Raw genomic sequence first — 229,101 nt, 5'->3', positions numbered from 1 at the left:
CAGTGATAAGCAAGTGCAGATAGTGAGATGACTAAAGTAGCGTCAATATTTAGAACAGCAAAAAACAAAAAGTTGGGAAATTTGAAACTCTTCTATTCAAATATATTGGTCGCTCACTAGAATCTCTTTATTTACTCTCACATCTCATTTCTCATATCTGTTTCAATTTTGTTCTTCCGAATACATAATTTTGAGTAATGCGATCAGTCCTGATGAATTTACACAATTCGCCTCCCACACTTAAATTATGATTTTTACCTTGTTTTTCCTTATTTCATTAATACATTTAATTAAAAAAGATTCAATTGAGAAATGTTCATATTTATACCTGCTACCCAAAGGGTAACTGCAGTAAATGTATGTGAAGAGTTATCTACGATCCCATAAAGTATATATATCCTTGATGAGCGTCAACGATTTAAAAACGTCCGTCTGTCTGTCTGTCTGTCTTTGCTGCTTTGACTGACAATCTGGTATGTTTAGTACTCTATGGCTAAGACCAAAAGAGTACGGTATTATTTTAAAAGAAAAACACCAAATTAATATACCATTAAAAATAATAAAATATACCAAAGCTATATTAATTAAATTTAGTACTATATCATTATATTATTTAGTACTATATCAGTATATTAATTCGGTATATTTAGAGAATAATAAGGCATTGTGTTACTCTTATTCAAAAGGGAAAAGAGTATGTCTCTCTCTCAAAAAAATTCCAGACAATCATCCGACATTGAAATCTCTTCTGCCGAGTCAAGGCCGAGACTCTAGATTATCATTACTTGACCTCTCTCGTTCAGATCTATTGAGCGGAATCCACATCCGCTTCAGACATTCAATGACTTTAACGAAATATTCAGTTCCAAATTTAATTTGTTTGCGGGCAGTCAAAACATTTAAAATGAGCAGAATAAATTTTAACGGAGTTTTGTTACTGATGGTCCTTCAAATATTCTTGGTGGCTACAACAACTGGAGATGAAGTGAGATCAAAGACATAATACTAAGAAGAATAAAGAGTGATTAAAGTGTATACGTTTTCTTCCTATCAGACATGTGAATCAGACCGAAAAATGGAAGAACAGTGCCGCCTTCATAACTACAAAACTGTTAAACCTTTGCTAGATTATTTCAGGCAGGTTAGAAATGAGATAGAACAAAGTGAAAATAAGGAAAAGCAGATAAGTGAATTAAATTCTGATCTTATGGAAAAATATCATGAAATTGTAAGAATTCATGAAACATTCGTGAAGGAGGCATTTCTATTAAATGAGTATAGAAACAAAGTAATCAAAGGGGAAAACGATTTGCAATTGTGTCAAAATAAAGTTGATAAATCTGAATCTGAAATTAATTCACAACAAAATATTATTCTTAAGTTAAAAGAACAACTAACAGATAAATCCACCAACTTAGAAAATAGTCAAGTTCAATTAAAATCTGTTAATTCTAGTTTAATTGAAAAAGATGAAAGATTTAGTGAGATTATTAAAAATAAGACAGAACATCAGAAAACACTAGAGTTGGAATTAGAGAAGTGTAAATCTATATTAATAAAGCATGAAAAAGATATTCAGTTATTTTCAGAAGTCAACAAATTAAATAGGACATCAGAGAACATTAGAGAAGAACAGAAAAAGATTCAATTGAAATTAACAGAAAGTGAAACTAAGCTAATAGATAAAGAAAATGAAACTAAGCTAAGCCAATCTGAATTTGATAAATTAACTCCCACAACATGCATTCCTTTCGGAGAAGATCCAGGAGTTCATCAACTCAATGTCTCTGGCATAGGTTTATTCAATGTTTTGTGCGATAGTCAGTTAGCTGGACCTGGATGGATTGTAATACAACAACGAGTTGGGGGAGATGAGAATTTCGATAGGGATTGGGCAATGTATCGCAAAGGTTTTGGTTCTCCTGAAAGTGATTTCTTTCTTGGATTAGAGAAATTACATCGTATCACGAGCTTGCAGCGTTTCGAACTTTACATACATTTGGTTGATGAGAATGGAAGTACCTTAGACGCTCGTTATGACGACTTCAAAATATCTGATGAAGATAATGGATATGCACTGAGTTTGGGTAAATTCAATGGAACTGCTGGGGATGGCATGAGATACTCTGAAAACATGAAATTCACAACATTCGATCAGGACAACGACAAACATGATGGTAATTGCGCAGCCTGGTTTAAAAGTGCCTGGTGGTACGAGTATTGTATTAGTAGGTAAATATTGCAAATTTTTATTTTCGAAGGAATACACATAATTAAAGATTTTTGTTGTTTATATTGGTGGGACACTCATAAGTACATTTTCCTTAATGAAGTTAAGATGCTAATTCGCCCCAAAGAAGCGGTGAAGAAGTGATAAACTGAAAAGCTGAAATTCCCATATTTGACTCAATTATGTAATCATTTATATATGTATAATTGGTGCATAAGAAATTGCGTTCTGAAAAAATAAAACGATCGACTATTTAATGCACTGACATGTCAAAACGCAATTGTAAACACAATTGCATTTCACACTTCGATCTTTGATTTCATCATTCGTTTTATATAAATATAAAGAAGCTATGTCCCACCACATATTCGTTTCTTTCTTACATTAGTTAATGGAAAGGTTATAATAATTCCACAAAGCAGTGTATTATAGTGGGTGCTATAAGTATATTTATTTTCCTCTTATTTGACAGATGAATTCGACCAACAAATGGAAGAACAGTGCCGGATTTATAACTATACAAGTAAGAAAGCTACAGTTGAGTGTGCTCGACTGTGAGATACCCGCTACCCATTTTGAAATCAAAATATTTCGGAACAGATCATCTCGACTGTTGATGCTGATTAAGAATATATATACTTTATGGGGCCGGAGCTGCCTTCTTTTACCTGTCACATAAATTTCCTGCCGGCACAAACATAATACCCTTCTAGCCTATGGGTAGCAGGTATAAAAACAGTTGTGAAATGTTCAAAGTTTTCAAATACAAATAAAAGAGATTGCAAGTAATAAGTTGGATCTTTACAGCTGCTGCTAATGATTATTAAAATAAATTTAAAGAGACCTTTGAAGAAAATTCCTCTTTTCAAGTCTAACAAGTTTATGAGAATAGTAAATTATAGAAAGTGTGGAAACAGGAAAAAAAAAAAATAAAAACTTCAAAATAAGCAAGTTTTACACTTCAAAATCAAAGCAACTACTATACTATACTAGATAGGAATACAAATATATGTACTTAAAAAAATGGCAAAATCTTCTTGCACAGGCGCTCTCAAGCCTGCCATCGTCTATCAGAAGTTAATGGTGGAAAACTTGACCGTTGTGCGTCTACGGCGAGCATTATCTAACCTACGAACTAACGTAAGCATTAATATGTATGTATATACTATAGGAAAATATAGTTCAAAATCTTCTTTGCTTAGAACTGGCGATGAACGCAAATTTGAGTGGAGCAGATTTAAGCTGCAGATGTGGAGCACGCCCATAAACATTTTCTCCAACTAAATATTCGAGTGCATGTGCGCAATAACGAAGACAAAGTCGAGAATCTGGGATCGAAGGAAACTGCGAACCTTGGAGTTGGCAGCGAGGTAGTTGAGGGAGCTGCCGGGGATGGTTTACCCACGACACCAACTGCGGAGCAACAGAAGGCTGCGGAGCGGGAGGAGTTAGTGAAGCGTTTGTCCAACAAGCGCAAACTGAATGCCAATGAAATTATCGAGCTGAGCATGGCCATTGATCATCGCATCACCATATTCGAGAAGCTCTTCTGCACAATACTATACACAAAAAAAACTTTATAGAAAATATAATTAAGAATTAAAAGAGATTCCGCGCCGACACACGCTTCAGTGGAGTTTCCTTCTAAGAAATTACCTAGAAGAGGAATCTAGATGTTAAGTTCCTCATCTCTACCCTCCCGATCATGGTAACTGTCGATTTTATTTTTATAAGTTACCCATAATTTAGTTCATATTTAATTTTTTTATCTATTCGACATCCTTCGTTTACTCGACTAACCATATTAAGAAAAATTAGCAATATAAGTGAATTCATGATACTCCAATGTAACAACATACTCGCATGATATGATTAAGAATTTTACAAAATGACTTCAAGTCTGAGGCGTACTCGGGACAAATTCATTTAACCCATTGGCACATTTATATAATCATTTGTATCATAAAATATACCATTTGTAACTTGTACTTTTTAAAGTAACTTACTCAGATGTCGTTTTCTTACGGTCGTGGTACCATGACGAAGATAAGTGCCGAATAAATTACGATGATAATGTGCTATATGAAAAAATATACAGATGATTAATATAAATGTACCAAAAATCAGAATTATTTCAATTTGTTGTATCCACGAGTATGCCTCAACAATTTTCTATTACAATTATTGCTTTTATGTTTACTAATTTAGTACAAAATAACAAGAAGATACAGACGATGAAATTCGTGTCGCTTCTCAGCAAATCATAGCAAGCAATTATGGATTGATTGATACTATATAAAAAGAATTTATTGTTGTTGCATTGTGGATTGTTGTACTGTTGTTGTACAACGAGTTACTCATCCAGTGTATGCCTGGTCTTCAGGCACATACGATCCATCAATAATCAATTTTATGCCAGGTCGTGATCTTTGTGTGTATGTATGTGGTGGACCGTCAGAATCAGAGTCTGTGGTGCTCCGATGAGCAGCCAACCTCGTGACTTTCAACCAAATTCGTGCACGCAATGGATTATTGATACTAGGGTTCACTAGGGTCACACAGCGCTCTATAGTTGTCATAGAGGTTGAATGGACCACTAGACAGAGACAATCATCCGTCGGTGCCGAGCTCGATTAGCCGAACTTGTATAATGAAGAGATATTGGTTATCACTGCACTCACAATTATTTCCACTTCATACCTGTATTAGTTTTCGAATTTATCACTGCACTATTCATTTATATACGTCAATCCTCGCATATATTCTCCCTATTGTGGGGGTGATCTGGTTTTCTCTGCCAGATTATAATATTGCAGAATCCGTGTAGTTATACAAATTCGGTTGCCGAGAGACAATAAATACGTCTACTTTGTCTAATTGATTTTCTCTACTTCTAAGCTTTCGACTGTACGCCACTGCCCAGCATGGTAAGCCGAGCTTTTGCAAAAGCTTTGCGAAGACAGTGATAAGCAAGTGCAGATAGTGAGATGACTAAAGTAGGGTGCGTCAATATTTAGAACAGCAAAAAACAAAAAGTTGAGAAATTTGAAACTCTTCTATTCAAATATATTGGTCGCTCACTAGAATCTCTTTATTTACTCTCACATCTCATTTCCCATATCTGTTTCAATTTGTTCTTCCGAATACATAATTTTGAGTAATGCGATCAGTCCCGATGAATTTACACAATTCGCCTCCCACACTTAAATTATGATTTTTACCTTGTTTTTCCTTATTTCCTTAATACATTTAAATAAAAAAGATTCAGTTGAGAAATGTTCATATTTATACCTGCTACCCTATGGGTAACTGCAGTAAATGTATGTGAAGAGTTATCTACGATCCCATAAAGTATATATATCCTTGATGAGCGTCAACCATTTAAAAATGTCCGTCTGTCTGTCTGTCTGTCTTAACTGCTTTGACTGACAATCTGGAATGTTTAGTACTCTATGGCTAAGACCAAAAGAGTACGGTATTATTTTAAAAGAAAAACACCAAATTAATATACCATTAAAAATACTAAAATATACCAAATCTATTTTAATTAAATTTAGTACTATATCAATATACCAAATATAGTTTTTGGTAGTTTTGTATATTAATTCGGTATATTTAGAGAATAATAAGGCATTGTGTTACTCTTATTCAAAAAGGGAAAAGAGTATCTCTCTCTCTCAAAAAAAATTCCAGACAATCATCCGACATTGAAATCTCTTCTGCCGACTGAGAATCTAGGCCGAGAGTCTAGGCTATCATTACTTGACCTCTCTCGTTCAGATCTATTGAGCGGAATCCGCATCCGCTTCAGACATTCAATGAGTTTAACGAAATAGTCAGTTTCAAATTCATTTTGTTTGCGGTCGATACATTTAAAATGGGCAGAATAAATTTTAACGGAGTTTTGTTACTGATGGTCCTTCAAATATTCTTGGTGGCTACAACAACTGGAGATGAAGTGAGATTAAAGACATAATACTAAGAACAATAAAGAGTGATTAAAGTGTATACGTTTTCTTCCTATCAGACATGTGAATCAGACCGAAAAATGGAAGAACAGTGCCGCCTTCATAACTACAAAACTGTTAAACCTTTGCTAGATTATTTCAGGCAGGTTAGAAATGAGATAGAACAAAGTGAAACTAAGGAAAAGCAGATAAGTGAATTAAATTCTGATCTTATGGAAAAATATCATGAAATTGTAAGAATTCATGAAACATTCGTGAAGGAGGCAGCTCTATTAAATGAGTATAAAACCAAAGTAATCAAAGGGGAAAACGATTTGCAATTGTGTCAAAATAAAGTTGATAAATCTGAATCTGAAATTAATTCACAACAAAATATTATTCTTAAGTTAAAAGAACAACTAACAGATAAATCCACCAACTTAGAAAATAGTCAAGTTCAATTAAAATCTGTTAATTCTAGTTTAATTGAAAAAGATGAAAGATTTAGTGAGATTATTAAAAATAAGACAGAACATCAGAAAACACTAGAGTTGGAATTAGAGAAGTGTAAATCTATATTAATAAAGCATGAAAAAGATATTCAGTTATGTCGTTCAGAAATCAACAAATTAAATACGACATCAGAGAACATTAGAGAAGAACAGAAAAAGATTCATTTGAAATTAAAAGAAAGTGAAACTAAGCTAATAGATAAAGTAAAGCAAAATCAGTTATGTCAATCTGAACTTGATAAATTAAGTCCCACAACATGTCTCCCTTTCGGAGATTATTCAGGAGTTCATCAACTCAATGTCTCTGGCATAGGTTTATTCAATGTTTTGTGCGATAGTCAGTTAGCTGGACCTGGATGGATTGTAATACAACAACGAGTTGGGGGAGATGAGAATTTCGATAGGGATTGGGCAACGTATCGCAGAGGTTTCGGTTCTTTTGAGGGTGATTTCTTTCTTGGATTAGAGAAATTACATCGTATGACGAGCTTGCAGCGTTTCGAACTTTACATACATTTGGTTGCTCGGAATGGAAGAGCCTACAACGTTCGTTATGACGACTTCAAAATATCTGATGAAGATAATGGATATGCACTGAGTTTGGGTAAATTCAATGGAACTATTAGGGATGGCATGAGATACAATGAAAACATGAAATTCTCAACATTCGATCACGACAACGACAAACATGATGGTAATTGCGCAGCCTTGTTTGAAAGTGCCTGGTGGTACGAGTATTGTATTACTAGGTAAATATTGCAAATTTTTATTTTCGAAGGAATACACATAATTAAAGATTTTTGTTGTTTCTTATGCAATAGTTTAAATGAACGTTATGAAGTTCTATATTGGTGGGACACTCATAAGTACATTTTACTTAAAGAAGTTAAGATGCTAATTCGCCCCAAAGAAGCGATGAAGAAGTGATAAACTGAAAAGCTGAAATTCCCATATTTGACTTAATTTTGTAATCATTTATATATAATTGGTGCATTAAGAAATAGCGTTCTGAAAAATAAAACAATCGACTATTTAATGCAGTGATTTATTTTTTGTATGGAAATGGATCAGTTTTTATTGCATTCAATTTATGTTTTGATGTAGCAAATTTTAAGTCTCTAAATGCTTTTAGTAGAGGTGCAAATACTTTAAACTCAGTGAACTTATGATTATCCTGTAGACATCCTTTCAGTCGAACCTTGAATATTAATGTAATTTAAGAATTGATCTAAGTTATCACCCAGCTAACATAACAAATCTTATTGGAAATATAAACACTTTAAATTTCTCACTTCAGCATATTTCCAATTAGTCCGATTCCAATTGCGCAGTCATTTTTGATGTAAACAATTATGCCTTAGCATAAACACAATTAACGTAAAGCCCAGATCATAGCGCGCAAACCTAAATGTAAACTCAACAGCGAATGCTGACATGTCAAAACGCAATTTTAAACACAATTGCATTTCACACTTCGATCTTTGATTTCATCATCCGTTTTATATAAATATAAAAGAAGCTTTGTCCCATCTTAACTGACTTGCAGCATATGTCCACTTTTGTACTTTAGTTTTATTTGATATCCGAATAAAGCGGAAGCTTGCAGCTCCCAAAAAAACAAATATATTTTCTTCTATTCAGTACAACTGAATTGATTAATTTCTACACATATTCGTTTCTTTCTTACATTAGTTAATGGAAAGGTAATAATAATTACACAAAGCAGTGTATTATAGTGGGTGCTATAAGTGTATTTATATTCTTCTTATTAGACAGATGAATTCGACCAACAAATGGAAGAACAGTGCCAGATTTATAACTGTACCAGTAAGAAAGCTACAGTCGAGTGTGCTCGACTGTGAGATACCCGCTACCCATTTTGAAACCAGAATATTGCGGAACAGACGGATATAGCTAGATCGCCTCGGCTGTTGATGCTGATCAAGAATATATATACTTTATGGGGCCGGAGCTGCCTTCTTCTACCTGTCACATAAATTTCCTGCCGGCACAAACATAATACCCTTCTAGCCTATGGGTAGCAGGTATTAAAACAGTTGTGAAATGTTTATAGTTTTCAAATACAAATAATATTAAAGAGATTGCAAGTAATAAATTGGTTCTTTACAGCTGCTGCTAATGATTATTAAAATAAATTTAAAGAGACCTTTGCAGAAAATTCCTTTTTTTCAAGTCCAACAAATTTATGAGAATAGTAAATTATAGAAAGTATAAAAACAGAGAAATAAAAACAAATAAATTTTACACTTCAAAATCAAAGCAACTACTGTAGAATTTATATACTAAATAGGAATACAAATATAAGTACTTAAACCAAACAAAAAATGGCAAAATCTTCTTGCACAGGCGCTCTCAAGCCTGCCATCGTCTATCAGAAGTTAATGGTGGAAAACTTGACCGTTGTGCGTCCGCCTATATTAAAGATCTATTACTGGGAGAGTTTCGATATAACAGGGTGAGTGAAGTGACGGAAATTAAAATATTTTACATCATTCCATCCTCTATCTTAGTCTCAACAAGAAACTGCGGTCTAATAAGAAGGAGCACGAACATGTTCTCACTATTCCGATACGTCAAATACAAAGTCAGCCGCTGAAGATGATCTTCTGGCTGCGGAACATGTCAGCGAAGCCCCTCAACATTAAACTGAGGCGTATTCAGAATTGTCAGTGCCAACCACAACAGACTCGAGTGGGGTTTAATCAGTTCCAAAAACTCTTCCATTGTCCACATCGTCGGCTCATTAATGTGAGCCAAGAAATTCTAAATATGCAACCAGATGAAGTGCTGCCTCTGAGCGTAACTGCTCAGTTCTATCTCTACGGCGAGCATTATCTAACCTACGAACTAACGTTAGTATTAATATCTATACATTATAGGAAAATATAGTGCAAATCTTCTTTGTTTATCACTGGCGATGAACGCAAATTCGAGTGGAGCTTTAAGCTACAGATTTCGGAATTTGATTTGGAGAAATGTTTGCTCACCAACGAGCTTCTGCCCATAAACATCAAACAATTTCAGCACATTACACAACCGATTTGGGTCCAGAATATAACCATGGCACATCTATCATTCGCCTTCTCATCACGTGAACGCAACTGCAAGTTGCACAACTCGAATTTAACAGTGCCTCGCCAAAGTGTTTGGCCTCTGCTCATTGAGTATCGTCCTCTGGACTATGACAATGAAATCGAAGGAAACTGCGAACCTTGCGGCGGAGTCGGCACCGATGTAGTTGAGGGAGCTGGCGGGGATGGTTTACCCACGACACCAACTGCGGAGCAACAGAAAGCTGCGGAGCGGGAGGAGTTAGTGAAGCGTTTGTCCAACAAGCGCAAACTGAATGCCAATGAAATTATCGAGCTGAGCATGGCCATTGATCATCGCATCACCATATTCGAGAAGCTCTTCTGCACAATACTATACACAAAAAAAAAAAACTTTATAGAAAATATAATTAAGAATTAAAAGAGATTCCGCGCCGACACACGCTTCAGTGGAGTTTCCTTCTAAGAAATTACCTAGAAGAGGAATCTTGATGTTAAGTTCCTCATCTCTACCCTCCCGACCATGGTAACTGTCGATTTTGTTTTTTATATGTTACCCATAATTTAGTTCATATTTAATTTTTTTTATCTATTCGACATCCTTCGTTTACTCGACTAACCATATTAAGAAAAATTAGCAATATAAGTGAATTCATGATACTCCAATGTAACAACATACTCGTATAGCATGATATGATTAAGAATATTTACAAAATGACTTCAAGTCTGAGGCGTACTCGGTACAAATTCATTTAACCCATTGGCACATTAATATAATCATTTGTATCATAAAATATACCATTTGTAACTTGTTCTTTTTAAAGTAACTTACTCAGATGTCGTTTTCTTACGGTCGTGGTACCATGACGAAGATAAGTGCCGAATAAATTACGATGATAATGTGCTATATGAAAAAATATACAGATGATTAATATAAATGTACCAAAAATCAGAATTATTTCAATTTGTTGTATCCACGAGTATGCCTCAACAATTTTCTATTACAATTATTGCTTTTATGTTTACTAATTTAGTACAAAATAACAAGAAGATACAGACGATGAAATTCGTGTCGCTTCTCAGCAAATCATAGCAAGCAATTATGGATTGATTGATACTATATAAAAAGAATTTATTGTTGTTGCATTGTGGATTGTTGTACTGTTGTTGTACAACGAGTTACTCATCCAGTGTATGCCTGGTCTTCAGGCACATACGATCCATCAATAATCAATTTTATGCCAGGTCGTGATCTTTGTGTGTATGTATGTGGTGGACCGTCAGAATCAGAGTCTGTGGTGCTCCGATGAGCAGCCAACCACGCTGTGACCTCCAACCAAATTCGTGCACGCAATGGATTATTGATACTAGGGTTCACTAGGGTCACACAGCGCTCTATAGTTGTCATAGAGGTTGAATGGACCACTAGACAGAGACAATCATCCGTCGGTGCCGAGCTCGATTAGCCGAACTTGTATAATGAAGAGATATTGGTTATCACTGCACTCACAATTATTTCCACTTCATACCTGTATTAGTTTTCGAATTTATCACTGCACTATTCATTTATATACGTCAATCCTCGCATATATTCTCCCTATTGTGGGGGTGATCTGGTTTTCTCTGCCAGATTATAATATTGCAGAATCCGTGTAGTTATACAAATTCGGTTGCCGAGAGACAATAAATACGTCTACTTTGTCTAATTGATTTTCTCTACTTCTAAGCTTTCGACTGTACGCCACTGCCCAGCATGGTAAGCCGAGCTTTTGCAAAAGCTTTGCGAAGACAGTGATAAGCAAGTGCAGATAGTGAGATGACTAAAGTAGGGTGCGTCAATATTTAGAACATCAAAAACAAAAAGTTGGGAAATTTGAAACTCATTTTTCTGTTTCAATTTTGTTCTTCCGAATACATAATTTTGAGTAATGCGATCATTCCTGATGAATTTACACAATTCGCCTCCCACACTTAAATTATGATTTTTACCTTGTTTTTCCTTATTTCATTAATACATTTAATTAAAAAAGATTCAGTTAAGAAATGTTCATATTTATACCTGCTACCAATAGGGTAACTTGCAGTAAATGTATGTGAAGAGTTATCTACGATCCCATAAAGTATATATATCCTTGATGAGCGTCAACCATTTAAAAATATCCGTCTGTCTGTCTGTCTGTCTTTGCTGCTTTGACTGACAATCTGAATGTTTAGTACTCTATGGCTAAGACCAAAAGAGTACGGTATTATTTTAAAAGAAAAACACCGAATTAATATACCATTAAAAATACTAAAATATACCAAAGCTATATTAATTAAATTTAGTACTATATCATTATATTATTTAGTACTATATCAGTATATTAATTCGGTATATTTAGAGAATAATAAGGCATTGTGTTACTCTTATTCAAAAGGGAAAAGAGTATCTCTCTCTCTCAAAAAATTCCAGACAATCATCCGACATTGAAATCTCTTCTGCCGAGACTCTAGATTATCATTACTTGACCTCTCTCGTTCAGATCTATTGAGCGGAATCCGCATCCGCTTCAGACATTCAATGAGTTTAACGAAATAGTCAGTTTCAAATTCATTTTGTTTGCGGTCGATACATTTAAAATGGGCAGAATAAATTTTAACGGAGTTTTGTTACTGATGGTCCTTCAAATATTCTTGGTGGCTACAACAACTGGAGATGAAGTGAGATTAAACACATAATACTAAGAACAATAAAGAGTGATTAAAGTGTATACGTTTTCTTCCTATCAGACATGTGAATCAGACCGAAAAATGGAAGAACAGTGCCGCCTTCATAACTACAAAACTGTTAAACCTTTGCTAGATTATTTCAGGCAGGTTAGAAATGAGATAGAACAAAGTGAAACTAAGGAAAAGCAGATAAGTGAATTAAATTCTGATCTTATGGAAAAATATCATGAAATTGTAAGAATTCATGAAACATTCGTGAAGGAGGCAGCTCTATTAAATGAGTATAAAACCAAAGTAATCAAAGGGGAAAACGATTTGCAATTGTGTCAAAATAAAGTTGATAAATCTGAATCTGAAATTAATTCACAACAAAATATTATTCTTAAGTTAAAAGAACAACTAACAGATAAATCCACCAACTTAGAAAATAGTCAAGTTCAATTAAAATCTGTTAATTCTAGTTTAATTGAAAAAGATGAAAATATAAAGAGATTTAGTGAGATTATTAAAAATAAGACAGAACATCAGAAAACACTAGAGTTGGAATTAGAGAAGTGTAAATCTATATTAATAAAGCATGAAAAAGATATTCAGTTATGTCGTTCAGAAATCAACAAATTAAATAGGACATCAGAGAACATTAGAGAAGAACAGAAAAAGATTCAATTGAAATTAAAAGAAAGCGAAACTAAGCTAATAGAAAAAGTAAAGGAAAATCAGTTATGTCAATCTGAACTTGATAAATTAAGTCCCACAACATGTCTCCCTTTCGGAGATTATTCAGGAGTTCATCAACTCAATGTCTCTGGCATAGGTTTATTCAATGTTTTGTGCGATAGTCAGTTAGCTGGACCTGGATGGATTGTAATACAACAACGAGTTGGGGGAGATGAGAATTTCGATAGGGATTGGGCAACGTATCGCAGAGGTTTCGGTTCTTTTGAGGGTGATTTCTTTCTTGGATTAGAGAAATTACATCGTATGACGAGCTTGCAGCGTTTCGAACTTTACATACATTTGGTTGCTCGGAATGGAAGAGCCTACAACGTTCGTTATGACGACTTCAAAATATCTGATGAAGATAATGGATATGCACTGAGTTTGGGTAAATTCAATGGAACTATTAGGGATGGCATGAGATACAATGAAAACATGAAATTCTCAACATTCGATCACGACAACGACAAAGATGATGCTAATTGCGCAGCCTTGTTTGAAAGTGCCTGGTGGTACGAGTATTGTATTACTAGGTAAATATTGCAAATTTTTATTTTCGAAGGAATACACATAATTAAAGATTTTTGTTGTTTCTTATGCAATAGTTTAAATGAACGTTATGAAGTTCTATATTGGTGGGACACTCATAAGTACATTTTACTTAAAGAAGTTAAGATGCTAATTCGCCCCAAAGAAGCGATGAAGAAGTGATAAACTGAAAAGCTGAAATTCCCATATTTGACTTAATTTTGTAATCATTTATATATAATTGGTGCATTAAGAAATAGCGTTCTGAAAAATAAAACAATCGACTATTTAATGCAGTGATTTATTTTTGTATGGAAATGGATCAGTTTTATTGCATTCAATTTATGTTTTGATGTAGCAAATTTTAAGTCTCTAAATGCTTTTAGTAGAGGTGCAAATACTTTAAACTCAGTGAACTTATGATTATCCTGTAGACATCCTTTCAGTCGAACCTTGAATATTAATGTAATTTAAGAATTGATCTAAGTTATCACCCAGCTAACATAACAAATCTTATTGGAAATATAAACACTTTCAATTTCTCACTTCAGCTTATTTCCAATTAGTCCGATTCCAATTGCGCAGTCATTTTGATGTAAACAATTATGCCTTAGCATAAACACAATTAACGTAAAGCCCAGATCATAGCGCGCAAACCTAAATGTAAACTCAACAGCGAATGCTGACATGTCAAAACGCAATTTTAAACACAATTGCATTTCACACTTCGATCTTTGATTTCATCATCCGTTTTATATAAATATAAAGAAGCTTTGTCCCACCTTAGCTGACTTGCAGCCTAAGTCCACTTTTGTACTTTAGTTTTATTTGATATCCGAATAAAGCGGAAGCTTGCAGCTCCCAAAAACAAATATATTTTCTTCTATTCAGTACAACTGAATTGATTAATTTCTACACATATTCGTTTCTTTCTTACATTAGTTAATGGAAAGGTAATAATAATTACACAGTGGGTGCTATAAGTATATTTATTTTATGGAAGAACAGTGCCGGATTTATAACTATACAAGTAAGAAAGCTACAGTTGAGTGTGCTCGACTGTGAGATACCCGCTACCCATTTGGAAACCAAAATATTGCGGAACAGACGGACATGGCTAGATCGTCTGGACTGTTGATGCTGATTAAGAATATATAATATTTACTTTATGAGGCCGGAGATGTCTTCTCTACCTGTCACATAGATTTCCTGCCGGCACAAACTTATAATACTCTTCTAGCCGGTATAGCTTCTAGCGGGTATAAAACAGTTGTGAAATGTTTATAGTTTTCAAATACAAATAATATTAAAGAGATTGCAAGTAATAAATTGGATCTTTACAGCTGCTGCTAATGATTATTAAAATAAATTTAAAGAGACCTTTGAAGAAAATTCCTCTTTTCAAGTCTAACAAGTTTATGAGAATAGTAAATTATAGAAAGTGTGGAAACAGGAAAAAAAGAAAAAAAAAATAAACAAGTTTTACACTTCAAAATCAAAGCAACTACTATAGAAATTATATACTAGATAGGAATACAAATATATGTACTTAAAAAACCAAACAAAAAATGGCAAAATCTTCTTGCACAGGAGCTCTCAAGCCTGCCATCGTCTATCAAAAGCTAATGGTGGAAAACTTGACCGTTGTGCGTCCGCCTATATTAAAGATCTATTACTGGGAGAGTTTCGATATAACAGGGTGAGTGAAGTGACGGAAATTAAAATATTTTACATCATTCCATCCTCTATCTTAGTCTCAACAAGAAACTGCGGTCTAATAAGAAGGAGCACGAACATGTTCTCACTATTCCGATACGTCAAATTCAAAGTCAGCCGCTGAAGATGATTTTCTGGGTGCGGAACATGTCAGCGAAGCCCCTCAACATTAAACTGAGGCGCATTCAGAATTGCCAGTGCCAACCACAACAGACTCGAGTGGGTTTTAATCAGTTCCAAAAACTCTTCCATTGTCCACATCGTCGGCTCATTAATGTGAGCCAAGAAATTCTAAATATGCAACCAGATGAAGTGCTGCCTCTGAGCGTAACTGCTCAGTTCTATCTCTACGGCGAGCATTATCTAACCTACGAACTGACGTAAGTATTACTAACTATATATTATAGGAAAATATAGTGCAATAACTTCTTTGTTTAGCACTGGCGATGAACGCAAATTCGAGTGGAGCTTTAAGCTGCAGATTTCGGAGTTTGATCTGGAGAAATGTTTGCTCACCAACGAGCTTCTGCCCATAAACATCAAACAATTTCAGCACATTACACAACCGATTTGGGTCCAGAATATAACCATGGCACATCTATCATTCGCCTTCTCATCGCGTGAACGCAACTGTAAGTTGCACAACTCGAATTTAACAGTGCCTCGCCAAAGTGTTTGGCCTCTGCTCATTGAATATCGTCCTCTGGATTATGACAATGAGGTTAGTAGAAGCTTTAAACTGTTTCGCTTGCATTAATCTTCTGAATCATTAGATCGAGTTAACGCTGGCCTACGAAAATGCCAGGGCACGATATAAGATCAAGGCACGTGGTGTGATCACCGATGAGAATGAGGTAACTGACATGCCACTCAAGGATCGAGAATCTTCCGATTATCTCTTCATCATTTATCCGAATCGTTTGAACTTTGAGATCTGTGCCAAGGAAACTCGCACCCAGCTGGTTAATGTGCACAATTCGGGACAGAAGTGCATGGAATTCCGTTGGCAAAAGTAAGCAAAGTATTTAATCAAATCTCAATGCTTATTTATTCCCTCTTTTAGCTATATCATTAGCGACTTTTTTGCTGTCACCTTTGAGCCGCAAATCTTCCGCCTCAAGAGACATCATTCGAAGCTCTGCGAGATTCGCGTAGCGGTCTTTGAGCGTCTCGTCTTCTTCCGTCGCATTCCCATTGTGTTGGAGGTGCATCGCATTCTCGATCTTGCCACACAAATTGCCAAAGCGGAGCTCTCGGAAATCGAGTCTATCGACGATCCCAAGTGGAAGGAGGACAGCTATGTGGAGCACGTTTTTCTCCAACTAAACATTCGAGTGCATGTGCGCAACAACGAAGACAAAACCGAGGATCTGGGCGATGAAATCGAAGGAAACTGCGAACCTTGCGGTGGAGTTGGCACCGATGTAGCTGAGGGAGCTGGCGGGGATGGTTTACCAACGACACCAACTGCGGAGCAACAGAAAGCTGCGGAGCGGGAGGAGTTAGTGAAGCGTTTGTCCAACAAGCGCAAACTGAATGCCAATGAAATTATCGAGCTGAGCATGGCCATCGATCATCGCATCACCATATTCGAGAAGCTCTTCTGGAAGTATCTCTCGAAAACGAACTTTATGCGCGTCACACCTGAACGCACTCGCAATAAATTCAACAAGACCTACGAGCAGTTGATTGTCGCTTCGGATAGTTCCTTAAATCCACTAGCGACAAGCAATCAATCGTTTGTGGATCACAAGTAAGAAAGTAAGAACTATTTAAATTCAATCAAATTATATTAATATTTTCTCCAGCGTTATTTTGTCCATACTTAATCGTCTAATGGTGGAGGCCATTAACGATCTGGCCAAGAACTGGATATTTATACCCTCTGATTATTACGACCGTACGAATTAAACTCTTCAAATGTTCTTAAATGTTCTTCATGCATTAAATAAGCTCAAATCGCAAATTGCATACTCTGCGGCTGCACATTTGAACTGTCCACACACATTCGCACACACGTAAGGACACACGACCGCAGCGCCATCTTGTGGAAATTTATGTTATACTTAGCCCACGCCCAGGCGACATTTGTGCTGCTGCTTGGTCAGTGCAGAATTTATGTCTGCGCCCGAAAGTATGCAATGCTTAATGCACTTTTCGCAAAGCCAGCAAATCCAAGCGGCACAAATCGGAGACATAAAGTCTCCGACTTTCACCTTGCCTGGCAATTAGATAATGCAATTTATGCGTTAAAGCGCAACTTGCACAAATTGCATTTCTTAATCTAAGTTAAATTTGAGATATACACACCTGCAAAAGTGCAATGCAAGCACCGAAATTTAACGCCATTAAATGTAAGTAATAACAACAGCAGCAATTTACGTTAAGCAGTTTTTTTGAGACGCGAGCGGTGACAACAACCCCGACTATGACGACTTATCAAGCGCTCTTTTGGCAAGCTAGTTAACGATTGACCAGCTTTAGCAACTTTCCATAGAGAGATTGTAGATTTTACTTTGCCGACAATTGAAACAAATGCGTTAACACTTTTAAAGGTATATTAAGTATTGAAATAATTGCACATTTAAGAAAATGCAGTTTGTAAATGTACGCGAAAAACAACAACGAAACACATCAACACTCTCCGAAGCGCTCAGTGTCCTGAGCTCCGATTGGATTAGAGTTTTGGAGATTTTCACTAGAGCGGCTTTTACAGCGCAACTTGTGATGCTGTACATTATTTGTTGGTTTTTTTTTTTTATGGGGATTTCACAGTATTACATTAAAGTAATAAGTGTTATTTTTAATACACATCACAATTTTGTTTACGCGTATGCAGCAACTTCGAAAACACGTCACAGCTGCGCACAGACTTTGTTGCATTCTCTGCTTTCTTTGTTAATCAACTGAATCTAAAATTCATCGTAATCGGAAATCGAACTGGTTAACTAACCGAATTATCGTTTAGCTTGGTCGTTCTTGTGATCGCTTTGGTTCCAAGCAACTCACTTATCGTTCATCTAGTTGAATTATCGATTGTAAAGGTTTAATTCCTTAAAAAAAAAAACAAATATACTTACTCAACAGTCACTAAATTGTAAAATAATTCGACGATTTCAAAAAGACGGATTATTAAACACATCATTTCATAGCTTTATTGAATAAATTGTTGTTACCTTCATTTGAGTGTTCGTGTGTGTGTTTTTTGCTGTTGTAAATTCTCAGAGTAATCCATAATGAAGTTTAATTGATTCTTAATAAATCTTGCACAGAGTATACCATAAATATGCTTTATAAACTTGCTTCTTATTTTGTTTTTGGGTTTTCCTTTATTTTTTGGTTTTGGTTTTCGTTTAAGTTAATTGAATGAAAATTCGAAGAAAATTGTTTAAGGTGTGTCAATGTGTGTGTGTGTTGATGTGAGTGTTCATGTGTGTGTGTGTTGATGTAGTGACAATGTGTGTGTATGTGTTGATGTGAGTGTTCATGTGTGTGTGTGTGTGGTTTTTATGAGAGAATTCGACTGTAATTCAATAGATAAATATGCAATTTTAATTAAATTGGAATAATTGTTTGCTCATTTCTGACATGATTAAGTTAAATATTTGCTACTACAATACGTTACGGCCCACCAATATTTTGACTATGTTTATAACGACGAGAAAAAAAACATTTCATAGTTTTCTTTTGTTTTTTGTCATCTTTTGGTTTTCTTTTATATGTTGTATCTGCTGTGCCTTCCTCAAATACGATCGATATACATATATATAAGCTAAACCATAGACGATAATAGAAATAAGTTGATTTCTTTTCATTCCATATAAGTATGTTGAATTAAATACGTTACACATTGTAAATTATGCAGTTTATGTTGAGCTCGAGCTTGAAAGAACTAATGTCACTCATTTCCCCGATTCATATTTCTTCCTCCACTTTTCATCTTTTCAAGAAAGTGTTTATGCAATTTGTAATGCATTCAACTAGAGTGCTTAAAATTAGTACCTTTGACTAAGTTGTTTTTTCGACTAAGATTGGTTTATACATAATTCATTTAATATATATTCTTTAGTTTTTTCGATTTTCGATTTTGTTTTTTGTATTTTTTTGTTGCTTTTTTTTTTGTTCTTTTCGATACTTTGTTTAATAACATTGAATGCAAACATATAGAAAGAGCATTTTTTCGACCTTAACTTTACTGCTGACATGCACTACAAAATTGGATAGATATAATATATATTATTTTAGAGATTTATAATTTTTTGTTGTTTTTGTTAAACACATGCCGAAAGTTGTGTGAAATATTTAGGGTATATTCAATTGGATACTTATGTAAATCATTTAGAAAACGAAAAATACAATTAAGAGACGAAAAAATTGGGAATATTAGAGTTACGATTATTGGAATACAAAAATGATTGCTTGAATATTCCAATTAACAACTTGTGTCAGTTCAGTTAAGCTATGTTTGCCTACAAGCATTCTCAATAAGTTTTTCTTCTTCTTCTTCCTCGTCTTCGTCTTTGTCTTTGGCTATTCAACATTCATTGTAAGTAAGAAAGTTAGTGGTGAGTTTAAAGGGGACGCGGTGTCTGTTTTTTTGTTTTTGTTTGTATGTATTTTGTATGTACGAGTATGAGAGACATTTAAAGAGAGAGAGAGCACTGCATGAACGAGTTCCGGAACTAGTTCGGATCCCGGAACTCGCCTGCAGGCATTGCACAACCTTTTTGGTTTAAAACGCGAATGTGCCTCGAAACGACGAACAAAAAACGTGACGACTTCTCGCTAGATCGCCAGATCTTTCTTTATCTTTATCTTTATATCTTTTACTTGATACTCTTCTTTATACGTAATAAGTGTATGCACTATCCTCATATATATTTGTTGTTTTTGGTGTAAAAGTATAAAAGTGTACCATATTTAAACGTCTGTAAACGACAGTTTCGCGTTTTATATTCCATTTTGTTCTTTACTTTTTAGTTAAAACTTGTGGTAACTTTTCGTATCCTTGTTATAGATATCATAATCATCATCTCCATTCTTTATCATCATGCTCTTTTCTCATATTTGTGTTTTTTGGTTTTTTATTTTCAGTTTAAAGATATGCGTTTTGTTTTCTGTTCATCGTCTACGTTTTCCTCGTTTTTTGTTTTGTTTGTCTTCATATTTTCTTTTTCTTTAAATGTTAACATTATTGCGTTTTTCCATGTAAAAATTATAAAGTTGCTTTTTTTAGTTTTCTTTTTTTGCTTTTAGTCTTTTTCCATTAGTTTAACTTTTGTTTTCTTCAGATCCTATGCGCTGTTTTATTACGTATTCTTGATTTTTTGTTTTGTATTTATTTTTATATATGTATATTTTTTTTTTTTTGTATATTATTGTGCGGTGTTTTGTTCGTTACCAATACCTTTAAGTATATAATATGTATATATAATATAATATAATATATTGTATATATAGTACTCATGTATATGTTTAAATTTTTAAAATACTTTCTTGGTTTTTTTTTTGTTGTTCATTCTTCGGTTTTTTTTTGTATTTGTATTTTATTTATATAAAACATTTTTCCGTTAAAAAATGTATATATAATCGATTGCTTTTTGTTGTTATTCTTGTTGTTGTTGCTGTCATGCAATGATTTCAGAATTTGCATCACGCATTCTGCATTCCGGATTTCCGTTTCGCTACTCAAATCGCACTTGCACAAAAAAATTGTGCTGCATGCTTCATTTGTAAAAAACGTTTCCCTTGGTGTTTTATTCTTGTAGTTTTTTTTGTTTCTTCGAGATTAATGGAAGGTTTGTTCTTGTTGTTGTCTTATAAATCGCATAAAAGCAACGAATTTTATTTTATTTGGTTTTGTTTTTGGTTTTGGTTTTTAGTTTTGTCTAAATTTCAGTCAAGCATTTGCGCATGAAAATGGCTGTCGACGATTTTGTCGCGATTACGATTCGTAAACTCAGCTCACGATGTTTTTTTTTTTTTTGTTTAACGCGGAAGTGAAGTGAAAACAAACTGTTCTACAAATGTTAAATGTTAGAAGCTAGGGCCTATGCACTACACACAATACACATATCGTAATATAATCATAATCGTAAATATACATATAATAATTGTTGTTGTTGTTGTTGTTTTCTTGCTTCTGCTGTTGTTGTTGATTACTTTTAAATAGTTGCAATAAATTTACTTGACGTATACATGAAAGTGTTTTTTTGCTTTGTGGTTCGTTTATGCCATGAGTTAAATATGTATTTTTAATATTTTCTTTTCTGTTATGTATAAACATTTAAAATTTTCAATACACAACATCAATATATTGTTAATCATATATAATATATTTTTTTTGGGTTTTTTTGTTTTTTGTTGTTGTTTATAAATAATTATAGATTTTTATATAGATATATATTCATGTATATATATTTTAGTTTTTAGCATAGTCGAACGTGTTTTTTTTATTTTAACATTGCGAATTGCTTCGGGATGACATTTAATACGCAGGAAACTGAAAAAATTAAACAATATTTAGATGAGTATGAATAATGCTAATTAAAAAGTACAGTGGGTTTAAGTTTATAATTATAACAAGACTTCATTTTCTTTTTCATTTATGATTGAGCTAGTTTTTGCAAGGAAATCTCTCAAGCACCATGTTTTTCATCAGTTTTTCTTCAACTTTTCCACTTTTCCAGCCTATTGCTGTGTTTTTTGTTGTTTGCCTGGCTCATTTTAGTTTAAATGCATTTCGCTAGATTTTTCCAACATTTTTTTACTTTGCGTAAAATTTTCACTCGTATCAAGAATTTTTCGTGTTTGTATTTTATATTTTTGGTTTCTTCTTTATTTATTTTATAGGTAATTTGGCAATTTTCATTTTGCATTAATTGTTCGTTCCTTTATTATTGCTGTTTGGGTTTGTTTCTTGGTTTAAACAAATTCGTTTTGCTGAAACGCGTTTTGTCATTTAATATTACTTTCTTTCTTTTTATTTGTTTACTTCTTGTCTAGGGAGGGAATTTGTTTTAAATGTTTTCCTTGAATTTCGTAGACTTTTGGAATGGCAATGTTTATTTTTATTTTTAAAATTGGTGTTTAGTTGTTTTTATTATTATTTATTTAATATTATAATTAGTTTGCTTGGCTTGTTATTAAAATGATATTTACTTGTTGTTCTCTCTGATATTATTTTGCTGTTCGTTTAGCTTTAAATTTTTCTTAAAAATCGATTCGTTGTATTCGAAAAATTCTTAGTATTCATTTGTGTTATTTCGTTTTTCGATTAAAACTTTGTTTGTTGTATTTTCTTGTTGCCATTTCCATTTCATTTTGCTGCATTTCAGGATACATGAAAAGTTTTTTAAACAGATTGAAACACAAATTAAAATTGATCAGATGATTAAATACAAAACTGTGTGTGTGTGAATGTTTGTGTGTATTGAGTTTTAAGTATATATTTTAATGCTTACACGATCTTTATTTTTAAGCAAAAGTTACACATTTAATCGTAACTTAAACATATCGCGAATATCTGTCGTCGATTTGCATTCATTTCATCAATTACATTTCATTTCTAACGCATTTCAGTTCTGTTTTGTTTTCTCTTCATTTTATAGTTTTCTTCGTATCAAATAGGCTTAAGTATCATTGTTGTCATATTTCATCGGTTGGGGTCTTTGGCCTTTTCCAAATCTATTTAACTATTTGCTAGAGTACTTTGCTTTGTTCAAACAAAAACTTAACCATACATTTTCCCTCACTTTTTCTATGTTTTTTTTTTCAGTATTTTCATTTGTTTTTTTTTTTTGGTTTTGGTAACTGCTGTGCTCTTTATTAGAGGCGACTAGAGTTTGCTGAGATACAGTTATTAAAAAAAAATAAAAAGTAGTCAAGGATATAAAAAGTGTGTGTGTAGTTGAAAGCAAATGAAACAAATTCAAAGAAAACTAAAACTAAATTCAAAAACTTCAATAAAGAACAAAACTATGAAAATCAATTACAAACTAAATCATATATGTTTATAAATATAAATAAGATGAAGGATACAATTCCTTCCTTACAAGAACCAATTGGACCAGGAGGGCATAAAAGAGGACTGATAATTGTTGTTGCTTTTGTTGCCAGCGGCTGTTGTTGTTGTCGACGTCGACGTGTTGTTGTTGCTGCTGTGGCCATGCCGTTGAGCATTCGAGCCGCTCGCTGTGGTGTCGCCGCTGCTGCTGTTGGCTGCTGCACTGTTGGCCACGTTTGTGAGAAACTGGGCAAATTCCTGTTGCAGCTGCAGCTGCTGTTGCAGCAGCTCGAAGTGATTTTGTGGCTTGTTGTAGATGAATTTTGTGGATGTCTTCAATATGCCGCCTCCTGAACTCGATGATGAGTCGACATTGCTGTTGCCATTGCTGTGGTTGCTGCTGCTGTTGCTGTTGCCATTGCTGCTGGTTGTCGCCTTGTTGCTGCTGTTGAATGTTGTGTTTGCTGTTTTGCCTGCTCGGCCATTTGTTGCAGTTGCTTTTGCTGATGACAACAGCGACACGGATTGCTTGTTGTTGTTGCTATTGCTGGTTGCTGCAACCTGCTGTTGCTGGGACTGTTGTTGTTGCTTCTGTTTGCTGATGCTGCCGTTGTTGTTGTTGATGATGTGATTGTTGCTGTTGTGCTGCCTGTTGCTATGTTGATTTACATATTTGCCAAACTGAAAGGCAACGCCATTGCCATTGCTATTGCTCTTGCTCTTGCTGTTACTGTTGCTGTTAGTGTTGTTGCTATTGCTATTGCTGCCGTTATGATTCTGATACGAATTCTGATTGCTGTGATTGTTGTTGTTGTTGTTGTGATTAAGCACCAAACTATTGGCAGCCAGCGCCGCTGCCGCCGCATTGGCATTGACAACAGCAGCCAACTTGGTTAATAATTACGTTTGCTTATTCTTGTTGGTCTTGAAGCTAACTTGAAGTACCCGATTGCCCAGCGTGTAGCCATTCAGCGACTGGATGGCGAGCACAGCCTCCTCGTAGTTGGTCATGGTCACAAAGCCAAAGCCCTTGCACTTGTTGCTCTGCAAGTCCCTTATGACCTGCAATACAAAATTGATTAATACGATGGGAAAAGAAAGCTGTCTTCGGCTAGCCGAAGATTCAAATTTATGGGAGAGTTGCTTCCATCTAAGTTTCTTTAACGAAAGTTAAGTCTTCAATATACATTCATCTTATAGAATGAGAATATATTAATTAGTCTGACATGAAAATAAAGTTCGCGTTCATATGCAACGATTTTCTTAATCCTGATATATGAGATAAATGACGCGTTGTGAAATGTCTTTTTCCTTTTTTTTTATTCAGATTATCGATCAAGTCTGACCGCGTTAAGTATTCGGAAGTACAGAGTCGTATTAGAGATGAGAGAGTAATAAAGAAAGCACAACATCACTAAAGAGTTATTAGAATAAACGAGACGGCGTAAAGTGAATATGTTTGTTTGGCACTTGTCCTACTACTAAGTGAACTCTCAGCCCAACCGGTAAGAGCTAGGAGGCTGTAATTTGAACAGAAGAAAGTCTGCACAATTTGATCGTGCAATAAGTCCGGGTTTTTGAATTGTTACTTCTATTTATCCAAATTCCTATCCTACACCCCTATGTAGTGAGACTAAAACCATTTATTTTCAAAATTAAGTTGCTTCAAGAGAAGCAAATTAGTAATGACCATTGAGCCATCTACTTGAAAGAGATCAATAACGTAAGGGTTTCTAACCAATTAGACTTTTAAAATATTTAATTTGAAGAACTAAATGCTGTTAAATTACAACTTCTTTAAAATAATCGAGAAGTGCAACGCGACAAAGTTGCAGCTGGTCAAGTTAATATCGATATACTTTGCTATTTATAAAGACTTCAGTTGCAGTTTCACATTTGCGATCTCACCTTAACAGACTGCACGGCGCCAAATGGTCCAAACAGCTGCCAGAGCACATTCTCCTCGGTTTCGGGTGCCAAATTGTAGACGAAAATGCACCAACCAGAGCTGGTTATGGTGTTGCCTTGAATCATGCCATTGGTAATTAGATCACTGGTAAGCGGTGAATAGCGTGAGATCACAGAGCTGTTTTGGGTAGATGAATGAAACTAGAATTAGTATTTATATAAAGTGCATGGTATATGGTATATAGTATCTAATATTTAAAATATAGTAATATTTTAATATGGTGCATAGTATGTAGTATCTAGTATATAAAATATAGTATATTGTCTTTTAGTATATAGAATATACTAAATATCAACAGTGAATATATTATTCTTTGGTTTTCTATTAGCACATGCTAAAAACTATATAGTATATAGAATATACTATAAATATTAAAAGTGAAAATAATATTATCCTTTGGTTTTCTATAAGCACTCGCTATTTACTAGATAGTATATAGTATTATAGTGTTGATATTAAGTATATAGTATAGTATAGTATATAATATATATAATACTATCTTCACTGTTGACTTCACTAAATATCAACAGTGAAAATAGTATTATCCTTAGGTATTCTGTTGATGCTAAGTACATTCTATATTCTATAGTATATTGTATATAGTATATATAATATTATCTTCACTCTTCATATTTAGTATATTCCTTCGATTTTCTATTAGCACTCGCTTTACAGCATATACCATATACATAGTATATAGCATATAACAAATATCAACAGTGAAGATAGTATTATCCTTTGGTTTTCTATAAGCACTCGCTATATATAGTATTATAGTGTTGATATTAAGTATATTATTTAGTATATAGTATATATAATACTATCTTCACTGTTGACTTCACTAAATATCAACAGTGAAAATAATATTATCCTTAGGTTTTCTATAAGCACTCGCTTCTTCGCACTCTTCTTCTCCACTGACCTGTAACGACCCGCGTTGGGATGAATTGCGGCGGCGGCTGCTGCTGCAGCGGCTCCGGCTGCCGCGTTGGCTGGAAAGGCGCGTCCGCCGCGTGGATTTTGGGGGGCAATGTAGGCGGCGAGGGGTTGCATGCTGGTCTTGTTGCTGCTGGGATTGTTGGCAAACTTAACGGTTATCGGTTCGGTGGAATTCTTCGGTGTGGTGCCGTTTAGCTCCTTGATAGCGCGATCAGCCTCAAATCGCTGATCGAAGCGTATGAAGCCAACGCCCTTGGAGAGACCTTAATAGAATTAAAGAATGATAAAGTTAATAACTATTCTGCATGATCATCGGTCAAGCACAATAAAATGGACATGACAATTGAAAGTTTATAGATTGAAGTAAATATGTTCTGTGATACATACTATTAATGGACTCGGCGCGTGCTTCTGTCAGTTTTAAATGGTTCACAACATAATAAGAGAAATAAATTAGAAAATGATTCATTTAACAAAAGGAATAAAATAAATAACTAAATATCTAACATTAAAAAACCTAACATAAAGCATAAAAACAATAATCACTTAAAATGAATAATACATACAAATAAAGCAGGAGAATTTTTGTATAAGCAAATTGTAACTATATTCATAGTGACAGCAATTAAATAACTTACTAATAATAATAAGCAACTATGACAATCAATATACAAATGCAGATAATGAGTATTGAGACGGATCGATGGCAAAAATATCTAACGTAAAATGTTAAATAAAACCTACCGGCCGCATGTTCATCTTATTGTATTGAGTATTATATTTGACATTTGAGAATTTTGGATTTGATAGATTACATGAAAAAATAAATTTGTAAAAGAAATGTTGTATTAATAAAGAAATCGAAACTAAAAATATATATCTGAAAAGGGGTTTTAGAGAGTGGACTTAAAACTAATCTTTTATAATGCCGTTGTTTTCTGATTATAATCAAAAAGAGATTAACAATCTAATGGGATTTCTTGCTATCGGGACTCAAATCATATATTGAAATAGTGAAGAAAAAAAACTTAATTGAAAGACAAGTAAATTTAATAAACATATTCTTTCTTTTTATGCCCCTAAGGTATACACAGAAAGGTATATGAGCCTTCAGGAAATGTATATAACAGGCAGAAGAAAGCATCTCCGACCCCATAACGAATATATATTCTTGATCAGCTGCAATGATTTAGTCATGTCCGTCTGTCCGTATGAACACCGAGATCTCAGAGACTATAAGAGATAGAGATATATTGTTTGCCACGCCTACTTCCGCCCCCTCAAATCGACGAAAATCGAATAACAAGCGTAATTTGAAGCTACAGTATCGTTTTTATACATATATGATTTCTGAAAATTTAGTTGCGATTAGATACAAATTTTAGAAATTATTAAAGAATTAATTTTAGTTGAGCAAAAACGACAACTAATTACGGGTCTCAGCTGCTGTATGTAGATCTATATATATTTTGAATGTAGATCTATATCAATATACCAAATATAGTATTTGGTATATTTTTAGTATTTTTGTGGTTAATAAATTTTGTATATTTTAAAATTAATTTCGCACTGTTTTACATTTATTCACAATGGGTAACGGTATTTCACAGCCAAACACAGTCTAAAGTAACTTTCTTACTGGTTTTCGAATTTAACTTTTTTTGAGTATTGAAGTCTACATTAAATGTCTGTATCTATTTAACAATTTAAAACTTTCGGAAACAAAAGACTCCTTTAATAAAAAACATTAATATTCATCGAAACAGTCTTATCTTTGTGACAACATTGTTCTACAGCCTAATTTTCTTAAATATGCAGTAGTAAATCATTAAAGAGTAGTTAGCAAAATGCTCCAAATCGATTAAAATGTTAGGAAACACATCAGTCTAATAAGGAAAAGTAGAAATTCTAATATATCAGAGCCCTAAACATGCCTGGAACACATTTCCTTTTCCAAGGCATTCAACTCACCAGTGATATTATCACAAAGTATGCGCGAAGTGATGATCTTGCCGTATGGACTGAACAATGATTCCAAATCGGACTGTGTCATATTCTTTGGAAGACCCGATACATAGAGATTGGCGCCCTTGATGCTCTCTGAGCTGGGACGCGCAATGGAGACCTGCAGCGATTAAGCAGACAGATTAAATAACTGTTTATCGATAACAAAAGTTGAGTTGCCACCTTTATGGTTTTGTTTTGCAAACGAAGACCATTTAAAGCATTAATTGCCTTCTCAGCATCCTCTTGCTTTACATAGTTGACGAAGCCGTAGCCCAGACTTTGGCCTAAATGAAATAGAAACGAGTTTATTGATTTATCGATAAACGATAGTACGATAGTAAGACTCACCTGTAACCTTGTCGCGTATCAACTTGCAGCTCTCCACCTCGCCAAAGCTAACGAACAGCGAACGAATCTCGTCCTGCGACATTGTCTGTGGCAAATAGTTCACAATCAAATTCGTCTTGGGATCCGGTTCGTTGTTGTTGTTATTATTATTATTGTTGTTGTTATTATTATTATTGTTGTTATTGTTATTATTATTATTTGTATTATTGTTGTTGTTGTTGTTTGTGGCTGCCGCATTGTTGTTGCTACTATTGCTGTTGTTATTGTTGTTGGTGCTGCTGCTGTTGTTGTTATTGTTGTTGGCTGCGGTTGCATTTTGATTGGCAGCGCCAACAGTTGCCGCAGCTGCCGACGAAGTCGACGTCGAACCAGAGCCACCATTTTGTTGCGCCTGACTATTTGGCACATTGCCACCAGTTGTGGCAGCATTGCCACCTGCTCCAGCTGCAGTTCCAGCAGCGTTGCCACCGCTGCCACTTCCACTTCCCGTGCCAGCTCCAGTTGGCTGCTGTTGCTGCTGCTGTTGCACCGCTGTCTGACCCTCAACCATCGCTCTGCTGCAAGGAAATGGATGAAATCAAGTGAAAACCAAAGCAAACTATTAGTTTAATCTGCTACAAAAAAATGCAATACAAATGATAAAAGCTAAACTTTTAGTGAATTGTCACCGAACAAAAAAAACTGAAACTAACTGAAATTTCTTAATTACATTCCTTAACTGAATTTCTTTGTCTAAACTTTTTCTTCAATTCAATTAATTGTGAATTCTCTCAAGTGAACGGATTCAATTTGAGAAAAAACCAATCTAAAGTCTACGATTTTAACGTGTTTGCACAAACGAATAAAAAATGCAAAAGAAAGTGAATTGGATTTGCTTTTCTTAAATGCTCAAATGTTCTGATTTAATTTCTCCACTTAACATTAATTGCAATGTTGTGCTTTAAATATTTAGACCTATCTATTTAAATATATAAACTCCCTTCTATAAAGCACAAAATACAAACGTACAAATCAAAATTTAAGTTTTGGAATAATTATATGGAAAGTATTCTCCCAAGTGAAACCTATTATCCACAAAAAATTACAAAGAAATTTAACGTTCAGATGCGAAAAATTTAAGCAAAATGTATATAAAATATTCTGTCTACATTTTAAAGTTAAACTAAAATAACTATATTTTTAGTCTTGACTCATATCATGGCGCATCTCATTGCAATAAGGAATTGTATTCGTATTTTCAATACAATAATAATAATATTAATATATCTTCATCTTCTACATTATATTTTCTAATGTACAATGATTATGTTACATAAATGTATGCTAAATCACTATGTAATAGTGACATCAATCTTCCCTATGCTTTCTTCCCCTTCTTCCTTCCTTCCCTTCTATGCGAGTTGCGAGTAATTACTGAACTTATACTGAAATAAATGTATTATCTACAAAAATAAAATTTAATTAATTAATCTTCGAAAAATGTAAAGCTTAAGATTAGTGGAAAAACTTTACTGCTTTGTTATTTGAAAAGATAAATAGACTGGAAGTATACACTATTTGTTGGATAGCTTATAGAGTTATCTTTGAAATAATACTGCTGTTTTCGCGTTTCAGTAATCTGCAAATGTGGAAGAAAAATGCATCGATTAGTCGATTCTCAAATGGATAATTGCAATTGATTTTCATTCTTTTTTTGAACTCACCTTTCGATGCACGCACGATGTACAAGAGATGGGCAAACAGAAATGAGAAAATTCAACGAAAATTGATTGGATTCGAGTTGAATTAATGACTACAGAGAAAGAGAGAGAGATAGACTATAGTCTAGTTATAGGCGCTGGGCAAAGTGCGCTTAAGTACAGACTGTATCCACTACGTATACGTAATATGCTGGTATGGTATTCTTTGTCCGAAAGTTTCAACTGCAACAAAGAAGCAAATACAATAAAAATCAATTATTTTAATTCAATTTAAATGATATGAAGGTGGCTGCTGTTGTCGCAGGTAACAGAACAGGCAGAAGGCAGCAGTTTAGCAATCGACAATTGGCCAACTGGAAAAACATGGCCAACAATTTTAATGAAACCGTAGAAATGTGTGTAGTGGTGAGGTGAGTGTTCGGTTCTGTTTTTGGCCCATTTCCATTTGCATTTGCATTTCAGTTTTTTATTTTGCGGGTTGTTTGCGTTCGGCAAATAGATTCGAAAACGCGACAGCAAAATCGATGTAATTAAAATGACGTTCACACTAATTGCGAGCGCAAAGAGTTTGAAGGTATTGTGGAAAGAAAGAAATAGCGAATAGCATTGCAAATAGTTTCGCAATCCAAATTGATTGAAGCATAAAAATTCCCTTTTGACCTAGAATTTATTCGGCATTATTGAAATTTTTGTTGTGAATCAATGTTATAGCGTGCCAGATTTTAATTTATATTATATATCTTTTTAATATTGTAAGTCTACAAAATTGTTTATATACTTTTTAGATACATATATAAGAAAATTAGGAAAATATTCAAGTTTTTATTAATACATAATTAAGTTATGCTTCTTTAGGTTGTTCAACTCATAAAGAATTAAGAACAGACGAACCAAATATATATATATGATACTACGAAATATTATACTACTAAAAGACATATTACAGATAATAACATAATCTAGTACTAATATCTGAATAAGTCTGACAAGCTCACTTCCTAAGCACATGGAAATAGAAATGAGGTTTGAAAACAAAAGATTGATAAATATTTACAAATTTTCAGCGCCATGATAAGAGGAAAGAAAAACCGCATGCATCAGAGGTCTCATTATATATGCTATAGATCTGGCTAAATATATATGACTGCATAGGTATTTATAGGCAACTATAGACAAATAGAATTATGTTTAGCCTTAACCTAGCAGCAACAACAGCAGAATAGCGCGATTCCATACGATATTTAATCAAGATCATCATATTTTACCTTATTTTATATTTTCTATTTGCTTTGTGGCCAAATGTTTTCTATTAATTTCGACGAGAATTTTTTGCATCGCATCGCAAATCGTGCGAAAAACTAATATTTTAAAAATAAACAAACTAGCGGAAAGAGAGGATCGGAGAGGGAGAGAGAGTGAGAGGCATTTCGGAGAGCCGGCAAAAGTCGCCAGAGTTATATTTTCGAAATATTTTTAAAATAACAACGAACTGCGCAGAGAAGACATCGCGATGTCTGCAGCTGCTGTTGCTGCTGCGACTGCGACGCATTTTTTTGAGGTTAAGTGGCGCGACATACGAAAACCAAAACGAAAACACATCAAACAAATATTGAAATCGTTGGAAATTATATAAATTACAAGATACAATTCAAAATGTTTTCAAAAACGTTGTTACCTTTATAATTTGATGCAATGAAAATAAAACTGAATAATGTAAATAAAACTTGTTGCTTTGTTGTTGTTTTCAATTATTTTGGGATTACTATTACGAAACACTTTTGGTTTTTTGGGATTGCTGCGTACGAGTTGTTTGATTTTGTTTTGTTATTCTTTTTGGATATTTCTAATATTCGTCGAAACCAAACAAAACGAACCGAAGAATTTGTAGCAAAAAAGAAACAACTTATGCAAAAACTAAAATCGAATCGAACCGAACCGAACTGAAACCGAGAACTGAACCGAACCGATGACTAACAATAAGAATATAATCGTGATAATAATAATAATAATAATCAATAATAACAACAATAATAATAAGGAAATAAAATCAAACGGAAAGTAGAAAAAGAACACGTTCCTGCAACTCAACAGAACAGAAATAAACTGATTCAGCGAGCGGCATGGAAATTATTTTTATGCCGTCGTCGTCAACGCTGACGCTGTCAGCCGCAGGCGCTGCTGCTGCTGCTGTTGTCGAAGACAAACGAACATCACCCATAGCCTGCTGCATAGCCCCATGGGGGGAGCAAAGAGTGAGCGAGCGAGAGAGCGAATAAAATAGTGAAAAGTATTTCTAGCGAGAGAGCGCACTTTGCTGCTCTTTAGTTTTGTGCGACGCTCTCGCGCTCTCTCGTTGCTCAACGCAAGTAAATGAAGAGCGCTTTGCCCATGCGAAGCGGGTGGTTGTAGAGATCAGAGTAAACACACACACACATGCAAATCTATGTGTGTGTGGGGAAGAAAGCACACTGCAATAATTGGATTACATGACAAAGTAAGAGCAAGACACATGTAGTACACACACATACTTAGTGTGCAAAAACCCAAAAGAACTCGATGGATGTCGAAGACAGCTGTTAAAATATTTCAGCGTCAGCTTGGCAACAAAAACAGCTGTCAAAGCCGGATATTTAATAGAATAAGCTATAGTTTAATTTAAAAAGATACCTTGCATTTTAATTCATTATTTAATTTTAGATTTTATTTAAAACAAAAGTAAAATTCATGAGAATAAAATTGAAGATCATCAAATATAAATCCGAACTTGTAAATAATAAAATAATAATATAGATTACTCAGTTAAATTGCAATAATTATAGAAGATCATATCATAATTTTATAATTTACTTATGATATTTTATTTCATATACTAATATATTACTTTAATTTCAGTCTAACAAAATAAATCGCTTTTTCAAATGCTCAGTAACATGCCAATTTTCACTAAGTAATTTTATCAACATTCAAACACCTTTACAAGGAATTCAAGGCATCGCAAACTATGCAATTACATTAGAAATTCCTTTGCAACATTGGCAGTATAATCAAAAATAATTCACACCCTCACATGTGAGGGAGTTGTAAACACTCCCGTCCAACCTTGTCTAATGCAACGCCTACTGAAATTTGAAACACAAACCGGCAATTTTCATTCATAAATTGTGTTTAATTTACTTCCGCTTAATTGATAGACGAAGGATTTCACGAAAGCTTTTTGCAAATGCCATACAAAAAGTGCAAGAACAAAACAAAAAAGTGACACACCTTATGAGGCGTAAGGCAGAAATGCAAAGGCAAAGAAGTCTGTTGAAATAAAAAGGAGGAAGTAATATTGCTTTTGGGTGCGGCAGGAATCAAGAACCCGAGAGAGAGAGAGAGAGAGAGAGAGCAAAACTGCAGAAGAGCGTCGTGCAAAGAGTAACTGCAGTAGCAGCAGGCGACTGTCAGCTGAGCGCCCCTATGGATATGCAATATGCAGAGTGATGTAAAGAGAGAGAAAAGCTCAGCTCTGCTCAGCTGCAAACTGCGACGTCGACTGCGTTTTTTAGGTTAAATGACGGCTGCAGCCGGCGCAGCTGCAAGGCGCAATGTATGTGTATGCACGCGTGTGTGTATGTGTGTGTAGGCGGCAAAGTGTAGAGAAATGCTCTGCGGCGCTGGGCCGCCCATTGAGCTCAGGTTTTACTATCGTGAGTGTGCAATGCAGGCAGCAGGCATCAGGCTTGCATGCATATGTGTGTATGTGTGGAGTGTACATATGTAAAAGCGAAAAATCGACCATGGGTGTGGGCATTTTGAATGCACACAACTACAACTACAGCTACAAACACAATAACAATTGCCATTATATATTTTCTATTTCTTACTTTTGTATATATTTCTCGTTTAAAGTTTAAACTGCTGTTAAGTGCAAGACAGAGCGTGTTTTGATAAAAATATTCTTCACTTCGATTTTATTAGCTCTTCACAATTTTTTGTTTGCTTCGTTTGGTTTTTTTGTTTGGAGAAAACTTGAAATTGATTTCGTTTTGCAAAATGAGCATTAAAATACCACGCACAAAATGTTAGATTTAAACCGACTTACACGCAATACGATGCACACATATACACATAGTATATATGCATATAGTGTATATATGTGTGTGTTAGTTATGTGAGTATGCTAGATGTGTGTATTATACCGATATACAACAATTTATAAACGACGACGATACGACGATAATCAAAAAACACAACTTGCTGCCGGAGAGTGCAAGAACTAAATGATTAAAGTGTTCAATTGCCGCCAGGATAAATGCAGCCAGGACGACGATGACAGAGCGTTGACGCCGACAGAGATGGCGGCGACTGCGACAGCGACGCCAAAAGCGCAGCTTACTGCAACGGCTCTCTCTCTCTCTCTGTCTCTCTTCCCACATATTGGGTCGTACAGTTGAGTGCCGAAGCACACTGGGAGAAGCGAGGCGAAAACTGCGATGTTCTTATACCATAGGGTTGAAGGGTATTATAACTTTGTGCCATGCTAAGTATATATATTCTTGATCAGTATATATAAGTATATATATTCGTCAACAGCCTTGACGTTCATATAGACAGACGGACATAACAATATATAAATCTGTATCTTAGAGAATATACGAGATACGAGTCATAACGACAGCACTGGCCTTGTTAGCACGCAGACCGTTTTTTCAATCTTTTGCCACGCCTCCGTCCCCAAAATCTATTAAAATCGAATAATACACACAATAATAACTATAGTTTTATGATTCCTTAAAATTTGGTTGATCAGACGAAAATTATAGAAGTTACTGCTACGGCGACTAACATCAGGGCTTTTGGTATATTTTTCTTGTAGTACGATACCAATACACCAAATATAGACCTTGGTATATTTTTAGTATTTATCGGTATATTAATTTGGTATAATTTAAATTTGTTTTGATTTCATTACGGGTAGCAAGTAACTTACAGTCGACCACATCGACTATAGCTTTTTTGTTTTCGCATTGCAATGCAAAGTTAAGTAAGTACAACTTCCTTATAATGAATTAATAGATATGTATGTAAACTGTTTTTTATTAATTCACGACTTTCGTAATTTATAAAATTGATAAAATTTATAAAAATTATTTGAACATATTAATGATAATGGGGAAGAAATAGTTGCCGTTTCCATTTATCGTATAGGCATGCTTACAAAGTATTTTCTTAGATCGCAACATTTAGTATCAAATTTGTATTTGTGCATGTGCACGTCACTGTGCATGCGAGAAGCAAAGTTTCGATTGCAGAAATGGAGTAGAAGCGGAAGATGAAGCAAAGCGACACAACAATAACAAAAGCATGCAGCGCGGCCATTGCGCAGGTACAGCCAATACAGCCAGCCACCAACACCAGCAGCAACAGCAACAGCAAGCAATTCAACTCAATAACGGCGCTGCAAGTTCTCTCTCAGATGGTTGCGCTCTCTCACTCTCCAGCACTTAGCCGAATACCCTACATTTGAATACAAAACATAAACAAGGAAATGCAGCGAACACGAAACCAATTGCGGTAGGTTCTCTGTTTGACAGCGCAAGCAAAAGAGAGTGTGTGTGTGTGTAGCTGAGAGAGTAAAGCGTGGTGAGAGAGAATATGCCGGCCGCAACGTTGGGCCAACAGCCAAAAAGGCACCCAAACAAATAGTTAAGCCACCGTACACACACAGACACAAAGGATTTGCGAACGTACACACACATACAGCTGCATTATGGCAGCTGATGCGAGGCGTGAGCGAGAGCAAGAGGCGAGGTGAACCGCCGAACGCCGAATAGCAAAAGCCGAACGCCCAGGCGACCGAGCAAATGCAGCCAAGAAGCTCAACTTGACATCATTTGTGTCAAAAGACCATTGAACTCTATGCGGAGGAAGTTGCCCCATACATATAAACACACACCCACACACATACAGTAACGCGTGTAGTCTACTTAGCTCTTTTCACCCCTTCACCACAGGCAATATGCATTGTTTTGTTGCTGTTGTTATTATGTTCTCATGCAGCGCAAGCAGCAAGTGTTTACATAAAACTACATACAATGTAAATACACTTCAATATTGTGTATGTGGAAGAGTTTGCCAAACTGTGGCCATATTTACTATGCAATAATTGGCACGTTGATTAATATTGCTCAAATATTGTTACATACATACCTTACTATTTCCATTCAATTTCTGAACAAGTCAAAACTCTCATGCGCGGGCGATTTATATTGTTGTTTCCATTATCGTGAACGCCATCACCAATCGTGCTCCACGACGACAACTTATTAACGTTAGAGCAGTTATAACGTTGCGAAATATCGCTGTCCGAAGAGACGACGCCAAGCTGTACAGCAGCCACGCTAAACCTTTTGCGTTTGTTTCGCTCGTGCCATGTTTTGTTCTTCGTTACGTTTTTCACTACGTATTTCTCATCGTAGGACTCCTCTGTTTTTTCGATGTTCTCCTTCTCCGCGATGCGTTTGAGTATGCTCTGCTTCTTACGTTGTTGCCTGCGACGTTGTGTTTTAGTTCTATTCTCTGATTGAGCTTTGCGATCTCCCGCTGCAGCAGCTCTTTCACTCCCACTCATACAGTTCATATTGAAACCATGTGCAAAGTGCGAACACACGTGTTTTCTGTTGACAAATGAAATTATAATATGCAATTGATACCAAATAAAATCGACTTTTAATACTTGCGACTTTCCACACAAATGAAAGTTATAATCAAGAGAAAAAAAATGGTAGAAATAAATAGACTGCCTAAATTCTTGCGCTCCTTTTGACAAATGGTTGTTGGAGTGTTGGAAAACGCCTTTCTACGCTTTGCAGCACCTCGAGGTGATATCGATATCGTAATAATTAGCCAAAAGCTGTCAATACAGCGAAGCTAAGAGTTATCGATGTCAAAGCTAAGCACAACAAAGTTGCTATTTATAAAATATTAATAATAATTATTAGAACATTACCAATTCAATATTAGTAATAAAACAACAGATGCTTTAATTAAATTTAACGATGTCTTTTAAAGGTAGTTTAATAAAACTTTTTCCAAACTATTGTTAACCTTACTTACACGATGACCCATCACTAAATATCAAATTGCATTAGCAACTCTACATATCGCCAAGAAATAAAGAAATAAATTTAAAAAAAGACGAGTGGAAGGTCACAAATTCAATAACCGAATTAAATCAAATTAGAAATCATCCCGAATTTTCAAAGAACGAATGTTTCTCGGATCCTTTCGATTGGCTTCAAAATAAGAACATCACGATCATCCATCAAATGATCGAATTTAGAATGTAGAGCAATTATTTTACACTTACCCTTTGACAAAGTTGAATTTTTTAGAATACAAAAGAGCTTCTCATGGACTACCCGATATATGGTTAAAGTGCAAATGTCCTATTTCGAAAATAAGCTATATCATGAAGATAATTCAACTGCAGATCTTCCCATATAAAAATAAAACGTTGAATACGTTGAAATTTTACAATTTTGGTTTTGTTGTTTTTATTTTTGATTTATCAACTACTGTTACGGTAATTGCATATTAAATTGTTGTTGTTTGTTTTGTTGCTTAAACTTTAATAAGTGTACTTGGTTTTGCAGCTGCGTTTTGTTTTGTTTTGTTTTGTTTTTTATTTATTTTGTTTGTCATTAATTATATTTGTACAAAATATATATATATTTGTGTTTTGTTTTTGCTTTTATTTGTATTAATAATATATGTTTTTGTTGTTACTTTTACTATGTTTATGAACCTTTTCGTTTTGTTGTCAATTGTTGATGTTGCTGTTGTTGCTCTTCTTCTTCTTCGTCTTCTTCTCAATATCTTCTTGCTGTTTTATTTATATTAGAATATCCAGCTTAAAACTTAATTCATTTGTTGTTTTTTGTTTTCTTTTCGTCTGCTCGTTTGTTTTTATGCTTATATTTTGCACTACAATAACGCTTAACAAAATATAATATTATTAACTATGCTTCTTCTTCTTCTTTTTCAGCGTCTGCGTCTTTTGCTTCAACTTGATTTTCTTTGTTCATTTTCGTTTCCGTTTTGTGGTTGTTGTTTTGCTTGATTTTTAATTGTTAATAATAATATATTTATTGCAAGATTTGATGCTTCTTGTTTTTGTTCTTGTTTGTTGTTGTTGTTGTTGAAAAAATTTAACTATAATTTAAGTTTGTCTTCTTTATTTTTATTTGTATATATATAAAAATATATATATTGTATTGGTGTATATAATTATGTCGATATACTACGGTATGTTTAGGTGTATGTTTGTGTGTGTGTGATTGTGATTGTGTGTGTGTGATTGTGTGTGTGTGTGTAGAATTGCCTTTTGTATTTACAGCGTATCGAAATTTTAACAATAATTTTACACTTACGTTCGCATGAATAATAATTAATTAATTACAAATGCATTTCATATTGAAATGTTTCTTCTTCTTCTCCGAGAAAAGAGTATTGAACATTCGGCTTGCCAAAACTTGCTTCGCTGTTTGCCTGTTTTCGTGTAACTTAAAATTTGTCTACAATTAAACGTTAGTTGTATTCATTTTGTTTATCATTTTGTGTCATTTTTGAAAGTTAATGCTTTGTTTCCCCAGAACCACATATTGTATTTTTTGCTTTTTATTTTACTGCTTTTGCTTGTCTTTTTTGTAGTTTGATTTTGCGTTTTTGTAGTTTGATTTTGCGCCAAAAAGAGTGCTGCCCATTTGCGGCACAACAGTGCTGCCCATTCGTGGACTTAAATTTACTTTTATTGCGTTTCTTATTTTGCTGTTGTTCGTTTTCTGCTCTTTCTTCTTAAGGACTATAACTTGATTTTCGCTTTGCTTTTTTTGTTTTTGGCATATTAAAAATATACGTATATATGCATATGTATATGTGTATATATGTATGTATATGTATGTCGACTATATGTACAATGTATAAAGTTTATCGTGGATTGGCAGTGTGGGAGAGGGAGGAAGAGGAGGAGGAGGAGGAGGAGGAGGAGGAGGAGGAGGAGGGAGCAAAGTCTATTGATTGATCATTGATTAAGTTGCTGTTTTTACTTTGAAGATATATGTATGTGTATGTATGTATATATATTTTTGAACTCGTTTAAAAACTACTAATGCACTATTAGTTCTTGTTGCGCGTTGTGTTTGTTGTTGTTTTCTTTTTCTTGTTGTTGTTGTTGTTGTTGTCGAGGCACCGGCATAGAAATGAAACGACCAATAAAAAATGAAACAAAAAAACGTACAAAGTTTGCAAATATATGCGATATATTTTAAATATATATTATATATGTGTGTGTTGTATATGTGTGTGTGTGTGTGTGTTTTATATACCATCTGTATATATATTTTCATTAATGAAATTTTGTTCTAAAAACGTGATTGCTTTTTCTCTCCGCTTCGTTTTATGTTTAAAATCAATAATATATATAAATGTATATTTAATAATATAAACATAATTAAATGTAATTTAATAAAACTATGTAAAATAGTGTTTTGCTCTTTGTTGTTGTTTTTTGTTAACTCAATAAATTTTCATTTAAATTAGATTCAATAATAATTAATAAAAAAAACCATAACTTATAGATCAACTTCACGCTTCATTTTGTTTATACTCTCTAGTTTTTAGTTTGTGATTAGCTTATGTACAAAATGTACTATTATCTTTATGTTTATTATTATTTTCTTTTCGGTTTCTTTGTTTGTTGTTGAGGCGCATTAACAATTTTGGCCAGCGAGAATATTCTAAATGTGCGAAACGAAACGATTTTTAAAGGGTAGGAAACAAGAGAGAGAGGGAGAGAGAGAGGGAGGGGGGAGAGATTTAACTAACTTAAATGTTAAAAAGCCATAATTCTTTTGTGTATTTTATCAATCAAAAACAAAAACAAAATTCAACTAAAATTTTGAAAGCGGTACGCCAGGGAGGGAAGGGCATAATCTAGGAAACACATACATATATATATATATATAGAGTTTAAAAAATGTGTGTGTGTGTTCTGTATATAATAATATCAATTAAAACTAGGCATAAATATAAAGCTTAAAATGCCTAACCAAATGTGACAATTGAGCATAAGGAAATAAGTAAATGTGCATTACATAATAATAATGTTTAGTTTAGTTCTAAATGTTGAAATGGTTGAATTCATATTCAAAGAAGAACATAACTAGCAATTAATGATGAAATAGTTAACAAAAAACATATTGTTGTTGCAGTTCTCTGTTCTGTTCTGTTTTTGTTTTTGTTTTGTTTTCGTGGAAGCTTTCCTAAACTAAACAACTAAATAATTCTGGTAAATAATTCTAATAATAGTTGCTAATTTGGCCTGACTTTCATTTAGACACGTTTGGTGCTGGTGATGCTCTTGATAATCTTTTTCCCGTTCTTCTTCATCTTCATCTTCATCTTCTCTTTCATCTGTTTGTCGTTGTAGTTATCGCAACTGCGATTGCTGATAGGAGATATCATCGCGTAGGGTCTTGAGACCCGCCTGCACATAACGAAACACTTCATGCATCGTACTGTGCAGGGTCAAAGGTCCATTCTCATGATCCAATTGGCGAATAAAGTCTGCAAATTAAATTTCAATTCATAAATCATTCTTCACTTTATCAGTTCAGTTTATTATCGATCTTTACCTATATGATTGCCGGTGCGCACCAATCTGTCGGCTTGATCCCACAACTCGTGAGAGCTGTTTACATAGGTGAGATACTCATTCTGCTTGCATAGCTGATTGTGTATGTCTTGAGGCACTATTCTGCCAGGCGGCGTATTCGAACCGGAGCCCTGAAATTTATATAAAATATATACATTAGTATTGTCAACCGATTTTACATTAACTTGTATACTTTCAAATTAAAATACTTTCTATTTCTAGTTTCTTTCTGACAATCTAATCAAACAAAGCCTCATAAACTAAGATAAAGAGAGTAACCATATTTTAAAACGTTATTAGAAAAAACTATTTTCGCTACAGCACAAAAAAAAGGAAAAAGGAAAGTTGTTGAAATTATGCTAAAAATGTAATTGAAAAGAAAAAAATATTTTGAAAAAATTGTTCAAATTATTCTAAAAATGTAATTGGAAAGCAAATTATTTTCTAAATCTTAAAGTTTTATTCTTTTCTGAAAAAAGTAAACCTTAAGTTGTTATAAATATTTAAAATATAAAACGTATTTTTTGTATAACATCGTTTAATTGATGTAAGCTTCAAAGTTTAAACTTATCTAAAATATAATTTCAAAGTATAAACTTTTTTAAAATATATTTTCAATTCTTTCTGAAGTTTTTTTTCTGATCAAACAAAAAATTGCAAAGATTAATTTAAACTAAGCATAAATTATTATATAAATTCAAAAATAGTTTTTTTTAGAACATCAACTAAACTGGAAATTCAACCTTAAAAATTCTCTAAAAGTTATAAGTTATTCATTCTGAAGTTTTTTTCTGATCAAGCTAAACAAACCTTTATGTATATCTGAAGTGCTTTCTGATCAAACTTAATTAAACATTCCAAGATTATTAAAGAGTAAACATAAATTATTATATTTCAAATAAAAAGTTTAATATTATTAAAACATCAATTAAACTTGAATTTCAAACTTTAAAATTTCTCTAAAATGTAACTTCAAATAGAACTTTCCAAAAATTAAAAACTAAGCATAAATTTGTCCTACAAAGAGTAATTTTGAAGCAAAACCTATTTTGAAATAAAACTAAATTAACAGTTTAAGTTATTTTTAATAAAATAAGTATATAGAAACTTGTTCTGTCCAAAGTTTCTATAAAAGTTATATTTGCTCTACATCTAAAATAACATATAATATTAAGTTAATTTGAAAAGTTAACTATATAAAATCCTGCTCTATATAAAGTTTCTATACAACTTATATTTCTTCTACATCTAAAATAACATTTAAAGTAAATTTGAGCTAAGTATATAAGTTGTAGATCTAGAGTAAAAATATAACATTTGAAGTTATTTTGAAAAAGTAAGTATATAAGAAGTAAGTTACAGTAAGTTATATTTGGTCTATATCTAAAATAATATTTTAAACTATTTAGAAAAAAATCTAAGTATATCTATCTATCTATAAAAGTTATATTTGCTCTACATCTAGCTCTCTACATCTCTCCCACCTGTGAGCCCACCGAGTTCGACGGTGATATGGAGGATGGCGTATTGCCATTTAGCATGTCCCCCCTGCCAGATCGAAAGAATTCCGAGCAGCTGGCGATGATGGCGCGACAATTGGCTCGTCGCAGTTTGTAAAGCTTAAGGGAAATCAACGATTGGCAACGCAAGCTGTAAACAAAGGAGTACATATATAAGTTAATAAATTGTTTAAATAATTATAGAAAGCACTTTCACTCACCTGAGTATGGCCACAATGTTGTGGGATTCGTGCTTGCCATTCGTTGTTAGCTGATAGGGTCGATTCTTTGAGGAAATGTATCTGTAAGTGAAGATCAAATATAAATGTTAGGAATACTAATTATTGCCATATTTATGAATATAATAATACTAACTTTAACTTCTTTTATACATTTTTCTAAAAAATTAATTTTTTTTTCAAATTTTACTATTATATTTTAATATATAGTATTTTCTGAAATCACTATATTAAAATTGTATTATTTTATTTTGATTTATTTCTGAAATTTTGCATTTTGTTGATTTTTATATTATAATTCCACTTATTGAGTAATTAAATAATATATTTGCTTCAGTTTTGATTTTTTTTTAAAGATTTTTCTGTACTTTAAATTACTTCATAATTTAATTAAATTTTTCGAAAATTTTTAAATATTTGGATTTCTTTTTAATGTAAATTTAATTGTTAATCCTTTAAATATAAATTGATGTTATTTTTTTCTTTTAAGTTATATTAGTATTTTCAATAAATTCATGATTTAATTAAATTTTTTCGAAATCTTAATTTAATATATTAAATATCATATAATATTAAATTTTTATATATTATTATTAAATATTTTTAATTCTTTTTTATTGTAAATTGAATTGTTAATCTATTTGTGTTATTATGCAAAATTTTAAAAAAATAAAAAATGTTTTTTAAATTTAATCATAAATCGGAAAATTCTTTCATTATTTTATATTTTTTAATTGAATAATTGTTATTGTAAATTTACTTATTACTCTATTCAAATTTCTGATTGATTGATTTATTGGTTAAATGTAGTTGCAACTTACTTTATTAGCGATAGGGTATCCTTGTACATGGTCCAGGTGGCATCACTGTTCGTTCGCTCCATGGCATCGGCGGTTAACAGAAAGTACACAATAGCCTCCAGATAGAGCGTCATCTGTGTAAAACAGTCGGAGCGTTCCGAGTCGGCGGCTCGCTTCTTCTTGATTGCCTCCTGAAGCAGTAGATCGGTTCTCCTATAAAGAGAATAAATATATGAATATGAAATAAGCATTGCAGTGTTTTAAAATGTTAGCAGTGCTGTTAAGATAAGCTGTAGCCTGCAGCCTACAGCAGACAACAGCGCATGAGTCAAAGGCAACAGACAACAGCTTTAACAGCTGCTGCTGGCATTGCTACTGTTAACTCAACAGCTGGATCGTTTGCAGCTAACAGACAAGTTGCCTGTTGAGCTGTACCAGATAATTGCAGCGCCACTGTTAAGTTAGCAGTCAAGTTGGCTGTTAACAGCTGGATCGTCTGCAGCAGCTGTTAAGTCTGTCAGATTAACAGCTGTGTTGTCTGTTAAGCCGCTAGCTCTTTTGCTGTTAATAGCAGCGCCACTGTTAAGTTGGATCGCTTGCTGCAGCTGTTAAGACTGTTAAGCTAATTGCCATGTCTGTTAAGCTGCTGGTACTGATGTTGTTAAGTGTAGCTGCTGTTAACATTAACAGTTGAGTCTGTTGCACTTACATGAGGTCATTGCTGGTGTGCTCCTCCTCGTTGTCGAAGTGCGAGCGATAGATGAGACGCGGCGCTGGCGATGCTGCAGCTGGCGGCGGCGTCGTTTGCACCGCTTCGCTGCAGGTTGTTGGCAGTTGTGATGTCGTCTGCACCGCAGCAACAGCTGCTGTGGTTGCTGCCGCCGCAGTCGTTGACTGTTGCTGCTGCTGTGACGCTGGCTGCTGCTGCGTATGCTGTTGGCGGGACAGCTGTGACAACTTCTGATTGGGACTCCCATTGGCCGTGGTTGTCGTCGTCATCGTCGCCATCGTCGCTGCCGCCGTTGAGTTCTCCTGCTGCAACAGATCGAGTTTGTCGTGGGATAATCGCTCGTGGTTGTTGGCAGGCAGCAACACTGGCACCGGCAGCAGTTCCTTGCTATGCTGATCTGCCTTCTCCTTTTTTCGCTTCTTCTCCTTGTACGGACTCGAACTGGAGCTAGAGCTGCGCTTGCGACGTCGCCCCGACGGCGGCAACTCTTGCTTTAGCATAAATTCCTGTTTCACACTGTTGTTGTTGTTGTTGGCGCTCGGCTTGTACTTGGCCTCGGCATAGCCGGCGTCCAGCTCCGGCTCCGGTTCCGGTTTAACCCCCTGCTCATACTTCACCCCGCCCAGCAACTTGCCGCCCCCCGATCCCGAACCAGGAGCGGAGGCGTAACCGTTGGGCGTGTTGTAGGCAGCATTGAGTTGCTTCGGAGTTCGTCCGCCATCCGCTGAGCGGCTGCTCAGATGTCCGTTCTGCTGTCGATCCTTCAGTCGATGGCCATCGGGCAACAGTTGCTGCTGCTGCTGCTGTTGCTGCTCGGTGGTTGTCGCGGGGTACAGACGGTAGCTGTTCTTATACCATTCGGGAGGAACTCGCGCCAGCTTCGTCAGCGAGATTTTGCACATCAGCGAGGTGAGGTGAGGGGTTGTGGTGCGCGCGGGGGAGGCGAGATTGGCGCCCAATACCTGTATGGGCGTGGCTCTCGCCTTGCTCTGCTCCTTGGCCGCCTGTTGCTGCTGCTGTTGTTGCTGCTGCTGCTGCTGCTGTTGTAGCTGCTGCTGTTGCTGCTGTTGTTGTTGCTCCTCGGACTGATCGATGATGACAACTTGTCCCTGCTTTTTGGCACCGCCCTCTTTGGGATTGAAGATGCGCGTCAGCGTGCAGATCTTCTTCTTATCACTCTTCCGCTTCCCGCTGCCCCGATGCGCAGTGTCGTCCTCATCGCTGCTGCTGCTGCTGCCGCTGCTGCTGTTGCTGCTGCTGCCGCTGCTCGCCGAGCTGCTGCAATCGCTGCTGCTCAACCTTTGACTGTTGCTATTTTGTTGCTGCTGCTGTTGCAGTTGTTGCTGCTGTTGTTGTTGCTGCTGCTGCTGCTGTTGCAGGGCAAATGATTGCTGTTGCTGCTGTTGCAACTGTTGCTGCTGTAACAGCAGCATTTGCTGTTGCTGTTGTTGCTGCTGCTGCTGCAACTGTTGCTGCTGTTGCTTTTGCTTCTGCTGCAACTCTTCAGTCTCGCTGCTGCTGCTGTTGCTGCTGCTCGCCGCGCTGTATCGTTGCTTTGTCTTGTTGTTGTTGTTGTTGTTGCTGCTGCTGCTGCTGCCAAGCATGTTGATCTTCACAATGCGCTTCTTGGCTGGATTGTGCGCCTTGGCTGCACCTCCACCGCCACCACCAACAGTGGCTGCTGTGTCGCTGTCGCTGCTGCTGCTGTTGCTCGACTTTGTGCTGCTGCAGCTGCTGCTGCTGCTCTCCTCATCGCTGCTGCTGCCAGCCAACGGAGCGACGACGGCAACAGGCGGCGGCTGTGGCGCTGACTTCTTGGTGGGCGTGTTGCCATTGCTGCTGCTGTTGCTGCTGTGCTCACGCTTGCGACTGGCTGTGGTTGCTGTTGGTGTTACGGCTGCCGTTGCATTCGATTGCTTGGCCAGCGGCTTCTTGGCTGCCGTCAACGTTGGTCCCTTCGCCTGCGTGCTGCTGCTGGCCGAAGCGCTGCTCAGATTGCCACTCTGCTGCTGCTGCTGTTGTTGCTGCAACTGTTGCTGCTGCTGTTTGCGGGGTCTGCCGCGTCCCTTCTTCACAGCTGGCACAGCAGCAGCAGCAATGGGTAGCGTGGCTGCTGCAGCTGCGGCAGCAACTGTTGCCAACTCCAGCGCATGCTTCTTGTTGTTGCTCGCCGGTTCGTCGTCATCACTTGAATCCGAGTGCAACAACGCTGCGGATTGTGCCACGGAACCTTTCTTCTTCCGCTGACGCTTCTGTCGCTGCTTCGGCGACGCTGGCAGCGGCGTCAACGTGACGCTGTTTGGCTGCGACTTGTGTTGCGTCGCTTGCGGCACTCGCGACACTGTTGTGATGTCTGCAGGCACGCCTGGGATCTGCAACTTGCCTCCGGGTCCGGGAAGGGGAACAACTTCGCTGTTGCCTCCGCCGCCTCCGCCAGCGCTGTCTGAGCTGCTGCTGCCGCTGACGCTGCCTGATCCCGAGTCTGAGAGTCGCGACTCGCGTTTGATTTGACCCGACGTCAGTTGCTGCAACTGTTGCTGCTCCTGCTGCTCGAGGGCCTCCTTCTTCACGGTGACACTGAGACCGGAATAACGCGACTGTTGCTGCTCATCGTTGGTGTCGTCATCGTCGTCGTCGCCGTGATGTCGCGACTCCTCGTGCAGCAGTTTCTCGTTCTTCACAATCGCCGTGGTCACCTCAATCGATTCGGGTATGATTTGCGCCCCGCCCGGAAGGATTCCCGGCACTTTCATGCTCACCCCAGGCGACGCATTCTCCGCCGAGTTCGTTTGATTCGTTGGCTTCGGAAAGAACCGACTCAGCGTCCATCGATTGCTGTCCGTTGGCGATGGCGTCTTGTTCGACGAACTCGAGCTGCTCATCGTCCCCATTCCCGAGCTGCTCGAACAGCCTCCTCCACCGCCACCGCCACCGCCATTGCCACTGCCTCCGCTGCTGCTGCCCGTTGAGTTGACAGCTCCACTTGAGGTCAACAGTCCGCTGATTGTGTTCGGTCCACTCGCAATGATCGTCTGACTGTATTTCTTCTTGCTGCCATTCGCGTTGTTGGCTACCAGAAATTGTCGCTGCTGCTGTGGTTGCTGCTGCTGCGACGATTGCTGCTGCATATACAGTTGCTGTTGCTGCTGCTGCTGTTGTTGCAGCAACTCTTGCTCCTCCTGTTGCTGCTGCTGCTGATGTTGCTGCTGTTGTTGCTGCTGCTGCTGCTGCAGTTCGCCTTTGCTGCTCGCCTCGCTGCCAGATTCACTCGAATCCGACTCCGAACTGTTGCTGCTATTTCCAGCCGAACGACTGCAAGCAAAAGTATTTAAATTTAATTTGCATTCATTAAAAGTCTGACTTCTGCACTTACCCATCCTTCTTGCGGCCTTCGTCGTCCGACTCCGAGAGCTCCAGATCGTTCTCGAGACTGTAAGGAGAAAAGCACATTGGTAAATTATTTGACTCCATATTTTTTTAAAATTTATTTATTTTGAAAGTTTTACTATCTAACTAGGCATTCGAATGCAGAATGAAAGACATAGAAAATCTGACATGTGAAGTAAAATTCAATGGCACACTTTTCTGATCCTTTCAAATGTCAATTTGTCATTCGATAGTATTGAGTAGTTGTAATATATATCGAGATATCGAGACAGAAGTTTTACTAGTTCAACTACGAAATCGATATACTTGTGTAAGTGATTTTTAAATACTATTAATGGAACCTAATTCAATTAAAGTTTTTCTTTAGATCAGAAACGTCAGCTTCGAAAATCCTTTAAATTTATTTTTACTTTACGCTTCTGGCTTTTGACCTCATACCTTTCCTAACAGTCAAATGTGCTAGTCCTGATGTTCCCTATTTCATTTATAGATTTCAATTTCCAATTATTATAATAAACATAGTTTATTATATTTGTATTTTCTAATAATTAAATTGTACTAAAATTTAATACGATTGTTACTTTTTATTATTCTTTTTTTTTTTTTTTTTTTATTTTTTATTAATTGTGGGTATTTAATTTTTATATTGAATGATTTTAGATTATTTTTAATATATATATATATATATTTTTTATATATATATATTTTTTTAATAAACTGTTTTTATAATGGTTATGAGTAATCAATTTAAAAAATGCTTTTGAACTTTACTAATTGGATAATAATTATTCACTTTTTTTAATAGTTCGTAAAATTCTATTTTTTTAAAAGTAAGTGAATATTTGTTTTATCAACAGATCTTCAAAATTATTTGTTGTTTCTTTTAATGATTTCTTGTTACTTTTCTAAGATTTCATTTTATTATTATTATTATTATTATTTTTTTTTTAAGGAATTCTTTATTTAAAAGTGAAGAAACAGTACAACAGTGTCTATATTAGTGTATCTAACATATTTCTGTATTATTTCAATAAGTAACTTTGTTCTCAAGTTTACTTTCTTTATGAAAATGTTTTTCTTTCTATCATCACCTTTCCGAAAATAATTTGATGTATTTATCTGTTCAACTTACCAGGAGTCCTGCTTCTCCAGCGTGTAGCCTTTTTCCGTTTTGAGCGGTTTTATCGCTGGCGCCATTTGCGATGCCTTTGGCGGAGTGGGCGACAGTTGCTGGATGGGAATGGGAATGGGGGGCGACCAGCGAGGAGGGCGGCACCGTTGTGGCACCTGCCAGGGGCGCCACGAGGGGCAGTTGACTGGCCTGAGGGGGGCGTCGTCAGCAGCGGGGCAATCGGGGATGTGATTTGCGCTATTGGCGTCAGCAGCGGCGTCATCAGCGATGAGGCACTCGACGCCGCCGGCGGGGAGTTGAGTGGTCCAATGGGATCCACTGCATCAAATGCATACTTAAACTTATTGGGCCCATTCAGGTTATAGTTCTCGCGCATCGGCGCATGCGGCGTCGCCGCTATCGAAGTCAGCGGCGTCACCCGATAACTGTTCGTCATCTCGCTGATCATCTTATTCACGTCCTTCTGCGGACCGACGGAGAGAAAGAGACAGATTGAGAAAAGATTAAGACATAATATGAAATGTACAAGATATAGATATATTAGTGGGAATTTATAAGGTTATCAGGTCAACATCAATCAATATTCAAGATATATAAGGGTAATTTATAAGATTATCTTAGTCAACATCGATCAATATTCAGCAAAACTTTGTTAAACTTACTGCTTTAGTGTTTTTTTAAATTCAAAATAAAGTTACAATACTAATTAATGTGAAATAACTGCCATCCATTTTGAATGAAAGCAAAATATAGCGATATTAATCTTTAAATAAACCAAATTAATATACCACAAACATAATAAAAATGCCAAAGGCTATATTTGGTATCTTGATATACTAATACATTCCAAATATACCAAAGAGTATAATATATACCAGATTGTCAGCCAAAACAAATGAAAACCTTTTTGTACTAGGCGTTTTTTTTCATACACCAGCATTTTTCAATAAATTCTAAAACTTATCAATTCGCATACAATATATAAAATACAATGTAAATAGTAATACACATTTTTTTAAACGACACTTTAAACTACTTATAGTGGTATAATAAAAAAACATTTTAATGCTTAAATTAGAAATTATTTTGATTTTATATATTATTTAAAATACATATTTAATAATAAAATTAAAATAATTTCTAATTTAAGTATTACATTAAAATGTTTCTATGAATAAAAGTATTTTTTTTTTCAATTATAATGTATATATTACTTAACTTTAACTTTCCTACTAAATTTACATACAATACTGTTAAATAAATAAATACGTAAAAATTCTTTAAAATACCATCAATAATATAAAATTTGTAGTTTCTAATTATCAATTTAGTTACTCTTGTAAAGAATCTTGAATTTAAGTGCAAATGAAGTTTTATAATGTATTTTTCATGTCTTCTTTAATTATTATTGTCAGTTGTTGGAACTGAACTTGACACGCAAATTTAAGTCTGATCTACCAGCACGACTTTTAAATACTTCTAGTTCTTATGCATATAACAACTGCATACAAAATATTTATTTCAGTCTAAATATTATTCCATTAAAAATATAATAATTTTATAAGCATATTAATATTAATATTAGTAATTAGAAGTTGGTGATTTATATTAGATTAGATTTTTATTTAGATTAGATAAATCGTTTTCCTAGTTAAAATATTAAAAAGGTTGAATTTTGCTTCTCTTAACGTCTGTAACTACTCCCTATACCCTGCAAATATAATTCTGATTTCAGCTTTTATTATTCTCTGTTCTAGTTGCACTTTCATTCAGTTTATCAAAGTGCTTTAACAATGTCGACGAAGCTCAGCAGCCGCTGGAAATGGCTCAGCTTAATATACAATTTTATTGCATTGTATTTCAATAATTGTTGCATTCATGGATTTCGCTATCTGGTGAAGGGAATGCTGATGTTGTTGGAAAGGTGAAGTATTCTAATTAGTTTAAGCTTTACTTATGACTGCTCATAATAATAGAGATGATGAAGTTCCGAAGCAAATATTTGGGTCGTTAAGAAAGTTATTGCTACTAAGAAAAGTTGAAAATATTTGAACTAATTGATATTTTACATTAAATATTTTTAAACACCATTTAGAGATTAAAATTAATTATTATAATCCTCTATTAATTTTATTTTTCCTACAATCATAAATAAATTTCGATTTTTTTATCAGCTTAAATTTAGTTTCTTAAAATTTTCTATTTTATGTTTAGAAAATAATTAAAAATTTTGTTAGAATAAAATCAATTTTTGTGTTATTTACAATAAAAAAAACATATTGTAAGTATTTAAGACAAATTAAGTTATAAATGAAATATATTTGTTGTAAATGAAATTATTAACAAACTACATGTTTTTAGAAATTTGTAGATAAAAATTTGCAGATAAAAATTGTAGAAGTTCTTTAAAAAATACTTTTGTATGGCTAAAAATGCCTACTGCAATATGGTTTTAGTTGCTCTGATGATCTGTTATATTTTGTACTCTTTGGTGTATTTTGAACGTAGTCCAATAACGATATACCAAATATATAGGTTTCGGTATATTTTCAGATTTTTGTGGCTTATACTTTTGAGTATCTCAATATATTTCTGCGTGGTCTCCTGTTTGTCCTCGGTTAATCGATTCCAAACCAAGAGCACACACATTGGCATCGAACGCAACTCTTATAAATGGAATGTCTCCTTGCCCAGCATAACAATGTGAGTATAATTGAAAAGTGTTTAATAATAAATATACTAATAATGATAAATTCTATTAAATTTCCTGTAGCTGTCCAATGCAACGACTTAATGACTCTCGCTTTGCCGCCTATTGCTTGTAAGTTTATTTTTTAGTAAATTTAGGGAGTTTATTAAATGTTCTTATTATATTTAAACTATTTATTTATTTACTGATAAGCTTATAGATTATGGCAGTCACTAACATTGGGTTTTCCCATTTATACCCACAATTAAATTGGTTGCGACAGATAAAAATGGTAAAGGTTATTGGAGAAATACTTTTGTATGGCTGATAACCTAGTATGCTTTGGCTGACAATCTAGTATATTTTGAATGTAGTAGTATATTTCTGCACATTTCAGTATTTTTGTATACTCCTGGTATATTTTTAGAATATATTTTTATTGAAAATGGGCAGCAGGTTTCCTGCTTACTTAATTATTATTATACTATTAGTAACTATATGCTTTGGCTGACGTTCTGGTATATTTTGTTTTGTATATTTTGAATATAGCTCAATATCGATATACCAAATACAGTCATCTGTACATTTCAGCATTTTCTTGATATTTTTTAGAATATAGTTTTATTGAAAATAGGCAGCACGTTTCATACTTTTTTAAATAATAATTATTAAGTAATAATTATTAAGTTTAACTATATTACTTCTTATTGTAGAGAACACAATGTGTTTGGCAAAGATCGCACCGAGTTGCGGGACTTTCTTGAACAATTGGCCAACTCGACGTATACGAACTTTGAGAATATTCCCGAATACGAGAGCATCGATCATACTTTGAAGAATCTGAATATTGAGCCGGAAAACTATATGGAATTGATCTACAATCTGTCCTGGGATGCCACACACAGCGAGGAGTCGGGACGAGTTCGTTGTACCGACGGCAGCTACGAGATTCGAGTGACGCAGGTGTTGACTGAGTTCGGTTTGTGCTACGTTTGCAACACGTTTCTGGGACTGGAATATAGCGCAAGCTATATGTTATTCGGCGAGTATCCGCAACTGAATGGCGTGCTAAACGAGAGCACAATGTTGCCCATTAAACACGGAGCTTTCTTCGAAAAGGACACGGGCTTTACACTCATCGGATTCACGAATAAAGCGATTGATGTGGGCAGTCTTTTACTCCAACATTCCATTTCATTTCTATAAACTATAATTCATTTTCAGACCTATCTACACTCTCCGCATGATGTCATGCGATTGGACAGCAATTTTGGCTACACAGAAGAAGGCTCTGCTTATGAGCTGGAGATTGAACATATCACAACTGAGCCCAATTTGGAAAAGTATTTTAAAGATATAGAAAGATAAAAAAAGAGATAAATAAGATTAACTAGAATATGATTAGGACATTATAATTAATAGTTTTTATCTTGTCATTCATTTTTTTTTTATTTTATCTATCTTTTGTTTAAAAACTCTTTAATTTTAACTTCAATTTAATATGTTTACATCTATTATTTTAAATCTCTTTAATCTTAACTTCAGAACCACTTCAGTGTCGCAGCGCAAATGTCGCTTCTTTCACGAATCGAATCTGGAACATTATCCTTTCTATACAAAAAACTCCTGTTCCCAAGAGTGTCGTCTTAACCTAGCTTACAAGGTTTGCAAGTGCATTCCTCACTTCTATCCCAATAGCAGAGGTACTTCTATATTAAACTAGCTTTGAATATTGATTTATAGTAATCTTCATTTTAGTTAAAAATCCTAAACCCGTTTGCTCTTACAAGATATTAAAATCTTGCTTCCCCAAGCATGCTGGTAAGTTCCTCAACTGATCATTAATGAAGAAATTCTTTTCATTTTAAATAATATTCCATTTTAAAGGACTGTTCCTGAAATTCTACGAAGCAAACGGACATCATGGCAAAATAGACGAATGCATTTGTGAACAGAATTGTCGCGACTCTGTGATTAGACTCACCAAAGCTAGCGTAATTATAATATTAATTTATAATATATATTTAATTTCAATTAAATTTCAAATTCATCTTTTTCAGGTCATGCGTGGCTCTCAGATGCTGCTTCGAAGCCTGGGAAGTTCGGCGCTTGTGAAATTCTGGCCTAAAAATCAGTTTAAGCGACAAGTTATATTTTCTTTTACCGATTTCTTGGGTAAGTTGAACTGTTCTTTAACTATAAAGTGCATTTCTAATTCAAATTCTAACACATTTCAGTTTCCTTGGGTGGCACAGCTGGTTTATATCTTGGCTTCAGTGTTCTAGGACTTATTGAGCTCTTCTATTTCTTCTCAATGCGTTTGTTTTGGCATATTTTTGGTTATCAAATCTAATGCATTTTTTTAACAACACTTATGAATAACATGTTTGAAGTTGAAAAATCAACTTATAAATTGCACAATAATAAAATTTCTTAATTGCAAATAAATCTATTTCTAGTTTAAAAATGTTATTGAATAAACAGGAAAGAATTTCAAATTATATATATGTAATAATTATAAGTAATTAAGATAGGTTAGGTTAGGTTAAGGTTGAGGTTGAGGTTAAGTTAGGTTAGGTTAAGTTAGGTTAGGTTGAGGTTGAGGTTGAGGTTGAGGTTGTGTTAGGTTAGGTTAGGTTGAGGTTGAGGTTGAGGTTGAGGTTGAGGTTGAGGTTAGGTTGAGGTTGAGGTTGAGGTTAGGTTGGGTTAGGTTAGGTTAGGTTAGGTTAGGTTAGGTTAGGTTAGGTTAGGTTAGGTTAGGTTAGGTTAGGTTAGGTTAGGTTAGGTTAGGTTAGGGTTAGGTTAGGTTAGGTTAGGTTAGGTTAGGTTAGGTTAGGTTAGGTTAGGTTAGGTTAGGTTAGGTTAGGTCAGGTTAGGTTAGGTTAGGTTAGGTTAGGTTATAAGCTAAGTATAACACATGGGCTGAAAAGTCCCGGCCTGACAAAGAAAACTTGCTTTTTTTGGATCAAAATTGGCGTTACTCATCAACTTAATCTTTATCAAGAGCATCGCAATCATTCCAGAGCCGCTATAACATTTCAATATAAATTTTTAGAACGATTTATTTTTGCCTCAAAATAGGCTTCAATTTCAGTGATAATCTCTTCAATCGTGCGAAATTTTTATCGGCGAGCATTTTTCCAGGACTGCTGACCTCCAGAAGTCGCTGGGAGCCTAATCTGGCAAATTATTGGATGTGGGAGCAATTCGAAGTTAAATTCAAGTAGTTTTGTCACTGTCATTGAATCATGAACACATTCTTGTTGTTGGTCAAAAGTGAGCAAACGCGGCAGCCATTTTGAAGAGATTTTCTTATAGTCAAATGCTCATGCAATATTATGCCAACATGTTTTTGATATCTTTACGATGTTAGCTAACTGACTCAAATTTAATTTTCGATCATTCAAAACGATTTTGTGGATTTTTTTGATATTTTCTGGTGTGACCTCCCCATTTGGACGTCCACTGCCTTCTGCATCATCGGTGTCTCTACGACCACTTTTAAAGTCAGCAAACCAACGTTTAATTGTTGTTTCTGATAGAGAGGAGTCCCCATAACACTTTTCAAGCCAAAGCTTTGCTTGAACGGTATTTTTCCCATCAAGAAGCATTGTAAGATTAGAAGACGAAATTGCATTTGATCCATTGTTGTGAAAATAGAAAAGTAGTGTCACTTTTGGCTCAATAACTTACAAACTAATGAATAGAATATCATGAAATTTTAGCAGCTGTCTTCTGAAGGATTGTATTAACTGAAAAAAAGGTGACTGCAATAAAACTAGCACAATCTATGTGACTTTTCAGCCCACGTGTTATATGATAAAAGAAGACAGTAAAATGTCATATATAAAATAGAAATAAAAAGAATAAATAATACATTTAAAAATGATAATAATAATGTAATTGCTAAATATTGATTGATGGAATTCCGAGTATAATATCTTAACAGATTTAAGTTAGTAAAAGGGACACTTACCTCTGGGGGCGGTGGCTGCAGACCGGAGTTGCTGCCTGGTCGCTTGCTGCTGGCCGCTGGCGGGACGAAGCGACCGCCGTTGGAGAGCGCGGGAGCGGGCGGCCCGAGGTAGGACTTCTCGCGTCCATTCGGCATCTGGGTGGAGATGGGCGGTCCGAGGGGCGAGGATGCAGACGTCGCTGCCGCTGTGGCATTGTTTGTGGCGCTGGACGAGTTGTTGTTGTTGTTGTTGCTGGAAGAGGACGACGACGATGTGGAGGAGGATGAAGATCTGGGCGGACCTCGAGGTGGCGCCATGCCGCTACTCGAGGGGATGTCGTTCTTCATGGGCTGGCCGGGATAACCACCGCGTCCATTGTAGGGAGGTTTATTGTCCGCTTGCTTCAGATAGGTGGGCGGCCGTTGCTGCTGTTGATAGTGTTGCTGTTGTTGCTGCTGCTGCTGCTGTTGCTGTGACGTGGGCAGCTGGCCAGGCACCGAGGCGGATGATAATAACGATGATGATGATGATGATGAGGACGACAAGGCGGAGGAGGCATTAGCGGATAACGATGCGGTGGCCAAGCCAGCCTTGTTCGGCGGCGCCTGGAGACGCGCACTCGACGCTGTCGGCGCCTGGCGATAGATCCCCACCGTGGAGGCATTCATGTAATCCCGCGCTTCGATGAACTCACCGAGGGCCGCGGTTATTTCCGCATCCGCCTCGCCGGGCGTCACTCGACGCGGCTCCGCGAATAGACTAGTCTCCCGATCGTCGCTCTGTATGCCCTGTTGTCGTTCATATTTTTCCCGTTCCCGCCTTTTCCGCCGTTCGGGATCCTCCATGCTGTTTTGGGGGTGAAATGAATACGGAGTATATTTAAACACAGTTCTCCTTTAGGTTCAGCTTGTGAGTGAACATTAAGAACATATTATGTGATTTACAAATAACAAACAAACATGACAGGCAACAACATGAACAACAACAAGAACAACAACAAACATGGCGTGACATTTGACGTGATGGTTTTTCGTTTTTACGTTTTGACGCTATGCAACACTTGACAGCAGTTTGACATGCGCTGCGCTGCTGCTGGTGCTATGTAAACAGTTTGGCATGCGTTGAGCTGCAGTCAAAATTTTTGCAAACATGGAACAGGGTAAGTATTTTTTTGAATGTAATAAATAATGAATTAATGAATTGCTTAATTGAAAAATTTTAGAATAATCAAAATTGGTGCAACGTTTTTATTTTATATTTTTGAAGAAGTCTTTTGAAATTCTCTTTTATCAAGGTTAATTAATAATTTAATATACAAATTTAGATAAATTAATTTTAAATTTTATTCAAAAAATATATACATTTTAAAAAATTTATTTTTTAATTTGGATGAGCATTTTCAAGATTGATTTTAAACGCTGCAGTAGCTGCAAAACTTTAACAGCTTTCGGCACTGTAAACTTTACAGTGTAAAGAAAGGCATCGCAAGAGTTTGACAGGACGCAAGCATAGTTTGATGAGCATGTGTAAACAAAAAGTCGAATTGTGGATTTCGCGCGTGTGTGAGTATGTGTGTGCGTATATGGAGGAGCGTGTCTGTTGTAATGTAAATGGGGCAGCTGTTTAACATTAAATATTTGCCCAGGCACTTTGGCTTTTTGCATGTCTCATTAAAATCAACAAATTTTCAACGCACAAACACATACACGCATACATTACACTCGCACACAGATAATAGAGAATAACATCAAACAGAGAGAGGAAGAACAGATGAATGGAGTGGGAGTTGTTAAGAAAGGAAAGAAATTTCACAAAACGCAGCACAACGCACAATGCAATGGCTCTAAAACTTACTTATAATTATTGTACAAATTGTTATTGTACTGGAGTAGTTGTTGTTGCTGTTGCAGCTGCTGTTGCTGCTGATGATGTTGTTGTTGCTGCTGGTGTTGTTGTTGCTGTTGGGCCATAACGCGCGCTTTATACAAAATATATATATAGTTTTTGTTTTATTTAATTAGTTTCTCTCATTGGCACCACGCACAACAGACACTCAAACGAGCAAAGTTAAAAAAAACAATGAAAAAAAAGTGTAACTCAAAAAATATGTTAAACAAAATCCCACTCACACACACACACACAGTGACACCGAAATGAAAGCAAAACCTTGTGAGTGTGTCTGTGAAAGTGTTTGTAAACGTTTGTCTGTTTTGTGCTCCTCTTCGCTCTCTCAGTCTCTCGCTCTTTGCTCTCTTTGCAATGACGGCTACTCAAAGCGCTTAGGCTTGTGTAATTGTTGTAATTGTGCAGCGGCGTCGCTTTGTTGTTGTTTTCTTGGATCTCTAACCGAATTGCGTTTGCCGTTGTTCTTGTTTTTGCTTCTTGGTTGCCGGTTGCCACTACATGTTCGCTAACAATTACGTTGTTCTGTCGCAGCGCTGCCACTGCGCTGTTTTCGTTCCGTCTTCTAAAACAGTTGGACAAGCACTTGGTTCGTTTGCAGATTTTCGTTTGCTATTTGCAAATTATCAAATTGAGCTGCGTTTACTTTCATATGTTTGCTGGAGAGTTGCGCATTGATTATTTGCTGTGCTGTAGGTGCATGTGTGTGTGTATGAATGTGTGTGCTGTGTTTGTATTAGTATTACGTTAAACTTAAAGTTGCAGTACCTGTGAACGAGAAGAAAAAAAAAATAAATTAGTTGCATTGTAAGGAGTAATACAAAACTAATTATAAATAAAAATCAAATTTAAGTTCTCTTAATACAGCATTGCTGCTGCAATGTTTAAAATTTTCAAAAATTCTCCTCTACTAGCATTCAAACTAACCAAACATTATGTACCTGCAAAAATCACGTACGCAGTTACTAGAGAAAAATATCAGCCACGCTCAGTTATGCAACTCTTGCACAAAAGACAAACAGAGACAGCGCCAGCTCCTCCACCTTTCCTCATTACGGACGAAGGAAGGAAGAGACAGAGACGGAGACAGATGCAGAGACAGCGACTTGCACACACATGTGGAGGGATTATGAGCTTTGCTTTGGCGTCGCTCTAACGCTGCCCACGTAGCGCGCTTTTATGTGAATGACTATCCACTACAACAGCAACAGCAACAACAACGACAATAACAACAACAACAAGAAGAAGAGTGAGAGCTGTAAGCACTGTTACTGTCACATAGCAGGGCACTAACAACAAAATGGCGACTGCTTGGCTTCAAGTGCAATGCTCAGATTCACTTAACTTTGCTGTTGCCCAAAGCTGCCACAGAGAGAATGGGTTAAGCTCTGCTTTAATGAGGCGCAAGACGCAAAGCTTTAGCTTCAGCTTCAGCCAACGGCAATGACTTAAAGCAATGACTCTTCAACTTTGTCGCTGCATTCTAAAACTTTACGTAAGTCGCGGTGGGATATTTGCACTTGTGTTGGTTCACAAAGGAACGAACTAAAATGAACTTGGCAAGTTCACCTTTATCGTTATTCTTGTTTTGTTTAGTTATTAACTTTTGGTCTGTAGTTCATTCTTGTTCACATGTTCCATTTTTTAAGAGTAGTTCTTTTGAAGTTGATTTAAAAACAATTAATTCGACTTTAAAATTGGATTATGTAAATTACAGTTTCGTAAATAAGAAATAAATTTGTCTACTATATCCAGTAGTATTAATATGATATTATATATTTTATCATTAATTATATTAAGAACTTTCGTATATATTTTATTGCAAGTCTTATATATCCTTAAAGAATACAATATTGTAAATATTCTAACCAACCGCAAGATCCTTTTCTAGGAATTTTACTTTATTATGAAACTTTGCCTACTCAGTACGCTTCAAAGTGAAATTAAAATAATTTCAAATAAATTGCAAGTTGTGTGCTACAAAATCAACAGTTAAAAAGTCAGAGAACACAAACACACAAAAGCTGCCCCGAAGTAAAGACAAATGATTGTAGCTTTAGATTAAATGGCCGCACATTAAAGCTTCACATAGCTCAAATAGACACGCAGAGAGTGAAAGAGATGGATAGAACGAGAGAAAGAGAGAGAGAAAAAGAGACAGCTAGCGACAAATATATAAATTAGGCAATAGACCCAAAAAAGAGCCAGACGAGTAGAAATAAAAATACAAAAGTTTTTGTCAAGCTCTTCTCTCGACTCTGTTGCTGACTTGTGTCTTCATTCATTCGACTGCTGCATAAACTATTTGTAAGCACTGTGAATGAATGGCATCGTCCAAGTAAGCAACTGGCAGAGAAATAAAATAATTAAATGTTTCTCTGACTTTCTGTCTGTCTCACTCTCTCTCTGTGTTTTTGGAGATGGCCAACAAAATTTATAAGACAAATAAATTTTAACAACCGAGCAGCATAAAAACAACCCAACAGCAACAGCAACAGCAGATTTGTGGTTCACTCTACTCTTTTACAACCCTTCTCCTTCTCTGGTCTTCCTGTCTCTGTCTCGGTCTGGCTGAAAAAAGGGTCAACATTGTGCGTCCGCTGTCGTGTGCTTTGTGGGGTTTTGTGACCAGAAAATTAATTTCACTGACACGTTTTTCATGCCAAAAATAAAAACGCACAATTTCTTGTCATAAATAAAATTGTGTTGCATACGCCAAGGCATCATTTCGAAATGAACTAAAAAAAACTGTACCGAACAGCTCTATAGATCCCCCCTTGGGTAAATAATTTCAATTGCTTAAGAAAAATTCACTTTAATCTATACAAATTACTTGCATTAGCATTAAGACTGAATATGAAGTAAGTTCTTAAGAAACTCCAATGTGTAGGACAGTATTTTGTTGAATCAGTCAAGTTTAGTATTTTTATGTGTGGTATATTTTTTTGGGAACACTTTACTTGAATAATATTTACTTATCTTCCACAAGTGATGGAATTAATTGAGAAAGTTCTTCATTAACTCTATGGTCTTTAACTGTATTTTGTTGAATTAGTCAAGTCTAGTATTTTTGTTATTAAGTATATTTTTTTAAGGATACTTTACTTGAAAAATACTTATATTTCACAAATGAAGTCAAATTTCAAATGCAAAATAAGAGTAATGTAAAAATATTCCCATTTTTACATAAAATATTAAGAAAAACAAAATACAATACATTATAAAATATATTTAAGGCAAAATATATATTTACAGATTTTCATAATATGAACAAAGAGTTTTAAATTGCCAAGAAATAATTTGTAATTAATTTCATAGTAATAAACTAATTTGCGGCTTTTCAAAATTGATTATAGTCACAAGAAAGTGAGCATTTAATGCCGGCAAATAACAATGCATTAAATGTAAACATAATGTAATCATTGGGAGATATCAGAGAAGACGCTTCTGCCAACACAGACTATGAAAATTAATCACATTTCATAAATAAGGATTGCTGTTGCAACATCAGCATATCACAGATAGTCAATGTAGTATCTCGTTTGCTCAGCTGTTGCTGCTTTCCTGCTTCCTCTCCTTACTCTCTCCCCTACTCTCTCCATTCTTTTTCCATTCCTCTTTCCCTTCCTCTTTCCCTTCCCTTTCAGCTGTGTTCTACGTAAATTATATTGAGAAACTTCAGTATAAACTTGTGAGCTTAAGCATTTTCAATTTTCTCTGCATTTTTGCCTCCCTCTCTTTCACACATGTCTATTTATTTACTTTGATTCGTTTTTGCTTCGACGTTTTTTTTCGTCTTTTTGTTTTCTTCTTGTACCAGGCAGTCAACAAGAGGCACAAATATGATGACGAGGTGGCGCAGTTGTTTACCGTTAGCCTCGCTTCGTCTCGTTTCGTTTCGTTCTTTTGCCTACTTATGGGAGCCGCCTCTGATATCACATCGTGTGTTGAGGGGGGAGCAGGGGAAGGCAAGGGAGGGGAAGGGAAGGGAAGCGATGGCAAACCACAGCGGCGGCTTCTTCCTGAGACTCGGGCATATGTTATGAATTTTATGCAAATATGTTGCGGCTGAAACGCCTCTCGTTACCATTTCCCTCCCTTCCCCCACTCTCTCACCCCGTTCTCTGTCATGCTTCGCAACTGTGTTCGCCTGACATGCATACAAAAAACAAAAAAAAAAAGGAAAGAAGAGAAAAATCGAAGCAAATTCGATACGTTGTCTGATTTCTTTGGCAGTGTTTGCAATTTTTTAAACGCTTAAATAAGCTTTGAAAGGCGCTTTAAACTGTAAGTCGCGCAATTTATCAAGATATTCTCACTGACAATGTTTGCCAAAGGTAAATTGCCAACTAAATACATAGTTACATAGTATTTTTATTGATTTGAGTATTGAGTAGTCAATTTTATATTGATTTCAGTTCAGTTCATACACAATATTAATAAAATATAGATAAGAAAGTCTTTCCGATTTGTTTTTCAATTTCAATAAACTTTCTTATGTTTAAAATGTAAGAAAAGTCATTCAAAAACTCAATTCAAATACAAAACTGAAAAGTATTAATAAAATGTAAGTTTCAAAGTCTTTCCGAAAATAAAATCGATCACTATTATTTAATTTCAATTAAGTCTGTTTTTTAGTTTTTACATTTTTTCAAAGTATTCTCATAGAAATAGGCACGAAAGTCTATCGAAATGGGTTTTTATTTTAGTTTATTTTGCAAGGTATTCGCATATAATATTATCCAAAAGTAGGCCGCAACTAATTACTAATATTATTGCTTTTCCTTTCTTTATTATGGAAAAGTAAATTAATTTCTAAAACTTAACATATTCTTGCTGAATTTAATTTCTTTATCAGACCGAATTTTATTTGATTACACCAGAGAAGCAACTTTTATAGGAATGTTTAATTTTTTTTTTATTAAAAATAAAGTGTATAAAAATAACTTTAAAATTAAAGCATTAAATTAGTAAACTGGCATTTTATGCGACCTTCACATTTTCAAGCAAAATTATTTCTTTGTCGTCAAGCTAATCAAAATGTGTTTTGATAATTGATGAGATTTTTTCATTTTATTTTATAGTTACCACTATTATTTCTTTACTGTGCGAAACGCAAATTGCAGCATGAAAAGCTGGTAAGTTATGCTAGAGAGAGAGAGAGAGAGAAAAGAAAGAGAGAAGGAGAGCGAAATGTTTTGTTGGGCTCATCATGAATCATTTAACAACTTGTTCAAACATTAAATAACACATGAGAATCCTTTTAACCAGGCAAAGCTGAAGCAGAAGCCTTGGCAACTTGTCGGCATACAAAATTCAATTCAATTCAATGTAATTCAAGGGAGCGAGCGAACAAACACACACAGAGAAGGGAAGAGAAAAGGAGAGAAGCGAAGAGAAGAGACTAGGACACACACAGAACACAGAGCGTAGGTCGCAGAATACGGAGCCAAGAACACATGCGACTAATTTCATATTCATATGCATATTTAGACTAACTACCGAGCACAAGGCAAAGCACAAGCAGAGCAAGCGACGAGACTGAGAGAGAGAAGAGAAAAATCGAAAGAATTAGGCAAGCGAAGGAGAGAGCGTGTGAAGCAAACCAAAAGGCAACCAGGCAAACCTCAAGCAGTGAAGAAGAAGAGAAGGAGGAAGCGGAGGAGAGGGAGGAAAACGAAGAAGACTTCATGCACATTGGCACGCCTAATTTATAACACAAAAGTCTACTTAACTCCCCAATGGGAAATACAAGCAGCAGGCAAAGCTCAGTCCTCAGTTCTCAGCCACGCTAAGCCGCCAAGTGTTGAACACACACACTAAAGGTGCGATAGAGATAGCAGGTGCAAAGGAGAGAGGGCAGTCTAGATAACTGTATAGATAGATAGTGCGAATAAGGTAGAGATGGGCACACGACAAATTAACCTGTATACAAGTCTATTTTGCATGGCAAAGCACAAATATCATGGATGCTAATTTTGGGTTGAACTTGACAGCGATTATGGCAAAAATAATAATCACAATATTGCTACCAAAATTCATTAGAATAACATAATTGAAATCTGCTTTCTAAATTAATAATTATCATAAATCGAGAGTGGCAAAAATAATAAATACTTTATGAAAACAGCATAAAATACAATGTGTACACAACTTTATATTTATAACTTTCTCATACTCTTTATAATTTTAAATTAACACGATACAAATTTAAATATCTCATATTGATATCATATTTAGAATTTTCCCCAAAATTTATAATTGGTTGTACTTTCTATTTTAAGCTTTAAATAAATTATCATAAATATAAATCTCATAATATTTTTGATTTTTTTTAAATTTAAAATAATTTATGATGACAAAATATATAAATACAATTTAAATTGAAAGAGCTGCCCTAATATACATATATAATTTTATGATTTGTTGTACTTTCTATTTTTGAATTTAAGCAGATGGTCATAAATTAGGACAGAGCCCGCAATCCATTTTGAATAAATGCAAAACAGTGTGATAGTATTATTAAAATATACCACAAAAATACTAAAATATTAAAGGTTATTTTCAATATATTCATATATTAATACATACAAAATATACCATGGCGTGCAAAATATACCAGATTGTCAGCCACAGCAACTAAGATTCCTTAGCAGTGGGAATTTTTCTATTGTATTTAGTTTTGAATAATGAATATATATAAATATATGATAATAAATAATAATAATAATTTAAAAATTTTTCTCTCTTCCCATTTTGACATTAAATAAATCGTAACAAAGTGATAATGACAAAAGTAATTGTTGTAATAAAATGTAGTAACAATTTTATATTTTATAATAAAAATATTTTGAATTTCAACCGTCTCTATTTGATGTTAAATAAATTGCTAATAAATTGCTAATGTTATTCATATATGTATATACATTTTTTTTTTGGTTTTTTAATAGAACTTAGATGCTAGTTAACATAAGCAATAAATTGAAAGTCAAGTTCAGGGCTCAACTCGTCGACATCTAATAAAGTTCACCGTGGAAGTTGCATGATAAACAGCAACTTGAGCAACTCGCATGTTGTGCGCAAGTTTTGTCAAAGTATAAAAATCATAAGCACAATAATCAGAGTACACATAAATCAAGAGCAAAGAGTACAGAACGTTCCTTTTGTCGTGTCGTGTCACGACACGCGAAATGCGCATCGCTAAAAGCGACGCTTGTTGGGCAGTGCATAAACAAAAGGCGAAGCATGTGAGCAGGAATTGCCCAAGCTGTCTGTCTGCCCTTCGTCCTTCTCTCTGTCTGTCTGTCTGTCTGTCGCAGTGTGTGTGTGTGTGTGTGTGTGTGTGCGTTCTATGTGTCTCTGTCTGTGTACATGGCCAGGATTTATTATCAAATGGGCGCCATAGACTAACGACCATAGCCACAGAGTTCCAAACCCACAGCGTTTGTTTCTCCCGCCTGCTCCCTTTTCCTGCTGCCTTCCTCGATGCTTTCCTTTGCCTGCACAGCGAGTCAACAAATTTTATGGCACTCATTAAACTTTCTTTCAGCAAAGTGCGGCGCATAGACAACGACAACGACAACGACAACAACTGAGAGACTGACTACGACTCGAATTTCTATTTCTATTTTCTATTCGTATTACAATTGTGCGGGGATCTGGAGACTCTCTCTCTCTCTCCCTCTCTCTTGCTTTAGTGTTTTGTCTGGTTAATTCATTTCTTTAAATGTGCCTCCATTTCTCATTACCTTGCTCATTCACTCTCATTGTGAATTAAATTTAATTAATTTGCTCAGCATTAGCATTGATGCGAGACTATAAAATCAATCTGACATCGCAGTGGCCAGAAGCGCATTCATCGCATCAACTTGAGAGTAGTTAAACTGTTGATTGTTATGCTTACAGCATTTACACCTTGGCTTTTAGTTTTAGATGTGCTAAATTTGAAAATAAAGAAGCCACATTTAGATTTGCTTTGATTTGATTTCCAAAAAGAAAGCTGCTTGGAGATGTGTGTAAGTTGTGGCATATAAACAAAATTTGTTTAGAAATTCTAAAGTTTGATTGTCTTTTTTTTAAGCATTTTAACTGTATTTGATTACTTCTAGAAAAAAGTTTGATTGTCTTTTTTTTAAGAATTTTAACTGTATTTGATTACTTCTAAAAGTTGAATTTAAAGACGCCTGCATTGAACTGAACAACTCAAACCTTTTAAAATCAAACTACAATACAAATAGTTGTTTAAACAAACGAAAAACAACAAGTCTGCAAATCTCTTGCAATATTTTTTCCGGTAAAAATGTAAATGAAAAAAGTGTTGCCTACTTTTGTGGGCGTTAGAATCTTGTGGAAATTAAACAACCAATAATTGAAGCAGGTTAGAAAAAGAACACTAGACAACTACGTACATTTTAAAAGAGAGAAAATCGATAGTGAATTTTCACATGAATTAAATAAATCAAAACATATGAACAATCAAAATCAAGCCAATAAAATACATCAATTAATTCCCAAAATGTTTGTATGAAAAATGAAATATTATATTGCATAGTTTCCTGTTTTCACATTCAAATTGACTGGCTTTAAAGCATTGGGCTTGCACTCTACCAATCGCAGAGCTATCGCGACTTTCGAATGCAAATTGCACTCTATTTCTTTAATAACTTAAACAATTTTTATTAATTAAAAACATAAATTTTAACTGGCTTTTTGCCAATTTGTTAACCGACTTTAAAGCCGCAAGTTAAAGCCATAAAATGCAATCAATTTCCAGTGCAGCGGCTGAAAGTATATCCTAGATGAGCAGCTCTCTTTCTATCTCTGCTTCTCTTTCTATGTCAAGCCTGCTTTATCTGACACTTATCTATTATCTAGAGCCGCACACGCTGCTTATCTAGGGCTGCAGCAGTTACTGCTCCCTGGTTGCTCACAGTCTCTCTCTCTCTTTCCCTTTTTCTGCCTTGTCCGGCTGCGTTTTAACATCCTTTCATTCGACGAGCATCCTTCTCGCCTTCCACCTGGTTGGCTGACTCCTCCTGCTTAGGCTACATATTGATGCTGACGCATATTTCCTGCTTCATTACCAGCAACACCGTTGCCATAAAGTATGCAACACGAGCACGAACATGCAACGCGACAAATGCTCAACTTGCAGCAGCCCAACAACAACAAAAATGGGGAGAATAAAAAAAAAAGAAAACTGCAATGCGTTTTTTGCCCGCTACTCTCTATTTATCTCCCCTTCCCTTCTCTAATTCATTCTCTTCCTCTCTCTCTCTCTTTCTCTCCATTTCTCTGTCAGTTCATTCCACCTGGCGTTGGCTTTTAACGACCCGTCGCCATCGTCATCGTCATCGCCATCGCACCCACATTGTCATCCCCTCGTCCTTCTCTTTTCCTTCTTCTTCTTTCTCTCCTGTTTAACGTCGCTGTCGCTGTCAATGCTTTGGCTTTGGCTTCGGCAAGGCAAGCAAGGACCTCCTGCAGCAAGGCTCAAGCTCAAGCTGACTTGGTCACTTTTTGTTTGTTATTCTTCCCTTGACTTTCCTTATGCTCAGCTTTTCTCTTCTCTACTCGTCTCATTCTCATTTCTTTTCGCCCCCATTCGCTTGATTTTCTCATTGCTGCGTTGTTATACCCTGTAGACAGCTTGAGAAATTGAATAGCGTTGACAATCAACAGTCACTAGTCAACAATCAACAACAAAAGAATGGAAGCCTCACAAAATGTTCTGTTACTAAGTAAACTTTTACTTCAATCAACTTTGATTGATTGACAAGTAAAACACTTTGGGAAATTGTTTCTATTAATAATAATCAGAAATCAGAGAATTTAAATATTTAAGCAATCAATATTAATTGAATCAATCAACCATTTATTTCATGCTAAACTTGATTGATTGATTGTTGGCTTGATTGATGGCCTAGTACAAACTTTTTTGTGAATTGATTTAACTTTTAATAATAAAAAGATCTTATTTAAAAATGTAATAATTCAATCAATATTTAAAAATTAAACGTGTTGATTGATTGCTTGATTGATGTCAATGTTAAATGATTGCAGGAATTTAATTGAAAACCTATCGAATCAACCAACAATTGAAAGTAAAGCCAAGTTATGTTAATACTAAAATTTTCAGATTGCTGAATGAATAAGTTGTTTATAAGTGATTGAGTCAGTCACAGATTGACGTGTTATATTTCTTTCTATCTACAACTTTTGCTTTTGGTTGCTTAACAATTTAAAACTATTGAATATATGTAATGATTGACTCAGTCATAGATTGAAGTGCTATCTCTATTTTTATTCATTTCATTTTCTTTCGAGTGATTGAACGATTTAACCACTGATATAAAATAAAAGTTTTCTAAAGTCTACTCACTCAAATAAAAGTAACAATTGATTGAATGATTGATTGATTGAATGATTGATTGACAGTTTAGTCCATTCCCCTTTTTTTGTATTTTTAAATTAAAGTATAGAAACTTTTTGTAGTCGTGACAACTTGCGACTCCCTTTTGCACACACTTTCCCACTTTTTCACTTTCTTTGCTCCTTTTTTTTTGCTATCCCATCGTGAATTGCGCCATCTCTAGGGTAGCTCCTCCTCTCATTGTTGCTGTTGCTGTTGTTATTGTTGCCCAGCGGCTTGATTTGATTAAAATGATAATAGTTTTTGGGATTTAACTTAAATTGATGTGGGTTAGTTCGACCAACATCGTTCCCCTCTCCTCCCTTCCCTTCGCCACCAAAGAAAATCCCTTAGTTCACAGCCCCGAAAAATAACCCCACCTGAGACCTCGTCTCCCTTTGCTCCCCCACCCTACGCCTTTTCCCTTTGCGTTACTTTTGCTCATTTCCTTGCAGCAAATTGGGAAATTTTAAAGAGCACACAGCGAAAAAAGAAAAGAACAACGAATAAAAGCAAAACCAAGTGGAAGAGGAAGCGCAAAGAATAACTGCAACATAAAAATTCCATTAATAAAATTGCATAAAAATTTGCTGCATTTCTTCTTCTTTCATTTCCCCCCTTTCACTTTATGTATTTTGTGTTATTTTTTTTTTTTTTTTTTTTGGACATCTTCTTGTGGCCTCTTTTTAGCAAAATTATTGTGGCCACTGTTTGTCCTTCGAGAACTGGCCTAAAACATGGCTAAAAGGTTAGTGGGCTTAAATGGCCTAGCCAACAACTCGTCGCTTGCTTCTCCTCCTCCTCCTCCTCTTCGCTTTTGCCATCCAAAACTTTAAGGGCCACGTGTCGGTGGTGGCCAAAAGCAACCGCTAAAGCGCGCCGCCCACAAACTGAAACCACATAGTACATGGAGGGAAGAGGGAGGGGGAAGGGCGGAAGGGAACTAAGTTCGCCTCCGGGCTGCGGTTAACCGTCGTCATTTTGCGCCGAGCCTGAAGCCTGAAGGCGGCAAGCAACCGGACGAAGCACTTCTGTTCTTCTCCTGTTGCTGCCTGATGAAGTGCAAATTCATTAAATAATAATTTTTAAGACCAAAACCGAACCGAGTTCACTTTGAAGTCATTTTCATTCAACGCAAACTTTAAAATAAATAAACAGTTTATTATGGCGCCATTTTAATTTCGTTTTTTGTCAGTTTGTTAATTCTTTTACTAGTAAATTGAAAAAAGAAAATATTACATTAAATTTACATTTGTGAATCAATTTGGCATCCAAATTTATTCAATGGAAATTGTTCTATGACAATAAGTCAATAACATGTTAAATAACTATTTAGCGCTAGTTAAAAAGGTAAAAATAGCTAAACTAAACATTGCAAAAATGAAAATAAATAAATGTAAATTTTGTATTGCGTCAATTAATATTATGTCTCATTATTAAGTCATTTATAAATGTTCCCAATTTAAGAAAGAGAAGTTAAAAATAAAATAAATTCTTTTTTATTTCATTTTTATTATTATTTATTTATGGCAAACGCTGTGAATAAGCTCTAAAAATAGCAGGAAATAAAATTCATTTAGATATGGAAAAAGTGGAATTTAATATCTCCAAATATTATATAAATATTTTAAAGGTAAACAGTGCGTATACGTATTTTCAATAATTATTCTAAAATATTGAAATTTCTTGAATTCAATCGCCAACTATTTAATGCAAATATTTACAATTGTAAATAAATTGTAAGCATTGACTTTATACAAATACAGCTTAACGCATACTGTGCGTATATGTATTGTTGTGAGTACTGCGCATTACGTATACGCATGCAAAAACGAAAATGCCGCATGTTAACTCATAAAATAACAGTTTAAACTTAAATTGCATTTGTTTATGCGCTCGCAACAACAATAACAACAGCTGGCCCATCATAAGCTTAAAACTACACTTTTTCACTGTGTGTTACAGTTTGACAGCCACTGGGCGCCTGCGGTTTGCTTTTGCAAACTTCAAACTGTAAATTGGCAACTAATTGCTGACCACTGAAAAGAGAAAAAAAATTGTCAACTGCAATGCTTGCCAAACTTTTGCTATGCTCTTTGCTGCTTAACATTGAACGAGTTATCACTGTTGATGTTGTTGTTGTTGCTCTAGTTGTGTGTGTTGACTTGGCTACATTTGAAATAAATGTGTCCAAAAAAAGTTTAGTTTCGAGTTTTATACTTTTATCTACTCACTGGCACACTGTACTCTTGCTCTCTCGCTCTAACTCGGCGAAACACAAACAACACACATTGTCTGCGTCTTTATACATTCTTTTTTTTCGCCTTGTTGCGTTTCCTCTTCCACTTCAAATATGTATGTGTGTGTGCTTGTGTAATCTATATTATAACATGCTTTTCAAACCCCACCCCCGCACCTAATGTACGTCCTTTCTCTTCTTCTTTGCTTCTTACTCTTCGCTCAGACAAAAAAGTTCACTTTGATAGTTGGTAAATTTTTTGGCGCTTTGCGTTTGCTGCTCGCGCTCTATCTCTGTCTCGCTCTCGCTCTGCTGACGTCGCCTCGCTGTTTTTGACAACTTATTCGTGCGTCGACGTCGGCATCGACGTCAGCGCTGCTGGCGTTCGCCTCGCATGTGAAGTTGTTTGTCTGACTGCGCTTCCTCTCTTTTCCTCTCTCTTCGTTGCTCCCCTTTCCACGCAGTTAACTGTTTTTGTATTTCTCTATCTCAATTGTGCTGCGTTTGGCAACATGTGAATTCCTCTGTCTGTCCGCCTGTGTGTGTCTGCATATGTTTGTATGTGTGCAAGTATTTGCTGTCTATTGCGCTCTCGCTTGCTCTGATGCCGGCCGGCTTTTGTGTTTGCCTCACATTAAATTCGTTTCTTTTTTTCTCGCACTTAAATTGTTCTAAGGGTCTATTGATTGATCTGAGTGCTTTAGCGGGGAACGTGCGGAGAGAGGGGAGAACTGTGTTTTATGGCTCTCTGCTTGAATGTAATTTTGAACTTTGCTAAGTTGAGAATGCGAATGCCAATGAATCGAATAAAACTAGCAAATTACAAGTTTAATAAAAGCGAATCGCGAACTAAGACCATTTGGTGGTCAACTAATTAACAGTGTGACCAAACGCCAATAAATTGAATAATATTGAAACGAAAGGAGATGGAAGAAAAAAATAACATTTATGAAAAAAATAGTATTTTAAATTTGAATATATTTTCAAACATTGAATATTCGAAAAGCAAAATAATAATATAGTAAAAAAAAGAGTATTATTTACACATCTATTTAAAATGTAAGAAAAGGACATTTAAAAATTCCAAGACATTTAAAAGTATTTTAAATTTAAATATATTTTGAAACATTGAATATTCGAAAAGCAAAATAATAATATAATAAAAAAGGAAAATACTATTTTATTAAAATGTAAAGTATTCCAAATTAAAGTTCATTTAAAACATTGAATATTCTAAAATCAAATTAATACTATAATAAAATAGTGTATTCTTTATACATTTTATTAAATCGTAATTAGTTAATAATTAATAATAATAAATAAAAGGAAATTCTTAGGACGCTCAAAAAAATATTTTTAGAAAATGGTTTTATATATATTTTGTATTCAAAATGCATAGAATAAAATAAAATAAAGAAGTACAATATGAAAATTAAATTCATAAACGAAAATGCATAAGTAGATATATTAGTAAGAAACTCTTCGATTAAAACGAATAAAACGAACTGACAAACAAAGGAACTGTAATCGATCATATAATTCTGAGAAAGTGGGTTCAATCTAAAATAGCATAACACTAATTTGCCAACTAAATAGATGACTTTTATTTGTTTCCCCTGTTTTTAGAGGCAAGAAACAACCCTTGTCTAAGGGATGCACATGAAAGGCAGGCAAATCAATTACGTTAATGAAAACTGTTTAGTTATGCACAACAGCTACTTGACTATGCACTTGACACTGCCAGACAGAGAGAGGGCGATGCCAGAAAGAGAGAGAGAGAGCGAGATGGAGACACATGAAATTTTGGCAAAGTTAAATTCTTTGACATTGGGTCCCCAGTTGGCATGCATATCTTAGAGGAACGGAGAAAGGACGAAGAAACGATGGAGCAAAGGACTTGGGTCCTTTTTTGTGTGTGTTTCCGTTTTGCGCCTGCTGGATTATTGAGTGTTTCATAAATAATGAAGTCGTGACATGTGTAAATGTTGAATATTTTATGATATTTATTAAACAACTTGCAAGCCAAATTCCTTTCAAGAAGGACGCACAACAAAAGAGAGAGGGAGGAGCGAGTCCTTGGAATGTTTTGTTGCCTTTTGACCACAAATCGCGCCACTGTCAGAATAGAAGATGTGCTAATTTGTCTTTGCCGCTTGTTGCGGCATAATTAAAGCGAAAAGCCTTGAGGGGCATGAGAAATGTGGCAGGCAAACGTAGCTAATAAATTATTGCCACATTTACTTGCAACTCACTTCAACTAACTATAAAATATTTCGCTTTTTCATCGCGCTGCGCAAAACTTTCAACAACTTGGCAACTGACAGCTGCAACAACAACAACAACACCAACAACAACAACAACGGAGAGTCGACAGCTTCGATGACGGCAATCGAAAGCGTTTAATCAATTAAGTTCAATTTAATTGTGAAAATCACAAAAACGTGTCGAGCAAACAACTCTCAATATATTCAACACAATTATCGAGAATCGCTGAAGAACACACAAAACAAAACACAAAATTGCAACCAGAGAATTGAAATCATTTGCATTGCAATAATTATTCAACTGTAAATGCTCACGGCTTTACCCAATATCAAATTACACTCGATAATAAGATTTGCTTCATTAACCCAATTATTTTTCCGATGGCAAAAGAGATTTTGCTTCTAAAGCTTAAAAGAATTCGTCGAGGAAAATGTATCTTAATCGGATTGTTTAAAATAAAGAAATAAAGAAATAACCTAATATATAACAAGTAAGAAAGCTATTGTCCCATTGTACTTCGGAGATTGACCCCACTGTCAACACGCCACTGAAAGAACGTTGTTGCTATACATTTTTTATATTTTTATTTTATTTATTATTTCGAATTTAAAAAAAGTTCCAGACCTTCATCCGACATTGAAATCTCTTCATCCGACATTGAAATGTATTCTGCCGATAGAGAATCTAGGGCCCAGACACTAGGTTATCAACACTTGACCTCTCTCGTTCAGATCTATTGAGCGGAATCCACATCCGCTTCAGATTGACTTCAACGAAATAACGAAATTCAGTTCGAAATTCATTTTGTTTGCAGGCAGTCGATACATTTAAAATGGGCAGAATAAAATTTAACAGAGTTTTGTTTCTGATGGTCCTTCAAATATTCTTGGTGGCTACAACAACTGGAGATGAAGTGAGATCAAAGACATAATACTAAGAAGAATAATGAGTGATTAAAGTGTATACCTTTTCTTCCTATCAGACGTGCGAATCAGACCGAAAAATGGAAGAACAGTGCCGGCTTCATAACTACAAGACTGTTAAACCATTGCTAGATTACTTCAGGCAGGTTAGAAATGAGATAGAACAAAGTGAAACTAAGGAAAAGCAGATAAGTGAATTAAATTCTGATCTTATGGAAAAATATCATGAAATTGTAAGAATTCATGAAACATTCGTGAAGGAGGCAGCTCTATTAAATGAGTATAAAAACAAAGTAATCAAAGGGGAAAACGATTTGCAATTGTGTCAAATTAAAGTTGATAAATCTGAATCTGAGATTAATTCATTAAAAGAACAACTAACAGATAAATCCACCAACTTAGAAAATTGTCAAGTTCAATTAAAATCTGTTAATTCTAGTTTAATTGAAAAAGATGAAAATATAAAGAGATTTAGTGAGATTATTAAAAATAAGACAGAACATCAGAAAACACTTGAGTTGGAATTAGAGAAAAGTAAATCTATATTAGTAAAGCATGAAAAAGATATTCAGTTATGTCGTTCAGAAATCAACAAATTAAATACGACATCAGAGAACATTAGAGAAGAACAGAAAAAGATTCAATTGAAATTAAAAGAAAGTGAAACTAAGCTAATAGATAAAGTAAAGCAAAATCAGTTATGTCAATCTGAACTTGATAAATTAAGTCCCACAACATGCATCCCTTTCGGAGAAGATCCAGGAGTTCATCAACTCAATGTCTCTGGCATAGGTTTATTCAATGTTTTGTGCGATAGTCAGTTAGCTGGACCTGGATGGATTGTAATACAACAACGAGTTGGTGGAGATGAGAGTTTCGATAGGGATTGGGCAACGTATCGCAAAGGTTTCGGTTCTTTTGAAAGTGATTTCTTTCTTGGATTAGAGAAAATTCATCGTATCACGAGCTTGCAGCGTTTCGAACTTTACATACATTTGGTTGCTCAGAATGGAAGAACCTACAACTTTCGTTATGACGACTTCAAAATATCTGATGAAGATAATGGATATGCACTGAGTTTGGGTAAATTCAATGGAACTATTAGGGATGGCATGAGATACTCTGAAAACATGAAATTCTCAACATTCGATCACGACAACGACAAAGATAATTATGCTAATTGCGCAGCCTGGTTTGAAAGTGGCTGGTGGTACAAATATAGTTCTCCTTGGTAAATATTGCAAATTAGTATTTTCGAAGGAATACACATAATTATAGATTTTTGTTGTTTCTTATGCAGTCATTTAAATGCACTAAATCCATGTTGGTGGCACAATGGGAAAATTGTACTTAAAGAAGTTAAGATGCTAATTCGCCCCATGAAGGGATGAAGAAGTGATAAACTAAAAAGCTGAAATTCTCATATTTGACTCAATTATATAATCATTTATATATAATTGGTGCATTAAGAAATTGCGTTCCTAAAAATAAAACGATTGACGATTTATTTTTTATTGTATGTTTTGATGTAGCAAATTTGAAGTCTCTAGACGCTTTCAAAAGAGGTGCAAATACTTAAAAGTCAGTAAACTTATGATGATCCTGTAGACATCCTTTCAATCGAACCTTGAATAATAATGTGATTTAAGAAATGAACTTCTCATATTCGTTTCTTATCTAAACATAAATGATGCAGTTTTGCTACTAATAATACATACAAAATTTTGATTTTGCAACATTAGTTGATGGAAAGGTAATAAGTGCCGGATTTATAACTATACAAGTAAGAAAGCAACAGTCGAGTGTGCTCGACTGTGAGATACCCGCTACCCATTTTGAATAAAAGCTAAATATTGCGGTAATATTCTCAAAATATACCAAAAATACTACAAAATACTACAAAATACTAAAAATATATCAAATAGTATAGCTTGCATATCGATATACTAGTACCGCATTCAAAATATACCACAGCCGGTACAATATACCAGATTGTCGGCCAAAGCAACTAAGACCCTTCTAAAGTAGGCGCTTTTGCCCATACAAATGTATTTCTTTAATAACTTCGACAATGTTTATCTGATCGCAATAAAATTTTCAGAAATCACAACTACTATAGTTTTTATAGTAAATACTAATATACGCATAGAAAAGTTATTAGTAGAGTAAATTAACCCAATTTTTTGTATATATTCTTTGAATATTTATTATACAAAAATTTAAGAAATAAAAAATAAAAAAAACCGCATGTATAAGGTCGGAGATGCCTCGTTCTACCTGTTACTCCGAATAAAATATAAAATTTATTTTAATACCATTCAATTAAAGAACATTCATCAATCAATCTACTAATTATGAAATGTATATTCAAGTTCGTTTCCACCTCAATCACATATTTATTTAGTTATACAAATCGGAAATTAATCTAGATTGAACATCATATTTTGTTAGCCTCTGAATTCATCAATCAACTACTCAATCAAGTAACTACTCAACAAGAAAGCAATCAGTTATTTTTGCTCTGTTTGACAACTTAGAATCGGCTCATTTTGCTAGTCTCTCAATCAATCAATCAGTTGTTCAACTAAACATTCAATAAGGTAAATCGATCAATTTTGTAATCCAACTTTTAATCAATCAGTACATCAATCAAACATTATACAATAATCAATCAATTGCAATCATTATAATTGTAAGGTGCTTCAATCAATACATCAATCAACTGCTTAGATCCCACTTTAATATCTTATTGTAATAAAGCAAAAGGTTCCTTAATCAGCTTTTTTTATTATTATCATTCAGAGCATCAATCAATCATTTAGTTATTCATCAATCATACTATTAACTCCATCAATCAACTGTATCTTTCCCAAAGCTCTAACAACTATTTGCAATAAATATATCGTTTTACTAATTTCTATTTAGGCAATCAGAAAATATTGTTTGAACACGTTGCAATTATTTCGCTGATTTAAATGAAATCGTTTCGACTAGCTGAGTGAAATGATGAGATGAGAAGAGAGAGAATTGCATTGTCAGAGCTTATTGTCGGACAAAACTCCTGTGCGAAAATAAATCGACGCTCCATTTAACGCGATTCATTAGCACGTTTCGAATTCATAGAGAAATTGCCCCTCGGTTGAAATATATATGCTCGACTCTGCCACATTCATTACAAGGGAGAAACACAGAGAGAGCGAGAGAGAGAAAGAGAGAGGGAGAGAGAAGAAGCGAGTGCAATAACCGAAGCTCTTCTCAGTGAACACAATTGCAAATAAAACATTTGCAACAACTACGCAGACAAGGGGAATAAATACAAAGTGAACGAGAGAGTGAGAGAGAGAGAGAGAGAGAGCGAGAAGCGGTGTGCTTACCTCTTCCCTTCCCCTTTCCAACATTATTTCATTACCTCATTTTGAAATTTTTGCCATTTGCAATTTGAGTTTTTGCCATTGCATTCGCTTGTTTGCTTCACGCTTAATTATCTTTGTCCGTTGTCCGCACAAAACTCGCTTCTCTTCTCATTTCATTTCATTTATTTTCCATTTTTTTTGTAAATAAAGCTAACCTTAATGCCTGACTAAACTGGGCACAAAACTACGATGCATTTATTACGCCCTTCTCCCTTCTCCGTGCAACAATCTGGCAACCACACACAGAGTACTCTCTCACTCTCCCCATCCCCATCTCTTTCTAACGCACACTTTGAGTGACTCTCATTCATGCTGTCTGCTTTGTCAGCTCCCCTATTTGGCCCCATCTTCGTGTTTCATTGTTCGCGTCCTGCGTGTGGCGCCAAAATGTCCGCATAACATTGTTATACCCACTGTGCAGCAGCACATCATAACGGGTTATACTCTCATTGCAGTAAAGTGAGAAAAAAGCTCTTTCGTCTTTCACACTCATTTCGTGCTTTGCTTCAATGCTTCACATTGATTTATCTATCAGCAACAGCTTAATTCACAAGCGAAGCGAAAGCTTAAGAGAGCGCTTAACTTTGTATTACAATTTTTACTGCTTGTTGGCTTCTCTTTGATTTGTTGGAGATCACAAATGAAAAGGATTGACTAGATTTGTATTTATCGATTAATTAGTTAATCGTAGAGTTGGATTAAATTATATAATAACCTGTATCAAAATAGTTAATTAATTAAAAGCTGCTTTGCTTCAATGCTTCACATTGATTTATCTAACAGCAACAGTTTAAAAAGCAAGCGAAGCGAAAGCTTAAGAGAGCGCTTAACTTCCTAATACAACTGTGGCTGCTTGTTGGATACTCTTAGATTTGATAGAGATCATAAATGAAAACAAATGAATTCTGATTAATTTACCGATAAATTAGTTAATCGTTAAGCCGTGCAAATAAAATAGACAACTTTATCAAAATAGTCAACTAGTTAATATAAATATTTGAATATACATATTTATTATAACCACAGTTCAATTAATATTAAAACTAATACAACAGACAGCTTTATCAATAAGGCGATATTTATATTTCTTGAGTTAGTTTTAGTTAAGGCTTTCCTTATTTTACAATTTTTGTTTTAAATGTTTTAAACAAATACTTCAATTGGCAACGAGAACAGCAGTGAAAGAATCTGCTTTACATTTTAAATATATGCATGTCTGTTAACGTAACATTTGTCTGTTAACATAACAGCAGCGTTTGAGCAACGTAATGTATGAACTGAATTGCTGTTAATTAATATAGCATAAGAAAACAGTTTAGCAAGAACTGTATAATAATATTAAGCAATAGTTAAACTTACACATTTACAATTATAAAACAAATGAATTGTATTTAAATAGGTTTGACAGTCAGCATTAATACCAAAGCTATGTATGAATATGAATTACTCTACTGTTAATTAACATAGCATAATTTGACAGTTTAGCTAGAGTCTTGGTTCATCAGTCAGCTCTACTAAGAAAGCGATACAAATATTTATTGACTACAACAAAAACATTTCAAATGTCTTTGCAGGGTATTTAAAGTGCTATCAGAAGCATGAAGCTTGTCGCATTCCGACATGTTTTAATGTAACCTTGTTAACGGTGTTCGTCTGTGCTGACTGCTCTGCTATCACATTCGCTCTCACACCTTCGCTTCCTACAACCCACTTCTCTTCTCTGCCACAATCGCTTTACGTATTTGCTGGTCTGTTCATTGCCATTGCCATTGTTGTTGTTGTTTAGTGCCTTTTTTTTGTCTGACCAACAGGTCGGCGGTCTTTTAATTACATCAGCAACAGCAACAGCAGCAGAAACAGTAGCAAAAGCAGCAGTCAATAAAAGAAAAGGGAGAAATTTCAAATTTGATTACTCATACGCCATGTATGCGGCTCTTTTTGTGTTTGATTTTGTTCTTTGTGTATTCTTTTTTTCTATCTATATGCAACACGTGCGCGTGCTTACCACAGATACTGTATCTAAATGTAAATGTATCTTTGGATCTTTCAACTTTCGTCTGTTTTTGTATCGCGTATCTGCGAATCTGTCGCTTTGTCTTATCGCTTCAGCTACTTCAGCTGCACTCTTCTCATGTCTCTCGCTATCTCGCTCGCTAATGCGACTAAAATACAATACGAACGTTAAGTATACGCCCTCGCGTACAACACATGGCGGAGAAATAGGCAAAAAAAAAGACACGAAAAAAAATATTGCAAGTTTTTTCACCATTTGCTTTGCTCGCTTTGTTCGCGCAACTGAAACATATTTTTCTGAAGCTTGCTTGAATTTATTTATTTTATTCGCTTTTTGTTGTTTGTATTTATTTATGTTGCTATTTTTTATAAGCTGAAATGCCTGCAATTAAATCTCATTTCATTGAAGCAAATTTGTTGTATTTAATTTCTACTTTATTTCCTTTTGTATTTCCTCTTTTAGCTGCTGCAACTTGTTTTGACTCTTTTTTGCCCTTCTTTTATAGTGTTTACTATTTCTATTTTGCTGTCTGCATTTCATGAGCAAATTATGCTAAACAATTCGCTGCTTTTACTGTATTCATTCAGCTATTTGTTTATTTATTTACTTCTCTGTGGCAGCACAATAAGCAAATTAAATACAATTCACACAATTTGAAATTGTATTTTGATGTCTCTACTATTAACAGTAGATAAACTTAACAGCCAGCTGTTAAGCTTGAATCTCTGTTAATTAACATTCTCTGTACTTAAAATTGATCATTAGATGAAGTCTTTTGAATTTTAAGATTGTTGATAAACCATTTTAAAAACTTTTTAATAAATAGTAATTTGATAGATTTATTTGGGCATTTTTTCAATATTATTTTTATTTTAAATTTTTGTTTATATATTTTTTAATTAAATTAAATTAATTTTTTTTAAATATATTTTTATATTTAACTTTTTTTATATTGTGTTAATTTTTTTATATATTAAATTAATTTTTTTGTTTATTTTTATTTTTTTATTTAAAAAAAAGTTTTTATGTATTATTTTATTTTTTATATAATTTAATATTTAGTGTATTTTTTATTATTTTTATACCCGCTACCCATAGGGTAGAAGGGTATTATAACTTTGTGCCGGCAGGAAATGTATGTAACAGGTAGAAGGAGGCATCTCCGACCCTATAAAGTATATATATTCTTGATCAGCGTCAACAGCCGAGACGATCTAGCCATGTCCGTCTGTCCGTCTGTGTGTTTGTCCGTCTGTCCGTATGAAACACTGGATCTCAGAGACTATAAGAGATAGAGCTATAATTTTTTCAACAGCATTTGTTATGTTTGCACGCAGATCAAGTTTGTTTCACATTTTTACTTCCGCTCCCGCAAATCAAAAAATCGAATAACAAGCGTAATTTTAAAGCTAGAGTTTTGTATATACAATATTTACTATAGTAGTTATGATTCCTGAAAATTTGGTTGCGATCAGATAAAATTTGTCGAAGTTATTAAAGAAATACTTTTGTATGGGCAAAAACGCCTACTTTCAAGGCGTCTTAGTTACTTTGGCTGACAATCTGGTATATTGTGCCGTCTATGGTATATTTTGAATGCGGTACTATGTCGATATACCAAATATACCATTTGGTATATTTTTAGTATTTTTGCAGTATATTCGGTATATTTTGAGAAAATGGGTAGTATCTCACAGTCGAGTACACTCGACTGTATACTTGTTTTTAATATTTTTTAAATTTTCGTTCTATGTATTTTTTTTTTCTCATTTGCTTTAATTTCTTGCGTTTAATATTTTTAATATATTTACTATGCACATTCAATATTGACGAATTTATTTATTTATTCATTGTGTTTTATTATATTTTAAATATGTTTTTTTGTAATTTAATATATTATTATTTTTAAAAATGTTTCATTCTTCAAATATATTTTATTTAAATATTTCTACCATTTATTATTTGTTCATTTGGATCTCTTTTAAACTGCAGCTTGAGTTTTTTGCCTTTAGTAATTGCTTACGCATGAGAACGACGAAGTAGAACAGAAGTGAGGGAAGGGAGGAGGGAGAAGAGCGGAGTGCAAGGGAATTTCTTCCGTTTTGCATTTAACTTTTTTTTTTTGCTCTCGCTCTTGAAGCGCGTTGTGGGTCATAAAAAATTGATGGCCATAAATAAAAAGCGGGCAGCTTTTAATGTGAACTCAGTCAGGGGGAAGGAGAAGAGAAGAGAAGAGCAGAGGGAACTGGCAAGATGGCAGAACGTAAACAAAAATGTAAGTTGCACAGTGGTAACAAAACTATTCTGATAAAAATTACTTAAAGAAATTTTGCGAAATGCTAAACAAAAGTTGGAAAAAAAGAAAAGATAATTTAGAAGAAAAATAAGAATAATGAAAAGTTGTAAATGCATTTATCAAGAAGTTTCGTGCCACTGTGCAACAGGACGATGCCACAGCTTAAGTGAAGTGGCAGTTGATTAACACCTTTGGGCTCTTTGCCAGCTCTGTTGTGGACCTTTAAACGGTTTCCTCTGCCTTGGTCAGCAAATGCATCAAGTTGGCAACTGAAGCAGAAGTTGAGCGGAAAGAAGTGTGAAAGAGGAAACGTAGTTCTCTCTTATTCCAGAAGACAAGAAGTAGAAAAGTTGTTGTTGTGATGGTCAGCTTAAGTTAATTGCCTAAACCCAAGCGAAGGCGTTAAATTAACTCAGCTTAAACACTAGAAAGTCAACAGATTTAGTGGCGACAGATTTACTATAGACAAGAACTAAATTCCAGTTTCAGTGACACTTTTTATACCCGCTACCCTTCTATATCGATATACCAAATATACCATTTGGTATTTTTGTAGTATGTTTGGTATATTTTGAGAATAATACCACAATATTTAGCTTTTATTCAAAATGGGTAGCGGGTATCTCACAGTCGAGCACACTCGGCACTGTTCTTCCATTTGTTGGTCGAATTCATCTGTCTAATAAGAGCAAAATAAATACACTCTTAGCACCCACTATAATATACTGCTTTGTGTAATTATTATTACCTTTTCATCAACTGATATAACAAAACTGCATTATTTATGTTTAAAGATCATTTCTTAAATTACATTAATATTCAAGGTTCGACTATAGGACAATGATAAGTTTACTGAACCTAAAATTTGCTACATCAAAACAATAAATTCAATGAAAACATATATATTTTCATTGAAAAAATAAATCAGAACGCTATTTCTTAATGCAACAATTATATATAAATGATTATTTAATTGAGTCAAATATGGGAATTTCAGCTTTTCAGTTTATCACTTCTTCATCGCTTGTTTGGGGCGAATTAGCATCTTAACTTCATTAAGTAAAATGTACTCATTGACCCACCAACATGGATTTGATTCATTTAAATTACTGCATAAGAAACAACAAAAATCTATAATTATGTGTATTCCTTCGAAAATAAAAATTTGCAATATTTACCAATCAGAACAAAAATGGTACCACCAGCCACTTCCATACATGATTGCGCAATTACCATCATAATTTTCGTCGTTGTCGCGGTCGAATGTTGTGAATTTCATGTTTTCACTGTATCTCATGCCTTCCTCACTAATAGTTCCATTGGATTTACCCAAATTCAGTGCATATCCATTGTCTTCATCAGATATTTTGATGTCGTCATAACGAACGTTGTAGGTTCTTCCATCCAGATCAACCAAATGTATGTAAAGTTCGAAACGCTGCAAGCTCGTGATACGATGTAATTTCTCTAATCCAAGAAAGAAATCACTTTCAAAAGAACCGAAACCTTTGCGATACGTTGCCCAATCCCTATTGAAATCCTCATTTCCCTCATTTACAATCCATCCAGGTCCAGCTAACTGACTATCGCACACATTGAATAAACCTATGCCACAGTAATTGAGTTGATGAACTCCTGGATCTTCTCCGAAAGGGAGGCATGTTGTGGGATTTAATTTATCAAGTTCAGATTGACTTAGCTTAGTTTCACTTTCTGTTAATTTCAATTGAATCTTTTTCTGTTCTTCTCTAATGTTCTCTGATGTCCTATTTAATTTGTTGATTTCTGAACGACATAACTGAATATCTTTTTCATGCTTTACTAATATAGATTTACTTTTCTCTAATTCCAACTCAAGTGTTTTCTGATGTTCTGTGTTATTTTTAATATTCTCACTAAATCTCTTTATATTTTCATCTTTTTCAATTAATCTAGAATTAACAAATTTTAATTGAACTTGACAAGTTTCTAAGTTGATGGATTTGTCTGTTAGTTGGTCTTTTAAATTTTGTTGTGAATTAATTTCAGATTCAGATTTATCAACTTTATTTTGACACAATTGCAAATCGTTTTCCCCTTTGATTACTTTGTTTTTATACTCATTTAATAGAGCTGCCTCCTTCACGAATGTTTCATGAATTCTTACAATTTCATGATATTTTTCCATAAGATCAGAATTTAATTCACTTATCTGCTTTTCCTTAGTTTCACTTTGTTCTAACTTATTTCTGAGCTGTCTAATAATATCGAGCAACGGTTTCACAGTTTTTTGGTCTGATTCATACGTCTGTTAGAAAGAAAACGTATAACTCTAATCACTCTTTATTCTTCTTAGTATTATGTCTTTGATCTCACTTCATCTCCAGTTGTTGTAGCCACCAAGAATATTTGAAGGACCATCAGTAAGAAAACTCCGTTAAATTTTATTTTGCCCATTTTAAATGTTTCGACTGCCCGCAAGCAAATTGAATTTGGAACTGAATATTTCGTTAAAGTCAGTGCAGCCGATGTGGACTCCACTCAATAGATCTGAACGAGAGAGGTAAAAAAATGATAACCTAGAGTCTGGGCCCTAGACTCTCTATCGGAAGAAGAGATTTCAATGTCGAATGATTTTCTGTATTTTTATTTTTAAATTCGAAAAATAAGAAAAGATAAGCGCGGAGCATAAAATCATGGCTTATCATTAGGAATAGTAATAGGCTCTGTTTGTTTGCTGCAAGCAGCTTCTTCTTGAAGATTATTCGACAACAAAATTGTTAACAATTTCTTTCAGTCGCGTGTTGACAGTGGGATCAATCTCCGAAGTACTCGAAATTATTCTCGAATACTTTCAAAGCGACAATGTGACTAAGTTTTTGTTAATATATATGCTGACAACTATTTGGTTACCAAAATTAAAAAAAACTTGATTAAGTTAATAAGAGTATAGTTATAACTTATAACTTATTATAACTTTGTGCCGGCAGGAAATGTATGTAACAGGTAGAAGGAGGCATCTCCGACCTATATATTCTTGATCAGCGTCAAAAGCCGAGATGATCTAGCCAGGTCCCTCTGTCCGTCTATCTGTTTGTCTGTCCGTCTGTCCGTATGAAATACTGGATCTCAGAGAATATAAGACAGAACGCTATAATTTTTTTTCGACAGCATTTGTTATGTTTCATCAAGATCAAGTTTGTTTGAAATTTTTGCCACGCCCACTTCCGCCCCCGCAAATCAACAAAAATCGAATAGCAAGCGTAAAAGCTAGAGTCGCGAATTTTGATATTTACAATAATAACTATAGTAATTGTAATTCCTGAAAATTTAGATGCAATCAGATAAAAATTGTTGTAGCTCAAATAATGTGCTACTAATTGCAGGCCAATAATTAAATATTGACATAATTATCACACTGATATTTGGACTATAATTCATTGGAAATGCAACCAAAAACCAAATTGTTGGTAGAAATTAAATTCGCAGACTCCAAACGAAATCAATTAACTAATTATTTAAGCAGCTTACGAAAACAGCCGCAATAGCAAAACAGCAAAAACAATAACAATGACAATAAACAATGAAAGGCCAATGAAAGTTGAGCGAGTGAATGAGAGTGAGAGAGAGAGACATAGAGAAGTGGGAGTGAGAACTGCTGGGCGTGGCACATGGCTGAGCAAATAATAATAAATTACAATAACATCAAAAGCGAAAATATGATGACGCTTGGAGTCGAGAGACGTCGACTCTGCTAGGCTAGCGAAAAGTCAGCAGCTTGGGAAAGGAACAGTTCAGGGGTGAGCGAAAAATAAAGGCAAGCGGATGGGATTCATGAGCACATAAGCATAAGTGAGACACGCCTCATTAATTTGAATAGATGAGCAGGACGTTACACTTGCCTCCCCCTCTAGTCTCCACCATCTCCTTCTCCCTCCCAACAAAAGCCAACACAAAATTTGAAAATCATTTCGGCAAATGTCTACACAACTTCGTTTTGCCCTCGCTCTCTCTCTCTCTCTCTCTCTCTTTCTCGTTGAATGTTAACCACAACTGCGTCTCGCCAAGTGGCTGACTGGCATATTGAGTGAACTGCCAGCCAGCAAAGAGAGAGAGAGCGAGGAGTGGGAGGCGGGAGGGGGCGTGTCAGGGCCAGAGGATTGCCTGTCATGGGCAATGGCATTCGTTGTACGTGCGTGTTAGACGCAACTTCCCGTTACAACAATAACTGTGGCAGCCAGCAGGCAGCAGTCGAAGGAAGTCAGCAGGCAGCAGCAACAACAACAACAACAACAACAACAACAACAGCTACAACAACAACTGGTAACTGGCAACTGGCAACACACAATGGGAATTTCAAATTTGGCAATGTACAATGTACAACAGCAACAAGAAGGCGAGTCAACGTCAACAATTGAGGCAAAAGCAATTTACAGTGTTGCAAAAATGACAAAGTCAGTTCATACTCGCATTAGGCAACACTGCATCATGATTGAAGTGTTTTCACACTTGCTTTAACTACAATTTGAAAGCGTAATTTGCATTTAGATTTATTCACAAGTAACGCTATAAAGAGCCACAGCAAATAGCTGTATCGAAATGATTAATAATGAGCTTGGATGACCAACAGGGCACGATGATTGATTGACTGATTTGCTGTTAGCAAATTGATGGAAATGACTGTTTAGCTGATTGACTTGCCACATTTTGCACAGATTGAATAATTGTTGAATCTATTTAGCAGCTTGTTGAGTATGCTAATAAGTGACAATAGTAAAAATATTTGGTGATTGAAGAGTTGATTGATGATTGACGAAGTCGGCATTAATATATCAGAAAATACTGCTCATCATTTTAGAAATTGAAACGATCTTTGGAATTTTTAACTTATTGAATAACTTGTTGAATGATTCTAATTAAAATAGTATATGATTGAAGCTGATTGATGATAATGTAACTGGTAAAATGAGCGCATCAGATTTGAATTTGAAAATATTGCTAATCATTTTAAGAATATTTTGTGATTGCTTGTTCAAAAGGCTTTTGCGACTGGATTTAAAATAGTTATTGATTGAAGACGATTGAAAAGATGATTGATCATTATATTATGTTGGAATTCAAACATATTATCAATTAATTTAACGTAAGTTTTATTTAAACCTTGTTCATAATGCTAATTCAGTGATAGAATAAAAAATAGGAGTTGATTGAAGATGATTGATGGCTGATTGATTAAATCAGATGTGCTAAGTCTGATTTCAATTTAAAAATTTAAAGTTCCTTGTGATGCATTTTTTTTAAATAAATAATTGATTAAATGACCGGATTAGTTAATAATAAAAAATGATTGAATAGCTGATTGACTGAAAAGCATCAGTCAGCATCAGTAAATTTTAAAATACTGTTCACCATTTTGAATTCGTAACTGGTTGAGTAAGCTAACAAGCAAAACGTAATAAAAATAGTAAATGCTTGAAGCAGATTGAATGGTTGATTGACTATAAGGTATGTATCTGTCGGCACATCAGTATATTTGCAAATACTGCTAATCGTTTGTTCAATTTCAATAAGAGATTATTTGATTTTATAACGAGTTGAGTAAGCTAAAAAGAAACTCGATTCAACAATAGTAAATGATTGAAGCAGATTGAATAGATGATTGAAACTAGTGCCAATAATTTGAAGCAATTTCGCCGCGTTTAGGTCAAAATCATGCACTGTGTAGTTCAAGTTGGCCAGCGAATGACAAGACAATCAAGTGACCCAAAAGGGTAGCAACAACATTATTAAAACAACAGCAGCAACATTGCTGGCAAGCAACAGCAATAACAATGCTACAACAACTACAACAATGCTGATAGAGACAACAAAACAACATTCCCAGAGCAGCGACTGTGGCCAAATTTGTGAGTTGGATTCCGAAATGGAGAGCAAAGCACATTGAAATGCATTGACCAGGCATTGTTGCTGCTGCTGTAGTGGTTGCTGTTGTTACGATTGTTGTTGCTGTTGTTGCTGCTCACATACTTAAACAGTTTTGCGCCTGGTTAACTCGTCTTGTCTTGGCGCCTTGTGAATGTGTCAAGTCAAGTTTTCGAGGGTCGCGTGGAGATATTTTGGGGGTTGTACTTTGGAGTTGAGGGGTTGGAAATGGAGCTTGGACTTGTTTTAAGTGTTGCTGTTGCTGCTGGTGTTGTAGTGGTTGCTGTTGTAGTCGTTGTTGTAGTTGTTGTGGCTGTCTGACGCCTGTTGTTGGTGTTCGCGCTTGCCCCGGAAATGTCGTTAAATGAAATTGTTTTTGTCAAAATTAATGTGCAACCAGCAACCAACAGCCAACAACAAAGCAGCGACGGCATCATCAGCGGGTCAACTGTGTGTGTGTGTGTGTGTGTGGGTGTGTTTGCCGCCTTTGTCTATATATCTATATCTACAACTGTGTGTGTGACATTAGCCATATGAATGTACATATGTCTGAGACGAAGCTGTGTTCATATATTTGCGTCCAAGTACGTGACAGATTTTGATGAAATTTTATCGCTAAATGTGTTACAGAGCAGATTGTGAGTGTGTGTAGTGAGTGGAGTGTGTGTCTGTGTGTGTGTGTATGTGTGTATTGGCAGCTCTGTATCTGTGCTCTTGGCTTGTTATAATTGCCAGCTCAGTGGAGGTTAACTCCGACAGCAGTTCAGGAAAGCACAAAGGTCTCTCTACAACTCGATTGAGCTGTTGCCCTCAATATTTTTGGGCGGGTGTCAGTTGTGTTCAGGGGCAAAGAGAGAGAGAGAGGAGAGTGGCAAAACATTTGGCATGCCAAGCAACAGTCGAGTGGAAAATACCAGGAAAATTCTGCTGCCAGAAATGGCAACTGAAATATGTTTAGAATATTTATTTGGCAATCAAAAAGGAACTTCATGAACTAGACACGTGCAAACACAAAAACATATTCACTATTTAGTTGTTGTTGAGGAGAAGAAGATGTTGAAGTTGTAGATATAGTTTAGTAGTAGTAGAAATTGTTGTAAATGTTGTATTACGAGTTGTAGTTAAGTCTATTTTGTAGCAGTTTTAGTTATGAAAATATTATTTACTTGCAGTCTCATTTGTATTATGAAACTAGTAATTCCAACAGCAAATTATAGCGTTAAATACTAGACTGTTGTATTTGAAAATTGTGCGGCATTAAATAAAGGTAATAGATAAAATTGTGATAGTAAAACAGTCCATCACTTTAGTTATGGTAATGTTATTAACTTCAAGTTTTTGTTTACTTTTAAAAGGCAAAGAGTTTTGTATTATTTTAATTTGCTTTAAAATCGATTGAGGAGTCAGTATTGTGAATTGAATTTTCGTTAAATAGAAATTTAAATAATAAAGAAAATAATTGAATTAAAATAATGTATGGTATTTTAGACTCGATTCGAAGCAGACGACAAAGACAAATGTAATTTAACCAAATTAAAATGAATGTAATACGACCTACCTTTAAAGACTAAGTACTGAATAATTTAAATAAATTAAGAAAGCAACTTTGAGATACCCATTGAGAATAAAAGTAAAACTATGCAGTATCAATTTTAAAATATACTAAATTAATATACCTAAATTATATAATAATATACTAAATTATATATATAAAAACTCAAATTATACCAAAGGCCATATTTAATATAGTGATATAGTATTATATTCAAAGTATACGGTAATGTGCAAAATATACCAGAATATACTAGAATAAATATACACACTTTGTTTTACTTAATGTTACGGCTGTTGAAATTAATGAAATAGATGTCTATACATTTGAAATAATATATTCAAAATTTCAAATTTATTGAAGCTAAATTTGAAGAGCTTACTAATTCGTTAATTTGAAGTATTTTAATTTATTTCAGTGCACTTTTTCTTAATAGTAGCACTCAGAAAAGTTTTAGAAACACTGCTAAAACTCTTACAAGAAATAAACAACACAATTTGCACAAATTTAAAACTTGTATTCTTGTATTTAATATTTGCGGAAGCTGTGTAGTAATTTGCTGATTTAATAACTGCTTAAGCCAATGCAAGTAAATTAGCCATAACTTTCTTCTTTTCTGATCTCAAGCCAAACAACTTCGACGTCCATGCGGAGCACATTTAATGGCTAATATACTGAAGAGACTTTTGCGAAGTGGCGGAAAAGAACTCTTACCACAGAACACCCACTGGAAAAGTGCTTATTTATGGGATTTAAAGCCACTGACAAAGCCGTCGAAAGGTGGCACAAAATGCAGTAAGCTAGAGGTACAGTGAAGTCTGCTCGTAAATAAAGAACTTGCCAAGAAAATACTTCTAACATTATATAAAACAAAACAGGAAATAAATTGCTTAAGAATATGTTATTCACTTTAAGTGAAAATATTTATTTAAAAAATACTATAATTAAAATAAAATACAAAAAAATATCATAAAATACTGAACATAAAATAAAATACCACAAATAAACATATTAAAAATAAAATACTGAAAATAAAATAAAATACCATAAATAAAAATACTGAAAATACATAAAATACTATAAATAAGAAGCATTGCAGTTTAAATATAATAAAACAAAATAATGTAAAGTACAAACAATTTTCTTTTCTTTTCTTACAAATTGTGTTCAATCAATTTTTAAGAAAAAAATTGTTTTTAATTTATTTACATTAATTGTATATAGTTTTATATTAAGACTGCATTGTTTTCTATTTAAAGTAATTTGTATATTTTAGTATTCTTTGTTTTTGGTATTTTTTTAATTTTATGTTTTGTATAATTTTATTTTTAGTATTTTTATATTATATTTTAAGTATTTTTATTTATGATATTTAAATTTGATTTTAGTATTTTTATTTATGGTATTTTTCTTTATTTATGGTATTTTTAAAATATATATTTGCACTTTTATTTACAAACTTTCTTATCAAATGATAAAACTCTTTTTCCACAATCTCCTGGCGAGTTTTAAAACGCATTAGAGAAGAACAGAGCCGAAAACAAAACATTATTTTTTGCGAAAGGCCAAAACAACAAATGTAAGAAGCCAAAGGTAGAGAAGAGAACGAAGCAAGCAAAAGACAACAGAAGTCGAAGAAGTGGACAAATGTCGTAAAAAGAAGACAGAAGTTGAGCAGGAGAAGTTGTCTCTCTCTCTCTCTCTCTCTTTTTCATTCTCTTTCGACTTTTTGCTCTATTTGTTGTTCCAGGCGCTTCTTCCACCTGCCTTCTGGTGTTAGAATTATGACACAAAGCCGCATAAATCTTGTTGACGATAAAAAATTGCTAGCGCCAAAGCAAAAGACACCCCCCCAAAAAAAAAGAGAAAGAGAGAGAACATAAATGAAAGGTGAAACGGGAAGCAAAAACACAAGTTTTGCGAACAGACAAGTTTTAGGCCTAGATTTTTCCGACATTTTCACCTCGCCCGCCATCTGTTGATGTCAAGTCAATTTTCTCGTTTAGTTTTCACTACACAAAAAACGCAGCTGGAGCTCAGCTTTATCAATTCGCTTCGATTGATTTACCGCCTACTTCACATTGTGTCCAGCAATAACTGTGGCTCTCTCACTTTTGATTGATGTGCCAGCTTCTAATTGAAAATTGAGGCGAAACAAAAAGTGTTCTGAACTGGAAACTTGCAGCTGAATTAAATAGAACTTGTTCAGATAAATTGAATCGATGTTTTATAGCTTTCGATACAGTCAACATCAATTTGAATTACTTTAATTGTGAACTATTTTTCAGAACTACATTCTGAAATATTTATTTTATTTTTTAGACAAACAATTTATGTCAATTTTTCATGTTTCTAGTGTACTTTAAAACTATTCTTGTTAGTCACAAATTTAAGACAATTTAAAACAAATTTTAGCCTGAGCCTTTCGTTCAATTTCTTTCGCTCCAAGGAATCAAAATTTATATGCTTCAACAAAGACAATTTATGAAAGCTGTTATAACATGTCTAATAACCTACAAATTGTTTTCAATAATCACAATTATTTTACATAAATATATTTTCAAACATTTCCTAAAATTGCTTTTCATTGTAGTTTTATTTTAAATTAGTGGTTTAACAGTATTTTTGTTTCACAAATTCAACACAATTTAAAATCGAAATTAAACAGCTATTTTTTATTCAATTATTTGCTCTACAAAGTGTCAAAATTTGTATGCTTTAACAAAAGCAATTTATTCTTTCAATAATTGTTGTTTAATGTTGTTGTTTAATACCAAACATTTACAGAAATATATGTAGAAATATTTATTAAATTTCTCAGCAATTCCTAAACAACATTTTATAATAGTAGCTTAAAAGTATAGTTATCAGACACCAATTCAACACAATTCAACACAATTCAACACAATTTTGACCATTTTAAATGTGTTAATTTCTATATATTTATTCAAATCTTCAACAATTTAGTTTTCAATGTCAAATTCAAATTATGATTAAAATCATACATTTAAACAAATTCTAAAATCTTTAAAAACTTTTAAACTGCAACAAAAAAAAACCCATTCATAAAAGCTATTGAGAACGTTTCCAGTACTTTTCACAGAGCTTGTCGCTAATCTTTGCCAGCATATTCAGCGATGATAACAGAAGTAAACCAAATAAAAGTAACCCACGAGTTCGCAAACTGTTCGATAGCCGTCGGCTAATTAAATCGTCTGCCAACAGATGAAAAAGTTACCCAAAAAAAAGTGGAGAATAAAAATAAGAAGGAAGCTGGGCTCAAAGCCAAGCCAAGTTGACAGAAACATATGGCAACAAATCCGAGTTTTTGGCAGGACTCTCTGAACACTCTGAAGCACACTTTGTGGCCGATCATTGGACAACGAACATCGAAGTGAGTGTGAGTGTGAGTGTATGGGTATGAGTATGAATTTGAGTTTGAGTGCTTGTGTGCATTCACTTGGAAGCTGCTTTGGCAAACCACACACACACTTATAAAGAGGGCAGCCAAGAGAGAGAAGGAAGAGAAGAGAACAAGCTGCAGGCATTTGACCGAGTCCAAGCTGCTGGCATGCGACCAACAACAGCAACAACAACAACAACAATGCCACACACTTCATGCCACACAACATGCGTCTCAGCATTCGCAACGTAAACAACAAAAGGAGGCACAGGAAACAGAAGCAGAAACAGAAACAGAAGTAGTAGACTCCTCTTCACACACACACATTTTGCCCCCGAAGGCAACTGCTAAGGGTAACCCATGAAATTAGTATGACAAGTTGACCAATGCTCTTCACTCTTTTCTCTTCTCTGTTCACTTTTCAACGTAGCAACAACAACTGCCAGTAGCAAACAGAACACCAGCCAAGCAAGCAATAGCAAGCAACAACAATTATGCACGTGTGTGCTTGCAGGCACATGCGGCGTATGCGTAATGCGCCAGGCTGCACACATCACGCATACGCCACGTTGCACACTAAACACAAAGACAGAGCGTAACTAGCTGCAGTTCAATTGTATTTACTATAATCAATAATTCGTTTTATTAAAGAGTATAAATCTTGCAATAGAATGAAGGTAGAAAATAACTTGCATTAAAAATAACATTTTAACAGTGAATAACAATATTCAAATTGACTAGTAAACTTGTAGCTATAGCAATATATAAATATATACCATCACATTATTTTGATAAATTTCTTAAAATATAAGTTTAATAGAAATGTGATTTAAGTCAATTGAAATATTGTTATTTTGTGTATCTTTAAATTGATTTCATAAATTAAGCAAATAAGAATGTTGGACTCGAATGTGACATACCCGATATCCATTTTCAATATAACATTATTCTACAAATATGTATACCAAATTAATATATCGAAATTATCTTGAAAGCTATATCGTTATAATATCACATACAATAATACTTTACATTGTAACTTTCGCTCTTATAGTCCCTGAGATCTAGGTGTTGATCTGGACGGACGGACAGACTGCCAACGGACATAGCTATATCGCTTATTTATCTAAAGAGTATTTTGTATCATTAACAATTTTATTCATTCCATTTAACTTTTATTTTGTATTCTTTCTTTAGAGTTGTTTTAAAGTTGAATATATAAATTCTCTTATTTGAGCTTTCTTTTACAACTAATTTAAAATTTGAAGTGTTCGATTGAATTCTTTTTTTTTTGTCGTAAGAAATATAATAAGAATACATATTACAAAATATATTTCCATTTACTTTTCCATTTATGCAATTCGTTTGCAATTCAAGTTTTAATCCAAAATCTGTAATTTTATCATTTGTTTTATTATTTTATTTAGTTATGTATTTTCGAATTTCAATTTAATAATTTTCATTATTTTTTGTTCTTCTGAACCTTTCCCACATTCATTCTTCACTCGTTTTTGTTCATATGTATTTCATTGTTCTGTTACCATTTTCATTTTTATTTACTCTTTACTTCCCTCCAAAGCTGTCTGTGTGTTTCTCTCACTTTTCATATATGCCGCTTTTTTCCTATACATTTTCTATTTCCTCTACCCAAGGGGCATTTACACAAAAAAAAAAACTCCTTTTCATTGCCCGATTTTCATATTGTAATCGAGAATTGTTTGCATTACACACAAACAGCCAGAGGCGAAGTTGGAGCACTGCAAAAGGTGGAGAGAAAAGTGTAGATGAAAGAGGGAGGAGAGGGAATAACAACTCATGGCTGGTGCAATTGAAGTGCTGTTAAATACACTGTGGGGAATTGTTTGACTTTGCCTCAAATGCTGTCAACGGTTTCGTCAGCAACTTATCGATGACATTTGCAGTTGATTAAACATTTAATCCCAGCCACCATTTTCAACACACAACGTTGCGAAGGCTTCACTTGACTTTGTCAGCATAAATTCGTTTACTGCACTTCCACCAAGCAGGCTTAAATTCCAAAAAAAATTCAATTGCAGCTTAATTTAAAAGAATTTTTAATTTATACCTTAAAAGGTTAAAGTTAATTGCATATGAATATAGTTTAATAAAATTTATTTGCATTGAAGTCAAGCTTAAATATTAATTGATTTAATTAACCAATAAGTCTTTTTGAAAGCACATGGTTATTTATTTAAAAGGAAACATAAAAGTTTACATTCTATTATGTATCCACTCTTTAAAGGAGCTATGACATCATTCTGCTTCTTAATTGTAACTCATTTGAAAAATATGCTTATCTCTTGAGATCCAAAGCTTAAAATGCCAAAAATCGAACTTCTAAACATTGAAAATACTTTACACAAAGCAATAGATCAATAAAGAACTGTTTTTTTTTTCCAGGAAACTGATCTTCGCACAGCTGTAAAGCTGCTGATTGAAATAAACTGTGGTTGTTTCGCCATTTGTTCGTTTTACGATCATTTTATATAGTAAACAAAAAATTAGAGCATAAATGAAAGAATATCTTTTAAACTAAACATTAAACTAAAATCGTGCGTTTAAATAAATTGAATACTTCTTTTAGTTTGGCCAGTATACTGATTCAAAGTTTTCGGTTTGTGGTGGTTGAAATAAGCTGTGATCTACTGTATGTTGAGCTTTAGAGCTTTTCAAATGAAACACTTCGATAGACAATTCAAATATATTGTTCAAAAGAATAATATATTTGCATTTTAAAACACCTTTTATAATATTTAAATGTTGAAAGCTTCTATTTATATATATGTATATCAAATATATCAAATTTTATCAGCAATATTCTAACAAAAGCTCTGAATTTTACAAGTAGTTAAAAGCTCCTACTTATTCAAATGAACAATAGATTAAAATGAAGACTATCATAATCCATAATTTATTTCTTTGAAATATATAAAAATTCTATTTAACTTTCACTCTTCACAAGCTTTGTAGATTCAAAGCTTCTTAAAGCTTACTTTTTATATAAGCTTTTAATCCGAAATAAGTCTACGCTAATCATAAAGCAAAATATTTATGAATCTTTCTCCTCTCTATGAGCTATTTTCTGGCCATATTCATTTACATTCTATCCTCGTAGTCAGCCTAAAAGCTTTTTTACATTCTGTCATACAATTAATACCAAAAAATGTAAAGCTGCTAGTTTGGTCATGTAAAAAGCTTTTTTGCTTGTTGTCTGCTGTTTGTTGTCCGTTTTGTTGTTGGACTGACATGAAATCTGAACGTGGCCATTACGAGTTGCAGTTGCAGTTGCACCGAAATTACAGGTACTTTAATTGCCACGCCCAACGACTGGGCAGCCCCATTAGCAATGCAAACAACAGGTCATAATTGCAACATGGCCCCTCGATGCCCTTTCCTCCCCCCTACCCTCTCCTACTCTTCTCTGCGACTCTCCTCTGGAGAACTCTAAAATCAGTTGAGTGGACTTTGCCTGCTGTGTGCGGTGTAAATGACAAACTTGTGTTGCAGCTTTTGTTGCTCTTGTTGTAGTGTTCGCTAAATGAGTTGGGTCATATTTACACACACACACACACACACACACACTTCTACATATATTGCATATACACACACATTGTTGCAGGCGCAAATATAATATCTATGCATACGTCTTTGTAGTTGTGTTTGCCTGTTTTCTGTTTTCTCTTCCTGCTCCTTTTTTCCCTGTCTCACTCTCTCTCTCTCTCTTTCTAGCTATCTTTTTTGTTTTGTACATTTTCCACGCCCCTTGTTGGTTGCACTTTTTATGCGGATTTCCTAACGGAATGCAAAAGCAACGCCAAACATTTTTTACACTATGCAAAATCGGGGTGGAATTTGTTTCTACCCCATCATGGCACACTTTTTACTTTATCTGAAATCGTTTATTCCACATTTTCCTCGAATCAGTTGCAGTCGCTGTTAATTCTCAGAAAAAAGACTTGTTTCTTTAATTGCCTTAGCAATGAGCTCATTGTTTGACTGTAGGGCACATGCTAATATTCTAAGGAAAAATGTTGTACTTTTGTATAGCTTCCAAAAAGTACTTGATCATAAAAGACTATTACATGAAACACTATTTGGTAATATTATACAATGTGTGGATATACAGTTAGAAAACAAATTGCGTGGACATTCATATTTTATTGACATCTTTTACACTAATCAATTTCTCTATTATACGTTATGATTATAGATTGTTAATAAGGCTTCAAACTACATTCATGTAACTCTCTTATCTTATCGAACACTTTTCGCTAAATTTACGCAAGTTACATTAACCAAATCTAGGTTAGATCGTAGGTTCAGTTATTAATACTATAAGCTCCTCAAATTCTTGTTCTTCTTGTAATATATGCAGAAATATTATATTGAACTATACTATTTTATATTATATTGAACTTTGTAAAAATCCTTATACTATTTTCTATTATATTGAACTTTGTAAAAATCCTTAAATAAGATATAATCAAAGTGCGATTTTTCTTTTCTTCTTCCATTATGAAATGATATGGTTATGTCAGGATGTTTATTTTGCTTGGCTTTGTTCTACATTAATATGTGATTAACAACTTTTTAGAACATTTTCAACCGGTAATGCAATATTCCTTTGGGTTTTCATTATAAATAGGAATATTACCTCTTTATGACTGTTTTCTATTCACCAATTATGCTAATTTAAAACCTCAAAACTTTGTAAAATTGTCATTTTACTAATTTCCTTTGATCTACATTGAATGTGAACATTTTATAGATCGCAGAACTCAGCCATGAATTTAGCAACCGCTATTGATTTATTACACTGTTCAATTCAGTGTCAACACACAAGGGTATTTAATCATCGGCCTGGCGTGTGATAAGTGCGCTTTATTGTTATTACAACATTTTATTATCACAGCGAGAAAACACGAAATAAATCCCAAGCAGAAACAGCAGCTACTCTCTTTGTTTGTGCTTCTTCTTGCTTGTCGTCTTATCTGCTGCTCTTCGATTCGTCTTGATACGTTTCGATTGTGTAGAGTTCAAGCAAGAGTGTGTGGAGAGAGTGAGAATGAGAATGGCAGAGAGAGAGAGAGAGAAGCAACGCAATAGTGGACTATTTTATTTTACTTTATTTTATTTGGCCTGTATTCTTTTTGTATGTGTTTTATTTATATGTATTTTTTCTCATTTTATTCGTTCTCTGCTGCTGCGATATTTGCGCTTTTTATGGGTCTGCCGACTGCCTTTGTTACTTTTTTTTATGATTGAGCTGCCGAGATTTATTATTGTTTTCAGCTCTAGAAGTGTGTGTGGAGAGTGGTGGGAGAGAGAGAAGAGAAGAAGGAGGAAGAGAGTGCACGTGTTTGTTTGTGTTTTTGCATGTATGTTAACTCTGTGTGTGTATGTGATTTTGGCTTGCAGCTGCAGAGAGCTTTCTGAAAATCCGCCTGTGGATTGGATTTGGTCCGTCGACGTCGTCGTCGCCGTTGTCATCGTGTTCAGCGTCTCTCGTGCTTTGACAAAAGCTACTCGACTTCGCCGTCGTCGTCATCGCCACCCACATAAACATACACATACATACACACACATGCACACTACATAGAAGCGTACACTTACATTGTACTATTCACTCTCTATCTCGCTCTAGCTTTCACATTTGCTGACTGCGCCTCTGCTTGTGTTTGACTTGGCGCAGTTTAATGCACTCTGCCCAGTTGGTTTCGTTTTCCGCCCTTCCTCCCTCTTCTTCAGCATCGTATCTGCCTTTTGTTGGCATATGTCAGTTTTGCCATATTTTGTCATATCTTTGCTTTTTTGTTTTTAATCGCTTTTTTTTCTATACTCTCCACGCCAAGCGCCAGACGAGAATTACATTTTAGTGGTGACTTGTGTGACGCACAGTGGAAAGCTTCTTCTATTACATATTTATACATTTGTATACATTTAAAAAATGTATAAATTTAATTAATAAGACCTTAACCTAATGCAGTATATTTTAGTAAAAAAAAGAAATACAGCTCTATTGTTTTATTTTTTGTGTAAGCTTTCTCAGAACGAAAGCTAACTGAAATAAGATGATATTTAATATTGGAATCGTCTTTATTCGATATGTAAAAAGTTGTTCATATTATTTCTAACGTATATTATAAACTTTTGTGCAGTATATTTCAGAAAAAATACTGAAATCTTTGTTCCTAAATATGTGTAAAATAAATACATTTATTTTAAAAATTCTATTTCCATTAACTTCTATCAATAAATCTAAAAATGTTTGTGAATCTCGTCTGAAATCAAGTTTTTTGCTGTCGAGCTCACTCATTTCCCATCGAGACTAAGAGACCAGCACCCATATTTTGTTGCAAACAGAAATAAAAAACTAACTAGAAAACTCTTGAATACAGAAAAAAGGCTTTTTTCAAACTGCGATTCTCGTAGTTTGGCCTTTGACTAGTGGCAAATAGCAGAGAGAGGACTTTAATTGAAAACGCTTTGTTTTTCTTTGATTTCCCTTTACTTTTGAATACTTTCTTTGAGCATTTGCTTTGAGAGATTGCCGGCTTTCATTGTAAATGAGCATTCAGTCGAGTTTAGAATTAACTAGACGACGACGAATGTGATTCGAGAGAATTTGTGATGACAGTAATTGGAAAAAGATTCACAGAACTGTGGATTTGATACAGTAAAAACAAAGTTTAGGGATAGGCCAAAAAATGTAGCAAAAGAGTAGACAAGACTGAAAAATGTTAGCTAATTATAAAAAAATTATTCAAGAACTGAAAATAGTTTTACTAAATTAAAAAAAGCGATTGAGATTCATCATATAATAAATTGTATGTATTAATACAATCTAATAAATGTAATAAATTATTATAATCAAATATCTCGAATTCGTGTTATAGATTATTACAATAATTTATAACGCAAATTGTTACAATCAAATCATATATTTTATAAAAACTCTACGATTATTATTATAATTTGTAAAGCAGAAGCTTTGATAAAATATTATACAGTTCCATAGGAAATATTACAATACAATATTTCATGACTCATCAAAAGATTAACCTTCCATAATCCAATAATAGACTTAACTATTTGAGGTCAACTATCTATCAAAAAAGCGACAATATCGATTTCTGAATTTTATTGGACAATTAGCCAAGTGTTTTTTTTTATCAATCTTCCGTTTGAAAGGCGGCACTTAACTTACCCCAAAAATAAAAGTAATTCCCCCCACGGCACAATCGATAGACGTGATTTCCATTAGACACAATAACAAAGGAAGGAGATGCAATCAGAATTGTGACACTCACCTGTGGAGAAAGAAAAGAGAAATACAAATATTAGTTGACAGGCGGCGACACAATAAAAATTCTATATACAAAAAAATTAATTAAATCAAACGGCATGATAATAGAGACATGCTATTGCTGAGTGAGGGGAAAAGGGAGAGAGAGAGAGTGCTGCTTGTCCACCAGAAATTTACATTTAAAATGTAAGCCAATAAGTAGAACGAGAACGAGAGCACACAAACACAAATATTCAGACACACGCATAGGCAGACAAGTAAGAGCGAGGTGAGAGCGCGAGTCAATACGAAAATGAAAAAAAACAAACGAGTGCGAGTGCGACAGCAAGAAGAGCACAAACAAAACGCAGACAACAACAATGGCAAGTCAAAGTAAATGCCAAGTGTGGAGCAATGGAGCAAAGCAGAAGAAGAAGATGAAGCAGTAGCAACAACAGCAGCAGACGGAAGAGCGTCAATGTTAATGTGTGTGAGTGTGAGTGAGAGAGCGTCAGTGTGCGGGGGGTGAGCTACAAAATATTGCCTGTTATGCACAGAGCGTCCGTTGTTGTTGTTGTGGTCGCTTCTCTTGTTGCTGCTATATTGCCACCTATTGATTGTCAAATGAATGCGACGCGCTGCTGTCAAGAGTTTTTGCACTGAGGCGATGATTACGTATACGACGTAGACGCCGATTAAGAATGATCGCTGACAGCAACAAATGCCAATTGAGTGAGCCCAGATGTCTAAGTGTTTGTTAGAGAGCGAGAAAGAGAGAGTTGACTTTTCTAGCGATTAAAAAGTGAGACGCATTTGTTGATAAACAAGCGCAAATATTTGCAAAGTGCTTGCCAAGAGATTAATTAATGATTAATTATTTATATGCTCACCCGAAAAGCGTGCAAATACTCGGTGATAAAATGTGCATGCAACAGACAGAAGGAGACTTTGTCGACCCCATAAAATATATCTACATATATCATTAGCCATCTGTCTGCCTGTCTGTCCGCTCGCGTGTTTGTCAATTACTACGAATCTAAATGAGCTAGAGCTGCCATATTTGCTGTGAATACTCTTATGGGGTGTACATAGCTAACTTTAATTTAATTTTTAAACATCTCTAAATTTAGATGTTAAAATTAAAAATATGATTTCTATGCTTATTTCAATGCATATGTTTTTTTGTGTTTGAAATGATTAAATTAAATTTTTAGTAAATTTTATATTGTCTAGTATATTTAAAATTGTCTAGAATATTGTATAGTATATTTCTTCTATATATTATATATAATTTTAATGTGTAATCAATTAGTTATTTTATCTTACTTGCCTTTAATTTAATAGCAATTGTCTAGTTTAACTTTTAGCAGACTTTTTTTATTTGATCACCTCTATCTCTTTTCTTGATCTACCTTTTTTATAGACCTGCACATTGCGTGTCAAATGGTCAGGACACGTGCGACACAATTGAATTTATTGCGCCGGACAATGTAATTATTATAGTTATTTTTGGGCTAGACACACAGTTGAATGACCCTCAAGCAATATTTGTGTTAACACGGCTAATTATAATTAATAAGAGCAAATAATTCAGATGGTGTTTGTGTTTAATTTAAGTCCTTAAACTAAAAGTGTGTATCTAACATATTCGTTTCGCTATTCAACGCGCGGATTGCTGCACTTAATGCACATGTTCGTTCTCGCTAAGCCAACCAATTAGCGTAGTTTTGTTTAAGCCATTAAAATGCCCACAGGCCGCCCCCTAAAAATATTGGCAAGGCAAGCGAGCGGAGAGTGGAAGTGTGGGGAGCGCTTCTAAAAACTGTCATGCGTGTGGCAATTAATGCGACAAGCGTTGGCATTTCGTGCAACACGTTGAATGGCAGAAGGACTTCCTTCCCCTTCACCTCCCCCTCCTCAGTGTGTTGGGTCAGTCACTCACTCACTTGCCATACTCACACAGGACATGTGTATACAAATGCCACATGCCACATGCCAGTGCAACTGCCGTTGGCGCTATTGCTGACACTACGCACTGAGAAAAATAATTCGATCTGAAATCGAAGAAAAGGAATTTTTCTTGGTAAAGAGCAATAAATAAAAACCGTACTAGATTCTACAGTACATTTCCATAAACTTGGTATATTACAAAAAAAAATACTATTCTTATAACTAAAAATAATTCCAAATCATTTAAAATAAAATAGATACGGACGGACGGACAGACACACAGACACACAGACAGACAGACACACAGACGGACAGACGGACAGACGGACATCATTTTGCATTTATTATACTTTATAGGGTCGGAGATGCCTCCTTCTACCTGTTACATACATTTTTGCATATTTTCAGAAATTTAAAATAAATTTTAAAAATTAAATATGCAATATTTATTTTTTGATTATTATTTTTTCATTATCATAAAAGTATAAATTCCTTGACTTGGTTATTGTGAAATTGTTTTAAAGCTGACTTTGCTATGATTAGATTCAAAAATTGTACGGTTGTGCTTTGATTTATTCATTCGATTTTTTTTTGTATTTGTAAATTTTTCTTTTTTAGTTTTTGTATTACGAATTAATGAAATTTTATTGTGTTTATTGAATTATGTTATGTTTATTGTTTGTATACAGTTTAGTTTATTTTTTCATTAGGAATTCAAGAAATTGTGTATTTATAGTGATTTTTTTTATTAAATTTTGTTTTTGTTTTTTTTTGTATTTGAAATTCAAGAAATTTTGTGTTTATAGTCATATTTTTTTTTATAAAATCTTGTTTTTTTATTTGAAGTTAAAGAAATTTTATTGTTATTATAGCGTACTTGGCTTTTTTAGTTTTTCAAAACAATTTACTCTGAAATTTATCAAAAAATTTCTCTCAGTGTACTACACTTGCTGCTCCTGTGCTGTCCCCGTAAAAGGACGCACGCAAAAATGCGTGGCCATGTCCGGCGCTTGAGGCCAGAAGCCATGCACACACTCACACGCACACACACATGGACATTTTAAATAGGTATGTGTGTGGCTGGACAGTCATTAAAACGCCCACAGCTGCTGCCACGCCTACATTAACCACAGGACCTCAACACGCAGCCACGCCACTTTTACGCCAGTTTCTCTTCTTTATTTTTAACCTGCTCTTTTTTTTTTTTTTTTTGGTTTACTTCAACATGGCACAGCTTGCCCATTAGCATGGGAGAAAGGGAGAGGGAAGAGCCATTCCACGAATGGACATCACACAACGTACAATGTACAACAGCATATAGCGAAAATCGCGCAGTGAGTGCTGTGAGTGTCCTGAAATTCCATGTTTAAGTAATTACCGCCCATTTTTGATGAAAGCTTACGGGTTAATTACTTCATTATGGCAACTCAATGGGGATTTTCACAGAGTCGAGATTGCAAAATATCGAATCGAGGTTGTTGTCACTCATATTTCATTACAATTGATTCACAATCTACTAATGAATATGTTTTTTCTTTTTCTTCTATTATCGATAAATATCATTATCGATAAAATAGACAAATAAAACTTAATATTAAAAATTCGTTTGCATCCCTCTTTTTACTTTTTTTTTTACTTGAATTATTTATTTTACTTATTTTATATTATTTATCATTATTATTTTTTAGTTAGAAGCACCTTAACATGTTCATCTATACACCCGCAAAAAAGCAACAACAAACATAAAGAACAAGCACATTTCACAGAGTCAGAGAGAAGACTTGAATTCAAATTCAAAACCAAAAGCAAATGCAAAGCAAAAGCAAACATTGTTGTTGCCCAGCCAAAAAGTGACAGCTGAAGAGCAGTTGCCTCGCCACACAGGAAGAAGTCAACAAATCAAATAGAGAAACAAGTAAAGCAAGCAGCGCACTCATTATTAGGCTGCCTAAGCAACGAGCAACAGAATGCGAGAGCAACATGTGTAGTCTACGTACGTGTGTGAGTGTGATGAGTGCGCTCTCTCTCTCTCGCTGCTGTTGCTCTCTTCATGCCCACCTGCTGCAATTAGCAGAGCGCGCGCGCGCAGCTCACACTTGAATTCAAGGACAAGAGAGCACACGCAGTTCATTTGCATATATCAAATTGAGCGAGAGAGAGGAAGAGAGAGCGAATGACAAACCGGCAGCGCAGCAAAGACAAATAAATAAGAGGGTAACGCAGCGCATCAAGTAATTAATTAGAGCCGGATAAGAGGATGTGGGCGATGTGGGGTGTGTGTGTTTTATTATTCTTTCACATTGTGCTTCGTCTCTTTTTTTTTTAATAGATTTCCTTTTTGGCTTGTTTGTTTGCCTTTTTATTCGATTTTTTGCTAGGTTATTAATTTGCAATGTATTTTTATTTGTTTTTCCTTTTTTGTTGTTGTATTCTATTTGCTGAAGCGCTTGGCTGCATTTTAATTAGCATCGAATTCGTTTGCTTTATTTTGATGTTGTTGCTGTTTGCTTGCGGTTGTTAATGCACTTAATATAAATTAATTTATTAGCGCGACGGACATACATGTACATATGTGAGTAATGCACGCCCATCATCAAAATGGGGCGAGCAACGGGGGCCTTATAGGGTTAACAGCCCCTCAGCTGTGCACGCCACATTGGCATGTGGCATGTGGAAGACACGTGAGAGAGAGGGGCGGGGGGAACGGCCTCGCGAATTGCACTTGAAATCAATGCATAATTTAAGCAAAAACAATGCCACTATTGTTTACAAGTGCAGCACTAATTATTATTATTATTTTATATATTAAACTACTTGCAAGTAATTGACCTATTTTTTTGCAATTGTTTTGATTGATGCTTGATTGTTAATAAACGCTCCGTTTATAACGAACACATTATTCAAATTAAATGAATTTCAAAACATCATCCCACCTACAATTCAATGAACCGAAAGCTGTGGGCGTATACTTAATTTATGCCTCATACGACCCGTAATCCATTTTGAATGGCCCAGAATATATGCAAAAACACAAAATATGAATGCAATCAAAATGTTTATAATTTCGCAAATTCTTTCGACAATAAATAACATCAAATTCTGAACTGAACTGACATTACATTTGAAAAATAAGAAGCCTTTGGTTTACCTGTTGTTTTTTATTTTTATAAATTTTTGGTATACATATATTGGTTCACAAGATTTAGATTAGTATAAATATTATTATTGGATTTCATGCATTTTAGTATTTAAATGTTCTTGTTGCCTTATTTTAATATTTTAATGTAAAATTTGTGTATATTATCTTATGATTTTAGTATTTATTGGTTGCTAGTATTTTATTTGGTGTTTATTTTGTAATATTCATGAATTCCCATGTATTGTTTAGTATTTATTCAGTATTGCGTAGCATTTATTTTTCAGTATTTATTTCATATTATTTAGTATTTATATTATAATATTCGTTATTTCATATTTATTGTTTAGTATTTATTTTTCAGTATTTATTTCATATTTTTTAGTATTTTTATTGTAATATTCATTATTTCTTATTTATTGTTTGATATTTAATGTTTAGTATTAATTTTACATTATTTAGTATTTATTTTATGATGTTTAGTATTTACTTCACATTATTATTGTTTAGTTTTTATTTTTCAGTATTTATTTTATATTATTTAATATTAATTTTGTATAAATAATGTTTAGTATTATTTAGTATTTATTTTATATTATTTAGTATTTATTATGTATTAATCATTATTTTTCATTTCAAATATTTTTATTTCCTATATTTTTGTGTATTTTTCATAATGATTTTAATTATTCCCTTTCATTTAGTTAGTATAATTTAGTTTATTAATATATGTTTATTTCACCTCAGTTTAGGCGCCATCTGATCTCTTGCTTCACTGACTCTTTCCATTAATTCGTCTAATTTCAATTAACCAAGAATCTTGCGTCGCTCTCTAATGAGTGTTTCCCCCCCCCCCCTCCGTTTTCCCCACTGCTTCCCTGGGGAATATAGTTAACTAGCTGAAATTGTTATTACGAACTACACGAGAAATTTAAGTACGAGTATTAATGTAGTTATACGTAATAACAATTTGCTTTAATGATTACTTCTAATGACATCGCGTGCAGACTACAGAAATCCCCTCCCTCCTCCCTCCCCTCCCTCTTCTCACTCCCTTTTCAATTTTTCTTGTTAATAACCTTTTGTTAGTGTTGTTTTTGTATTTCGCTTTTCCGTTTTCAATAGTTTTTCCCTTCTTCAACACAAATAATTGCATTTACTCAGCACATTTTTTAGTTGTTGTTTTGTTTTGTCTTATTTTGTTGTTGGCTTTTTGTATTTTGTTTATTGCTTATTTGCTTTGTGCACGTTTGTTTGTTGTTGTTATTTTTCTCTCTTATGTTTTTTTTGTTATTGTTAATGGCCTTAAAATTTTTGCGTCGAGTTTTTTATTATTTACTTTTTTCTTATTAACGCCTCGACGCGTGTTCGACTTTGACCAATTGTTATTGTTAAAAGTTGTTGTTGTCATTAGTTGTTGGCCATAATTCATTTATCATTTTCAGCTTGGTGCAAACAAATTTCTTATTATCTACGAAAATTTATTGCAATTCAATATTTTACGCGTCACGCATAAAAAAAGGAAATTTTGCGATCAGGAAGCTAATTTGGAATACACTTTACTTATTAATAAGACAAAAAAAAATATATTAAATTGTTTTATTACTGAGAAAATAACAAAATATATTTTAGAGATTATATTGTAAGACATATAATATAATACAAGAAAAATATTATTCATTGTATTAGGGAAATAACGGTACTTTAACAGATAGAGCATCAAAAAGTCACCGCAAAAAATTACACAAATGGGAATTATAAAAAATTGCGTTTTTCTGCAGCTATAAAAAGGCTCATAAAACAAATGATATTTGTTTATTGATAGCATAAAAAAACTAGCTCAAATTACATGCAGTTATCGCTGATACTTTGCACTCGATATGCACACCAAAATAATCGATAAATTGTCGATTGCAATTCAAGAAAAATTGAGCTTATAAATATTAAAGATATTCATTGATTTTTGAACAATTTAATAGCAAGTGAAATTTTGAAGTAGGTACATATAATCATAAAAATACTATTTATGATACCTTTGGTTGATAATCTGGTATATTTCTAATTCTATGGTACATTATAAATGTAATAGCATATCAATTTACCAAATATAATGACAATCTGGTATATTCGGAACCTTTTAAATTTAATAGTATATCTATATGCCGATTATATACTGAATATTCTATACTAAATACTAAATTTTTAGTATTTTTCAGTAGTATATTCCACAATAACGATTTGCAAATAATGGAAAATACTAATTATTGATATGTGTAGTATTTTCCACGAAATGTGTCAAATTGATATACTGGAAAATATTAAAATATGTATTTTAGTATTTTAAAGTATATTAAATTTGGTGCATTAAAAAAATAATACTGTACTGCTTTGCGTTTATTGAAAATAGTTTCTTGTTTTCTTTAAATATATTTTCTTTTACATTCCGTCTACTTTGGCATCTTCTTTTTTAACAACTTTGTTTGTAATGTTCTAAAAGCAAAAAGTCCATTATGTTTTTAATAATTTTCGCTAATAGCTCAATTGTTAAGACTTGCTAAATAGCTGTTCATTAGTTTTAAGCACTTCACATCATTTTTTGCCCCTTTTAAACTTTTTGCTGATTATTTCTAACAAATTATTAACTCTTACACAAAATATAAAATTAGTGGGCGTGAAAAAATTGTAAAAGCTGCAGCTGATATTATTTTTGTTATTTGTTTCTAAAGACATTTGTAGATTGCTCAATAAAAAATTATAATATAATATAATGATAGGCTATGAAATATTTATGAATTTGCATTCTGAACTAAATTACTACCAATTATTATTTTTATTGTCAATCAGTTAGCACATTAGGAATGTTAATAACATTGTTAAATATTATACAAATTGTATTATTTTTCAATTAGGTACAGATTATTTTTGTGTGTCAATCAAGACATTAGTCACTAATAAATCAGCAGAATTATCTAGGATATATATTATTATTTATTTTAAACCACAATTGTTTACATATTTTCGGTTTGTGTTTAATCAATCTTATAAATTACAATATTGCTCTCCTTCAAATATTATTTTAAACCATAATTTACCGCTTAAAAAATTTCTAATTTCTCCTAACTAGCTCTCATCTCTTTAATCTTAACATGCATTAAATCATTATTCCATCAACTTTATTGAAAGAATGTGAAACTAAGGGGAAAAAAAACGTGGAGAAATAGATTGAAAGTTCTAAACTTTGTTGACTTTGCTGCATGTGCCACACCCCCCTCCCTCGTCCCCGCCCCCTGGGGTTGTCCGCCAATCTTCATGCTCACTTGCCTGCTCCTAAATAAAATAGTAATTTTGACAGCAGCAAAAGGAAAAAACCGATAGAGGAAGAGAAAGAGAAAAGTGGAAAAAAATGAAGAGAAAAATAAAATTAATTTGCAATGCAAATTACTTTTAATAAATTTTTGAAAATTTTCTTCGTTTTTTCTGCTAGACTCTCAACAAGGGCAGCTGTTGCTCACTTTGCTGGCAACGAGGGAAGGGGAGGGGAGGGGAGCAAAAGGGGGTTGCAATTGCGGGGGAGGCAGAAGACAGGAGACAGACAGACGGGCAACAAATGAAGCGGCGCTACTTTATAAAGTGGCAAATGACTGAAAGAGAGGAAGAGAGAGAGAGACAGAGGGGGGAAAAGTCACTTGACTCGGCTGCTGGACAGTGAGAGAGAGAGAGAGAGAGAGAGAGAGAGAGAGAGAAAGACAGCCGATGACAGGGCGTATAATTTATGCAGAAGGGCGCAAAACAACTCGAGGGAGGAAATTGAGGGGGGAAGCTGGCTGATTTCGACAACGGCAACAGCTACGTTTAATGAATCATGGAGACAGACGAAACAGCAACACAAGCAAGTAAGCAAGCTAGAATTGGGTGTGCTCGACTGTGAGATACCCGCTACCCATTTTGAATAAAAGCGGTATTATTCTCAAAATATACGAAAAATACTAGATACACCAAATAGTATATTTGTATATAGTATATAGTACCGCATTAAAAATATACCATAGGCACAATATACCAGATTGTCTGTCAGACAGACAGACGGACACGGCTAGATCGTCTCGGCTGTTGACTCTGATCAAGAATATATATATTTTATGGGATCGGAGATGCCTCCTTCTACCTGTTACATACATTTATAATAAGTTATAAGTTATAATTATTAACTTATTAACTTAATCAAGATGTTTTTAAATTTGCTAACCAAATAGTTGTCAGCATATATATTAATAAAAACTTAGTCACATTGTCGCTTTGAAAGTATTCGAGAATAATTTCGAGCACTTCGGAGATTGATCACACTGTCAACACGCGACTGAAAGAAATTGTTAACAATTTTGTTGTCGAATAATCTTCAAGAAGAAGCTGCTTGCAGCAAACAAACAGAGCCTATTACTATTCCTAATGATAAGCCATGATTTTATGCTCCGCGCTTATCTTTTCTTATTTTTCGAATTCAAAAATAAAAATACAGACAATCATCCGACATTGAAATCTCTTACGCCGATAGAGAATCTAGGGCCGAGACTTTAGGTTATCATTACTTGACCTCTCTCGTTCAGATCTATTGAGCGGAATCCACATCCGCTTCAGATTGACTTCAACGAAATAACGAAATTCAGTTCGAAATTCATTTTGTTTGCGGGCAGTCGAAACATTTAAAATGGGCGGAATAAAATTTAACGGAGTTTTCTTCCTGATGGTCCTTCAAATATTCTTGGTGGCTACAATAACTGGAGATGAAGTGAGATCAAAGACATAATACTAAGAAGAATAAAGAGTGATTAAAGTGTATACGTTTTCTTCCTATCAGACGTGCGAATCAGACCGAAAAATGGAAGAACAGTGCCGGCTTCATAACTACAAGACTGTTAAACCTTTGCTAGATTATTTCAGGCAGGTTAGAAATGAGATAGAACAAAGTGAAAATAAGGAAAAGCAGATAAGTGAATTAAATTCTGATCTTATGGAAAAATATCATGAAATTGTAAGAATTCATGAAACATTCATGAAGGAGGCAGCTCTATTAAATGAGTATAAAAACAAAGTAATCAAAGGGAAAAACGATTTGCAATTGTGTCAAAATAAAGTTGATAAATCTGAATCTGAAATTAATTCATTAAAAGAACAACTAACAGATAAATCCATCAAATTAGAAACTTGTCAAGTTCAATTAAAATCTGTTAATTCTAGTTTAATTGAAAAAGATGAAAATATAAAGATATTTAGTGAGAATATTAAAAATAATACAGAACATCAGAAAACACTTGAGTTGAAATTAGAAAAGAGTAAATCTATATTAGTAAAGCATGAAAAAGATATTCAGTTATGTCGTTCAGAAAACAACAAATTAAATAGGACATCAGAGAACATTAGAGAAGAACACATAAACATTCAATTGAAATTAACAGAAAGTGAAACTAAGCTGATAGATAAAGTAAAGGAAAATCAGTTATGTCAATCTGCACTTCATAAATTAAGTCCCACAACATGCATCCCTTTCGGAGAAAATCCAGGAGTTCATCAACTCAATGTCTCTGGCATAGGTTTATTCAATGTTTTGTGCGATAGTCAGTTAGCTGGACCTGGATGGATTGTAATACAACAACGAGTTGGGGGAAATGAGAGTTTCGATAGGGATTGGGCAACGTATCGCAAAGGTTTCGGTTCTTTTGAAAGTGATTTCTTTCTTGGATTAGAAAAAATACATCGTATCACGAGCTTGCAGTGTTTTGAACTTTACATACATTTGGTTGATCTGGGTGGAAGTGCCATCTACAACGCTCGTTATGACGACTTCAAAATATCCGATGAAGATAATGGATATGCACTGAGTTTGGGTAATTTCACTGGAACTACTTTTGGAGATGGCATGATATACACAGAAAATATAAAATTCACAACATTCGATCACGACAACGACAAAGATGATGATGATAATTGCGCAGTCTTGAATGAAAGTGGCTGGTGGTACAATGAATGTTTTCCTTCTAGGTAAATATTGCAAATTTTTATTTTCGAAGGAATACACATAATTATAGATTTTTGGTTGTTTCTTATGCAGTCATTTAAATGGGCCATATGGGTCAGATCAACGTTGGTGGGACAATGATAAGATCTTTTTCCTTAATGAAGTTAAGATGCTAATTCGCCCCAAAGAAGCGATGAAGAAGTGATAAACTGAAAAGCTGAAATTCCCATATTTGACTCAATTATGTAATCATTTATATATTAGGTTGTTTGGTAATGACATACCGGTTTTTACATTAAAATTTCGGGCTTCTTTTGTGAAGTCAAATATAATCGTATTTGGCAATGCTATATATCGTTTCAAAGGTATTGGCATCACCTTTAAAATGACATATAGTTTGTTTACATGAGCTTCCACGTTAAAAAAATTACAATCGATTGAAATAGAGTTCACAAACGCAGAAATTCGGGCAAATTTTAAATTTTATTTCGCACAAGGAAAAACTTCTGCGGAATCTCGCAGACAGATTATTGCTGTCTTAGGAGATAACAAACTTTCGATTCAAATCGCCGAACAGTGGTTTAGGCGATTCCGAAGTGGCAATTTTGATGCCGAAACACCCACGCCTTCCGGACGACCAGTGACCGTTGATACGGATAAAATCATAGAAATAGTGGATCGAGATCGTCATGTGACTATTAGAACCCTCGCAGAGGAGCTGCAACTAAGCACGGAAACCGTCCATAGGCATTTAAAGTCGAAAAATTTAACAAAAAAGCTCGGTGTATGGGTGCCTCATGAGTTATCCCAAAAAAAATCTTTTCGACCGTGTATCAATCTGTGAATCTTTGTTGCACCGTAATAAACTCGACTCATTTCTGGATCGGTTAGTCACTGGTGATGAAAAATGGATCACATATGACAACATAAAGCGTAAAAGATCCTGGTCGAAGCACGGTGAGTCGTCTCAAACGGTGGCAAAGCCAGCAACAGGTGTTGCTGAGTGTATGGTGGGATATCAGAGGAATTATCCATTATGAAGTGTTGCCCTATGGCCAAACCATCAATTCTGACCTCTACTGTGAACAACTGGAGCGATTGAAGATTGCACTTGAATAGAAGCGGCCAGCCATGGTGAATCGTAAGGGCGTTGTGTTCCATCATGACAACGCCAGGCCCCATACATCTTTGGTGACGCATCACAAGCTACGGGAGCTTGGTTGGGAAGTGTTAATGCATCCACTTTATAGACCGGACATTGCTCCAAGCGATTACCATCTGTTTTTTGGCCATGCAAAATTTTTTCGATGGACAAAAATTGAGTTCAAGGGAGGATTGTGAAAATCGAATCGCCGAGTTTTGTGCCAGTAGGGACAAGGACTTCTTTAGAAGAGGCATATACAAGTTATCATCAAAATGGCAGAAAATCATCGAAGAGAACGGTACATAAAGCACTTAAATCGGACAATGCTAACTATTTTAAAATTGTCGTCAAAAATCAATAAAAAACCGGTATGTCATTACCAAACAACCTAATATAATTGGTGCATTATGAAATTGCATTCTGAAAAATAACAATGAAATAGATCAGTTTTTTATTGCATTTAATTTATGTTTTGATGTAGCAAATTTTAAGTCTCTAGACGCTTTTAATAGAGATGCAATTACATAAAATTCAGTAAACATAAGATTATGCTTTCAGTCGAACCTTGAATATTAATGTGATTTAAGACATGATCTACACATATTCGTTTCTTATTTAAACATAAATTATGCAGTTTTGTTACTAATAATACCTTAAAAATTTCGTTTTTGCAATATCCGTTGATAAAGGTAATAACAATTACACAGAGCAGTGTATTATTGTGGGTGCTATAAGTGCATTTATTTTCCTCTTATTAGACAGATGAATTCGACCAACAAATGGAAGAACAGTGCCGGATTTATAACTATACAAAATATAAAGCTACAGTCGAGTGTGCTCGACTGTGAGATACCTGCTACCCATTTTGAATAAAAGCTAAATATTGCGGAACAGACAGACATGGCTAGATCGTCTCGGCTGTTGACGCTGAAGAATATATATACTTTATAGGGTCAGAGATGCCTCCTTCTACCTGTTACATAGATTTTCTGCCGGCACAAAACTATAATACCCTTCTACCCTATGGGTAGCAGGTAAAAAAGAAGAAAAAAACGATGCAGGCAAAAACAACTTGGTCATCAGACAAACTCAGAACTCACACTGTAATTTGTATATAATTATACCAAATGTAGAGTTTTGTGTTTTAGTATTTGAGTCTTAGTTGCTTTGGTTGATAATCTGGTATATACTGAACTCTAAGGTACGTTTTAATATATATCAATTTACCAAATATATAACAATCTGGTCTATTATATATATTCGGAGGTACATTTAAAATGTAATAATATACCAATATACCATATATAGACATCGGTGTATTTTAGTATATGAATTTGGTATAATTAAGAAATAATACCGTGTACAATGATAGAATTTGCATTGAAATTAAACTGATATTTCAAATCAATATAAATAAAAATAAATACATTATGCCGCAATTAATTGCTGCTTCTGATTCAATTAAAAATTGTTAAACTTCAGTATTTGCAAACACGATGGTAAAGTTTCGCCATCTGACTTCATTATTCAGTGCTAGGCACAACAACTTGAGTTGCGATACCAAAAACTCATAGCCAAGATATAACAAGATAGTCACGACAAGACACGGAAAAGAACTTGGAGACAGACAGAGCGACAGACGGATGGATGGATGGACGGACAATGCGATTGACATTCAATCAAAATCAAATAATATTCTGCTTTTGGGGCGACAACATGCGGTGCAGGTGTCTGGCAAGAAATGTGAGAAGCCAACAAGATGACAGACTAGCAGATGCTCTGTAATTTAGTAAATTGACAGAGAAAAGGATATCGCAGAATTGCAAGTAAAATATAATAGAGTAGGTTTATGTTTAAAATATGGTATAAGTTTAGAAAGTTTATTGAATGTGCAAATACTTTTTAAGGTTTAACAATTTTATATTGATTCAGAAAGGAATTAAAAGCAACAACAATCTTTAAATGAAGGTGGGAATGTAAATTGGTTTATTTTTTCTCTTCTGTTATTTACAATCTGTCTTTTTAAACAATAAGTAAATTGTATAATTAATTTTAATTAATAGAAATATGCTTTCCAATGAAACCTGCTATTATCTATAACATTATTCTTATTAGATTGCAAATTTTCTGATGCAATTTAATCGATGATTGCATCTAAAAGTTATTAACATGTGAAAATCAAGAATATTAGATTCAAAAAATGTCTAAAACATTGAGATTAAATAATTATTCAGTGATTTTCTTTATTGAAAAAAATGTTTTTTACTTTCAACTTTTATTTTGTAAATCAGATAAAAATTATAAGGTTGTTGTTTTTTTGTAATTTGTTATATCATCGGAATTTTAAAATTGAATTTTTCAATTGTTAGCATAAAAACAAAAATGTAACGTAACAATTGTTTAAATTTGACTAATTAGTCCGTACTACCCATTTACTTTCTAAATTACAGGGTATATTAGCCAAATACACGTGCCGTGTTTATTTGCGTGCCATCATGAAAAACAATAAAAGTTTTTCACTCGCACACAACACGCTTGCTTCATCTTCATTTTCTGCTGATTTTTTTTCAGTTATTTTTTGTTGTTTTTGCAGCGCTTGCTGGATTTTTACCCCAAACCACTTTTCCACACTGCCCGCAGGACATATTCCATGTGTGTGTATGTGTGTTGTTGTTGTTATCCTTGTTGTCATCGCATACAGCATAAATTGACGTGTTTGCAAAAGTTTTGCGATATTTATATTTGAATATGTATTTGTAATTTAGGTTTTATTGATAGCCTCCGTCTGTCTGTCTGTCTGTTTGCTCTTCCTCTCTCTCTCCCCCTCGCTTCGCCCCTCTCGGCTATTGTCAATTTGTTGATTTTTTGCGTGGCACGTGTTTCCACATTTTTTATTCTTATTTTTACGGCTTATTTCACACACACGACAACATTGCAAATGGAATGGAATCGAACCCCAATTCAAAATTGTTTTGTTATTTATTAAAAGATTGGCAAGCAAGCACCACGACGTCATGGACAAACATTGAAACACATATTTGACTTGTTGGTTTTTCTTTTTTGTGGATTTTTGTTGTATAGTTGAAGCGCAAACAAAGCAAGCTTTGATTGATTGAATCTATACGTGTAATTGTAAATCTCTTTTATTTTCATTACATTCCATTGTTATATCCCACTTTATTGTACTTTGAACAAGTGCAGCGGAATTTATGAAAATACTTGATATTCTCTTTTAAGAGCTTAACGAAGCGAAGAGATTCGATTTAGCTAAATGTCCCTTTTATTTGCACTCTAGTTGATCACAAATTTCCCTTTAATTGCCAAGGAATTTTTGTCTACGCTTGCAGCAACTTCGTTTACGAGAAAAGAGATTAGCACTAAACAAAAGAGAATTGTTCCAAAGCCTAATTAGCTTATCGATAGCATTGTTGCTCTCTTAACTTCCATTTCATTTTAATTGCTCTGGTTTAAATATTTTCAACTCAACTATTGCCATCTCAGTTACAAGCTCATTGTTCGGTCTCTGCTCCGGTCAAAATCAAAACTTTTTCCTTCCGCATGCATTTCACTTTTTCTCTCATTGCAGTTTTCATTTCAATTTTCTTGTTTTGCACTTTTTTTTATTGCATTTTAATGCACACAAACACACAGACAGCCGTGCTTTGTGGTTGTTGTTTTTGTGGTGGTTTTGCATTTCCGTTGCGCTTATCATGCAATAGCAGCGCCTGCCCACAAAACTGGAAGCGGGCGCCACACATACACAAGAGCACAAATAAACAAGCAAGCAGGCAAAAAAAAAAAAAAAAGAGCGCAACTATGACAAACGTGTGACACAAAAAGCGCCAAATAACGCGGCCGTGGTCGCGGCTTCACAGCTGACACAGCAACAACAGCAGAAGCAGCAGCAGCAGTAAAGAGCGAGCGCAAAAAGCTTAAACAAAAGAAAGAGCGCACAACGTGAGTTAGCGGGGGCGGGAGAGTGCTTAAGTTTTGACGCGCCGACAGAGCGACAGAGTGAATGAGTGTGTGTGTGTGTTTTGTTATGCGACAAACTTGCTGTTACTGTTAGTGTTATTGTTATTGCCACTACCGTTGATTATGTTGTAGTCTCGGGTATTTTATTCTCTTCGTTTTGGGCCTCATTTTTGGCAGAGTAGGCTCCTTAGTGTGGGGAGGGGGAGGGCAGGAGGTTAGCTTGTCTGATGTGTAGCGGTCGTTCATCTAACAACCTAAATAAGTTTCGCTGCCTCCAGTTTTATTTCTGCTTTTTTCCATACCTCCATTTTCTCTCCCTTTGCGATGCATGGTAATGGAGTGTTAGAAGCAGACACATATACATGCTTATGTACATACATATGTATTAGTGACTGACTGAGTCACTGTGAAAAGGCCTAACCCACCAAAAAAGACATAAAAGTCCAATGGCGTTGACAGCAGGCGATTTCTAAGAGCATTGCAGACGAACTCATTTGCTTATATGTATGTATGTATGTGTGATGCTGAGTAACAGCGAGCGAGCAACTATGTATATGCAGATGATTCTGATTACAAGCGTCATGCCCACATAATGTAAATAGCCATTTCGAATTCCATGTAAACTGATTAAATATGATCCAAAAATAGAATTTACAATCAGTAGTTAGTTAATTAATGTCACTAATAAATATTAAAGGTTGTGACTAAGTTAATAAACCAGCATACAAACCAATCAGAAGCATATTTAAGAGCATATTGCAAGTGCGTCATCCCAATGCAAGCCAATTGTTCAAGAGCGATAGGATTTACACTCACTCCAACTCCCACTCCTTTAAATAGATCTACCTATTTAAAACGCATGAGAGCGAAATAGACGTAAGCAACAGCAGCTCAACTCCCATCCCGCTTTATCTTTTGCTGACCATCTTAAAGTGACGCACTTTCATGCAGCTGCTATTGCCCATGTGCAAGCGAGAAAGAAAGCATTGCTTTGCAATGCCGTTGCAAGAGTGCAATGGCTACGTCATCGACGTCAATATATCAAGCGCAGACAATATTGCAAGCGCATTTGCACACCCACTCTCTGTCTCCCTCTCTCTCTCTGACTCTCTTCTTGGCAGACGCAGTGTAATGCGAAGCCGCAGCTACTCGTCGCAGTCGACGTCATCGAATGCCGTAAATTATTGGCGAAAACAAGTAAATAAATATAAATAAAAATACAAACAAGCGGCAGCAGGCGTGGAAGGAAAAACACATTTTTCTTCTTTTGCTTTTCATTTATTTCTTTTGGGTATATTTGTTTCGCATTTCTTCATTCATTTGTCACCTGCTTTGCGCACGGAAATAATTAACAACAATTTTCGTACGGTTCGTTGACATATTTTTCCTGACACACACACATGCAATGCACACTCCCATACATTTATTTTATTTGCTTGTTAATTGCTTGCAATTTATGGCAGGTAAAAAATAAAGAGAAATGTCTGCTGAGTCATTGCGTTAAGCATATGCAAGGTCAATGGTCAAACTTGACGCGATTTGTGCGACGTTCGGATACCCTAAAGAACCATATTTGAACACAGTCCGATTATGCAATTCATAATTACTACGTGATCAAGTAAAGCAACACACAAAAACACACACTCATACATACAGCTAAAGTGCATCGAGCAATAACACAATACTAAAGCAATACACGCTGCGGGGCTGTGTTGGGTTCAAAGTCATATTTCAACTATAATCTTATCAGCTTTTCGATGTTCAATTTATAACCCAAAGCAAAGCGCGCACGCTAGACGAACAGCGAGGAGGAGGAGTGTGAAGAATCAGAGAGAGTGAGAGAGCGCGCGTGAAGAGAGCGAGCGCCAAAAACATGCAAAACAATTTATATAACTAGACAAACACAAACAGAGCGAGCGCTAAAGAGAGCGGATGACTGTGTGTATGTGTGTGTGTTTGTGTAACTTTGTCTGTGTCTGTTTATTAATCCTTTTTAAGCAGCATGTGTCCACCACTTTCGACTCGACTCTGATTTCTTTATTTTGCACTCTTTACAATATAGAAATACACTGACACACACACACACACACACAGCTGGGAAGAGAATATTTTTCCGCAAAATTTGTTTTATTGCCTGCCCCGTTTATATGCATATGGTCTGGCCAAATGGGTGGGGGAAGGGAGTTCGAAAGGGGAATAACAAAATGAACGTCGCCATGTGTGTGCAAACAGACTGCGCTGCACTCCCTTTGCTTTGCTACTATGTACTCCCATTCTCTCCTCTTCTAACTACAGTTGTTGCTCCCTCGTCGCATTTGAAAATAAATTTGCATGCAGCTGCGACGATGACGATGACGACGACGACGACGCCAACAATTGTTGCGGCAATGTCCTGTGCTAGCTTTAGCCCCCTCTCTCTCTCTCTTTACTACACAACACTGCTTCAACAGTAGTAAAAGAAGAAGCAGCAAAATGTGAAGAAAGAAGAGAAAAAAAAAGCAACAGCTTCACTGTGGTTGCCTCTGGGCTAAATATCCACCCAACAACCCCACTTCAGCATCCCTTCCCTTTCCCCATCTTTCGCTTACTACTGATGCTACAGCTGCCCTCTCTCTTTTCATATCTCTCTTTCTCCCCCTTTTGGTATCCTATCCGTTTGCCAGTTGCTTCAAAATTTACGAGCAAAAGCATTTTCAAGAGTTTTATGCGCGTTGAGTGGCAGCAACAGCAGCCAAACCCTCCACTGTTAAAGGGGTGTAAAGAGCGGGGCGAAAAGGGGGCAGAGTAGGATCCTGTGCACTGGGCTGCAGGACTACAAATTTAAGTTGGCCAAAAACTGCAAAGACACACACACAAACACACACACACAGACACATGAGAGCGTATAGGAGATATGTATGCCCGATAGTTATTTGCCTGGTTTCTGGTTTTAGGCCCGTTTCATGAGTTCTAGTTTTTTTTTTATTTATTTTTTTTGCTGACCCCCTTTTCCCCCCTTGACTTCTACCCGCTATCCTTCAGTCCTATTGCCATCCTTCCACCCATCCCCGATCAAATTGTTCTACGAACGCGCTGTTTCATTTCATTTCGCATTGGTTTTTCTCTTTGCTCGTTTTCGATGCCCTACAAAATGACAGTAAAACGGGTATTTTATTACTAATCTCCAAAATAATTTGAAATTATTGACTGTCAATATATACTATAAATACTGTATCATAAAATAGTATATATAGTGATAGTATATTTAAAAAACTTTTGATATTTTTGAAAGTATATTTTTAAAAAGTTTTAATATTATATTTTTGAAAGTATATTTTAAAAATCACAATTACAAATGTTTGTAATAACAATAATAATTAAAGAAAAATTTTACAACTTTGATTAACTTTATCAAAAAGTAAAAATTGAGCGTCAAATGATGGAAAAAACAGAAAATTTTAAATATGTATTTTGAAAATTGCTTAGATGAAGGAAAAAACATAGAAAATGTTGAACCTATTTTCTAAAAATTGCTTATCAGATGAAGTAAATAGCATTGAAAACTTTTGAACTTTTGAACTCTGAATATTGCTTTTTAGATGAAGGACAACTTTATATCTAAATTCTGAATAATACTTTTTAAAAGAAGGAAAAAAGCTAAAAAAAAAAAATTTAGAATTTAATTTCTCAAATTATCAACAGTGATTAGGGCGTTTACAAATTTGAGTTGAAATATATACAAATTATATTATTTAGCATTTTCCAGGGTATCTCATAGGCGAGCATTTGCTCTCACTTTTATTAATTCGAAGTGTAGGCAATTCAAACTTTCTAAATTCATAAAAATAACTTTTTGTTTTCATCGTTTTTCTAGCTTAGGCATTACATGGTATCTTCCATTCGTGCATACCCCACTGTGCAAGTGCGTTACTTGTTCTTCTTTTTTCTGTGTTTTTTTGTGAAGTGCATTTTAGCAGTCAGTCGTCACTCGCCCAGTCAGGATGTAGAAAATTTTCCGGTTTTACTGTGCGCTCGTGATGCCAGGAAATCGTTGCTCTAGCTTCCAGAATAGCCAGGGAATCAAAGAGAGCGAAATGAAGAAGGGAGAAGTGGGGGGTAAAGAGTATTCACGTCTTTTGCGATGCAACATGAAATGAAAAGCCTCATCTACTTTGCTCAGTAGCGGTGGCAGCAATTGGGTTGATGGGCGCGTAATTTTTGGTTGCAAAATGGGAGCATTTATTGAACTTTTCGCCAAAAGATATTTTCGTATTTTCGTATTTTACGAATTGGGTTAAAACCCACAAACGAAAATGTATATAGGGATATGGCATCAAAATGTAGGCCGCTTATTTTAACATAGTTGAAGATGAGTTTTTCACTTCAACTTTCCACTTTACTGTAATGAGTTTCTCTTTAGAACATGAACAAGAATATTTGAGAAAGAGATACCCTGTATTTTAAGGTGAACTAAACTCAAGTTAAATCATTACGCATTAGAATGATTAGGCTTCATAAAGAAATCAAATTCATGCTATTAAACTTCTTATAAAATAATCAAGTTTAAAGACTTTTAAGTAAGTTCTGAATATTTCAGCTTAATTAATTAATCATTAATTAAATATTCTTAATCTGAACTTCCTAATTTCCGTTCAACTTTATAAGCTGCTGTTCAAATTATAGCGGAGGTCAAATTGCAGCTCTTTTTATAAAAATATTTCAGCAAATTTGAGATGTAAATTAAAGCTTAAAATTGTGTTAATTGGTATGCTTATTAAATTGCTAAATCAATATTTATATAAAGCCTGAATTCATTTTGAACTTTGGTACGTTTTATAAGATTTAGCCATTGAACTGAAGCTTCAAAAATAATGATTTTTGAAAATATTTATAATTTTAAATAAAGGCAAATTTAACATAACATTCGACAACTGTTCTAAAAAATTTGCCTTATGATAGGCTCAAAATTTTGGTTAAACACTTTAAGTAAAATACTTGAAGCATATTTCATATTTACTTCATCATTCAATAAGACAAAGAAATATAAATATAATTCGACAACTGCTTTTAAATATTTGCTTAAGATAAAGTCAAGACTTTTAAGAATGCAGTCTTTAAGCAAGACGCTCTTTGCCTTATTAAATCAACCGCCAAAATTTGCTCAATTTTTTTATAGACTACGCGAAAAGTTGATGTATAAAATATAATACAAGACCAAAATATTTACTCATTTCATTAAGGAGCCCAGCCGGAGATAGAAAGAGGGAGAGGGAGAGACGTTGAAAGCAGAATGCAAAGTAACGAAATAAAAACAGAGCAAGAAGGCAAAAAGAAAACTTATATTTTCATAGCTTGGCAGCATTTTTCTTCATTTTGTGTAAATTGCATGCATATTTTTACTACTGCTGCAAGGTTGAAAGGAGAGACGAGAAGGGGGAGGGGGAGGAAGGTGTGTGAGTGCGAAACCAAAGTGAAAAAAATCTATTTTTTGCACACTTTGCGTGTAGCTAAAAAACATATAAAAAAAAAAAAGATGAGAAAAACAAGAAATATCTTTGCATAATTTCATAATGAGCACTGAACTAACACAAGCTGCCACAAAAGGGGGGCGGTCAGAGCGAGGCAGTGAGGGGGGAGAAGGGAGGCGTGGCCACAGCATATGCTTCGCTTGGCATTTGAAAATGCGTTCGTCGCTTTTTCACTTTGCGTTTGAAGCAAATTGCTCATACGCCACGTTGCACGCGCCACACGGATGCGACGACGACGATGATGTCGAAAGGAGGAAGAGGAGGAGAAGGAGGTTGAGTGCTAAGGACCGTTTGCATGGTAGGGAGGCGTGGCACATAGGCTGCGCCTCATAATTATGATTATATGAGCTGTGATTACGCGTTGAAAGGGGGGAAAAGCGGGGGGGATTTTCCCTGTAATTTGGCCTGCGGCATTGACTAACTGACTTTGATGGCTAAGTGACTGTGTGTGTGTGAGTGTTGTAAGCCAGCTTCGTCTGCCCTTTTTTTTCGGGGTGGGGGTAAACGGTTAATTGTTTTGCTTGTTTGCCTCTCTTTTGGCTTTTACCGCATTTCTCAATGAAATTGATTTACCGCAAATTCGCGTTGATATTCGATAGGAATTTATCCGAATCATTTGTTCAATTATCGGTTCGCATATCAAGTATACGTTTCAATTTGCATTTTGAATAAAGCTGCATCAATTGAAATGCAAAACTTCAAAGTCATCAAATTTGATGCAAACAATATTTTTATGAAATAAAGTATTTCGAATTTCGGCATAAAATATGAGAATCACTTCACTAAAATGAATTGAGCTGAATTTTATACTATATTTTAATTTTGCTTTTGAATAATTTGAAATATGAATTGAGTTAAATTTTATTGAATGTCATACAGAGCGTGTTGATATTTTAATATGAAACAGACATAGAAACCATGATTTGAATATCATAAATGATTCTTGAAGCTGCATAAATTGAAACGTTATTTTAATAACTGATGTGTTGAAAAGTATAAATTTAAATACTAGACTTTGTAATACAAATTTATTCGAATATGAGTAATTTTCTGAAGGAATTTATCGCTTACGATATTATACAATGATAAAACATAAAGTGAAACAAGTTTAAAAGTAAACAAGATTTATTTTTTTGCTATAGACTAGCGCTATATTTACAGCCAAGATTGATTTAAGGAACTTTTCTTCATTCATAAATTTGTTCATTTTTTGGTCTCATTGTAAAAATGTAGTTATCCTAAAACAGAAATATAATTCCAAAACCAATTAAAATGCTAATCAAGAGCTATAAAAGTTATTTTTACTCAAAATACAAAATGTTTCGGAATATATTTAATTTGTTTAAGATAGTGCAACATTTTCGCCATATTTGTAATTCCAGCATATAATTTCTGTACTTGTTATTTTAGTCTCATGGATCACTTAAATGTTAAACTAAAGAGGCATAAAATATAATAAAATGTTTTATTCTTTTGCTCTTTTTGCAGTTTAAAGAAACATATGGAATATTCAGTAAAAATTTCATAATCAATAATAATAATAATAATATATAATAATGCAAATAATTGCTGAATTCCTCTTTTATTAAATATATATATGTGAAACTTTATAGGTTTGACAAATAACTCAAATCCAGTAGACTAAAACATTATATATAAAATTCTTTGTTTTACAAATCAGAATCAATTCAGTAGACTTTTAAAAGAAATTTCAATTATTTTGAGTTATTTCGAAGGTTTTTTTTAATGTTTTTTTTAATATAAAAAATATTTTTAACAAAAAACAACAGGGATTTTCTTCAAAATAATGAATCCATATTGATAGTAATATTGTTTGATGTGCATCTGGCAACCCTACTTGTATTAATCTGGCAACATCGTCAATAAGTATCGATAGTTCGATACCTTTAGAAGGCTACTGAATGCAACTACTTTATATACTTTATAAAATTCTGAATTAAACAAAATCACATCGTATATTTTTGTCGAATAAATGCAATAGATATAATCAACATAAGCTTCATTATTTGACTCATATAATTATCGAAATTTTGAATACCTTTAAGCATAGAAGTGCAGCAATTATGAAGAATAATTTTTGCATTAGTAGTTTGAGCGAGAGAGACAAATGAGAAGTAAAAATCAGAGCTTACAAGTTTTCTAATTACTGGTCACAGTTCACGTTTTCTTTGCCTTTTTCTTGCTCTTGCGACTTGGCAAACTCAAAAATTCATCAAGCCAACAATAACAACAACAACAGCAAAGAGTGAAAATCAAGCGTGAGCAGAAGGAAAGAGAGAGAAGACAGGTGAAAAGAGGGGGGAAGAAGAAGAAGAAGCATGGCGACTGTCGACTTAATATTTGCCCCCAAACGAAATGACTTTTGCACAACTGTAGACAACGAAGCAGGTGAAGAAGAGAAGAGCGGAGAGTGAAGAGCGAAGAGAGAATGCTGAAAACATAAAGGGATTACCAACTGCGCAAACCTGATAAACAAATCGACGAGCACTTTGACAAACTTTTTTGTGCACTTGCTTCTTGCCCCTTGCTGAGTTTGAAGCTTGAAGTTTGAGTTTGAGTTTTGTAATTGCAAGTTCGCTTCATGTTATTGAAGTTGTTTGTCTTCTGTTGCTGTTGCTGCCTCTTCTTCTTCTTCTTTCACTTCTGTGTCATTTTCTTTTTTCTTACCAATTGTGTTTTAGTAGCAGACAACATACAAGATTTCTTCCAGAAAAGAATTTATCCTTTCAGTTTGCCGTATATGCGGAACTGATTTTCAACAAGAAACGTCAAGTATAAATTCTGCCAAAGGGAAATTTAAATTTCCCTCGGCTGCGCTGGCACGCAATTCCCAGAAATAAGACGTTAATTCAATAAATTGGCCTAAAGCAGAAACTGACTGAGGAGGTGGCAAAGTAGTTAACGCTGTAACTTTAAGCAAAATCGGGCGGATTTCACCTGCACTCACTTCATATCCTAGATATTATATCCTAGACAATCAAGAGTAATTTGCAACCTTTCCAAAGCCTCACTTTTTGTTGCAGCAGCCACCATTACGTCATCCATATAAACGACAACAAACGTATTTGCACGGTCTCCAAGTGCTTGCATGACTGTGCGTTGAAATACTGAAGGTGCGTTTCTGAGACCAAAAGGCATTGCCATGTCTAAACATGTAAAATATTTCGCTCCATAAAGTCTGGCTATCTGGTCCGATATGAGGGGCAAGGGATATCTATCTGTAACTGTATTAAAATTTAATTCATGGTAATCAACACACAAACGATGAGTGCCGTCTTTTTTGTTAATCAACATTATGGGACTTGCGTATGGTGAGCAACTTGGCTGTATAATTTTACATTGTAATAATTCATTAATCTTCTCTAGTACCAATTCTCTTTCATTTGGGCTGAGCCGATATGGTCTTCTTTGAACAATTTTTCTTGGGTGTATTAATTTAATTTTCATTTGTTCCGAATTAACTCTAGTCGAAGAAATTCCATTAATAAAAGATTTTGAATATTTTTCCAACAAATCTTTTAATTTATCTTTATCTTCCCCAACAAGACAGCGACACTACGCTGTCGCCCTGTTAAAACGACACTTTTTAAAGCGACACCATACACACACAATTAGTGACTGATGCAATATTCCTATATGTATATACACTCATACCAACATACACACACTCTTAGTGTGCGCCGACAAATACAAATACAAATATATTTTTTAATTTACATCAGATTAGAATAGTAGTTTAAAAAAAAATGCGTACACCAGACTCATGACACGAAACACAATTGGGTTCATCATCAGCATGAAATTCACGTCTGGCGTGTGTTTTTTATACCCGCCACCCATAGGGTAGAAGGGTATTAAAACTTTGTGCCGGCAGGAAATGTATGAAACAAGTAGAAGGAGGCATCTCCGACCCTATAAAGTTTATATATATTCTTGATCAGCGTCAACAGCCGAGACGATATAGCCATGTCCGTCTGTCCGTATGAACACCTAGATCTCAGAGACTATAAGAGATAGAGTTATAATTTTTTTTCGACATCATTTGTTATGTTTGCACGCAGATCAAGTTTGTTTCAAATTTTTGCCACGCCCACTTCCGCCCCCGCAAATCAAAAAAATTGAATAACAAGCGTAATTTTAAAGCTAGAGTTGCGAACTTTGGTATATACAATAATTACTATATTCCTGAAAATTTGGTTGCGATCAGATACAAATTGTGGAAGTTATTAAAGAAATACTTTTGTATGGGCAAAAACGCCTAATTACTAGAGCTCATAGTTGCTGTGGGCGGCAATCTGGTACATTGTGCCGTCTATGGTATATTTTGAATGGTGTGCTGTATCGATATACCAAACATACCATTTGGTACATTTTTAGTATTTTTTTTAGTATTTCGGTATATTTTGAAAATAATACCGCAATATTTTGCCCTTATTAAAAATGAGTAGCGGGTATCTCACAGTCGAGCACACTCGACTGTAACTTTCTTACTTGTTTTTATTTGTATTTAGTATGGAAAACAAAGTTGGGAGCACTAGATATAAAGTAAACAAAGATTGTATAAATTCAACTTAAAGATATACGAGAAATGAATATGCAAAACTTAGCGACTAATAATGAAACTTCAACTAGCACAGCCCATGCCAATGATGTCAACTGCTCATGGCACAAGCTCACTCACATCATAAGTTTTCTGCGAGAATTCACATTGCAGCACTTCCTGAGATCCCCCATGATGACCACGTCGGATGCGCGTAGTCAAGCCGGCCACGATGAGCACAAAAAGAAAGCCAGACGAGAAGCCGAGTATTATGAAAAAGTTGAACCCATATTTGTCATCAACAGCCTCATTGATTCTCAATTTGTCGCCCAAGATGCTGCGATGACACGTTAGCGTGGTGACGCCTTCCTTGGGTTCATCCTTCGAATAGCCAATGTTGCAGGTGCAGTTGCCAGTCGCCTCGTCGCAGGTCTGATGTGCTCCACAGCCGGTGTGGCGGCAATGCTTCACCTGCAACTCGTTGCTCTCAACAAACTCGGCACGACATTGGCCCGCATAGAGAACAAGCCCCTTTTCGCAGACGATTGGTTTGCTGGGCTCCTCAATGCCCTGCTCCCTGATCGTAGTCATCTCTTGCTGCTCCACTGATTGCTCTTCGGTTATGGGCCTAAAGTGTGTTTGAATGCAGGCGTGCAGAATCGTACTCCACGTATACGTCTCGTTGCAGACACAGATATCAGCTGCCTCGTCGCATTTTCCATTCTCACAGCCATTGTTCAGGCGACAACTGGGCAAACAAGGAACACTCACAGCATCGCCAACGGGCTGAGCAGCGTTATAGCCTTCCTTGCAGGCACAGGTGTTGGGTCCGACGCATTCGCTGACATCGGAACAGAACGAATCGCAGACTGGCTCACAGTAGTGGCTGTTGTCACGTTGACTAGTGGCAGATACGTAGCCTGCGTTGCACTGGCAACGCTGTGGCGCCACACAACTGGCGAAGGTGGGGCAGCCATGCTCACAGATCGGTTCACAGAGTCCAGTGGCCACTTGCAGATAGCCTGGGCAGCATTCCAAGATGACTTTGTAGCTGATCTGCTCCTCGTGTGTGGCATAGGTTTTGATGATTTCTTGAACCTTCTTCCAGAACATCCATTTCGAAGGCTGCTTATTAACGGGCACCATGCTGCTAACGGACATATTCCGTTTACAGAAATGCTTTCTAAGTGCCACACTGCTGCCCACGAGGCAGAGCCACAACCACAAGCTGAGCTTCATTTCTCTTTTGTATTTGTATTTCGATACGACTTGGATGGAGAACCGGTCAAGGTGAGGTTCACTCGACTACTGAACTGACAGGCAAGCGATGCTTGCCTCGAAGACAATAAGCAAAAAATAATTAGCATGTAGCAAGTAGCAAGTATGTGAATCCAAATTGAAATGTGAAAACGCTCAAAAATATATGCAGTAAATAAAATGTTTATAGGACCACAAATTCAATTGATTTAAACAAAGGCAATGAGTCCCAATTAAATGAGTCCCAATTAAATGAGTCCCATTGTCAGCACAGTTCCCGGATTTAAAACCGGTTGGGAACTGATTGGAGCCTTCAAACATTATGTTGCCACTGATCTGAAAATTTGACAAATCTTCAGAATAGCCTAGATTGGCTGTGGGATAGCGGCAGCGGCAGCGGCGCTGGCGTACTTTGCGGTTAGTAGCGACGTTGGCGTAGGCGAATGCATTGTTGCTGACGGCGACGATTTTGTGTGAGGTGAGTAATTGATGTTGTTTATTTAGGACTGGTCGAACAATTATCGCAGCACTTTAACGGTCAGTGCAGATCAAAAATAAAAAGCTTATTTTCTTTCGTGGTGTGGTGTAACAATATTTGAACACTTAAAAAATCTGTTCGGCAGTAACAATTGGAACACATATACATACATACAAACAACTCACAGACAAGCTCACAGATCATTTCACAACGAAACGAAACGACACATTGTGGCAGCTCGGTACGAATTCTTTAAAAAAAGGAATGCAACATTCACAGCACATAGAGAATGGGTAGCTCGTTGTCAGTTTGGTTGTGGAAATTATCTGAATGACATCATCATCTCAGCGCCGACCTGCGAAGAACATTTAAAGAGAATAGACCAAGTTCTAGCAATCCTTCAGGAAAATAGAATTAGATGCAAAATGGCGAAATGCTTCTTTTTCAAAGATGAAATTGAATGTTTGGGACGGAGAATTAGCGCACATGGAATTCTTCACCCCGCATCCAACGGATTGGCAGAGCGTTTTGTACAGACTTTCAAATTTTCTGTAAAAAAAAATGTATCTGATGGTTTGACAGTTCGAGAAGCAGTGACCAAATACCTCGCTTCCTACAGGTTTACATCAAATGCCCAAGGAAAAACTGCTGCGGAATTAATACACGGTCGACCAGTTCGAACATTATTGAGCCAAATATTTGAGAAGCCTGTGCAACACAAAAACGAAGACATCAAGTAAAGAATTAATCAGCCGGTCTTCACTCGAAATTTTTCAAGGGGAGAAAAGTGGATTAAAGGAATAATTGATCGTACAGTCGGGAAAATGATGTACATAGTTCGCACCAAAAGTGGCTATGTTAAACGCCATTATAATCAGCTCAAATCAAGATCCTCAAATGATAACGACGATGACAAATCAACCGACTTCTGGTTTGTACCTGACATCCCTACTAAAAGTTCAGAGTCTCATAGAGCCCATAGAGCTGCCTCCTTCATGAATGTTTCATGAATTCTTACAATTTCATGATATTTTTCCATAAGATCAGAATTTAATTCACTTATCTGCTTTTCCTTAGTTTCACTTTGTTCTATCTCATTTCTAACCTGCCTGAAATAATCCAGCAAAGGTTTAACAGTCTTGTAGTTATGAAGAGAATCTAGGGCCGAGACTCTAGGTTATCATTACTTGACCTCTCTCGTTCAGATCTATTGAGCGAAATCCACATCCGCTTCAGATTTTCAACGTCTTTAACGAAATATTCAGTTTCAAATTCAATTTGCTTGCGGGCAGTCGAAACATTTAAAATGGGCAGAAATATCAAATAGAAAACGTATACACTTTAATCACTCTTTATTCTTCTTAATATTATGTCTTTGATCTCACTTCATCTCCAGTTGTTGTAGCCACCAAGAATATTTGATATTTCTGCCCTAGATTCTCTATCGGCGTAAGAGATTTCAATGTCGGATGATTGTCTGTTTTTTTTTTTCAGCTTGTTTGCCTGCTGTGCTAATTCCTTGTGAGTCTCTTCCAAGTCTAGCTAATTTGTATCTGTATCTGCAACTGCAACTGTATCTGTATCTGTAACTCGGTGTATCTGTATCTGCATCTCTATCAGTGTCTTTATCGAGATTCGTATCCGTATCTGTATCAAAAAGAGACCCTCAAAAGTAGCTTCGACTAACGCTGGCGACATTTGAACTACTAAAGCTGTGTGTCAACCTGTTTTCAAACTGACACCGAACGCAACTGAACTGAAGCGAAGCGAACAACTCTCCCAAGCAGGTGGAGAGAAGAGAAAGAGCGATGGAGATGGAGAACAGGCAACCCCAGAAAAACATCTCTCGACTTCTCTGCCACTCCGTCGCCTCTCTGCGGCTCTTCTGCTTTTATGTGGCCCACCTGCATCTAAAAATAAAAGGTGGTCCCAGTCAACACACGGCACACAGTGGCTAAAAGCGCTTGCAAATTATTATTTAGCATACAAATTACATTTATGCAATTAATTGGCAATGGAGTGTAGAAAACAAATTTAATAAATGCATTGGAAATGTTTTCTTTATCGATATTTCAGATTTAGTTCTTTCTGGTGAGTGAAACACACAGAAAGAGCCGACTTCTAAGCTATAAAGTATATAAAAATTGAAGAAGTTATTTAAGAAATACTTTTGTATGGTAACAAACGTTTTCTGCAATTGGCTTTTTTAGCTAGTATATCTAGTATATTTTATACAGTATGGTATATTTATAATGTAATACTATACAATTACACCAAATATAGCATTTGGTATATTTTTAGTATTTTTGCTATATACTTATTTGGTATATTTGAAAATTAACGACACACTATTTTGCTTTCATTCACAATGGGTAGCGGCTATCTCACAGTCGAGCACACTCGATATACCAAATAAAGCTTTCGTTATATTTTATTATTTTTGTGCTATATTAATGGAATATCGTTTTAATAAAAATGTGAAGTCGAGTGTACTCGATAGCTTTCTGTATATTTTTTTTATCAGTTTTAATTTTCGAATATTCCCATTAATTAGTGTTTTAAGAAATACCATTATTTTATACCACATTTTATTTTTCCTGATACATTCTGCAGTATATTGCCTGTTATACAATTTTCATTTTAAATTTTATTTGAGGTTTAATTTTTATATATTTTCTGCGATTTACATATTTAAAATAAAGTTTGTTTTTGAAATGTTTTCATATTTATTACATTCATGTTTTTTTTTTGTATATTATATATCATCACCACTGTGCAGCAAGTTTGTCCGTTTGTTGTTGTTGTTGTTTGTCATCGTCTGTGCTCACCTTCAATTCGAGTCAATTACTTTGGAAAATGCAAGACCCTGCACCTACTCGTTACTCCCCGTTACCCGTTGCATATCTCTCTTCCCTTGACTCTCTTTCTAAATAAAAGTTTACTTCGTCTTTATACGTTATTCGTTTCATGTTTTGTTGTAATTGACATTTCAATTGATTTAAGTTGACATTAAATGCAGCTGTGAAACTCGGCCCAAAGTTTCCCCGCGATTCCAGAATTCCACATAACGGGAACTAAGACTTATCGTTTCGGATTTTTTTTTCCCTTCAACTTCTTCACTTCTCCCACCTAAAAAAATGAATGTGTGAAAAATTGAATGTTGGTGTTTCCTCATCGGTAACCAAACTTCAAAGCAAGCGAAATGGCAACTCAACATGCAATCTTCCGACTTATTCTTTCCTCCGTGAAACGGATGAGAGTGCTCGACAGTTAAATACCATGTGAAGGTAATGATTTCCATTTAAATAAATATTAAATTATATTCACACTGTTTTAAGTTTCATTAGCAAACTTAAATTGAATCTTTAACACATTCATTTCATGGAATACATTTTATTAAAAATATTAAAATATTTTTACATTTTCTGAAGTTTTAATAGCAAACTTAAATTGAAGCTTTTATCCTTTCATTGCAGAAAATATTTTGTTAAATATTACAATATTTTTACATTTATTTCAAGTTTAAAATTGAATCTTTTTCATTCATTTCGTTGCAAAAAATACATTTTTTTCTAAATAATATAAATATATATTACATTTTTCTTTTAGTTTTAAGAGAAAACTAAACTTTAATATCTTATCTCTTCACTCCAGGAAATAAAATTTATAACATTGAGAAATGTATTTAAAATATTTTTGCATATTTTTTTGTAGTTTTAATAGCAAACTAAAATTGAATCTTTTATCCCTTAATTGCAGGAAATAAACTTTAGTTAGATTAGAAGACAATCCTTTAAAAATGCATCATCATAAATTAAAGATGCATCGAGAAATAGTTATAGAAATAATAGTTGACTATGTCACTTGATGATTTCAAATCTCCCAAAATTTATTTCCCCCTTGACTCTTGAAAAATGTCAAATCCAAACCCAGCAGTTAAAGTTTATAATTTTCTCCCCCGCTGAAAATGTTTTTTCGCTGATTGAAAGTTGCATTAAATGCAATTGAAATTTGCATTGTTGCAAATACAAAACAAGTTGAAATATTACAACTTTTGTTGTTGCTGGGACAGCATTAAAAATGTGTCAATTTATTTGATTGCCACAGATTAAAATGTACACAAAATGCGCATTTAAAAACCATTTCGATGCTGTTCGACATTCAACTGAAATTGTGTAAATAAATTACATTCGTCAAATGTCATAACAATTAAATGCAATTGCCCGTAAGCGAATTGTACAATATTTGTTTTATCGCATGATTAAATACTCTAGATAATCGTAATAATGATTATCATTATTATTAATTTGCTCTTTTCGGTATATCTTATTGCATTTATATAAATGCCATCAAATTCATTTGTAATCCAATTTGGATCTAATTGACTTCGGCTTTGCCAACAAATTGCTCTGATATCAATCTTTGAAAACTGATACCATGAGAGACAGCGAAAGAAAAGAGAAAGTAGAATTAAATGTAATCACTTGTCTGCACTCAACGATGACGTCACTTCAAATCATGCGAACAAAACAACAAAGTTCTAAGCATTCAATTAGTCTGACGATGATTATTAGTTTCACGAACATGGAGAGAAGATAAATAGAGAGAAGGTATTGATTAAAGGACGATTTCTAGGATTAATATCGAATCAAAGATTTCTAATGATTTATATGTTTTTATAGTATGGAACCTAAACAAAATAAGTCATGTTATTCGTTCTTTATTTAAAAAATTATAAAGTCATTTTGATTAATTGAAAATTGAGTTGAATTAAAGCTGTAATCCATATTTTCAACCATACAAAATCATTCATTGATATAATAGTCGATAAATCTGCTTAACCTTTCTTTCTTTAACACAAATGTGAATGTTGTTAAGCTTCATTACTGTTAGATAACGTTATAAGTCTTCCGAATTTCTTGAATCAGGTATTCATATCGAATCGACGATTTCTAATGCTTTATAGATTTTTATAGCATGAAACTCAATCATAATAAGTTATAGAATTCTTTGTTTGTTTTTTTGTCTTTGAAATATTGAGTAGTCATTTTGATTAATTTAAAATTGAGTAGTATAAAATCGAGAATCTTTTTTTTTATCATTCATTAATATAAAGGGCGATAAATTCGCTCGATCTTTCCTTCTTTAATATGTAAAAGTTGTTGTGCCTCATTAGTGTTGGATAACGTTATGAAAGAAAATGAGTTGATTTGCTTTTTTCAAACTCTTCCGAATTTCTTGAAGCTACTTTTTTTTTTTCATTTGCTAAAGTTATTTTTATCTTTCCTTTCACTAAGACTAATTTGAAACACAGTTAGGAAATTATATAAATAACTTAATTGCTTCAAATGAATGTCTCTACATCCATTTACTATTCTCGAATTTTTCTCAAACATTTTACAGCATTGTCATTGAATCATCTCTGCTAAATGCTGTGCTTCAATCGAGTTGAACTGTTACCGGCATTAAAGCTTTCACGACTGACTAAATAAAATGAAAAGATAACCATAGTATTTTGGCCCCAAAACGGACTCATCATTAATCATGCCCCGGCTAAACGGGCTTCTAAACGAGGCGCAAAATGTGGCACAATGGAACGAACTGCATAGATAGAGAGAAAGAGAGAGAGAGGGGGTGGGAAAGAGTGGGAGGTAACCTATATCCAATTTGGCCAGAGAATTGTCAGTGTTCGCTGTGCAAAGAGTGAGGTCAATAATATTGCTCATCCCTCTGTCAAGTGGCCAAAAACCAAACATCATTAAGTTGGCCAACAACTAAGAGGCAGGAAGAGGAAGAGGGAGTGGGAGGGGGAGATTGCATGGGTGTGTTACCGTTAGGGCTTTCTCGGTATGACAATGACACAAATGTTTATGACATGTAAAAAAAAACGTTTGGCTAATTGTGCCAACAAGAGAGCGCAAGAAAGAGACAGAAAGAGATTGGATCAATATTTGGCACAGCATTTTAAGTGTTAAGACGAATTCGACAACAGCGTCACCAGTGTTGTTAAGCTGCATAGATGCGGTGTTGGTAAACGATGCTAAGCTCTAGATATTTATTTGCATTTATTTGTCGTTTTGGAACTCTCAAAGAGCAATGAGAAGAAGCGAACTAAGCAGTGAATGTAACAAATATGGAATACACTTGCAAATTTCAGAAAATGGAAGATTAACAATAAAAACTACAACAAAACACTAACAGCATTCGAAATCAGCTGATTTTTACTTATTTACTACCTCTCTAAATAAAGTTGCATAAGCAAAAGTGCTAAAACTGACGAAATAAAGAGAACTGCAATAAACGGAAAGACGGACGCAAAGTTTATGCTAACGATTGGCTGCTGTAAGCTGCGTTACAATATTATGATACCCTTTAGCAAGTGTATTGCAAAATAGAAAATAACTGTAAACAGTAAAAGCAGCTGAAAAGAAAGCAACAACAAAAACAGCAGAAGCAGCAGCAGCAACAAAAACAATAAGCAACACTTAAGCCAAATAGAGCGAACGCGCACACAACAAATACAAGAAAAACAAACACAACAACAACGACGGCAGTCAAGGCAGCAACAAAATGGAAAGCAAAACACAACAAGCAATGTGAAGTTGTGTCTGTGTACGAACACTCACACACACACACACACACATACACGTACTAGTGGGGGAACCAAATAAGCGAGCAAAAGCAGCAGTAGACGAAATGTTGCTGCCGGCGAAACAGCAACAATTTTCAGCAACAGCCTCGACTCTGCCAGCAATAACGTTTTTCCTTTTTTTTTTTAAGAGAGCGTGTGCAAGAGTAGCAAGCAAGAGAGAGAGAGAGAGGAGTGCAGACGGGCGGACGTTGTGGGCGTGCTAAGCAACATAAGGTCGCCGCGATGGGTTGCCAAATGTTTTTTTTGCCTTTGCTCCCCACACCAAAGTTTTGCCCCCTTCCACCACTGGTTCCATTACATGCAAAAGCCAGCCAGACTGTATAAGAGCGAGTGAACGCAAGAGGGAAAGGAAGAGCAAGGGGAGAGACAAACTCTTCGCTTTGGGAGTTTTCTGCTCTGCAATTTGATGAGTTTTTAATTGGTTGTTGTTGGTTTTTCGTTTTTCATATTTTTTGTCGTACTTATGCAGTAGTTAAAGCTCAGCTTAGCAGATGTTCCAGCAGCAACAAGGTTGGGGCGTGTTCATATACATATACATATACATAGATACACATTTATTGCATAGATATGCATCAAGGCAAAGTTTGATAAAACTAAAAAGATTCTGTTAGCATAAGTAATGTAATGTATATTAACATTTCTATGTTATGTTAACAGGCATACATATGTATGTATTTGCTATTATTTGTATTACTGTTAGATAGTCCGGCGCCTGGCATTGTTATCTCGTTTCTTTTGAATACCCGCTAAGCAAAGATTAAACGGGTAGATCAGTTAATAAACACTATTATGCTTACAATAATATTTAGATAACAAAATAACACAATTGCCGCTACTTTGTTCACATTAAACATCTTATATGCCTTCTCTTTAAAAATGCACACTGTGTATGTTAAAAGTCGGGCCCACTCTTAGTTGTTCTTTTCTGTTATTTACGGCAAACTGTCATCAGTGTCAACAGCAGCGGCAACGGCAGCGCCAACTGAGCAACAGACATTGGACGCTGTCATTTGCTCATTTGTCAAATACAACAACAAACAGCGGCAGCAGCAAAAAAGAAGCAAAGCAAAGAGCAATGGCCAGCCACAGCGCACACTTGCAAGCCGCGTGAACGAGACAGCACACTCAAGTTTGTGTGTGCGTGTGTGTGTGTAAAGAGCGGCGCAACTGAGCAATCGGGCAGCCATCAAACAGTTTTTGGGGCCAGCCGAAATCAGCAAAATAAGAACAACAACAAAAGTAGTCAGCAGCAAAAAGTGAATCAGAAACTGAACCGAAGAGCGTGTGCCATGCTGACGCTGACGTCGACGCAACGCGACGCGCGTCTGCTGAAAAAAGCAATGAACGTTTCGTCAGACGTCAGCGTCGCGACGCTGCAAATGTGTGTTACTTTTTGTGTATGTATGTATGTATGTTTGTGCTCCAGCTGTCCACATTTGCCATCTTGTTTCTTCGCATTGTTTAAGTTCATTATAAATGCGTTGCCATATGCACGCATTATCAATGTGTAAGTGCGCGGCTGCAAAACTGTAAACTTCGTTATGCTGACCAGCGGCTTCAAACTGTAACTTTATTTTTCCTTTGCTCTTGTTTGTTGTTTTTTTTTTTTGTTTGTTGTTGCGCAAATTAAAGTGGCATGCAAAAGTTTTTTTTTCGCTCAAGAAAAAAGTAGCTGGGGCAAAACAAGTTGATGATTCTTCTAAGTGGTTAAAAAGAGAAGAAGTTGAAAAGTCACGGTGCGAGATGCGAGGGGAGTTCGGCAAGTTACGAGAGCAGCTGTTGACGGCAAAACTTGTGAAAGTTTCTCCAAGATGAAGATGACGAAGAAGAAGAGGCAAAACTCTAACTGTAATAGAATGTGAATAAGTCGAAGAATGCAGCTCTGCTGCTTCTTCTTCTTCATCATCTTCTTCTTGGCAGCACAATTTTAATTGGAAGGAGGAAGAAAAACGTAATGTTATATCTCATCGTTTTCACACTTTTGCTTGTAAACAAGTCTGTGCATGTAAATTAACGGCACATGCCGAAGACTGAAAAGAAGCAGAACAATAATGAGAACAGCAGAAATATTCTGGCTCAAAAATAAATAATAAAAAAAGAGAATAGTATGTATAAAGAAAATCCTTGACCTTATTACGATTATTATGTTGGGGCCGCAGTCGGCGACGCTCAAAAGTAAAAAGCATAAAAGATAATGAACTCGATAAGTTTCATTTTTGCGGTGTGTCTATTTAACAACAGCGCAGTCAGCAGCGCAGTCGCGAGCCAAGCTCAGACAGCAACAATAAAAACAACAACCACAAAAAAAGAGCGAGCGTCGTTTGTAATGGAGAAATTGCTTGCTTTGCCTCTCTCTCGCTCTTCGTTGCGCTCTCTTTAGGCACCGTTTTTTTTTTTCGTTGTTTTTTTCGGTTAGCAAGAAGCCAATAACCTTGAGGCAGGTTTTTCACATGAGACGACAACACAACACAGCAAAAGGCAAATAAAACATAACAAAAACAAACGAAAGAAAGAGCAAAAGCAACAGCAACAACAACAACAACAACAATGTAATACACATAATAAATGTACAATAAAATAAAAGCTGCCATCTCCCTCAGCGAAAATTGAAAATGTAGTTTAGTATGGCGAACTGGACGAGCGTGCAAAATCCTCTTGATTATAATTAAAGCTACAGTTCAGTTCTCTTGTTTTTGTTTGACATGATTTCATTGTGAATTCCAGCGAAACAATATTTATAAATAATACGCAGAAAAATTGGTCATTTCGTCGCCTTCTCAAGTTCCGTTTTTTTTTTTTTTTATGGGCGCATTTTAATTCCATATGTTCAAATAATATAATATTTTATATTCTTTGGCATTCCAATCTGCCTACAAATGAATCAAAATTCAAGACAATTTAATCGAGGAAAATATTAATAAACGATGATACAAAATTAAAATGAAATGATCATCGTTTAATGAAGAAAAAATACAAATATGTATCTATGATTTAATAGAGTGTTGACAGATATCGATAGATATACAAATTGGATTCTTTAAATTTTTCTTCTGATGACAGATTGACAGCGATAAATATTCAGCTCTTAAACTGAACTATTTTATTGACTGTCTGTTCGATCAAATAAATGATATATGTATACATTTAAAAATTGCAACAAAATTCGGTAAAGGTAAGTTTCCTCTTCAAAAAAAAAATAATAATAATCACCTGAATTTACCCGACTGTTGGGTATTATTCTTAAAATATACCGCACTAATATACAAAAAGACATAAATACTATTACTCCTGCATGTTAAATACATTTTCAGTAGCCAGAAAGTTATAATAATATACAAATATAAATAACAAAATTATACTACAAAAATATATAAAATTCAAAAAGAAAACTTACCAACTGATTTAAAGACTGCTTGATTATGTGACTTATCGATTGACAGCTGCATTAATCACTTAAAAACCCCATCGATTAACTGACAATCGATAAATATAAGCGTCACCTTAATAAAGATTTAAATACTGTTTGTTAAGCACTTGCAATTGTTTAATTGTATAGCTAAAAATGCTAATCGATAATCATGCAAATCGCTTGCAGTCAATTTATGTTCTCCGAGGCGCCAAGTATGCGATTTAAATAAACATTCCAGAAACAATTGAAATGTAGATTAGCTTAAATGTTATGTGTAATCGAAATTCCAGACATTTAACTAACGCACACAACAACTCATTCTCGATTGTGCATTCCATTTAACAAGAAGCGATTAATCGATTACTCGACAGGTTAATTAACATCAAATACATTGAATACAAATTCTTCAGTGTCTCTCTCTCTCTCTGTCTCTGTCGCTGTCTCGCTAAACTTGGCAGCAAAAATTCCCAACGCACTCCAAAAACAATTTCTGGGTCATTGGCAAAAATTCTTTAGGCTAACAAGAGAGACAGAGAGCGAATGAGAGAGGCAGCTCTATTGTTGTCAGACATCGTTAATCATTGCCCGTTAAACAATAATAAGAGGCAACAGCATTGACGTCGCAAAACCTGAGCAAGAGGGAGACGAGACGAAACGGGAGACAGACTCAAGTGAAATCCAATGACTGTCAAACTGTTGCGTGAGACGCACATTAAACACACAAAGCGATAGGCAATGAGAGACATAGAGATAGAGAGAGAGAGAGAGCAGCGAAACATGTTGAGAGCGACGGACTGCTTGCAAAAGGTCAAAGTTGATGACACAACACAAAAAAACGACATCAAAAAAGGAGTTGCTGTGTAAAGTGGAATACCAAATACTCTTTCCTTGAAGTAAAATTATTGTTTTGAGAGCTTTAAAGTTGCTTTGCTTACTGCAAGTTGCAATTTTGAGCTTTAAATAAATTGAATATGAAAGAGACTATGAATGAAAAATAAATACCATTTAAAAAGGTGTATTAATATATTTTAGATAGTTTAATGACAGAATCAACACATTAATATTGATTTAACTTTATATAAAGTCAATATTCTGAGAATGTAAATAATAAAAATGTATTTATTAATATTATTCCTTAAAATGTCTTCACTGAGCACATGGAGAATATCATTTAATTGAAATAAACGCTCTTTAGGTGAATTAATCCTTTACTTAGCTTCGATTTTACTTGAAGAGAAGATAGAGAACATAATTAAAAATTTGGTTGTTCATTATAAAAAGTCAATTTCCTTGCATTGTCTGTGGAAACATGAAGAATTAGTTCAAGTAAACACTGTTTAAATCCCTCTTAAAGTCACTTTGAAAGCAGTCAACATTATTTAAAGAGTTGACTTACATATTTAATATCATTAAAAGCAAATTTCCTGGGATTCTTCTCGCTTAAAGTGAAGCTTCCGAAGTACTGAACTGTAACTTCATATATTTCACAGAACTAATATTCCTTCTTTATAGAGTATTCAACCTTCAAGTGAAACATGCAGAAAATTTAGTTACCGAAATGTTGAGCACAGTTTAAACCTCATTTTGCTTATCGATTAAGCGTATTAATTAAATCTCAATGTGTTTTTTCAAGCAGAGGTCTCTTGTAAGCTGTTGACCATCGTTTTAGAAGAAGCAGCTCTTGACTCGCTTGACCCTTTTTTTTTTTTATTTTGTTTGTTAATAAGCATCGTCGACAGTTTTCCGTTTTTCCGGCAGCCATAAACGTCATTGCCTCATAAAGCTGGCCACCAGCTTCAGCTTTTCTTTGTTTGTTTGCTACGCTCACTCTATTTTCCTCTCTCTCTCTCTCTCTCTCTGTGCAAAAGTGAAATCTATAATAAAATTTTCTTTAGAGTTTTCATTTTAGATGCCTTGCTTTATCGCACTTTTCACACGCTTTAAGGCACTTAAAATTGTAATTTTCTTTTGCCTGATTTTTGTGACTTGGCCCATAAATTTCCACTCAAGTTGCTTTATCAATGCGAGACACGCATAACTTTCGCATGGCTGACGAATGATACCCTATAAAAAAAATATCACACACACACACTTAAACACACAACTTCTATCTGCAATCTTTACTTACATTCTGCAAAAGTCGTTAATTTGTTTGCGTTCATGACTCACCTGCAAAGAGATAAACAGAGAAAAAGAGAGAATTAATTTACATTGTTGCTATAAATACAAGTTGCGACTTTATCAAGACGTAGACAGAGGGGGAGCAATACAGGGGAGGGGGGAGGGAATGCTTCCAACTGTGTCTCGGATATGGCTAAACTTTGCGTTTATGCAAATCTTTGCCATATAGCGAATGTTTTTTCGATTTTGTTTTTCTTCTTCTGTTTGCATTTTGAATGTTTTTTACTGTTGTTGTTGTTGCTGTTGTTGTTGTTTAGTGAAAGGAAGTTTCGACTGATTTGTTATGTAAAAGAAGGGAGAAAAAATAGTTGCATATTTTTTATTAAGTTGTTGTTGCTTTTGCTTTGCCTTTGCTGCTGATGACGCAAACAGCAAAATCCCATAAATTATTTGCAATAGGTTAAGAGACCAAAAGGTTAAACAAATGTGATTTATTAGCAATTGATAATCAAAGAATAAGCTCAAGATTGCCTCCATAATTTTCATTCATATCAACATAATAATCTAGTGTTGCCAACATGACGTATACATTATATTAATGTATGTCAGGCAGCCAAATTAACGTATACTTAATATTAAATAAATGAAACAAAATAACGGGAACTCCAATAAAAAAAATAATAGAAAAAAATTAACAGTAGAGAAATAAAATAAATAAAAAAAAAAATAAATTAAAATATTCAAAATAAAAATATCAAATAGAAAAAAAAAACAAAAAAAATTAAATATAAATTTAAAAATATATATAAATAAATAAAAAAAAATATCAATAAATAAATAAAAAAATATCAATAAATAAAATTAAAATAAAATAAAATAAAATATAAACAAATAAAAAAATAAAAAAAGAAAGAAAATAAAACAAAAATTTTAATTTAAAAAAAATAAACAAATATTAAAAAAGTCACAAAAACTTACAAACTGACAAAAAAATAAAAATAAAAAAATATAACACAAATAATTAAAAAAAATATATAACAAAAATAATAATAAAGAAAAATAATAAAAGTAATAATAAAAAAATAACAAAAATAAAACTAACAAAGTTAATAAAAAATAAATAAAACAAACAAATATGAAAACCTTAAATAAAATAAAAGAATGCAAAATAATATTAACATGTTAACAAAACTAAAATAATAGAGAACCAAAAAAATATTAAATAATTCGTTGTGAGAAGTTAAACCCTAAATGTTTTAACAATAAAAATTTTGACATATCTGTTTTTAATTTGTTGAACTACTGTTATCATATCAAAAAAGAGTATTTCAAAGTTAATTACAGGATATTATAAAGTCTCATACTTATTATAAAAATGCATTCACATTACTAATTGGCAGTTGAGAATCTAAATAGCATAGCATAGCATGTCAGGCAGGAAACAACGCATAGAGCCAGCCCCCAATAAAGATAACACTTAATTAATTAGTCTAATTATTTAGACCAACCAGCAACATCAGCAAACAACAAAAACACAACAACAACAACAAGCAGAAGCACGTGTGCGCTGCTGACTCATTTGGCATTAAAAGAAAGGAAAGTCAAACAAAACTAGTGCCAAAAATTTGGCTAAATTTCAGATAGAGAGAGTGAGAGAGCGAGAGAGAGGGAAAAGGGCAGACTGAAAGGGATGAATGAGAAAAGAAAACAAAATGAATGAAATAAGTCAAGAGTGCTTGCGTGGAGCGTGTTAAACAATAAAATACTCGTTAGCAGACGTTTGAATATGCGAAAATTCGATAAAACCAATAATTTGAAAAGAAGTTTCAATAATAAAATTAATCAGAAAGAAAAATATTTATATTTTACCGAATTATAATGTGAATGTTATATCAACTACATATTTGAAATAAAAAATTATTTAAAAAAAAATTGACCATATTTTATTAGCCAAATCTAAGAAACGTTTTACATTGAACACTTTTCTAGATTACTTGAGGAATGACAGAAAATGACTCCCAGCAATATTAATTCTCATTCCGAGTTATTTCATCACTTTTTTGCCCACTTCGGGCTGCCAGCATAAAGAGCAGCCATGGGAATTGAATTGGGAGCAGCAGCAACAGCGATAAAAATGAGCAAAAATTATTCAGAACGCTTTGTGGTTAACCGAAATTAAATGGAATTCTAGTGAACTGAACGCGGTTTTTTTACTTACTCTCTCTCTCTTTCTCTCTGCATGTACTCTACTACTACATTTTATTAGCTATTTTTTTCAATCTAAACATTTAATTTATTTCTGTCATACGCGCACCGCAAACATGACAAAAACAAAAACAGTAAAAAACTGATAAGCGATTATACAATACGTGAGGGCTCGAGAGACTCGAACTCGGTCTGCGACTGCAATCTTTGACGACTTATCAGCAAGTGCAAACACACAACAGAAGCTACATACTTATAAAACTCTACAGCTACATATCTACTATATCAGTTTAAGAAAACTCAGGCAGAGAGTTTTACGAAGTACGAAATATTGCCTTGGACTTTGTCATTACACGACTCCGACTGCGACCCAAATTTGTGTTAAATTTTCAACTTCTACTTTATTTTTAGCACGTCTCGGCGATAATTAACTGAGGTGAGAAGAGTGCAGCAGAGAATTCTAGGAGAAACACTTTGAAATTTGGCAACACTACGCGGTGAAATTTGGCATCGCTGCACAGTGAAAACAAGCAACGTTGCATTTCAATGAATTAGTTGTATTATTTGCAAAGAAACTACGCAAATCAGAGAGATTTACCAAGTACGAAATATTGCCCTGGACTTTGTCATTATACTATATTTTTTTAGGCACGTCTCGGCGATATTTAACTGAGGTAAGAAGAGTGCAAGAATTCTCGGAGAAAAACTTTGAAATTTGACAACACTGCTGTGAAATTGGGCAACGCTGCACAATGAAAACAGGCAACGTTGCATTTTGAAGCATTAGTTGTATTATTTGCAAAGAAACTACGCACAACTTCTTTGGAGGCCTTCGAATCGCACCCATTTCTCATTGAGCTCTGCTCTATTTTAAATTTTATCGATCAAACTGCGTTCGCATTGAACATTCACATACACAATCACAAATCACATTCGCATTCATATTCCCAATTACAGCCGAAATGGAAAGCAACAATCTCATCACAAGTTACGCTCTTTGTTTTCGAGTTTTTTTTCCCCCATTCGCGACGCTCTCTTGAAAGTGGCTCAAAATGTTGCTATAGAAAGTCTGCATATTTTTTATGTTACACACACTTATTTGTATACATAAATAAGCATTATGTAAATAAAAAAAAACTAGTTAAGTATAAATTAGATAAATTTAAATTACATAAAAGTAAATCGCATACATTTCGGAATTTCAACTGTAAAAGGCATTTAAATTCCCCCAAACTTTACATCTTTAATTTTTGATAAAAACAACACACACAAAAACACAGACATACATACATACAACATTCTTTAACCCACTTTCAGTGTTTACACTGTATAAATGCATATTTATGTTTATAATTTACTTTAGTTTAATTGAATTTAATTTGGAATTTCTGCTCAGCCAGCAGCTCAGCCAGCAGCTCTGCATTTCTCATGAAAATATTTATTTCGCTTTCACACCTCTCTGCCTTCTTCTTCTTCCTCTGCTTCTTCTACTTCGTCTGTCTGTCTCTGTTTCTTCTTCATGGTGGACTTGTTTTGAGTTCATATTTTTGTTTTTGTTACTCTCACTTTAAATATTTTCGTCTTCTTCATTTTATTGCCAACGAACGCAAAACATGCAAGCAAAAGTAATTTTTGGAATGTCAATGGATGTTTTTTTCTTATACCCTATTTTACAGTTCATATGCATAAAGGGGATAAAGGTTTTGAGATTGTAATTAAAATGTGCAGAAAATTAAACATATTCAAATATATAGATGAAATATAGTATATCTGTTTACAAGATTAAAACAAAAAGCTTTTTTAAAAATAAATAAAAATAGCAGCAGTTTATCAGTTTATTTTCTATCACTTGTGACGTCACAACTATTAAGTAGCCTGACACAATTTGCTTAAGAGCCTCTTAAAATAAAGCTTTAATTATTTAGTTTTGAAGTCCCGCAATTTATTGATATTTTTTGTTATAAATACAACTTTGTTTGAAATTTTGAATCCTAAGTCAAATTTTCAGCTAACATAAAATCTAAACTGCCAAACGAGTTAACATAACATATGTTTACATTCGCTGTTAAGCATAGATCTCTTTATTCCCATGTTAACTCTATTAACAGAGCCATAACTCTGCTATGCTAATTGCAGTTAATGTTACTTCCATAATGTTAATTAGCAGATCTCGCTTATGCTTATTAACAGCGTCATAGACTTATGTTAAGTTGGCAATTAATAAACTAATTAAACAAACACAATTGCTGACCTATTTTTTGGGTATGTGGGCGACATGTGGCATTCGTTGGCATCAATTTCACAAATCAAAACCCAATTTGAAAAATCAAATCAACAACAACTGTTGAGAGAGCTTAAAAAAACAAAGCGAATAAATAAATAAAACAGCGAAACGAAGAATGAAAGAAAGAACGAAAATGTAGGCCAAAGACAAACAAAAGCGGCTACCAAATTGCATTAGCCAAAATCACAGCTAAAAAACTTTTGAAGCGTGAAAAAGAAGAAGACACAAATAACAAAAAGAAGGCAACGCGAAGAAAGAGAGGAGGAAAAAGAAAGCAAAAAGTGCTGAAAGCCAGAAAAACAAGAAACATGTGTGCAGCAAAAGCAGCAGCAGAAACAACAACAACAAACAAGTCAAACATAAACGGCAAGCAACAACACAACAACCTTGACAACAATTAACACACACATACACAATGACCGCACTCACTCTCGCACACATATACAAATACGAAGAAGAGCGCTTGCTCGCGTTTTAAGTCGCGCGCGTGCAAAAACGCAACCGAAAGTCGCGCCTCCGAGGTAATCAATCAATGTAAGCGCTTTTAAACGCACCCTGCGATTGAGAGAGCGAGATGCAAACAGTGACTGAGTGAGCAAGTGAGAGTATGTGTGTTTGTTTGTGTGTGTAATTGGTATTGATAAATTAAGCAAAAATGTGTCGAGAATCCAAAAGCAGCTTGTTTAATGAAGCGCAACAGAATGCGAACAAAACTCACACAAAAAGGGGCACAACAAATCTACATAATGATATTAAATCAAATTACAAGCATAATAATAATAAAATGTTTGCCATTTTGCTATTTGTCTGGAAAATTACCGACTACAAAATGTACAAATTCTCTTTCAATGCCAACAGCTGTTGCTACATATCATAAATCAATCAGTCAATCACACAGCACAAAAACAACTCAAAATTTTGTTATTGCAATTTTAATGGATTTGTAATGAAGAAAGTTGCAAGGCTAAACAATTATTGCAACCTTCCAAAGTATACAAACAACAAAACATATTGTCAACAAATTTCAGGCTTCTTCCTTTATAGTTTCTATAAGTTAAGAATTTGGTATATTATAACCTTTATGGTATATTACGAATGTAGTACTTAATCGGCTTACCAAATGTGTGTATATTTCAGTATTTTTGCAGTAAAATACCAAATATTATATTTTGCTACATAAATCAATCAGTCAATCACACAGCACAACAACAACTCAAATTTTGTTATTGCAATTTTTATGGATTTGTAATGAAGAAAGTTATATAGTAAAATGTATTGAAATTTTCTTAGCGTAAAAATTAACTAGCCATATTGTCACCAATATGTTGTTTCATATTTCTAGTTCTTATAGTTTTCATAGTTGGTGATATCATTGGAAAAGTTCAAAATTTGAGAATTAACTCGAATGTTTATGTTCTTCTCATTTTGTATAATGCCAAAAATATACCAAAAATCCTAATACCGAAATATTGATCAATAACAAAATAAATATAAAATCGAATATTATTTGCCTGTATATAAGCTATTATAATATTTTTAAAATATTTTTATGTTTTCTTTATATCTTTTAATGTTGCTTTATTATATATTTTTATTTTTACTTTATATATTTTTGATTTCAATATATATTTTTATGTTTCCTTTATAATATTTCTTAGATATTATAATTTTTATTTATATCTTTTAATCTTTTATTATATGTTTTTATTTTTGATTTCTTTTATATAATTTAATTTTTGCTTCATATATTTTTGATTTATTTATATATTTTTACGTTTAAATTTAATTTTTTTTATGCCTTTTATATTTTATTTATATATTTTAAACATTTTTCATAATATACATTTTTATTAATGCTAAATCTAAAATATTTATTTTTCAAAAGATTCGCCAATAACTTTAATAGCTTCTGCTTGATTTCCAAGTGAGTTTTTCCTCCTTTGCCGCTCACTCAGACTTGCTTTCAAGCCCTTCCCCTGCCACCGACCCCGCCTCCATTCATCTCCCTCTGTGTAGTTTTTGTTGCTAGTTCCCTTTTGACTCGCTCGTTTGGCGCTACTTTGGCGGCAAATGCTTGTGTACAAAACACATGTATGCGATGCGTGTGTTGTGTGCTCTCTCTCTCTTTCTCCCTCTCTTCCGCACTCAGCGGGTTTTGTCCTCCTTCAGCAGTTTTCTTTCTTTTGTGCTTTTTCATACACTCACACACCCACACATACATTGCACGCTCTTAAGTTGAGCGCCTAAAACGCTTCAACTACACAGACGACAGACGACACATCCCTTTTACTTTGAAATGCAACATTGAACTGTCAACTGCTGTGGCACACAACTCGCAACCCGCAACTACACCTCTTCACTTCTCCTCCCCTCCCTCTTCGCTCCACCAACTCTGCCTTTTATATCCTCATTGCATTTGGCATGCAATTTCCAAATGCAACATCAGAACTAGGCAAAGGCCTACAGACTGCCTCAATTGTGGAAAGGAGAGGGGGCGAGGGCGAGGACGAAAGAATCCTGCTGCTCCTACTCGACTCTCTTTTCCTCGACTTTCCTTCTTTCTTTCTCTTCTGGCCACAGAAATGTATCTTTGCATCTTTACATCTATTGCAACTTGCCAAGCCTTGCATATTGTTTGCTGGCGTCTCTTTTTATACCCGCTACCCATTTGGGAGAAAAAGGGAATGATGATTACAGGAATAAAATAAAGTGTCAAGGAATTCTCAATGCTCCTCTTTACGTATCTAATGCAATTCACAAAAATCTGAATATTCCAACCATTAAAGAAGATATCAAGAAATTTAGTAAGAAATACATCGATAGACTACATAATCATGAAAATAATTGAAAAAGACTGAAGACTGTAAAAATACCACATACTCGATTTCCCCAATAGATAAATCTAGCAAACTGTAAAGATGTTATATATAATATAATAGCAGGCCTCATTGGATAACTGCTATTTCTGTGAATTTAATATTAATTATACGATTTACCTAAGCTTAAAAGAAGCAAGTGAAAAAAAAGGAAAAATGAATAAATAAAAAAGGAACTAAGCAAACACCATATTGAGAAGAATATGATATAACATGAGATCCATAGCCTTAAAAGTATATACATACATTTTAAATAAAGTATTGTTTAAGCCAATAAAGTAGAATCTTTCAAAAACTGGATCTTAGTTACAAAATTGATTTGATTTGCATACAAAATTTCTAGACAAGAATTCATTTTTTTTTTTTTTTGATTGTAACTAAACTTTCTTCCATCCACACAAATCGCCAACAAGTTCATTAGTTAAGTAATTTTGGACAATCTTAATAAATTCTGAGAATTTGATAAGGAATGGATTATAAACTTGCTCAGGAAACAATTATCTGGGCTTTAAATAAGATCATAATAGAATCTTTCATATAATCCAAATAATTTGATTTAAAATAAATCACAATCCAAAAGCTTTTTGAAATTGTCATGATTCAAGTTGTCAATGAAACAAATCTGATTAGTAATCTTTTATTCCATTAAATATAATACCAGGTATCTCATAGTCAACCACATAAAATAATCATTTATATTATCTAAATAATTTGGATATTAATAAATCACAATTCAAAACCGTTCTAGAAATTTCATTATAAACTAATTTCCACCCTCCGTTTCAGTTTACTCTAGTTTTCTATTCCATAAAAATGTCTACCAGGTATCTCGTAGTCAAGCACATTCAAGTGTAACTCTTTCATTGCTTCATGCAGCTGTTGGGAAGCAAAAGAGGTTTTGTCTCTTGGCGCTTAGTTTGGGGCAAGTTTAATGGCGGCTATAACCCAGAAATTGCATGAATACTCAAGTGCTGCCCCTCCACTCCACTCCACTCTCCTCTCCTGATTTCCCCCCTATTGTTGCTGATGCCGATGCTGCTGCTGGTTCTGGGTTTCTGGCTTTGGTTCGCTGTACCAAAAGTCCAGTGTTGCTTTTCCCCCGACTTGGCCTCGTACATAAATCATCATTGCTTTTCAGCTGGCGTCCTTCTCCAGCGCTGAAGTTGTCCTCGCCAGCATACACACACATATATATATAAATTTATATGTATATAGTATATCCTTGTGTAGACTTGAGCCTGCGTCCTTCATGCTTCGTCCTGGCTTTGGCTTTCATTGCAATGCCTTTTGTTTTTTTTCGCTTCAAGTGGCAGTTTCTTTTCGGCATGTTGCGGACTTCCCTTCCTCCCTCAAGCCCTTCTTGCTTTTCTTGGCTGGTTGGTTACTCCGCCTCCCTCCCTCCCACTCTTGAGGACTCGTCCTTTGAAGTTTTGTTTATGTGCTGGTCGCTTGGCTGCTGATATTTTATAGCCTCATTGGCGGCAGTTTCGCCTCGGTTTGAGCGCTTTAATTGAGCGTGTACTTGAAGCCAGCCCTCGTCCCACGGAATTTTCACTGCGGCTTTTCCAGGACCCAAGCAGATAAGACACAGACTCCCCCCAACTCGCCCATCATAAGGATAATGTCGCTACTTTGCACCTCCAAAGAGGCGTATTAATTATTAACAATGCAGCATTGAAAACATTCCTCTTAGTATAATCTCATTTTGCCAAATCGCATAACTATAAGTGATACAGTTTAGGAACTTAATTGAACAAGATTTCTCTTTTTTGTTTCAAATACTTCATCAAGATAATCAAAAAGAATAAGTAATAAGTAAGCAAATGCTTTATGCAAATTTATACGAATTACTTGTATTCATTTTTTAATTTCGCTAGACAATACATTCATTTCAAATATTCCACTTATTAAAGCAGAAAACCTGTTATAATTGATTAAAGAAATTGATTAAATGCAATTAAGCAATCATTATCATACTTTAAACAAAACAATCTCAGATTACAATTATTTAAGACTATATTCAAAAAATAAATATTATCTTGACACTGAATTTGCGTAATATTCGAATTTAATATCGATTAAATAGAAGTAAATGCAAATCAAAACGATATTTTACTTATTTTATTGACTTGTTCAATTCAAGTTACCGACTCATTAAAGATCTGCGTTAATAATGCCACAGATTAATCATTTCACATCACATTCACAGCAATTACTAATCATAAATCATAAAATACACCATTCGATAGTAATCGATAGTACAGTTTTCTATGAAAAGCCTCCCCCTCACATTAATCCACTCATTTTCCCTTTATCAATGGCACACGTGTCGTATACTTGATACGTGTCCAGTCATTGTAAGAGTTGCGCTTTGTAATATTCTTTTCCCCAACCCAAAGTTTATTAACTGTGTCATTATGAACAGCTTTATCATCATCCTGTCATAATCGATAAACATAATCAGTAGCCGAAACTTGAAATCAAATTTTCTTTGCAAATAATACAACCCCCAAAAAGAAAAAACGAGGAAAAGAAAAGTAAAGTGGATGATTCAAAAAGTTAACCAAGTTAATAATAAGCTGTGTAAGGCCATCAACAGCTTTGAGACGATGCACGTTTCATCTGCCTGATAGTTGCCAACTTTTGACGCTGATTAATTTGTGTAGAGCAGGACAAGAGATGCCACGAAACAGAGATAGCAAGAGAACTACAGGTAGAGGTGAATGGAAGAGAACAACGCATTGATAAGCTTTCACAGTTTTCGAGTTTTTGACCTGATAAGCAAAGAAAAAAAACTTGCCTTTTATGTTATCTTACATCATTGTGGAAATATTTTTTTTTTTTTTTTTTTTTCTTGTTCACTCGACATTTTTGCACGTTTTTCGCGCGTTTTGTAGGCTTGACTGTTGTTTCTCTTCTTCTTATACGTGCTTTACTCTCCACATTATTGTTTGCTTTGCTTTTTGGCTTAGCTTATCGCACATTTCATTTACATTGACGCTTCACATTGTTCTTTATCAATAGCCAAGAAGTTTCATTGTCTCGCTCTCTCTATCTATCTCTCTCCGAAAATTTGATTGAATTTGCTACTGTTGTCGCTTTCGTTTGTGTTGATTACAAGTAATCGATAAGTTGTGAGCACAAGTGGACAAAATACCGATATTGATTGCTGTTAATTACTTATTATTGTGTGGAACAGAATGTTCACACAGTTATCGAATTGTAAATAAATTAATTAGATTCTTAAAGTCTTCGAAAACTATTTGCTGAACATCTCAAATAATATATCGATAGCTGTATATGTAAGCCAATTATCACTTATCGCATCTCCATCAAAGCAACTTCCTCATTAATTCAATTGACAGCGTGCGTCTGTTCTTTCCATCTCTCTTTCTCCGAGCTTCTCTGCATGATAACCAATTTGCCATAGAATCTATCATTTTATCAGCAACAAGATTCAGCTTCACCTGTTATACTCACACACACGCACACACACACACACGAAAAATATTAGCCGCAACCAAAAACTTTAGCACATTTTCATTTCTTTTCAACGCGCGCTGCACAAAAAAACTAGCGTAGCCAAAAGAGAGGAAAAGGGAAGCGGAAGTAACAAAGTTGGAGCCACTCACAGCAGGAGAGTGACAAAGAGAGAAGGAGAGAGAGAGAGAAAGGGGAGCAAAGGCGGGAGAGGCACGTAATTTAATAAAATGCCAAAGTCCTCAGCTGCACATTGCAAGCCAGACAGACAGCGACAGACAAAATAAAACGAAACAACACACACACACACACTCACACAAGTTTGAACAGTGAGCAGTGAAGAGTGAAAAGGGAACAGTGGAACAGGGAACAGAACGTGAGAGCAGCGACTCATTGAATCACCTGCCGCCCACGCGTGAGCTGCCCGCACATAGACACACTCACACGTGCTCTCAATTTAAGCGTGTGTGTTTGTGTGCGTTGAGGATTTGTTGGAATGGAATTGCAATACAAGACAAACAGAAAAAATAAAGAAGTGAATGAAATGAATGTCCGTGTATCGGCATCGACATCGGCATCGACTGGGGCATCGGCATCGACTGCCTCTTTCTCTGCTTCTCACATTACAGTTGCCAATTCAAACTGTGAATTATGAGCAGAGGTTTTATGCTTCTCGTTTTTGTTGTTCTTGCTTGGCAAAGGCTGAAAGGAACAAGTTATGTCTGTGCTTTATGTTCCTTTATAAGCTGTCTTACTGCTTATTCCAAAGGATTTTACACACTTGCTAAAGACTTCGAGAATATTTCAGTACTTCTCCGTAATAATATCAATTATACCAATGTCATGCAACAAAAATTTATTTATTTCCAAAATTCAAAATGTTATGCTAAGCAAAACCAAATAATTTAAATCAATGGAAATTACATCAATAGAAATAAGTTGTAATTCTAATAGTGAAGCGTATTTTATTTTATTCTAATCTCTCATTGTGTTAATAAAAAGGAATCAAATATGTATTTAGTTATTGAATGGAAAAATACTTTAGCGTCTTACATTTAAGCCATGTCACATCTCTATAAGCAAACGCAGTGAGATCAGCAGTATTTTGCATTCCCCCAATTTCTCTCACTCTATTTCTCTGTTTCTCTTACACTGTCGCAGCAGCTACATGCTGATTAACACTTCATTTTGCATGCAAAAACTTCCAATCACCGACAGCAACAACAAGAACAACAAGAGCAACAATTACAGCAGCAGCAAAAGCAACAACAACGATGACGACGGCGACAGTGTGAAAAACGTGTCGATGCATGTGCGCCATGAATGTCAACGCACAGAAGAAGAAGCAGAAGCAGCCAAAACAAAACTGAACTCAAGCAAACAATGAGAGAGAAGGAGAGAGAGGCGACCAACCACCCACAGAGCAAAAGCCATTTGCCATTGCACTCTCACTTAGTGTTTGTGCTTTATTTTGTGTAGAAATAAATGTACATACATTACATTATACACAAATAGCTATTTGTATTTGTTGTTTTTTCACAATTTCACAAAACGTCTATTGGTTTTTATATAGTTTTAAACGTTTTCACATGTTTTTGCATCATGCGCATTAGTTTTAATGGCAATAGCCAACATAAAAATCCCATAAACGTCATACTATTATACTACTACACCCCTCCCTACCATCCTATTCGCACTCCACACAGATGCAATTGATGCCAATACCCTTTGGAGTATAACTGAGGCGACGTCTTCGTCTTGCTCTTTGTCGGCGCACCAACAGCAGCTTTTGCTGCTATCGCTCTTCTCTCCTACTTCCACTTCCTCTTTCTTTTTAGTTTTTGATGCAATTTGTTTTGGTATTAAAATCGCATTGCAAGCGTGCCAAATGCATTATAAATTTATTACAAAAGTAGTTATCGATAAGATTCGTTTTAATCTGTAATGCAATCGATAGCACAAAACGACTACCTGGTGACTGCAATGAGATTATTATGTATATCGATAAATACGACAAAAGCCATTTATTTTACACAAATTAATATCGATAAGCTTACTATACATAAACATACACAAATTATATTCAGAATCTCATTTAAATGTTTTCAAAGAACTTATTGCATTTTCATAAAATTCGCTGAATTATTTTTCGTAGAAATAAGATATTGTAAATGGTATTTAAAATGCACTCGCTGTAGAAAAGTAAGAAACAAAACCAAAATTTCATTGAAAATTACTGAAATATAATATCAATAAATTTATTTTGAAATATGTCTTTTAATTTCATGCATCACCAATCGATAATTAATCAGCCAATACCATTTTGTCTACATCACTAATTGTGTGTTTGCATTCTTTCTGGGCGTATTATCTTACGCGCATTCTGCTTATTTAATTGCATAGCAACCGTTATAAATGTAATCCGTCTCCCTCTAGAATTGTAGCGCCCAACCACACACACACACACACACACACACACACATGTCCTTGCTTCACATCTCTCGTTGGCACTGTTTTATTCACATTTCATTTGAATGCAAATTTCTACGTTTTTTTTGTGTTTTGTATTCAATGGCAAAAGAAAATTCCACAAAATCCAGCAACAGAGCAACGGGAGCAGCGACGTTAACGGCGACAGCGACGCCCACTTAAAGCAAATGGATACGCAAAGGCAAGACACACACACACACACATACGTAAGTAAATTTAGCATCCGCACACATGTTGTTGTCGTTGTGTTGGTGTTGTTGTTGCCGCCGGTTGTTTTATAAATAAACGGCAACAAGCTGCTCGCAGCTCACGCGGCGTCAAAAATAGACAACGAAGGCAACCAAAGAGCGCGTAATCAACACAGAGAGCAAGAGAGAGTGAGAGAGTTAAAGTAAAGTAAGAAGAGAGCGAACAACTCTGGCTTTCTCTCAGAGCATTGAATTCAGAGTCGCTATTTTTACACATTTATTTAATTTATCGACAAGTATTTGACAAGTTTCAATTGTTGTGCTATTTTGGGAAACCCAAACAATTACAGATACTAACTTGGCTTTAATTTGGCATCACCTGCTTTTTGCTTTGTATTGGCCAAGGGGCGTGGTTACTTTAATAATTATTATTGTAGTTATTTCGGTTGTTGTGTAGACAACAATATAATTGTGCAGCCACAATTTATGGCCTTATAATTGCCGACGTCTTTTTTTGCAATTTGCTATTTTTAACCCACTTTGCTTGCGGTTTTTTGTTGCTCAGTTGCTCAGTTTCACAGCTTCAGCTTCTTCTTCTTCTTGTTTTTCGTCACCATCTTCTGGTTTTCTGCTGTTGTTGTTTCATTTTTGCAAAACAGTTGTTTTGTTTGTGGCATTTTGTCATGCCTTGCATTCGCATATCTTAATACACTTCACAAAAGTCTTCTGAATATTATAAAAAACAAATTTCCACAAATCTTAATCTGTAAAAATTGGATTTAATTTTTAAGAAAATTGAAATCAATTCTAAAATATTCTCAAACCATTTTTGTTGTTTATTTTTAGTAATTCTGATTTTAAAGCGTATGCCATATTCGACTTTGTAGCTTTGTTATTGCTCTTGCTTTGTTGCCTTGTGTTTCGACTCGTTTCGCCTTGTCGCCTGATTTATTTAGTTTGGCAATCAAAAGCGTTAAGCAAATTTTTTTGATGAGATTCAGTCGCATGCCGTTAATTGGGCATAATGGGATATATCTTTTCCTTGACGATTGACAGATCAGAAGTGTGTGTGGGGAATTTGAAAATTCAAGAAATGAGTCATCAAAAATCACGTATACGTTATTGCTGATAGTTGAAAGCAAAACGTATAATTTGTTGAAGATAATTTAGTCGAAATACAATTAAAATATGAAATAAGAATTTATGAAAGAATCACCAATTACATTTTAAATAATCCATGGAGCAAATTTTAATTTAAAATACTGTATTTACCAGATTATTATAATATATTATATTATATTTTCAAAGATGAATTTAGTTGAAGTACAAATTAAGTAAATCTCTAAAAAATTGTTTCAATGAATCACACTTTTGATTTGAATATTATGTTAAACCCTTGGTGTAAATATTCCTATAAGATATAGTCATCAGATTAACTAGAAAAACATTACTAGACAACCTGAAATTTAAGTTGATCATGACCCAATCGTTTTTATAGCTACAAAAGTCGCGTCTACGGCAAGTTTCTTAAGTATAGCTTTATAACTGAGCGAATACTTGGCATAGCAACAGCTGGAAAGAATGAAAAGCGGATTTGATTCAGCTCAGCTGCATGTTTATTTAATGCGTTACACATAACTAGATTGCAAAACTATAACATAATAAAGAGTTTCCGACTTTTATCGGTCAGTGCAATTTTCTATAGATTTTCCATTCCTATCGCGTTGCGCTTCAACGATTCTTGTTATATTTGACCAAATAACAAGCTTGACAGTGAAATTCATGAAATGCCATTTTCAAATGAAATTAACTCGACTTTGATTAGTTATCCAGCTGCCATCAGATGTATTTATTATTTGCAAAATAAAATAAATAAAACTCAAACAAATTAGCTGCAAACATTTTGCACGCAAAGTAAACATTTTAACAGCAATTACATTAGATGTGTGTGCAGTACATACATTCATTACATTTGTAATGTATACATTCATAAATGCATGTTTAGAAGAGCACATCGAGTCAATTGGGGGTTTTACACCGCTATTCTTCCCCTCCTCCCCCCTTCGCAACTCAATCAATAGACATTACAATAACAAAAGCGACAAAAACGTAACAGAAATTTTCAACTAAAAGCCACTCAACTAATAAAATAAACAAAAACAAGGCAAATGCGTGGCACACTCGACGTACGAGCGGAATTGAGAAGGGGAGGAGGGGGGAATTGCTCTTGCTTGCACATTGCGGCATTTTGTTGTTGTTGGTGCTGCGCCTATAGAGAGAACTTACAATGTAATCCACAGGCAAATACACATGCACATAACTGCCTCTCTCTCACACACACACACGCACAGCAGGAAGCGTCGACGCTGGACGACAGTTTATCGATCGTCGACACACACACACATACGCAATAAATGAGAGCAAAGCAGAGCGAGGTGCTCCACACTCTCGCACTCTCACACATACTGACACACACACGCTCGTAAATATTTCATGTGCAAGCATTGCATAAATATTTCATTTATGTTATTTTTGTTGTTCTTTCTTATTGCTGCGCTGCTTCAGGTGCTGCTGCTGTTGCTCAGTAAAATGTCGTATTAACACCTAATTGTGGCAAACGAGTGAGAGCGAAACAAAACAGAGATAAAAGCAGACGACAAGAGAGCAGAGAGCAAAGAGCAACGAAGACAGCCCCAAACATTCAAATGTTGAGCCTCTTCTTATATTGGCTTTGTTTTTGTGAATGAGAGATGTCGTAGAAAAACTACGGCAAAAAAAGGCAATAATAAAAACGACAAAATCGCCACAACGTAGATAAATAAACATTGTCAATTATTTATTTAAAATTAAGAAGAATGAAAATGATTATGACAAATTTTTTAAATTTAGGAATCTCTGGAAATTCCTTAAAGTGAGACAGAGAGAGAATTTCTTTATTTGTAGTATTTTTTAGTATTTCAGTATTTAGTTAGAACATAGGAATCTTGACACCTCTTTATGAATGATATTTTACATTCAAATTATAAAATTTAGATATAATATCATCTTTTAAAATAGAGCTTTCAATGCAATCTTAATTAGTGAAATTATGATTCAAATAATTGAAGTTATGAATACCGAATGGAAATATCTGCAACTGGAATAATGCACTCAAATATAATTACAATCTACAAGAAGTACTATGTAATTTTCGTATCAATCATAAATGAATGAAATGAATGTTGTTGCTCATGAATGCTACACACACAATTAAGTGAAATAAAACCCAACCACAACAACAACAACAGTAGCAACAACAATTATCAACCTGACTGCATGTTATGCTCGGTATTCCCAATGCAATCAGAAGGAGGACAAAGCACAGGACACAGGACACACACAGAAGCGACCGAGGACTTCCACTTCTGAGGGTTGTCCTACATTTCAGTTATGAAAAATGTATATTCGACATTTAATGGAAATAGGAAAAAAAAAAGAAAAAGAAAAAAGGGTTAAAAAGGCATTGACAAAAGTTCTTCAGTTAACCATTGCGTGACGTGCAAAAGTGTGTGTGTGGTTTGTTAAAGAGAGATGGCAGCAAGTGCGGAAGAGATGGGAAGAGAGAGAAGCTAACGAGGGTTGAGAAATCCATAAAAGTAATAAAAGTGGTTCATATATTTTACGAGTACTTGTATTATGCTCATGTTCTATAAGCAATTTCAATATCAATTTATTGCCACCACATTTCCACTCGTAGTTATCGATTAGAGCGATTATTCACGAATCGATAAACAAGCGAAAAGCTCGATAGTAAAGTTATTGATAGTAATCGATAGTCTCGATTGCATTAATGATGTATCGTTTAGCAAGAAATAAACAATAATAGTGAGCAACTTTTATTGTCAGTCTATTTGCTGATGTTGTTATCGATAGTTTGTGAACGCGATAATCAATTGATAAGTTCAATAGTGTGAATATCAATCGATAGTGTATTTAAGCAAAAACTACACATAATTGCGAAGCCTATAGCCTATTATTTATTGTTAATTATTATTTGACATAAAGCAATATTTGAGAACACAGACTCGATAAATTGAAATACACTGAAAGTTAGCGGAAGTTTCTCACGCAAAGATGAGCAGAGCAGAAGAGGCAGGCATTGGAGGACCACACACAACAATCGAACATTCATTAAAAAGTCCTTCAGTAAAGCTTCAGGTTACAATAATTTCAACCACGACAAATTTATCCCTACACCGGAAATGCTTGAGTGGACCGAATGAAGCGACAGACGACAGTAGAAAAAGAAGAGGAAATATATAACTGAGAAACTGGGTTTGGGGTGGGGAGAGCGAGAGAGAGAGAGAGAGAATCTCCCTCAAGGCAAGTCGCTGGACGGCGTCCAGCGCATTAAGCACAAAAACAAACAAACAAGAGCGACCCCCAAAGGCTGTCGTCAGTATCCTTTTCCCCCTAACACACTCACACACATACACATCTTGCTGTCAATATTAATAACAGCAGCAAGCAGGAAAGAGACGACAGACCGAGAGGGAATGAAAGAGAGAGCACAGAGAAAAAAAAACGTCAACTGCAAATAAATGGCAAATAAGTTTTTGTTTTTATTTGCAGTTCACGAAGCCACGAAGGACACTAACTTGGCCCAATCCCTCCACCTCCTCATCTTTATACTCCTCCTCCTCCTTCTGCCCCATTCCCCTCCTTTTAGCTATCAGGACATCAGCACCCCAAAACAGTTTAGTTGGCAACGCCGCTTTCGCTGTCAGCGTGCAAAAGTGCAACTTATTTACTGCTTCCGCGTCCTCTCTCTCTCTCCCTTTCTCTCCCCCTCTTTCGCTCTTCGATTCGAGGGGGGGTTAGATGAAAGCCCCAAGAACTCGGGGTAAACTCAAGAACTTACGAACCCAGATCCAAGCAACAGCAACAGCAAAACAATGGCACACAGTTCTAGTTAAGGTTTTATTCATATTGATAGCCTTGAGGAACCCCTTCGTTGACACACACCCCCTCCCCATCTCCCTCCCCCAGCACCACTGGCCCAACCTTGCCCTGTAGGTAAGTCCTAGTTTAGCGATTTTCCTTTCAAGTTTCTTTTAACTTTTGCTCTTGTATTGTTCCTTGTTCTATTGATTAGTTCGTGCAATACTTTTGCTCACATTCTCTTACAAAATTCTTTTTTCTTTTTCGTTATTAAAACTCCCGCATTTCTATTTTTCCTCAGCTTAGCTTTTTATTCCTTCGTTGTCAGTTGGCATTTTACCTTATGTTGATGCGTTCTCACTTTAAGCATTTCATTTTTGAGCTGGCAAATGCGAAATTACCTAGTTGCCAAATTCCTCACTTAAAATTAAAAATTTCAAAGACTCCTTAAGGGAAAAGGAAATGGAACAAGTCATAGAAATATAATATAAAACGAGAAACAAGTTTCTATATGATATCACATAATAATTTTGTGAGATATTCTTTAAAGACTTGTTTCAAAATACTTCCGTGGAATATCGTTTAAGGACTTGAATCCTTTGAGAACTGTTTAGAATTGAATTTTTCTTGAAATAAATCCAAATCCCAGCAAGCTAATCAAAATTATATATTTATATGTATTTACAATATACTTAATAAGTAACCCTGTTTATTAGTTTTCTCCCCTGACATAAGTATTTGCTGTCGAGGTTCCTTAGTATTTATTTTATTACACATGATATTTTATGAAATATTAGAGACTTATGTTGTTTGTGTCATATCATTGAAGATTTTTCTTATTGAAAAGTCTTTCGAATTGCCTTTTTTCTTAAAATAAAAAGAAAAATTCCTGCAGGATTGTCTGTATATATGTGTTGATAGTTCATTTGCATAACAATGTTTATTAGTTTTTATATTACTTTATCTAACATTGGATTTTGTCTTTGAGGTTTATTTGAGTATTTATTTAATAACACATCATATTACTCCTTTTTAATTATATAATGAATTATATTTAACTACTATTTCTACTTCTCCTTTCTTTTATTGTATTATTATTTGCCAATATCTCAAGTAATTTAATTTCTCAAAACAATCCAATCGGGTTTCTTAATTGCAGAGCATCAACACCAAATGCCAAACCAAAGGCAGCTAAAGACCTGGCAGCCATTTGAGTCTCAGTCTCAGTCTCATTCTCAGTCGGAGTCCTTGTCTCTGTATCAGTTGCAGTTGCAGTTGTTGTGGGCTTAAAGTGGCAAACACTTGTGCGTCGCGCCTTCTAAGTGGCACACACACATAAAGCAGAGGTGGGGGGAGAGGAGAAGAGAAGAGGGAAAGCATCGCCAAGGCGACGACAGCAAAGTCGTCCAGTGTCCTTCAGCGGCTGATGGGCGTGGCCGGCAACAGTAGCGCATGCAACAGTTAATCACTTATGTATGTGAGTGTGCAAAAGTAGATGTGTGTGAGTGTGTGTGGCAAGGTGCAACAGGGAACTACTCTTGGTGGCAAGTTCTCAGTCACAGCGACACCTTGAGAGAGTGAGAGAGAAGAGCTTGGCTTGGCCATTAAAAAACAGGTCGACATCAAGGTGTGCCCGCAACTTAAATGCATTACTCGCCACAGTTGACACACTTTTCAAATACTCTTCAAGTAATGCACAAGTGACAAATGGAATGCACAAAGATACTAACTGAATAATGTTCAGATAAGTATTCGCAATAAAAGATATAGCATTGATAGTATAGCAAACATATTTAAACTCACTCTATAAGTCACATTCATTTAGCTCTTAGAAATCTGCTGAGCAATAATATTACTTATGAAATTTTACTAAAACATATTATCTCACTCATTACTCATTTCATAATGAAGTTTTCTATAGAAGTTTTGTATATAAGAGTTTGTATATTAAAGCTGGTAAACTTATTCATATGTAGGAGGCAACAAAGCAAAGAACAATTTTGCAGTTTGAAACAAATATTGAAAGAAACAAAAAAGCTAATCTTTATATTAAAAAGATCATTCTGCCTTAAGATGACTATACTATATCATATTATGCCACTATCCTCCAGTAATTTATTGCGATATATATTCTTTGAAGCAAACATACTATATAAAGAGATGATATTTCTTTACGCAAATGTTAAGGTTTGAAGAGATATTTGAAAGATCAATATATTTGATTTGAGCAAATGTTTAAATTTGTGGAGATATTTGAAAGATGAAAATAGTGTATCTATTTTAATTATTCAATATTGTATATTACAAACTTTGTATATTAATTAAAAGCAAGAAAGCCATAGTCGAGTGTGCTCGTTAAGAGTAAGACACTCGGTATTATTCTTAAAATATACCTAGTTAATATACCGAAAAATACTCAAATATACCAAAGGCATTTTTCCGGAATATCAACATACTATCTATTACATTCCGCATGTGTTCATACCTAATTAATAAACGGGAAAAAATACTCAATTATACTGAAACCTTTTTTATGGCATCAATATACTGTTAGATTACAAATATACCATATAGTGACAAATATAGCAGATTGTGGGCCAAAGCAGCAATTGAGATTCGATTGCAGTAGCAATTAAAAATGATTTATATTTTGTAAAGATCTTTCTTATAGGAACTATATAACATAGTCATTCTATCCAACTGTTAACGATGTTTATCTTCTTATAATGAATAACAAATTAACGGAGAAATAAATGGTTAGTTTTTAAGAGATAGTATATGTTAATACTATGTGATATAGTCAGCCTAATCTTCTGTTTTTGATATCTACCTTCTAAAGACAGGCCTCTAACCAGCTACATCAAAGTAGCTTCAAAGCTGACAGACCAATGTGCATGGCAGCAAGCAGACAGATAGATAGAGAGACAGATATATAGTTGGAATGGGGTTAACAAAGCAGTCAAGCATACATATGGTTCATGAATCACTGTCGACATCAAGCTCTAGCATATTCAAATGGATGGCAACTGCAACACGATTAGCCAAACGAATGATTCATTAACAAATTCAAACAACGAGTATTACAAATAGTCGAGTGTGTGTTGTATTCATTGGCTTTATTCGTGGCATATTCACAGTGCTAATTCGCAGCATTCACTCTATTCATAATAGATGAGACACGAGTGTCCGTCTCTCTGTGTTTGTGTGTGTGTGAGTGAGTGTGTGTTTTCGAATTGGAAGAAGTCCATTCCACTTTACATAACACATCAAACTGAATTCATGATTCATGTGCAATTTCTAGTTCAAATAACCAAACCCACGACGAAAATCCCTTTTTGGGGCCAAACGCCACGCCCAGACCAATAACCAATAGACATCGAGACATCAAGACTGCTCGACTCCTTTCGGTTTCCCTCCCTAGACTTCTTGCCCCCTTCTTTGTGTGGCACACACTTAAACTATTGACCTACACACCTAATTGATATGCCGCACGTAGAGTCAACAATCAAAAGGCAAACCAAACCGGACAGCAGACGAAAGGAGAGAGAGAGAGAGATAGGGGGGGAAAGAAATCTCTAGAGGATTGCCAGTTTTTATGTCGAAATTATACATTTTATTATGTCATTTTAATGCGACACACACACAAACTTGGAGAGCGAGAATGTAAACTAAACAGACAGTTTCCCATTCCCATTCGCATTCCCTCTTTCCCTCTCTCCAGCATAGATCATAAATCAGCAACAGTTTTGAAAGGATGTAAAGCAGGCTGAAGGCAGGAGTGAAATCAGAGGAAAGCGTGCAAAACTTTTCCTGCGCGCAAGTTTTATGACTCTGTCAGAAATGCTAAGGATACTTCAGACTGCCACCCAGAAGAGAATGTTTCTCCTTTGCTCAGTCGGGCATATATAATTTTCATACCTTATAAAATCGCGCAACACAGAACAGACACAACACAACACACTGTGATTCGTTTAGATTCTTTTTTGTTGTGCCAAAAAAGAATAAAAGACAGAAAAGGAAAAGGATTTTTTTTTGGGCAGCCATGACAGATGTTTCTGCGCCCACTTGAGGGATGCAAATGAAAGAGATGGCACTACAGAATGCGCTCTCCAACAAAGACAGAGAGAGTGAGCGAAAGAAAAGAGAGAGCCAGACTGCCTGCCAAATTGTTTTATGCGTCCGTCCATCGATAAAGTAAATCACTTCCCTTAACATTTATACGTGCTTTTGACACCCGGTAGCCAAGGAAAATAAAGGTATTCCAGACTGTATATAAAGTATATAATTTCCGGAATTAAGAACTAAGTAGATCTCAGAAACATTAAAGAGTATTAAGAAAATAACTTTAAAATTAATTCAGATAAGTATTTTGCAACTTTTCAACATTTTATCGGGTATCTTACAGTCAACCACTTTTAATTACACATTTCTTATTGTGTATTTTTTTGTTTGGTGCTGTTCTTCGGTATTTTTCCTCTTGTGAGGGGTTCACATTCGCATTCAACTTGTTTGCCTTTTGTATACGTTCCGTTAAGCTTCCCCTTGGCTTAATGATGAGCGACCCAATGATAGCGACAATTATTGGACATGTGTCGCAGCACGGGGGAAGTTTCACTGACGCATGGGAAAATGGGAAATGGGAAAACAGGAAAAGCTGTGTGGCAATGGCAACTGCTGAAAGAGCTAATTAAACATTTACTGATTGCAGATGAGCTTTATTAACCTTTAATCTATGAATATTTCGAATTATTATTCTGGCAAGTATTTAAGGTAAAAATCTTGCCAATTTTCAATTAGATGGAGCTTTAATTTACTGATGAGCTTTAATAACCTTTAATCTATCAATAATGGTAGGAACAAAATTCTTATGTGCTTTCAATTAGATGGAAGTTCAATTTATTGATAGCGGATATTCTTATTTCAAAAGAGAAAATACTGGAGATTCATTTAAGTGTTATTAAAACTGAAAGTTGTGTGAAAAGTTTGGTATAAGTTACCACAAAATACTTAAAAAGCATATCTAAACTTTAAGAAGCTTTATCAAAAGCTCAAAACACATTTAAAATTGTACAAAATTTGAGAAGATCGCTCCAAATTACTTTTTAACTTTGTCATAACTGTGTTGTTTAAGTATTACTTCTAAATAATACAGATTATCCACTTAACATAAGTAACAAATAAAATTTAAAAGCGCATGCACACTTTTAGAAGCTTTAACAAAGCTTAAATCCCAATCGTATGAAGATTTGTGAAGATTTCATCAAATCACTTGTTAACTTTGTCATAACTGTGTTGTTTAGGTATTACTTTAAAATAATACAGATTATCCTAAGTAATACAGATTAGCCTACGTCACAAATAAACTTTAAAAGCGTATGCAAACTTTTAGAAGCTTTTTAGCATACATAGCTCAAAGCACATTTCAAATTGAACAAATTTTGAGACGATTGCTTCAAATTACTTTTTAACTTTGTCATAACTGTGTTGTTAAGGTACTACTTTAACATAATACAGATTATAAACGTAATAAATCCATGATTTCGGTTAATTGTGAAATTATTTCCCTGAACTTTAAAAGCTTTTAAGCAATTAGTTGGCTTTCTTTGTACATAATTAATGAGAACAGGTAATTAAGTCGGCACTTTGATTGGAGGAAAAGACACTTCTACATTCTTGGCTTAACGAGGGAATCAATTTAAACGAAAAATAAGCTAATCATCGAGTTGTGTGAACATCATCATAATGAATGAAAGGTCATTGGAAATGAAATTTAGATGGCGAATCGCTATAGCAATATACCATTTATCATTAGGGGCCCTTTCGGTTCCCTAGAGGGGCCTCTGCATATAATGAAAATGAAAAGGCAGCTTGCAGCACTTGCACTCACTTAACTATTCATAACTGACACAAGCACACGCACACTAACTCATAGTCACACACATTCACACACTGACAAATTTAAATAATTCAACGAAAGAAATTCGCTTTTTAGCCATGACAACAGAGGGTCGAAAGCGACTAGGTGAGAGAGGTGGAAATAAAAGAGAGAGAGAGGATGAGTAAAGCCACAAAAACCAGAAACTTGCAGTCGTCTATGTGTCTGTGTCTGGTTGAGTGTGTGTGTGTGTGTGTGTTCAGCCAGGACACGGCAAGGGCACAAAAACGGAGTAAACGAGAAAGGGAGCGACAGAGAGGGAAAAGCGACAGCATTGAGTGGCGGAATGTCGGATGGAGATTTGCGGCCAACTCGCGCGTTAGACACACATTAAAATTGCAATTTTAGAAAAATTAAAATTTTATCTGCGCATTTTCAATTTGCACACAAAGAAAATATATCGCTAATGCTTTTACAGCTTTAAATAAGCATATTGCAACGAGTTGTTGTTGGTTTAAAGCATCTTTTAAGAGAAGTTTATATAAATATCAAAATAAGACTAAATGTAAATATGATTTGTGTTACTAAAAGTGATAAAAAATACACTTGTTTAGCTTAGAAAAATGTATTGAAATTGTTTGTGTCTTAAAGAATTATTCTTTATTAATGGTTAATTTAAATTTTCTTATATATTTAGTATAATTTTATTGATGAATGATATTATTATTTGAATTGATATTCCATATGTAGTTAGAAGTAAAATTAATTACTTTGCTTAGCTTGGATATTTTTCAAAATTTTTGTTTTTTAATAATACAAATGTGTTAATATACCTTAGCTTTACAAATATGTACTTTCTTTAAATGACTTTATTTAAACTTGTTGAAATTTAAGATCTAAAATGTTGTCATAAATATTCTGTAACCATTTTAATTTCCTTTGTAAATAAATAAAATACTTTATTTTAAAGAATATTTTCCTTTGAGGACTTTAGCAAAACTTCTTTAAGTTTGAGATCTAAAATGTTGTAATAAATATTCTGTAACAAATTTGATTTCGTTTTTACAGCATAGGCAAATATATTACAATTGTGATTGATCAAATAAAAAAAAAAAAAGATAAAAAAAACATGATATTTCTGCTTAATAAAAATGTGCTCAAAGTGTGCAATAATTCAAATCGAGCTCGTAACTGAGAAATTCTCTCACTCGGTATCTGAATTTTCCAAATAACTAATTCAGTTTTATGGGGCGCGAGCGAGCAGAAAATGCCGTTCGTCTCTTTGCAGCAGCTTGTTGATTATGAAAGAAAAACAAACAAACAAACAGACGAACGAACAAACAAGCAAAAGTTTTTACAAATGAAAATATCTAATGAAACTGGTTGAGCTCGTCAAATTAGGTATGCAGGTTTATACGGTTGTTAACTGCGCCGACAACCCACAGCACAGAGGGTAATAAGCATGAGAGTATTAGGGAAGTTGGGGGGGTGAGAGAAGATTTCAGTCAGAGACAGAGAGTCAAATTGAGAAGTTGCGAGTTTGAGTTTTTCGGCCCTCAAGAAATGGACGTTGTTGGAGCGCAGCAAAGAAATCTGTTATGGTTAAACTTTTAGCGCACAGTAAAACTTTTCGACAAATTGCAGCGAAGACTGCACACAATGCTTAAAGTGAAGTAGAGTGGAGAGTGGAGAGTTGGGAGTGGGGAGTAGAGAGAGTGAGGGGAATGAAACAGTGCGTGGCGACGACGACGACAACGCCGGCTAAAATCTACTATAAACTCGTACGTAAAGTAGAAAGAAAGAAGAGAAAAAAAACTTTTAGATTTTTCTACTTTGGTCAAGGTGGCCACACTAAATTGTAGCGGCAAGAGGAGAGAGAGAGAGCGGGAGCGAGTTAAAAAACCGCAAACTTGACAGCACATATTCCTCCCTCCGTCCCTCTCTCACTTTGGTTCCATCTGTTATCTTCATACTCTAGTTGCTTTTGCTGCTTTTGCTCTGTTTATTGTATGGCGCTAAAAGCAACTGGGGAGCATTTGGTAGTGCTGTCTCACTCACTCCATTTCAGGCGGCATTGCAAAGTCGTAATGTGGGCGTGCAATTTTCAATTATACATTTTAGTGGTCGCCGCAGCTCATTGATAGCCCAACAAGAAGAAGGAGAGGAAGAAGAAGACAGTGATGAAGAAGCAGAGCAAGAAAAGAAGCGACAGCGAAATAGAGAAGCACAGGCGAAAATAATATAAAGAATATAAAAAGGGTTGAAATGAGAAAAGTTTTATACTCGGAACCCACCAAAAGCAGCAAATGGAAAGAAAACTTGTGTCTGCGAATTTCCGCATCATTTTCCCATGTTCATGTGTGTGTGTGTGTGTATGTGTGAGTATGTGTGAGTAATGTGGCATTAGGGAAAAGCAGCTTGTCTTGTTTATATTGAATATCTTTTGCGTATTACAAAACTGCTCGGGGAATATGCTGAGCTTATTTTCATTTGGAAACGATGACAAACCTATTAAAACCCTATTTCAAATAAACGATCTTTTTATATAGTCCAGAACTATAATTAACTAAACACTTAATAGACTAATTTATAAACTGATTTTCATTCAAGACAACATGAATCTCAAACATTGGAATATTTGGGGAAACGATGAGAAAACTGTTCAAGATTTACATTGAGGAAAATAATACCGCCAATTTTGAAAATAACAACCGCAAATGTGAACAGACAAATATTATTTTCCAAAGTAAGAAATTCAAATTCACACCTAAAATAGACAACCAATATCTTCTTTCACAAAATTTACTAATTATCCCAGTATAGATTATAAATAGAAACTATACGAGCATCTTAAGTATTAACATAACATCATAACATAAAGTATTTTGACACTACGAAAAGAAAGAATCCCAGGGGATGTTTTAAAAGCTCTTCGCCTCAGCTGCAATCTTATTCATTAAAATTCATTTGTTGATTGTTAAAAATAAATGTCTTATCTTTCCAAACAAGATAAGTGTTTAGAGCTATAAAAAACTTGATTAAAATTTCAGTTGTTTTTACCATTCCCATACCGAAAGTTTACTAAACAGATCTCGAAAAGAAGTTAACATTTAAAATGTATTAAAACAGATCATATACGAAAAGCAAAACAGTAGTAATATTGTATTTAATACTTCACTGTATGATTAAATAACACTTTGTTATCATTCTATAACAATTCAAATTTTGAAAAAAAGCGAGAAAATCAATTTACACAACGATGATATTACGATTTCATGCCTTTTAAATTGTGTTTTTTTTTTAAGGAAATTCCCCGTCAATCATTTAAGAAAAACCCCTTGATTTTAAAGGTTTTCCCCCTTATCGATAAATCGTTAGAGGATATTGGTATGGAAGGTAGTATTATATATATAATATATAGTATATAGTATGGTATATTATAGTATATAGTAATTGTGAATGTAAACTTACCGTGGTTTCGTTAGTTTTTTCATATGAATATCCATGTCCCGTTGCTGCTGACGTTGTGGTTGTTGTCGTTTGCTGTTGCTGCTGTTGACGCGATTGTTGTTGTTGTTGTTGTTGCTGGTATTTCCCCTACATTAGAACCTTGGTTGGCTGGTGACGAAAGGTGGTGGTGGTGGTGGTGGGGGGAAGGTTAATCCAACGTTAATAATTGTGCAACAACAACAACTCCTGAGATATTGAGAGCGATTGGCGATTGGCGACGCCGTTGCTCTCTGTAGCTTTAAACACTTGTTGTTGTTGCTGTTGTTGTTGAAATAGTTGTTGTTGATTTTGTGCTGCTCTTGTTGAGAAGAGGTTAAAGTTGGCGATGGCTTTTGAGCACCGCATGAGTTGTGGTTGCTGTTGTTGTTGTTGTTGTTGTTGTTTGTTTTTGGTGTTACTTTTCCTCTTGTTTTTATTATTGGCAGGTTGCTGGCGTTGGTGTTGATGTTGTTGTTGTTGTTGTTGCTGTGTTGGTTTAGTTAACATTTAACAATTATAAGTTTAATAATTTTTGTATGAGTAATATTGCTCGATTTACAGTGTTGATTGAGGTTGATTTTGTTGTTATTTTACATTGTTGTTGGTGTGTTTTTCATGTTATTATTGTTGTTGTTGTTGTTGTTCTTATGGGGAAATTGATATTTGTTGTTGTTCTTGTTGTTGTCGTTGTTACTTAAGCACTTTGGGCGCATAGAAAAATTGTTGTTGTTTAATTTTAGAATATGCACTTGCTAATATTTTTTATATCTAATTTAATATATATTCTTATTTTGTTTAAAGTAAATTTGCTAAAGTAATTGCGGTGAATTTTGTTTTATGTTTTTTTCTTTATAGTTGTTAGCAAGCTGATAATAATTATAATTATTTAGTTGTTGTTCGTTGTTATATGAAATATATGCGTGTATATATAGTTGGTGTATATACGATTTGGAATTAATATTAATTAATGTATTAGTTAAAGATTTGATTGCATCGTTTAACGCACTTTTCGCATTATCGAAATTTTTGCATTTTGTCCAAGTGCTACAATATTTGCATGTAAGTAATGATGTAATGATGTATGCATGTATATATAACGATATATTGTATATATATATATATAATAGTATAATAACTATTGGAAGGCGTACTTTTTATAGGCTTTATAAGTTTGCTGCTCATAAAATGTTATGCGTTTTGTTAGGTTGTTTTTGTTTTTGTTAAAGCTAATGGCTACGATGTTTTCAATAATTATATATATATGTATATTATTCTATTATTTTATTTATACATTTTTTTTGTTTTGTGTTTTGCTCGGCTTTCTTGTTGTATTATTTATTGCTTGTTTTGTTGAGGCGCTTTTAATTATGATTTATTATTAAGTTTTCGTTTTGTTTTGTGTTTTTCTGGGCTGTAAAGTGAAATTGCATTATTAAAAAAGATGATCACGATGATAATGCACCCAATAATATCAACAACATAAATGTATTTGTCTGTGTATGTGCTTATTTTCTTTTGTGTGTGACCAGATACTCGAAAAGTTTGAGATACACGAAAAATATTTAACAACAACAAGTACAACAATCATTACAAAGAATACGATATTTTATAGTGTCATCCTTCTCTATCCATAACGCTCTCTAACGAAAAGTTTACATAAGTAATAACAACAACATCAACATTAGCAACAACAACAACAACACACACACACACAAGGATATTTAAGGGCTCTCTCACTGTCAGTTTGACCTCTCTCTCGGCTCAAATTCTCTCTCATGCACTCTCCCTCTCTCACTCTTTGCTTAACAGCTGTTGATCGCTATTGCATTGAGCAGCGTTGCCAACCACATTTGTAAGCAAGGCACGAGTTGTGTTGCCAACGCTCTCGTAGCTTGTATCAGCAGCTGCGACTTTGGATGCGTTGTTGATGGAAAAACAGCAGGTGTTAAATAAAAATCAAAAAATGTACTTCACAGCAAGAACAACAACAACAGCAAGATGAGCACAAGTCAAACGACACAACGTGTAATGATTTCATATGTACATAAATACTCATACAGTCACATGGCCTCAGCATACGCTAAATTCTTATGTATTTATGCTTGTCTGTGGTTGTGTGTGTGTGAGAGAGCATACAAAATTGCCTGCGCTGTTATTGTTGTTGTTTTTGTAGCATTTCATTCATTATGTTATGCACAGTTGTTGTTGTTGCTGCTGCTGATGTTATAGGCAAACTCAACCCAAAGGGCAACGCACGCATACCCGTTTTTTGTGCTTGACGCCGCTGCCTAACAGCAGCAACAACAACAGCAATAAGAGTGTCTTGGCGGCAGTTCCGTTACGTGCGAGCGAGAGCGTACGAGAGAGTACGTTTGAAAAATTTTACAAAAAAAAAAGACAACTTTGAAGTCAATGCGCATTTCACTTTTTCTATAACGTTATTTTTTTGTCTTTGCGAAAGCGAAATTTAGTGTGTTTTATACTGTTGTAGCTGCTGCTGTGGCTGTTGTTTTTGCTATTTGCTTTAATTAATTATTTGCATAACATTTGCAAAAGGCGCTGTTAGAGTCTGAGCGAGTAAGCGAGAGAGCGAGCGAGAGCGATAATAATAAAAATAATTCGCACTGTGCATGTATTTGTATTTCAAGTATATGGATGCGTGTACGTGTGTGTGTATGCGTGTTTAGTTGGCCCGTTGGTCAACAGGGGGCGGCAGGCGGCAGCGACGGTAACGCGGCGTTGCTCTACTTGCGACTGCGACGACGGCGACTGCGACGGCAACAGAGTAATTGTGACGCGTTTTGTTTTTATTGCTTTGTCATAAATAATTAATAAATACAACTTACGTATTACACATACATATACATTATATATATGCATAACAATATATATTTGAATTTTGCTTTTGCTTTTACATTTGAATTTGCTTTTCACATTTGATTTGATTTTCTTTTTTTGCTCTTTGCTTGCACTTTATTGCACTTCTTTTAACACACACTTTGATTTATTCAATAATTTCTATTTCATATTTATTTATTATTATTATTTAGCATGGCGTTTTAGATTCGACGGGCGCGTGTACAGATGGATGAGAAAAAAATTTCACGATTTGTCGCTATTCGCTTTTTCCATACACATCTTATGCGGCGCGACGTCGTTCTGTTACTGTTGGAACAACAAAAAACAAAACTGTTAACACTGGCGCCAAACTGCTAACCGGGTATGTTAAATGTGCTTAGCGGAGAGCAATGTTCGACTCAAATTGTGCATGTTAAGGCACTGTTAATTAACAGGTGGCGCTCACGCTCTGCAAAGTTCGCCTTGGGAAAGTGCGAGAGACAAAACTTGAGAGAGAGCGCCAGCAAAATATCTTACGATGAGTTAAAGGCGCACACACAAACATTGCTGATGCACTGCGTTTTGCGAAGATCATTAAAAAAAAGTATTTAGTTCAATTGTTCAAAAATTGTATCGAAAATGTATTGTTGTACGACAACAACAACATATGTTTGCTACGTTTTTGCCGCGCATTCCGTTTTGTGCGCTCTTTCGCTCGCGGCGACAATAAAAATTGTGAATGAATGTTTGAGAGCAAAAAACAGAGTAAAGAGAGCAAGCGAGAGAGAGCGCGCCTGACGTTTTCGCCTGTTGTTTGTTGTTACTTTTGCCTGGTGTGCGTGTGTGTCTGCATGCGTGTGTTTGTTGTTGCTAGTTAATGTTAGTGTTGCCAATGCATTGGAATTTGAAACCGTGCGAATAACGACAACAACATCAAAATGCTATTGGTTTTGTTTGTTTGACTTTATGAAATGTGTTATTGTATTAAATGCTCGTTTAGATAAATACTAATAATTGTTATGGGGGATCACCAACATATTAAAGATCCGTCAATTAGCACCATTACAGATTTGTTTGAAGAATTACGAATTACATAGAGAAAATACTTTGCGAGGCTCAAAGATTTAAGATGCTCATCTAGCGACCTTTGATAGACTTTGAATGAGACGCAAATTTACAACATTACGTCAGCTTTTATCGATAACAACGCTCTCAATGCTGGATGTTCGATAAGAATTTAAAAACTAACTTTATGCAGTATTTGAAAGGTGCATACAATTAAATTTTCTATTTGATAATTTTTCTGCCGATTAAAATTGTGCGAAATTTGTGCTAAAAATAAACAATTTTATAGTCGAGCATTTTTCTTTAGTTTTTATTGGCATGTCAGTTTCAAACAATTAAAAGTCTTATCAGAAATGTGTTAAGGTGTATGTGTACGTGTGTGTTGCCCAGGCGTGTTTATGTGTGAGTTGCACAGATAATAGAATAAATACATAGCAATAACAGCAAAAGCAAAAACAATTCAAGAGCAGTAGCAAAAGCAAAAATTAGTTGATTTACGTGTTTCAAACAAGAGTTTTTAGTTTTTGCACATCAAAAGTAAATTGTACAAAAACAAATCAGACTCACACACGCAGACACTTACTGAGAGCGGGAGTGTGGAGAGAGCAAGAGCGGGAGAGCGACTCAAGAGAGAGAGTGGCGGCTTGTCTGACATTTGACGTTTTGTTTGTGTGCTTTGCGCATTCACAATAAGCGCGCGAATCGCGCATAGCAAATTAAAATTTAAAAAAAAAGACAACTACAAAAATTACACTAAAAAAATGAGGCGCAATGAAATTAAGAGCGAGGCGACAACGAGACAGGGAGAGCGAGCGTGCAAAAATGTTTTGTAGCAGGAGAGAGAAGGGGCAAACTTTTGACTTACAACTCTTGTGTGTGGCATTTGTTTATAACAAAAATATATAAACTGATGTTAAGTTACTCACCTTTTTGAATTAAAATGCAAACGCATCAAAAATATTGTTGTTGTTGTCGTTGTGCGAAATAAAGAAATGTTTAAACATTATTTAACACAAATACTACTAATCAACACACACACGCACGCACACATGCAAACGTTGTGACGAGACGACGACAGCGACACACACACACACTCGCACACGCATACATTGAATGCGACATGCTGCTATTTTTTTTGGTGTGTGTGTGTTTCTCTTTCACCAGTGTTGTAGTGTTGTATAGCAGCAAATTAATTGTTGTTGTTGTGTTTAGGGCGGCTATTGCCTTGCGACTTTGTTGTTGTTGTTTTTTTTTTATGTATTACATTTTAATCAACAACAAAAGAAAAACGTACGCAAAATGCAGTCAAAGTCACTAACACAATTACACATGCTTACACATACGAACACACACGTAAACGCACACACACAAGCACGAGTGGGGCACGCATACACCAACAGCAACTAGTAAATTCTGCGACACTTACGAAAAAATATTTCTTTTTTTTGTATTTGTATTTGTATGTAGGCTATATTAAACAAATTTTTGTATTGCTAATTGCACTGCACTTGATTTACACATATCCGGCCAATTGAGGCACTTGGCTGGCACTCATTGTTTGCTTTTAATTGTAATGCGTTTTGTTTTAAATCGAATTAATATTTTAATTTTTTTGTTGCGTGTTTTGCTGTTGTGTGCAACGAGTTTTTTTTGGTACTGTGTGACCGCAGTATGGCAAAAATTCAACAGCTGTTTGCAATTACCCAAAAATCTGGTCACGCCAATTTAATAAATGTCACAAGAAATGGTCACACCACAATGCTCATCCGATAACCGATTTAGATAACACTATTGTAAACAACACTGACAGCTGCAATCCGTACAGAGCCATTTTGAGTAACGGTGCTGCTCTTAGCAAATGCATTAACAGGTAGCCTCCAATATGTAAATATTAAACAGCAACAGATGTTTTATGCTGGCCAGACTGTGCAAATCTTGCATAGAGCTGGTGAAATATATATATTTTAAATTTAAATAATGAAAATAAAAAATTAAAAGCAAAATTGGATAAGATTGCCGAAATATTTGAACCATTTAAATTAGACTGTAAATGCGAGCAGTGTTGCTGGCAATAACATTCATGTAAATCAGCTGTTAGCGGCAAAATAACACTGCGGCTGGAGTTGCAGTTGTGATAAATTCAATTAAATTGTGCAGTCAAAAAAATCAAATTTAATGCAATTACGTTGGTCTTAAATATGGTATGTATTTTAGCAATGATTGTCTATGTTTCTTGATTTATTTATTGAACTTTATTTACTTGGTCGTGTGCCATCGATTGAATAATAATGTTAACATTTGTTTTGTTTGAATTCTCAGTGTGCCAGTTGAGCTGTAATTTAAATGTGGAGAATGTTGAAAAAAACCAATTTGTTGGGTACTTTAGTAAAGTCAAAGACTGCTCTGCCATCTCGCGCTTTGCACTTAAAACGCCGTGAAGTTTACCAGGTGAGTTCCCTGAGAAATCCGCTGCCAATATAAATTAACATTACGCTACTTTACAGCAATGTTATCGCATCCTCGGTGTACATGAGAGCGCCGATCAAAATACCGTTCGTCAAGCGTATCTGGATCTGGTGAAGCGTGTCCATCCCGATGCGGACAGCGACGAAGCAAGTAGTGAACGTTTTCAACAAGTCGACGAAGCTTTCCGTGTGCTGCAAGAGAAATTCGCCAAAGGGCGACGCAACATCAGCGAGAACGATGATGAACCGTTGGAGTTTGATATCAAACACACAGCTCCACAGCATCGTCAGTATCTATCGAACGATGGCATTGGCATAGGAACTCCCTTTCAGCGTCAGAAGCAATATCAACAGGTGCGTGCCATGAAGGCTCAGGAGCGTGTCCTGGAACATCGCATCGAGAAGGCGGCGGCTGGAGAATCGGATTTGATGCAGAAGAAACCAGGAGGAGGAAGTTACTATGGCAAACATGCCATTAAAACCAAGTATGGCATTGAGCGTGTGGTCGAGGATCTTATACAGGAAGCCATGTCCAAGGGAGATTTCAATAATTTGAATGGCGCTGGCAAACCGTTGTCCACGGCTCAAATGCAGAATCCTTATTTGGATTTTACCACTCACAAACTAAACAAGATTATGCTGGACAATGGCTTCACCCCAGAATGGATAATGATGAGCCGCGATATACGCGAAGCTGTCCAAGAGCTCAAACAACAAATCCGCAAGGAACGCAGCTTCTACGGAGATTGGCCGCTAACGAACTCTGATCAACAGGCATCTTGGCAATCCTTTGCTCAACTGCATAAAGAGCAAGTTCGAGAATTGAACAAATTAATTGACAAGTACAATCTGATTGTACCCATTTTGGAGAATCAGTTCTTTCGCCAGCACCTGGATAAATTAGCCGAAAGTATCTTCAAGGAACCGAATTTACAGCGCAATCTTCCACGACCCAAGCAAAGCGTCAAATCCAAAGCTGAGGTCAAGGAGAGGAACTTCATGGTCACTTTCTTCTCCAGCATGGGATTCTGAGATGACTGCAACAATAATTGGCTGTATATGTTTGTAAACAATTGGTGATATTAGTAAATTAGATAATATAAATGACTGTTGATTTATTGTTAACACTTTGGTAAAACCAAAAAAAAACTTGTTATTCTATTAATAAATTTTAAATTCAATTCATTATTCAGCTTAGTAAACTTAATCGTTAATATATAAGTTTTATTTTACAACAGTAAATGAATAGAATTGTTAATATTTGAATTGTTATTATTAAATGGTTAGAATATTAGTTAAATTTTGAGAATTCTTTTACAACACAATTCATTAAATTAATATAATATATAATATAATTTGTGCAAGTAAATTTTGTTCGATTTTTACGAACAATTATGGTTGAAATATTTGCAGAATATTTCTTACCAACGGAACGTAAGTACTTTCTGTATTGTTGGTATGACAAAAATTTGAATATTTAAATTACTCCTTATGGAAAACATTTAAAAACATCTGTTTCTTATCTGCAATAATTCTTTCTTTGAGAAAGTGATGGTAAAATAATAAAATAATATAACACATTAATTCTTGTCATCAATACAACTAATAATACCAATTAAAATGTAATTGAATTTATTTTAAAATGTGATATTTAAAATTATTGTATTAAAAATACAGTACAATAACTATTTCTAAACAATCTCCTAAAAAAAAAAACAAAACCAAATTAACTGCAATATTTAATAAAATTCGAATTCAGATTTTTTGAGTTTTTACTTATACAATTTATAGTTAATGATTTTTATAGGGTAGAAGGGCACTATAACTTTGTGCCAGTAGAAAATGTATGTAACAGGTAGAACGAGGCCTCTCCGACCCTATGAAGTATATATATTCTTGATCAGCATCAACAGCCGAGACGATCTAGCCATGTCCGTCTGTCTGTCTGTCCGTATGAAACACTGGATCTCAGAGAATATAAGAGATAGAGCATAATTTATATCGACAACATTTGTTATGTTTGCACGTAGATCAAGTTTACAAATTTTTGCCACGCCCAATTCCGCCCCCGCAAATCATATATTTTGAATGCGGTACTACATCGATATACCAAATATACTATTTGGTAAATTTTCAATATTTTGTAGTATTTTTGGTATATTTTGAGAATAATATCGCAATATTTAGCTTTTATTCAAAATGGGTAGCGGGTATCTCACAGTCGAGCACACTCGACTGTAGCTTTCTTACTTGTATAGTTATAAGTCCGGCACTGTTCTTCCATTTGTTAATCGCATTCATCTGTCTAATAAGTGGAAAATAAATACTATAATACACTGCTTTGTGTAATTATTATTACCGAAAACAAAATTTTTTATGTATTATTAGTAGCAAACCTGCATCATTTATGTTTAAATAAGAAACGAATATGTGAAGATCATTTCATTTAAATCACATTAATATTCAAGGTTCGGCTGAAAGGATATATACAGGGTAATCATAAGTTTACTGACTTTTAAGTATTTCCACCTCTATTGAAAGCGTCTAAAGATTAAAAATTTGCTACTTCAAAGCATATAATAAATGCAATAAAAACTGATCTATTTCCATTCAAAAAATAAATCGCTGCATTAAATAGACGATCGTTTTAGTTTTCAGAACGCAATTTCTTAATGCACCAATTATATATAAATGATTACAGAATTGAGTCAAATATGGGAATTTCAGCTTTTCAGTTTATCACTTCTTCATCGCTTCTTTGGGGCGAATTAGCATCTTAACTTCTTTAAGTGAAATATAATTAATAGTGTCCCACCAACCTAGATTCCCATTTGGTACATTTAAATTACTGCATAAAAAACAACAAAAATCTATAATTATGTGTATTCTTTCAAAAATAAAAATTTGCAATATTTACCAAGTATAACAATCATTGTACCACCAGCCACTTTTACCCCAGTTTGCGCAATTGTCATCATCATATGTGTCGTTGTCGTGATCGAATGTTGTGAATTTCATGTTTTCATTGTATCTCATGCCATCATAAATAGTTCCACTGAATTTACCCAAACTCAGTGCAAATCCATTATCTTCATCAGATATTTTGAAGTCGTCATAACGAGCGTTGTACGTTCTTCCATTCTCAGCAACCAAATGTATGTAAAGTTCGAAACGCTGCAAGCTCGTGATACGATGAATTTTCTCTAATCCAAGAAAGAAATCACTTTCAAAAGAACCGAAACCTTTGCGATACGTTGCCCAATCCCTAGTGAAATTCTCATCTCCCCCAACTCGTTGTTGTATTACAATCCATCCAGGTCCAGCTAACTGACTATCGCACAAAACATTGAATAAACCTATGCCAGAGACATTGAGTTGATGAACTCCTGAATAATCTCCGAAAGGGAGACATGTTGTGGGAGTTAATTTATCAAGTTCAGATTGACTTAGCTTAGTTTCACTTTCTGTTAATTTCAATTGATACTTGTTCTGTTCTTCTCTAATGTTCTCTGATGTCGTATTTAATTTGTTGATTTCTGAACGACATAACTGAATATCTTTTTTCATGCTTTATTAATATAGATTTACTCTTCTCAAATTCCAACTCAAGAGTTTTCTGATGTTCTGTGTTATTTTTAATATTCTCACTAAATATTTTTATATTTTCATCTTTTTGAATTAATTTTGAATTAACAGATATTAATTGAACTTCACAACTTTCTAAATTGGTGGATTTATCTGTTAGTTGTTCTTTTAATTTAAGAATAATATTTTGTTGTGAATTAATTTCAGATTCAGATTTATCAACTTTATTTAGACACAATTGCAAATCGTTTTCCCCTTTGATTACTTTGTTTTTATACTCATTTAATAAATCTGCCTCCTTCATGAATGTTTCATGAATTCTTACAATTTCATGATATTTTTCCATAAGATCAGAATTTAATTCACTTATCAGCTTTTCCTTAGTTTCACTTTGTTCTAACTCATTTCTAACCTGCCTGAAGTAATCGAGCAAAGGTTTCACAGTTTTATACGTATGAAGCCGGCACTGTTCTTCTATTTTTTTGGTCTGATTCACACGTCTGATAGGAAGAAAACGTATACACTTTAAGCACTCTTTATTCTTCTTAGTATTATGTCTTTGATCTCACTTTATTTCCAGTTGTTGTAGCCAAGAAAAATATTTGAAGGACCATCAGTAAGAAAACTCCATTAAATTTTATTCTGCCCATTTTAAATGTTTCGACTGCCCGCAAACAAAATGAATTTGGAACTGAATCTCGTATTTCGTTAAAGTTATTGAAAATCTGAAGCGGATGTGGATTCCGCTCAATAGATCTGAACGAGAGAGGTCAAGTAATGATAACCTAGTGTCTGGGCCCTAGATTCTCTATCGGTAGAAGAGATTTCAATGTCGGATGATTGTCTGTAATTTTTTTTAAATTTGAAAAAATAAATAAAATTATAATAATTAAATAAATATAAACATATATACGAATATATATTTTTTGTTATATTCTTTTTTACAATCTATCTATCTGAAGATAATACTATGTAAATTTCATGACGAAGAGAATGAAAGAAAAATTTTAATTTTATTTTACAAGTAGGGGATATTTACAAGAAATTGTGTTTACTACCACTCTTTTGGGTGGTCTAAAGGGATGATCAAGGGAGTGGTGCCTTTTCAGCCGTCGGCGATGTTGGCTATTGTCAAGCGGGTTGCAGTGTTGATCCAGTCTCTCCTGATACTTTAAAGCGAACCTTTTAACTTCTTTGGTTACACTTGGAATCTCAAGGTCCTTGTGGATGACCTGGTTTATTACATAGAAAGGTGCTTTAGCTAATCTTCGCAGAGTAATGCTTTGGAAACGTTGCAGTATCCAGCTGAATCCAGTACGTCCATATAGGCTTTAATATCACTTTGTACAGCAGGACTTTGTTTCTAAGGCTCAATTGGGACCTGTAGCCCAGCAGCCACTTCATTTGACGAAGTTTCAGAATGAGCTGTTTTCTTTTGTTTTTGATGTGTTCTGCCCATGTTAATCTTCTGTCAAGTGTTAGGCCGAGATATTTGGCAGGAAATGTATGTAACAGGTAGAAGGAGGCATCTCCGACCCTATAAAGTATATATATTCTTGATCAGCGTCAACACCCGAGACGATCTAGCCATGTCCATCTGGTATATTATGCAGTCTATGGTATATTTTAAATGCGGTAATATATCGATATACCAAATATACGGTTTGTCATATTTTTAGTATTATTGTAGTATTTTCGGTATATTTTGAGAATAGTACCGCAATATTTTGCTCTTACTCAAAATGGGTAGCGGGTATCTCACAGTTGAACACACTCGACTGTAGCTTTCTTACTTGTTTTTATTTCGATTATAATATGAATTATTTGCATACAATTAACCTCTTATTTAGATAATAATACTCTTATTCTTTCTGTGTTTTGTTGAACTAGACGTTATTTAAATAGTATTACAATATCCCACGAGAATGATGAGTCAAAGAACCTATTAACTTTTTAGTTTACTATTTAGAAAAGATTTAAACTTTTGTTATTAAATGCATTTTATTTGTCAAAATTCGTATTTACAAGCGAATAATTAAATAATGAATTGAATAATTAAAGCTAAGTTATAAACGCAGTATAATGTTAATAATTGGTTCTAGATTTAATTGAATGTCCAATTTAATTCTATGAATGGAAATAACCAATTCAAGAGTAGAGGTGCTATCAACATTATACTGCGAATGTATTTTATTTATAGAACAGTTTAAAGAGTAGTTCAAGGTGCTGAGTTTAGTTCTTCTTCGAGACGGGTTTGCTCTCTGGAGGCAGAGAAACGGCGCCGCTTGCCAGCAGAGCCAAAGCACGAGGATAGGCCCAATACTCGGCCTGATGGATGCGCTGCGTCAAAGTGTCGACATCGTCGCCTTTTAGAATGGGCACCTCGGCCTGCACAATGATGGCTCCCGTGTCGACGCCCTCATCCACAAAGTGAACCGTGCAACCGGATTCGGTTTCACCCGCCTCCAAAGCCTGACGCTGGACATGGAGTCCCGGGAATTTGGGCAGCAACGAGGGATGAATGTTGACCAGGCGACCGCGCCAATGACGCACGAAGGGAACGCTGAGCACACGCATAAAACCGGCCAGGCAAATGAGATCGACCCGAGCTGCCTCCAGGTGACGCGTCAATTCGGCATCGTAATCCTCGCGAGTGGCAAAATCGCGATGTGAAATGACCAACGATGGAATGCCCGCTTGCTTGGCACGCTCCAAACCCAATACATCCGCTTTGTTGCTGATCACCAGCACAATGTCCGCATGCACCGCTTGTGCGGAATCCCTCGTAGCTTTGACCAAGGCCAGAAGGTTGCTCCCGGTGCCCGAGATGAGCACAGCGACCCGGCGACGTGGCAACTTCAGCTGGCGTTGACTGCGTGTTAGGGACTCCTCAAAGTGTTGCATCTGCACTTGCGGCTTCTTCGCATCCTTGCGTGCAATTACCTCGCCCACAATCGATGCACGTTCGGCGTAGCGCAGCTGCTGCATCACTGTGTTCACCTGTGCGGGATTCACCACCAGGATGAGTCCCAACCCACAGTTGTAGGTGCGCTTCAGTTCCTCTGGAGTGATGTTACCCGCTGCTGCCAGCCAGGCAAAGACAGGAGGCAATTGGAAGTTGTTGGCGTCCAAACGCACAGCGAGATCCTTGCGAAGCACTCGGGGAATATTCTCGGTCAGGCCGCCACCTGTGATGTGTGCCAGCGCCTTGATGCCATGATTGGGCTGGTTGAGCAGCGGTGCCAGCGCCTTCACATAGATCTTGGTGGGCACCAGGAGTTCCTCCCCCAGCGTGCGTTCACTAAATGGCGCCTTGTCGGTCAAACCCAACCCAACTCGCTTGAGCACCGCGTGCACCAGACTGAAGCCATTGCTGTGCACTCCCGAGGACGGCAATCCGATCAGCACATCTCCTGGTTGTATGTCCTCGACACGAGGCAGAATCCCAGCACGTTCAGCGATGCCCAGCGCAAAGCCAGCGAGATCGTAAACTTGGGGTTCATACAGCAAGGGAAGAGCGGCGGTGTGGGCAGCTGAAAGAGGATTGGGAGTGAGGATTAGAATGACTCTAGAAAATACTTAAACATATAAATGATCCTAAGAGATGATGTCTAAGCCCTTTGACTGATATTAATTACATGTCTTCTATCTATTTTCCAGAAATCATCGCAAATTAGTTAAACGTTTGCTATAACCTTTCTCTTAACTTGAATATCTGAAAACTCATCTTTGATCCTTACAAATTACATTTTTGACCTTTTTTGGTAAATTTTCTATTATGCTTTACTTAAAAATTATGTTTCTTCTACTAACTTGATTTAGACGTTCTTTATTATTAACATTTTAAGTATTTCAGAGCTTTTGTATACTTTTGATTAAAGAAACCTCTTCTAGTACTTTTGTTTTCCACTTTATGGAATCTTTTTTTCCTTTTTCTCCTTTAAATGTGGGATTGTGGTTGAACTTAAATATACAATTTTATTAATGTACGGTCATTCATCGGTCTTTAGAGACTCTCATTCTATATCAGAATATCATATCAAATGCTTATGTCAATTATTTCAATGAGGATTCCCAAAAGGCGCTTTTTTCTACTCTCCTTTAGCAATTTTTTGAGAATTGATATTTGTCTTTCTCTTAACTTAAATACCTTACCACTCGAATCTTTAATGCTCACAATTTATTTTTATAATTTTCGGTAAATATTCTTTATGCTTTAATTAAAAATTAAGTTTCTCCTAATACCTTGATTAGGCTTTTAAAGATTCAAAAGATTTTATAACTTTTGTAATAAATCTTCGACTAAAGAAAGCTCCATTAAGACTTTTGCTTTCAACATCATCTAATCCTTTCTTTTTCTACTTTTAATTGATGATGTTTTTCTGTCAATTTAAAAAATCATCGTTCTTTGGAGATGATCTGTTCTCTCATTCTATATCATAGTATTATATCAAGAATTAAATGCTTATGTCAGTTACTTCAATGAAGATTCCCAAAAGGGGCCGAACTGACTTCTTATGATGTGATATCGATTCCTCAATTGTTTCCACTCTAAATTCTCCCGAACTGACTTTTCCAACTGAATTTAGGGGATAACTATGCCAGTTATTTTAACGAGTTACATAGGAGGGGATTATTTTTTGCAGAAATTCTTCAACAATGAACTTTCAATTGGCAATCGACTAGAACTTAGATTCATTTTGCGTAATCTTAATCCCGCACTTACAAATAAAACTGCTGTCCGCCTGCTGGGCACCTTCGTAGACACCGCCAGCTACTTCATCGGCCAACTGCTGTTGCCACTTGCCACAAGCGTAATAACTGGAGAAGCTGTAGGGCTGAGCGCCATTGCAGAGAATATCGTTGACACACATGGCCACTAGATCGATGCCAACGCTGCCATTGCGACCAATTTGCTGGCCGATCTTCAGCTTGGTGCCGACGCCATCGGTGCCCAGGATGAGAATGGGATCCTTGTAGTGAGCAGGCAAGCGAGTCACACGACAACCCGACGCATTCTCAAAGCAATCCTCGCGTGCCACGGGCGCAGTTGAAGTGAGTTGCAAGTGTTCGCTCGTTAATTGCTGATCACCCAATCCGCCGAAAGGTTTAGCCAACTTTTGCAGCTGGTCCTCAAAGTTGCGTACTTGAAGGCGATTTATCTTCGACTCCTTTGTCAGACGTTTCTGCAGCACACCAAGAACCTTGGCACCTGGCAACGAAGTGCGCCACAATTGACTTGATTGGGGCAGCACCAACACCATGCCAATGCCACAATTGTGATGCTCCAACAAAGTGGTTGCACTTAGTCGCAATTTGCCTGCCAGCCAACCAAAGATCTTGGGCACCGGCACCGCTCCAAAGTCCAGCACAACTTCGTAATCCTGGGGCAACAAACGCGCCACATCGTGCAGCAGTCCATGGCTGACATGTGCCACCGCCTTCACCTGCCCCGCCTGCAGATGGGGCAGCAACTGTTGCACATACAGTTGAGTCGGAGTGCCAAGTACCTGAGCCACACTTAAACCATGATCTTCGCCAGCCACTGGCGAGCATTCATTGAGATTCACTCCGGCTGCAACAAGACGCGTCAGCAGCTCATTGAAGCCGGCACAATGCAGACCAGAAGAGGGGAGCCCAATCAGCAGATCTCCTGACTGATATTGATCGAAGCGGGGCAGCAATCGAGACTCCTCCACCAGTCCAACGCAGTAGCCAGCCATGTCGTACTGCCCGGGAGCGTACAGAGAAGGCATCTCTGCCGTTTCACCACCTGCAAGAAGGATAAGGAAACGATTTAATTAAATATTCATTCATTCCAATGGAAAACAGGCAAGTTCCTCTCATAATATATATGTTAAGGATTGATGAAGTTAATTAGTTAAAGTTATGGATCATGGAGTTAAGATTATAGATTTTTAAGTTAGTTTGATAAATACTCATTCATTCCAATGGAAAATACCCCTGAATTCCGCAGAAAAGTTTCTCTCATAATATATAAGTTAAGGATTATTTATCATTGAGTTTAGATTATAGATCTTTAAGTTATTTTAATTAAATATTCCTTTGTTCCAATGGAAAATAGCTCTGTATTCCGCAGGAAAGTTCCTCTCATAATATATTAGTTAAGGATTGGTGAATTTCATTAGTTAAGGTTATTTATCATGGCTAGTTAGTTAGTTTATTATGCTTAGTAATTAATACCTTAAAGAACAATTTACCTCAACTTTCTCCCTAATTGAAGATCTATCTTTGAGTTTTATTACTTCTGAACAAAAGCTGATTATAGCTCTCTTGTTTTATCCCTTAATATCCGCAAAGTAGGTTGTTTAGCAATAGATTTCTCTCCAAGTTGTAAATGGTTAAGAACTTGAAACTGATTTTAAAGTTCAAATTAACTTAGGTGCACAGTGGGCGATTTGGTCCCGCTAGCGGCATTTAATTCAAATTTTCAAATTGAAAAATCCGTTAATATTTTTTCACATATCGATAGCAGATGCTTTGATTAGATTTTTAAAAGCTTTTTGAAAGCTCTACGATCAGCTGATCATCAGCTGTGATCGGTCAAACACACCATATGATTTCGCAAAGAGCTTTACACAATTTTTTCTCTTTGCGCGCATGGAATTTGAGTTCCTCGGAAATTTAAAATTTTTGGTGAATTTGTTAGAAGTTTGGTTTTTTATTATATTCAAGGTATGTATTTTCAAAAAAATCAATGTTTGTGACCGGTCTATAAATGTGTAGCTCATAAAACGTAGTGGTAATTCAGTGTATTAACAACTAGCCCGGATTAGCGTACACCTGTCTTTCGTGGAGTAGAACTTAATTTGTTCAACTAAGTCCAGTCTAACTCCTTTATTAGCCGAAAGTGTGAATCAGTGGCGTCCAAAATGTGAATTTATCAACTGCTATTATCTGCTAGCCTTGAAACTATGGTACTTTTTAGATACAGTGTTAGTACCAAAAAGGGATCTTTTTTTAGTATTGCACTCAGAAGTCATCCCATTTTTTTCCATCATCCCATCATTTTTTAGATAAAGTTTATATATGAAATATGTTAATTGAAGTTCAAATAAAATAAAAATAAAACAAAATTTTAAATTAAAAAAAAAAATTTTTTTAAATTAAAAAAAAAATTTTAAAAAAAATTAAAAAAAATTTTTTAACTTAAAAAATTTTATGATTTTTTTCTGATCAGTGAAAAAAAACCGACTGAAGATATCTATTTTAGTTTAGAAGTTATTAATTAAATGCCGCTAGCGGGACCAAATCGCCCACTGTGAGGTGGCGGGAACTCTCTCTATTCAACTTCCCTTTTCGCGTTACTCCATTACACAAAAAACCTTTTCTTGTACTTTCTTACTTTATAGCCATAACTGACTTTATACTTTATTTTTTAATTTGCAAAGCAATTAACGTTTGTTTCATCAATCTAGAGATATTTTCAACAGTTATATGAGTATTAAATATCCTTAGGTATTAAACATGAATAAAAAGTTCCAAGCCACTTAATTGATATTGAATCTCAATAGGATTATCCCTTAGCCTAAATCAGTTTTTTATCATTATCGATTCATTGGGAATAAATAATCGGTAATACATTCTATATAGATCCCTAGTCAATTTCTCTCCCCATTTCTCACCTACTAAAGCGCAACGCGCATCCCGACAGCCATCGGCCATGCCCTTGACGAGTTGTGCGGCGAGGGGCACCTGCAACTTGCCACAGGCGATGTAGTCCAGGAATGCCACCGGTTCAGCGCCCAGCTCCAGCAAATCGTTGGCAGCCATGGCAAAGAGATCGTAGCCAATGTGATCGTAGAGTTTGTGCTCCAAAGCCAACTTGATCTTGGCTCCCACTCCCTGAGTGGCCTCCGCAATAATGGGTTGAGTGTAGCTCAAGTCTTTGATGCGAAAGAGGCCACCGAAGCCGCCCAAACCACCAAGGACGCCAGGACGTTGAGTGCCCCGGGAAAGGGGTTTAATGCGTTGCACCAAAGCATCGCCAGCATCGATGTCCACGCCGCTGTCCTTGTAGCTGAGCGAAGGAGCTGGAGTCCTGTAAAGGGAGCAGGCAAAGAAAAGAGAAAGAAGAAAGAAGGGAAAGAGAAGATAGAAAGTAGTATTCATCTTAAAAGATCAGAATTTAAATTTGCACCATTTATAACCAAAATTACAAGCTCAACATAACCTCACTTCTATTAATGCCTTTTTCTTTATTTGTTACATTTGCTTTCTGTTTTGATCAACTATCAGAATTACATTTTGAATGCCTTCTGTGCAATGTCCGTGCGGTATTGTGAAGGTGCTCCCACAAAACTAATCTCAGCTGCCATTTTTGTGGCACGAGCTGCGGCTTCTCTCAGACTCGCATCCAGTGCGATCGCGATCAGCACGCGTCCTCCATTCGTGACGGGTTCTCCCTTCGCATTCAGCGCCAGGGCACTGTGGAGTATCAGCTTTTCTTTGTCGATGTCAACGGGCAAGCCTGAAAGCAAATAATGAAGGTTTAAAGAAGAATTCTATCGCTTTTAAAGTATTCGTAATATTAATTGTTATGCTGGACTTTACTTCGTATTATATTTACTCTACATCTTTTAGTTTTTGAGATTGACATCTTCCTACTAGCGGAAGTAATTAGATAATAGTCTTGTATTTTGCTGATTATTTAACGTCCCCTTTATGACAACTCTAGCTTGTATAATTTTCTAGTTATGTATTATATTTTAAATTAATAGAGATTGCAATAAATTTAATACAATTTTAAACCCAAAAAAGTTCCTTGGGAATTTTCCTGAAGCATTTCTCATTTGGTGTTTTTTAAAGCGAATTCTGAAAAAGTTATTTCTGTATTCCACTATTGAGTTACATACATATATAAGAGAAGAAAACCAGAACTAGTCTCCGTAAGATTCACTTTACTAAAGTAGTTAAGAAGCAGTTTTAATTTTAAAAAAATCAAGAAATTACTTTACAGTTTATATTTTAATCATAATAAAGGTGTTACTTTTAATTTTCGAAGTTAAAAAAGTTTTTATTTTACGAAAATCAAGGAATTACTTTATTTTTAATTTAAATCATAATAAAAGAGGTACTTTTCAACTAAAAGAAAATTGAGCAAAAACCTCTTACAAAAAGACCCTGACTAATCCGATTTTTGTAGTATATAAATGATACTTTTCATACCTTTGATAACACAACCCTTGGTCGCACTCGCTGGATACCCGGCACTGGCAACGACGACTCCAACCGCGGACTTATTGTTCTGCCACTGCAGAGTGAGTTTGCTCAAGGTGCCCTTGCAACAGGCCTGCATGACCTCAAACAAATCGGACTCGAGTAGGGGCAGAATGACCTCAGTTTCGGGATCACCGAAGCGGCAATTGAACTCCAGCACTCGCGGTCCATCGCGTGTCAGCATCAGACCAGCATAGAGTACACCCTGATAGGGAATGCGTTCCTGGTTTAAACCCTTAATGGCACGTTCCAGCACTGCAACCTGCACAAGTTCTAGAGCTTGTTTACTGATCAGGGGACAGGGACAATAAGCGCCCATGCCGCCAGTGTTGGGTCCGATGTCGCCAGTTCCGATGCGCTTGTGATCCTGGGCAGGCAACATCGCCTGTATCGTGTTGCCATCGGTGAAGGCCAACAGCGAAACTTCCTCGCCCTCGAGCAGCTCTTCAACAACGACTGTGGAACCCGCTTGACCGAATTTGAGACTGCCCAGAATGTCATCCACAGCCTGACAGGCTTCTTCGGCATTGGCGGCTACGACGACTCCTTTGCCAGCCGCGAGACCAGCTGCTTTGACCACCAGGGCGGCATAGGGGGGCACTGCAAAAAGATGAAGGAGATTTAGATTTATATTGGGATAGGTCTAAAAGAATCAACAAGTAAGAAAGCTACAGTCGAGTTTTGTTTTGTTATTCCAGACAATCATCCGACATTGAAATCTCTTCTGCCGACAGAGAATCTAGGGCTCAGACACTAGGTTATCATTACTTGACCGCTCTCGTTCAGATCTATTGAGCGGAATCCACATCCGCTTCAGATTGTCAATGACTTTAACGAAATTCAGTTCCAAATTCATTTTGATTGCGGGCAGTCGAAACATTTAAAATGGGCAGAATAAAATTTAACGGAGTTTTGTTATTGATGGTCCTTCAAATATTCTTGGTGGCTACAACAACTGGAAATGAAGTGAGATCAAAGACATAATTCTAAAAAGAATAAAGAGTGATTAAAGTGTATACGTTTTCTTTCTAACAGACGTATGAATCAGACCAAAAAAACTGTGAAACCGTTGCTCGATATTATTAGACAGCTCAGAAATAAGTTAGAACAAAGTGAAACTAAGGAAAAGCAGATAAGTGAATTAAATTCTGATCTTATGGAAAAATATCATGAAATTGTAAGAATTCATGAAACATTCATTAAGGAGGCAGATCTATTAAATGAGTATAAAAACAAAGTAATCAAAGGGGAAAACGATTTGCAATTGTGTCAAAATAAAGTTGATAAATCTGAATCTGAAATTAATTCACAACAAAATATTATTCTTAAATTAAAAGAACAACTAACAGATAAATCCACCAATTTAGAAAGTTGTGAAGTTCAATTAATATCTGTTAATTCAAAATTAATTCAAAAAGATGAAAATATAAAAATATTTAGTGAGAATATTAAAAATAACACAGAACATCAGAAAACACTTGAGTTGGAATTAGAGAAGAGTAAATCTATATTAATAAAGCATGAAAAAGATATTCAGTTATGTCGTTCAGAAATCAACCAATTAAATACGACATCAGAGAACATTAGAGAAGAACAGAAAAAGTATCAATTGAAATTAACAGAAAATGAAACTAAGCTAAGTCAATCTGAACTTGATAAATTAACTCCCACAACATGCATCTCTTTCGGAGATTATTCAGGAGTTAATCAACTCAATGTCTCTGGCATAGGTTTATTCAATGTTTTGTGCGATAGTCAGTTAGCTGGACCTGGATGGATTGTAATACAACAACGAGTTGGGGGAAATGAGAGTTTCAATAGGGATTGGGCAACGTATCGCAAAGGTTTCGGTTCTTTTGAAAGTGATTTCTTTCTTGGATTAGAGAAATTACATCGTATCACGAGCTTGCAGCGTTTCGAACTTTACATACATATGATTGATGGGAATGGAAATACCTACAACGCTCGTTATGACGACTTCAAAATATCTGATGAAGATAATGGATATGTACTGAGTTTGGGTAAATTCAATGGAACTATTTATGATGGCATGAGATACAATGAAAACATGAAATTCTCAACATTCGATCACGACAACGACAAAAATGATTATGATAATTGCGCAGCCTATTTTAAAAGTGGATGGTGGTACAAATCTTGTTCTTATTGGTAAATATTGCAAATTTTTATTTTCGAAGGAATACACATAATTATAGATTTTTGTTGTTTCTTATGCAGTCATTTAAATGGGCCATATGGGTCATATCTACGTTGGTGGGGACACTGATAAGGTCTTTTTTACTTAAAGAAGTTAAGATGCTAATTCGCCCCAAAGAAGAGATGAAGAAGTGATAATCTGAAAAGCTGAAATTCCAAGATTTGACTCAATTATGTAATCATTTATATAATATATAATTGGTGCATTAAGAAATTGAGTTCTGACGGACAGACTAAAACGATCGACTATCTAAGGCAGCCATTTAATTTTTAAATGGAAATTTTTATTTATGTTTTGATGTAGCAAATTTTCAGTCTCTAGACGCTTTCAATAGAGATGCAACTACTTAAAAGTCAGTAAACGTATGATTATCCTGTATATATCCTTTCAGTCGAAACTTGAATATTAATGTGATTTAAGAAATTATCTTCACATATTCGTTTCTTATCTAAAATGATGCAGGTTTGTTACTAATGATACATAAAAATTTTGTTTTTGCAACATTAGTTGATGAAAAGGTAATAATAATTACACAGAACAGTGTAATATAGTAGGTGCTATAAGTATATTTATTGTCCTCTTATTAGACAGATGAATTCGACCAACAAATGGAAGAACAGTGCCGGATATATAACCATACAAGTAAGAAAGCTACAGTCGAGTGTGCTCGACTGTGAGATACCCGCTACCCATTTTGAATAAAACCAAAATATTGCGGTATTATTCTCAAATATACCAAAATACTACATCATACTAAAAATATACCAAATGATATATTTGGTATATCAAGATAGTACCAGATTATCAGCCAAAGCAATTAAGACCCCTAGTAAGTGTAGGTGTTTTTGCCCATACGAAATTATTTCGTTAATAACTTCGACAATTTTTATCTGATCGCAACCAAATTTTCAGGAATTACAACTACTATAGTTATTATTGTATATACCAAATTTTGACTCTAGCTTTAAAATTACGCTTGTTATTCGAGTTTTGTCAATTTGTGGGGGCGGAGATGGGCGTGGCAAAAATTTGAAAAAAAAACTTGATCTGCGTGCAAGCATAACAAATGTTGTCGAAAAAAAAATTATGGCTCTATCTCTTATATTCTCTGAGATCCAGTGTTTCATACGGACAGACGGACGGACAGACGTACAGACGGACATGGCTAGATCATCTCGGCTGTTGATACTGATCAAGAATATATATACTTCATAGGGTCGGAGATGCCTCCTTCTACCTGTTGCATACATTTCCTGCTGGCACAAAGTTATAATACCCTTCTACCCTATGGGTAATGGGTATAAAAACAAAATTTGTTGTACTTTTTCGATTATACAATTTAATGTAATTGAACCGCATTAAAAGCCAAGAAAAAAGTTTGACATTTTATTGTAGTATAAATCGAAATCGAAGCGAACCATTTTTCGGTTTCTGTGACAACCATTTATAATTTAAGAATAATTGGTTTTTTGTAATAGAAATATATTTTTAATGAATTCTTCAATTATATTTTAAAAACCGTCAGAAAGAGTTAATAAAAAGAAGTAACATCAACAATTCATTTGATTAATGGATATTCACATTCGTTTCGCACTCACATAATAAATATTTGAAATTGAATTATGTCTCATTATTTTGCAATTATTAAGTATTAGTAGGAAATATTTGTTGGCAAGTCTAACGCTTTGATTAATTGCTATTAGATTAACAGCGACAGTTCATTTACATAATTATTATTATATAATTTAAGGTGAAAATCATTAAAATCAACATTTAAGAAAATCAAATTTAGTTTATACTTTTTTAATTTTCATTTAAAGTTTAAATATGATATATCATATATAGGGAAAATTCTTAAATGAAAAAAATTGTTAAAGGTTAAAATTGAAGCATCGTATTCAGTGACTCTAAAAACCTCCCAAAAAACCGAAATTTATTTTGTCATCAGTTAGTAAAATTCGTAAATTGGGCAACCCTGATTAAACCCACCTTCGTATAAACTTCTTGGCCTTGTCCACGTCCGTGAAGCTCTCGTAGCGTGCTGTGGGAATGCCATGTCTCAGCATAAAGTCCTTGGACCACTTCTTGTCCGTCTCGATTTGGGCGCCCTGTTTGCCGGGCCCAAAGCAATCGATGCCAGCTTGGCGTAGAACATCGCCCAGGCCCAACCCAAGAGGTTCTTCGGGTCCCACCGACACCAGCGTGATCTTGTTCAGCTTACACCACTTGGCAATGGCCTGGAAAAAACGCAGAAAACAAAAAAAAAAACAAGATAAAGAATATAAATATGTAAATTGGTATTAGAACAATCCCCAAAAGATGATCAAGATCATTTATCTTAAGACGGCGATGCTATATAATCAATTTGTCGACGCCAAGAATTAAAATTCAAATTCGCAAATTCCTTCCTAATTGTTTTGCCATTAAAACTTTTTGCTGGGTGCATTGTCTCATTGTCTCTCATCATCTTCGGTGAATGTCGAACTGACTCAGTTGCCAGCTATGCCCAGATTTGTTGCGATTGCTGTTGTTGTCGTTGTTGTTGTTATTAACACAAAACCCAACACAAATCCGGGCCCTGATCATCCGGTTTTGTTCTCGATGCACCGAGCGGGGGAACGTGACTCCAATTTTATTTTGTGAACTGTGCTGCGTCTTAGTCTGACTTCTAATCGATTTGGCGCCAGTTGGCGAAATGAGTTTAATCGCCAGCAGCAGCAACAACAACAATGAAAATAATCAGTGCAACGGCGTTCCAGACCATTTAGCACATCGGAAAAGAAGATTCCCCCCCAAAAAAAAACTCCGATGAGAGAGTTCAAGTACGTTCAATGATCGTTGGCATCATCATCTCCCGAAACATAACATATTCGGGTTATTTTGGGGAGTCATGGCTGTGACGTCTTTTTTGCCATTTAGTGCCTCCATTTTAGGCAATCCGGCCAAGGTTTCCATTTCCCGCTAACCAAACAAAAACAGTGGGACGCATTTTGTGGGGAGAGCATCGAGCATTGAGCATCGAGCTGAACTTTTAAAAAATCCGTATGTGTGTTTCTTGTTGTTTTTGCTTCTCGGAATTTCTGACTACTTTCCAAATTTGGTTAGAGAACATTTCTTGTCTTTATCTTCTTCCCATGATTTACTTTATTGCATACTATATGCAAATCATCAAATTCGGCAACGAGAACTGTATTCGGTTGACCAAAAAAAAAAACACAAAATACAGAATACAAAATACAAAATATATTATATGCGTTCACATCATGACTTTAGACATGTCTCGAGTTAGTTACGCTTTGTTGGATTACTTTCGGAATGGGAATGGAAATACATAGTTTGACAGCATTTTTTTGTAGAAGAAGCAGCCAGCGAGCAAAAACAAAACGGCTAGCAAAACGAAACTATTATGAAAAGATCTATGAACTCTAGTTTTATAATATATGCGAGAGCGCATTAAACTTGTTATTTTGGCTTAATTTTACGATATTTATAGTCACTAACAGTTCTATCAGGAAAACATCAAAGTATGAAATGGAAAGTCGAAGCTGTCAAAAGAACGTAAATAGCAAAAGCATTATAAAAACAAATACTAAAATTATTATTATTAAAGCGTAGATGGATTGTGTTGAGCAGACAAAAAAATATTTATATTTTTAGCCCAAACAGCTTTGGAATAATAAAAGTGTGAGCGCATCTATTAATATAAGTTTGCAAAAATGAAATACGTATACTTAATGCGGAATTTGCAACTATTTGCAAATATGGGGAATCATAAAGAAATGGAAACTCCAGAGAATCTTGACAATAACTTGAGAAATGAGGGCATTTTAAAACTATTTATGACAGAGCTTGAAAAGGAAAAACATGTAAATTAATAACAATAGAAACTTGGGTTAAGAGAAAATCTGAAGAACAAGGTTGAGAAACTTAAAATACTCGTACCAAACAATTTTCAGATCTTTTTTCTTAGAAATATATATAAATTATGATTCTCCGAAAATGTATAATATAATAATGCCTTAATGTAATTAAAAAACTGAATTGAGATATTATAAATTGGTAATATTGAAAGTGACAAGTAAAAGAAATTATTGAAAGCCTTTTAAAAGCTTTTAGTCAAAGTAAAATAAAGAATAAAAATAAAAAGCATTTCGCAATATGATTTAAAAAAATTTAACTTGTATAGATTAACTGTAATTCAGAAGCTTCAAAACAAAAATATTTTTAATATGGAGGAATGCAAATTATGAAATTTGCGAATTCTGCCTAGACTAGAGACCTTCCCCCAATGAACCTGAAAACTGGATTTCTCAGCTGAGAGGTTCAACGAATTCTTCTTGCCTTCGCCAAAGCAGCAGAAGCAGCAGCAGCAGCTGGATCGGAATATGGAATGCAAGGTAATATTCAAAAATACTCGTACTCGTATATATGTTGTGAATATATCACAAATTAAAGTGCCACACAACCTTCGAGTAGGGCATGCAATTCCGAATCCAATTCCTCTAAAGATTAATAAGATTGAAATTGAGAGTGAGATCCGGATTCCGATACCCAAATTTCGATTACATGACTTTATTTAGTGAAGAGATGTGGGCTCTTTGCTGAAATGTGCAACGACAAACCATTCTGCGATGATATAGTAGACAGCAACAGCAACAAAAAACAAATAATAATAATTATAAAATAATGAAAAAGAGCAACAACAATTTAAATGAAAATAAAAATAAAATCATTTAATTTATGACTGCCGCTCAAGAAGATGATGATGACGAGCGCCAGACGACGACGTCGTCGTCGAAGACGTCGAAACTACCGCCTTCGCCTTTCCGTTCTCCTCTCTCTCTCTCTCTCAGGCTGAGAGATCGTTGTTGTTGGTTTTTCGGAACTGGGTTTCCAGAGAACAAAATACAACAACAAAATGTCAAAAATAATCACAGTGAGCAGATTGGATATAAAAACGAAAGCATGCCAAAAGCAACCAAACAGTCGTTGATTTCAAGCGCTAGAACGAACAACCGTGTCGAGAGTTGAGAGTCGAGAAGAGATTCCCCCCCCCCGAACAACTAAAAATTAAACCGAAACGAAGACGAAGAAGCTTATAATTATAATCAGCATAATTAGCAAAGATTGTTGAATTAAAAAAAAAAAAACGAGAGAAAAAATGTGTCTTAATCTGTTCGTAAGTGTCGAAGTGTCGCTTCATCAACTTCACTCAACTTCAACAAAATGGAATTAAACTAACCTGTCAAAAAAACTACACTTTTCAAGCTTCAACTGACATTTGCGCTGCTCGCCATCGAGGCTGCCAATCTCTATGTGCCCGACTCGGATCGCAATACGCAGACACTGCACAACGATCTGCAAGTGGAACCCGATGGCAACTATCGCTACGCCTACGAGACATCCAATGGCATTGCGGCCACACAATCCGGATTAGGCGGCATTGCCGTTCAAGGTGGCTCCAGTTGGACCTCACCCGAGGGCACACCGGTCAGCGTTAGCTATGTGGCCGATGAGCTGGGATACTATGCCGTTGGGGATCACATTCCCAAGATACCCGACTATATACTTCGCTCCCTGGAGTACATTCGCAATCATCCGTACAAGGTGAAGGATTACTACACCGGGGAAGTGAAGACGGTGGCCCACGATGCGGAGGCCTTTAAGGTCTATACCCGCAACATTCATGCGCCAACAACGCCACGAACTCGTCCCAGCACCACTCCCAAGGTGGTCCATCTTACACATCCGCCCACAAAGCGTTCGTTGAGGAGAAGACGTTACTCCGCCAGGCGGCAATAAAGCATTGGGCTGGGGAAGATAGCGGGGCGGGACGGCAACACAAACTGTGAATTTGATCTAAACAATAAATTAAGGCACGATATATAGAAGTGTTAAGGCAAAGCAAAGCAAAAAAAAAACACACACCCATACAATTTATATATATATACTATATACACGCATACTTTATACTTGTATAAACAAAAATAAAATATAAAAAATTTAAACGAATTGTTTATACTCGACTCGATTTCATTCGAGACGGAGGCGCCAGTCGGGAAGACGCTAATCTGTCCAGCGGAGTGAGGCGAAGAAGGGGCTAACAACAGCTGGACTTGCTAATGGGTAACGGAATTTATGACGGAATTAAAAATGAGTTTCGAGATCTCTCAAACAGACTAAGCAGAAAACATGTTATGACTTAAGGATATTAACATATAATATATAATACCCCAAAAAGGTGATTGACAAACTTTTACGACACTCGAATAACCCATTGTAAAAGTATTTGACATTTTATTAAATCCACATTTACTGCACGGAAGTTGGAAGCTACCTAGCATTTTATAACTGGCGCTAAACAAATTAAGTTCCTTTTATAATAGTTCAAAATAGTGGAAAAAACATATCATAAAATTTTGCCAGACAATCTGGGCAAGGCCTTTGCATCGACCTGTATATTATTATTGAGTCAGCGATAAGAAAACATCTTGGTAACAGCGTTTCAACAAGTCATTATAATATAATCTTTTTAGTTTCACTTCCTAAATAGCCTTAGCTAAAATGCATTTTGTAATATTAATTGAAATACTTGACATTGTTTTTGAACTACTCATAATAATTATTCAATAGCAACTTTTAAACTTAAAATCATTTTTAAAATGCTATATAATATTAGAATTACAGATTTTATTTTGTAAGATATTTGAACACAGATTAAATAGAAATTTATAAATTTAAATTATTAATTTTAATAAATTCAAAAATCGAATTAATAGCATCAAATTTAATTTCAACAAATTAATTGAAACTGATTTTATAGAAATTTTAAATTTTGTTATAATTTAATATACATATTAAATTCACAAAAAACCATATGAACGAATTTACAGAATTAATGATTGTATACAATATATTGTGGCTAGCGTTACTTTGAAAATACAATTTAATTTAATTTTAGTCATATTTTTATTTAAATTATTTATTTATCTACTCATGAATTTTTAATTTGTTAATTTATTTAAAAATTTTAAGTTATTTTGCGGTAAAAGATTGCCTTCCCTTTCACATTCTACATCTACATATATTTCTGGTAATCAAAAATCAAGTAAAAGGTTTTCACTTTTCCTTGGCAAACAAAAAAATTCCACAGCAAATACTTAAGACAATAAATAAAGATTACTTGTAATATAGTATAAAGATTATAATATTTCAAATTTGATTCTCTCAATTAATCAAATTTGATAATAATATTATGCACTTGTTGTACAGCACAAAAAACTATTTTAAGGTTGCGTTTTGACGTCAACGCTTCGCGTAAACTTTCAACACCATGCGCAGCACAAGGGTTAAAGCAAGCCAAGCACAAGCACGAACGCACACATACATATGGAAACGCGCTCACGCACACACGCATAAGCACGGATAGAGATTGCAAAGATTTTGGACGCTGTTATGGTTTTGATTGGATTCATTTATGAGCCCCGGTTAGCATTAAAACCAAATTAACTGAGTACCATAAAAATTCAGCAAAAAAAAGAAAGAAGGCCTCCAAAAATGATAATAAAATGCTAAAGATTTGCAAAGCGCTGCAGCCGGCGTCAGCGTAGCGACGGAGGAGACTTGTTGCAGTGCAGTGTAACTTTAAGCTCAACACGAAGGTTAAGTGAAGGACAGATTTCAATGGTGTTTAACCGTAACCACCATCATAGTCATCAACCTCCAGAGCGTGCGCTCAACTTACCTCAAAATCCTTCGCATCCAATACATCAGCAGCCACATTCTGGCACTTGGTCAGCTGAGCAATGCCAAAGCTGCCGGGCAGCACATAGATCTGAGCCACTTGTGGAGATTGATTCAATTTCCAACAGATGGCGTGTTCGCGTCCGCCGCCGCCAATGACCAACACGCGATGCGACATTTTTGTATAGCGTTTCACGTTTTCTTTTTACTTTCGTAACACACACAAAACAGTAATCAAAAATTACGCACGTTTTTTATTTAGACACACAAAATGTTATTAAATTTTGTTTTTGCTGTCTGCTCGTGTTGCCCACGTGTTGTGCTGTGTTGTGTTGAGCGATCTGCGCGTTTTAGTCAAAGCGAGAGAGCGAACGAACTGTGAGAGTCAGAGCGCACTGCGAATGAGAGGGAGAGAGTAATGAGCGTAGCTCTTTGGGTTATGCTTTGTGCTTTTATGTTTCTGTTGTTATTATTGCAGTTGGGGGGTCTTCTCACGTATTAAACCGCACCACACGACGACGCGTTTACAACTGAAACCGCATTGAATTGAATATTTTATGTGTAGCAAAAACTCCAAATGCCCGACCCTAGCTAGCTAGGTAAACCGATCCATGACGTTAACGGTGACTGCGACAGCAGTCGATTGGATTTATTATACCCTTTAATGAGCGTAATGCATAGCGAATTAACAAACACAGTAAGCAAAATGATTGTGAACACTAGTCAATCGCAGACTATAGTTGTTTCGTTCTAGCGCACGCTTTGCAAAGCTTGCATGATCGTTGCAGAGAACTGTTCCACCCACGAAGTACATGAAACACCTTCATTCTAACGCACGCTTTCTGTGCAAGCCTTCCTCTATGCTAGATGAGTAGGGTATTCAAACGTCGACAAACCATTTATAGCACTTCAATCTTGTTTTGTGTTGCTGTCCACTGATAAGAAAACTGGCTGAAAATGTATTGGCGTCGATGTCGCCTACTTGGTTCATTGCAATGCTGCTGTTGCTGTTTTTGTGAAAAGCTGAGAAAAATAACGAAAACATCGTCGATAACCTTTTGGCGCCTTTGCAATCGTGGGGGTAAATGTAACTGTAACTGCAGCAGCGAAAAATTCAAGATTAATTCGGCAATTCCAATTCAATAATTTAAAAAAAATTGTTCTTATTAATTTTGTTAACAAATTCTTTCAGTTGATCGAACAGTGTTAAACACAAATTAAGAAATCTTGAAATTCCCCACAAAGTTGTTAGGCATTTAAAATGCAATTAAATTTACATGCATTAAGCGTGAACACTGAAATTAATTTATTGATCGGCCCGAAATGTTATTTACTGATATCGGTTAAGGAAATAAATATACTGCATTTGTATAATTAAAATTAAATATGTACAATTTATACTTGAACAGATTATTGAACTTGCTTTTAAAAGCGCGTTTAATTTCGATATGGATTGTTCAAATTCCACAACTTGAAATAAATCAAGTGAATCATTAAAAAGTAAAAGTATTTAGAAATATTTAAAGTGAAGACATATAGAACCACATTTATCTAAAACATATTGTACGGCGAATCCTCCATTTGAGCTTCGTCAAAAAATGTTCTCATATTTTTAAAGATTAAAAACCGCAATTCGTTTAAGAATTGAAATAATTTTCTAAAGTTTTTTTAGTATCTTTAAGATGGTAAATTATTAAATTAAGAGTTAAATGATCATACCAATTAGTTTTTATCATTGAAGTTTTAAATTAAAACACATCTATCAATATTATTTATTTAATGCTATAAACACAAAATGCCATTAAAAATAATCCATTCCATATAGCATTTCAAACTATAAATATTAGTAACATTTGAACCTTGCGAACCGATTAAACACATTTGTAAAATTTGCTAGTTTTTTTTTTTTGTAAAATATTTTTTATTTTATTTTCAGTTTGTTGTTGTTTAATATTAGTAGTAGGCATTAAAAAATGTATTTTGTTTTGTAAATTTACAAGATAACTACCAAACTCCGTCATAAATTTGTTTACATATTTTTTTTGCGTACGATATCTCCACAAAAAATCAAAGAATTATACAATAATAATATGTGAAAGACAACAACAAAAAAGAAAAGAAAACAGACAAAAAAGTAATTATTCAATTGCAAATCTCAGAATAATGACAAGTTTTGAAAGTACGCTACAAAATTGTGGCATACTGGATAATTGAAATTAAAGTAATTGTTGTTGTTGTTGTTGATGTTGCTGTTGGTTTTGTTTTTGTTGCATCCCGGCGTCTGTTACCGACGCATCTGAAAGCCAATGGTGCCATTGGGGCAAGGACCCCTCGGCAGCCGCAACACATTATCGTTGTAAGGATGTGCATATTGTGGAGGCGCCGACGCTGGCTGCTGCTGCTGTTGGTGATGTTGCTGCTGCTGTTGGTGCTGTTGATGATGCAACGCCGGCGAATGCATTGACTGTTGACGCAACAAAGCTGCCGACACGCTGCCCCCAACAACCGGTGACCAGCTCTGCTGAGGATTGGGCGTTGGAGCAGCTCCCGCTGCTGCCGCCGCCGCTTGTCCTGCACCATAGGGTGGCATACGTTGATGCTGAAATATGGGTGCTGAGTATATATAGCTCATGGCTGGCGTGTGCTGTTGTTGTGGCGGCGGTGGCGCCTGATAATAGTTGTTATAGTTGTACATGGGCGTGGCGGATTGCGACATTTTCGGTGCCGAACTGGAGCGATGCATGCCAGCAGCGGGCCCAACAGCAGCACCAGCTGCAGCTCCAGGTCCTGGTCCATTGCTGCTATTATTGTTGTTGTTATTATTGTTATTGAAGTTGGCAGCATAAGGCGTGGACTCGGCCTGCCAGGGAGTCGAATTCACGGGCGCTGTGCTCGCGTTGCTAACTGGCGTTGTGGGCGTGGCACTGCAAAGGGGAAAATTAGATAGTTTAGTAATTCCAGCTTAAATTTGAGTGTCAAACTGCAGCTAACACATTTTTAAGGATCTACTTAGCTTTTCACTTGATAATATTTTGCAGTTAAATCTACTATAATGTACTTTCTATACTATACTATATTCAACTCTAAAGACAGTCGCAATACTTGGAGTACTTCACTTGATCCTAATGGCAACATAATTTGCTGACTTGCTGTACATTCCATATTCCATTCTCTTCAATAATAAACTTATGAAGACTATCATACTACTCTTCTAAGGTATTGTAACAATAACAATAACAAAATTGCTTTGACTCAAAAGGGAAGCAGAATGATGCTTGAAGCAGCTAAGTAAATGATACTCTAATAGATACTTCGAGTGCATAGCTACTATCTTGACTTTTCTCATTTAAACGACCTCTACTTCTATTCTACATCTAGAATACTAACGGCTTATCGTCCTCGGGATTCTTGGCGCTGCCCAGGATGCGAAGTCGCGCCTGCGCATATTCTTGTTCACGCTGTTGCAGCGTCTTAATCGGCTGCTTGGGCCGCATGCCATTCGAATCACGTCGCTCCTCTGCTTGGGCGGGGCGTCGCAATATCTTGACCGTTTGATTGTTGATGGGATTGGCATAGTTGGCCGCATCATATTCGCTGGCCGATTTGTGCAATACCATCATAACAGGTGCATTCACATCGCCATCTGTTTGTCCAGTTGATGCTGCTGTTGCTGTTGCAGTAGGCGCCGCTGGCTTTCTGGCAATCATAATTTGCTTGGGCGCGGCTGTTGCAGATGCAGCAGTCGGGACGCTGCTTTCTTGCAGCGACTGTGGACGCTGTAGCACTTTCATTTTAGTGTTCTTCTCTACAAGAATCGTTGAGGTGGCGGGTTTAATTGATTTGTTGTTGCTGCTGCTCCTGCTGTCTACGTCGTCGTTGTTGGCGGTCTGCAGTTTTGTTTGCAACGTCATGCAAAGCTGTAAAACAATAATTCCATTAACATAATGTTCAGTTTGCACTTCTTGTTGTTGTTGATGCTGTAATGTGTCATTTTAATACTCACGCCTGCCTCGTCTAATTCTTCCCAGTTGTCTAGCACATCGTCACCATTGGACATTGCAATCGGTTTTCTTTAGTTGTTGGGAATTAACGAGCACGTTGCGTGTGCGTTTTGCTTGTGTACAAATATATATACTATATATTTTTCTTACGCTTTTCACTTTTGTTTTACAAAAATCTTGATTGGTTGTTGTTGTTGTGGTTTTTTGTTGTTATTGCAGCTGCTTCACTTCCTTCTCTTGCGCCTGCTACTGCAGCTCGCACTACAACTGATACATAATACCTGCGCACTTGTATCAGACATAAGTTCTACATATGATTTTGCACAACTTTTTGCACAAAATGATTGTTTTAAACAATGAAATATGCTATGATGCATATGCCTGGCACGCACACACACACGCAACAATTTTGCTCGCCACAGTGAGATAGCGTGTGACCGCAACCTGCAATTTTCCAAATATCCTTTAATGAACAAAAAAATACCAAAGAATATGACAGTGAATCGAAGCATTAATACTTACCCAACACTGTTACACCTGACAGCCGCTTCCAGCACACAACAAAATACACCTCTAATAATTTATAGTATTTTAATACCAAAATACATAGATATATAATTAATAGTCCCGCTGCTGTTGGCTGCTAAAAAAAATTATGTAAATACAAATATTTTTTGTTGATTTATGCATTTCAAAATTTTTTATGTAATTTGTTGTATATTTTTTAAAAAATAGATAGAAATCGCTTTGAATGTCGATTTTCTGATGTATCAAAATGTCACAGCAATATACTCGATAGAGCATAGCGATTAATAGTGTGACCATAATAAAAAATGATGTGTACGTTTTTGACTGTTCCATATTTTAAATTTTTTAAATGTTTAATATAAATCAGTTAAGTTTGTTAGAAGACAAATACAACTAAAATGTACTTATTTTTATTTTTATGTAATTTCGCGTAAATTTACGTTGTCAATGGCATCATAAATAAATCAGTTTGGAAAACTTTTAATAATATATAGCGAAAGCTTGCAAGTTTTCATCTTTATATTTTCCAACAAATGGGAACCAGCCTTCATTACGTGCCATTAACATGAAGAGTATTTTAATGTTAGCACTGTGATTTGTGTAATTACATTATTTAAACTCACACTTTTTTGAACATGTGAGCTTATCAAAATTCTTATTTTTAAAAATATAAACAAACACACAAAACAGCACAAGTCCGACAATCAGCAATCGATACAAAGCTAACGAAATTGGTAAATATTTGCAAATCTGATCAGTAGCACTGCAGCTGCTAATCCTAAAAATGTATACTTACAGTGCGTTGCATCGACGCACGCTGTTAACTAACAGAAGCGTGTTATGCTAGCTTACAGATGGCCGAACATATGTTTGCATTAAAATAAGTCTTCTCCACTTGCTCGCAATGGAAATTGAGCTCGCCGCCGAAATTCTTGATTTTATTAGCACAAACAGCAAACGACAGTCCAGCAGCTCACTGATAACATAACCCAAGGCAAGCACACGTGCATGTTTCATCAAAAACAATAACAACAACTAAGCTGACGATATTTCACGCTTCGTTTACGTAAATACTACGAAAGTGAAATCATCATGACAACAGTCACAACGGATCAAAAAGCGAATCCCGCCAAGTCCTTCATTGCCGGCGGCTTTGGTGGCATGTGCAGTGTGCTCACTGGCTATCCACTGGACACAATTAAAGTATGAGAAAGAGTTGACATAATCATCTTATCCACTTGTCATCAATTTTCTTTGTTTACTTTTCTAATCAGGTGCGTCTACAAACAATGCCTTTACCGGCAGCTGGACAACCCCCTCGCTATAAAGGCATCATTGACTGTGCTGTCAAGACATTTAGTAAAGAAGGAGTCCGTGGTTTCTATCGCGGCATCTCAGCGCCCCTCGTTGGCGTCACACCCATTTACGCTGTGGATTTCGCTGTTTACGCGGCGGGGAAGCGTCTCTTTCAGTCCGATGACCAAACTAAACTAACGTACTCGCAAATCTTTATGGCTGGCATGGGTGCAGGCATCTGCTCGGCTCTTGTCACAGTACCTACAGATCGTATCAAGGTGCTGCTGCAAACACAACCTGTTACAGGTGGCCCATTGATGTACAATGGCATGGTGGACACGGCTTTTAAACTGTATAAACAAGGTGGACTGCGCAGTCTCTTCAAAGGCACCTGCGCTTGCGTGCTGAGAGGTAAGAGAGCCAAGTTAATCCGAGTCTTTGTTTAGCTCTGATTAAAATACTATGATTTGTATTTAAGCTTAACAAAGAAAACCACAATGGTTTCTAATTTGAAGTACATATTGCATCCTAGTGTCGCAAATTATGTTGTGTTAAAATTCGTGACAAGGAATTCTATATATGACTGTTGATAAAATTCCTTCCGTACAGATTCACCCACTGGCGTCTATTTTGTGGTCTATGAGGGATTGCAGGATTTGGCACGTCGACGCACAGGACACATAACGCCAACGTCCACAATTTTAGCTGGCGGTTCAGCTGGCATTGTTTTTTGGTCTTTAGCGGTGCCTTTCGATGTACTTAAGAGTCGACTGCAATCAGGTAAGTGTGCCAAATATCTTAACCTTGCTATTCTCTCACTATTGCAATTCGCTTACAGCACCCGAGGGCACATACAAACATGGCATTAGAAGTGTTTTTAGGAAATTAATGGCCACCGAAGGTCCTAAGGCGTTGTATCGTGGTGTTCTGCCCATTTTAATACGCGCTTTTCCCTCAACGGCCGCCGTATTCATAGGAGTTGAATTGGCCAATGATTTGTTAAATTAGACTAGACGTACATATGTAAGTAGTGTAAGATTTTGTGCTAGCCACACAGAAGCTATTTTTACTGTTGTTTTACATAGTATAATTAACGTTATGTAATTGCCAAATAGAAATAATTTCAATAGTGGCCTTTAAATTTTCAAAAACATCCGCGCGCATACGTGAATGGCATCAGAGCGATCAGCTGTTGGGGGGGCTACATTTTTGAAGCAGATTGGCACTACCGAGTTGCTGCCTGGAAAGCTATGAAATGGAAACGAAACCTATTATGAAAATATAATACTGTGCTGTTTTGTTATTATTTAAGGAAATCTAAAATATATTGTATTTAGTGAATTTCGTTTCACAATCAGTGTGGCTTGACCATTTTTAAAGTGGCGCCTATTTTGTGCTTTATATAAGTGTTACCAAGCTAGTAAAATTTGGTATACTTTGCAAAATATAATAGTATATGAACTTTTGTTGCGGTCACACTGTTTACATTGCTTCGGAAACAACTGGGTGTAAGCAAATTCAGTTTTTAATTTTTTTTATTGATAAGACTGTAAACAAAAACTGTCGTCGAAAATACTCACAATCAGCTGTACTTCTCTGCCTAACAGATTGCTGATGTCAAAATTGACAGTGGCTAGCGTTCAGCGATAACGGACTTTGAACCCCTCGCTCTGTTTGTGTTGCCGGCAATGCAGCAAAGAAAAAGTCAATACTCAAATTGAATTTCCCGTGGTACGTAACATAAAAACATTAACGAGTTCCTGTCTTCGCGAAATGCCAAAAGTTGTGGCAAAGTGTGTGCGTGTTTGTGAGTGCTATTGTTGATAACGCATTAAAACTCGTTCAATTTCGCAGACGCTGTCGCCCTTGAAGCCAAAAGTTTAGATAGACAAGCAACAGGTTCCACTGCAGAGTCGCTCTCCCTCTCACTCTCTCTTTCACTGCCATTGGAAGCTGCGCCACGGCAACGTTAATTTCAATTTGCTCAAACAGGTGAGAAAGAGAATCCTTTGGCTTCAGTGACGATGGCGTAACACTCGACGCACTTTGTGCTAATCCTTATCAGCTTCGCTAGACTCAGATTAGACAAAGGCGTCTATGGGCAAGGTGCAAACTCCAATGAGGGGTTAACGCAATTTAACGTTTTTACATATTTATGAGGGAGTCATATTTTATTTAACGATTGGAATATATTATAATCTAAGTAGTTCAGCGGGTCAGTAGACAAAATGACAAAATGTTCGGTTTTGGACTTGACTTGACTTTGCAAAACAACTGAAAGAGGGTCTATTGAGTTTGTTGAAATCGAAATGTGGATAATAAGACAACACTTGAAGTATATAAATACATATTCTGGATACTGATCCATTAGCGGATGCACCAAACTAATTGGATTTATTTCTGTATTTTTAATATTGACCTTTAATTAAATAGAAATACCTAGAGTTTCATATTCACTTATAGAAGATATTAAGATATAAAGGTCAATAGAAAATTCGAAGACAGAACTTGTAATATAATATATTAAAGTCAATTCGTTGCTGGTACTCCATGAATAATGTTATTTTAGATTCATTATTTCCATTTATATTTATGTTATAAAAAATAAATATTTAGTCTTAATAAAAAATATTAATAGTCTATTAAAGTGAATACTTGTCTGTAGCTTTCTTACTTGTTGTTATCTAATAACCTTTGCTTTTCTTGCAGTTGCACATAATTGTTAATTGTAATCATGGCAGTTGCTGATAAGATTGAGAATGCTCCAGCCGAGCGGAAAGCAAATCCTGTTAAATCCTTCATCACTGGCGGATTTGGCGGCATTTGCAATGTGCTCTCCGGCCATCCCTTGGATACCATTAAGGTAAGTTAGCTTGCTTTAACTTTTCTGTACTTTGTTTAATAAATCTACTCTTTTAGGTGCGTCTACAAACCATGCCACGTCCTCCACCGGGCGAGAAACCGATGTACACTGGCACCTTCGACTGCGCCGCCAAGACAATTCGTCAGGAAGGCGTGCGAGGACTTTACAGAGGCATGTCAGCACCTTTGACCGGTGTGGCGCCCATATTTGCCATGTGCTTTGCTGGTTATGCCGTTGGCAAGCGACTGCAGCAGCGCGGCGAGGATGCCAAGCTCACATACTCACAAATCTTTGTTGCCGGCTCTTTCTCCGGTCTCTTCTCAACGTTCATCATGGCGCCGGGAGAGCGCATCAAGGTGCTGCTGCAAACACAGGGCACGGGGCCCAATGGCGAGAAGAAGTACACGGGCATGATCGACTGCGCCAAGAAGCTGTACAAGGAAGGCGGTCTACGCAGCGTCTTCAAGGGCAGCTGTGCCACAATGCTCAGGGGTAAGTTGAACAAATGTTTTAAATACAATTTTAATGCGTAAGAAAGGGTGTTAGAAAGAAAGTTAGTGATGAAGGAAAAACTGCAAATAATATGAGGTACTCTAAATAATATGATATGATGAATAGGATAGTTTATTTCTTTTATATTCTTTGTATTTATTTTTATTTAATTTAAATCTATTTATTTGTCATTCGTATATAACGAATCTTTCATGTTTTAAAAGGATGAATTGAAATTGTTACTGAAATAGTTCAATCTGTATTCATTAGCCTAATTTTATTTGAAAATAGTTGATTTAAAGTTGTTATTTTGTTAGTTTAATTCATATTCTTCTCTTTAAGCGAAAGTGCAAACACACAACTTTTTTGGGGTAGCTACATAAAAACAATTCAATTGATATTCAATATGGATTTGGATTGCGTGCCTTGGTCCCCTTCTGAATGTATAAAAAATTCTGTAGAACACTAAAGTTAAATGTTTCAACATTTATTCTAGAATAGTTGCCAAGGCTTGTCTGGAAAAACTTTGATTGAGCTTTGCATTCTCTTTATCAGTCTAAGCGTAATTCTTTATTAATTAACTTGGCATATTAAACATTCATTAAGCAATTAGTACATATGAAACTTAGAACTAAACTACAAATGGTATTTGCGAGTGCGCCTGTTAAATCTCATTGGACATTTCCTGTGACAGAGATGCCTCATGCTGCTGCTGTTGCAGTTGCTGTTGCTTCTGCTGTGGCTCCTTTTGATGGCTGAGCACAAAATGTAAGCTGTTGCGTTGCGAGCCATGTGATTTGCGTGGCTTCTTGTGCTGCTTTCTCTTCTGCTTTGGCTTCTGCTGTTGCTGTTGCTGTTGCAACTCGACTTTTCGCCAATGCGGCAAGCCGCGTGTGCTCGATCCCTTCGAGTGGCCAAAGATGCGAGTGACGCCGCAATGAAGCTGCTTGCGCAGCACATAGTAAACACTGCGTCCATTGTGATTGGCACAACGTGGCACCAGATTCTTATCTGTTTCATAGCCCACGACATGGCGACACAAGATCTCCTGGCCATTCAAATCGCGCACACAACTCTTCACGCTAGGCAGTCGAATGGTGTTGGTCATGCGTGGCTTCCAGTTGCTCATGTCACAGCTGCATTGCCAGGGATTGTGATCGAGGCGTGCGACACGCAAACGCGGCTGCAGAAAGAAACTCGTGGGCAATGTGGTCAATTGATTGTTTTGCAGTTGCACCATCTCCAGTTGCGTCTGCTCATCGAGCAATCCATTGGGCACATGTGTCAGATTGTTGTGCGACAAGTTGAGTAGCTGCAGCTGCTTGGCACCCATGAAAGCATCCATCGATAGCTCCGTAATGCCGCAGTGACTCATGTCCAGCTCACGAAGCTGCTCCATACCGGCAAAAGCGTCAAACTGCACGCTGGCAATGTTGCCACGCAGTGTCAGCTGCTCCACAGCGTGAAGACCCTGAAAGAAGGGAATGATAATTCACTTAATGAGGATTAAAAGTGATAAAGTTACACTCGAGAGTGTTAAATAACACTTTGAAGTACTAGCTAGATTCATTTTTAGTGAAAACAAAATTCAAATTGCCACGTATTGATATCTTCAGTGCATCTAAAACTGTAATAACAGAACTAACTTCGTATGTTAATTAACAGAGGTGTTACATTTGGCAGCGATAACCGGCTAATGTCAACTATATCCTTTGATTCTGTTAAGTTTTTGACTGTTAAGATCATAACTGCCAAGATTACTATCCAATCGTCAGCAAATTTTCAGAAATCATTTAAATGATCGGTTTTAATATGTATTCCAAATGTGAACACTTTAGCTTTTTAATTATAGCTTTGATTTAGATTTGTAAAAGCGGAAGTTATTGTGATAAAATTCCAAAGCGAATATGTATGTAGTGCAAGCCAACTGCATGAATATGATAAACAAATTTAGTACTTCTATGTCTTATGATAACTGAGAACTAGTTGTTCAATCGGACGGCCAAATAGAAAGATAGTTACACTGGTATTTATACGCACCTTAAAGACCCCTTGGTCCAGGCTGGCGGTGCTCACATTGCCCAGTCTGAGTGTGCGTAGCTTATGCAGTGAATCAAACTGTCCATAGCTATTCCAGCTGCGCAGCTCTAAAGCAGCCAACTCACTGCCCAGCTGCAACTCTCGTGTGTCATTCATCACCCAAAATGTGGCTGGCAAAATGTACATAATTGGATTCTGTCGCAGATCTGCTTTGAGCAGATGTGGCAACGGTGGAAAACTCGATTCACTCAAGCGTTCCAGCCGATTGTCAGAGAGATTGAGTGTCTCCAGTTCCAGCAAGCCAGCTAATCCCAGATAATACAAGCGTGCGACTGCATTGTGAGCCAAAGAGAGACTTCTCAAGTGCGGTGCTCCGCTGAAGGCAAATGGCTGCAACTCCTCGATGCCATTGCGTTCCAGGCTGAGATGATGAAGCTGCGTGAGGCCATCGAACATTTGCCAGTGCAGCTCGTTGAAGTTGCAGCTGTGAATGCGCAACACTTCGAGGCGACTCCAGCCATAGAAGCTGGGCATGCGAGTCTGCTTCAAACGCTCCACATGCTGCTCATAGCTCATGATCTCGACTACGTCATCCGATTCGAATTGCAGCTCATACTTGGGCGTCACCTCGTTGGCGGCCACATCACGCGGCGGCTTGTATTCGTAATCATCGCTGGGCAGCTTGGAGTACTTGGGTCGCTTCAGACGATCGCTGGCCTGCAATCGCAGTGCCTCGAAGTTGGCGTGCTGTAAAAATTCAAGCGGTTCGTCGATAATCAGCGTTGTAATGCCATTGCCTCGAATTTCCAGCGTCATTAGCTGATTCAGGCCACGCAGACTGCTCGTATTCACTGCAATAAAAATGAGAATGCAACTTAAGTTATTCACTTTATTGTTCCAATAAATTTAACTTAAAATAGATTTGCTTAAACGCTTGATTCACGTTTTCAATACACTCATTTAATCTCTTTCATTTCTTCTGAAATGTATCTTTTTTCTCATAAAACTGCAGCTATAAAAAGCGCATTACATTTTTTTGAGAATTTTGTACTAGATTTCGAATACTTTTGAAAAATATCTGTGTAGTATGACAAGACTGATTATTGTCCTAAATTATTCATAGCTTCTTTTCATTAAAGTTGTTGAATGGCTTTGATCAACATTCATCAATGCTGGTTAAAGAAGCTTTAATGAACTTTACATCGAGCTTTCTAAAAGCTTTATCATTTTTCCTGGTTACACTTCCTAAATAAATGAAACTTGTATAGTTAAAAGGCTTTTGATTAATCGAAGGAAAGATTATTTAATAAATCAACAACATTTTTCAACTATACAAGCTCCGTTTATCATTAAGACTGTCATTATTCCACACTGCTTGAACTGAAAGCACATTAAAAGTATGTTTTATAATTGGAACTTACTTGTCAACTGGCTTTCCGCGTTGCCTCCATGTAGCAATATCAAAGCTTGCAAATCCAAAGGCAGAGCGTTAAACAATTCCTCCGTCTCGTGCTCATCCTGCAACAGGCACGTGGCCAATTTAATCTTGGAAAGCATAAGAAAATCTGTATCTTCCAACGTGGAGTCTGCATCATTATCGCTGCTGGTCATGTGATTGATCCAACGTGCAATGGGCAGCTCATTGTAGGCAGCATATTGACAGCTGCAGCTCGAGGGGCAGTTGGATCTGTCCTGCTCGGCAATTGGTTCGGGTTGGCTGTCTGCTTCGACATCGCTGCCAGGAAGAAGCTCTGCATCTGAGTCGAGTTGCAGCTGTGCCTTGGCATGTGCCTAAGTTAATGATGATAATGTGGCATTTAGCTGGGATAATTCCTTTATGTGTCAACCTTATTAACTCACTAGCAAGAGCAGCGTGGTAATCAGTGCGATCAGCTGCATAATCCTTATCGATAACTCTTATCGTTTGCAATGGAGCCAATTGCGCTTCCGCTGCGATGTCGATGTCGATGTCGCGTGTTGATTTTGTGATTCAAGCAGGCACGCTTGCCTCGGATTCCATTCATACACTAAAACTCTGTTCCATGGTTCCCACTCAACTGCGACTGAAATCAGCATTTAACGAACAAGTTGAACTCAGATCTTCATACAATTTGTTGCTTGTTGTGCTCTTTAATTTGCTCTGTTCTGTTCTGTTCTGTTCGGTTCTGTTCTGCTGCTCCCTTCATCTCCCTTGTGTTTCATAAAGGAAATGGAATTTCTGATAGTGACATCCTCCGATAAAGCCAAAGTTTCAGTATAGTACGATCACAATTATTATGTTATTACTATAGAGGCTGGCGTCTCCGACTGCCTGCAGTGGGCGTCGCTTTAAAAACTTTTTATTTGTCCACATGGCAAGAGACCATTGGGCACAAGGTCGCCTCGATTGTATATTTTATGTGTGTATGTTGCAAAAGTCTATTTTTGATATAGATTTCGGTTTAATTACAAATTACAATTAGAAAGAATACAAATCTCGATATTTCTATATTCAACTTCATTTTGAAAACTGCGCATTGTAAAACTGTAAAAAACCTGTTAAGAATTTTCTCGATATCAATTCCATATCATTTATTATAATTATATATTTGAATAAATTGCATAGCACTACACTGTATTTATTTATAATGACTATTTATTACTATTTTATTTCCAAACTTGTTTTTCTGACGTTTTTTGTTATTTTATTCCACATTAATATTTAAATGTTTGTCGCTGTTTATACTTATTTACCCATTGTAACTTGTTTATGTTTTCATCGCTCCACATCAAGTTGATGACCTGTAGTCTTTGATCGTGTCCGAAATGGGTTTAAACATAATGTGGGAAATTGATGTTGTGGCGTTTATCTATTTTTTAATCTGCATTTGAATACGAAGTTTGTTTGCATATATTAAAGATTTAAATAATTTATTTATTTTATATTTTCTAGATTTTTCTTTCATTAATTTTTGCTATTCATAAAGCTGTAAATTAAAATACTACAAATGAGTTATTCTAAATTACAATTTATCTAGTGCGGTAATAGCGCCATCTAGCGCTCGTTGTTTGTTCTGAGTAACTAGCAATTTCTTTGCATACTTACGATAATAACTGATATTATGTTTAGATGTGAGTGTTTAATGCTTAGTACAGGGTATTTGGTTGTTGAGCACATGCAATTGAAATGATTATGATTACTTGCATGTGTATATATAGTTCATTAGGCCTTACAATTTAACAATAAACAAGATGATTACGGCTTCGTTGAAGTTGCCGCTTTGCGCTATTCGGATTTGTTTATATAGAAATGATTTTCTCACAGTGCGCGTATCGCATAGTTGGGGCATATCAGAGTGCCAGCAAATCAAGAATTTTAATTAACAAGCAAGTCAGAAGCAATAATTAATATCAAGAGAAAAGTTTTTCAAAAAGTGAGTAAAACTTAAAAGTCTCTTGTAGTTGAAGTAGTTACATTAAGTAGTTATTGTAGCTAATAAATGATACTTTAATATTGTACTTTCTCGCATCTAATATTATACACTTTCTATTCTCAGATCTGCCTGCTAATGGTCTGTACTTCCTGGTCTACGAGTACATTCAGGATGTTGCTAAGGCGCAGTCGAAGACCGGTGAAATTAATACTGCCTCCACGATATTCGCAGGCGGAGCAGCGGGCATGGCCTACTGGATTCTTGGCATGCCAGCTGATGTGCTCAAGAGTCGTCTGCAGTCGGGTATGCTTTACTCTTGTTACACCCAGTAATTACATAAATTTTCATTGTAAACCAACTTATTTTTTTGCAGCACCCGAGGGAACTTATAAGCACGGAGTTCGCAGCGTGTTCAAGGATCTGATTGTTAAGGATGGTCCATTGGCTTTGTATCGTGGCGTCACGCCCATCATGATTCGTGCCTTCCCCGCGAATGCCGCCTGCTTCTTTGGCATTGAGTTGGCCAACAAGTTCTTTAACTATTTCACTCCCAACTTCTAGTTGAAGCTGATTTGTTTGTTAATTGTAGTTTCTTTTATCCCAGGAAGTGCAATGAATTTATTCACATGTTTGCGTTAAGTGTAGAAAAGTCGAAAACCAAAATAAATACATATTTTTTATACAATTGAGTGAGTTTTTATCTTTTGAGTTTCTTTGTAATCAAAGTGAGGACGTGCATTTATAAATACAATTTGAAACTCATACATGCTATTTTGGAAGCACTGTATTAAAATCCACTGCAGTGCAAATGCGCAAGCAGTGCAATCTCATGTTGCGCAAGCAGTGTATTTTCAACGGTTAAGTTTGAGAGCGACTACTGCAGAGCAGTGCATTGCACAGTTTGAGCTGCAGTCAAGATTTAAGGTACATTCCATTTGATTTTAATTATTTTTGATTTAATTGCTGCCGTGTCGCGCATTGATATTTTTCTCTAAATGATTATATAATACTTGCTCTGAATTTTGATTTAATCGATAGCGACACAAAGTCGGATGAGAATAGTAATCTCGCGTTATTGCGACGCAGTAATTTTGACACAATAATCCTAAAGTATTTACATACCAATTAAAGTTATGCAATATATTTACTACATAGATGTGCCTGCCAATGGACTATACTTTATGGCCTATGAGATGCTTACTGACGAGTACAAAAGACGTTACAATCGCCCCAATGTGGACCTAATACCCGCTATTTTCGCTGGCGGATTGGCGGGTGTTTTTTATTGGATTGGAGGCATGCCAGCCGATGTCCTAAAGAGTCGACTACAGACCGGTAAGCCCCGGGGGAATCCCTATTATATTTTCTATATTTGATATATATTCTTATTGACAGCTCCTGAGGGGAAATTCAATGGAGTTCGAGCCGTATTTGTAGATCTCTTGAAGCATGAAGGGATCACAGCCCTTTATCGGTAACTCAATTGATTGCAATTAATTACAAATAATTAAAATAAATCTTCTTAGGGGCTTCACACCTGTTATACTGCGGGCCTTCCCAGCCAATGCTGCGACCTTTTTTGGCATCGAGCTGGCAAATGCTTTCTTCCGGCTTGTGGCGCCCAATTTTTAAAAGAATATTTTTACAAAACAATTGATTTATTTGATATGTGTATAAACAAACAAGCGATAAATGAAAATTCACAAGCATATGAAAGAAATAATAATAAGTCTCCCTTCCTTTGCTCTTTTTTTTTTATAGACTCAACAGGTTTTTGCTTACAACTAATACAAAATGTTCTTGTTTCTTAATTGCGATTGGTTCGTTTAACAATTTATAAAAAAAAGTATAATACCTTATATAGTAAGTATAAATGTTGTTTGTGGAATTTATAAATTGGCTTTAACAAAAGGCGCTTACAACTAGACGAAACTTATAAAGATTTAATACGGTTTGTATAGAAATGAAATCAATTTATAACATTATTTCAGCTCACCGGGAGCTCTCTCTCTTTTAATTTCTTACATTATAGCGGGCTTGACTTTAGACTATCTTGCGATCGTGATTATCGAAATCGAACAATTGCCGCTTCATGTTCTTATGCTTCGATATGGTATAAGGCGATAGAAACATTGGCAGCACATTGAATGCCTTCAGTTCCGGCAAACGAAGGTTGAGTAAATTCTGCTTTGGCTCCTCCAATGGATTACTCCATATGGGATCAATCCAGTATGGGAGTTTCTGAACGAAATGGAAATTATATTATTACGTTAATAAGATTATGATTAAAGAAGTTTCTACATAAAATTAGAATCATATAGTTATCATATATTGCAATAATGAGATTATGTGAAACGTATAATTGAAACCAAATTAATTTAGATTTTATACTGATTAGAATGATTATCATTCATGAATTGATAATTAATCAGTTATTTTGCGTTTAATTGAAAATTTTCAAATAACAACAAATCGTTTGAGTCTGAGAAATGATGCAATAATCGGAAATCCGTAATTAAATGCATTTTGCGGTTTATATTCTCCTTTTAATTATCTTGTATATGTAATTGATTATAGATCAACGTTTTAGAGTAAACAGTATACTTTATTTAACTAGCAGGCTAATATTTCTAATTAAAGAGAGCTTTAACTAATAGATGCAACATTTTAAGACTTAATTTTTTCTAAAATCGTTGCAAATTTAGTTCACTTTAGTAGTTAAATATGTGCGGTCTTCAAATAAAAGAGGAGTGAAATTATTTGGACTTCCTTTAAAATACTTGAATGTATATTCCACTTTTGAGAGGGAAGGAACTCTTTGATCTATATAATTTCACTACTGATCACTTACCTCAGATGTGGACGCATCGTATTTGGGTGGCCTATAGCTACCACTTGTGGACAAAACATCCGAATCGTATAAACCACGTCCAGCATCCAGTGAAGTCTGATGTAGTTGCTGACGTTGCTGCTGCAGCTGCTGCTGTTGACGATTGCTGAAGCTATTCTGGCGACGGTACCAAAGTTTGCTGGAGTAATCATAGGGCGTGGCAGCTGTTATGGCTGTGCTCGAGGCAACATCGCCCAGGCAAAGGCTGCCGTTCAAATCCGAGGAGGTATTAAACGAGCTGTTGCTGCTGTTGTTGTAGCCGCTGCTGTTGTGCGATGAGAATTGCTGTGAAGTGTTCAATACGTTCTCCTTGTTGTTGCTGCAGTTACTCCACAAGCTCGAAGCGGAACCCGAGCTGTTGAGCAAAGTGGACGACATCACAGAGCAGTTGGCCAAACTAGGTGGCGAATACTTGTGAGTTGTTGGAACAGCAGCGGCTGCAAAGTGCTCCTGATATGCCTGGAAGCTATTCACCTTCACTTGCGGCTTGTAGGCCGCATTGTTCAGCGAGCTGTTCACCGCATTAGCGTACTCACTGGCTATGGCCCGAGTCTTGTGCGGCGGCGGTGATTGAGCCGGAGCCGGACGATTGTGTTCGCCGAGAGCAGAGCGTGATTGACGCTGTGTCTTGTGCTTGGCATACGGTAGCTTGAGCGAGCCAAACAAATGATGATGACTCGCCCCGGCACTAACGCGTACTGAAAAATAGAGTTAGGTTATGGCAAGATTGATTGATTGACAAGTAACTAATAAACATATTGTGTATGGCTAAACGAGTGAATGAATTATGAATTAATAATGAATGATTGAAATAACGGAGTGACGTAATGATGACCAATTTATTGAGGTCTGATTGTTGATTGACGTTCTTATTACTGCTGATTGATTTATGAATGAATTTGTTGATTGACTAGTTGATTGCTCACAGATTTGTTGACTAATGTTTGACTTATTGATTGAAGTACAAACTGATTCATTTGTTGATTGACAAGTTGATTGTGCACAGATTTATTGACTAATCATGATGGATTGATTGACTTATTACAGTCATATTACTGCTGATAATACGGACTGATTAATTTGTTGATTGAATAGAGATATATTGACTAATGATTGACTTATTACTGCTGATTGATTTACGGACTGATTAATTTGTTGATTGAAAAGTTGATTGTGCACTGATTTAATGGCTAATGACTATCGACTATCTTATTGATTAACCATTTGCGAGCTATTCAATAACTCGCAAATTCATTAATTGATTGAAAAGCTTGTTGACTGACGAATAAATTAATTAATTGAATGATTTACTGACTAATTACCGATACGCTCTTCCTAAGGTACCTTTATTTTCAATGGATCAATGATTGACTGATTGCCTTACTAACATACTTAGTTAAGTTACTGTGCAATGCATAATGGCTGATATAGCGCAGTATCAGTTTGAGGATTAACTTGTTTCCTGACCGATTAATTAGCTTAAGTATGTATTGCTGGAATTGTTCTGGTTAGCAAGTTGGCTAATTAAGTGTTTGACTGACTGATTGATTGACCTTAACTGGCTGACTGACGAACCAATTAATTAAGTGACTAGTTAATATTTTCTGTAACTGACTGTCTGAATGATTTAGTGATTGATTGATTGGTTAAATTACTCATAAACTGTCAGCTACAAAAAGTTCATGGGGAGATATAAATTACTGACTGATTGATAGCTCTACTATAAAGTTAATTTATTAACGGAAGTATTACTCTATAAACTTACGTTCACAATTGACATTCAAGGCGACATCACTGCGCTCCTGGGTGGGTCCATTGTTGATGGTGAAGAGATCATCGTGGGCCACAATCACTGTGTACAAGTTGGGAAAACCAAACTCAAAGGTGGTGGTCAGGCTGCAGTCCAAGGCGGTCTTCAGCTCGTGCAGATACATGCTAGGACGCTGCTCCAAGAGACGCACCAGCGAGACAAGGAAGCGCATAAAGGGCGTAAGGCGCACACAGGTTTGATCCGCTTCAGTATAGATCTGAGAAGAAAAGATTATAGAAAGAGGAGATTGCAAGGCAGAGATTAGAGAACGAAGTCCAGACTCACCTCGATAGCATGTCGCATGGCGGACAGCGTTGACTCCGTGAGCTGTTGCTTGTGCTTCGAATTGAAGTCCTCGAGAAATTGCGCCTGCGTCAACGGTTCCTGCTTCACATCTGGCTTGACAGGCGAAGAAGAGTCCCGCTGCAGCAGCTGCTTGCAGGCACGATGACAGAGCTGACGGAACTCCATGTCGTCGCTGTGACAGATCAACCAAGTGGTTTGCTCCTTGTGCAACACCTCCACATAGGGCAGCAACTCAATGGCGCTGGCAATGTCCTTGACCCCCAATGTCTGAGGTTGAATCTGATAGCCATACTTCTTCTTGTGCAGCGTCAGAATCTGCTCGAGTTTCATGCAGTTCGTGGAGTTGCCGGTGGCATTGCGGATGAGATCCTCGCACTGCTCGGCAAACACACGTCGGGCCATCTTGGGCGATAACATGATCTTCTTGTCCTCATCGTTGCTCTGCTCCAACTCAACAACGCCATGAATGGCATCCATGAGATCGGCTAGCTTAAAGAAGCCATAATCACTCAGGCGACACTGATAGGCAAAGTGATAGTGATAGGAACGGACAAACTTCTGGAACAGAATCGTGTACTGCAAAGCATTCTGAAACAACTCGACCATCTCCCCCGCAAACACAGAGATCTTCTCGAGCTCAGTGTTGGTCTGCTTCCGCTTGGGCATCGAGATTAGTATATCCTTGCCCTGCTGCACAGTGCTGAGCACCACAATATTACTATTGACCAGGCCATCCAAGATATCCACAATGTCACACACCCCGTAGTCGGTGACATCGAATGTCCGATTCTGCGTTTGAGCGAAGATCCCCGGTAATTGAGACAACAACACGGAGCTATTGCCATGAGCCCTCAGCACTCGCAACAGATCCGAAGTGAAGCGTCTGATCTGAGTGCGATGAGTGAGCGTAATCTGTCGATTCTCGCCATCGCCCATGATCTGAACCACCGAGGATAAAGCTTCAAAGAGCTCAATCAGTTTGGTGTAACCGTAGTCAGCGACGCGACATTGTTTCCCAAAGTGATTGTGATAGGCGGGTATGAAGCGATTGAACTTCATCGTCGACTTGGGCGACATCTTGACCAACTCAATGACCTCGCGTGAGATCTGGAACAGCGGATCAGCAACCGAGTTCTTAAAGTAACCACCAGCATTGGAAGCACCGCTTGAACGTTCGCTGGTGTTCAGACTGGCGCTGGAGCTGGCAGCAATGGAGCTACTGCCACTTGTTGAGTTCAAATCCTTGTTGAGTTCCAACCAACCTAGGATCTTGATGCCAAAGTTGTTCACTTGGATCTGAATGCCTTGGACACAGCACACCAAGTGCTCTAAATTAACACCGCTCTCATTCGCTGAGATCTGTACCTTCAGCTGCCCCTCGATGCAGTGCAGCAGCGTGGCAACGGGTATGTCACCGGGATGATGCTTCAGCAGCGGATAGATCAACTGTTGGATCTCCGCAATCGTCATGCACACATTGGGCAGCGGTTCAATCTCCTGTTCGGCCCAACCCTTGTGCTGCTCCCTTTTGAAGTGCACAGTGCAATAGGGCACGCTGTGCTGCAGTCCCTCCATCAGGGGGGAACTCTCTAGTGTGTTGACCAGCTCCGGCTGCAGGCTGATGAACTTGTCTTCATTGTTGTCTGCGTTGATTGTGCAGATGTCTTGCATTTTGTACAAATCCAGGACACTGATCGACGTCTTGAAACGGGACTGGAAGAGCTCGCGGAACTTATACATGGGTAGTGTATAATACGGAACATCCTGCGGAAGGGAAAGCAGCTAATTAGAATGACCAGTTCTTGCTTGGAGCTTCGACTGACCTTCAGCAGTCCGGCGACTTGGCAGCGCAGCGTGTTGACCTCGGTGAGCGAAGAGTCGCGAGTGTAGCTGACCAACATGCGCTTGTGGCCATTCTTCTTGCGGTGCAAATTGGACACCACCTGCTTGGCGAACTGCTCGAGAAGATTGGGAGGTGAGAGATTGCATTAAATGTTAAGCTAATGTTGAAATAAGTAACAAGCAATAGTTCTTATGGTAAGTTAAGAACACTTATTGAAAATCCCGTTTAACGACCTCAACTAGGATCACATAAATAGGCCACTAAGAGTAAAAACCTTTAAGAGTTCACCAGGATTTCGATTTTGCACTTTTACTCTGTTGAATATTTTATTTTAATTCGAGTAGTACTTTTTTCACCATTTTATACAGTAAACAAAAAGGTAAAGGATAAATGAAAGAATATCATTTTTTCTGTTAAAACATTAAACTTAAATACTGCGTGTAAATAAATTCAATACCTCTTTTAGTTTGGCCAATTTACTAATTCAAAGTTTTCGGTTGATGGTGGTTGAAATGTGATATATGAAAATTATACCGCTGCGAGTTCTGGCACTAAACTAATTATGGCAGCTAAGTGCAAATAATGCCAAGAGAAGTAGGTAAGGTTAAGGCATCATTAAGAAAAATAACGATGTCCAGACTGGATTCAAATTACAACCTTTTGGAGGAGCGCACAGCACAGACAATTTTAGCCTGACTTCTCAAATAAATAATGTAGCTTTAGTGTGTAAATATTGCTTTCCATTGAGGAAAGTTTCGTCAATCAGAACCAAAACTTAAAATTTATAATTTCTTCTAATATATTTTTGTTAGTGAATTGGGATAACTAAACAATTAGATGAATTACTAGTCGCCGAAATAAAATTGTTATATGTACTTTCATTATTGCGTTCTCGTTTAACGACCACAACAACAATCTTTAACGAAGGCCGTTAAGCGAAAGTACTCTAAGTGAAGCAAATTATATAACAAACAAAATGTATACTTGTAATATATGTACCACAGTGTTGAAGTTTGCATTTTTTTAAACATTTTGTTATGGGACCATTAGGCGAGAAAAATATGCCATAAAGAAAGCTTTTGTGCTAATGCAGTATGACCGTTAAGGTGTAAAAACTGTATCTAAAACACCTAGTGAAACATTTTATAGGCAATTTCATTTGGCCGTTAAGTTGATACTCACATATAGATCGGGCACAGTGACCTTGGCATAGGAGCTGCCCTCAAAGTTGAGCGAGATGACGGGCGTGATGGGCTTCAGCTGGCTCATGAGGAAGTTGCGCAGGCTGGCCTCATCCATGGAGTAGTCGAGATTGGTGATTTGCAGCGTGACAGCATCGCTGGTATCGCTGGCCACATTAGCGCTTCCATTAGTGCTTGCATTAGCATTAGCATTACCATTCGCATTAGCATAAGTCTCGCCAGAAGCAGTCGAGTTGTTGCCATTGTTGCTGCTGTTGTTGGAGGAGCTGCTGCTGCTGGAGCAGGACAAAGGCAGCACACTGGGCGCCATGGTATTGATCAGTTCGTTGGTGTACGCAAAGTCAGCCGCACTGCTGACACTGGGCGTGGCCGAGGAGGCGCTGACTGCTGGCAGCGTAGTGGGCGTAGCCAGTGGCGCCATCTGTTGGTAGATGGGCGCAAAGGGCGAAGGCTGATAACCAACGCCTGGATAATTGCTGGAGATCAACGGTTGCTGCTGTTGCTGTTGATGATGATGATGTTGTTGCTGCTGCTGGTGCTGCTGCTGCATTAGCGGATGCCCATTGATGGTGGCCATGGCGGCAGCCGAAGCGCACGCTCGATTGTGATTATAGGGCATGTAGCGATTGCGATTGTAGCAAGAGGCGCTGCCATTCGCATGCGCATACTGACAGACCTCCAGATGCGACGGCATCGCCGGTCCGCTATACTTATTCGCCAGTATTCCAGGCGGTGGCATATACCCAGGCAATCCATTGAAGTAACGCAACGCTCCTCCGCCTCCTCCCGGATTGTTGTTGAAGTCAGCGCACAGCGCCGATTGCGGTGGCATTGCGGTTGAGTAGATTGGTCCTTGGGCTGCGGCATAGTAGGCGGCAGCGGCAGCGTGATCAACGCCTCCATCACAGGGCCAGCTGAAAGGTAGAGGAAGAAGCATTCGAAGTTGAAGTCCAAGTCGAAAGTACAGATGTAGCTGATAAGCAGTTGGACGTGCAATAAAAACCAGTTCAACGAGCAGAGCAGACAGGAAAAGGAAGGCTGGTTGCCTTTAAATTACAACTAAAGATTGCTTGAAAGGTAAGCAAAAAAAAAACCAAAAAAAGTGACTGAGTGAATGATAGTTGGTGTGATTCATTCAGTCAGCCTTTATTTATAATTCATTTCGCAAGCGTTAAACTTAACTGCATAAATTAGGCATTGAGAATTAGGTATAAAGGGGAAAACTCTTACAGTTAATACAAGGTAAATAAAAAACATAAAAAGTTATTGATTGACTGAACAAGTGGCTGATTGACAGTTCAACTAACTGATGAACAGAGTAGTAATTGTTAATTGGTCAACTGTTCTATTTTTTTAGCTGAATAAAATGAACTGTTTGACTTTTTCTGAAGAAATTTAATAATAAACAATAAATATTATCCAATTATTTTTGATTCTTAGAAATTTTAAGAAAAAAGTAAAAAGTTCATTTTTTTAAGGCGTAGAGAATTTATTTTTACAGTTAATTAATATTTGAATTTGAATTCTATGAAATTGAACTGAAGCATGCTTAATGCAAAGGGAGCCTTTCTTAAACAAGTAAGAAAGCTGCAGTCGAGTTTGCTCGACTGTGAGATACCCGCTACCCATTTCGAATAAAATCAAAATATTGCGGTATTTGGTCATAATATATACTAAATTGATATACCACAAATATACTAAAACACATATTTGGTATATTTATATGGTACTCCACACAGTATGTACTATAGAAAAACATACCAGATTGTCAGCCAAAGCAACTAAGACCCTTAGTAAGTATGCGTTTTTGCCCATACAAAAGTATTTATTTAATAACTTCGACAATTTTTATCTGATCGCAACCAAATTTTCAGAAACCACGAAGTCTATAGTCATTATTGTATACACCAAAGCTCTAGCTTTTAAATTACTCTTGCTATCCGATTTTTGTCAATTGGCGGGGGCGGAAGTGGGCGTGGCAAAAATTAGAAACAAACTTGATCTGCGTGCAAATGCTGTCGATACAAAATTATAGCTTAGATCTAGGTGTTCATACGGACAGACGGACATGGCTAGATCGTCTCGGTTGTTGACACTGATCAAGAATATATATATATATTCATAAGGTCAGAGATGCCTCCTTCTACCTGTTACATACATTTCCTGCCGCCACAAAGGTATAATACCCTTCTACCCCATGTGTAGCGAATATAATTATACTCTTATTAACTTAATTAAGTTGTTTTTAAATTTGCTAACCAAATAGTTGTCAGCATATATAACATATTAATAAAAACTCAGTCCCAATGTGGTTTTGAAAGTATTCGAGCATAATTTCGTCAACATGCGACTGAAAGAAATTGAAAACAATGTTGTTGTCGTTGGGTCTTCAAGGAGAAGCTGCTTGGAGCATACAGAACAGAACCTATTGCTATAATTTTTTTATATTTTTATTTTATTTATTTTTTCGAATTTAAAAATTGAAATCTCTGCCGATAGAAAATCTAGGGCAAAGACTCTAGGTTATCATTCATTGACCTCTCTCGTTCAGATCTATTGAGCGGAATCCACATTCGCTTCAGATTTTCAATGACTTTAACGAAATTCAGTTCCAAATTCAATTTGCTTGCGGGCAGTCGAAACATTTAAAATGGGCAGAATAAAATTTAACGGAGTTTTCTTACTGATGGTCCTTCAAATATTTTTCTTGGCTACAACAACTGGAAATGAAGTGAGATCAAAGACATAATACTAAGAAGAATAAAGAGTGATTAAAGTGTATACGTTTTTTTCCCATCAGACGTGTGAATCAGACCGAAAAATTGAAGAACAGTGCCACATTAATACCTATAAAACTGTTAAGCCTTTGCTCGATTATTTCAGACAGGTTAGAAATGAGTTAGAACAAAGTGAAACTAAGGAAAAGCAGATAAGTGAATTAAATTCTGATCTTATGGAAAAATATCATGAAATTGTAAGAATTCATGAAACATTCATGAAGGAGGAGGTTGGTGGATAAAACAAAGTAAGCTGAAAAACGATTTTCAATTGTAAGAAAATAAAGTTGATAAATCTGAATTTCAGATTCAGATTTATCAAACTTTATTTTTAAATTAAAAGAACAACTCGATTTTCCTTTGACTTACTTTGTTGTTATACTCATTTAATAGAGCTGTTAAATGAGTATAATTGAAAAGTAATGAAAGGGAAAACGATTTGCAAGTGTCAAAATAAAGTTGATAATTCTGAATCTGAAATTAATTCACAACAAAATATTATTCTTAAATTAAAAGAACAGCTTACAGATAAATCCACCATGCATGCAAATGATATTCAATTATGTCGTTCAGAAATCAACAAATTAAATAGGACATCAGAGAACATTAGAGAAGAACAGAAAAAGATTCAATTGAAATTAACAGAAAGTGAAACTAAGCTAATAGATAAAGAAAATGAAACTAAGCTAAGTCAATCTGAATTTGATAAATTAAGTCCCACAACATGCATCTCTTTCGGAGATTATTCAGGAGTTAATCAACTCAATGTCTCTGGCATAGGTTTATTCAATGTTTTGTGCGATAGCCAGTTAGCTGGACCTGGATGGATTGTAATACAACAACGAGTTGGGGGAGATGAGAGTTTCAATAGGGATTGGGCAACGTATCGCAAAGGTTTTGGTTCTCCTGAAAGTGATTTCTTTCTTGGATTAGAAAAAATACATCGTATCACGAGCTTGCAGCGTTTCGAACTTTACATGCATTTGGTTGATGAGAATGGAAGTATCTTAAACGCTCGTTATGACGACTTCAAAATATCTGATGAAGATAATGGATATGCACTGAGTTTGGGTAAATTCAATGGGTAAATTCAATGGATAACATGAGATACAATGAAAACATGAAATTCACAACATTAGATCACGACAACGACAAAGATAATCGTAATAATTGCGCAGCCTTGTTTAAAAGTGGCTGGTGGTACGATTCTTGTTTTTATAGGTAAATATTGCAAATTTTTATTTTCGAAGGAATACATATAAATATAGATTTTTGTTGTTTCTTTTGCAGTAATTTAAATGCACCATATGGGCCACTTCTACGTTGGTGGGACAAAAGTTACAAGTATATTTTTAATCTTAAAGAAGTTAAGATGCTAATTCGCCCCAAGAAGAGATGAAGAAGTGATAAACTGAAAAGCTGAAATTCCCATATTTGACTCAATTGTGTAATCATATATATATAATTTGTGCATTAAGAAATTGCGTTCTGAAAAATAAAACGATCGACTATTTAATGCAGCGATTTATTTTTTTGAATGGAAATAGATCTGTTTTTATTGCATTTATTATATGATGTAGCAAATTTTTAATCCTTAGACGCTTTCAATAGAGGTGGAAATACTTAAGTTAGTAAACTTATGATTATCCTGTAAATGTCCTTTCAGTCGAACCTTGAATATTAATGTAATTTAAGAAAATATCTTCACATATTCGTTTCTTATCTAAACATAAATGATGCAGTTTTGTTACTAATAATACATACAAAATTTTGTTTTTGCAAAATTAGTTACCGCATTTAAAATATACCATAGGCACAATATACCAGATTATCAGCCCATACAAAAGATCTGCGTACAAACATAACAAATGTTGTCGACAATTTTAGCTCTCTTCTCTCTTATATTCTCTGAGATCCAGTGTTTCATACGGACTGATGGACAGACGGACATGACTAGATCGTTTCGGCTGTTGACGCTGATCAAGAATATATATACTTTATGGGGTGGGAATTGCCTTCTTCTACCTGTTACATACATTTCCTGCCGGCACAAAGTTATATTACCTTTCTACTCTATGGGTAGAGGGTATAAAAACGAATATTTTTTTATTTTATTTGTATTCAATTGATGTCAATCATTCCTAATGCAAATTCTCCAAAAACATGTGTGTTAATTATCTAGTTAAAATGATACACAAATTATAAAATCAAGTTTTTTTTTTAAAACAGAAAACCTATTTGCTTTCATTGAATTTATAGCCCTAAGAACACGTATGTGAGAGAATTTGAGATTGCAAAGAATATGGTAATTAGTTAAAATTATAAAAGAAGTTTTAATTTGAAAGTAAAGGTTACTTTTCTTAATCATATCTTTAATAATTTAAATAATAATAGAAACTTTTAAAAACATTATTTGAATTGGTTTTACTTTAATTTAAGTACTGGCAATAAGAAACCTGATATGGTCACTTGATCTTGCATAAAATCTTACCTAAAATTAAAAAATTAAAAAATAATAATAATCAGAAAGTGAAAGACCTTTACTAATCCACTTTTACCATTTACTTATAATCTCTGGATTGAAGGTAACCTAAAATCAATATTTATATTGTTTACACAAGTGTCAAATATTCTCTTCATATTATTCTTCAATAAAGCTTTCGTTAAATTTAATGTATGTCAATAAGAAAACGGATATGAGCTTGAATAAGATGCTTACTTACAATTAAAAAACCATTAAAAAGAATTATGATCGTAATGTAAAAGGGCCTTGACTTAGTTGACATTCTTTTGCGAAATAAGTTTGCGGATGATGTAAACATTGACCGAAATGTTTACACAAATTTCAAATAGGCTTGAAAGCTCCTTTTCATGCTCTTACACGTAAAATCCGTTTATGGGCTCAAGAAGCACAATAACAAGTGATAAAAGCAAGAATGATGAAATCGTAATGTTTCACGAATTCAGCACTATACTTTATATACGATTCTATGAATTTCTCAAAGGTTGAAAATCTCACTCACCTGTAGGAACGCTCAGTCATGTTTTTGCGGTGTCACTTAGTGAAGGATTATGATGCTGTGATCTGAAAAGTGTGGCTGGAATCGGTGACTGGCACTAGAGCTTGGAGGCAGTTTTGCGGTTTTGCTGGAATGTCAAATGAATATATGTATAAAAACCCCAATAATCGTATCAGATATGTAAAGGTTGTTGTTGTAGTTGTCATTGCTGATTGAGCTGATTTAAATGGAGGCAAATGCAAAACTTTTTAATTAATTAATTAATCGTGTCAGGCTGCAGATATCCATAGAGCTGTTAACATGAAACAATTTGCATGGGAACATCAATAAAAAAAAAACTAGAATAAATAACCGGCTTCACACTCGATGACAAAGAAAGAGTGAGATGGAAAGAGAGAGAGAGAGAGAAAGCGAGATGGAGACGAAGAGCTTGAAATAAGTTTGCGAGAAATATATTTAACTAATGCCAAATGCGACACTTTTCCATTGAGCACAGTTATCTGTAGACATTAATACAGTTAACTATACCGTGGGGCGAGACTTGTTTGTAATTGAAATCGCATTGAAACACTTGCTGATTGATGGTGATGATCGAGTCAGAATCAGTGACTTAGTACTTCAACATGTCACTGCATGTGCAACATTGCAAACTAATTTGCAAATATGCTAATTCAATTACAGTGACGGTTAATGAGCGTCAACGACTAAAGCACACCCTGGGGTTATTTTTATGACTGCAATTTGTAATACTTTACTAGGTATGACTAATGATCATTCTAAATATTTCCACAATATGGAAAAATTGCAATATACGATGGAAATATTTTATAAACTGATTTAATTGATGGAATAGATTTGAAATTATGCAACATTTTTCTTTATAAAGAATAAATTATAACTGAGTATTTTAAAGTTATACAAAATTCCTTTGCTTTTTTAGCAAAGGTTTTAAAATATTTCACAAAACATTTAAAGTTAACCTAGCAACCTTACTATTTAATCTGTAAAGTCAGAGATTTATGTTTATGAATGTGAAAACAAGTTCGATTTAAGCTCCACCCACATTTAGTCGTACAATTAAATCATTTATCGATCGATTAGATTTAATATTATTTTAATCATGCAATGTAGCCACGTTATTCTAGGAATCTCGTAATTGGTCACGTGTGTTGATCCAGTGTGCAATTAGATGCCCAAACCCTGAGTGCTTGGCAATTATCAATTTCAGCAAGCATAGCATTACTTTTGAGACACTGTAGCTTATGCAAATACTCACGTGTGCAACTTGTTGGCCGAAGCAAAATGATGATTGTTGGGAATTTAATTGTTGAATAAACTATTTTCTATGTTCACAGAATCGACAGCGTTATCAATTTGGAATTTTATTTAGTAATCCGTTTGAACTTTTGGACAAGTTGTGCGGAAATATTTTGAACAAATACAAGTAAAATAAAGTCGCATTAAATGGGCGTAACAAACGCGTAAACTTTCAATAAAAATTATAATAACTATGTTTATTTAATTTAAAACAAGCAAAGAAAACTAAAGCCGCATAATCCTTTGACAGCGAAAGAAAATAGAATTTAATTAAAATAATAAAACACTGAGAACAAATAAAATATTTTTTCTGGCTTCTTTGTGTGTGCGTGGTGCGTTTCTCGATGGCAACTGAGGCTGAGGCTGCGGCTGAGCCTGAGAGAGAGGCTTGGCAAGGTGCTTTGGCGCCAAGACTTTTGCTTTGTGCTGACATCACAGCGCTCTGTAGATTGGAAGTGTTACAATAGGGTTGTCAGGGGGGCGTGACAGTCGCAGTCACTGCCAATGCCTGACCTTCCAGTCCCCCAAACTCAAAAACTTAACTGTGGAGGAAGATGCTGTGAATGCTGCCTTTTACTTTTTTTTTGCTTCGATCTGGATTGTGACGCACTCACAGCATGAGCTTTATGCGGAAGTATTTTTAGAGTATAGTATTGTGGCTTCTTTGCTGACAGATCCTATCTCATATCAGATCAGAACTCGCATCTCTCAATTCATGCACACGCTTGTTCCCAGTTCTCAGTTCTCAGATTGTGTTTCGTAGTTGCTCGTTGGTCGTTGGTTAATGCAATCCCTTCACTTTCTTGCCGATTTACGTCATCTGAGCCCTGCTTTATACTATGTTACTCATTGTAATTAAAATGTGCATTCAATTATTGAGAAGAGTATTATAAGTTTATGGCAGTATATGTGACAAAATAATTGAAGAAACTATCGATATATTTATTTATATTATTTAATATACAGATATAATTTAAGTCGAAATTGAGATACAAGTTGTCAGTTCAAGTAACTTCCTGTCGTTCACACTCGACTTAAGCGTTCTCACTTGGATTTAATTATAGTGAATGCAACATGCCTGCCACCTTCAATTTAACTTAATCAAAGTTCTAGCCACTGAATTACAGTGTTTAAATCTAGTCCATATCGTGGTTGGAATCGATAGTAACGTCTAAATCGTATGTTATTGTGGGAGGAACATTTTTAATATTCACTATATATTCAAACATGAAGATCGATGACGATGCATTTTAATTCTAATTAAAATCGCTTGGAAATACGTGCTAATGAGTCCCTAACCGATAGTTAAGTTGCCAGGGTCCGATATTTAAATTGACACTATTATATTGTGTTACAATCCATTAAATATTGCAAGGCGAAATATTCATATTCATATTGTTCTTAATGACTTCATCTAAACGAAGTAAACAACATTCTTAGATTTTTATCAAACCGAAGTTCGTAATTTAAGAAATAGTTCTTTAAAAGAAATATACTTCCCAAACAATAATGGAATATTTTAGGAAAAATAATATCTCGAAGATTGTTTCTCCATCCTCTACTAAACAACTAACATTCACTATTCGAAATACACTGGGCAAGTTCTTTGATTTTATGTATTTGAATAAAAATATCATATTTATGCTACATTGTAAGGGAATTTGTTTTATCAGTCGTTAGTTGGGGTCGTTGGGCAGCTGCTATGGGCATCCGCTTCATGTTTCAAGTCTTTGTTATCGGGTTGCCTTAAGAGATCTGAGAGTTTTAGACAATAGCTTGAAGGGTATACAATTTTGAAGTGTTGCTAGGAAGGTTGGTTACATTACTACATAAATAAGTATAATATGAAAAAGCAAACTAAGCGAATAAACGAATATAGAAATAAAAAATAATACATATATTTATAAAACAACAACTACAAATTAAATGTAATGTAGAACAAAATAAATAACTACAAATTAGAATAAAACTAAATTAAACAATGAAATCAAAAATATAAAATAATAGTTAAAAAAATAAAAATATTGATATATTATCAATACAACAATAAAAACTAAATTTTTCCAAAACATTATAATATAAAGAAATCAGAAAAATAGAAACACGTAGTAATATAATAATTAAAAATTAAATGTAATTTAAAATAATAACACTAAAAAAGGAACTAAGTCCAGTAAAAAGTAATGGTTAAACAATGTCATTATCAACTTTTACTTTACTTATTAATTTAATTTGAAAATATATTAAATTTTATTGCTGGGTAATTTCTTAGTGAACATACCCCGCTTGTTTATGCTTTCTGTTTCCATTGGAAGGGTTAACAGTTAGTTCTTGAACATGCGTGATAATGCTGGGCAATGCTGGAAAAGTGACTCTCTTCTGGATCTCCGCTATCGCAATTTCCATTTCCATTTCAGTTTCATTTCGTTTCGTATTTTATTTCTCCACTTCGCTTCGTCTTCTCTTCGTCTGCTGTCTTTCTCGTCGCGTTCAACGACTCTTGTGTGTTACTTGCGTTCAGCTGGATATTTTATTGTGATTAAACAATTTCGTTGGCACCCCCAAGTTAGTCGGTTTCGTTTAGCTCGCGACAGCGAAGGCAATAGAAAAGAGTTGCGTGTGTGTGAGTTTACTTCTGTGTGTGTGTGTGTGTGTGTGTGTGTGTTGGTAACTAAATCAAAGTATAAATAGTAAATCAGTGTATTGAGTAAATGGGGTAAATTCAATAAATAGTTCAGGGCTTTGGCTAATTGGTCCAACGACTCCATCTAACAACAAAGAAAAACAACAACAAGTCATAGTCAATGTGCAGCAAAGCTGATTACCAACAACATCAACTGAAATACTAAATAAAGCTGACCCAATTACAGCTGACCACACTTTAGCATTAGACGCACAATTGGAGGTGACTGTGCTTTAATTCGATACACTCGCAACAGCTGTTCAAACTGCCAAAAAAAAAAAAAAAACAACAACAAAAACATACAG

General features: G+C 35.3%; 18 protein-coding genes and 3 long non-coding RNA genes across 36 annotated transcripts; 11 read left to right on the top strand and 10 right to left on the bottom strand.

The window, feature by feature from the left end:
- Positions 1-6,098: 6,098 nt before the first annotated feature.
- LOC133850689 (uncharacterized) lies at positions 6,099-6,534 on the top strand. The gene is made up of 2 exons (XR_009895682.1): positions 6,099-6,188; positions 6,258-6,534. It is a non-coding gene; the product is annotated as an uncharacterized LOC133850689 (long non-coding RNA).
- A 157-nt stretch (positions 6,535-6,691) lies between these two features.
- Positions 6,692-7,690, top strand: LOC133850688 (ficolin-1-like). The gene is made up of 2 exons (XM_062286850.1): positions 6,692-7,438; positions 7,511-7,690. The coding sequence occupies exons 1-2, from the start codon at positions 7,170-7,172 to the stop codon at positions 7,614-7,616; spliced, it is 375 nt and encodes a 124-aa protein (XP_062142834.1). The 5' UTR covers positions 6,692-7,169; the 3' UTR covers positions 7,617-7,690.
- A 1,301-nt stretch (positions 7,691-8,991) lies between these two features.
- On the top strand, positions 8,992-10,196 carry LOC133835268 (uncharacterized). The gene is made up of 3 exons (XM_062265261.1): positions 8,992-9,165; positions 9,221-9,562; positions 9,620-10,196. Exons 1-3 carry the CDS (start codon positions 9,035-9,037, stop codon positions 10,179-10,181), a joined length of 1,035 nt encoding a protein of 344 aa, XP_062121245.1. The 5' UTR covers positions 8,992-9,034; the 3' UTR covers positions 10,182-10,196.
- Positions 10,197-12,370: 2,174 nt separating this feature from the next.
- Positions 12,371-13,971, top strand: LOC133850531 (fibrinogen-like protein 1). Its single transcript, XM_062286653.1, has 3 exons — positions 12,371-12,460; positions 12,530-13,719; positions 13,792-13,971. The coding sequence occupies exons 1-3, from the start codon at positions 12,380-12,382 to the stop codon at positions 13,895-13,897; spliced, it is 1,377 nt and encodes a 458-aa protein (XP_062142637.1). The 5' UTR covers positions 12,371-12,379; the 3' UTR covers positions 13,898-13,971.
- Positions 13,972-15,154: 1,183 nt separating this feature from the next.
- Positions 15,155-17,424, top strand: LOC133835247 (uncharacterized). The gene is made up of 6 exons (XM_062265216.1): positions 15,155-15,413; positions 15,469-15,810; positions 15,869-16,151; positions 16,204-16,442; positions 16,494-17,183; positions 17,239-17,424. Exons 1-6 carry the CDS (start codon positions 15,283-15,285, stop codon positions 17,339-17,341), a joined length of 1,788 nt encoding a protein of 595 aa, XP_062121200.1. The 5' UTR covers positions 15,155-15,282; the 3' UTR covers positions 17,342-17,424.
- Positions 17,425-20,019: 2,595 nt separating this feature from the next.
- Positions 20,020-30,578, bottom strand: LOC133835878 (GATA zinc finger domain-containing protein 14). The gene is given in 9 exon segments (XM_062266020.1): positions 20,020-24,497; positions 25,344-25,521; positions 26,327-26,606; positions 28,315-28,468; positions 28,531-28,634; positions 28,699-29,255; positions 30,294-30,316; positions 30,402-30,490; positions 30,563-30,578. Coding segments are annotated over 6 exon segments (2,283 nt in total). The 5' UTR covers positions 29,249-29,255; positions 30,294-30,316; positions 30,402-30,490; positions 30,563-30,578; the 3' UTR covers positions 20,020-23,480.
- Positions 30,579-38,257: 7,679 nt separating this feature from the next.
- On the bottom strand, positions 38,258-39,385 carry LOC133835288 (uncharacterized). Of its 2 annotated transcripts, none has more exons than XR_009893535.1 (2): positions 38,813-39,385; positions 38,258-38,594 (listed from the first exon to the last, which is right to left on the bottom strand). It is a non-coding gene; the product is annotated as an uncharacterized LOC133835288 (long non-coding RNA). The 2 variants fall into 2 exon arrangements; XR_009893534.1 differs by having other exon boundaries at positions 38,258-38,497.
- A 290-nt stretch (positions 39,386-39,675) lies between these two features.
- LOC133835240 (AF4/FMR2 family member lilli) lies at positions 39,676-57,515 on the bottom strand. Its single transcript, XM_062265197.1, is given in 11 exon segments — positions 39,676-41,006; positions 41,075-41,225; positions 42,579-42,744; positions 42,815-42,895; positions 43,654-43,845; positions 44,342-47,674; positions 47,736-47,792; positions 48,882-49,000; positions 49,003-49,344; positions 55,547-56,372; positions 57,381-57,515. Coding segments are annotated over 11 exon segments (5,520 nt in total). The 5' UTR covers positions 57,497-57,515; the 3' UTR covers positions 39,676-40,869.
- Positions 50,624-53,936, top strand: LOC133845346 (acid-sensing ion channel 5). Its single transcript, XM_062279794.1, has 10 exons — positions 50,624-50,805; positions 51,435-51,584; positions 51,655-51,702; positions 52,284-52,734; positions 52,795-52,913; positions 53,116-53,273; positions 53,329-53,391; positions 53,458-53,564; positions 53,631-53,745; positions 53,808-53,936. The coding sequence occupies exons 1-10, from the start codon at positions 50,675-50,677 to the stop codon at positions 53,921-53,923; spliced, it is 1,458 nt and encodes a 485-aa protein (XP_062135778.1). The 5' UTR covers positions 50,624-50,674; the 3' UTR covers positions 53,924-53,936.
- Positions 57,516-57,584: 69 nt separating the features above from the next.
- LOC133835289 (uncharacterized) lies at positions 57,585-172,746 on the bottom strand. Of its 5 annotated transcripts, XR_009893538.1 has the most exons (5): positions 172,491-172,746; positions 167,144-168,572; positions 139,362-139,402; positions 99,074-99,176; positions 57,585-58,196 (listed from the first exon to the last, which is right to left on the bottom strand). It is a non-coding gene; the product is annotated as an uncharacterized LOC133835289 (long non-coding RNA). The 5 variants fall into 5 exon arrangements; XR_009893537.1 differs by lacking the exons at positions 57,585-58,196; positions 99,074-99,176 and adding an exon at positions 138,714-139,297 and having other exon boundaries at positions 172,491-172,745; XR_009893536.1 differs by lacking the exons at positions 99,074-99,176; positions 139,362-139,402 and having other exon boundaries at positions 172,491-172,745.
- Positions 73,166-223,290, top strand: LOC133835255 (fibrinogen-like protein 1). 8 transcript variants are annotated; one of them, XM_062265237.1, is made up of 4 exons: positions 91,455-91,836; positions 108,754-109,023; positions 109,093-110,273; positions 223,067-223,290. In XM_062265237.1, the coding sequence occupies exons 2-4, from the start codon at positions 108,943-108,945 to the stop codon at positions 223,173-223,175; spliced, it is 1,371 nt and encodes a 456-aa protein (XP_062121221.1). In that variant the 5' UTR covers positions 91,455-91,836; positions 108,754-108,942; the 3' UTR covers positions 223,176-223,290. The 8 variants fall into 8 exon arrangements, with proteins under 8 accessions (XP_062121227.1, XP_062121222.1, XP_062121224.1 ...); XM_062265243.1 differs by lacking the exons at positions 91,455-91,836; positions 108,754-109,023; positions 109,093-110,273 and adding exons at positions 73,166-73,256; positions 187,390-188,523; XM_062265238.1 differs by lacking the exons at positions 91,455-91,836; positions 108,754-109,023; positions 109,093-110,273 and adding exons at positions 73,173-73,256; positions 73,326-74,497.
- Positions 125,497-126,702, bottom strand: LOC133850049 (cell death abnormality protein 1-like). The gene has a single exon (XM_062286008.1). It carries the CDS (start codon positions 126,674-126,676, stop codon positions 125,558-125,560), a length of 1,119 nt encoding a protein of 372 aa, XP_062141992.1. The 5' UTR covers positions 126,677-126,702; the 3' UTR covers positions 125,497-125,557.
- Positions 172,924-174,717, top strand: LOC133835267 (dnaJ homolog subfamily C member 28). Its single transcript, XM_062265260.1, has 3 exons — positions 172,924-173,265; positions 173,384-173,512; positions 173,569-174,717. The coding sequence occupies exons 2-3, from the start codon at positions 173,408-173,410 to the stop codon at positions 174,559-174,561; spliced, it is 1,098 nt and encodes a 365-aa protein (XP_062121244.1). The 5' UTR covers positions 172,924-173,265; positions 173,384-173,407; the 3' UTR covers positions 174,562-174,717.
- LOC133850560 (fibroleukin-like) lies at positions 175,979-177,142 on the bottom strand. The gene is made up of 2 exons (XM_062286684.1): positions 176,447-177,142; positions 175,979-176,377 (listed from the first exon to the last, which is right to left on the bottom strand). Exons 1-2 carry the CDS (start codon positions 177,094-177,096, stop codon positions 176,269-176,271), a joined length of 759 nt encoding a protein of 252 aa, XP_062142668.1. The 5' UTR covers positions 177,097-177,142; the 3' UTR covers positions 175,979-176,268.
- On the bottom strand, positions 179,097-196,858 carry LOC133835285 (trifunctional purine biosynthetic protein adenosine-3). Its single transcript, XM_062265285.1, has 7 exons — positions 196,317-196,858; positions 190,560-190,809; positions 186,304-186,951; positions 185,380-185,605; positions 184,761-185,176; positions 181,841-182,887; positions 179,097-180,647 (listed from the first exon to the last, which is right to left on the bottom strand). The coding sequence occupies exons 1-7, from the start codon at positions 196,491-196,493 to the stop codon at positions 179,347-179,349; spliced, it is 4,065 nt and encodes a 1,354-aa protein (XP_062121269.1). The 5' UTR covers positions 196,494-196,858; the 3' UTR covers positions 179,097-179,346.
- LOC133850505 (pupal cuticle protein) lies at positions 193,578-194,447 on the top strand. The gene is made up of 2 exons (XM_062286630.1): positions 193,578-193,751; positions 193,841-194,447. The coding sequence occupies exons 1-2, from the start codon at positions 193,734-193,736 to the stop codon at positions 194,372-194,374; spliced, it is 552 nt and encodes a 183-aa protein (XP_062142614.1). The 5' UTR covers positions 193,578-193,733; the 3' UTR covers positions 194,375-194,447.
- Positions 198,165-200,960, bottom strand: LOC133835264 (probable basic-leucine zipper transcription factor R). The gene is made up of 4 exons (XM_062265256.1): positions 200,839-200,960; positions 200,319-200,760; positions 199,703-200,232; positions 198,165-199,239 (listed from the first exon to the last, which is right to left on the bottom strand). The coding sequence occupies exons 2-4, from the start codon at positions 200,370-200,372 to the stop codon at positions 198,600-198,602; spliced, it is 1,224 nt and encodes a 407-aa protein (XP_062121240.1). The 5' UTR covers positions 200,373-200,760; positions 200,839-200,960; the 3' UTR covers positions 198,165-198,599.
- Positions 201,425-203,163, top strand: LOC133835274 (mitochondrial magnesium exporter 1). The gene is made up of 5 exons (XM_062265269.1): positions 201,425-201,578; positions 201,643-202,047; positions 202,119-202,551; positions 202,750-202,920; positions 202,979-203,163. Exons 2-5 carry the CDS (start codon positions 201,937-201,939, stop codon positions 203,146-203,148), a joined length of 885 nt encoding a protein of 294 aa, XP_062121253.1. The 5' UTR covers positions 201,425-201,578; positions 201,643-201,936; the 3' UTR covers positions 203,149-203,163.
- LOC133835270 (congested-like trachea protein) lies at positions 203,673-212,662 on the top strand. 4 transcript variants are annotated; one of them, XM_062265265.1, is made up of 7 exons: positions 203,673-203,871; positions 203,995-204,132; positions 204,850-205,003; positions 205,060-205,495; positions 212,104-212,283; positions 212,344-212,422; positions 212,475-212,662. In XM_062265265.1, the coding sequence occupies exons 3-7, from the start codon at positions 204,875-204,877 to the stop codon at positions 212,578-212,580; spliced, it is 930 nt and encodes a 309-aa protein (XP_062121249.1). In that variant the 5' UTR covers positions 203,673-203,871; positions 203,995-204,132; positions 204,850-204,874; the 3' UTR covers positions 212,581-212,662. The 4 variants fall into 4 exon arrangements, with proteins under 4 accessions (XP_062121249.1, XP_062121250.1, XP_062121247.1 ...); XM_062265263.1 differs by lacking the exons at positions 212,104-212,283; positions 212,344-212,422; positions 212,475-212,662 and adding exons at positions 211,072-211,251; positions 211,322-211,633 and having other exon boundaries at positions 203,679-203,871; XM_062265266.1 differs by lacking the exons at positions 212,104-212,283; positions 212,344-212,422; positions 212,475-212,662 and adding an exon at positions 210,840-210,913 and having other exon boundaries at positions 203,677-203,871.
- Positions 205,864-209,597, bottom strand: LOC133835245 (carboxypeptidase N subunit 2-like). Its single transcript, XM_062265212.1, has 4 exons — positions 209,396-209,597; positions 208,957-209,326; positions 207,536-208,386; positions 205,864-206,966 (listed from the first exon to the last, which is right to left on the bottom strand). The coding sequence occupies exons 1-4, from the start codon at positions 209,432-209,434 to the stop codon at positions 206,160-206,162; spliced, it is 2,067 nt and encodes a 688-aa protein (XP_062121196.1). The 5' UTR covers positions 209,435-209,597; the 3' UTR covers positions 205,864-206,159.
- On the bottom strand, positions 212,588-226,477 carry LOC133835241 (meiosis regulator and mRNA stability factor 1). Its single transcript, XM_062265198.1, has 8 exons — positions 226,073-226,477; positions 224,800-224,923; positions 218,980-219,913; positions 217,778-217,909; positions 215,934-217,718; positions 215,604-215,865; positions 213,800-214,536; positions 212,588-213,189 (listed from the first exon to the last, which is right to left on the bottom strand). Exons 2-8 carry the CDS (start codon positions 224,817-224,819, stop codon positions 212,992-212,994), a joined length of 4,068 nt encoding a protein of 1,355 aa, XP_062121182.1. The 5' UTR covers positions 224,820-224,923; positions 226,073-226,477; the 3' UTR covers positions 212,588-212,991.
- Between the last annotated feature and the right edge of the window lie 2,624 nt (positions 226,478-229,101).

The sequence above is a fragment of the Drosophila sulfurigaster genome, chromosome 2L (assembly GCF_023558435.1).
Source record: "Drosophila sulfurigaster albostrigata strain 15112-1811.04 chromosome 2L, ASM2355843v2, whole genome shotgun sequence".
Taxonomy (NCBI): Eukaryota; Metazoa; Arthropoda; class Insecta; order Diptera; family Drosophilidae; genus Drosophila; species Drosophila sulfurigaster.
The sequence above is the reverse complement of the archived record's forward strand: the minus strand, read 5'-3'. Positions and strand labels throughout refer to the sequence as shown.

Excerpts from the sequence above, each read along its gene's own strand:
- LOC133835264 (XM_062265256.1), bottom strand. The coding sequence starts at position 200,372 with ATGTCCAATGGTGACGATGTGCTAGACAACTGGGAAGAATTAGACGAG. Across the intron at positions 200,233-200,318 it reads AAGAATTAGACGAGGCAGGC|CTTTGCATGACGTTGCAAAC; the intron begins GTGAGTATTAAA and ends ATTGTTTTACAG. Across the intron at positions 199,240-199,702 it reads AATCCCGAGGACGATAAGCC|TGCCACGCCCACAACGCCAG; the intron begins GTTAGTATTCTA and ends TCCCCTTTGCAG.
- LOC133835241 (XM_062265198.1), bottom strand. The coding sequence starts at position 224,819 with ATGACTGAGCGTTCCTACAG. Across the intron at positions 219,914-224,799 it reads ATGACTGAGCGTTCCTACAG|CTGGCCCTGTGATGGAGGCG; the intron begins GTGAGTGAGATT and ends TCTACCTTTCAG. Across the intron at positions 214,537-215,603 it reads CTTGAATGTCAATTGTGAAC|TACGCGTTAGTGCCGGGGCG; the intron begins GTAAGTTTATAG and ends TCTATTTTTCAG.
- LOC133835255 (XM_062265237.1), top strand. The coding sequence starts at position 108,943 with ATGGGCGGAATAAAATTTAACGGAGTTTTCTTCCTGATGGTCCTTCAA. Across the intron at positions 109,024-109,092 it reads CTACAATAACTGGAGATGAA|ACGTGCGAATCAGACCGAAA; the intron begins GTGAGATCAAAG and ends TCTTCCTATCAG. Across the intron at positions 110,274-223,066 it reads AATGAATGTTTTCCTTCTAG|TAATTTAAATGCACCATATG; the intron begins GTAAATATTGCA and ends TTTCTTTTGCAG.
- LOC133845346 (XM_062279794.1), top strand. The coding sequence starts at position 50,675 with ATGTCGACGAAGCTCAGCAGCCGCTGGAAATGGCTCAGCTTAATATAC. Across the intron at positions 52,914-53,115 it reads ACTGAGCCCAATTTGGAAAA|AACCACTTCAGTGTCGCAGC; the intron begins GTATTTTAAAGA and ends TCTTAACTTCAG. Across the intron at positions 53,565-53,630 it reads TTAGACTCACCAAAGCTAGC|GTCATGCGTGGCTCTCAGAT; the intron begins GTAATTATAATA and ends CATCTTTTTCAG.
- LOC133835268 (XM_062265261.1), top strand. The coding sequence starts at position 9,035 with ATGGCAAAATCTTCTTGCACAGGCGCTCTCAAGCCTGCCATCGTCTAT. Across the intron at positions 9,166-9,220 it reads GAGAGTTTCGATATAACAGG|TCTCAACAAGAAACTGCGGT; the intron begins GTGAGTGAAGTG and ends CCTCTATCTTAG. Across the intron at positions 9,563-9,619 it reads TATCTAACCTACGAACTAAC|CACTGGCGATGAACGCAAAT; the intron begins GTTAGTATTAAT and ends TTCTTTGTTTAT.
- LOC133850560 (XM_062286684.1), bottom strand. The coding sequence starts at position 177,096 with ATGAAAAAAGATATTCAGTTATGTCGTTCAGAAATCAACAAATTAAAT. Across the intron at positions 176,378-176,446 it reads TACAATGATTGTTATACTTG|TAATTTAAATGTACCAAATG; the intron begins GTAAATATTGCA and ends TTTTTTATGCAG.
- LOC133835285 (XM_062265285.1), bottom strand. The coding sequence starts at position 196,493 with ATGTCGCATCGCGTGTTGGTCATTGGCGGCGGCGGACGCGAACACGCC. Across the intron at positions 185,177-185,379 it reads GCACAGAAGGCATTCAAAAT|GACTCCAGCTCCTTCGCTCA; the intron begins GTAATTCTGATA and ends CTCCCTTTACAG. Across the intron at positions 180,648-181,840 it reads GGCGGACAGCAGTTTTATTT|CTGCCCACACCGCCGCTCTT; the intron begins GTAAGTGCGGGA and ends ATCCTCTTTCAG.
- LOC133850531 (XM_062286653.1), top strand. The coding sequence starts at position 12,380 with ATGGGCAGAATAAATTTTAACGGAGTTTTGTTACTGATGGTCCTTCAA. Across the intron at positions 12,461-12,529 it reads CTACAACAACTGGAGATGAA|ACATGTGAATCAGACCGAAA; the intron begins GTGAGATTAAAC and ends TCTTCCTATCAG. Across the intron at positions 13,720-13,791 it reads TACGAGTATTGTATTACTAG|TTTAAATGAACGTTATGAAG; the intron begins GTAAATATTGCA and ends CTTATGCAATAG.
- LOC133850688 (XM_062286850.1), top strand. The coding sequence starts at position 7,170 with ATGACGAGCTTGCAGCGTTTCGAACTTTACATACATTTGGTTGCTCGG. Across the intron at positions 7,439-7,510 it reads TACGAGTATTGTATTACTAG|TTTAAATGAACGTTATGAAG; the intron begins GTAAATATTGCA and ends CTTATGCAATAG.
- LOC133835270 (XM_062265264.1), top strand. The coding sequence starts at position 204,875 with ATGGCAGTTGCTGATAAGATTGAGAATGCTCCAGCCGAGCGGAAAGCA. Across the intron at positions 205,004-205,059 it reads ATCCCTTGGATACCATTAAG|GTGCGTCTACAAACCATGCC; the intron begins GTAAGTTAGCTT and ends CTACTCTTTTAG. Across the intron at positions 211,252-211,321 it reads CAAGAGTCGTCTGCAGTCGG|CACCCGAGGGAACTTATAAG; the intron begins GTATGCTTTACT and ends ATTTTTTTGCAG.
- LOC133835267 (XM_062265260.1), top strand. The coding sequence starts at position 173,408 with ATGTGGAGAATGTTGAAAAAAACCAATTTGTTGGGTACTTTAGTAAAG. Across the intron at positions 173,513-173,568 it reads AACGCCGTGAAGTTTACCAG|CAATGTTATCGCATCCTCGG; the intron begins GTGAGTTCCCTG and ends GCTACTTTACAG.
- LOC133850049 (XM_062286008.1), bottom strand. The coding sequence starts at position 126,676 with ATGAAGCTCAGCTTGTGGTTGTGGCTCTGCCTCGTGGGCAGCAGTGTG.
- LOC133835274 (XM_062265269.1), top strand. The coding sequence starts at position 201,937 with ATGACAACAGTCACAACGGATCAAAAAGCGAATCCCGCCAAGTCCTTC. Across the intron at positions 202,552-202,749 it reads CTGCGCTTGCGTGCTGAGAG|ATTCACCCACTGGCGTCTAT; the intron begins GTAAGAGAGCCA and ends CCTTCCGTACAG. Across the intron at positions 202,921-202,978 it reads TAAGAGTCGACTGCAATCAG|CACCCGAGGGCACATACAAA; the intron begins GTAAGTGTGCCA and ends ATTCGCTTACAG.
- LOC133835247 (XM_062265216.1), top strand. The coding sequence starts at position 15,283 with ATGGCAAAATCTTCTTGCACAGGAGCTCTCAAGCCTGCCATCGTCTAT. Across the intron at positions 15,414-15,468 it reads GAGAGTTTCGATATAACAGG|TCTCAACAAGAAACTGCGGT; the intron begins GTGAGTGAAGTG and ends CCTCTATCTTAG. Across the intron at positions 17,184-17,238 it reads CAATCGTTTGTGGATCACAA|CGTTATTTTGTCCATACTTA; the intron begins GTAAGAAAGTAA and ends TATTTTCTCCAG.
- LOC133835245 (XM_062265212.1), bottom strand. The coding sequence starts at position 209,434 with ATGCAGCTGATCGCACTGATTACCACGCTGCTCTTGCTA. Across the intron at positions 209,327-209,395 it reads TTACCACGCTGCTCTTGCTA|GCACATGCCAAGGCACAGCT; the intron begins GTGAGTTAATAA and ends TCATTAACTTAG. Across the intron at positions 206,967-207,535 it reads TGGACCAAGGGGTCTTTAAG|GGTCTTCACGCTGTGGAGCA; the intron begins GTGCGTATAAAT and ends CCCTTCTTTCAG.